This window comes from Aquarana catesbeiana, linkage group LG03 (genome assembly GCF_042186555.1).
Source record: "Aquarana catesbeiana isolate 2022-GZ linkage group LG03, ASM4218655v1, whole genome shotgun sequence".
Taxonomy (NCBI): domain Eukaryota; kingdom Metazoa; phylum Chordata; class Amphibia; order Anura; family Ranidae; genus Aquarana; species Aquarana catesbeiana.
In genome coordinates this window covers 526,507,674-526,769,345 of record NC_133326.1, presented here as the reverse complement: position 1 = coordinate 526,769,345, position 261,672 = coordinate 526,507,674, and the positions used below count along the sequence as shown (strand labels likewise).

Genomic DNA, 261,672 nt, shown 5'->3' with positions numbered 1-261,672 from the left:
ACTTTTATTAAAGAAAGAAAATGTCCGATAACAGAAGAGTTGCCCACACAGGGGTTTCAGCTTTCCACAGCAACAATGTAAGTTCAATCAAAAATACCAAGCCACCTGGCTCTCTTTAGCAGCACTGCTGCTCAGACTTATGCTTCAGCCCTCTCGGCTCTATATAACAGAGTTCCTGTACACCCAGTACCTCAGCACTCTTTTTCAGCTTCCTTTTCCAGCCCACAGGCTTGGACCCTCTGTCTACTCTGACAGACCTGTGCAGACATGCACACTTCTCCCTTGCTTGCCTGGACTCCTCGGGAGGGTGGAGCCCAGAACTATGGTCAGGTGTCTACAAATATCCCAATACACACCTGACCAGTCAATATGCTGGTGGATCTCAAAATCTGGAGAAAGCTGCGAAAGCAGTTTTCTCCAGTCCATATTTATGCTCTGTAGCCTTGCACCAAGCAAATGTGCATACCCTGTGTCCCCCAAACTATCAATTTTACCTTGACAGCATCTCCTACTGTCACAATATATATATATATATATATATATATATATATATATATATATATACATATATATACATATATATATATATATATACACATATACATTTTATTTTATTTTTTTTTAATTTATTTATTTTTTTCTTTTGTAAATTACTATACTAATCTCATCAACCCTGAACAAAGGTGGACATGTTTCAAGTCCAACCTGGGTGACAACCATTCTATAGATACACTGGAGGAGTGAAACAACCTATAGATGAGTCTTTTTTTTTTTTTTTTTTTTTTTCGTTCAACCTGTAGGTTGAAAAAAAAAAACACACATTCGAGGTGGATGGGGGAACCCTCCCCACTGAGCCTTTGTATTCTGACGATGGGGAGACTTGCCATCAGAATACACTGATCAGCAGTGCCGGCGATAGCCTGCAGAGCTGATCGAGCAGGGAAAACCCAACTGAATTTCGATCCATGTATGGCTGGTTCGAGTAAAGCCTCCCAGTGACAGAAGTTGTGTTATTCTAACCATTCTTTCACCAGGTGAAAATAAAGGGGAAAAAAACTATAAAAAGAAAACTAATGCAGCCACCAAATCTAAGTAGGCCATAACACATCTGGTAAGCTGCAATGTCGCGTACACATGACTGTTTTTACCGTCGGAATGAACTCTGAAGGTTTTTCTGACGGAGTTCCGACAGAGTTCCGACGGAGTTCCGCTGAAACTGTCTTGCGTACACACGATCACACCAAAGTCCGACAGTCCAGAACGCAGTGACGTACGACGGGACTAGAAAAAGGAAGTTCAATAGCGAGTAGCCAATAGCTTCCGTCTCGTACTTGCTTCAGAGCATGCGTTGTTTTTGGTCCGTCGGAACAGCATACAGACGAGCGGTTTTCCCGATAGGAACTGATTCCGTCGGAAAGATTTAAAACATGTTCTATTTCTAGGTCCGTCAGAATTTTCGAAAAAAAAAAGTCCGATGAGTCCCACACATGATCGGAATGTCCGCTGAAAAGATTCCGTCAGACTTTTCCTGCCGGAAAGTCCGACTGTGTGTACGCGGCACAAGACATTAATTTTTTTATTTATTTTTTTTTTTGGCGTTAGATATGGCAGGGATTTACTAAAACTGGAGCATGCAAAGTCTACTGCAGCACTGCATAGAAACCAATCAGCTTCCAGGTTTTATTGTCAAAGCCTAAATGAAAAAGCAAAAGTTAGAAGCTGATTGGCTACCATGCACAGCGGCACCAGATTCTGAATGCACCAGTTTTGGCTTCTCCCATAGTTTGAGACAGCTTATTCATTTTTAACAGCCTGGCAACGCACCTAAACACATGATTGGCTACTACAATTGTTGTACGTTGGAGTGCCTAACATCTAAATGAATGGCACTGCAACAGACCACGAATCGTATGTTATCGCGAGCTGCAGTAGTTGTAGTAGTAACGACCAATCCTCCAAAGTCACTCTTCTTCTCAAGTCATGTTCCTGCCTTTCTCACCAATATCATTACATAACATGTAAGACTAAGCCCTGGTTCACATTGGTGCGATTTGACATGCCAAATCTCATGTCAAATCGGCGGCAATTACACTGTCCTAACTGGTGCAACACTGCTTTTGCTGCTCCACACCGACTTCAAAAAGTTGTTTTTGTACTACCTTTTGTGATTTCCATCGACATCTGTGCAGAAACCTGCACAGATGTCTGTGAAATTGGGAGTTGTCATGGTTATGCAATAGAGTTTGTTTGTCAGCTTACCTGTCTCCATGTGTTCATCTCCAAAGACCAGCTGTCTCTCACCTGACTGCTTTTATTAACTCTCCTCTAGCATGGCTCCACCCCAGCGCCTATCAGAGAACTCTATATTAACCTCTGCACTGCAGGTCAGCCCTGCTGATCAACCTTTGTGTGTTTGGCTTCCTGTTCCTGCCTGCAGTGTGCTCTACGTTTATTTCTGTTACTGACCTTGGCGTGTACTATACTATTCTTGTCTGCGCGTGACCCTGACCTTTGGTCTGTCCCCGACTATCCCTGTTTGCCTGTGACCCTAAACCTTGGCGTGTACTCTGTTGTCCTTGTCTGCTTGTGGCCCTGACCTTGGCTTATTCCTTTACTATCCCTATCCTTCTGTTGCCTACTGTGGGTGTGAGCTGGGGGACCCTGGGGGTCGCGACCTGGAGCCAGTTGCAGCCCAGTCCATCCTCACCACTAGAGGCTCTGGTGAACACCTGCTGGCTCTTAGACTCCGCGCCCCAGGGAATCCTACGCTCTAACCCCGGTGGGATCCGTGTGTTCCAGCGGCCCTGCCTTCCTTATACCTGGACTCCCATCCGCATCAGTCAGCCGTAGGGTCCACTACCTTGCGGTGCACTCCTGATCCCAACAGTGTACATCTGTCACCTACGCTCAAGGTGACCTGACAGTTTGATCAGCCATGGACCCGGCTGACGTGCCGCTTCCTGCAGCCGATCCATTGCAGGGCATAGTTCGCAGACTCGAGACCCAGGAATCTAATCAGACTCAGGTGATGCTATTCCTTAAGGATCTGGCTTCCCGCTTCGAGCAGCTCCAGGCCTCCTTGGGAAACCCGAACCTGCAGCCTCAAGTACAATTAGCAGCTGCACCTATCGCACCAGTCGCAGCCACACATTTATATTTACTGCCAGCTCCGTCCTGTTTCTCTGGGGACTCCAAGTCCTGCAGGGGCTTCCTCAGCCAATGCACCATTTATTTTGAGCTCCAGCCTCAAAACGTTCTGTCTGATCGGGCTAAGGTAGCCTATATCATTTCCCTCCTCTCTGGTGAAGCTTTAGCTTGGGCTGCCCCCCTGTGGGAGAAGAATGACCCGGTGGTTTCCAGCCTGTCCGACTTCTTGAAGCTTTTTCGTAATACCTTCGAGGAGCCAGCTTGGGTTTCTTCAGCGGCTAGTGCCCTTTTACGCCTTCGCCAAGAATCTTGTTCAGTGGCACAATATGCGCTTCAGTTCCGTATCCTCACAGCTGAATTGAGCTGGAACAATGAGGCCCTGGTCGCAACCTTTTTACATGGCCTCTCTGACCGAGTGAAGGACGAATTAGCAGGAAGAGCCATCCCCGCCAGTATGGACGATGTAATTTCCTTGTGCAATCAGATTGACATTCGTTTCCAGTAGAGGTCCCTAGAAAAAAGACGCCAGCACCTTCTAGGTCCTAGTCAGCCAGAACTCTTCCCCCGTCGCTCTGTGGAGCATCCTCTGCCTGCTGAGGAACCCATGCAGCTGGGCTGGACTAGACTAACCCCCGAAGAACTTGCTATACGCAGAACTCTAGGCTTGTGTCTTTATTGTGGGGGCAAGGGTCATTTTCGTGACGTGAAGCTTACCCTTTCTCCCCTCGCTACACCACTGGTAGTCTCGGCAATTGATGGCACTGTGCTCCCAGGGGGTCCTATACGTTTCCAGACGCTGCCTATTAGGATGTTGGTAGGGATACTCCACCAGGAGTGGATTTCCTTCCTCATTCTACCCAAGGCCTCTACCCCCATTGTATTGGGCCTTCCTTGGCTACAGCTCCACTCTCCACATGTGGACTGGGTCTCTGGGCAGATCCTGGCTTGGGGTCCTTCGTGTTTCTCGTCCTGTCTTCTCAAGGTGGTCCCCAAGGAGAAACTTCCCATTGCTACCACATCCGAATCTTCTGATCTTCCCGCGGCATACAGCGATTACCGGGATGTGTTCTGTAAGAAGTCTGCTAAGGTGCTTCCTCCCCACAGATCTTTTGACTGTGCCATTGACCTTGTCCCTGGAGCAACTCTGCCCAGGGGTCGTACCTACCCTCTGTCCATTCCAGAGACCCAGGCCATGTCTGAGTATGTCGCCGAGAATCTGGAGAGAGGTTTCATCTGGAAATCCTCATCGCCTGCAGGAGCAGGGTTCTTTTTCATTGCTAAAAAGGATGGTACCCTCAGACCTTGCATCGACTATCGTGGGTTAAACACAGTGACCATCAAAAACCGATACCCCTTACCTCTAATATCTGAGCTATTCGACAGGTTGAAGGGGGCTTCCATTTTCACCAAGTTGGATCTCAGAGGTGCATACAATCTCATTAGAATACGGGAAGGTGACGAACGGAAGACTGCGTTTAACACTAGGGACGGGCATTACGAATACCTGGTTATGCTTTTTGGTTTGTGTAATGCTCCAGCTGTGTTCCAGAACTTTGTCAATGAAATCTTCAGGGATCTACTGTACCAGTTGTCATCTATCTGGATGACATTCTCATCTTTTCCGAAAATCTGCTTGCTCACAGAAACCATGTCCGCTCCGTTCTTCAGCGCCTTAGAGAGAATAATCTTTATGCCAAGCTGGAGAAATGTTCCTTTGAATGTCCTGAGGTCCTGTTTCTGGGATGTTTTGTTTCTAGTTTGGGTCTTCGCATGGATCCCGGAAAGGTCTCGGCCATTACCGACTGGCCCCTTCCTGCTAGCCTCAAGGCCACACAGCGCTTTCTTGGCTTCACAAATTATTATAGGCAGTTCATAAGGAATTGCACTTCCATTGCCGCGCCTATTATCGCTTTAACCAAGAAGGGTGCGAATGCCAAAGACTGGCCTCCCAAAGCTGTTTCTGCATTTCACGATCTGAAACAGGCCTTTGTTTCTGGACCTCTCTTGAGGAGACCAAATCCTGGGGACCCATTTTTTATTGAAGTAGACGCTTCTTTGATGGGGGTGGGAGCTGTGCTTCTTCAGTTCTTTGAAAAGAGACGTCAATCATGTGCGTTCTTCTCCAAAAAATTTTCTCAGGCAGAGAGAAATGATGCCATTGGTGATCGAGAACTTCTCGCAATTAAATTGGCATTGGAAGAGTGGCGTCATCTCTTGGAGGGTTCCCCTCACTCCATTACGATCTTTACTGATCACAAGAATCTACAATACCTACAGAATGCTAAACGTCTGAACCCCAGACAGGCCAGGTGGAGTCTCTTCTTTTCTCGCTTTAAATTCACGATTACGTACAAACCTGGTTCCTGCAACGGTCGGGCTGATGCGCTCTCTAGGTCATTTGACACTTTGGACGAGGAGTCCACCCCTGATCCTGAGCCGATCATTCCAACCTCATGCATTGTTGCCCATTCTACCACCCTGGAATCAAAAATTCCTCCTGGCAAGACCTTTGTTCCCACGGAGCTAAGATCCTTCGTTGGGGACATGATTCCAAGGTGGCAGGTCATGCTGGGTTCCTCCGATCCTTCCTGCTCATCAATCGTCTCTACTGGTGGCCTAACCTCCGCTCGGATGTTAAAGAGTACGTTAAGGCTTGTCATGTCTGTGCTCAGTCTAAATCTTCCACACTAGCCCCTGCTGGTCTTCTCATGCCCTTGCCCATTCCTAAGGTCTCACATTGCCATGGATTTTATCACTGATCTTCCACTGTCGGAGAATAATACAGCCATTTGGGTGGTAATCGATCGGTTCTCCGAGATGGCTCATTTTGTTCCTCTTCCTGGTCTCCCTTCTGCCTCTGCCTTGGTTCCCATTTTCGTACGAGAGATTTTCCGCCTTCATGGTGTTCCTTCCCATGTCGTTTCGGACAGGGGTGTTCAGTTTACGTCCCATTTTTGGAGAGCCTTTTGCAAATCCCTCAACATTACCTTGGACTTTACATCTTCTTACCATCCCCAATCCAATGGCCAGACTGAGAGGATTAATCAGGAGTTGGAGGTCTTTCTCCGTACTTTGGTCTCGGCTCATCACGATGATTGGGCATCACTACTTCTGTGGGCAGAGTTCTCCCACAATAATCATGTCAACGTCAGTTCTCAGAAAACACCCTTTATCACTGTTTATGGAAGACATCCTCAACTCCCTCTTCCTATGACCTGTTCTTCTGACATTCCAGCCTTGGCTACTGTTCAGGAATCATTCAATTCCATGTGGGCTGACGTTCATGATTCCCTCCAGAAAGCTGCCAACAAATTCAAGAGTTTTGCTGACCGTCGCAGGCGTAAGTCACCTTCTCTTCAGCCAGGAGACAAAGTCTGGCTCTCCACCAGGAACATCAAACTCCGGGTTCCTTTTCTCAAATTTGCCCCAAGATTCATTGGTCCGTACACCATAACTTCTAAACTGAATCCGGTTTGTTTCAAGCTCCAGATTCCCAAAAGCCTCAAAATCTCTAACTCCTTCCATGTTGCCCTTCTGAAGCCTTTAGTCCTCAATAAGTTCTCTAGTCCTCTCTCTACTGCAGCGTCGATCTCTGAGGATAATCAGGAGTACAAGGTTAGCCAAATTTTGGATTTACGACTCTGTAGAGGCATTCTCCAGTACCTCGTGCATTGGAAGGGGTTTGGTCCTGAGGAGAGGTCGTGGATCAAGGCTTCTGAGGTCTTTGCACCTCGTCTGTTGAGGAAGTTTCATTTGAAGTTCCCCTCTAAACCTGGTCCCAGGCAGGGAAGGGGGAGGGCTCGTGGGGGGGGGGGGTACTGTCATAGTTATGCAATAGTTTGTTTGTCAGCTTACCTGTCTCCATGTGTTCATCTCCAAAGACCAGCTGTCTCTCACCTGACTGCTTTTATTAACTCTCCTCTAGCATGGCTCCACCCCAGCTCCTATCAGAGAACTCTATATTAACCTCTGCACTGCAGGTCAGCCCTGCTGATCAACCTTTGTGTGTTTGGCTTCCTGTTCCTGCCTGCCATGTGCTCTACGTTTATTTCTGTTACTGACCTTGTCGTGTTCTATACTATTCTTGTCTGCTCGTGACCCTGACCTTTGGCGTGTCCCCAACTATCCAAGTTTGCCTGTGACCCTGAACCTTGGCGTGTACTCTGTTGTCCTTGTCTGCTTGTGGCCCTGACCTTGGCTTATTCCTTTACTATCCCTATCCTTCTGTTGCCTACTGTGGGTGTGAGCTGGGGGACCCTGGGGGTCGCAACCTGGAGCCAGTTGCAGCCCAGTCCATCCTCACCACTAGAAGCTCTGGTGAACACCTGCTGGCTCTTAGACTCCGCACCCCAGGGAATCCTACGCTCTAACCCCGGTGGGATCCGTGTTGGTGTTCCAGCGGCCCTGCCTTCCTTATACCTGGACTCCCATCCACAGCAGTCAGCCGTAGGGTCCACTGCCTTGCGGTGCGCTCCTGATCCCAACAGTGTGCATCTGTCACCTAGCCTCAAGGTGACCTGACAGGACTGACATGCGGGAGTGAAATTGTGCATCTGAACTTGAACGGCTTCATTCCTGCAGCTCAGTGTGAACCTGGGCTAAAGGTCATTGCTGGTCCTGCCTTGTGCAGCATGACATTGAGAGCTTTTACACTTGAGGGTGGAAGAGAAGAAGATCAGAGCATTGGCTGCTGCAGGACCATGGATTAAGAGAAGCTTCACTTTCTATTGGATCCCCCTAGACAAAACAAGCACATCTCACATTTAATTTAGCCCAACCAAGTTCAACTTTAAAAAGTCAGGTTCACATCTCTGAAGGAATGGCACCTCATTGCACTAATGCATGTAATGCAATAATGTAAATCCAGCCTGAGGTATCAGAGAATGCTCAGTTGTTCAGGAGTGATTGCCCTCTGGTATGTTACATATCTTCTAGCGATTCCTAAGCAGGAATAATCTCATTGGTGACCATTCACCTTTAGCCTACAGAGAGCAATGGAGAAGGAAGGCTGCAGACACACCAAACATCAACTTCTTAGGGAGAAAATCACAGTGCTCACCTAACTTGGTTTTGCGAGTACCCCACAGACATCAGTTCTGCCCCAGTTCAGTCATTTCTGGGCACAGGTTCAGACATCCCTTCATCTTAAAGGCACCCTCTCAGCACAAGTAAAAGTATACCTGTAAAAAATGAGCGAATATACAGTAAGGAAAATAATTATTTGATCCCCTGAAGATTTTGGACGTTTGCCCACTTACAAAGAAATTAAGGGTCTATAATTTTTATCATAGGTATATTTTAAATGACAGAGACAGAATATCAACCAAAAATCCAGAAAATACACATCATACAAATGTTATAAATTGAGTTGCAGTTCGGTGAGTAAAAGAAGTATTTGATCCCCAAGCAAAACATGGCTTAGTATTTGGTGGAGAAACCCTTGTTGGCAGAGAGGTAAGACGTTTCTTGTAGTTAATTACCAGGTTTACACACATCTCAGGAGGGATTTTGATCCACTCTTTAAATCCTTAAGGTTTCTTGAGTGTTGCTTGGCAACTTGAAGTTTCAGCTCCCTCCATAAATTTTCTATAGGATTAAGGTTTGGAGACTGGCTAGGCCACTCCATGACCCTTGATTCACTTCTTTGTTGTCTTGGTGGTATGTTTTGGGTCATTGCTGCAAGACCCATCCATGACCCATCTTCAGTGTTCTGGCTGTGGGAAGAAGGTTCTCATCCAAGATTTTACAATACATAGCCCCGTTCGTTGGCCCCTTAATGCAGTAAAGTTTGTCTGTATATGTAGCAGAGAAAAAGCCCCAAAGCATAATGTTTCCACCTCTGTGCTTGACTGTAGAGATGGTATTCCAAGTCAGCATTTTCCTCCAAACTCGGCAAGTCGAGGTAATGCCAAAGAGCTCAATTTTGATCTCATCTGACCACAGAACTTTCTCCCAATCTTTCTATGAATCATTTAGATGTTTATTGGCAAACTTCAGATGGGCCTGTACATGTTTCTTCTTGAGGAGAGGTGCTTTAGGGGTGCTGCAGGATTTCAATTACATGGCGGCGTATTGTGTTACCAATGGTTTGTTTGGCGACTGTGGTCCCAACTGCCTTAAGATCATTCACAAGCTCCTCTCGTGTAGTTCTCTTCTGATCTCTCACTTTTCTAATGATCATTCTTACCCCATGACGCAAAATTTTGCATGGAGCTCCAAACTGAGGGCGATTGATATTTATTTTGTATTTCTTCCATTTGCGAATAATCCTCCTCCTCGCCAGCCTTCTTGCTGATGGTCTTGTAGCCCATTCCAGTCTTGTGCAGGTCTACAATCTTGTCCCCGATGTCCTTTGACAGCTCTTTGGTCTTGCCCATGATGGTGGGTTTGGTATAGAAGATAAAATGGAAGAAAGATTCTGTAGACAGGTGTCTTTTATACACATAACGAGTTGTCGTTAGGAGCACCTTCTTAAATTGACAGGACTAATCTGTGTACCACATGAGCACATACTGTAGCCAGTCTGCGGTTGGTAGGGGATCAAATACTTATTTTACTCACTAAACTGCAACTCAATTTATAACATTTGTATTATGTGTTTTTTTCTGGATTTTTGGTTGCTATCCTGTTTCTATCATTAAAAATACACCTACGATAAAAAATTATAGACCCTTCATTTCTTTGTAAGTGGGCAAACTTACAAAATCTGCAGGGGATCAAATAATTATTTTCCCCACTGTACTTTACCTGTTTGGAGGCCAGTCTGTTGAAATGCATCTTCACTGCTCCCCAACTGTTGCAAGTATTCCACACTGAATACCTGCTCCACCTTCATGCAATGTGGTTTTTCCCACCTGCTAATATGTCGCTACAGAGCAAACAAGCCAGCAGTGGGAACCATTGTGTTCAGAGGGGAAACAGATATTCGACCCATCCAATACTTGTATCAGCAGGGGAGCAGTGAAGATGCAGCATTTCAACAAACAGGCTGCTGGGAAGTACTGTATATATTCCCTCTTCATATACAGGTATGATTTTACATATAAATTAACCTTGTGCTGACAGACTCACTTTAACAGATGTTTCTTTTCCCACAACCCTCTGCTAAGATATATATATATACTGTATATATATTTTTTCTTCTTTTTAACTCACAAGAGGTGACAAGGACATTGTACTTCTAAGAAGACCAACAGGTTTTTTTTGTACTTACTGAAAATATTCTAAGCCCGAAAACGAATGCAGCCACCACATCTAAAGACTGGTAAACTGCAATATATTACATTTTTGTTCTTGGATTAAGTTATTCTTTAACACAGTGCACCGTTATCCACCCCAAGCTGTTGCACATAGTGTGAACAGGTCCTAATATGAGATTTTAGTCATTAGGTTTACATTCTACTTTAAAGTTAAAAATCCTTCAACACATCCCGGTGGTTTGCTCTATCCATTATCCATTAGACAGTTTGAAGGCCGTTCATTTCTTCTGCCTTCTGTCACTATTGATTAAGATCTGCCTGCTTGATTAAAAGTTAGCAGGGAACAACAGAGACTGAAGGGTTCCACCTTCTCATAGGGGAAACAAGTCTGAAAACAACTACAAACAGGGCGAAGAGCTTTTGACACTGGGAGGCCCGTACTGTACTGTGCCCAGAATAATCTTCTATCCATCCAGACTGCCTGGAGACGGCCAACAAAGGCCAGGGGTGTGGCAGGTGTCAGGGAGCTAAGAGGGGACACCATTAATCAAGGATGGAAACTGTGTGCATGCTGATTTCAAGGTACACAACACTTGCTTTCAATGAATATTAAAATATTTACCCCAAAGTAATTTTTACTGAATTTTTTTGCTTGCTTGCTCTTTCATATTTTGTTTAGTGTATTTCATGTCTAGGCTTGTAGGTCCCTTTTAGTGGTTATCTGTATATAAATCTCCTTTCACATGGGTGGCCATGGGGTGGTAAAAATTAAGCCATTGAACCATTTACTACCCCCCCAACCACCAGACACCGGCTCTCTGCTCTGCCCCTCCAGTGCTCACTGGAGTGCCAGACTGTGGAGAGGACTGACTCAGGCTCTCAGTGCACCACTGAGAAGCTAGCTGAGCCAACTGCTGGTCAGGCATCTGGGCGGATCCCGACATTATTTAGGGGGTCCCTGCAGAACATGGACTGGATCCATGACATCACCCGACCGCTGTTGTCTGAATCTGGGTCACAGGAGTGGAGAACTAAGTGCACTCGAGAAGTATGGTCAAAAGAGCTTTGGCCATACTTCTTTAAACACCATTTTGACCCCTTTATGACGAAGGGTAAAACAAATCCTGAACACAGTTTTGCAACTTTGATATGCATTAGTCAAACTGTACATATCATCACAACTACTTAGGGTATCCAGGTGAATTGTACCATTTTTGCTTCAGGAGATATTGGGCCTTCATTTAGATGTAAATAGTAAAGGCAAAATTTCTTGCTATTACCATAACCTACAGCCAAAAAACAATCCTTAATAATTTTGCCTTCTCCTAACGATCACAGTGATACCACATACAGTCAGGTCCATAAATATTGGGACATCGACAGAGTTCTAATCTTTTTGGCTCTATACACCACCACAATGGATTTGAAATGAAACGAACAAGATGTGCTTTAACTGCAGACTTTCAGCTTTAATTTGAGGGTATTTAAATCTGAATCAGGGGAACGGTGTAGGAATTACAACAGTTTGTATATGTGCCTCCCACTTTTTAAGGGACCAAAAGTAATGGGACAATTGGCTCCTCAGCTGTTCCATGGCCAGGTGTGTGTTATTCCCTTATTATCCCATTTACAAGGAGCAGATAAAAGGTCCAGAGTTCATTTCAAGTGTGCTATTTGCATTTGGAATCTGTTGCTGTCAGCTCTCAATATGAGATCCAAAGAGCTGTCACTATCAGTGAAGCAAGCCATAATTAGGCTGAAAAAACAAAACAAACCCATCAGAGAGATAGCAAAAACACTAGGTGTGGCCAAATCAACTGCTTGGAACATCCTTAAAAAGAAAGAACGCACTGGTGAGCTCAGCAACACCAAACGACCTGGAAGACCATGGAAAACAACTGCGGTGGATGACTGAAGAATTCTTTCCCTGGTGAAGAAAACACCCTTCACAACAGTTGGCCAGAGCAAGAACACTCTCCAGGAGGTAGGTGTATGTGTGTCAAAGTCAGCAATCAAGTGAAGACTTCACCAGAGTGAATACAGAGAGTTCACCACAAGATGTTAACCATTGGTGAGCCTCAAAAACAGGAAGGCTAGATTAGAGTTTGCCAAACAACATCTAAAAAAGCCTTCACATTTCTGGAACAGCATCCTATGAACAGATGAGACCAAGATCAACTTGTACCAGAGTGATGGGAAGAGAAGAGTATGGAGAAGGAAAGGAACTGCTCATGATCCAAAGCGTACCACCTCATCACTGAAGCATGGTGGTGGTAGTGTCATGGCATGGGTATGTATGGCTGCCAATGCAACTGGTTCTCATGTATTTATTGATGATGTGACTGCTGACAAAAGCAGCAGGATGAATTCTGAAGTGTTTCGGGCAATATTATCTGCTCATATTCAGCAAAATGCTTCAGAACTCATTGGACGGTGCTTCACAGTGCAGATGGACAATGACCCGAAGCATACTGCGAAAGCAACCAAAGAGTTTTTTCAGGGAAAAAAGTGGAATATTATGCAATGGCCAAGTCAATCACCTGACCTGAATCCAATTGAGCATGCATTTCACTTGCTGAAGACAAAACGGAAGGGAAAATGCCCCAAGAACAAGCAGGAACTGAAGACAGGCAGTAGAGGCCTGGCAGAGCATCACCAGGGATGAAACCCGGTGTCTGGTGATGTCTATGCGTTCCTGACTTCAGCCTGTAATTGACTGCAAAGGATTTACAACCAAGTATTAAAAAGTGAAAGTTTGATGGATGATTGTTAATCTGTCCCATTTTTTTTGGTCCCTTAAAAAGTGGGAGGCACATACATGAACTGTAATTCCTACACCATTCACCTGATCTGGATGTAAATACCCTCAAATTAAAGCTGAAAGTCTGCAGTTAAAGCACATCTTGTTCATTTCATTTCAAATCAATTGTGGTGGTGTATAGAGCCAAAAAGATTAGAATTATGTCGATGTCCCAATATTTATGGACCTGACTGTATGTGTATGTTATTTGTTGTATGTACCCATAGAAGAGCCCAAAAACAATAGTACACATTTTGCTTTTTTTATCCTGCCTGAAACACACTGATACTAAATTTAAAAGAAAAGTATTGGGTTATGAAAAAAAATATTTATACTCACCTAGAAGATGCTGGCTCTGAGAACTGAGCGATATAACACAGCTGATCGCTTAGTTCTCCCCTCCACTCTGAGCAGAGAGCGGTGACTGTCAGTCACCAGCTCTCTACTCTGCCCCTCCAGCACACACTGGAGCACCAGGCTGTGGAAGGAGCAGGAGGGGCTGCCTCGGTCTCAACAGCTCACTGAGAGGCTTAGCCAGCTGCTGGTCCAGGCAGCTGGATGGATCCTGGAGATTGATCCACAGCCTGAACTGGCTAAGTGATAGCTAAAGCCATCTGTCGGCTAAAAAACAGGTCACAGGAGTGCAGAACTAACTGCACTCCTGTGATCCTTATGCTGCGTACACACGACCGGACTTTACGGCATACTTGGTCCTGCGGACTGGAGCCCGTCGGACAATTCGATCGTGTGTGAGCTCCAGCGGACTTTTTTCCCCAAAAGTTCGACGGACCTAGAAATGAAACATGTTTCAAATCTTTCCGACGGACTCGAGTCCAGTCGAAAAATCTGCCCGTCTGTATGCTAGTCCGACGGACAAAAACTGACGCTAGGGCAGCTATTGGCTACTGGCTATGAACCTCCTTGTTTTAGTCCGGTCGTACGTCATCATGTACGAATCTTTGGTTGATCGTGTGTAGGCAAGTCCTTTCATTCGGAAAGTCCGTCGTAAAGTCCGTTGAAACGTCCGCTGGACAAAGTCTGCCGTAAAGTCCGGTCGTGTGTACGCGGCATTAGGGAAAGTAGGGCCTTCTCCTTTAACCTCTTCACAACCGCGCTATATAGCTTAAGGATGGCTACAGCACAGTCACACATTGCTGGGAGGGCGTCATATGATGTACTCCCATGAATGTGCTTCCCGTGCGCTCCCTGTGGCTCGCAATGGCAGTGGTCTGTAATCTCTGTGTCCTCTAGACACAGCTGATTACAGATCGGGGTAAAGAGCCAATCACAGCGGTTCTTTACCATCTGACCAGCTGTGTCCAATCACAGCTGACCACAGTGTAAACAGGATTTGTCAGTTGAGAGGTAAACGAGAAATCCTGGACAGCCGCACTCAAAAGTAATCTTCGATACTGACGCGTTTCACACTGTAGTCAGTGCTTAATCATAGCTATGACTAAGCACTGACTACAGTGTGAAACGCGTCAGCTTTCCTGCTTTGTGATGCTGTGGCATGTATTTTTATGATTATACTTAAATAAAGTTCGAAGATTACTTTTGAGTGCGGCTGTCCAGGATTTCTCGTTTACCTCTCAATTACCAGCATTGCCTGCACCTGTTACTTCCAGCATGGAGAAAATGTTTGTTCCTCACAGACCTCCTTCAGAGCGGTGATATTTTTCTCTCTCTGCTACTTCTGGACTTTTCTCAAGGATTTGTCAGTTATCGGCAATGCTCTCCTCACGCTGACAGCACGTGAGGAGAGCAGAGCTGATAAGCGACAATCCACACAGGGGACATCTACAATGATAATTAGGGCACTGCAGCCCCAACAGTGACCACCAGTCACTGTTGGGGCTGCAACTCCAATATTGATTAGTGGTTCCAAATTAATAATAACTACTGCAGTAGGGAACAGACACAAAAGATACACTCCACATCTTTCCAAATAACTGTTTGTAACTGTTCTGGTTTATTAAGATGCAATTGAAGGTTTTTATACACATGATTACGTAGGTATCACATTAATATTACAATTGTACATTTATGGTAACAAGGGGCGTTACATAGGCAGGCTAATTCTAATCAGGACTCGAAAGAATACAAACATGTACTGAAAACATTATTAGTGCCATGGGCCCAGTGAGAGCAGTGTGCAATACATACAAAATAGAATACAATTATATACAGAACTTACAAATTTCTCTCCCCTCTTTTGATCAATATTTGGATCACTAACCATACCTGCTGTCACCTTTAACCTGGAACCTTCACACGCTTAGGTGGAGGTAGTCCTGGCCAAAGAGGCAAAAACTCCATTGTGGAGAAAATAATAGCCGAGCAGCTTTTTCATTACAAAATGACTTTTCATTGTGAAAAACAAATGATTGATAAGACATATTTACAGAGTACTGGCTGTACACTCCTGTGGCCAGAATGGCCTTCTAGCTTAATTGTTAGCATGCTGACTTATCAGCACATGTAAACACAGACAATTCTACATAAAATGGAAGACGTACAAAAGACAAATATGACTTCAACATGGCTAAACTACTTTTCAAATCACATTTTATATATATATATATATATATATATATATATATATATATATACCCTAGACTGATCGCAACAGGGAAACAAATCAAACACAGAGACTTCTTTAATTTAGTCATTTTTGCAGTATCCACAAGTCACCTGGCTTTAGTTTTAGATCCTTCCAAACTTTTAGGATCTAGAATTGGGGAGAAAACACATAAATGAGTTTGTCAAAAACCTTAAAATATCAGCAACGTTCTCTGTGAGATCCGAATAGAGGACTTCAGCTGCTGAAACAAAATATAATGAGTAACACACTCCCAAACCAAATCCCATAGGGAGAGAGTCCAATATCCCCTTAGGGGCCTTATAAAATACAAGAAAACATTCAGGCAAAAGTTTACTAGTTTCTTACTCTACTTTGTCCACTACATTGTAGACAGTAGGGAATGTAAAAATAGAACCTCAAAACTTCTAGTAAGGACTCCCCTATAAAAATTATTTCCTCTGTTACTCTCTGTAGATTTTGCACTCTGTACTTATAAACTACTTCTGATAACACTTTTTACTGTGGCCTTTGCAGTAGCATTTGCCACTGGACATCCAGAAAACATGTCCATACAGACAAAATGCATACTCGTAAGATCCTGACTTGGGCATCTGGATATATCTTTTTGTAATCTCTAGAAGGGATGTTCAGCTTTTGGTAACACCTTTGGTATCAGGTAAAGCAAGAAGTGGTATGTTATAAAAACAACTGTGGAGAACCCTGGCTCTATCCCACGCTCATTTACTAAGGCAGCCATAACTGCTCGTGACCGATGACACGGTCCATGTTTCAAGCTGGAGGGAAAAGAGTGGCTGGCAGACATAAATGATCACCTTTTCCAAAGTCCTATTTCATAAGAAGTTGCCCCCTGTGGACCACTTGTTCTTCTCGTTCTGGGGTCCTTAACAGCTTCAGCCCCGGACCATTTGGCTGGCCAAAGACCAGAGCACTTTTTGCGTTTCGGCACTGCGTCGCTTTAACTGACAATTGCGCGGTCATGCGACGTGGCTCCCAAACAAAATTGACGTCCCTTTTTTCCCACAAATAGAGCTTTCTTTTGGTGGTATTTTATCACCTCTGCGGTTTTTATTTTTTGCGAGATAAACAAAAAAAGACAATTTAAAAAAAAAACGCATTATTTTTTACTATAATAAATATCGCCAAAAAATATATAAAAAAACATTTTTTTTCCTCAGTTTAGGCCGATACGTATTCTTCTACATATTTTTGGTAAAAAAAAAATCACAATAAGCGTATATTGATTGGTTTGCGCAAAAGTTATAGCGCCTACAAAATAGGGGATAGTTTTATGGCATTTTTTTAATATTTTTTTTTTTTTACTAGTAATAGCGGCGATCAGCGATTTTTTTTTTTTTTTTTATCTTGACTGCAACATTAGGGCGGACACGTCGGACAATTTTGACACATTTTTGGGACCATTAGCATTAATACAGCAATCAGTGAGATTAAAAATGCATTGATTACTGTAAAAATGTCACTGGCAGTGATGGGGTTAACACTAGGGGGCAGTGAAGGGGTTAATGTGTGTCCTAGTTTGTGTTCTAACTGAAGGGGGATGGGGACCGTGCAGGGAAACGAATAGATCGCTGTTCATACACTGTATGAACAGACGATTTGTCAGTTCCCTGCTCAGAAAACCGGAAACTGTGTAAACCGAAAAGAAAATAGTTTAACCCTGCGCTTACCCTACGGGAAAGCAGCTCACACAACAAATAAGGATTTTGTCAAGATTTCAGTGCATAGACAAGTGTAGCGCTGTAGGTTTAAAAAGCTTATATAGATATAAGAATAAAAGAATAAAGAAAACGTCTATGTCGAACAGCAAACAGATGCAAAATATGACAACTTAACAAATAAACAAATAAAGTCTCTGATGTTCTTCGGGTGTTTTTTAGACTGAAAAAGACTGATGTTAGTCCAAAAAGGTATATAGTTCCTTATTCACCACGTGGATAACGCATGCAAAGATGTGATGGACCCTCCACATAGAGAAAAAGTGAAGGCTTACCAGAAGGATTGAACTCATAGGAACGTACGTTCAATGAGTCAATCAAGCTTGTAACCCCAACGGGCAATCAAAAGGAAGAACCTCACGATTGGATGGCGGCAAAACTTCAGAACATATCCAGACTCATGACGGAACTTTAGAATGGATGGCAAACCTTCTCATAGATCATCTCAGATGGATAGTCCATATAAGAATAAAGAAGGGGGGCCACATAGCATAATACCGTTTGGAAAAACAGATTTATTAAAATAAGTAAACAACTTACATTTCCGTAGTAAAAAAAGCGCTTCAAGTAAAATTATGGCAGGCAGTGGAGTCTCCCGACGCGTTTCGTCTTAAAAGACTTCATCTGGGGTACTCACCCACTGCTGCCATACCCCTTAATATAGATATCTTAGCCCCCTTAATGAGGATACAGCTCGTATCTAAATTTCTAAGGCACTTCCGGGTTTAGCCAAGATGGCGGACCCGCGTGCGTTCCAAGCCTCTATTTGGTGTGTGTATATGCGTTCCAGCATTGTACTGGGATGTTATTATAGAGTGTAATAAGATTAGGAGTGTAGGGATAAACTGAGAATAGAGACCACTTCCTTATAGGGATGTCCCCAATATAAAGTTGTAATTACCACTCTCCATTCTATAATGGAGAGTGTGGTCCGAGATAGGGAAGAGCGAGTAGCCGGATGTGCGTCACCCCTTTGGACGGGATGAACGCACGTCACTTCCCTTCACATGGACCGCTAAAAGTAAACAGCGGTTCAAGCCTCGTTTTGGTGTGTATCCACCTAGTAATAGAGCGTGCGTCACCACGTCGAACGGGGCGAAGGCACGTAACTACCCATCACATGGGCGGCTGGAAGTAAACAGCGGATCAAAAATTAAATAAATTTCATACGTTCATTGACGTCCACAAATTTATACGTAAAATTAACATCCAAAGGTACTTGATTTCCAATCCCACTCGAACTGATTACCCAGCAGCTACCTCAGGTACTGTACATTCGGGATTATCTAACCTTTCCCTATTCGTCCCTCCGGTCCCTATTACTCCTGCAGTAAAAATCTTTAGGGATCTCGTTCTTGATGATCTCGCTAGACTGCCAGAAAAACACATTCGACATTCATCATTGCCAAAAAAAGGATTACAATCCTTGTGTGCACGCAAAAATTTAGTTGTCCGCCCCGCGGACAAGGGAGGAGGAATAGTGGTGTTGGATAAGAGCCAATATGATGAGGAGATGTATCGGATATTGAGAGAACCAGATACTTATGTAGAACTCTCCAACAATTCTACTAGTATATACAAAAACAACTACAGACTCTTATAACTAAAGGTTATGATTCTAGGATTCTAAACAAAAAAGAAAAAGCTTTCCTGATACCTTCTGCACCAAGAATCCCCACCATTTACTATTTGCCAAAAATCCACAAAAATCAGACGTGCCCCCCAGGGAGACCCATTGTGAGTGGTATTAATTCTATTACTTCTAGAATAGGCAAATACATTGACTTCTACTTGCAACCCATTGTTTCAAAGACACCTTCTTTTTTGAAAGATACCAGCTCCACGATTAAACGTTTAGAAGAGATTCAGCTACAGGAAGGTTTTATTATGGCCACAGCGGATGTGGCCTCGTTATATACGTGCATACCACACGAGAGAGGCATAGAGGCTGTCAGACACTTCCTTTATCGCGAAGAATCCCTGGCTCCCTTTCAGTGCGATTATTTGATAGAGTTGCTTGAATTCGCGACCAAACATAACTATTTTTGGTTCGATCAAAGGTACTATCTGCAACAACGTGGAGTGGCCATGGGAGCGAAATTCGTCCCGAGCCTTGCGAACCTCTTCATGGCCAAATGGGAGGAGGATGTCGTCTATGCCCATAGAACCACCTCATTGGTCCTGTGGGCCAGATATATAGACGACATCCTCCTCCTATGGAGTGGTACTCCAGAATCATTGAAACAATTTTTTGAGCACCTTAACACTAATGATAGAGGTATCTCTTTATCTTATGAAGCTAGCGAAAATGAGATCCACTTCCTTGACCTAGAAATTAAGATCGTTAACAATCAATTTGAATTCAATACTTATTTCAAGCCAACAGATCGAAACAGCTTCATCCCCAGGGATAGCTGTCACCATAGATCTTGGCTTAATGCAGTCCCTCGTAGTCAGTTTCTACGTCTTCGTAGGAACTGCACAAATTTAGATGTATTCATAGAACAAGCAAATATTTTAAAACAACGTTTTCTTGACAAGGGGTATGATAACATCACTCTGGAATTAGATCTCCAGAGAGTCACTAATATGGACAGGAATTCTCTGTTTGAGGTGAAACCTGACAGAGAACCAGATTCCACATTTAAGTGGGCAATGCTAACCTCATATTCAGTGCAACACAAACAAATCAAAAGCATTGTGAAAAAGCATTGGGGGGTGTTGAAGCAAGACAATATTTTAGGTAAAATGTTACCTGAACAAGCCAAACTAATTTATAAAGGAGCACCATCCCTACGTGGCCTAGTAGCACCCAATGTTACGAACCCTCCAGTGCGTCCTTCATTTTTCCATAACTGGATTTTTTCCATGTAAGAAATGTGTTGTATGCCAACATAATGTATTAACGGGACGCAAGACAACAGATTTTATATAGACAGTTACAGGGAAAAGGTATACTATCAAGCCTTTCTGTACATGTAATTCTAGATATGTAGTATATTTGATTACATGTCCATGTGGCCAACAATATGTTGGCCGCACAACGAGAACTTTCACCAGAAGAGTAGGTGAACATATTGCCCTTATTAAAGGGAGGAAGTCGAAACATAGCGTACCCAGACATTTCAAGGAATTCCATAACGGCAACCCACTAGGTTCACAATTTCTAGTTATTGACCAATACACCCCACCTTGGAGAGGGGGTGCTAAGACCAGGGGCGTCTCCCGTCTAGAGACATTCTGGATACATGAGCTACAGTCCCTCTCCCCAAGGGGTATGAATATGGAAATCGACATTAACGCATTTATCAATGATTCTTAGTTCACCTGAGAGCAAGTAGAGGTTTTTTATGTTGATGTTTAATTGTGTAGAACTCTTTTGAGAATACATCTCGGGTCTATGGAGGCCAAATTTATATACATACATAGAAAGGCTTCATTGACATCGACATTTTCATTATAAAGATCCTTCACATTTTGGATTCAGAGGTGTTTTTTGGTTCACATTATAACACTCCAAGGTGGTATTTATCACCACCCTCCTAAACGCATATTTATTCACATTTTTTATTTTTTATTTTTATTTTTATTTTTATTTTTATTTTTTATTTTTTATTTTTATTTTTATTTTTTATTTATTTATTTATTTTTATTTTTATTATTTTTTAATTTTATTTTTATTTTTTATTTTAATTTTATTTTTATTTTATTTTATTTTTATTTTTGTTTTCATCATTTTTTATTTTTTAATTTAATTTTATTTTTATTTTTATTTTCTATTTTTTATTTTTATTTTTAATTTTATTGTTTATTTTCTTATTTTTATTTTTAATTTTATTTTTTATTTTTTTATTTTTTATTTTTATTTTTATTTTTATTTCTGTTACCCCATCACGTCACGTTTTATTAATTTCACTAATTTTCCCATCACGATATCACTACTCACTGGACACACTGAGTGTTAATAGTCATTGATATATTATTCTCATATTTACACATATTCATTTATCCATTTGAAGTTCATATCTCCTGCTGCGCAGATTTGAGTTTATGTCATTGCACACTGTGCTTTCCCAGTGTTGTCAATACAGAGTTTAACTGACGTCACTGGGTTGATTTTTATTAGAATGAGGCTTGATCCGCTGTTTACTTCCAGCCGCCCATGTGATGGGTAGTTACGTGCCTTCGCCCCGTTCGACGTGGTGACGCACGCTCTATTACTAGGTGGATACACACCAAAACGAGGCTTGAACCTCTGTTTACTTTTAGCGGTCCATGTGAAGGGAAGTGACGTGCGTTCATCCCGTCCAAAGGGGTGACGCACATCCGGCTACTCGCTCTTCCCTATCTCGGACCACACTCTCCATTATAGAATGGAGAGTGGTAATAACAACTTTATATTGGGGACATCCCTATAAGGAAGTGGTCTCTATTCTCAGTTTATCCCTACACTCCTAATCTTATTACACTCTATAATAACATCCCAGTACAATGCTGGAACGCATATACACACACCAAATAGAGGCTTGGAACGCACGCGGGTCCGCCATCTTGGCTAAACCCGGAAGTGCCTTAGAAATTTAGATACGAGCTGTATCCTCATTAAGGGGGCTAAGATATCTATATTAAGGGGTATGGCAGCAGTGGGTGAGTACCCCAGATGAAGTCTTTTAAGACGAAACGCGTCGGGAGACTCCACTGCCTGCCATAATTTTACTTGAAGCGCTTTTTTTACTACGGAAATGTAAGTTGTTTACTTATTTTAATAAATCTGTTTTTCCAAACGGTATTATGCTATGTGGCCCCCCTTCTTTATTCTTATATGGACTATCCATCTGAGATGATCTATGAGAAGGTTTGCCATCCATTCTAAAGTTCCGTCATGAGTCTGGATATGTTCTGAAGTTTTGCCGCCATCCAATTGTGAGGTTCTTCCTTTTGATTGCCCGTTGGGGTTACAAGCTTGATTGACTCATTGAACGTACGTTCCTATGAGTTCAATCCTTCTGGTAAGCCTTCACTTTTTCTCTATGTGGAGGGTCCATCACATCTTTGCATGCGTTATCCACGTGGTGAATAAGGAACTATATACCTTTTTGGACTAACATCAGTCTTTTTCAGTCTAAAAAACACCCGAAGAACATCAGAGACTTTGTTTATTTGTTAAGTTGTCATATTTTGCATCTGTTTGCTGTTCGACATAGACGTTTTCTTTATTCTTTTATTCTTATATCTATATTAGCTTTTTAAACCTACAGCGCTACACTTGTCTATGCACTGAAAACCAGAAACTGTGTGTTTACACACACAGTTCCGGGTTCCCTGTGTGCCCTGAGCGATTGCGGGAGCCCGGCGGTGATCGAGACTGCCGGGCACTCGCATCGGCTTGGGGAACGAGCTGTGGCGCACGGGCCCCCGGCAACACGCACGCACCCTCTTGTTTCGCCCAGCCGTGCCTTCTGCCGCAGTACAACTGCGGCGGCTGGTCGGCATGTGGTTAAAGTTGAATTATTAATCCCAGCTATACTGGGCCAACACTAGGGTGGAATCTGTGAGTTGCACAGACCCATCAAGTGTCCGGGGCTGTAATGCAGCATCCTTAGTCACCTGGTCTGCTTCCATGTGTGAGTTAGTATGGCTACCTCAGCAAGAACCTGGAAGGCTGAAAACAGCCAATCAAATTAACTTAGCGTGCTTGATTGGTTTACCTGCCGAAGTAAAAACAAACTTCTGGCCCTTCAAATGGAACCAAAAACTCTCGATATCTCGACTATCTATATAAATATACACACTTTTTATAGCTCACAGGCTTTGCTAAAACATGGAGCTCTGCTTCTTGAGCTGGGGGAAAGGATCCAATGACTCTAAATACAGAGTATCCATCTGGGTGATAAACTGCATACCAGGGGGGGGGCAACAGGGCAATTGCCCCCCCCCCCCCCAAAATAGTAGCACTGCCACTGACATGTCATTGATTTGTCTCAGGTGCCGCTGCGGTACTGCCTCTGCCCGAGTCTCTCTCTCACATCAGCCGATCAGCGGCGCAGAGAGAGAGACTCACACTGACTGAGGCTGAGCAGGATACCAGGAGGAGGAGGAGGTGGGTGGAGCCTCTTCCCTGCACTCGTTGCTAACGCCAGGGCCGCCTGGCGTCTAGCAACGAGTGATGTCAGTCACAGTGAGTCACGTTGGACTCGGACTCGAGTCTGAAAGTGATGGTGACAGGTCAGGACGGAGCTGTTGCCTGCTGGAGCTGCCCTCAAAACAGTAGAGACTGTGTGTTCCGTACTTCCGTACTGCAGTCTGCACTAAGGTGAGGACTGTATATATGGATGTTGTACAGGGAGAATGAGGACTGTATATATGGATGTTGTACAGGGGGAATGAGGACTGTATATATGGATGTTGTACAGGGGGGGGTGAGGACTGTATATATGGATGTTGTAAGGGGGGTGAGGACTGTATATATGGATGTTGTACAGGGGGGTGAGGACTGTATATATGAATGTTGTACAGGGGGGCGGGGGGGGTGAGGACTGTATATATGGATGTTGTACAGGGGGAGGGTGGTGAGGACTGTATATATGGATGCTGTACAGGGAGAATGAGGACTGTATATATGGATGTTGTACAGGGGGAATGAGGACTGTATATATGGATGTTGTACGGGGGGGGGGGGGGGTGAGGACTGTATATATGGATGTTGTACAGGGAGGGTGAGGACTGTATATATGGATGTTGTACAGGGGGGCGGGGGGGGTGAGGACTGTATATATGGATGTTGTACAGGGGGAGGGTGGTGAGGACTGTATATATGGATGCTGTACAGGGGGAATGAGGACTGTATATATGAATGTTGCACAGGGGTGGTGAGGACTGTATATATGGATGTTATAAAGGGGTGGTGAGGGCTGTATATATGGATGTTGTACAGGGGGGGGAGGACTGTATGAATAGATAGTTTAAGAGGGAGGGATGAGAACCCTTTGTTGAATTCCTGACTTACTCCAATACACCAAAAACTTACTGTACAAGTCTCCCAGCACGATCTCTGCACGTACAGTTCTCAAGAAAAGAGAGCAACAGGTAACACAGAGGCACCGCCTGCAACTCCATCTCCGTGTTCTTTCTCCAGCCAGCCAATGCCCAAGGCAACATGGAGGCTCCGCCTCCACCTCCATGTCCCGTCTGAAGCACATTGAGCAGATGGAGGCGCTGAGTGCAGGGGGTAAATGGGGAGGGAGAAACCCTGGTGTGGCAGAAGCAGAAATCACTGCAGACATGGAGGCACAGACACAGTGAGCCACGGGTCAGGTGAGGCACTGACCGGGTTACAGGTGGGCATGGATCCGGACACATGTCTCAAAAACCGGACTGTGCAGGTGAATACTGGACAGGTGGCAACCCTATGTAGGTGGCATGATACCCATCTGAGAGAAGCTGGCAGTGTTTGTGCGCACGTGCAGAAATCTGCTGCACATTCACATATGGGCCACCGGTTTATGCGAGGTCCCAAATACCTGGAATGATAAACGTGTCACTGTTTTAAACAAGGTTAGGACTGTATGATACGTTAAATATAGTTCTGTAAGCAGTGCCTTATTTTCTGGCAGTGCCCCTCCCGAGACTAGACTCTGGATCCGCCCCTGCTGCATACTCAGTATAAAACCGGGAATTACGCTACAAAAAATGTACTATCTGGGTCTTCAGGGAGTGTGTCCTGCACTGGGCTCACAGCAGCTGATTCCTTCATCATCAATTCAACACACGTGGTTTTCCTTTGTCCCCAGCCTCCTCCAATAGAGGCAATGAGGTGGCTGGATTCAAATGTACGCATTTTTCATTGTTAGATTTGTACATAAACAAACAAAACAAATTCATATTTTGAACCTTTCATTAGACAAACATTTAGCTGTATATTTGCTGTGCAGAATGTGGGACCATTAAAAATTAAATATTTGACCAAAATAATGTGTGTAACTTTGTCTAATAGCACCTTTGCATAAAGCTACAGCTTTGATATATCGGGATGAACCCTTCATTACTGGGTCCAGCTTGCATAAATATATTACAATGGCTTGATTTCTATCATGCTGCTTGTGTAAGAACTCCAGTTTCATGTTTCAAAAAGACAACTTTTTCCTGACAATAATATAATAAATGAGAACAATACCCTGCGGTCATGCAGAGATGTCCATTAATCCAAAATATTCTTTTGCTTATACCACTACATTTACAAGGAAAAGGGGCACACCATTTCACAATACACACATTCTGCTTTGTATTTCAAAAATAAAAATAAATAAAAACAAAAGGACCAACAATCTGTGTGATGGACCAGAAAGCATCAAAAACTATAAAACAACTGGCTGCAGGTGGCATCTGCCCTAACAGGGTGTGTGGACCTGATGTGACGGGTCTGTTATATTTCAATTGTATTTATTATTACTCTTACATCATGGACCGCACATCAAGTTATTATCAGACCTTAAGATTTCATTTTTGTAGAAAAACTTCTTATGTATCCTTTCCATCTTGGCTTTGTTAAATATTATGGCAGCTTTATTCCAAACAACAACCTCATCTTAATCTTTTTTTCTCTCAATAAGGGTTTATTGTATAAATGTAAAATTACAAAATTGTTATCTTAATCTAAACTAATCCCATTCATTACAAATTTCCCCATTAACCTTGTTTTCATTTCCAACCAAAAGGTTGTCTAAACCAGTTTCAATATATCTATATTATTAATAAAATTGTTGACTCATATTAGAAATTAAAACTCATTATTACTTAATTTCAGTTTTTTAAATGCACTGTTTCCACTATCAAAGGATATTCAATTTGTGTAATACACGGTTAAATGTAACCTTCATTTTACCATGTTTGGAAAACAAATTCAAAATAATTGTGATCACATTGTTTATCATTAGATTCGTTCACCCGGCACATTTTGTTATAAATGTTTTGTCTAAAAAACAGAAATTGGCATGGTGTCCTTCCAGCTTATCACTGACCTCTCATCCCAGCTACATTCTTTCATGAGAGCACAAGGGAGGGGGTCACATCTGCATACATGACACACACAAGGGATAGAACTAAAGGTTCCAGCATTCATACACATACACTAATATCTCTCTAAATCGCTTACATTCTTCCCATTTGTACACAACACATGCATATCATTCTCTCACTTTCTTTTAACTATTTTTATTTCCCTGCTTAAATTCTGCTTTCTTTATTTTGCTCTGATATCCTTTGCATCCAATGTTTTGTAATACCATACTTCACATACGGTACCTTCTATGATTCTATGATCAGATGGTTATAGATTATCAGACTCGGTGCTCATCCCATCTTCCCTCTCTGACAATATATAAAGTATTCTGTTTTAACTCTCATTTGTCTGTTTCTGACTTTACTAGTTGTAATACCTGACCCCAAATTCATCCCACAACTTAAAGCGGAGTTCCACACAAAAATGGAACTTCCGCTTTTCGGAACCCTCCCCCCCCCTCTGGTGTCACATTTGGCACCTTTCAGGGGGGAGGGGGGTGCAGATACCTGTCTAAGACAGGTATTTGCACCCAATTCCGGCATAGACTCCCATGGGAGTCTACGCCTCTTCCCGTCCCCACCGCGCTGTCTCCTGGGAACACACAGCTCCCAGGAGAGAGCGGGGACCACTTGGGACGCGCAGCGCGACTCACGCATGCGCAGTAGGGAACCGGGAAGTGAAGCCGCAACGCTTCACTTCCTGATTCCCTCACCTAAGATGCGGCGGCAGCTGCCGAGAACCGAGCGGGTTCTCGGCGTCCCCTGCCGACATCGCTGGACCCTGGAACAGGTAAGTGGCCATGTATTAAAAGTCAGCAGCTGCAGTATTTGTAGCTGCTGGCTTTTAATATTTTTTTTTTTTTTGGCGGTGTGGGTGGACCCCCGCTTTAACATGAAAATGTCTCTTTCTGTCTAGTGTTAATTGTCACCCTTGATCCATCCTGCTCACATAGATAGCTGTTTCTCTAGCTGTTTACTCTGCATGATTCTTAGTCCCTGTGGACTTTGGTAACCCAGTTACCCATTGTGGATCCCTGTCCACTTTAACCATTAATCTAGGGGCTCAGTATAGGCGGAACCGCACCTTCGGTTCATATATAGCACTCCCCTTGCACTGGGCATTTTTGAGGGTCACTTACCCTTCATTCTCTTACTTAATTTAATGCCCATAATGACTGGCCAGTCTTCTCTACATGTGCCTATACCCTCTTGCCTCTAAACTACTTCATCTAGCAGATGTACTACATATACCTGTGAACAGCACTATTCTTCCCTTTCTTATCTATAACACTCCGATGGACAGTAGACAGTGACAACTTAGCCACTTACCGACTGGCTCCTGTACATATACGTCGGCACTTTAAAGATGGATATCTGGGTAACGGCAGCAGCTGCTGCCACAACCGAGGTATCCATCTTTCAGGAGCCGGTCGTATTTACGATAATGGTGGTCTCTGCGGCGGATTCGCCGCAAGATCACTGTTATCGGCGGCAGGAGAGGTGCCACCCCCCCTCCCGCTGCTCTCCCACGCCCTCTGCAGCTTACCGGAGCCATCGGTATCGGCGGAGGCGATCGGGACCTGTCATGTCTGTGGTATGGAGATGAGTGAGGTGAAGATGGCCCCCACCCTTCTCCATACCATAGGAGGGCGGAAGCGACGTCATAACGTCAGCTCCGCCCATACATCTTAAAGGGCCATTTTTTTGTTGTCATTTTTTCAAATGACAATTTTTTTTTTTTTTTTTTTGCATTTAAGTCCAAATATGAGATCTGAAGACTTTTTGACCCCAGATCTCATATTTAAGAGGACCTGTCATGCTTTTTTCTATTATAAGGGACGTTTACATTCCTTGTAATAGGAATAAAAGTGATCTACATTTAAAAAAAAAAAACAGTAAAAAAAAAGTAAAATAAATAATAAAAAAAATTTAAAGCGCCCCATCCCGACCAGCTTGCGTGCAGAAGCGAATACGTGAGTAGCGCCCGCATATGAAAACAGTGGGCAAACCACACATGTGAGGTATTGCCGCGACCGGTAGAGCGAGAGCAATAATTCTAGCCCTAGACCTCCTCTGTAACTCAAAACATGCAACCTGTAGATTTTTTTAAATGTTGCCTATGGAGATTTTTAACCATTTAACAACCGGCCCATAGCCAAATGACGGCTACAGAGCGGTTGTTTAACTCTGGGAGGGCGTCCAGGGACGTCCTCCCAGAATTCGGCTCTTGCGCGCCCCCTAGGGCGCGCACTCGAGAGCATCCGGGTGTTTACCATGTGATTGCGCCGTCAAATGACGGCGCGATCACATGTAAACAAACCGGCGTCATCTGATGACGCCGGTTCCTCTCCTCCTCTCCTGTGTACCGATCGGTACACAGTGAGCGGAGAGGGGGATGGATGGATGGCTGCAGCGTTGTGGGCTGCATCTGTAGTGCCCACAGCGCTGCACAGAGACATCCAGCCATCCATCCATCCATCCATGCTCAGCAATGCCCCACAATACTCTGCCATACCCTGCAATGCCCCGAAATACCCTGCAATACTCTGCAATACCCCAAAATACTCTGCAATGCCCCGAAATACCCCGCAATACTCTGCCATACCCTGCAATGCCCCGAAATCCCCGCAATACTCTGCCATACCCCGAAATACCCCGCAATACTCTGCCATACCCTGCAATACCCCGAAATACTCTGCCATACCCTGCAATACCCCGAAATACTCTGCCATACCCTGCAATACCCCAAAATACCCCGCAATACTCTGCCATAACCTGAAATACCCCGCAATACTCTGCCATACCCTGCAATACCCCGAAATACCCCGCAATACTCTGCCATACCCCGCAATGCCCCGAAATACCCCGCAGTACTCTGCCATACCCCGAAATACCCCGCAATACACCACAATACTCTGCCATACCCTGCAATGCCCCGAAATACCCCGCAATACTCTGCCATACCCTGTAATACCCCGCAATACTCTGCAATACCCCACAATACTCTGCCATACCCTGCAATACCCTACAATACCCCACAATACTCTGCAATACCCTGAAATACCCCGCAATACTCTGCCATACCCTGCAATACCCCGCAATACTCTGCAATACCCCGCAATACTCTGCCATACCCTGCAATACCCCGAAATATCCCGCAATACTCTGCAATACCCCACAATACCCAGCCATACTCTGCAATACTCAGTGATACCCAGCCATACTCTGCAATACTCTGCCATACCCAGCCATGCTCTGCAATACCCCGCAAAAATCTGCAATACTCGGTGATACCCAGCCATACTCTGCCATACCCAGTCATACTCGGCGATACTCTGCAATACCCAGCCATGCTCAGCCATACTCGGCCATGCTCAGCCATACCTTGCCATGCTCAGCCATACCCTGCCATGCTCAGCCATACCCTGCCATGCTCAGCCATACCCTGCCATGCTCAGCCATACCCAGCCTCTGTATGTGGCCAGGCTGTGGAAGTCTCACACATGTGGTATCGCCGTATTCAGGAGGAGTAGGAGAATCTATTTTGGGGTGTCATTTTTGGTATGTACATGCTATGTGTTAGAAATATTGTATAAATGGACAACTTTGTGTTAAAAAAAAAAAAAGCGTTTTAACCACTTCCCGCCTTCCGTCATACGACGTACTTGACTTTGTGCGGGGATATCTGAATGATGGGTGCAGCTACAGGCATCATTCAGATATCAGCTTTTTCAGCCAGCGATTCCCTACACCATAAGAATCATAGCGGCTGTTACACTGCTTGATCGTTCTTACGGGAGGACGTCCCCCCCTCCCGCCGCCCTCCGGTGCTTCTACCGACTCACCGCTACGATCGAAGCCAGGATCTTTTTTTTTTTTTTTTTTTATTTCAGGCACAGCCTAGAGGTGAGATGTGGGGTCTTATTGACCCCATATCTCACTGTAAAGAGGACCTGTCATGCCATATTCCTATTACAAGGGATGTTTACATTCCTTGTAATAGGAATAAAAGTGATCAAAAAAATTTTTGGGGGAAAAAAGTGTCAAACTAAAATAAATAAAGTAAAATGAACAATATAAAAAAAAAAAAAAAAATTTAAACGCCCCTGTCCGTGTGCTCGCATGCAGAAGCGAACGCATACGTAAGTCCCGCCCACATATGAAAACGGTGTTCAAACCACACATGTGAGGTATCGCTGCGATCAGTAGAGCGAGAGCAATAATTTTGGCTCTAGACCTGCTCTGTAACTCAAAATTTTTAACCAGTAAAAAATTTTTAAGCGTCGCCTATGGGGATTTTTAAGTAGCGAAGTTTGGCGCCATTCCACAAGCGTGTGCAATTTTGAAAGGTGACATGTTAGGTATCTATTTACTCGGTGTAACTTCATCTTTCATATTATGCAAAAACATTGGGCTAACCTTACTGTTTTGGTTTTTTTTAAGCAAAAAACTGTTTTTTTTCCAAAAAAAATGCATTCGAAAAATTGCTGCGCAAATATCGTGCGAGATAAAAAGTTGCAATGACAGCTATTGTATTCTCTAGGGTCTTTGCTAAAAAAACATATATAATGTTTTGGGGTTCTATGTAATTTTTTGGCAAATAAATGATGATTTTTACATGTAGGAGAGAAATGTCAGAATTGGCCTGGGTGCTCCAGAACGTCTGAAGGTGCTCCCTGCATGTTGGGCCTCTGTATGTGGCCACGCTGTGTAAAAGTCTCACACATGTGGTATCGCTGTACTCGGGAGTAATAGTAGAATATGTTTTGGGGTGTCATTTGTGGTATGCATATGCCGTGTGTGAGAAATAACCTGCTAATATGACAATTTTGTGAAAAAAAAAAAGAAAAAACTTGATTTTGCAAAGAATTGTGGGAAAAAATGACAACTTCAAAAAACTCACCATGCATCTTTCTAAATACCTTGGAATGTCTTCTTTCCAAAAAGGGGTCATTTGGGGGGTATTTGTACTTTTCTGGCATGTTAGGGTCTCAAGAAATGAGGCCATCAGTACTTCAGGTGTGATCAATTTTCAGATATTGGCACCATAGCTTGTGGACGCTATAACTTTCACAAAGACCAAATAATATACACTAATTTGGGTTATTTTTACCAAAGATATGTAGCGGTATAAATTTTGGCCAAAATATATGAAGAAAAATTACTAATTTTCAAAATTTTATAACATAAACGAAGAAAAATGTATTTTTTTACAGATTTTTCAGTCTTTTTTCTTTTATAGCGCAAAAAATAAAGAACCCAGCGGTGATTAAATACCACCAAAAGAAAGCTCTATTTGTGTGAAAAAAAAGGACAAAAATTTCATATAGATACAGTGTTGCATGAGTAATTGTCATTCAAAATGTGAGAGCACCAAAAGCTGAAAATTGGTCTGGTTATTAAGGGGGTTTAAGTGCCCAGTGGTCAAGTGGTTAAGGGTAAAAGTTTGACGCCATTCTCATTTTGAAATGTGACATGTTGGGTATCAATTGACTTGGCGTAACATTATCTTTCACAATATAAAAAAAAATTGGGCTTACTGTTGTCTTATTTTTTTATTCAAAAAAGTGAATTTTTTCCAAAAAAAAAGTGCACTTATAAGACCGCTGCGCAAATACAGTGCGAAAAAAAGTATTGCAATGACCACCATTTTATTCTCTAGGGTGTTCGAAAAAAAAAACAATATATAATGTTTGGGGGTTCTAAGTAATTTTCTAGCAAAAAAAAACTGTTTTAAACTTGTAAACACCCAAATCTCAAAATGAGGCTAGTCCTTAAGTGGATAATATATAACCACCAATCAGCCTATCAGGGATGCTTGTCAGTGCCGCCTATCATTGCTGCCTATAAGTGCCCATCAGTGCCTATTATTGCCACCTATCAATGCCCATCAGTGCAGCTTCATCGGTGCTACCCCATCAGTGCAGCCTCATCAGTGCAGCCTCATCAGCGCACATCAGCGAAAGAGAAAAATTACTTCTTTAGAAAATTTTATAACAAAAACTAAGAAAAACCTTTTTCTTTTTTTTTTTTTTTCAAAATTTTCGGTCGTTTTTCATTTGTTTAGCAAAAAATAAAAAACCCAGTGGTGATTAAATATCACCAAAAGAAACTCTATCTGTCTCAAAAAATATTATAAAAATGTCATATGGGTGTAGTGTTGCATTTGCGCAATTGTCATTCAAAATGCAACAGCACTGAAAGTTGAAAATTGACCTGGGCAGGAAGAGGATAAAGTGCATAGTAAGCAAGAGGTTAAAATGCTTTTCTTGTAATGCCTTAATGCAACGTTAAGTCTACTGTCACACTGGGGCGGGGGTGCGCTAGCGGGCTAAAACGACGGTAAAGCGCTGCTAAATCTAGCAGCACTTTTCGGCCGCTGCCGAATCGCTTTGCAGGCTGCCCATTCATTTCAATGGGCAGGGTGTTTTGGGAGCAGTGTATGCACCGCTCCCAAACCGCCCCAAAGATGCTACTTGCAGGATTTTTTTTTCCCCATCCTGCAAGCGCACCGCTCCAGTGTGAACCCAGCCTTAAAGTAAACCTGCGGACACATTATTTAAGCTGCCATTGCTGACTATTTTTTTAAAGGTGCCTTTCCTGGACTTTTAATGACAGATTTCCTTTAATGTAAAGGAATGGAGTGAAAATCATCATGCCTACAGTTCTGCCTTGAGGTAAACAATTGGTTAAGGAAGTATTATCAGCAGACGCTGCCTCTCCAGATGCAGATGGGGGCAGTACAGAAGGGCCAAGGTGGAAAGTTGAACAAAAGTGTATTTTTAGCCCTAATCGCAGGAAGCTATGATAAATATAGCTGCAGAGGCTGCGCGCTCCCATTTTCAGTAGTATGTGCAATACAGCATGCACCAGGGGCGGGATAATAGACTGCCCTTAATTTATGTGCTGTCTGAGAGGAAGAAGCTTTCCACGGGAGGGGAATTGCCCAGAGCGGATGGAAGTACTTTCCAAGATAAAAACTTGTGGTCAGACAGTGGTCTCACCACAACTGATGCCTGGTCAGGCTCCACATCCTTTTGTTGTGATGGTCAGGCTTTAGGGGAAAACATGTGTTCTGGTCCCTCTGCAATTTGCACTCTCTGTCACTCCAACCCGTGCGCAGGAAGCACAGCAACACATGTATGTTAGCTGGCCTGAGGAGAGAATGTCACACAATTTTAGACTATAAAAAAGGACGTTGTCACCGGTAGCCACTATTGACTATGTGTCATTTATTTTGACTGTATTATTGGCTTTCAATGTGCAGCCTGAAAACTAGAAAGCTAGCTATACACGTTTAGATTTTTTTCATTTTCTCTATCAACGCTAAGGATAGGCTCACACTGCGGTGCTCTGATTTTAAACCGACTTTCAGTGCAATTATGTAGAGCAACTTGGATGCTACTTTTGAAGTGGTTTGCATATTGTATGGGGCCAAAATCGTGTTAGAATCATAGTACAGGAACCTTTTCCAAAATTGTTGAGTTGCATTGATGTGAATGGGCACCTTTAAAAACAATGTGAAGTCCATTGTCATGAGCTTCTGTGGGACTCAAGTCACATCTGAAACCACACTTGTGTTAACGGAGCCTAAACAACAAAGAGAGAGGAATTTATTCTGCCGGTTATTGTATTCAGCAGCCACCACACTCACAGCTGCCTAAATACCTGAACAATGATTGAATCTAAAGCCTTGTTCACGCAGGCCATACTACAGCATAGCTCCCAACTGTCCCTGATTTTGAGGGACTATCCCTGATTTGGAACAAAGTCCCCCTGTCCCTCTTTCCTCCTCATTTGTACCTCATTTTGACCTGATCTATATAATTGTATATAAAATGCACTTTTTATCTTTTAAAAAGAGTTTCCCAGTGCTAAACGTTTCATGCAATTTCTAAATTTCCGTATTTGTAAATTTCAAAAATCCGTATAAGGAATAGTAGTGGTAAAAAAAGCACTTGTGGGTTTAACTAATCATTTTTTTTTGTTTAAATCTCCTTGAAGGGGGTGTGCCTTATGCCTACATATGTTTGCTAATAGGTGTCCCTTTTCCCATCTCAAAAAGTTGGGAGATATGCTATAGACAGGGGCTGCACGGGGGAATCCAGAGAACAGTCAGAGCCAGGTCAGTAACAGGATCAAGCAGGCTTCAGGAACACAAGTCACAAGGTGAAGCTGAAGACCATCCAGCAATGATACAAGGCAGGCCTCTGGTTTGAAATTGGCCACCGAACACCAGAATCTGGTGCGTGCACGTGTGTGCTGTATCGCGTTCCTGTCCTTGCAAGTCCAGTTATACATCTATGCTCATAAGTATGAGCTCAAGCACATCTGTGCTGTGAGCACACACATGAAAATAAGCATGGTCAGCCTTAGGTTCCTGACACTGTTCTTTTACTCTTATAAATGAGCAGTCAGCTCTGCCTGTTCATTCACAACAGTAAAGGATCATCCAGCACTACAGGGCTGTATAATCTATCTGTCAGGGCTGTGTATGCTTACAAGCAGCAGCAGATAATTCATACAATTCCACAGTGCTAAATGATCTTTTATGAATGAGCAGGCAGAGCTGATCACTCATTTTATAACAGTAAAATAGTTAGGTGAGCTATCTGTGGCTACTCGCAAACATACATAGTCCCAGCAGATGGACCACACAGTGCCACAGTGATCCTTTTTCTTTTTTGAAGGAATGATCAGCGCTGTGCATGACACCTACAACACCACCTGGTAATTTATAATAGTAAAAGTTTTCTCAGTGCTACAGGGCTGTGTGATTTATCTGCCGGCGCTGTGTTGATCACACAGTGCTGACCCTGCTGCCAGAGATCAGCACTGTCACTTACAAATTCGTGTCCTTCTAGCAGCATGGTCAGCCACCGGGGGATAAACTGTCCGATCATGCAGCTTAGCAGCTGCAGGACAGACCTAAATGGAATCAAATACTACATGCACTTGCTTCTGATTATATAAAAAAAAGTGATTATATAAAGGTTTAAAAGGTTTAGCAGGGACTGGCAAAATTTTGATCAGTGTGTGGCTTTCCCTGCTTGACAAAAGTCAATCATTTGCCTCCTTCTGCCAAAGGAGGATGTTGGAAAACTTTTCACCATCAGTGTGAGACGCTGGTATTACTGGTTCTTCCCCAAAAGTACAGAGGCTGCCCTCCACCGCAAGCCTCAGTCCATTCACACCACCCCAATATCACACTCTAGTCAATGTCTTTTTAAGATTTTTTGCTTGAAGAAACTTTAACAGGAGAGGGATTAGGGCATAGGATACTTCAAAACAATTAGCACATAGCAATTAGAGGACAATCTTTTCCTTCTAAACTTGAATGCTGGACAATCTAAACCCCCACAGCTGAAGACCATGAGATAACTTTCTTTGGTATCTGGTCACCTTACACCCATGCAAAACTACTGTGGTAGCCAATGTGATTTCCAGAACACTGCGGTCTTGTTTTTTTCCCAAAAGCCTCCGGTGATCGCTCCAGTCTCCCTGTGGGAGCGGTGCAGGTGCTGTGATGTGGGTGGTGATGTGCTGCCCCCGGGTGTCCTCAATCCCAGTCTCAGGCTCGGATCTTCACTGGTATGGTCTCTCACTGGCAGGCAATTATTCAGACAGAGGTGCTCTTTCTGAAATTTCCTGAGTGCCAAGAGGAAGAACTTTCCCAGACAGTTTAATAAAGATAAAGATCACACTCCTCCTACTGCACAATGCCTATTGGGATCTGTAGTATAAGGAGTCTGTCCTATTATATGACTGCTGTCTCAAACTACAACTACAGGAGTCTTAGCGCTCTGCATGGAAGTCTCTGGGCATGTTTGGCTTTAACTGTCCCCCTGCTGGCTGGAGGAGAATGGTGCAGCATAACATCATTATATCAGTAGAGAAGAATAAATGGCAATGTCTCCTTCTCCATATTGCTGTAGCCCAGCACCTGGCAAAACATCTCCCTCCCTAATCTCTGTAAGCTTCTCCCAGAGGCAGGGCGAAGCAATCAAACTCCCAGCCTGTGGAACTTTGAACAGACCAGGAAAAATCATCACTGCTCCCTTGATTATGGAAGGAGCCAAAAAAAAAAAACTGTACCTAGCATCCTATGCAAGGAGGGTGATACATCTTGATAGAGTGGAGATGGATTAGAACATTTGTCAAGTTTTTACTGCTGTCTGCGTCTCCATTAGGGAAATTCACCATCTGTATTTGTCATGTTTACCTTAATGCTTGAAAGTGAAAGCAAAAGAAAATCCCAATGTATGGGTTCACAAGACCGTAATCAGGGGGAAATCTTCCAAAGGGGACACTAGACCTGGTGACAACCAGAGATTCCCTCACTTTGGACAGATTTCCTCTCACTTCCTGTTTTGGCTATGGGACAGGAAGCAAAGGGAAATCTCCCCAATGGATCACAGAAGGCACAAATAAAACTGACAGGGCCTATAATCCTCCATTTTTTTTTTTTTTGCCTTTAGTTCTACTTTACCAGTGCAAGCTGCAGGGGTGTCATCCTGATCCACTCTTCACTAGTTCACCAAGGCAAGGAGTTTGGGCTTTTTTGATTTGACTGTGTGCTTCTAGCCTCTTATGCCGCGTACACACAAGCGGACTTTACGGCAGACTTGGTCTGGCTGACCAGAGTCCGTTGCATAATTCGATCGTGTGTGGGCTCCAGCAGACTTTTTTTTCCCAAAAGTTCGACGGACCTAGAAATGAAACATGTTTCAAATCTTTCTGAAGGACTCGAGTCCGGTCGAAAAGTCTGCTCGTCTCTATGCTAGTCCGACGGACAAAAACGGACGCTAGGGCAGCTATTAGCTACTGGCTATGAACTTCCTTGCTTTAGTCCGGTCGTACGTCATCACGTATGAATCCGTCGGACTTTGGTTGATCATGTGTAGGCAAGTCCCTTCATTCGGAAAGTCCGTTGAAAAGTCCATCGAAAAGTTTGCCGGACCAAGTCTGCCCTAAAGTCTGCTCGTGTGTACGCGGCATTACACACAGCTGCCTAAGGCCCCTTTCACACGGGCGGATAAAATTCAGCTTTTAGCTGCAGATAGATCAAGTTATCTACCGCATCTAAACTCAGACAATGCTTTCCTATGGCCCCATTCACAAACTGCATTTAGCAATGGTTTCATTACATGGGGTTTTGTGCGGTTAGAAAAAATAAATTTGACTGCGTCCAGGACAGATTTATTGCAGCTATCTGCACATAATTGCAGGTAATCGCAGTGTACTATTTCACCTGCAGATAGCAGTGGCAACAAGGAAAGAAAATCAACAGGAAGCACATCAGAAATGGCAAGAATGTTTCAACGCAGCTAAACGCAGCCGCATGTAAAAGCACGTAAACGCAGCTAACCGCAATGTATAACTGCAAGTGATCGCTGTGCCTGGAGGCTTGGAATTTCAAAATAACAAAACATGCTTTTAACAGTAGCAGAACAGCTGCCTGTGTGAAAGAGATCTTAAACTCAACTTTTTAGGCATACAGGCTTTTTACTGATCTAAATGCAGCCCATTGTTTTTAATGTGCTTGTACACACAGGCTACGTTAACATGAGTTGCGTATAGATGAGTAATAAAAAAAAAATATATAGAAATCTGAGTTGCTGGTCAGTATTTTACACGCATACACGCATAAACTATTAATTTGAAGAGATCTAGAATTTATTATACTTGTGTACACATATATGTGCAATACGGAAACAAAACTCAAGAAATTTTGCATGGGAATACTGATGTTCAAACATCAGTACCATGTGCAAGTACCCTCTTTCAGGTGGAAAAGCCAGGATGAGGGTGGCAATTCCAGTGCCTGCCTCTTTAAGAAGAAGCCAATCTGGTTTTGACCCAGTGGTGGGACATGCATATGGATGGATGCTATGTGATCTGTACACACACCCCCTGGATGACCAATCTAGGGCGACGAATCGGGCGGCCAGGTTACATTTAGCAGCTAAAAACCAAGCATGTGACAGTGACTGTACACAGAGGAATGTGCTGCTGGGAAAACCGGCAGTGACTGAAGAGGTGGACAGGAACACAGAAGAGGCACAGCTGACTAAATCATGTATACAATGTGGGTGACGTCTTCCTTTGTTTCTGAAGGAAACATTATTCAAGGGTACCTGTCAAAAGATGCTGTCATTGCTGACCTCTGGTGCTGAAATCTTGGTGCTTGGCTGTCATATACTGAAGTAAGACTGGTCACTGATTGCTGCACTACTTTGAGTAATGAAATGACTTTGACTTATCCAGGTCTGAATACTTATTCCGAGGCTGTGATTCAGAAAGTCCTAAAGTCAGGTGTTAAGTATAAGAGCCAGGGAACAAGCATTTATAAAAGGTGTTCAGCAATGGTAGGTCTTTTTCAAGGTCTATTTAAAGTGAAACTAAAGTTTAAGAATAAAAAAACTTTGGAGCAAACAGGCTCTTTTTTTGCGGAAGAGACATGCTATGGATGTTTCTCTCTGTTTTTATCATTCCTAAGTTCACATGAAGGGTTGCATTATAAAATATGTCACCATTTATATCATTAATAATTTCTCATGACATCGTTTTTTCTCAAATTTGAATTCAATTAAGTCAGTGCAACTGAGTGGACATAACATCGAACAATTATACAGTCTATATTAGTAGCGAAAACAAAGGATGTAGTATGTCAAGTGAATGAGACCAATGTTGGGCTTTCCAAGGAGAGTATATGGACACAGCAAGTCCATAGGGGTGTACCCACTTTTAGTTAAATGGCTAAACACCATAAGTCCTTATGCGCACTAGTGTCAAAAGGGAACTACTGAGGTCTGCAAAGAGAACATTCTGAATATTAAACAATAATGTGCTGCGCTTTACACTTATTGTACCTTACACCATACAACAAAAAAATGATATAACAAAAGCCATATGCATAAGACACCCAGTGCATATTTGTGTGTATATATATATATATATATATATATATATATATATATATATATATATATATATATATATATATTTTTACACACAGTTGTGGTTTAACTCCTCCTTGGCTTGGAAACTTCAATATCCTATAAATGTCCTGAAGCCATAAGTGCTTAAAGTCCCATTTGCAAATATCAAACTCTCTAAGTCCACTCTATTATTGTATATATGGAGTCCAAATTTGCATATTCTTCATTAGGCATATAGCTTCTCATATTGTCACCATGTAGTGCTCGTAATCCAATAATCAATGTGCTCACCCTCCACCAGATTTGCTCTAACCTGGAATGACCTTACAATTAAGTATGGTCCTTCTATGTTCATTGGCGCACTTAAAATTTAGAAGTACTTACAAGTTCAGCACTCATGGCATGGTCTGTTTAGTGTTGGTTTTGTGGAGCTAAAAGAAACTGAAAAGATGTAAACGTGAATGAGCCCTTAATAAAAAAAAAAAAAAAGAGGGGGGTAAAGAATATAATTACAGGTTTACGGGTGAAATAAACGTGAAGGTTGGGTGCTGGGGGGGGGGGGGGGTGATGAGGGGTTGGAGTAGGCTTTCTCAACCAGGGTTCTTCCACAGGTTGCTACTGCTAGGGGTTCTTTGGGCAATGGACTATGTCTGTCTCTCTCAGATAAGTAACCACTGACACCAATGATTTTTTTTTTTTTTTTAGCCATTTGTAAGGGGGAGATTTTTACTACTGACCACACATGGAAGCGGCACTCTTCCCAGTGACCATCACGCTAATGTATTGGGAGCTGTAGCTATATTTATTTTTAGCAGGAACTCCCTAAGACTGGAAAGTTATTTCAATGTTTCCTGTGGTAAAACGGTTGCGAATGGCTCGGTTAGAGGGTATGGTTGGGTGTCAAGGTAATCCTATTGAGTTGATAGATATAACATGAGGTCCACAATGTTGTTGAGAATGGAATTATGTTGAAATAGCCAAAAAATGTAAAACACTAAGGGATCAGTGTGTTTTTTTTTCTTAATAATGACTCTGCTGATATCATATGGAACAAATGAAAACAGATGACATGACTGAAATCACACAACATCCTGTACAGTGAAGATATGTTTGGATAGGTGACGTCTCTGAAAACTGAACGTCCCAGAAATAGGAGTTTTCCTGGCTCTGTAACAATCTGTGTTGATACGATGGGGCAGGTGACAACGTTTATGTTGGCATGGCTAAAGGCATCTACGTGGAGTGGAGGGCACACACCCCTTCAGGAACAGCTGGAGGGAATCTTGACATCTTCCCTGACGTGGTTGATATAATGGGCCCTCTGCTGGAGTCACAGTTTGTCTAACCCCATTCCTTTCCTGCCAGAAATTCCCACTTGCATTTTAACACTTTAACATGTGCAAAAAAAACAAAAATGCGTAGAAGCAAGCCGAGCAATGCATTCCTGGCACGCTGCAAAAACACATTTTCTTACATCCTGTCGCACGGTGAGCAGTATTGTCGGATATAGGGCCCATAGGACCTCCTTCACTGTTTAAGAGAACCTGTCACCCACTCATAATTGTACCCATAAACCAGTTTTCGTTGAATTTAGAAGCTAAAATCACCACTACAATTTCTTTCATACTTCATTTAAAGTATATTTAACTCTATTTATTATTTTTTTCATTGTAGTTAAACAACAATCTCCTATATATGTTGCTTACATGTTTTTTTTTTCCACACTCCTTTTTCCAACTGTAGCTTTAATTCTGATTGCTCTTAGCTAGTTGGCACCTGCTTTTCACCTTTTTCATAATCTCCTCCATGCGGCTAATGATGCATAAAAGTTTTCATCCTGCCAGGTGGGCAGGGCGAAATGCATCAGGGTGGTTTAGTGGAGATATATAGGCTAAGGCCGTTCTTCATCATTTATTCACCTGGGCTGGTTGGGAGTAGCAGAGATCCTTTCCTCTTTACGAAAACCACATTCGCAGTTAGAATTTCGTCTATGCAAGATACATTTTCCATCCTGCTCCTTTTGAATTTGCTGGTCACTACAGTCAAAAATGAACTTTGATTTAACCCCAGTAACTATTAGAAAATCTAACAAACTTTATAAAAATGAAAACTTTCTAATGTACGGCCAGCTTTGCTTTTGGAGTATTTCAGTCATGGAAGAAACCAGGGGCTAAGCAGACAGGGCTCCACCCCTTACTAAAATATCATTTTTGGGTGGTCTAACCCTTTAAAAACATTTTTATAGTTCAGTCTGTAGTCACAATAATTTACTAAAACAATCACAGATACTTGACAAATTTGTCAGGGTTATTTTAAAGAGACCCTGTCACCATCTTACATTGTATACAAAAATGGAGGTGAACACAGAAACTCAAGAATTTAAGTGTTTTATACTTTCTTTTTTTTAATCAAACAGGTTCTTTATTAAATGATAAGCAAACATGTACAATCTGGCGACAGTAATTCACGTTACACCTTGAAAATACATATATCTGCAGCCTTCCACACAAAGAAAAAAGGAAAATCAGATATAAGAACACATGAACAGCATATGTAGGAAACACCACCACTGTTTAATGAATAATAGACTTGGCACACATCAAAAGTGCTCTGTGTCCAACTTATTGTTAACTATTGTTATCAGGGATTATGAAGGTGTAACAGGGCATTGCAGCAACCGCATCTGAACAAGTTCACACAGGCTGAGTCCAGGGGTATCCAACCACCCGTGCCCATACCCTCTCAAACATTTTTATACTTTCAATAAACACATTTTTTTCATTTGCAGAGTGCCTCTGAATGTTATGGTAATATTGACTACCTCAGAAATAGTCAACTGGCTAGCATAACCTCCTCCTTCTTTTCATGTCATAGCCCTCTCCTCTTCTGGGAGTGCCTTTGTCTCACCTCCCTACACCTCCTAACTTTTTATGTAGCAGCTGGAGGAGAAGTGATAAGGAATATTATAGAATAGTCATTCTCATCCAGGGTTCTAAGGAACCCGAGGGTTCCTCCACAGGTTGCTAAGCAGTTCTTTGAGCTGTGACTGGCTGACCTTCCATACGATGGTGCCTGCATATTTCCAGGGCCAGCTCTACATGGGAGAGCCAGCAGTATGACACCAGAGGCCTTTTTTATCCGCAGGAATAGGACAGGCTTTGTTACAGTCCTGGCAATTGGCAGAGGAAAAGTGCTACATTGCATGTTGGGTTTCTGTATAAAAGCCCAGGGTACATGTGCTCAGAGTTAGTTGACTCAGGGAACTGAGTGCAGGAGGAAGGGGGCAGCTACCCTCTCTTCCGAGATGGTTGTGCAGCCTTAGGTGGTCGACCCAAGGGCCTAGAGTCAGAGTGAAGTGGAACCCAGAGGTCCTGCAGAGCTGAGTGGAAGGGAGACACAAGTAAGGATCTAATTCTGCCTACTGTGAGTACAGATCTGTGTCTTTGGGGCTTGTCAAATGAGGGTCACCCCCTTCAGCTAGAAGAGTCAGTGGATGGGTGTCAGTAAAGGGGATGATAGAGAGTATCCTGAAGATAATGTAGTTGCATCAAGTCTGCTGCTAGTGAGAGCAAAAAGACTTAATTCCTCCATACATGTGACAGTATGGTTAAAGCAGTGTGGCTACTTCCACAAATAATCCGGTGAGGCCAAGTGAGAGTTGTCCTCCACCACTGTGAATAGTTCAAGTTGGAGTATCACACTAATCCCTTCTCCCATCCAAGTTCCAAACTAAAAATACAAAAACACCAATCCCCTGGACTGGGCATCGAGTATCGAGCAAGCGGGAGTAAGGGTGGGACAAGTGGAAACTCTTAGTGACCAGCTGCAGGTAACCAGAGAGAGGCCTAAGAAGTCAACACTCAGCAAGCCCTACGGGAACAGTGCTACATTTGGGGGCGTCCTAAATATAAATAAAGAAAGAATTTCTCCTGCGCTTGTGAAGGCGTTGCTAGTATAGAGTGGTAGTACTATCAAAGGGAGGGAATTAAAAGATGATCATGCGTGTCCCACTGCCTAAGCTGACCAGGGGTGGTCCGAAGAGAGCCAGGTGAAGGAAAAAGGTGGAAGGCACGTGATCTGATGCTTTGATCAAATTGATACAGTTTATTTATATACAGAAACAAATAAATGCATATAAAAAGTAGCTACGTATTCATAAAAACAGGGTTACAAAATATACACATTAAAATTTTAGAAATTGGACATGCCCATGCAAGGGCAAGTGCTAAAATGTTGCTGACGCATTTCAAGGGGTTCTCTCTTCATCAGAGCCTTGAAGAACAACAGAAGTCTGTACAATATGGTAGACCAACATAAAAGAGAGTGGCTAGTTGGGAGGTATATCACATGGTAAATTTTGGATTCTCCTTAGCTTTAAAGCTGTCCCCATCCCAGCGCTCTATATAACGTAGAGAAATGTGGTTTGTATGTTTTATATATATATATATATATATATATATATATATATATATATATAGAGGGATTCCATATATGTCTGTCGGTTGTACCTGCATCCGAGTGTGTAAAGATGTTGCAGCCTGCATGCATCAATTCAAGAACAGGAGGCAGTTGCTTCAGTGTGGGTTCTATATACCTCTTATCAGAGAGTTGCCTTGTGCTCTCCAAAGGATTGTAGCTGTCTCCAACTGTGTGAGACAGCAGCTGTGTGTGAGAGTGCAGGCTTGTTTAAGAGCAGATGGTGGGCGGGTCAGTGGTGCGGGCTTGTAATTCCTAGTCCGGGATGTCTCTCTGAGTTACAGCAGTGGTTGCTACCGGCAACAGCCGAATACATATACCCAAGAAACACCGTGCCCTGGAGTTTCCGAGAAGAAAGTAATGTCTGCTTCACAGTAATCAATGCAAGTGTGCTTTCAAGTTGTGTTCAGGAAAGCAGTAACCTGGGACGGAGGGATTGGCGCATCAGGGGTTGTGTCTGTACATGTGCTGTGGAAGAAAATGGCTGCCGTTCAGTCAGCAATAGCGGGACAGTTTCTAACAGTAGTGAAAGAGTTGGGCTGACATACGAACAAGAGAATGCAGCCTGAGCTCAAGTATTGGCAGATGAATGTGTGTCCATGGCAGGAAACGCAATCTGCATTACAGTACCATTCATGGAGGCTGAGCAGTGTAATGGCAGCAGTGAAGGGGTTACTGTACCACGCGGGAGAGAGCACGCCAAAGAGATCTGCCCAGCAGGAGGAGCCACCACCAGAGAGTCAGCTAGTCTGGGGCTGTGGGAGGAGTCGCTGCTCGCGGGCCACCAATCTGAGAGGAGGAAGAGAGCTGTGACATCACTTTGGTCTTTGGGTGTAGCTACAGAGGAGACACGTGCAAGGAGTAGCAAGATGGCGGGTACTGAAGTGAGCCGGAGCGTGGAGGCTATCGCATGTATTGACGGAGAGCCTGCAGAGTGGACTGAGTCGCAGAATCCAACCCTGTAGGATACAGGGGTCCAATTGATGCCCAAGGGAAGTCTGGCATTGTGCAGTGAAGGGGACACAGAGCATTTTGGACTGGTATGTAGCAGATGCCTGAATGTGTCTGTGCGGCTGCGAGCATGGGGTCAGTGTGGGCACTACGGCGACATGTTGTTGCGACTAGAGCGGAGTGATTGCCAGCCCAGAAGACTATATGTAAATTGGGAGGTAGGAACCACTTCAGAGAGACTGACACCCATAGTGGCTATTCCATTTGGGAGAGGACAGGCAGTGCTGAGAACACCGCTGGGGCCGGGACCAGTGGTGCACATCCGTACCACAATCTGCCGAACCAGGGAGACACATGTTTCAGAGGTGCAATATACTCAAGTTATGAAGGCTGAGTCGCAGCCACAGGGTGCATCAGTGACAGTCGTAGCAACCAACAGTTCAGCTTTTAAAGAGGTAAAGGGGGGTTCATGGGATCCAGTGAGGAGGAGGCAGGGATCATTGATGTGGGGTCACCCCCATTCGAGTACCGATTTGGGTCCCTGGAGGAGAGAATCGGTGACTGGGGATCAGAGACTGGGACTGAGTGGGACTGGGGTACGAAAGGGAGAAGAAGCTCTCCAAGTCCCAGTTCACTCAGTAGGGAGACAGAGGCAGCAATCGTTCGGATGAGGTACGAAAGGAACCTTGGTTCTGCAAAGCCTATGCCACAAGGGTCCCAGATTTATCCCCACCCCGCACATATGCTCGAGCTTGAGCACAAAATTACTCTTACTCCCAACTGATCACAAGTTGGAGACCCCGTGTGCCCCACCTGGGAGAGGTGATAGGCAGACACTCCCCAGGTTCTCCCGTTTCCAACGGCTTATTCAGAGGAAGGTGGTCATGGAGTATGGATACGACTATCCATATGCCCCGAGGAAGATCATGGAGGAGATTGAAAGCAAGAGGGATGCCTGATGGGATGAAGCCGTCTGGGACTTCCTATATGTCCCCAAGCCACACTGGAACTTGTCCAGATCATCACTATGGGACACCTTCCTCTCCATCAAATTGGAATCTGGGACGGTCAATAAGCAATGACCGAGTAGAGATCAATCGCCCAGATGGAAAAAGCCAAGCTTGGTCCCTCAGCATCACAATTCCTGAAGGCAAGAATGTGCAGATTCCCCATTACTACATCTGTTCACAAATTGGTACACATAGGAATTAATTTATTTAATTAATAGTCACAGAGCCCCCTACTATCACCTCTCATTCATTGCACAGTAGGCATTCTACAAGCACTTTGGGGAGCAGCTTAATTAGCACAATTATTATTGGCTGAAGAGTTGCCACAGTTGGTGTGTTGTTCACAGGGTTAAAGGCCCTATTTCTCTAAGTTCCCCCTTCCTTTCTATCCTTGCAAATGAAGGAGGGAACTACTGAAACTATCAATGTTTCAACATCTGGGAAAAAAATCCTTTTGCCACAGAGGATTTCTCCAGTCAAAACCAGGGCTACTATCTGGAGGAGGTAAAACCCTGGTTCACAGAGACGCTTTGTGAAGACACTTTGCCAGAGACACTTTTGCGAAGATACTTTGCTAAGGACACTTTGTGAAGATCTTTGGGCCGAAGGCCATTGTGTTTGCTCAAGTGCTGTTCCGAAAAAGGAAGAGAAAGGACACTTTGCAAAGATTCCTTTGGGCCAGTGTATTTTGTACGAGTTGCTACCCTGTGAAAAAGCGGGTAGTGGCTCATTGTTTCTTCAGAGAAGGAGAGTGCCAGAAAGAAAGGGCTCCCTTGAAGAGTTTCCTACAAACACTCACAAGTAGGCCAGCTATTGCTCAGGCTTCAGCAATAACAGCCGGCCGCCAGGAGTAGAGTCAGTACCCTGGTAATTGAGTGGGACTGAGTCTATTGCTAGTCATATGGTTCTCAAATGTGAAATGTGTCCAGTTAGTCAGACTTATTCTGTTTTAACTATTACAGGAATACTACAGGACGACAAGTCAAGAGCTGCCCTTAGGGAGCTGAATACATCTACAATCTCTATGTGATGATTAGTGATAGGGATTGGTAAATTGAGAAGGACGCCTCTAAGGAGAGGACTGTCTCACTGTAACTATTTGGGGTGAATGATGCTATATACTTGTGTTTTCGTTTTTTTGCAGGCATGCAAGAAATCTTCATGCCTCTGTGAAGGTTGTCCTCAATATTTTTGTATATATTTTCTACATATGTAAAAATGTTATGTGTAGCATAGTTAATTAGAGGTGTTCAGCCATTTCCCCGTCATCCATTTTTGTTTGGTGGGGGGTGCACTGATATAGTGCACCTGGCAAAAAAAATGCTCTTTAACCATTTATCTACCGAGCACTTTCACCCCCTTCCTGCCCAAGCCATTTTTCAGCTTTCAGGGCTGTCACACGTTGAATGACAATTGCGCGGTCATACAACACTGTAACCATGTAAAATTTTTATCATTTTCTTCACACAAATAGAGCTTTCTTTTGGGGGTATTTAATCACTGCTGGGATTTTTATTTTTTTCCTAAAAAAAAACAAAAAAAAAAAAAAAAAAACCTGAAAATGTTGAAAAAAAAAGTTTTTCAAGGGGTTGATTTACTAAAGGCAAAAAGACTGTGCACTTTGGAAAGTGCAGTTGCACACAGCAAGAGCAGTTGCTCCAGAGTTTAGTAAATGAGCAGAAGCTCTGCTGACTTTCATCAACCAATCATGTGCAACCAAAAATGCGGTTTCTTTTATTTTCCTTGCATGTGATTGGGTATTTTTTGCAAAGTGAAGATTTACCTCATTTACTAAGCTCTGGAGCAATTGCTCTTGCCGTGTGCAACTGCACTTTCCAAAGTGCACAGTCTTTTTGCCTTTAGTAAATCAACCCCTTAGTTTCTGTCAGTAAATTTTGTAAATAAGTAATTTTTCTCTTTCACTGATGTGCGCTGATGAGGCGGCAGTGATGGGCACTAATAGGCTGCACTGATGGGCACTGGTAAGGTGGCACTGATGAGCACTGATAAGTGGCACTGATAGGTGGCACTGGTGGGCACTGATAGTTGGCACTGATAGCTGACACTGGTGGGCACTGATAGACAGCATGGATAAGCGGCACTAATGGGCACTGATGGGCAATAATGGGTGACACTGATGGGCATCACTGATAGGTGAAATCCAACACTGACTGGCATCACTAATGGGCACTGATTTCTGGCTGTGGTGGGCACTAATTGTTGGCACTGGTGGGCATTGATTGCAGGCACTGGTTGCTGGCACTGGTTAGCATAGGTTGCTACCACTGGTGGCGCTCTAATGTAATCAGGGCACTGATCATCAGTGCCCTGATTACATCTCTCACTGTCCCCTGCGAGGAAATCCCGCTAATTGGCTCTCCTCGCCATACACTCTTTCAGTGTGAGGCGAGGAGAGCCGATTACCGGCACTTCCTTGTTTACATGTGACTGGCTGTGATTGGACCCAGCCAATCACATGATTAAACAGGGGTCATGCCATGTCCTAGCACACGGTGCGAACCGCCGCACTGCGCACCCCTGCGGGCATGCAGGAGCGGCCATTTGGGTGTGCCGTCATATGACGTCCACCCAGAACAAGAGCCGCACCGTCTCGCCGTCATTTGATGGTGGGCGGGTGGCAAGTGGTTTAAAAAATGTAAATATTTGTACAGCAGATGTTTGTACTTTTCTACGTAATTTATTGTGCTAATTGGCCACATATGGGGTATGTCCCATGGCCCTGTACATATGTTACTTCCCTTTTCCCCCTTTCCAAGTTTGTGGGATACTCTTGTATATTTTTGTACAGGTATTTTTGTAGGGGCGGATGCCCTAAGCCAATGAGGACATGGCTTGTTTTGGTGGGGGGTGGATATAGCACCCTCCTAGGTAGGTGCTAGAGAAGAGTATAGTTTTTGTTCTTTCTGCTTACCAGGAAGATAGTCAGGTAAAACTTAGAGTGTTCTCTGCCTACCAGGGAGCAGGATCTATTGGTTAGGTCTGCTCATTTTGCTCAGGTGCAGCTCAGCTTGTTTGACTGTCCCTCACTGGTCCAATAGGGAGGCATATTGGACAGTGGGAGGGGACCTGAAAAGTGAGTGCACAGGCTTTGTAACAGTCCTGGCAATTGGAGAAGTGCTGCATTGCATGTTGGGATACTTTTTAAAAGGGTACATGTGCTCAGAGTTAGTTTAGTCGGGGAACCAGGTCCAGGAGGGAGTAGGTGGCTGCCCTCTCCTTCCATGGAGGTGGTCGTGCAGCCTTAGGTGGTCGACCCAAGGGCCTAGAATCAGAGTGAAGCTGAACCCAGAGGTCCTGCAGAGCTGACTGGAAGGGAGACACAAGCAGGGATCTGATTCTGTCTACTGTGAGTACAGATCTGTGTCTTTGGGGCCTGTCAAGTGAGGGTCACCCCCTTCAGCTAGAAGAGTCAGTGGACGGGTGTCAGTAAAGGGGATGATAGAGAGTATCCTGAAGATAATGTAGTTGCATCAAGTCTGCTGCTAGTGATCGCAAGAAGACGTAATTCCTCCATACATGTGACAGTATGGTTAAAGCAGTGTGACTGCTTCCACAAATAATCCGGTGAGGCCAAGTGAGAGATGTCCTCCTCCACTGTTAATAGTTCAAGTTGGAGTATCGCACTAATCCCTTCTCCCATGCAAGTTCCAAAATAAAAATACAAAAACACCAATACCCTGGACTGGTCATTGAGTAATGAGAAAGTGGGAGTAAGGGTGGGACAAGTGGAAACCCTTAGCGACCAGCTACAGGTAACCAGAAAGAGGCCTAAGAATTCAACACTCAGCAAGCCTTACGGGGACAATGCTACATATTTTGGGTTTTTTGTTGGGCAAAAAACTTAAGCTAGGTTGCAACAGAGTGACACTTGTGTAATAGCTCAAAGTCTGCTGGGGTTCCTGACATTACAGTCAACATAGTGCCACCCAGCTGCAGGATTTTGGAGGTGGCACATATAATCTTATGGGAAGATTTTTGTTAAAATGAATGGTCTGATGACAGGGTTTCTTTAAAGCACACACATAGCCAGATTTTTATTCAGCATGAGTCTTCTGAATGTCCCTCCTTGTGTTCCAGTCCCCCCTTACGGAATATTGGATCTCTCCAGCACAAATTCTTGTGCCCTGTTCTAAGTTCAGTCACCAGACTGTGTAGTTGCAGCAATGCACGTATACCCATTGGCTGACTGTCTGTCACCATAAATATCCCAGACATACAAATCACTGTGTGAAATTGAATGTGAGAGAACCTTTTTCTTTCTCTTCAAGGAAACCCTTTATCTCGGCTACAATAAGGATTTCCTGTAATGCTCATTAACCTTAGTTGCAAAATCCAACAGGGCTGCAGAAGATAACAGGCAGTGACAACTAATGTACTGCGGCTTGGAATTGTCTGTACTAGCCTTGTGGGACATGCCGTACGACACTCATCAGTTTCCGCCTCTAGCACGTTTTCTGTACCTTCCCACTAATAAAAAACTTGACCCAATGGCCGGAATTGTTCCCAGGAGGTAAGCTGACAATGGACGGTCTTTGCTGGAGTCAGCCAGACTAATCTGGTTGTAGCAAAAATATTTCGAGAAATCCCGGAGCCTTTAACGCGCCATTTGGCTAGTCCCAGTTTGGCGCATATTGTGTCACGAGCACAGCCTCACTTGACAAGAGGAAGTCCTTGTTGTCTTGTGCTGCGCCTGTTTCTACATGTCCTTAAAGGGGGAAATGTGGTCTATTTTTAAGCAGCGTACATTTGTTTCACAAATTTACTGTAAATATTCTGTAAGCATTCAGGCTTTAGGTGTACAGAATGTATCCCCTTTACAAACTTTCTTGTACAAAAAAGAAAATGTTTGGTGGAGCTGCATATACAGCAGTGGTTCCCAGCTTTTTCTTTTCACTACACCCCTTGAAAATGTTTAATTGATGTTGGCACCCCCTTCAAAAGTAATATCACATTTGAGAAAGAAGAAGCCAAATTTCTAATATTCCAGCTACAAATTGAAGCAAATACAATACTGTGGGTTAACAAATTAAACTGAAAGTGATTGTAAACGATCACTTTGTAAAACAACCAATTCAGTTCAAAATAGAAATGAAGGGCAAAACATTTGTGTATAGATATAAAAAAAAACATTATAAATACAATTTATTTCCCCTTTTTACAAGTGATCACATCCCCTCTGTTCTCAGCTGCATAAGAGCTGGGGGAGGAGAAGCAGCAGTAAACTGAGCTTCCCAGTGAAAGGCTGTGCTTTGGTTGCGTGTCAGGACAAGGCTGATCATTGGAGGAGAGCAGGCTGAGTTCCCAGAAGAGCTAGAGAGCTAACCACAATGTGTTCTCCTGCTTAGTGTGGTCAGTCTTAGTTCAATCATAGTTTATTGTATCAAGAAAAATATGATTACAAACAATAGAGTAATATAGGCGTATAAGGCGTAATATCATCTTTTACAAAGAACTTCTAAAGAAACAGTAGCATAATCGTCAATAAACAGATAACGAGGCATATAGCAACAGTCCACTGTTAGCGAGAAATCAATTAGGATGTCAACAAAGTATAATAGTGCACCAAGAGAACATGGAGAATGGCTGACCTGTAGGAGTCGATTAAAATGCAAAGATAAGTTGGGGGGAGCACTAAGATGAAGAGCATGTTTTGATACTTCTTTTTTATTTGAAAAAAGGGGGTAAAGAGTCAGAGAGAGAAAGGAAGGGAGAACAAGAGCACATGGTATATTGTAGAACCCAGAAATAGGAGTACTGTAAACACCGTCACAGTCCAGAGGCGGTAGGCAGGGGATCACCTGAGGCCCAGATTATAAATTCGGAAGAATAGCGGAACATGGACCAAGAGGTCCAGCTTAGCGAGAACTGTTCTTCCCTATTAGCTTCCTATGCCAACAGCCGCTCAAGGTCTCTAATAGATGGACCACTCTCTGAGTGAAGGCATGTCGGTCGTCTTCCAATGTTGAGGTATGACTATTCTAGCTGCGGATAAGAAATGTCGAAGGATGTCTTTTTTAATGGATTTGAAGGATCCAGGAAGTATTGACAAGAGAGCTACCTCTGGTAAGGGTTGTACTGAGGTCGCCATCAATTTGCAGTAAAGGATAAAGATATGTTGCCAGAAGGATCTGATGGGGGTCATTCCCACCATATGTGTATCATAGTGTGTGGTCAGGTTTTAATAGGAAAGCAGAGGGACTGGCAGGAACACCAGGGATTTCACATAAAGGAAGCAGTACAAAGAGTTCAGGAAACATTTTTTCATACAAGTACATGGTACATGTCAAGAATCCGAAATGTTGGGGTAACAAACACTTAAAAAAAAAAAAAAAAAAACAGCTTTTATGCAGGTAAGGAGCGGCTGTAGATAAAAAATAAACTACAACTTTGACCAAAGCTGAATAAAGCCCTTGTTATAGGTGTAGGAAATGTATGTACCTCTTGAAGCCTGAATTAAAAACTCCCAGAGGTGGCATCCCTCTGTCCTGCCTTATCACTAAGACATTATTAAGACACTCCCAGTGATTACTGCTAATGCCCTCCATCATACGAGTGAGCTCTTTCTCTGATTAAAACCACCTCACATGCACTATTTCTCCCCCACTGCAGTAGCTATGAGCTTAGCAATGCTGTGATGGAGGAGATAGTGAACTGTGCGTGTGTATTTAAGACCTCACTCCTGTGATCCTGTCTTCGCAACAGTCTAGCATCAAGGAAGATTTGGGGATACCATCTCTGGGAGTTTTTCGGTCTGGCTTAAGGAGGTACAGTACATAGATGGCCAACTCCTATAACAAGGACATTGCTCTACTTGGTCAAAGCCACGCAGCTTTTTTTTTTTCTTTTTTTATTTACAGGTGCCACTTAGCTGCAAAGGGAGTTCTTTTGGTAAAAGTTAACGAACCCTTTAATTCAGTGCAAAACATGCAAATATATTCAGAACAAAAAATGGGTAATAGATATCCCATTTTGAAGCATAAAATTCAATGACTGCTTTTTATTTACGAGTTTGTCAAAATGTGGAACTTTCTTGCTGACTAGAATTTGTCTTGATTGACAAACGAGAACTGAATCTAGATTCACCCAAGCATGTTATGGAACACATAGGACATAGAGGGGTTGATTTACTAAAGGCAAATAGACGGTGCACTTTGCAAAGTGCAGTTGCACTCTGCAAGAACAGTTGCTCCAGAACTTAGTAATTGAGGTGAAACTTCACTTTGCGAATCACGTGCAAGGGAAAAAAAAAATTTTTTGCTTGCACATGATTGGCTGATGGAAGTCAATGGAGCTTCTGCTCATTTACTATGCCCCAGAGCACCTGCTTTTGCAGAGTGCAGCTGCAAAGTGCACAGTCTGTCTGCCTTTAGTAAACCAACTCCAGAGTGCTTTACCGCTAAGTCTTGGGAACAAATACAGTGCTGCACCCCAAAATCCCTCCAAAGACTTGCTTTCAAATTGCAGTTTAGGAGCTCGATTTGTCTGCAAATCATTAGGATCTTCTTTCAGTTCATCATCTGTTGTTTTTTTCCAAATTGCAGGAATAAGAATTCGTGATCTGTTCTTCTCAAATCTTTAGATCTCCAGCAGAAAAATATCCATAAAATTTTAAGAGTGAAATAATGCACATTTATGAATTTATGAGTGAAACAATATACAACATCAGATGTTACATACAGTATAGTTAGTCTGGTTGAAAAAAAGACACCAGTCCATCTAGTTCAACCCACATGTTGCGTTATGAGCAATACTCTGACAATCAGACACACGGTCGGACATTGCTTGGAAATTCCGACAACAAAATCCATGGATTTTTTCCGACGGATGTTGGCTCAAACTTGTCTTGCATACACACGGTCACACAAAGTTGTCGGAAAATCCGATCGTTCTGAACGCGGTGACGTAAAACACGTACGTCGGGACTATAAACGGGGCAGTAGCCAATAGCTTTCGTTTCTTAATTTATTCTGAGCATGCGTGGCACTTTGAGCGTCGGATTTGTGTACACCTGATCGGAATTTCCGACAACGGATTTTGTTGTCGGAAAATTTTATAGCAAGCTCTCAAACTTTGTGTGTCGGAAATTCCGATGGAAAATGTGTGATGGAGCCCACACACGGTCGGAATTTCCGACAACAAGGTCCTATCACACATTTTCCGTCGGAAAATCCGACCGTGTGTACATGGCATTATTCTCTCCTTTTGATTAAATAAAGACTATGTCTGCAATTTCAACCACCTATTACCACTGATCAAGGCACTCTGGCAATTGAGTTGTGGTGACTTGTCACTAGGGACACAAGCTGCTTTTTGTCACACATCCTGAAATTCCATCTTGCACACCTTTGGGGTGTGGGCACCCCAGAATAGAAACCCTGTACCTACATCAACAGTGTCATCTAGTTTGCCATCAGTATGACACAAGCTATGTCTAAATTCCTAAGACAGGAATCTTCTGCACTTTTACCACTTTCTAAACATAGAAAATTATGTGAAACAATTTGAGAGATAATGAGATCCACATCTTTGTTCAGATATAAACACTAATTGAAAGGCATTTAATTTGCTAAAGCACCATGTACCATTAATATTTAGCATTTTTTATTAAATGACTGTTTTCACTTTTTTTCATCCTGTGTTGCATCTCAATGCTGCTGATCTAATGAGTTTATATGCACTCCATCAATGGCTGCATGGCATTTCTTAGGTGGGTTACCTGATGATGACAACAGCAGACCACCCCAGTGTAATGTATGTATTGAAACGGCCACTTGTAATCTACATTGGAAGCCCTTGTGACAGGGTGACAACACTGGAACACAACTGGGAGTCAGGGGCAAAGCACAGTCACCTTATAAAAAAACAAACAAAAGAGGGTCCATCAGTCTAATAGTGCATTATCCAGCAGAATTTATTTAATATCAACAAGAATAATACTCACAAACATGTGAATTGAAATCGTTCATCAAGCTACGCATCTATAGCCCAGGAGTCCTAGACTTGGCGCACTCCAGAGTGCAGGAGGACCTCACCGGGATCATTTTCAGTCAATAATTCAATAACCCAATACCCAATAACAGGAAGTGCCTGAGCAAGGATCAGGCACTTCCAAGTATTATTTTAATGAAGAATCCATAGATGGAGACAAAATCACAGATTGTTTCTCACATTACACACAATTTATGTTACATTGTCCATGCCCTGGGGGGATTTTTGGTCCTTGAAATGTGTTGGATGACGTTGCCTACTTGTTGTTAAGTAGGATAACAACAAGGGATTTTGAACTCTTGAGCGCACTTTTGTCATTCTAGGCAGATTGAAAAATTACTTTTAAAATTGCATCAACATGATACAAGTTACATTTTTTTCAGCGATTTGGTTTACATGAACTTTAAAAGTGACCCTGTGCTCAATTTAATTCTTCTAAACTCTCATTAGACATGTAGAGCAGGATTGTAGACACTCAGTAACTGCATTATTTACCTTGAAGAGTTTTAAATTTTGCTTACCGAATGTTGGGCGACAATGGCCAGTTCAATAGAAAATGTCCGACATCCGGCCCGTGTTTATGCCAGCTGGTCCGAACGTGCATGCTGGAAAGCCAGCAGCCGACCGGCTCCCATTCAGCTCCCCAAATCATCACGGACTGTGGAAAATGTTGCATTTTATTTGGAAATAAAGATCCCGGAGTCTGGAGGAAGAGTGGAGAGGCACAGAATCCAAGTTGCATGAGGTCCGGTGTGAAATTCCTACAGTCAGTGATTATTTGGGGAGCCATGTCATCTGCTGGTGTTGGTCCACTATGTTTTATCAAGTCCAAAGTCAGCACAGCCCTCTACCAGGAAATTCTAGAGCACGTCATGCTTCCCTCTGCTAACCAGTTTTATGAAGATGCTGATTTCATTTTCCAGCATGATTTGGCAGCTGCCCACACTGCCAAAAGTACCAATACCTGGTTTAATGATCATGGTATCTGTACTGTGCTCGATTGGCCAGCAAACTCGCCTGACCTAAACCCCATAGAGAATCTGTGGGGTTTTGTCAAGAGGAAGATGAGAAACACCAGACCCAACAATGCAGATGAGCAGAAAGCCACTATCAAAGAAACCTGGGCTTCCATAACACCTCAGCAGTGCCACAGGCTGATCGCCTTCATGCCACGCCGCATTGATTTAGTAATTCATGCAAAAGGAGTATTTAGTGCATACTATACTGTACATGGACATACTTTTCAGTAAGCCAACATTTCTATGTTAAAAAGCCTTTTTTTTATTGGTCTTATGTAATATTCAAATTTTCGGAGATACTGAATTTTGGGTTTTCACTAGCTGTAAGCCTTAATCATCAAAATTTAAAAAAAAGAAATGCTTGAAATATATCACTCTGTATGTAACGCACTGTTTGAATTGAATTACTGAACTAAATTAACGTTTTGATGATATTCAAATTTTATGAGATGCACCTGTATGTGAACAGTCATACAATATCTAGGTGTCTGCTGTTCATGTCTGGTGACAGTACATAAAATAAATTAGATGAGATATACTGGGGAAAAAAGTGGATCTAAACCTAATTACTAAAATCTCACGTAAGCTTTAGGCTGGGTTCACAACTATGTGAATTGGATGTGGGTTTCCCCACATCCAATTCGCAAGACAGGAGATTGTGACCGGCTCTCTATGGACCCGGTTCACATATATCCGTAGCAGCTGCAGAGCGGCTTGCACAGGATTACTGTGCATCTTTGGCTCAGTTTCAGGGCTTAATTCAGGCAAAAATTCGTCCCTGATTCGTCCCTGAAACGGAGAACAGGGACTCACCGGTCCCCTGCTGCGAGCCGCATCCGTCGGAGGTGTGAACCCAGCCTCAACATGTTAATATTATTTCAAAAGTTGTTTTCAATCATTTCAATTCTGCAGCTTCCATTAACCTCTCTGGCGGTATGATTATTTCGGATTTTAGGTGCTGAAAGTGGTACAATTATTTTGCATGGAAGTTTGGTGTTTTATATTGTAGGCCTGTAATTCTTAACAATAACACACTTAAATCTGTCCAAACAAGAGTCTAGTAGATATCCCGGGTATGATGAAGTTTGAAACACAAAAACATAAATTATAATATAATAAATAAATATAAATAATTAAAAAAAATAATAATATAATAATAATAAAATAAATTTCCCCACGATTCACCATCGCTCAATTCTGCAAGTGTTCTAATTTACTATCGCTGTTTTCTAGCTGATCTAAAGCCACTTTTGACATAAAGGGGCACTTTTTGGTTGCTATGGACAATCTCCAGTTTCCAGGCAGAAAGAACAGTATATATCATGTAAAACTGCATGCAGGGCATGGGCCAAAGCACTGGGGACAAAAGGGATGTGAAATAATTTCATACAGTACTGTAATCTGTAAGATTACAGTACTGTATGTGTTATGGTTTTTACATTTTTTGAATTTGCCGCCAGGCTCCGCCCCCGTGCGTTGCACCGCTCGCAAGGAACGGAGCCTGGCACGGAGAGGCTTCGGAGGAGGACAGAGCCCACGGACACCGCGGGGGGACATTGCAGGATCCTAGGGACAAGGTAAGTAACGCCGCACCAGGATCTTGCAATGTAATCCCGAGTGTGGCTCTGGGTTAACGCTAATGGGACTGAAATTTAACCCCGAGCCACACTCGGGAAAACCGTCAGGGAGGCTACAAGAATACTTGCTGATCCTACCATGAAGGTCCTTGTTCAGTCACTACTTGTTATGGGGTGATAACATTCTGTTTCTTTCTCTCAATTGTGGTCCTGCGTTGTCACAATGTCACATGGGCCTCTGATGGCAACTGTTTAGGATGCACAGTGCTTTAGCAAATTAAATGCCATTCAGTTAGGGTTTACAACTAATTTAAGCTTATATCTAAATAACACTAATTAGCACTTGATAGTGTTTTCTTATTATTTTAGGAACAGCACAAAGGACCATTCTACCATGTTCAGTGAATAATCATTTTTATATAGAGGTCTTTGAAAAGTCCAATTTTATACGTATTCCAAGGCCTTGTGACGTTCCTTAGAAAGAGGATCGCTCCATAGGGAAATAGTTTTGACATGAATGTATCTTATGTTCTTCTGTATGTCTTCCAAAATGTGAGAACCAAAACTTACTTTTCTGGGAAGTGAGCCTGAATGCTTCAGAGTACGCTCCCAAGGATGCTGCACAAAAGTGCCGTACACAAGAAGATGCACAAACCTTCCTTGTCTCAGGGACTATTTTTATGGCCTACAAAAGTCTACTGTCATCCATCTGGGACATTTCGTTATGCTGACATGTGCAAAAATAAAAAATAAAAAAATCTGTCCATGCTCAGTGCCTAGTCAGACCAATATGATATGAGGAATCTTCCCATGACCCACATGGGGGCTCTTGTGTGACTTTGCTTCATAAATAACAAATCTTACATTCGTTACTGCAGACACTGTGTATAACGATCGTTTGAGAATCAGTACTGTTATGTAACTTACACTGGACTGGTAAGGGATTAGAATTTTCAAGATTCCACATTATAAATGAGCACATTTAAAGTATCACGTAGCAAATAAATTTGCATCTACAGGTGTGCTTTCAAATATTTTTTAAAAGGTGAATAAAGCCAAAACTTTTTGTTTAGAAAGTGTATAGAATGGTTAGAACTTCTGTCAGGTTTTTTTTTTATCCCATTGGGGAAATTTCCCTTTACATTACAGGAGGTGAGAGAAAATCTCTCCAAATGGAGGGGAATTCCCCTCTTTGAAAGTTGTGACTGGAACAGTTGCAGTTTTAATTTTATTTTTTTTTATCGCTTAGGCTTTAGATATACAACAGTATTTAGCCGCCTCTGAAATGCAGAGCTCAGACTGGGAGAGAGAAGCACCTAAGGAGCCAGTCAGTTGTGCTCATGTGCTAGCAAGAAGCATGCTGATAGGAGGAGAGAGCAAAATGATTGGAGATGAGTCTATCAGCCTGTTGATTTCACTGTCCACTCACAGACCAGGAAAGGGAGAAGACCTGTAAGTGTCACTTAACTGCAGCAGAGAAAAAACAGGTCTTACTCCCTGCCATATGGGGCTGTGCTTTGTGTCAGGCTGTGTATATTTCAGGACTGGATGGACAGAAATATAAAACCTTTTAGCAGGTAAAACAGCCCCCATATATGCCCTTTGTCTATGTATTTAGCGGATTGCCTGGAGCTTTAAGATTAGCACCCACTACTTTTGCTATACTAACAATTTTGGTCTATGCTTCTGAATAACTTATACAGAAGATGTATTTTCTACATGACAAAATACAGTCATTGAATATCAATCTCAAACTGCATACCACTGATCAAGAGCGACTAGTACAACTCTAGCTGACTCAACCAATTGGCAATTATTAGCCCTTAAATTGCCCTCCAAAGGATGGTATCTCTTGGTCAAAGGCCTTGCATGCTTTCAGTTGTTCACCACTGTGTGCTACCTGTGCTTTGGCTTTGCGAAGGCATAGCATTTTAATTCTTTTAAGTTTTATAAGTTCTTTCTCCATGTGAACATTGTGAGTGGATTTGTGTTGTCTCCTGAGGGGCGTATACTTTTTCTAACAGGCTGTTTTGTGTTGCTGTTCTAGTCTTTTTAAACCTATGACCATGCTTATTTAAAATGCCCATAATGAGACATGTATGCGTGGATTGGAGACCAGATCCAGGGTTTTGAAGGAGGATTGAATATGTATATGTGAGATATTAGGTAGATGGGATGGTGGATTCTTAACATGTCTTTAATGTATGCAGTTTTCTGATTTGTTTGAGAGCTGAAGTTTAAACCCCCTCTAAAACAAAGGTGTGAGATGTTAAGTAGATGAGATGGTGGATTCTTTACATGTATGAAAGTTGTAATGCATGTAGTTTTCTGATTTGTTTGAGAGCTGAAATGCCTATATAGGTTCAACTGTCAATTAAAAACCCTTCCTGAGAAGAACAATAAATGATGACATAAATACACACCTGTCAGCCATCCTATCTGAACGGGGAGAAGTGGGGGGGGGGGATTTACTAAAACTGGTGCACACAAAATCTGTTGCAGCTGTGCATATTGACCAATCGGCTTCTGGGTTTTAGGCCCCTTTCACACAAGCGCTCCGATCAGGTCTGCCTGTTCGTTTTTCAGACGGACCTGATTGGACGCTCCATGCACCTCTATGGAGCGGCGGATGTCAGCAGTGACATGTCCTCTGACATCCACCGGTATCCGATCCAATCATATTCGTGAAATCCAGATGGATGGAGACCCTATTTTCCATCCATCTAGAGCAGGGGTCTCAAACTGGCGGCCCTCCAGCTGTTGCGAAACTACAAGTCCAATCATGCCCCTGCCTGTGTGAGTCATGCTTGTAACTGTCAGCCTTGCAATGCCTCATGGGACTTGTAGTTTCGTAACAGCTGGAGGGCCGCCAGTTTGAGACCCTTGGTCTGGAGGATCGGATAGGATTGGATGAAAATGGACAGGTGGTCAATTTTCATCCGATCTCACATAGAGGAGAGCAGGGCTCTGACAGGTCCATCTCTGCACAGTGAGTGGAGCCAGACCTGTCATCCGCCTGCTCAGTGAGGATCAGCGGATCGATCCCCCGCTGAGCAAAGTGAAGTCCATCAGGCGGAAAGCCCTTGTGAAAGGACCCTTATTGTCAAAGCTTGATTGAACAAGCTGATTGGTTACTATGCATAGCTGCACCAGATTCCCTGTTCACCAGGTTTAGTAAACCTCAGCCAATGCATCCATAAGCTCTCCCATTATCATGGAAGAACTCCAACAGGGTATAGCGAACTCACCCACTGGTAAAGCTCCTGGCTCAAAAAATAGTAACTAATGCACACCCAAATCACAACATCAGTGCCTAAAGGCTTAATTACATAAATAAGGGTGCTGAAGGCATAGATTGGGTTTCCTCAAGAAAGATCCAGGAATAACACTCTATAAATAAATAACAGTACCCCAAATAACAAACTTTTTCATCTAATTATGAAAGAAAGTATCATATAGAGACATAAGAGCACCATAGAGTACATGCGCAAGATCTCCCCACAGTTTCTCTTGCTAGACAATTTATTTATAAAGCTCCAGGCTGAGATAGCCCAATATACCATTACTAAAATCTTTTCCTCCCTAGCCACAGACTTTTTAATGCATTCAATGCCATAAATGAAGACCATGCCCTTCTGACAGACACCCCTCTCGCTCACATTACAGTAATACCAAAACAAGACAAGGACTCAAATTATTGCAATCTTCCTTTTGAACTGTGATCTCAAGCTTTTTGTTAGTATTTTGGTTAACTGAATCAGACCCATCCTTCAACAGCTACAAGATTCATGTCACAGAGAGAAGCCTGCAATAACACCATCTGCACATTGAATTTATGTGCACAAACCCGGCCGGAGGCCTTGCCCCTGCTTCTTCTTTCTGTACATGTAGAAGTTTTTGTCCGGGTAAACTTAAACTTTAATAGACTTACCCTGACCTCCTCACATGCTAACATGGATACAAGTCCTCTATTCTACCCCCACAGCATCCATCTGTATGCAGTGCTGCCCCCTCTCCCTCTTGATATTTTTCCTTACTCTTGTTCCTCTCCTGAGGAGAATCAGGATGAACCCTGACATCCATGGTTTCGCTTTAGGTACTGCAGATTACGTAAGGGCTGCCTACGTGGCCAACTTATTGTTCTACATCACAAATCCCCTAATTTCCATGCCAGACCTAAGAAAAAAAAAGATGAAAAGATTTAGGTCAAGTATCTTACTATAAACCAAATATTTAAAAATCAAGGGCATTAAATGTATAATTGCCACAGACAAGACTGACCTTGCTCAAACCTCAATTCTCTTTCAAATGGGCCCCACAAACTATAAAATACTTTGGCACCCCTTTATTCCAACTGACCTATCCCATGTTATAAATCTGGATTCCGTTAAAATACTATTTTTGCAAAGACTTACATCAGAGGAGAAAACAAGCCTTTACATTGTGTGGAAGGTGCAACATGCTAAAAATGAAAACAAACCCCAGACTCCTCTACCTACTCCAAGCCCTCTATCTTTACCTCCATACCTCTTAAAACAAATTTAACCCAGAATGACATCAATTCATATGGAAAAATAACTCTACTAGAATCAGCAAAACCAATTCTCCTTCCCAAAGCTGAAGGGTGGGATTGGACTCTGAGATTCAATACCATAATACAAAGCAACCAATTTCTCAGTCTCAAAGACTGGTGTAGACACAGATTAAACAATGGCTCAGCTTAGAATATAACGTATTTCCAGCTCCTTCTGTTTGGGGCAGTCTGGTTAGAAGATGCAACCTCATCCCTCATTGATGCTACCTGGCATGGTCTGGTTAGAAGATGCAAGCTCATTCCTCATTGATGCTACCTGGCATGGTCTGGTTAGAAGATGCAACCTCATTCCTCATTGGTGCTACCATCACAACGGTCATAAAATACTTTTACTCTGTTGCTGCACTGCGATATCTGTGATATCTGTCAGCATTGAAGCCAAATTTGGGGGTTGTATATTACCTCTACATTATTGTATCTTTTAGTACCTACAGTCATGTGAAAAATGTAAGCACCCCCCCATGGAAATTGCTGACAGGCAAACATTAGATTTTTATTCAAATCGTACCCACAGAAAACACTGATACAAAACACCCCCAAAAATTTGTTTTACAAAATTGGTTATACTGGTGTACTGTGGAAAAAGTACATTAACTCTTGGCGTTAAAAGCAACCTACTATTGCAAGAGTTACCTGAACCTCTGCATTAAAATGTTGGGTTCTTTGAGACTTCTGGCATCAAACAGTTAGCTCTTGGGCTGGTTTGCTGGGCTGGTCGGTCCTAGACAAATGAGCAGTTGTTGAAATTTACGTAATTCATAGATAAGTTTACTTACAGTGAAATTATTGATTTCAAATAATTTGGTGATCTTTTAAATACGTTTGCCAGACTCACAGGCATCCACATCCTTTCTGAGATATTTAAGGGCAATGCACACTGGCTTTAAAAAACGCCAGTGCTCTTGGCAGAATGAAACCCGTAGATTTTGAGCATTTTTTGTATTAGCGCTTAGGAGCATTTACCTTTTTTTCTGCCAGAAAACCGCTCTCAAAAACACAAAACAGAAGGGATTTTTTCTGCCTTTAGACGCTGAGCTTAAAATATGCCTCTAAACGTCCTAATGTGCATGGACACATAGGACAACACCAGTGTGCATGGACCCCAAGAGAGCTCTATTGATCTTGGCATGATGACAACACACAGGTCAATAGTAAAGAGAACATCAGACCCTGATATCTGGGGTTTAAATAAGACAGGTTCTACCTGCACACTCCCTAAGGAGGTTCTAATCATTGGCACATAATCTGGAACATCAGAGTCTAACTTTATAAATCTGAAGTGGTGGGGAACGCAGGGGTATACTTACTTTTTCCATATGACAAATCTGCATTTTTGTTCATTTAGATTGTGAAAATGAATACACCATGTTCATCGTGCCATTTGTTTAAGTATATCATATTTATCTATAGGCAGTATATGAAATAAGATCTAATGTTTACCTGTTAAAAAATGCTGAAAAAGTCAACGTTAGATTTTTTTTTTCTATTGGCTGTACTTACCCTTTCTCTTAACTGCATATGAGATGATAATGTATGCTTTAGTTCTTATGAGCTCTGGCAAAAGATGATTAAAAAAAAATAGACTAAAGATACCCTATAAAGAAAAATCACGGGTTGCTACAACCAACACAGATGCCTTCTCTCCCTCCAATCCAGTGTCTAGGATGATGTCACATAATATTGCAAATTAGCGTTTTCTAAGGAAGGCTGGGAAAGAAAAGGCCAGATCTCAGGGATTGTGATGTAAAATTGTGAGTCACAGCTCAAGGTTGTGGCACATTCATTTCCTTAAGAGTTATGTACTCGATCTGTCACTTTTTGGTCAATCTACCGCACACTGCATTACATGAGCAAACCAATCAGAAGTTTCCCTTACAGATCAGTGGACAATGAGGACTGCTGAAAAGGAGTGGGAAGAATAGGGCTTTTTAGAGAATAACCAGCAGGGGACCAAAGCTTGAAAAATTAACTTTTTCTTCTCGCTATAATCCTTTTCATGTTTCTTCCATGGAGGATGACGTGTTTGTCAGATTAGCCAGTGAGTGGCAGATGCGAGATCGCTGGTCTCTTTATGGTAAATAGGACATTATCATTATAAGCTAAACCAGACTTTTGAAGGGCAAGTCAAGCTGAATGTAAAATTTAAGACCGAACTCCAGTCAAATAGCTAAATACACATATGTGAGCGGTTTTCCCTGTCAAATGATTGTCCATCCAGTTCTGAGATTTACAAAGTTCTGCCACACAGCATATCTCTGTCTGGCAGGGCAAGAGACTTGATTTTAATCTGCTTCAATCCAGTAACATTGCAGGTCTTGTCTCATCCCCAGCCTGTGACTGAACAGTGAAAGAAGAGAAGCAGCAGATGGATCAGCTCATCTCTCGGTCACTCTGCTCCCTCCTCCTTTCAGCATTTTTCTGGTTAGCACAGCACAACTGACTAGCTTTCCTGTTTTACTTTTTCCTCCCCCAATTTGAGCTCTGCTGTACAGGGGAATTGCCATTGGCTTATATCAAGTCAAATTCCACTGCTTACCCTTAAATTAATGATGTACAGTATTATTGAATACAGAGCAGTGTTAATTTGGGTTTTTTTATATGGGTTTGGAGTTAAAGGGTAACTAGCAAATATATTATATATATATATATATATATATATATATATATATATATATATATCGTATACAATTGCGACACAAGTCATATTGTAATTGAATGTTATTAAGAATGACCTTTCCTTTTCAATCTGCAACTCTGTACTTTTCTGTACACATTCTGGAGCTCCTCAAAGCTTTGCGGTGGTACTTCTCTCAAGCGTCACCCACGTTTACCTGCTGGGTCCCTAGCTTGGCACTCCAGATACTTCTCAAGCTTCACCCACTGCCAGCCAGTTCAGTCCCTGGCTTGACTCACAAGGCTGCTCTGCAAGCGTCTCCTCCGCTGGCTGGGTCCCTGATTAGATCACTGCCTAAAGTTTCCCGATTCTCCACCGTGCCAACTCGGTGAGAATGCTGCTCCGGGACTTGCTTCAGTTACTCACTGTGGTCCCTGGTAAGGGCGATTGGTCCCTTTGTGGCGACAACTTCCCTTCTACCTCTGACCACTGACAGGTTCTCCGGCCGGCAGAACTGTCTGATGGACTTGTGTCTTTTTTCAACCTCACCTACTATGTAACTATGTAACTCTGACATCAATGCGAGCAGCCGGGCCTGACCTCGGCCCTTAGGAGCGATCAATGCACTGGGTTCTAGGAGCTGAAGCAGGGTCAGCAGCTTTTTGCACAACTTGGGTGACCACCGATGGGCTTTGGACCTCACTCCCCGAAGGGACAGCAACATTCCTGTCTCAATCCACTTGTAGGATCCGAGGGGCTAGGGTTGGAGGGACAACCTCGATTAGGTGCTCCCTACAGCATCCGCAGACGATCCAATGCCTCAACTGCGTGGTCAGACCAGAACACTTTCCACAAATCAGTCCAAGAGACTCATAACCTCCGGCTGTAAACAAAGCAAGCTGGCCATTCAGTGCGTACTGCACTCCGGTATCGGTCGCGATGGGTTTTCCGCCGCTTCGGCCAATGCAGACGCCTGGAATGTGCTCCGGAGAAGTAGCCTTTGTGAAATCCAAGAAAAAAAGTTCATATTTTCTTTTTCCAATGCTCTTTAGGAATCCTTTTTAAGAGCGTTGCAGCACTGAAGCTGGTATCCAGGCAGAAGATAACCTCTACTTGCAGGCTGTGCATCTGTCCCTTAAGTGGTTCCCCTTTTTGCTCCCATCCTTTGTCCTACAGGGAGAGGATACAAAGTGGGGCAAGGACCAGCACCCATCCACCTAGGGAGACCCAAATGAAGCCCCACCACCAGTAGGGAAAAAAAGGGATACACACATCCAGACTCCCCAGACCAGTCCTGCTGGTCTGTGGATAGTTCAGAGAATCAAATCAAAACCTGTGCTGCCCCCTTCACAAGGGAGTAAGAAAAGAGGAACCCCCATTTGCCTCTTTCTTACCTTAGGGCCAGAGTCTGCAGGTGTCCCAGACCAGCTTCCCTGCTTACAGTCTCCTCCCTGGTGACTTCCAGGACAGGGAATGAACAAAATGGCTTCCACCACCTTCTCTGTAGCCCTGAAAGGTCGAGCAGTGAGGATCCCGGTCAGGCGCTGTGGATCGGACGCCTCCTCTGGAACAGTGCATGGAGCTGGCAGCCCTGACCACCAGATCAGTGTTTGCTACCAACAACGTGGCTGCTAAGCCACTTCCTCTGCTCTCCAAGCATCAGGACACCATAAGTCCGCACTGTCCCCCAGAAGACTCACCTGAGTCAATGTCCCACACTGCCAGTGTACCTGAATCTATAGGTATGCAGCTGACCAGACTCCTTTGGAGAGAGGGGGTCCCCTGGAGAAAAAATTGAAGACTCCCTTTTCAGGGCAGCCAGAGCTACATGCCTCCCCAGGTTCACTGCCCCTGTTCTGCAATGCTGTAGCCAGGAGGTCCCTGCCACCTCGCTCGAACGCCAGAGAAAAATAACAAACTTCTTCAGAGTTCCTGTCTGGCTGGTGGAAACACATATACTGAAGTGTCACTGCCTGTGGTCCATCTTTTATGATGTGGATCATGTGTTACCCATGCTAGGTGGGAGGACCCTCTCTCTCTGTAAGCTGTCCTGGAAGATGACCGGGGAAAAAGGGGGTAAAGAGGAAGAGGGGTGCAGATAATAAATCAAGTTGGCATATTATTATCAAGAGAAAAATACAAACAAAAAGGTCCCAAGTTTGTGGTCCAGAAAATAGTGTGGTCATATTTGACATTTTTTTCACCTGCTACATAGCTAAACAGTGATATCACCCTTCAAACCTGGTTAACATTGCAGCAATTTGGCATGAGCATTTGCAGCGCCGCACCAATTCCCAAAATTAGTTTCTGTACTACTTTTGGCGACTTCGGGGTGCAATTTCAATAGACATCTGTGCAGAAACCCGCACAGATGTCTCTGAAATCGCCCCAGAAGTCAGGACTGACATGCGGGAATGACATCATGTGCGTTCAGCTGAACTCACAGATTTCATTCCCGCTGTCATCTGAGCTCAGAGTCTGCAGCTTCCTGCTTCACCTCGCCCCCTCCCGTTTGCACATTTGATAATGGATGGAGTGAAGGATGAATGAAGGACCATCATCACATTCTCTGTCATTCTGTAAGCTGATGGAACATCTTTCCAGCATTCTAGGTTGCAATAGAACATGCTTGGCATAACAGAGAATATAGTACTTCCCTCAAGTTCTGATTTTTGAAACTTAAAGAGGAACTTCACCACTGAAATGTTGCCCTCTCCCCATTCCTCCCCGTGTGGCACATTCAAATATTTTACACTTGTACAGAGGTGCTGCAGCTCTCTGCCAGGTCCCAAAACCTGCTGCACATCTCCAGAGGAAATCCCATGAACTTGTAGAGACCTGTAAGGTGTGTTTGTGTGCAGACAGTGAAGATCTCTGCCAGTTCCCAAAAACCTGGCAGAGAGTTTGTGCATATACTGATTCTTGCAGAACACATGAGCCCTTTAGTAAAGCACGTCATACAGCCCAGTAGGCAGCAGGGGTCAACACGTCATTTTTTTTCAAGGAAGCATGAAGTACTGGATGGTAGCACAAAAAGGTAATAAACTTTTCCAAAAATAAGGAAGCATTCTCCAATTCCATTAGATTGCTTTATTTTTGATTATTTACTTGTAGTTTTGGGCGAACAGTTTGATCCGAGCATGAGTTTGGGGGCCGAACATTTGCCTGTTCGGCCCTTCGCTGAACACCCGAATTTGCAGGGTGTTTGCACCGCGCTGCACAGTGCATTCTGCACCCTGATTGGGCAAAGCTTTGCCCAATCAGGGCACAGTGTAAGCTGGATAAGGAGCAGGGCCAATAGCCAGCCAGGACATCCTTAATAAACGATGAGTCATCTGCTGTCAATGGGTTTCCCCGCTGACAGCTGAAAAAAAAAAAAAAATGGCGTGCCCGCCCCCCCCCATTTCATACCAGACCCTTATCCAGACATGCAGCCCTGCAGGTCAGGAAAGGGGGAGAATGCCCCCCCCCAAAGCACCTTGTCCCCATGATGATGGGGACAAGGTTCTCTTCCCAACAACCCTGGGCCGTGGTTGCCGATGGGTCTGCGGGCTGCTAGTTTATCGGAATATGAAAGATCCCACCCCCCCAAGTGAATGAGTATGGGGTACATAGTACCCCTACCCATTCACCTAAAAAGTGTACAAAAAAAACTAATAAAAACAGGAGACAAGTTGGGGGGAGATGGGCGGAGCCTAGCGGAGCAGACATGCATTGTTAGAGCTCCGCACCGCTGAGGAGAGAAGAGAAGGACAAAGCGGAACCTGCAGGCTCAAAAGGTATCCATTTGAACCTTTTTGCCCCAGGGAACAAACTGTGAAAGTTTGGGCAGGAAATATGGTACTGGGAGGAAACCGTGGCAGAAATAAAAATCACCTCACAAAGAGCTCACAGGCACTCACTGCAACTAAAGCAGCTCCAGTCACCTCACAAGATACAGCATCAGGGCGCTCTCACAGACAGAAAATGTCACAGCAAGACTCTCCATTTGAGTCAGATACAGAACAAATCCTCTCACAAACTTCTCCACAAGCCTCCTCAGCATCCCCAGTAATATTATTACAATTTGAAAAGATGCTTCATAAGGCTTTAAAACAAACCTCAGACCAAATAACAAAAAGCCTAACCAAAGAAATAAGAGAGCTGGGAAACCGCACCGCAGCCCTAGAAATAAAAATGGATGAAATTGAAATTACAACCCAAGTAAATATAACAGAATTGGAACAATTACAAGAAGAGAATTTAATACTTCAAACTAAGCTCGAAGATTACGAAAATAGAGCCAGACGTTCAAACTTGCGCATAAGGGGAATACCTGAAACTGTGACAGACCTGCAATCTACTATTACTGCTCTATTACAAGAACTAAAGCCAGATATCCCTATTGAACGTTTAGAACTGGACAGAGTACACAGAGCCCTCACAGCCAAAAAGAAAGATGGACCCCCACGTGATATAATCACAAAATTTCATTATTACAGAACGAAAGAACAAATACTAATTGCTGCAAGAGAAAAAAAGGAACTTAATTTTCAAGGACACAATTATCAAATTTTTGCTGACCTATCCCAACTTACTATTACTAAAAGACGATCCATGAAACCCCAACTAATGGAACTGCAACGCCACAACATTATGTATCAATGGGGCTTCCCCTTTTCAGTCAGATTTAACTACCAAGGTACAATTTACAGAAGCAGATCAGCAGATGAACTACAACAAACCCTTTTAAAATTAAATCTGACAGAACCCACAAGCAGCAACTCTCCCACACGCAGAAGAATGGCATCATCTTCACCTTCAGGCAGCACTCAGAAAATTTCAGAACAAAATGGGAATCATCATTCTCACAAAAGAGGCCGTTATGCCACATCATCCATGGACCAAGAAGATTCAATGGACTGACATCCTAATTCCTAATATCTCTTCATTTATTATACTAAGAGATGGTTCTCTATAAAAAACCTGTATTTATAACTGAATGTAACTGCATTCTGATAGTCACACACTGTATGGGATCAAGTTACATTCCAGTTATATTTCTTATTACTTCTGATTCATATAGCCTTAGAATATATAAGTGAAATAAGGAAATTCTTGTTCAGTTATATATTATCAGGTAATAACAACAGATTTATTACTTTTTAGGACAAATATGTTCAATAATCCAGAAGTAATGGAAGCTTTTTCTTTCTTTTCTTAAAACAAATATATTATTACCTAACTAGTTCCTAGAATTATGTTTTTGTTTATTCTAATCTGAAGCAATACAACCTCAATTTTATGAGTTAACATATCTAAACAGTTACATATGAATAAAATATGTAATTGTTTACTCTAAAAGGGTTAAAATCCCAAAATAATTCAAACTATCTTCATCAATACCAAAGTTATTAACAGTACCTTTCTAACAGAATTATTTAGCCTAGGGCAAGACTAACCATATACAACCACCCTGGAATAAATAATTTCAACAAAAACTATATTCTGCACTCCAATTAATGAAACATCATTTTGATGTCTTTTGACATAGCACTTCTCTCCTGTAAGCGGAAGATCCGTGTACCCCCATTAGCCCTCCTCATTCTCCCAACCATATTATGTGGGAGTGTGACGAAGGCACTTATTCCCCTGAGAGAGATATTTATTCTCTTTCACGGGTAAATTGTGATTACTTGCAAAAAATAATTTATACAATGTATCATCTAATCTCATATGTTTTTTGTTTACTCTTTACTCCAGAATTCACTGGTTTCTTTTCTATCTATTCATCTCTTCAGTCCACACAGGTTGATCTGCGCAGTCAGCTCTGCATAACAAAAAGTAAGTCAAAACTATTTGATCTGTTGCCATGGCACCACTGAATATACTTTCCCTGAATGTTCAGGGAATAAATGTCCCTCAAAAAAGGACCAAAGCCTTCTGTACTTTCCATAACAAGAAGGCTCACATAGTATGCCTCCAAGAAACACACTTCACCAAAGATTCTACTCCAAAATATATTACTCCTTTTTATTAACAAATTTACACGGCTTCTGCCTGTACCAAGCAAAGGGGAACTCTAATTGCATTTCACCGATCCACACCATTCACCTTATCATCAGAAATTAAAGACCCAGAAGGTAGATACCTGATACTCATGGGTTATATAATGGATACAGCAATCACGGTGATTTCCTACTACGCTCCTAACAAACAACCTACACCATTCCTCTCACATATATTACAAGTGATTAATACACACAAAATAGGAACAGTGATAATGTGTGGGGATTCGAACCAGGTCCTCCTCCCATTTCTAGATAAATCACCTTTTACACCATCCAAAATAACCTCTAGATTACCTTTTTCTCAACTTCTTTCCAAATACAATCTGGTAGATTCGTGGAGAGAAAGTAACCCAATGAAAAAGAAATTCACTTATTTCTCGCACCCTCATCAAACCTTCACCAGAATAGATCATATTTTTCTAACAATAGGAATGATACCAGAAATTATTGCATCAGATATAATTCCGATTCCGTGGTCTGACCATAATGCAGTATACACTACTATAGCCTCAGCCATACCAAAAGCGCATGACCCAACGTGGTACTTACCGGACATAATGCTCAAACACCCACTACATCAAATGGCCATTGAACAAGCTTTAAAGGAATACATATCAATTAATAATACAACAGACATCTCCCCAATAACACTGTGGGAAGCTCATAAGCCTGTCTTGCGTGGTACAATACAAAGACAAATGGCACTATTTAAACGGGAACGCAAAAATCTAGCAAAAAAACTAGAACTCAATTTTAATGCAGCCTACATATCATTTCAAGATAATCCATCTCAAAGTACAAAATCTCATCTGGAAAAATCTAGATTGGAATACGATCTATTTCTCACTGAATCAGTTGATAAATCCCTCAAACGCTCCAAACACAATTTCTACATGAATACAAACAAACCAGGTACATATTTGGCTCGGGCATTAAATTCAACTAACAAATCTTTCAAACCAATACGTTTGAAATTATCAAAAAATGTTTACACTTGTAATCCAGTTAAAATAGTCCATAAATTTCACTCACATCTCGCAACTTTATACAAGACAAACAATGATTTTAATCCTACAGAGGCTGAATCCTTCTTCTCAAAAATAACCTTACCTGAGTTATCTCAGAATCAAAAAAGCAGTTTGGATGAGCCTATAACTATAGATGAAGTTGCTAACGCCATAAAAGTCCTAAAACTTAACAAAAGACCAGGCCCAGACAGCTACTCGGCTTTATACTATAAAACATTCTCAGAAATACTCTCTCCCATTCTCACTGAAACTTTTAACAAACTTCTAGATGGACATTCTTTTCGGCAAGAAACACTAATGGCAATTGTTTGTATGATCCCAAAACCCCTTTCTGATGATACTTCCTGTGTGAATTATCGGCCTATCTCTCTGTTAAACCTCGATATTAAATTATTAGCAAAAATAATAGCAAAACGCCTCAATAGCATTATAGGAAAATTAATACATAGAGATCAAGTAGGCTTCATGCCAAATAGACAGGCAGGCGATAATATACGCAGGGCAGTGTTATTGGCACATATTGCTAAAAAACGGAAAATCCCTTTATGTTTTCTATCTCTCGATATTAAGAGGGCATTTGACACAGTATCCTGGCAATATATGCAATATTCATTACAAAAATGAAGCATTATAAGCATCAAAAGCATTATATAATAAACCCAAAGCCTATATAAAATATGCTGGATACAAATCTGAAGCCTTTAATATCGAAAGAGGTACCCGACAGGGTTGCCCATTATCTCCCTTATTATTTGCCCTTATACTCGAACCCATGGCCCAATACATCAGAACAAACCAAACTATAACTGGCATTGAAGTAGGAGGTATTACACACAAATTATGTATATTTGCAGACGATATATTACTTTTTCTATCATCACCACAGGTCTCTGGTCCTAACTTAATACCAGCTCTTGATGGATTTGCAGCCCTATCCGGCCTTATGATTAATCCTAAGAAATGCCTAGTGCTTAATATTTCACTCACACACATGGAATTGATCCCGGCTAGGGCTGCACTCCCATTCACATGGGCAGAAAAATCAATCCCATATCTTGGAATTCATTTAACAGCATCTCATTCTGACTTATTCTCAACCAATTATCCTCCTGTATTAAGACAGATCACAAATCTAATAAAACAATGGTCGCAACTTCCTTTATCCTGGATAGGGAAGATTAATGCAATCAAAATGACTATTCTACCCAAATTGCTTTATCTATTCAGAGTCCTCCCTATTCCAATTCCTTCCTATTTTTTGAGAATAGTACAAAAAAGAGCAACTTCGTTTATATGGGGCTCTTCTAAACCACGTATACCTATACACACACTACATCTTCCCAAAAATAAAGGAGGCCTGGGATACCCTAATTTTACTAACTACTACAGAGCAGCACATTTGGCCAGTCTGTCCAAATACCATGCAAAACAGGAAATCCCATTATGGGTATTTATAGAGGCTTCAGAAAATGACCCTCTATTAATATCAAATTTATTATGGCTTGATCCTAAAGACCGCTTTAAAATTCATAATCCCATAACTAAACACTTCTTATCTTTCTGGGATAAACTAAAAACCAAATATCAGTTACAATCTCCACACAATCCTCTCCTTTCTTTTATCAGAAATCCGGCCTTTTATCCGGCATGGATCTACCCAAATTCTTTTAAAGCTTGGACAACATCAGGCATTCAGACACTAAATGACTTCATAGCATCTAAATCATTCCTTTCATTCCCATCGCTTAGAGAAAAATATGATCTACCAAACTCTGAGATATTTAGATATCTCCAAATCAAAAATTTCTATACACCATTCCTAAAGGGGGATACACCATTATCCCAATTATCCATTTTTGAATCAATCTGTACAAAAGATCCATTTGCTAAAAGGTACAATTTCATCACTTTATAATCAATTATATGGAGTAGCAAATCTTAATAGACCCTCTTACGTTCAGAGGTGGGAGGAGGACCTGGGACGAACTTTAGAAGACACGGACTGGTCTAACATATGGCTCACATCTAAGTCATCTTCACCCAACATCTTAGCACTGGAGACAAATTATAAAGTCCTAACTCGCTGGTACCTTGTACCCGCTAGAGTGGCAAAATATTCACCTAATACTTCAGCTCTTTGTTTTCGAGGATGCCCAGAAATAGGCACACATTTACACATATGGTGGACGTGCCCAGTAATCCAAACCTTCTGGAAGGAAGTCTTCGTGATTGCATCTAAAATATTTAAAAAAATAATACAACCAGATCCATATTTAACTTTACTTAATCTAAAACCGGAATGGTTAACACTCTCTCAATTCAAACTTATGATCCAACTAATAACGGCTGCAAAACAAACAGTGGCCAAAGCATGGAAATCTCCTACATTGGTACTAGCAGAAACAATTCACAGAATGAATAATACAATGTCCCATGCTAAGATGGTAGCCATCGATCAAAATCAAATTCCAAAATTTGAAAAACTTTGGCATCCTTGGATAAAACAACAGTTCCTGTCAAACTTCAATGACTCTGTCCTGTTGCCATGGTAACAAATTTAATGACTTACAGAGACACCCATTCTAAGGCTTCAAAGAGAACTAAAAAGAATAATAAACTGACGAGCGGGACAACCTTGTGGACCATACCTCTACCTTTCAACCCTTTTTCTTCTTTCTCTTTCCTTTTCTCCACCTTACGATTAAAGCTCATTATCAGAATTTATTTGACCTATATACACTCTACTTGTAAACAATATGTATAGTAGGTATAAATCATTTAAATACCTACAAAAGTAACTAAGGAAATGATATATATCTTTAATTTAGGTTTACGTGAACCCAATGTTTAATATTTGAAATTTCATGATATTTACCTATATAAACCCTACTGTAAAACAATGAGCTTACTTTATAGATCCTTGTAAACTTACTTTATGTATCTTTATAACATTGTATACTCAATAAACTTCTTTTGACAAGGAAAACAGAAGACAAGTTTTGGACAAATCCTTTATTAAAAATAGAAAAAAAAAACAAAAAGAAACAGTGCCCCTCGATGTAAATCCATTGTCAATCACACCACTGTCCTGAAAAAAGAAAATAAACACTCCGCCTTCTAGGACAGTCACTCGCCGAATGCCTCCTCCGCGCTTTGACAGTTCTTATATAGCTGAGAGCGGGGCCACCTGGCAACATCCCCTGGTGGCCCCACCCGCTTGTAACATCACGGACCGGTGCATGTGGTTTTCACACACGATAAAATATGCATTTTTGGTCTCAAGAGTACTTATAACCCCCAAACATATATTTTTCTGAAAGCTGAAAATCTATAGAATATCAAGATTGAATTTTCAATTTTTATATTTTGCACTATATTTGCACAACTGTTTATCACACCTATATTTTCAGTAAAAAAAAAATACATGTCCCTGATCACTGCCACACCAGTGTCACAAGACCAGTGACACAAGACCAGTGCAGCCAGCCAAAGTGTCCCTGATCATCAGTCACACCAGTACAGTGTCACCAGATCAGTTCAGCCAGTCACAGTGTCCCTGATGACTGCCACACCTGTCCCACTGTCAACGAGACCAGTGCATCCAATTACAGTGTCCCTAAACACCACCACACCAGTGCCAGTGTCCCCAGACCAGCCTAAACCGGCAACAGTGTTCTGATCACTATCCACACCTGTGGCAGTGTCACCAGAGTCAGTGAAGTCAGCAACATTGTCATGATCCCTAGCCACAGCAGTGTCATCAGAGCCAGTGTACGCCAGAAAAAGTGTCCTGATCATCGCTACATCAGTAGTGTCATCTACAGAGGCAGCTGGTGGGCTCTCCCCCGGTCCGGCTCTTACCCGCGGGGCTGTGGTGTCCTCCTCTCCCGGAGTGCGGGCAGCAGCCACGGCCGCTCCGGTGTCCACTCCTCCAGCTTCCTCCGCTGTGTGTCTCCTCTTCTGCCAAAGCGCTAGGTAATTGTGAAACAGGTCTCACAGACCTGCCTCCTGATTGGCCGGAGGAACTTTAGTGTGAAAATAGCAAAAATTAATTTGCTATGGTGACACAACTGGGTGGCCTCGGAGCGCAATGCTCTGCGCTCTGAGGCCACCCTTTTTTGAAGCCTATTAGAGCCTCTGGCTCTAATCAGGTGCTTCAACCCCCTCCCCCCCATTGAAATCCATGGTCCGGCGGGAAGCGACGCCCATGCGCTCTATATGGACGGGCCGCCACTGGTCATCTAGTACCACTGCTAGGCACAACCAGTGTTCTGATCGCCATCACCAGTACTAGTGTCATTGGGTACCAGTGCAGCCACTGCCAAAAATCTACACTAATGAGGCAGCCTTTCAAATTCTAAATATAAGTATAAGAAGACCTGGGATTCATTAACAGCCAGCTTTGATTCAGAGGATGAAAGGGCCCTGCTAAAAGAGCTAAGAATACCATGTCACCCAGCACTGAACGTCCTGGTGAAAAATGTGATCGCTTGTCAGGAAATTAGGTCTCACTCTACTTCTTAGAAAATACCTTTGAGGTTCTGCTTTACAAAATCTGGCAATTTAGTGGGTGTTTCCTCTCTCCTGGCATGTCAGGGCCTTGAAAAACATGACAGGTAGTCGGGAAATCAGGTGTATAATTTATGCACCTTAAAAGTCTGAAGGTGGCAGTGAAAAAGTCTTATGCCGCGTACACACGATTGGATTTTCCGACAACAAATGTTCGATGGGAGCTTGTTGTCGAAAATTCCGACTGTGTGTAGGCTCCATCGGACATTTTTTGTGTTTTGGGGTGTAATTGTAAGTATGCCTATGCCCTGACTGAGAAATATCTTGGTAAAATGACAACTTTGTGAAAAAAAAAAAAATCACATTTTATTCACTTTCTTTATTTTTTCCCAAAAATTGTGGCAAAAGTTACAACTTAAATAAACACACTTTGCATCTTAATAAAGATCTTGGAGTTTCTACTTTTCAAAAGGGGTCATTTTAAAGGTGTTTGTACTGATATTGCATTTTAGGGCCTTGAGAAATGAGTTAAGGAGTCAGAACAGTCAGCAATGATACATTTCAAATATAAATAATTATAGTTTGTAGACCAGGGGAAGGCAACCTTTTGAGCACAATGTGCCAAAAAACGTTTTCAAAGAAATTGAGCGTGCCGATTTTGTAACAAAAAATGTCAACTTCACACTTTTTTATTTTTATAAATGCTGTAAACTACTTTAGTAGTGAGAAATTAACATCCTGCACTCTCACGCCTCAGATCAGCCCCAATTCCTGCAACTCCACACTTCAGATCGCTGTCCCCCCTGCTCATCTGTCCTACCACTGTACATCTGCCCCCCCACTGTAATCCCCTGCACATCTGCCCCACCATTGTAACCCCCCTGCTCATCTGCCCGACCAATGCACCTCCTTTCACATCTGCCCCACTGCTCTACCCCCCTGCTTTCCTGCCCCACCACTGAACCCCCCTGCTCATCTGCCCCACCACTGTACCACCCTGCTCATCTGCCCCACCAATATACTCCCCTGCACATTTGCCCCACCACTGTAACTCCCTGCACATTTGCCCCACCACTGTACCCCCCTGCTCAACTGCCCCACCACTGTAACCGCCCCTGCTCATCTGCCCCACCAATACACCTCCTTTCACATCTGCCCCACTGCTCTACCCCCCTGATTTTCTGCCCCACCACTGTACCACCCTGCTCATCTACCCCACCAATTTACCCCTTTCTCATCTGCCCCACCACTGTATCACCCTGCTTATCTGTCCCACTACTGTTCCCTCTTTCTCATCTGCCCCACCACTGTACCTCCATGCACATCTGCTCCACCACTGAACCATCTTCTCATCTGTCCCAACACTGAACTTATCTGCTCATCTGCCCCACCAAGGTAACCCCCTGCTTTTCTGTCCCACTGCTGAACCCCCTTCTCAACCCTCCCACCACTGTACCCCCTTGTTCTTCTGCCCCACCACTGTACCACTCTGCTTATCTACCCCACCAATTTACCCCTTTCTCATCTGCCCCACCACTGTAAGCCCCTGCACATCTGCCCCACCACTGTACCACCCTGCTCTTCTGTCCCACCACTGTTCCCCCTTTCTCATCTGCCCTACCACTGTACCTTCGTGCACATCTGCTCCACCACTGAACCATCTTCTCATCTGTCCCAACACTGAACTTATCTGCTCATCTGCCCCACCACTGTAACCCCCTTTCTCATCTGCCCCACAGCTGTAACCCCCTCCTCATCTGTCCCACCAACGTACCTCCTTTCCCCTCTGCCAAAACACTGAACCCCCCCTGCTCATCTGCCCCATGAATGTACACGCCTGCTTTTCTGTCCCACCGGTGAACCCCCTTCTCATCCCTCCCACCACTGTACCCCCTTGCTCTTCTGCCCCACCACTGTACCCACTTGCTCTTCTGTCCCACCCCTGTAACCCCCCCTGCTCATCTGCCCCATAAATGTACCACTTTTCTCATCTGCCCCACCACCGTACCCCCTGCACATCTGCTTCACCACTCTATCCCCATGCTCTTCTGTCTCACCTTCTCATCTGTCCTAAGACTAAACCCATCTACTCATCTGCTCCATCCCCTGTAACCCACTTTCTCATCTGCCCAACCAATGCACCTCCTTTCACATCTGCCCCACTGCTCTACTCCCCTGATTTTCTGCCCCACCACTGTAACCCCCTATACATCTGCCCCACCACTGTATCACCCTGCTGATCTACCCCACCAATTTACCCCTTTCTCATCTGCCCCACCACTATAACTCCCTGCACATTTGCACCACTGTACCCCCTGCTCATTTGCCCCACCACTGTAACCCCTCTGCTCATCTGCCCCACCACTGTAACCCCCTATACATCTGCCCCACCACTGTAACACCCTGCTCATCTACCCCACCACTCTACCACCCTGCTCTTCCGTCCCATCACTGTTCCCCCTTTCTCATCTGCCCCACCACTGTACCTCCATGCACATCTGCTCCACCACTGAACCATCTTCTCATCTGTCCCAACACTGAACTTATCTGCTCATCTGCCCCACCAAGGTAACCCCCTTTCTCATCTGCCCCCACAACTGTACCTCCTGCACATCTGCCCCACTGCTGTAACCCCCTCCTCATCTGTCCCACCAATGTACATCCTTTCTCTTCTGCCAAAACACTAAACCCCCCCTGCTCATCTGCCCCATCACTGTACCCCCCTGCTTTTCTGTCCCACTGCTGAACCCCCTTCTCAACCCTCCCACCACTGTACCCCCTTGCTCTTCTGTCCCACCACTTTACCCCCTTGCTCTTCTGTCCCACCACTGTAACCCCCCTGCTCATCTGCCTCACCAATACACCTCCTTTCACATCTGCCCCACTGCTGTACACCCCTGATTTTCTGCGCCACCACTGTAACCCCCCTATACATCTGCCCCACCACTGTACGACCCTGCTCATCTACCCCACCAATTTACCCCTTTCTCATCTGCCCCACCACTGTAACCCCCTGCACATCTGCCCCACCACTGTACCACCCCTGTTCCCCCTTTCTCATCTGCCCCACCACTGTACCTCCATGCACATCTGCTCCACCACTGAACCATCTTCTCATCTGTCTCAACACTGAAGCTATCTGCTAATCTGCCCCACGACTGTACAAGCTGCACATCTGCCCCACTGCTGTAACCCCCTCCTCATCTGTCCCAATGTACCTCCTTTCTCCTCTGCCAAAACACTGAACCCCCCTGCTCATCTGCCCCATCACTGTACCCCCCTGCTTTTCCGTCCCACCGCTGAACCCCCTTCTCATCCCTCCCTCCACTGTACCTCCTGCACATCTGCCCAACCACTGTACCCCCTTGCTCTTCTGTCCCACCACTGTACCCCCTTGCACTTAGGTCCCATCAATGTACCATTTTTTCTCATCTGCCCCACCACTGTACCTCCCTGTACATCTGCTCCACCACCGTATCCCCATGCTCTTCCTTCTCATCTGTCCTAAGACTGAACCCATCTGCCCCACCACTGTAACCCACTTTCTCATCTGCCCAACCAATGTACCTCCTTTCACATCTGCCCCTCTGCTCTAGTCCCCTGATTTTCTGCCCCACCACTGTAACCCCCCCTATACATCTGCCCCACCACTGTACCACCCTGCTCATCTACCCCACCAATTTATCCCTTTCTCATCTGCCCCATAATGTACCCACTTTCTCATCTGCCCACCACTGTAACCCCCTGAACATCTGCTCCACCACTGTACCACCCTGCTCTTCTGTCCCACCACTGTTCCCCCTTTCTCATCTGCCCCACCACTGTACCTCCATGCACATCTGCTCCACCACTGAACAATATTCTCATCTGTCCCAACACTGAACTTATCTGCTAATCTGCCCCACCACTGTAACCCCCTTTCTCATCTTCCCCACGATTGTACAACCTGCACATCTGCCCCACCGCTGTAACCCCCTCCTCATCTGTCTCACCAATGTACCGCCTTTCTCTTCTGCCAAATCACTAAACCCCCCCTTCTCACCTGGCCCAACACTAAACCCCCTCTACTCATCTGCCCCATCACTGTACCCCCTGCTTTTCGGTCCCACCGCTGTAACCCCCCTGTTCATCTGCCCCATCAATGTATCACTTTTCTCATCTGCCCCACCACCGTACCTCCCTGCACATCTGCTCCACCGCCATATCTCCATGCTCTTCTGTCTCACCTTCTCATCTGTCCTAAGACTGAACCCATCTGCCCCACCACTGTAACCCACTTTCTCATCTGCCCAACCAATGTACCTCCTGCACATCTCTCACCTCTGTACCCCCTGCTCTCCTGCCCCACCACTGTAACCCCCTCCTCATCTGCCCCACCAATACACCTCCTTTCAGATCTGCTCATCTGGCCCAACACTGAACACCCCTGCTCTTCTGTCCCACTGCTGAACCCCCTTCTCATCTCTTCCACTGTTGTACCCTCCTGCTCATTTGCTCCACCGCTGTACCCTCTTTTCATCTATGATATGTGCGATATGCAGAGTGGTGAAAGGAAGCAGAGACGAGACACATCTACCTGTCCTTGCACACTCATCCTGCTGATCCACCTCTCGCATCCAGCCCACGAGCTTGTATGTGATGTCACATACAAGCATAATTGTCAAAGTATCACAGTGCTGAAAAATGGCTTGGACAGGAGGATTAGCATGCTGATCTTCAAGTGGTTAGCCTTAAAGTTTTATAGCACACACTTTAATCCCTATTCTTCTTCATAAAATATAAAAGACGAGATTGTGTTGAGTAAATTGATACTAAATATGTCAAATCTCCAAAGTGCGTGCACCTGTGAAATAGCAACAAATTAAACTCAAAATTTTACATGAACTAGGCTTTAAAAATCTCCACAGGTCATCGGATTAGAGGTAAGTGTAAATTATGGCATTACCATTCAATATGTGTATATACATTCAGTGTTCACATATGTATGAATGCGCAGGGGTTAATTGTGTATATATATATATATTATATATATACATACACACACACACACACACACACACACACACACACACACACACACACACACAGTAAATGTACAGTGCATCTGGAAAGTATTCACAGCGCTTCACTTTTTCCATATTTTGTTATGTTACAGCCTTCTTCCAAAATGGATTAAATTCAGCATTTTCGTCAAAATTTTACAAACAATACCCCATAATGACAGCATGAAACAAGTTTGTTTGAAATCTTTGCACATGTTTAAAAAAAAAAAAAATGTACATAAGTATTCACAGCCTTTGCCATGACACTCAAACATGAGCTCAGGTGCACCCTGTTTCCACTGATCATCCTTGAGATCCAACAACTTGATTGGAGTCCACCTGTGATAAAATTCAGTTGATTGAACATAATTTGGAAAGGCACACACCTGTCTATATAAGATCCCACAATTAACAGTGCATGTCAGAGCACAAACCAAGCCATGAAGTCCAAGGAATTATCTGTAGACCCCTGAGACAGGATTGTATCAAGGCACAGATCTGGGAAAGGGCACAGAAAAATTTCTGCAGCACTGAAGGTCCCAATGAGCACTGGTCATCCTCCATTGGGGCTTCATGGTCTGACACTGGGTTAAAATTTCTGTTCTGACAGGGTGAGTATACAGCTAAACAACAGCACACACAGCAATCTATAAAAAAAAAGTAAGAGTGCTCCACAACAACAACAAATAAAATGTCAAGAATCAGGTTCTTAGATATGTCTCATTCATGGCTGGTTCTCTTTAAACTGACTTGTCCTTTCATGTTTTCCTAAAAATAACATATTCCCTTGTCTGGTCTTTGAAAGAAATAAAGAAAATCCAGTAACGCAAATCTATGTACCGTAATTATTATGTAGAAAATCAGTTTGTGGTGAAGGCATCCTCCTCCACAAGTCATCTTTCACACTCATGAAATAATTTCCTCCGTGGATGGGCTTCATCCTATAGCATCAGTGCTAGAAATATCCTGCAGGGGAGTGCGTCCAGCCACCGGTCACTAAAGCTATATATCACAGGCGGATATAAACGCCTCTGGTTTAAGGGACCGTTTTAGCATCCCATAATTCCTATTTACCCACATGTCACACAACCGAAAGGTCCAGTCAATTCATGAAAATATCAATTTCCCTTCCCTAATTACATCTTCTACAAAGGGCAAAAATAGGATCCTGGAGATAGGGAGTTGAAGGGAAAAAAACATTGCTATTTATTTTATGTCATAAATCTTTCTATTGTTCTCTGATCATCTCATAAAAGGTTGGCTGCTGTTTTGTAATTTATTTATATTTACATAAAAGAAGATTCTAAAAGGAACAACCACTGTTGGACAAAAGGCCTTAATCACTTTCTTGAAAGAATAATGAGAACCAGTCATTAAAGTTAAAATCCAGGCAGACCTAAAACCCAAACAATTACCATTTAAAACAAAAATATTTGCTTTCACATTTTTTCATCCTTTGTTACACCTCCCTCAGTGGTGCTGATCTACTGTAGTCTCTTTGCAGACATCTCCTGTCTACATGCACTCCAGCGATGGCTGCATGGCATTTGTCAGGGAGGGTTTCCTGATGGTGACAACAGTGGACCATGCCTGTGTGATATGTACTGAAGTGGCCACCTGTTGTCTCTTTCGAAAGCTTGTGTTTTAGGGTGATAATGCAAGAACCCAGTAGGGTGACAAGGACAGAGTGTGGGCACCCCGTAACAGAAAGTGTCTGAACAAGGACCTTCATGGCAGGGTTACCAGGTATTATACAGTATTTATAAAGCTGCAGAATTAAAAAATATTGAAAATTACTGTTAAAATGATATATTTATGTTAAAGCTGATATAAGATTTAATTGATTGAGTTCAAATATACTTAAAAAAGAAGTCCCACATCGATTTTAACTTCAGTTCAAGTGTCCGCTCGAATACTGGCACTTTCACAATGTGTCCATGCCTACAGGAGGGGGGATTATAGAGGTATGTCCATATCATTTTGTTTGTCCAATCACAGTTGGGGTGTGTCCTGGATTAGGCTCCACTGGGGTGCCTGGATTACAAAACTGGCTGAACAGAATTTCATTTCATTTACATTATGAAAACACATGCACTGTGTACTTAACTGTACCTTTTATGTTTGCTTTTAAGTTATCACTTTACTGTTCTAGTAATAGATTAAGTGTATAATCACTCATTCAGCCGCTCAAACCCGGACACTCTAAAGATAAAGCTATGGTATTAAGAAAAAACAGTCAACAAGTGAAGTATTTTTAATAGTGCATATAACAGAAGAGTGTACAGTACATTGTTATTTACTGCAACAAAAAAATATTAAAATGAGTTATGTCCCGCACAATTTCATTGCAGTGATATACAATACTGGTATTCCATTTCAGTCTTTACACGTATATTTTATACAATCTTGTTCTTATCACAAAACACAGACAGCAATCAAACGAAAGATCAATATTTTCAGATATTTATGTTCACATTTTGCAAGTTCACAGAGTTTTATATTTTCTGTATTTATTTTCTGTCATATACCAGACAGTGTTTTAGACAGTACACAAACCTATGTATAAGTTCCTGCACCAGAGGAGCTAGAAATCTAATGTCCCTAGCTCACTCAAATAAGTAAACAGACAGTTTATTTCCCATTTGGTCAGAACCTGAGTTACCAATCTGTTTGGATGGTGGGAGGGGAAAACTGAGCTCTTACAGGAGAAGAGCATATAGGTGAATATATTAGGGATGGGTTTTAGGGGTTACATTTTTTGCTTTGGTTTTATGGTTAAAGAGAAACTGGAAACTCTGGCCAAAATAAGGTAAGCAAAAGGCAACAGCCTACTTACCAACACTGCCTGTGGTCTCCCTGCAGCAGATCTTTCCCCATTATTAACTTACCATGTCTTGTTCTGCACCGTGTCTTTGCGTGGAGGCAGCCATCTTGGTAGATGCAGAGCTTTGCTTCCTCACAGCAGAGCCACCAGCAAAAAGAACAGCGAGCAGCACGGTAGTGGCAACGGTGCCTTCATTTATATACTGCAGCTACACAGCCATGAGGCACAGGAGTACCTAGGCACCTTCACATACCACGAAGTCTACTTCTATTTTTAAGGAGGAACTTTCCTTTTTCAGTTCAGGAATTCAGGTATACATTACGTTTTCAGAAAGTTCATGGGTAACGCAGTGAGGTTGAAGGTTATGAGTTGGAATCTAGCTAAGAGTCAGATTAAAGTGACTGTAAAGGTTGTTTTTTTTTTATTTTATTTTATATTTTTGGTTGTTAAATACCAAACGTTATATTTACCTGCTCTGTGCAATGATTTCGCACAGAGCAGCCCCAATCCTCTTTTTCTGGCGTCTCCTGCCAGTGCTGTCCATTCCTCCAGCCTGAAGGCAGGCTTCAGTCTTAAGATCAACCTAAGATTAAAGTTAGGGTTGGGTGATTCAGGGAAGGCTTTTCTTTTTTTTTTTTTCCCTGTGCCAAATACTACCAGGTGCCAGTTTCTTGGGGATAATCATTCTACAACCTCTGTTGTCCATAAGGTGGCCACTGTGCTGGAGCTCGTAAACACAGAGAATCAGGATAGCATTTCAGAATCTTCCAGAATAAGGGTCAGTAATAATTCACATGCTGGAAAGAACGCCGACAATCCAAAATGCAATCTTGCTCATCTTAGCGTTTTGAGGTCAAGGTAAGTGTTGAGGAGACCCGAAAGATCTGCGGGAGCATATTGCTCAGCTGATAAAACATTTCCTCCGAGATATTCTGTGAAGATAAAGTGACATCATTCATGTGTTTAGCAGGATACATCAAGATCCAAGTTATTTAAAACAGAACCAAAATAATATTTTTGTAGTTTTGGTTAGTCTAAAGAAGCTTTAGAATCTGTCAGGTTTTTATCTGTCTGTGCCCCTGCTAGAAACATTCACTCTTTTTATGTTGATGACTCTCACTGGGACAGGGGATCTTCTAATAGGGACACCTGTACTGGGAAAAAGTAGAATTTCCACACACTTTAGAGAGATTTCTTTTTTACTTCCTGTGGTGTCTCCAGGACAGAAAGTTTGGTGAACTTCAAAAATAGGAACATAAATAGTAGAAAAGAAATATTAAAAGATTCAGGTAGGATGTGCTGGATCCAAAAGCAATGGACTCTGACTAGGCAAATCTCAAAGCATACAAGGGCCATCAAAAGGTGCCCTGAAGAGATGTAAGGAAGTGTAGAAAAAAAAGTGCTACACCAATGATTTAGGTGACCAAAAAGGTAATTTATTACCTTAAAATGTCCATGAATACAATCCAATATGTTTCGGGGGTTATAGTGTACCACCTTTAATGTCAGGAAGATCAAGTCAGCCCACATAGCTGGATTCCAACATCAGCAGTTGCTCACAGCTCAGGCCTTGTGGCATGTGCATGCACCATCGTCGTAAATAGTGTTGCCAAGTGGGCCATTTCAAGTGGTTGTAAAGGCAAGTTTTTGATCTTAATGCATTCTAGGAACAATCTGGTAAGCAACAGCTGGATAAGACAATGCCAATACAGTAGGCAGGAACATACCGGTAATTAGGGCCAGGCTGGGTCAACAACTTGCAAGGAATTAAGTACCAGAATGGCAGGCAGAAATCATATTTGGGCAATAAGCCATGGTCTATACAGGAACAGGTAAGCAAACAGAGAACCATAGAGTTAGAACAAGCTAGGTTAGATCGAGTGCAGAGTCTCAGTTTTCAGCCTTAAAGTGATACTAAGGTATTGTGGTTTTTTTCTTTAAAAATAATAAACATGTTCTACTTACCTGCTATGTAAAATGATTTTGCACAGAGCAGCCTGGATCCTTCTTTTCTCTGGTCCCTCGTCTGTGCTCCTGGCCCCTCTCTCCTGTCGAGTGCCCCCACAGCAAGCTGCTTGCATGAGTTCCAGTGACATCATGGCATCACCATCTACTGGCACTCGTGCCACTCTTTTGTCCCTTCTTCCCTACTCTTTTTCCCACTACCTAGGGGAACCTGGACTGGAGCAGTAGGGGAGTTGGTCCCCATCATCTCTGGCTCCCCATAAAAGTAAGAAGCTATAACCTACAAATGAATTGGGGTTATCTTGGATGTTTTAAGACGACATAAAATGATCTTTTGGAATTCCAAACTATTGGTGTTGCACTTTTGCTTCTTTACCTCCAGCAGACCTGACAGGGGCTCTAATCCTTCCCTACTATCCAAAACTGGAAAAAAATGGTTTTGTCTTGGGTTCCAATTTCAAATAGTCGTTCTCAGCCATGAAACAAGCAGTTATAGTCTTGACTACTTCAATGTCCAGATGACTTATGACTAAAGAGAGGGGGTTAACAATAATTATTGCAGACTTCTCATTTTTTTTTCTCTGTGAATGCAGACGGCCAGCCATGTAAATACTTGTCATTGTTTCAGGCTGCTTGGAATGACACTTCCTGTTAATATAGATGATCTCACCAGACAAAGAAATAAAGCCACATTCTGAGAGAGAAATTTCCTTTTCATCTTCGTCACAGTGTCGCCTGCTCATGATTTAATGAGCGCTTTGGGAACATAAACGTCAGGCAGCTCCCTCCAGCCAACTGCCCGGCACTCATACAGTCTAATTGTTTTTTAGATATCGAACAAATACTTATTGTATTTAAGGTTCTGCTTGCCTTTGAGAAAAGCAGCTGGGACGTGACACATTATGGTGCTTAACCTGGAATGCTAAAGGGAACTCAAATTAAATTTTTTTTTAAAATATACATGTCAAAGTGATCAGCTTAAAGTGGTTGTAAACCTCAGACATGAATTATGAACAAAGCATATCCCTCTATAGTGTGGACTTGTCTCAGGAGCACTAAATGTTAATTTCAGTCTGTTGCTTTATTCGTCTGCTATCAGTATGAATCACTTCTGACAAGTTTTCCTGACACCAGGAGAAAAATAGTGACAGGGGAGCAGATTGACAGCCTCAGCTCTGTCCCTATGAGCTGTGTGGAGGGGGTGTGTCTCTTCCCTCCAATCAGCTCTCAGAGATCTCCTCACTGAGCTCTGTAGAGTGTAATTTTACTTTTCCGCCCCCCCCCTTTTTTTTTTTTTATGAACTCTCAGACGAGCTTATAAATTCTGGATTTTGAATGGCTGTAGAGAAGAGAATACTGCAGATAGACAGGTACAACGTACACAGGAGGATTTGTTTCATCTCTTTGTATCACCTGAGGCCAGTCACTTCACTGGGTATATGTAAGGGTTTACAACCACTTTAAAGTGTATAGAAACTAGACTTCTCTTATTTGTTCCCAGTTTGTCTGATAGATAGACCATTTCGTTATATCTTAAAGAAAAAAAAAAAAAAATCCAGTGAGCCGATAAGCTCTGTGCTGCACTTTTATAAGTCAGCATTGTTCCTGGTTCCTTCTTTTGACTAGAGCACACCTCCCTCCTACTATGTTAAAAAACACTAACCTGTCTTGGGTGACAATGATGCTTCTCTATAGACACAGTGGGCTTGATTTACTAAAGCTGGGGAGTGCAAAATCTGGAGCAGCTCTGCAGTGAAACCAATAAACTTCCATTTTTTTTTTTGTCAAAGCTCAATTGAACAAGTTAGACGCCGACTGACTACCATGCACAGCTGCACCAGATTTTGCACTCTGCAGGTTTTAGTAAATCAACCCCAGTGGACCTGAGTGTGAATTGTCACCCTAGTACAGGAAGTTCTTGGCTTAAAGCGGTAATAAACCTCACCATTTTTTTTTTTAAAACCCTGCAAGGTTAAGGTATGATGTGATAGTATACATCGCATACTAGCACATTATGAAATACTTACCTTAGAACAAAGCCCTCCACCGCTGACAGGCGCTTCCAGTTTCACCCTTCCTTCCTTTGCATCCTCCAGCTGTCTGATTGGCCTCGTCGCAATGCGCGCAGGAGTCACAGAATGCGGCACAGAGCTCTGAAGGCACGGCACAGGTATACCGTCACTTCAGAGAGCATGTGCGGGTGATGTTACTGGCTGCATGCAGTGTGAATATCTCCTAAACTGCGATTTAAAAGATATTCACAGTACCTACAGTTAAGCCTTATTATAGGCTTACCTATAGGTACAAGTTTACAAAAATAGGATTTTTATAACAGTTTACCTGTAAAATCCTTTTCTTTGAAGTACATCACGGGACACAGAGCCATAGTAGTTACTATGTGGGTTATAGGCCACCTTCAGGTGATGGACATGCCCTAAGACAAAAAGTGCACTCCCTAGATAACCCCTCCCACTGCTTGGATTACCTCAGTTTTGTAGCAAAGCAATACACATGTATGCCAAGAAGGGAGAGACCTCTGTGTCCCATGACATACTTCAAAGAAAAGGATTTTACAGGTAAGCCGTTATAAAAATCCTATTTTCTTATCGTACATCACGGGACACAGAGCCATAGTAGTTACTATGTGGGATGTTCTATAGCAATGCCAACTGAAGGGAGGAGACACAACAAAAGTAGTGCACTAAGAGACTAGAGGACTTATACTGCAGCCTGCAGTACACTGTGCCCAAAAGGCGATATCCTTATGACCTTTTACATCTACTTGATAGAATCTGGTAAATGTATGGACTGAAGACCAAGTTGCAGCCGTGCAGATCTGAGCCATGGAGGCTTGGTGATGCACTGCCCAAGAAGCACTAACAGCCCTGATGGAGTGCGCTTTAATATGAAAAGGAGGAATTTTCCTTTTTAAACCATAAGCTTGAACAATCACTTGACGAATCCATTTAGAAATAGTAGATTTCAACGCTCTTTTAGGACCGTCTGGCAACACAAACAAAACTGTTTTACGAATCTTAGCGGTCACTTTCAAATAGACCTTGACCACTCTCACCACATCAAGAGAACGTAGTGACTTTTCTTCCACAGAATGAGGGTCTGGAAAAAATGAAGGCAGAACAATATCCTGGTTTAAATGAAAACCTGATACTACCTTCGGTAGGAAATTAGGATAAGGCCGCAATACAAGCTTATCTTTATGAATAATCAAATATGGCTCTTTACAAGAAAGAGCATCCAACTCTGATACTCTTCTTGCAGAAGATATGGCAACCAAGAAAATTATTTTCCCAGTCAAGAGGACCAAGGGAATATCTCTAATTGGCTCAAAAGGCTGTTTTTGTAAAGCTGACAGGACTAAATTTTAAGTCCCAACGGATTAGGGGTGACCTAACTGGGGGATTAATCCGCGTTACCCCCTGAATAAAGTTACGAACCAGAGAGTGTGAAGCAAGTGGTCATTGAAAAAATACAGATAAGGACGTCACCTGGCCCTTGATAGTACTCAAGGCCAGCTTCATTTCTAATCCCATCTGTAGGAATTCAAGGATTCTACCTATGACATTTTCTGGGGTGCCAACCCCTGGATTCACACCAGAAGACATACGCCTTCCAGACTCTATAGTATATGACAGTGGTGACACATAGGCATGACAACATTTACTAAATTAAAGGAGACATTCATAAGAAAATTTAAAAAATTTCTTAGAAAACTCCACATACCTTTCCAGATACAGGGTTTTCTGTGGTGAACCAACAGACCCAATCTTCACCATTCACGGTGGGTTCCGTTAAACGTTCAGGAGCTGGGGATCCTTGCGGAAACCCACAATCCTGGACCTGCAATAGCACCACCGCCAGTAAAAACTTTATTGCCTTAATACCAAAAAGTACTGGATCCCGGGGTCCAGCTCTCTAAAGAGAAGCATTACAGGCAAAACCTTGTTTCTTCGGATACGAGGCCTGGGTACCATTCAACTCGGCCTAAAAAAAACTTTGAATGGATCCGGCTGCATGCCTAGCCCAAGCAAGGATTGCTCCAGTAGAGCTCAGCACAGCACATCTTTACTCGTGACCAACACCTTAGACACTGGTGAAAAAACTGAGGTACTCCCAGCAGTGGGAGGGGTTATATAGGGAGTGCACTTTTTGTCTTAGGGTGTGCCAGTGTCCATCACCTAAAGGTGGCCTATAACCCACATAGTAACTACTATGGTTCTGTGTCCTGTGATGTACGATAAGAAAAGGGTTTACTTCCATCTTAAGAAACATATTATGATGACCGAAATGCCCTTTCAGATGTCTTGCATAGCAATGATCTTTAAAATCTTACTCATACTACATCACATGCTCTCAGGAAAGGGGATACTGCTTTCCCTGCACTCTGTCTAGCAACAGGAAAGTCACATGATGTAAAATGTAGAAGACACTAGATCCTGATTCTCATTATGGGTTGACTTGCTGAAAAGGGGGTCCATGTGAGGTAGCCCAAACAGCACACCTTGGAACTTTGTTATTAGGACTTTTGCAGCCACGTACCAGGTTATTTTTTTCACTAAACCAAAAGAAGCTAGAATAGCAGTAGGTATGGTCCAACCTATGCCAGCATTTTCCACAATGTGTTCCTGAAGATGCCAACCACTGGTAAAAAAAAAAAAAAAAAAAAAGAAAAGAAAAAAAGTCTATAGCTGCAGAAAACAAAAGTGTTCTCTCTTGCTATGCCAAGTTAGCTCATTAAGTCCAACATGCGGTTAAATCTGTCACACAGATGTGCGGTTACTGGAAGATCCAGCTCAACAATGGGGCCTGTATATATGGCCAGGTAACAGGAGATACAAAGGCTGAATACAGGTGAATTTGACCCATTCACTAGAGACAGACAACGTGAGTATTGTTGGAGCAAGTGTGGGAATCTAGTTTCAGCTTTGTTGTGGGTTATTCTTGCCACTGAACAGAAGAAAAGAATTCTAGAATTCTAGAGATAAAATGCCATGCAAGAGAGACTAAATGAGAGGCAAGGCATGGTCCATCTCAAAGCAATGCAAAAGGATTAGGATATCTACTGGTATCATATATTTGTATGTAAAGAAATAAACTGCATGGGAATCATCAGTTTCTAATTGGGTAAAACAAAGGAGGATAATGACTGATGGAATGAAGAGCTGCAAAGACATATGTAGGACTATGCACCAACCAGTGTTTAGGTGTGGTCAGTTTAGCTGCATTTAGATAAAATAGAGGTGTAACGTCCCAAATATTTGCAAATGTATGCAACAAAAGCACCCGTTTTTTAATCTAAATGGTATAAATCTTTTAAGAATTTTTATACTGACAACTTTTATTGCTCAGAATACTGCCCTGTCCATGTGCATCTTTCCTGTGCTAGCTATATAATGAATTGAGTGGCTGTCATTTTAACTTAGTTTGAGAGCTAGCAGGCAGCATTAGTTTTGCTGACTGCAGAGCTATAAGTCTGACTTAGCAGTGGGCATTTACGACCTCTGCAGAGAGAACACTGCTTCCACAAAGAGGGCAATGGTCCTTCTCTGCAGCATGCTGGCAGGGGACATACTTTTCTAGTTCAGGGTGTGGCTGCTTTCAGAGAAAACCCCCAGTAAGATATTGCACCATTTGTTTTGGTGAAACTTATATATTATAGATAGGTATAGCTATTGTAATTGTTTAATTCTGGAATGTTATAGTGTGATATCAAACAGGAATCCGGATTATGCCCCATTCTGAGGTATTGAATGCTCCAGAAACTTGTATTGTATATGGACTAATATTTCATGACATTGCCTATTGTATTCTGTATGAATATTTTCCCAATTGGTTACCATGCCTTATCCAGGCCTCTGGTTTTTTTTTTTTTTTTTTGTGTGTGTAAATAAAAGAGGTTATTTGAATGATTGTTTTCTTAAAACAATAAAAATTATTGGACACAAAACAACAAATATGTTATTATGGTCTTACACAGAGTGGCTCCGAACCTCCTCCTTTGGGGTCTCCCACCGGTGATCTTGACCCCTCATTTTCTGCGTTTGTCCTTTCTGTGTTTGCCCTCCAACGGCCTTTTTGCCTTTAGACCCATTTTAAATGCATTTAGCCAATTTAAACTGAAAGTTCTGTTTGGCTTTAATGGCAAAGGATGCAGGACCTAGCTTCTATGCAAAATGGGGCTTAATAGAACCCTGTCAGATTACAAAAAAACACAGCTGAAAGTTCCTTGCAAAAGAATAGTTCTCATACTCGCCTCTCAGGCAGCCCGTGTCTCCTATCTTCCTCTGTTCCAGTGCTGCATCCTTCATTGGACTCTTTGGCATTCAGTGCTTCAACACTGACCCCTATTTTACTAGAGGAAACAGCAGTGATGTAGTGGTCAGAGGACAGAACCACAGCATGCAGGGGGAACATAGGCATCTAATATTCCTGGAAGTGTTGAATGCTGAGGGTTCTAAAGCAGGCTCCATTGCTAAAACAGAGGGAAGATAGGAGACATGGCCTTCTGGAGACGCAAGTGTTAACATGGTTTTCTATGGAACACGCTCTGTAGTGCAAATCTGCAAACAGCACTAAAAATGCCTAGGTGTGAATCAGGCCTAATACCACCTATATTGCAGGGACCTTTTAGCAGGATTTTTTTTGTAACCTGGAAGGGTTGCCAAACTATTTATTTCTATTTTTTTTTGCAGTGGGGAAGGGTTAGAAACCGCCAGATTTTTTGTGCAGTCAGTGTCCCTACTGTGAAGATTTACCCTTTTTTTTCTTCTGGTACCCACTGTAATTGGGACAAATTGTGGGAGAAAATCCAAAATTCTGAGTTGGCACCAGAACATGAAGAGAGAAAATCTTCCAATAAGGCCACTTGCTGAGTTGACAAATATTTTTTATAGCTGGTCATACATGGTTAGTTTTTTTCATTCAGCCAGAGAATTCCTTCAGCCTCACAAACAAGGTGGACAGGGTAATTTTGCCGGCCCCCCCCCCCCAGCAGAACACCGTATTCGGACAGGCACACCTGCCACTTTTACTTTCAGGAGACACAAATCAGTCGTTTGCACTGACTGGCTGTGGATGCCGATTGATGGAAAATTGTCCAACATGGTCCTACAAGTCAATTATCAATTTTCTAACCCATAACAAAATTAAAAAAAGGTTCTGTTTTAGAAACACATCCATCTACTATTTTGCCATATGCTTTTCTCCAAAATAGAGGTGAGTGTTAAAACAAATATATCAGTTTTGGGTAGATTATGGTCGGTGTCTGTGGTGAGCTGCACCCTAAGCACATGCAAGCTCTGCCTTTCATTTAGCCTCTGGCCACCATCCTAAACTATTCAAGACAGAGGCAAAGAACACACAACAAAGGGTTCCATAGTGTCACTTTGCAGTAAATACCCAGAAGCCAATTATGCATTACCTGTGGTACAAGAAATTGCACTGTCCTAGATACCCCTCCATCCCAGGAAACCATTTCCATCATGAAACCTGCAAAAAAACAAAAAACAAAATTCTGACTTAGTCTCAAGCAGTCTTGATCAATCAGCGAATACAAAGTAGGCCTAATCTACAACAACTAATATGAGTTTCAGTCATTGAGATTTCACTCATTTTGGTTAATTGTATCTGGCCACTACAGGAAATGTGTTAAAAGGCCCATTACATTCCCCTGGCACTTTGCTGTCTGCCAATTGTGTGAAAAATGACTGAAAGTGGACCATCTATTCTTGAGCGAAGGCTCAGTTCTCACCACTCACTGTTCTCATGTCTGTCTAGGTTTTTCTTGCACAATTTCCTGTAGCTTTACCAACAGCAATATCATGTAAAGGCTTATGTAAGCACTATAAAGTTTATAAATCTACAAGGACATTGCTGCTGTACAACCAATGCAAAGTGTCCACGTCACCTAGGCAGCAACATGGATACCCAAAGTGAAGAGGGACTTGGGGCATATAGATTTTTTTTTTTCCAAACTAACATAGCAATAAATTGGAGGTGGGGAGTAACCATGCCCAGAGTTCAAGTGTTACTAAACCCACAACAGTAAAATCAGTCTGTATATGCAGCATAGCATGCTTGATATACTCACTGTGGAACTTAAGGGGTTAATTCCTCAGCATTGTGTAAAAAGGCCATTTTATCCTGTATGCATAGATCCTTCCCTCCCTAAACTGTCTATCTGGGGAAGGCCAGCTAACACAGGCAGGGTAGCCAACCTGCACATGCTCAGTTGTGTCTTTAATGCTGTAGAGAATATTTAGTTGAGCTGAACTAGCCAGGTCACATGATATTGACATTACACATGTAGGCGTGTATACAGACTGCAGGGGAAATCTCTTCCTACCTGAACTCTCATCACTGGAGAAACTGTGCAGTTGATCTCTGACCGTGGTATACAGATCAGCTAAAAAGGTATATAGTGGCAATATTTTAATGTAAAAAGATGATTTATAAGCTGTGGGCACTGTTGGGGAGGGTGGGTGTAGATTAACTCTTTTTAGATTACTGGGTTTAGTAACACTTACAGCTTTAAAGGATAAGTTCACCTTTGGAAACATGTTACATGTTCCCAGTGCTGCAGCCCCCTCTACCTGTGGTAGCAGTACAGGGAGAAGTTCCCCATACTAGCTGTCACTGTTTGAAAAAAGCTTGGCCGTGCGGGGCTCTGCCCACACAGCTGCATCATTCATACACACGGCTTTGTGTGTCTGAATGAACTACAAGCTCCGACACTCTTAGCGGCTGTCGGCTTGTAATTCTCAATGAACTTCCACGGCGCTGTGGCGTGCTGTGGTAGTTCATGGAGTCTTCTTGTCAATGAGTATCGGCCAGTCCCTACGGGATGTATGGGTACACAGATACACTGACAGTGTGTAGGAGACCTGCATGGCATTAGCGGTCTGCTGATTACTGGTGCAATGCTTTACTTTAAATGTGCATTTATTATTTTTTTGTAGTAAGGTGAACTTAGCCTTTAATAAACAGAGCACAGACATTACAGCAGCCTCATTTGACCCAGCACATTTATCGAATACGTGCGCAGGAAAGCTCGAGGAGCCGCAAATACTGGCAGAATATCACTACTGACGAGAGACGTGAGTTTTATCAAACAGGTTGTGAAAACGATCCAATCTTTTTTTTTCCCATCTAAGTAAGAACGTGAATATTCAATCGACTTGGAGCCCACGCACTGATTGTACATTGGAACAATGGGATCCAGAGACGTGTGTAGAGGGGGATGCCATAAAATGTCAAGACCTGCCTTACCTTTGACACACTTAAACACCAGTTCGGCCCTCTTCAGACACCACGGTATAGTCATTTCCTAGATAGACAGAAGAAATGCAGTCAGGAAGTGTTTTTATTATGATCATTAGGTGCTGAGGGCGTGCTGGGAATTTATACAGCACGATTGTCACACTACATGTGTCCGTGCAAAGGATTTCTAACTTAACAACTCCACCTCGTGTCAGCATTGAACATAAGACCCATGCTTACTGGACATAACAGTATGAGAATAGGAGGGAGAACATGATTGGTTGCAATGGGCAACAAGAAAGGTTCTTCCTATGGGCACATTCAATCAAAAAGTGTTTCAACTACAAGTTTGACACAGATCTCTTGATTACTTCATTGAAAGAGAACCTACAGTATTTTAAAGCTTTAACTACACCCTCATTAAATATCTCTATTTAGTGCTCTCGCTATATCTACTCTACTCTCTTTGTGTCAATCTGTAATGTGTTGCTCTCTGTCTCTTAATGTGTATTGCTTCTAATATCTACCTATCCATAGGTCTATCCACAGTTGTGCTCATAAGTTTACATACCCTGGCTGAATTTATGATTTCTTGGCCATTTTTGGAAAATATGATAACACAAAAACATTTTTTTCACTCATGGTTATTGTTTGGCTGAAGCCATTTATTATCAATCAACTGTGTTTACTCTTTTTAAATCATAATCACAACAGAAACTACCCAAATGACCCTGATCTAAATTTGACATACCCTGGTTACTTTGACCTGATAGCATGCACACAAGTTGACACACAGGGGTTTGAAAAGCTATTAAAAAGGTAACCATCCTCACCTGTGATCTGTTTGCTTGTAAATTAGTGTGTGTGTATAAAAGGTCATTGCGTTTTTGGACTCCTGACAGAACCTTGCATCTTTCATCCAGTGCTGCACTGACGTTTCTGGATTCTGAGTCACGGGAAAAGCAAAAGAATTGTCAAAGGATCTGAGGGAAAAGGTAGTTGAACTGTATAAAATTAGGAAAGGGATATAAAAAGATATCAAAGGAATTGAGAATGCTAGTCAGCAGTGTTCAAACTATAATCAAGAAGTGGAAAATTGGGGGTTCTGTTGAAACCAAACCACGGTCAGGTAAACCAACTAAAATTTCAGCCAGGAAAATTGTTCGGGATGCAACGAAAAACCCACAAATAACTTCAGGTGAAATACAGGACTCTCTGAAAACATGTGGTGTGGCTGTTTCAAGATGCACAATAAAGGAGGCACTTGAAGAAAGATGGGCTGCATGGTCAAGGCGCCAGAAGAAAGCCATTACTATGCAAATGCCACAAAGTATCCCGCTTACAATATGCCAAACAGCACAGAGACAAACCTCAAACCTTCTGGCACAAAGTCATTTGGAGTGATGAGAGCAAAATGGAGCTTTTGGGCCACAACCATAAACACTACATTTGGAGAGGAGTCAACAAGGCCTATGATGAAAGGTACACCATTCCTACTGTGAAACACGGAGGTGGATCACTGATGTTTTGGGGATGTGTGAGCTACAAAAAAGGCACAGAAAATTTGGTAAAAATTGATGGCAAGATGAATGCAGTATGTTATCAAAAAATACTGGAGGAACATTTGCATTCATCAGCCAGGAAGCTGTGCATGGGACGTACTTGGACATTCCAACATGACAATGATCCAAAACACAAGGCCAAGTCGACCTGTCCAGAACCCAGAACCTTCGCAGAATAAAGTGAAGGCCATCTCAGTCTCCTGACCTCAATATAATTGAGCCACTCTGGGGAGATCTCAAAACGTGCAGTTCATTCAAGACAGCCCAAGAATTTCCAGGAACTGGAGGCTTTTTGCCAAGAGGCATAGGCAGCTTTACCATTTGAAAAAAACACAATAAGTGTAGCGCTATTAAAATGAAAAAGCGTCCAATATGAAGAACGTTAAACCAACAGTTCCAAATGTAAATGGTAAGGAAGAATCATCCATATATACATGGGCAGGGAGTCTTCAGAAACTAAACACTTTCAAACAGAGACATATGACATCTGAGATGAAAACAGACACACCACCACCGAAAACGAAGAGGCTTACCAAATGGAGTGGACCCAAAGGGGCATACGCCGAGTTGGGTCGGATAAGGCTTAGGTGGTGAGTGACTAAAGATGGTCCAAAAAGGCGATGATGGTGGATTGACCCACACGTTGCTGTATCCCTCAAAGCGAGAGCCCAGAGAGGCGGAGTGTATGGAGCAAACCTCGTGTTGTTATATCCCTCGAGACGATGTTTAGGAGCCAAAAGATGTTGGTGAAGAATGAAAAAGAGGAAGGAATGGCCACATAGTGTGAATCCGTAAATAAATGAAATTTATTAAAATAAAAGGATATACACTCACATGTAGATCCGTATAAAAAACAGCGCTGTAAAAAACGTGGCGACAGTGGGGTCCTATCCGACGCGTTTCGTCTTCATAGACGTCGTCTGGGGGGTTTCCCCCCACTGCAGCCACCAAAGAATATATAGTGGGTACATCTGTGTTGATAGGAATCAGCTCCATGAATGTAAACATTACTTCCGGTATCTGGCAAAAATGGCCACCCGGCGTGCGTTCCACGCCTCACATTGGTTACAATATGGGCCCCGGAAGTGAGGAGATCAAGGATAACAAAGAATATTAACTGGCCGCAAAACAATGAAACTTGTGGCTGGCAGGAACGTGTAATGTGCCATCTGTGAAAAGTAATAACAGTGGCGTGTGAATTCAAAGCCGTTAGTGGAGAACGAAAAGCAGCGCAGCAATCTGCGTGTGCATCGAAGTATGGTAAGAGTACTACGCACGCGCAGAGCGTGCGTGACGTGCATGCGTGGTGGAAAAGCTAGATGACGCCGGTATACAGGCGGACCTAAGTGAGGGAGGTGACAACGTCAGCTTCGAGCGGCTAGACAAGGCGCGTATTACACGTGCGTGATGAAAGGCGTCAGTGCGTTGTTATAGGAACAGGCCGAAGCTAGAAAATAGAGACATCTATACCCGGCAACATCATGCACATGGCCCGGAAGTGCAAACAGCGACCCGGAAGTGCATGTAGTGGCCCCAAATGGGAAAAATGAGTATAAATGGGTGCGCGATCATAAAGAATGTGTGAATGAAGATATATAATAAAATTACATGACAATAAACATGAAATCGAATGACAAAAAATAGGTGTGCATATATATTGTCACAAAAATGTGACGTATAGTGTCTTAAAGTCCATTATATATAAAAAAAAAATATATAAAAAACAGGAAAAGGAGAGTGTACTCATCCAAGACCGTATATATATATATATATATATATATATACATATATATATACGTAATTATGGAGCGGATTCCCATGATGATATACAGAAATATTCACTAAATGTACATATGCAGTAAATACAGTACATGGAAATATGCAATAAAAATGTACATGTAGAATCTGGCCTTAAATTTTTTTTTGTTTTTAACAATATGGCCATCAAACAAAAAATAGAATCAAGTAAAAAAAAGTCAAAAGATAAAAAAAAATTTTTAATATAAATTTTTTTTTTTAAATACATAAAATTTAAAAAAAAATTTAATATAAAAAAGGAGAGAAAACCAAAAAATGAAGGGATGTCAGGCTTTATTAATAAAGACATTAACGTCTAATTCAACATTGATACCCAATGGGAAAAGTGTGTGGAGCTCATGAATCCAGGTCTCCAACTGGGACACACCCCTGGTCATGGCGCCGCCCCTCCAGGGAGGAACATATCTGTCTATTACGACAAATTGTGTCCCCTCCATAACACGATTATGATGTAGCTTATAGTGTCGGGGGAAAGTATGTTTAGTATCCCCGTTCTTAATGAGGGCAATGTGTTCCGCTACTCTTATAGCAAAAGAGCGAATAGTGCGGCCCACATATTGTTTCCCAAAGTGGCATGTAATTAGGTAAACAATGTAACTGGTGGTGCAAGTGCAAAACTGTTTAATGGAATATCTTTTGTGGGTGACCGATGATGTAAATGACACGGTTTTCCTTCCAATGCCAGAATTGTGTTGGCACACAATGCATTTTTTGCATGAGTAGAATCCTTCCATCTCATGGAAAAGTGGCTGGCGTATGGGGGGATTGATAATGTTAGGAGTAATTTTGCTCTGTAACGTAGGGGCTCCCTTAAAGATGATCTTCGCCCTATCAGGCAAAACTGTGCCCAAAACTCGGTCATTCTTAAGAATATCCCAATGCTTGGAAAGAATGGCTTTGATGTACCTATGTTGATTAGAAAAAGAAGTCAATAGGGACCACCTGAAGATCTCACTCTGTTCTTTCTTGGGCCTTTCTTCGAGTAGTGATTCCCTATTGGTTTCGAGGGCATGTTGGAGTTCACGATCTACAAGTTGGGGGTCATAATCTTTGTCTACAAACTTGGCCCTCAAGAGTGCAGATTGTACCTTGAAGGTATCAGTATTTGAACAATTTCTCCGTAGTCTAAGGAATTGACTCCGTGGCACTGAATCAAGCCAAGACCGGTGGTGACAGCTGTCTGGTGGTATGAAGCTGTTCCTGTCTGTGGCTTTAAAATGTGTCTGAAACTGGAAACTGCCATTACAAATCTCGATTTCTAAGTCCAAGAAATTAATCTTTTGTTTACTGGCTGTATGGGATAGGGAGATGCCACGATCATTATCGTTCAGATGTACAAAAAATTAATCAAGTGATTTGGCACTTCCCTTCCATAGGAGGAGGATGTCGTCAATATACCGGGCCCACATGATGAGGGAAGGGTCCCTATTGGTATAGACGACATCCTCCTCCCACTTGGCCATAAATAGGTTGGCGAGGCTAGGGGCAAATTTGGCGCCCATAGCCACGCCACGCAATTGAAGATAGTATTGCTGATCAAACCAGAAATAACTTCGCTTGGTAGCGAATGCTAATAGTTCCATAATGAGGGAACACTGGAAAGAGGCAATACTAGATTCCTTTTCTAAAAAATACCGGACAGCTTCCAAACCCTTGTCTTGGGGTATACATGTATATAAGGAAGCAACATCAGCGGTGGCAATGATGTGATCCTCTTGTAATTGTAGACTTTCCAGTAAACGTATAGTGGCCCCCTTGTCCTTCAAATAAGAAGGCATACGCCTCACCAGAGGCTGTAAATAAAAATCGATATACCGGCCTATACGTGAGGTGACAGAGTCTATCCCACTCACGATAGGCCGGCCTTGGGGTTGTACTGGGTTTTTATGCACCTTGGGCAAATAAATAGTTGGAACCCTGGGTGCCAAGGGTACCAAAAAATCTCTCTCCTTTTTATTTAAAATCTTATGGTCATAGCCTTTCTTTACAATAGCAGACAACTCTTTCTTGAATAAAGTGGTAGGATTGCTAGACATTATCTTATATGTATCTGGTTCGTTAAGAATCCTGTACATCTCGGATATGTAGTCCTCCTTATCCAGAACAACAATGCCACCACCCTTGTCAGCCGGGCGGATGACAAGGTCTTTCTGTGAACACAAGGACCTCAAACCTATGTTAGACAGGGGGTGGCGGCGTATATGTTTGTCTGGAAGTTCAGATAGATCTTTGAGGACCAAATCCCTAAATATACTAATGGCCGGCGCCATGGGAACGGGTGGGGTGAATAGCGAGGGGTTAGACAGGCCGGAATGAACGGTCCCAAATGTGGCGCTGCTCTCACCTCTGACAGGGTTAGAAATGAGGTAGCGCTGAATATGTAACTTACGTATCTATTTGTGAATGTCAATGAAAGTGCCAAACTCGTCGAGCTTCTTCGGAGGGGCAAATTTAAGTCCCTTGTCGAGTACGGAAAGCTCTTCTGTAGTCAATGGCTTGGCACTTAAATTGAAAACACCTTGGCCCCTTAGGTTCTCCTTCTTTGGATTCTCCACCCTCCCCTTGTGCCTCTCTTAGGTCCGAACCCCTTTTTCTTGGTCTTTGATCCTCCTGAAAAACCTGTCCACTGCGTTGGTTAGTGCTAGGTGGATAATAAACATGGGGTGATTGTTCATGTCTGAACCCAGAATCATGTCTGTAGTAGGCTCTGTATTCATCAACCCATGTATCTCTGAGGGGTAAGAACCGATTCTGAGTAGCAAGGGGAGGTTGTTCGTAATGATGGGGATTCGTATGGTAGGCGTCAGCATAAGCTCCCTGTCGGGATAAGGAAGTACCGCGTCGTCCTGAATAAGATTCAGAGGGGTGCATAACGCGGCCTCGTTGACCCCTACCACCCCGTTTGCCTCTACCATAACCCCTACCCCTCTGACTACCATGGGGGGTGTTGGGGTCATTGTAGTATGTTCTGGGGTGTGGAGGAGATTCATATCTAGAATCATCTCTCCTTCTCATATCCACCGGAGTACTTATAGATCGAGCTTCTGTGCCAACTGTTCTTGGCACAGAGGTACTGGGAGAATCCACCATAGAGGATGCAGTGGTGGTAACAACGGGGTTGGGGGCAAAAAGTTTCTGCCAACCAAACACATTCCCTGTTCTATAATCCCCCATATGCCTGGAGTACTTTTTTTGTTTTTTGTTTCTCTGTTCTTTTTCTTCCTTCTCAAGATATTTCTGGAGATTGGAAGAAAGAACAGTGTATTCAGGGGAGTTCTTATGAGTTAACAGTTTATCTTTAATCTCTTTGATCTCACTATCCAGCATGGAGAGTTTATTACGTTTCTTGGTAATGAGGGTACCAAGGAGGTTAATCCCTGCCTCATTAAAATATTTATACCAAGAATCGATGTCCATTTCCCCTTGTGGTGGGTGTACATCCCACCTAAGGCTCCTGGGAACCATGTGATCAGAGACATACTGTTCCAAGAACGCCACGTCCCATTGTAGATGGAGTTCAGAGGACATGATGTTCTTAAGCCTCAAAAATAAACCACCTAATTCAGTGTCATTACCTGTGACTACAAAGACTCCCTCCGTATTAACGGTTCGGGAGGCCCTGTAGTCAAAGACATCCATATTGCTATGGACTAGGATGGGCTGCAGCAGAATATAATTTCAAAACACAAAGGAAGGTATATACAAAGCAATTCTGCGCTGCCCTAAAAAGACAAGCAGCTAACACGACCAACAAAGTATAACAGAAAAAAACACAATAAGTGTAGCGCTATTAAAATGAAAAAGCGAACAATATGAAGAACGTTAAACCAACAGTTCCAAATGTAAATGGTAAGGAAGAATCATCCATATATACATGGGCAGGGAGTCTTCAGAAACTAAACACTTTCAAACAGAGATATATGACATCTGAGATGAAAACAGACACACCACCACCGAAAGCGAAGAGGCTTACCAGATGGAGTGGACCCAAGGGGCATACGCTGAGTTGGGTCGGATAAGGCTTAGGTGGTGAGTGACTAAAGATGGTCCAAAAAGGCGATGATGGTGGATTGACCCACACGTTGCTGTATCCCTCAAAGCGAGAGCCCAGAGAGGCGGAGTTTATGGAGCAAACCTCATGTTGTTATATCCCTCGAGACGATGTTTAGGAGCCAAAAGATGTTGGTGAAGAATGAAAAAGAGGAAGGAATGGCCACATAGTGTAAATCCGTAAATATTTGAGAAGATAAGGAGCCTCATCCACAAATACCACAAAATACTTCAAGCTGTCATTAATGTTAAAGGGGGCAATACACGGTATTAAGAACTGGGGTATGTAAACTTTTGATCAGGGTCATTTGGGTAGTTTCTTTTGTCATTATGATTTAAAAAGAGTAAACACAGTTAATTGATAATAAATGGCTTCAGCCAAACACGAACCATGAGTGAAAGAAAAGTTTGTGTTTTATCATTCATATTCTCTGAAAAATGGCCAAGAAATTATAAAATTCTGCCAGGGTATTTAAACTTATGAGCACAACTGTAAAAAGGTCTCCCACTTTCTATCTCCCAGGAGTGCCTAGGCACCCTCACATCAGGAAGTGCATCACCATTTTTCAGAAGGAATTCAAGACAAAAAAGGTACTTTAAGGGTACTGCCTAAGCACAATTATATGATAATTTTCCCTATAACATAATCTTCAAGTTCTGAGTTCAGTTCCACTTTACCAGGCTTGCTGTAACTGCTAAGCATCTGCAATATGAGGTATGGGCCCTGGAAATGGTAATCTGCATTCCACGTTTGACAGGTAGGGTGACCACGTGTCCCGGATTGCCTGGGCCAGTCCCGCATTTTGCAGGTCTGTCCTGGGTCCCGGGCACCTTCATTCTGGGACAATACAGTGGGGATCCGAGCTGTCACTGGAGATTAGGCTGAGGGGCCGCCCCGCCCGCTGTGTGTCAGCCCGCAGTGGAACTGTAACTGACACAGAGTATCTGACAGCCCTGCCCAGGACACGCCCTCCACTAACACCCCCTCTCCCTGGGCGTAGCAGAGCCTCCCTCCCGCTGTATGACACCAGTCACAGCCCACCGCTCTCATCCTCGGCCTGCCAGGCCCCGGTCCCATCCGCGTGTGTGTGTGTGTGTGTGTGTGTGTGTGTAGCACAGCCGAGCCCTCAGTTTCCACGGGGCTTCCTGAAATGGGCGGAGACTACGGGGAAGCAGCTTCCATGTAAGCTGCTGCTGCACCCCTTTTGTTATTTATACACTACACACTTTGTTGACAATTATGTAGCTGAAGATGTGACGCCCCCCGCAACTAGTGAAGAACTACAGGTCTCAGCATGAACCCGTGAAATCTATGGGGTCACACCCTTAGATCTCAGGGGCTCATGCTGGGACTTTTAGTCCTTCACTTTTGGGGGATGTGACCCCCCCCAAAAGTGAAGGACTACAGGTCCCAGCATGAACCCCTCAGAGTTGAAGATGTGACCCCCCCCCAAACATTGGCAAGAAAGGGGCATCATCCTTTTTTTTTTTGAAAGGGGGGGGGTGTGACCCTGAATGGCAGTTTGGAAATGTCGTCACCCTATTGACAGGTGAGTGCTGCTAGCTGTCAGCCCCAGTCCCCACTAATGATCAGCAACTATTTAGCTTGGTTCCTGATAATGCCATCTCCAACACAGAAAGTAAAAAAAAATGTATATATATATATATATATATATATATATATATATATATATATATATATATATATATATATATATATATATAGGTTTTTCACATTTTAATTTTTCAGCCCATAACAATCTGAATTGGGAATTTATTATAACTGTTCCAAAAGAAAACCTTGTGTGTCCCTAAAAACAATCTAAAAATGTTTGTTGTGGTCACAGAGTTATTGTCAAGTTAACCAACGCAAATTACCACTACTAAATTCATTCTGGCCTTATGGACATCAATGGGCTCTGGTGATGAAGGGGTTAAACTGGTTCCGAGAGATCAGCTGATAATTAGTGCTTAGCAGCCATGAGGTTTCTAAAGCAATATGATACAAGCCTTCCATGCTACAAGAGCCAGAAATGAAAAAGCAGTATTTTTTTCACGAAAGTGTGCCCTATCGTCATAATTTATCTGCCTACACGGGACACATGCTTCCACTTCATGCTGTCAACACCGGAGTAGGCGTCTCTGACAGTGGTTTCAGCCCTGTGTTTTGGATAACGATAACAACCGGCATTCTAAAAAGGACACTTTTATGGCTTTTGTCCCACTCTGGTCTCACACTTGTCATGGGTGGAGGTGACCAAGTTCATTCAAGGTTCTGCAAACCATTATTTAATAAGGATGGTTTCACCAGAATATTGAGGGGCTTTACATAGGTAAAAGTAGAGGAATGGTGGGGGTGGTGGCAATAATGAATGGTCAGCTACACAAAGGCATACTTTTTTTTAATAACAAGGTTTTATTTATTTAAGAAAAGGTAAAAGTGCTGTGGCACAGATATTAGCACACATCCATATGCACCAAGAGGGTTTGGGTAGGGGTGGTAAGGGGAAAAGACGGAGTGGGGGGAAAGGAGCAGTGTGGAGATTCCAGTCTGTGTGCCCTTGCCTTTCAGGGGACTAATGGGATGCCAGTCCTTCTCAGTGGCTTCCAAGTGAGAAGTAGCAGCACACTCATGCTAGTAAAAGGGATTTAACCTATTTCTGCAGTCACCTGTACAAGAACTCTACTAAGGCAAGCCATAGATCATTTGATTTTCTTTTCTGCAACCACTGGTGGAAGGAGAGAAAATTGGTCGGTTCCACTATCAATACCATCATTGTTGATGGTGGAATCCTTCCGGCAGTGCTATTGAGTCCTGACGGCGTAAAGCACCCAAAAGGTTCAACAGGCTGGTTGTATCCAACAGTCGATTGATGGATCAACTTAAGTACAACCAGCCTGCCCATAGACAGATCGAATCGCGGCTGGTTCAGCAGGAACCCGCCGAGTTTGGTTGATCTAAAACCGGCTTAAGGCTGGCACACCTATGGTAAAGAGTATGATACTCCATGGTTATCATGTAGTAAAAAGATCATGAAAACGATTTTAAGTACCATAAAGGTAAGCTGCAATTTTTTAAGTGTTCTTGCATAGCAAGACCACTTACTGTTATCTCACATATATATTATTCTTATTATTATAGCCAAATTTACCACCCTAACTCCTCCCACAGTTTTTACACTACATAGACAAGTAATATACCGAAACGTGCGGATTGTTCCTAAATGGTGTGCTATTACTTTGTGGAACGTTTCGCCGAATGGTTCACGAAATATCGTCGTTTTTGCGGCGAAATTGGTCCCATAGGAATGAATGGGGAAACTAGAGTGGGAGATGACAAAAGCTGGAAAATCAGAACATGATTTCTAAACTGCCGCCACTCCCTCATTTTCAAGCCCACCTACACAAATCTTATATCAAAACGTTCAGCTATCCCTGCTGCCACTAAACATGTCCACGGCTAAGCCATAGTCCTGATAGTTTTCACAATATGACCATTTGTTTGCAACTCACGCCGTCCATTGACATTCATTGAAACTACACTCTAGCCCCTTCCAAATTTGAAGGGCAATTTCTAAACTGCGACTGTGCCTTCATTTTTAATATTTCAGAGGAGACATACTATACATCAAAATCTAGGTCTGGGTCTTGTGATTCTCACAATATAAAGATCTTCGCTGTAGGATGTATAGTTTTTAAAATACGGCCATTTGTTTAGAGGTCATTTCAGGAAATTTTAGCCATTAATCAGAGTGTACTGTTAGTGTTTGTTTTGTTGCCATGGATACCAAAGCTTCTGTTATACACAGGGGGGGAAGGTGGCTGGAGCATCTCAGCTCTGATTACAGAGCCCGGGGGAGGGGACAGACACACCATGTACTGATTTATAATAGAGGAATATAATGGGGCAGTTTTGATGGGGTAATTCTGATGGGGCAGTTTTGATGAAGCAGTATTTGGGAAGCATAAACAGGGCATGAGCGTTGCTAGGAAACAGTGGTTGTAAACACAAGATGCTGAGACACTCCAAATGCATGTGACTTCATCTGCTAGACTTGATAATGCTTGTAGACTCCTCCCACAGTTTTCACACTACAGAGACAAATAATATACCGAAACGAGCGGATTGTTCCCGATTGGTGTGTTATTACTTTGTGGAATGTTTTGCCGAATGGTCCACGAAATGACGTTTTTGCGGCGAAATTGGTCCCATAGGAATGAATGGCGAAATGTTCAAAACTAGAGTGGGAAGTGACAAAAGCTGACAACCCCATGATCAGCCAAAACATTATGACCACCCCATGATCAGCCAAAACATTATGACCGCCCCATGTAAAAAAAAAAATATTTTTGAAAAAAGTAAAAAAATTATTTTTGAAAAAAAAATATATTTGAAAAAAAAAAATTATTTTTGAAAAAAAAAAATTACTTTAAAAAAAATAATAATTTCGAAAAAAAAATTATTTTTGAAATAAAAAAAATTCATTTTTGAAAAAAAAAATTACCTTTGAGAAAAAAAATTACTTTTGAAAAAAAAAATCATTTTTGAAGAAAAAAAAATCATTTTTGATTAAAAAAAATTCATTTTTGAAAAAAAAAATTACTTTTGAAAAAAATGTTCAGCTCTTTCAGCGAATGATGGAACTTTTTTACTACTATTTATACTTTTTAAAATATTAAGCTTTTTAACACTTTTCACAGTTACTCAAGCCACTCCACCCCACTCCAGTTACTCCGCCCACTCCAGTTGTAGAGGCAAGAACACTTTCACAATTTCCCCAGAAATTGTACCTTTTCTAGTTTTCTTTTACAGTAAGTATGAAAATACAAAAACTTAAAGTACTGTATATGCCTGGGCTGCCATGTTTACTGCCTAATCAAAGCCAATGGGGCTTTGCTGACCTGCTTTGACGTGTGTTCCAAACGCATGTCAAACTTGGGGAAACAACGCCTGTTGACATGAGCCCTACAGTTACTTTGCAGTAAAGGGCAAGGTCAGCTTATTACATAGCACCTCCTTCCCCTATCAATATTGCTGAATAAAAACAAAAATATCTGTGGGGAAAAAAAAAAAAAAAAAAAAAAGGGTATACAGTACTTACCTTACCCAGGCTTCCACACTAAAGAGGGTACTGCCCAAATGGTACGTCAGCGCTATGCAGGAGAGTCTTCTCATGAGAATTATTAGATTGTAAGCTCTTCTGAGCAGGGCCCTCATAACCTTCTTGTATTTTAATGTACTGTAACTGTATTGTCTCCCTTTTATAATGTAAAGTGCTGCATAAACTGTTGGCCCTATATAAATCCTGAATAAAATTAGTTGGGATCCTCAGGGTGCCCAGGATCTTGCCAGAAGGATCATTTAGTTGCCAATGATGAAAGCTGGAGTAAGGTAGGTATGTTTTGCACATGCATGCGGGGACCCCTGCTACAGTATCACTTTTACTTACCGATTGCCATCCCTCTTTACCCCATGATGGGCCAGTGAAAGGTAAAGCATCTCTTCTCTATCCTATCAGCATGCTTTTTGCAGTGCAACACACCTGCAGTGGGGACGGAAAGTATTCAGACCGCCTTAAATTTTTCACTTTGTTATATTGCAGCTATTTGCTAAAATCATTTAAGTTCATTTTTTTTCCTCATTAATGTACACACAGCACCCCATATTGACAGAAAACAAAGAATTGTTGACATTTTTGCAGATTTATTAAAAAAGAAAAACTGAAATATTACATGGTCCTAAGTATTCAGACCCTTTCCTGTGACACTCATATATTTAACTCAGGTGCTGTCCATTTCTTCTGATCATCCTTGAGGCTGGGTTCACACTGGTGCGACACGACAGCCGTCCTACTTTGGATCCGACTTTGCCCTGCGACATGAAGCCGGCATGTGTCCGACTTTCAATGAACGGGGATCCGACTTGGATCCCCGCCAATGCCGGCACTGTGTTTGGTATGAATCTTTAGGGGGGAACTCCGCGCCAAATTTTAAATAAAAAACCGGCATGGGTTCCCCCTCCAGAGGCATACCAGGCCCTTGGGTCTGGTATGGACCTTGAGGGGAACCCCCTACGCCGAAAAAACGGCGTGGGGGGTCGCCCCCAATCCATACCAGACCCTTATCCGAGCACGCAGCCCGGCCGGACAGGAATGGGGGTGGGGACGAGCGAGCGCCCCCCCCCTCCTGAACCGTACCAGGCCGCATGCCCTCAACATGGGGGGTGGTGCCTTGGGGGAGGGGGGCGCGCTGCGGCCCCCCCACCCCAAAGCACCTTGTCCCCATGTTGATGAGGACAAGGGCCTCTTCCCGACAACCCTGGCCGTTGGTTGTCGGGGTCTGCGGGCGGGGGGCTTATCGGAATCCGGGAGCCCCCTTTAATAAGGGAGCCCCCAGATCCCGGCCCCCCACCCTATGTGAATGAGTATGGGGTACAGCGTACCCCTACCCATTCACCTAGGAAAAAAGTGTCAATTTAAAAAAAAACACTACACAGATTTTTAAAGCATTTTATTAGACAGCTCCGGGGGTCTTCTTCCGACTTCGGGGGTCTCTCCGGTTCTTCTCCACGCTCTCCGGATCTTCTGCCGGGCTCCTCCGCTCTCTTCTGCTCTTTTGCCGCTCTTTTGCTAAAGCGGAGGAGCCTGGTCTTCAATCTTCTGCCTTCTGCCCTCTTCTCCTGATGTTGACACGACGCTCTCCCCGGCTAGAATGCTCTCTGTGCGCTCTGCTCTGACTTATATAGGCGGTGACCCCGCCCCCTTATGCCGTCACAGTCCCTGGGCATGCTGGGACTGTGACGTTTTAGGGGGCGTGGTCATCACCCGATGACCACGCCCCCTTATGCCGTCACAGTCCCAGCATGCCCAGGGACTGTGACGGCATAAGGGGGCGGGGTCACCGCCTATATAAGTCAGAGCAGAGCGCACAGAGAGCATTCTAGCCGGGGAGAGCGTCGTGTCAACATCAGGAGAAGAGGGCAGAAGGCAGAAGATTGAAGACCAGGCTCCTCCGCTTTAGCAAAAGAGCGGCAAAAGAGCAGAAGAGAGCGGAGGAGCCCGGCAGAAGATCCGGAGAGCGTGGAGAAGAACCGGAGAGACCCCCGAAGTCGGAAGAAGACCCCCGGAGCTGTCTAATAAAATGCTTTAAAAATCTGTGTAGTGTTTTTTTTTAAATTGACACTTTTCCTAGGTGAATGGGTAGGGGTACGCTGTACCCCATACTCATTCACATAGGGTGGGGGGCCGGGATCTGGGGGCTCCCTTATTAAAGGGGGCTCCCGGATTCCGATAAGCCCCCCGCCCGCAGACCCCGACAACCAACGGCCAGGGTTGTCGGGAAGAGGCCCTTGTCCTCATCAACATGGGGACAAGGTGCTTTGGGGTGGGGGGGCCGCAGCGCGCCCCCTCCCCCAAAGCACCAACCCCCCATGTTGAGGGCATGCGGCCTGGTACGGTTCAGGAGGGGGGGGGGCGCTCGCTCGCCCCCACCCCCATTCCTGTCCGGCCGGGCTGCGTGCTCGGATAAGGGTCTGGTATGGATTGGGGGCGACCCCCCACGCCGCTTTTTCGGCGTAGGGGGTTCCCCTCAAGTTCCATACCAGACCCAAGGGCCTGGTATGCTCTTGGAGGGGGAACCCATGCCGGATTTTTATCTAAAATTTGGCGCGGAGTTCCCCCTCAAGATGATCTGAGCACAAGTCGCGTGCCGAAGTCGGATCATGCGAGACGGCAATCCGACTTTGATCCGACTTCAATGATAGTCAATAGGCTGAAGTAGGATCAAAGTCGGACCAAAGTAGTACAGGGAGCATTTCTAAAGTCGGAACGACTTGTGTCGGACCAGTTAGGACGGCTCCCATAGGGAAACATTAAATTTCACACGTCATGCGACATGAGCTCCCAATGTCAGAGCGTTTGTCGGACCAGTGTGAACCCAGCCTGAGATGGTTCTACACCTTCATTTGAGTGCAGCTGTATTTGATTATACTGATTGGACTTGATTAGGAAAGCCACACACCTGTCTATATAAGAAAAATCCAAAAAGACAGCGCTAAATAAATGAAAAAACTAATATCTATACACACATAAATATATAAATAGTGATAAAAATCAATCTGGCAAGTGACACAAAGTATTGATATTGTAAATGAAAACAAGATACCAATAATGATAAATGTGAAAATAATAAAAATAGTCCCAAATGAAATCAAGTATCAAGCACCAAATGACAAAAGTGACTGAAAAATAAAATAAGGATGGTCAGAGGAGAAACAGTCCTTGGAGCCAAGACAGATTCAAATGGTGATCATGAATGTTCAACAACCAACACCCAGTGAAAAATCCTCCACCTTAATGAATGCACGCTTACCAGAGGTAAGCTAAAAATCAGCTTATCTGTGAATATCCACTCAGGGGAAACCGGCACCTCCAATCTCCTCACGGGGGAAGGGGCAGACAGGATCTCTCCGTCCGGTGGATTCAATCGACAAGCCGGGGGGACCCAGAGAAATAAAGAATTTTCTCCATAGTGTAAATCAGTTAAACCATTTATTCGAACAAAGGGATATTGCACTTACATTAAAAATCATGGATATAGGCACATAGGAAATAAAACAGCCGGCCGGCCTGCATGCACCGTTCGGGACAAGATAGGATAAAAACGATGACGTCAGCCTTCCAACGTACGTTTCGTCCTATTGGACGTCGTCATGGGAACGGGCGACGCACTGACTCATCCCTATTTGCAGACCTGATGTCGAAACCAAGCCTCGTTCTGAAGCTCGAATGGCGCCACCACAGCATCCTCTTTACAAGCAGGAAGTGTGTAACACATTATTATTATTAGAATGGGCAAAAGATTTACCTTGCCCGGATTTTCAAACCCTCTTAGCGCCAGGAGAATTTAGATAATCTAAGAACCGTAAAAAGTTGATCGAATCTAGAGTTAAATAAAAAATAAAGAATAAATAAAAACAATAAGGGACACATGTAAATGTTCTCATGTGCCATCTAGTGGGGTAATTAGGAACTACACCTAAACTCAGTATCAACAATATAAAAAATATAAAAAATTATTTAGAAAATGGGAAAATCGACAGGTTGTTAATCCGAAATCTGATGAGAACCTATACTCATTTCTCCAATTGTTAGTATGGGTAATATTATAGTTACGCCACCAGAGGTTCAGAGCGAGTTAACAAGGCCAAGGACTGTTTCTCCTCTGACCATCCTTATTTTATTTTTGAGTCACTTTTGTCATTTGGTGCTTGATACTTGATTTCATTTGGGACTATTTTTATTATTTTCACATTTATCATTATTGGTATCTTGTTTTCATTTACAATATCAATACTTTGTGTCACTTGGCAGATTGATTTTTATCACTATTTACATATTTATGTGTGTATAGATATTAGTTTTTTCATTTATTTAGCGCGGTCTTTTTGGATTTTTCTTATATGTATTTGTGCACGCCTCACTTCTAAGACTGCAGCTTCAATTTTTTTTTAGTTTTATATCATTGTCCTGAGAAGCGCTGTAATTTTTGTTGTTTAACCTGTCTATATAAGACCTTACAGCTCACAGTGCATGTCAGAGCAAATGAGAATCATGAGGTCAAAGGAACTGCCTGAAGAGCTCAGAGACAGAATTGTGGCAAGGCACAGATCTGGCCAAGGTTACAAAAAAAAAAAAAAATTCTGCTGCACTTAAGGTTCCTAAGAGCACAGTGGCCTCCATAATCCTTAAATGGAAGACGTTTGGGATGACCAGAACCTTTCCTAGAGCTGGCCGTCCGGCCAAACTGAGCTATCGGGGGAGAAGAGCCTTGGTGAGAGAGGTAAAGAAGAACCCAAAGATCACTGTGGCTGAGCTCCAGAGATGCAGTCGGGAGATGGGAGGAAGTTGTAGAAAGTCAACCATCACTGCAGCCCTCCACCAGTTGGGGCTTTATGGCAGAGTGGCCCAATGGAAGCCTCTCCTCAGTGCAAGACACATGAAAGCCCACATGGAGTTTGCTAAAAAAAAAAACACCTGAAGGACTCCAAGATGGTGAGAAATAAGATTCTCTGGTCTGATGAAACCAAGATAGAACTTTTTGGCCTTAATTCTAAGCGGTGTCTGTGGAGAAAACCAGGCACTGCTCATCACCTGTCCAATACAGTGAAGCATGGTGGTGGCAGCATCACGCTGTGGGGGTGTTTTTCAGCTGCAGGGACAGGACGACTGGTTGCAATCGAGGGAAAGATGAATGCGGCCAAGTACAGGGATATCCTGGACGAAAACCTTCTCCAGAGTGCTCAGGACCTCAGACTGGTTTACCTTCCAATAAGACAATGACCCTAAGCACACAGCTAAAATAACGAAGGAGTGGCTTCACAACAACTCCGTGACTGTTTTTGAATGGCCCAGCCAGAGCCCTGACTTAAACCCAATTGAGCATCTGTGGAGAGACCTAAAAATGGCTGTCCACCAACGTTTACCATCCAACCTGACAGAACTGGAGAGCATCTGCAAGGAGGAATGGCAGAGGATCCCCAAATCCAGGTGTGAAAAACTTGTTGCATCTTTCCCAAAAAGACTCATGGCTGTATTAGATCAAAAGGGTGCTTCTACTTAATACTGAGCAAAGGGTCTAAATACTTAGGACCATGTGATATTTCAGTTTTTCTTTTTTAATAAATCTGCGAAAATGTCAACAATTCTGTGTTTTTATGTCAATATGGGCTGCTGTGTGTACAATAATGAGGAAAAAAATTAAATTAAATGATTTTAATAAATGGCTGCAATATAACAAAGAGTGAAAAATGTAAGGGGGTCTGAATACTTTCCGTCCCCACTGTAATTTGATCCTTGTGCTGCTTTCCCCTCCCTCGATTCTGAGCTCTGCTGTAGAGGAATTGCAAGGGGTAGATACCAGGTGCTTACACTGCTTGCATTTAGAGAGAATACAGGAAATGCTGTATTAATAATTACACTTGTGCATTAATTTATGTATTTATATCTGCCTGGAACTCAGGTGCCATTGCAGCGTGATAAATTGAGCCCATAAGACACTGACCAAGTGTTACTACTTCACTGACTGCACACTTGCTCTTGGTCAGCTGCTTGCTAATATAAGGATTACAGCCCAAAGGCTTGCACCTCTAAAATGAAGACAGCAAATCAGCTTACGCTTCCAGGTATGAGAAAATGGAACATAACAATTTCAGAGAGATGTCAATTAGGCCAGCCTTAGTGTTTCTCACATGACAGGTTTTCTTTAAGACCCTCCCAAAGCTCAGAAACACCGTCTATAAACATGTGCGCATATGAAAGCCATTTATGTTTTGTTTTATTAATAGGGATTACTAAGTAGAAATTCACTGTTCATGTTGACTTCACTCAAAATGCTAATATTTCTGCACTAAATAAAGAAAAGTCCACTATTTTATGAGCCCAACGCCAAGCAAGGGACTGAACACCAAACAGATTTGCAGAAAGGAAGACTGTCTGTGTCCCCCCCTGCAACCATTCATGTGTTACCATTTATCTTCTAAGCTGAAAATGGAAAAGAAACCACTGCACACTGATTGGCTGCTCCAGACAACGCCTCCACTTTCCCTTTTTCAGGTCCTTTATTGTCATTGCCAGATTGCACAATTGCCTCCTCACAACAACGTGTGATTTGGTCAACCTCAGAAATATCGTCTGCGCGCGTCACAAAGTTCACACGACATCTCCTGCAACTGTGCTCCTGAGAGTTTGCGGTCGCAGTGGATGTTCCAAATCAGGGCAGCCAACCGTAAACAGTACTTCAAGGGATTAAAAAAAACCCCTGCCATTAAAACAGAGAGAGAGAGCATCAGGGCATCCTAGTCTGGGTCATGGAGTTCCTCCTTTGCTACGTGCATTGTACACCTCCTACACATGTTCCATACTGAACGCTTTGGCTTCACACCTCTTTTTTTTTTTCTCTTTTTGGCTCGACAGGGAAAATGATTCCAGTTGTGGTGTCAGTGGTCAACAAGGGGGCAATAAATTAAATAGCACAATGCCATATGCTGTTTAGAATGCTAACATTTGCTTTATTACAGCTTGAGCTTTACTTTATTTGCCTGCTCAAATAGTGTACAGACTTAGCTTAGCCATAAAATGGAGCTAGTGCAAGGAACAATTAGGATCAAAATGATCACTTTACCACATTCAGACTGGAAGGATCATGAAACCACAATAGACCCAAGTTTATAAAATGCCATTTTCATGGGAATATTCCTTGTCCTTCGTTTAATAACAGAATGACTAAGAAAATCATGGCTTCATTACGCATATGTTCCCAAATCTAATTATATGGGAACAATTAAGAGAATTTGCTTCTTTTGTTTACGGGAAACTAAAGTTTTTTTTATTTTAGATTTACTGTGTTTTTTTTTGCTTTTTGTTTTTAGATAAACATGTTAATGTGATCAGCTTTAAAGGATAAGTCCACCTTTTGTAACATGTACTCGTATTCACCTTTTGTAACAGGTTACATGTTACACCCTTATTTAGGGTATAATATGTATACAGCACCTACCTGCCCCCTCAATACCCCCTCCTAACAGTGGGTGAGGGATCTTCTTCCCACACCCACTATCGCAATTTAAAAACAGTGCGACGCCCACCCAGCTGCGTTACTAATTCACAGAGATCTGTGAATGAATAAACTACAAGTCCCATCTTCCACTGTGGCAGACAGCTTGCAGGGCTCAATGAACTGCTAGGGAGGTGGTGAACGCTCTTAGTTCATTGACACTTCAGTAACTATCTACCCATAGGGGAGTTATGAGCAGACAGTTGTACTGAGTGTCTGCAGGAGCCTGGCATTGCACCCACGATCCACTGATTGTGGGTGCAATGCTTTGTAAAAAAAAAAAAAATAACAAATTCATATTTTTAACGACAAAATCAAGTGTATTTATATTTTTTTTTTACGAAAGGTGAACTTAGCCTGTAAGAGACCCTGTCACTTTGTCCACTAAAGGCAAAATGATAGGTTCTCTTGTGATAAACAAAAAAGGAAAGATTTCCCCACAGCGGGGTTTTTAGGCAGCACAATAAAGGATATGGTCAATGTTGTATGAAAAAATATAACAATTTTATTGAATAATACACCATCAGAGTTAAAAACAATGAGCTCCAGTGGGAATTAATTAAAAATTGTTGGCTGAACATACATAGGCAGACATTTGTTCATAACAATAATTTGAATCATGAACATTAAACCTGACGCGTTTCAACCCCTATCAATGGGGTCTTCTTCAGAGGATCAGTCTGCTGGGGAGAACACGAAGATAGAGTTGATATACACATATAGGTTCCATTGGTATAAATATAATGTTAACTATATTAACTATGTAATACATCAATGCAGTATAGTTACCAAATAAATGTATGTCCAACGAGAAACACAGATTCCCACATGGAGATCCCTTTAAAAAGATATGTTGCTTTACCCTCTTCCCAAGGGGGAGGATTCCAAACACTTTAAAGTGTGACCTCTCGTAAGCCACGCTGCTTCTCACCATCCTGGTCTGGGTTGGCGGTGGCGGTGGAGGTGTTTGGAATCCTCCCCCTTGGGAAGAGGGTAAAGCAACATATCTTTTTAAAGGGATCTCCATGTGGGAATCTGTGTTTCTCGTTGGACATACATTTATTTGGTAACTATACTGCATTGATGTATTACATAGTTAATATAGTTAACATTATATTTATACCAATGGAACCTATATGTGTACATCAACTCTATCTTCGTGTTCTCCCCAGCAGACTGATCCTCTGAAGAAGACCCCATTGATAGGGGTTGAAATGATTCAAATTATTGTTATGAACAAATGTCTGCCTATGTATGTTCAGCCAACAATTTTTAATTAATTCCCACTGGAGCTCATTGTTTTTAACTCTGATGGTGTATTATTCAATAAAATTGTTATATTTTTTCATACAACATTGACCATATCCTTTATTGTGCTGCCTAAAAACCCCGCTGTGGGGAAATCTTTCCTTTTTTGTTTCAAGTTATAAGGGGTGAGCAGCAATTCCCTTTTCTTCTCTCTAGTGTCCCCTCCATCTCTTGTGATAAACAACCCCCTCTCACCTACTGGCACTCAGTTTCTGCATGCTCCTCCCTGCTTCATCTGATAATGTGTGTTCTTTCTCCCAGGATGCAGTGCTCAGGCTTGATCCTCCAATCACCATGTCCGAACACTGACCAGGAAGAGGAAGATGTTAAAATTCCAATCACCCATAATGACATTGAGGAGTAAAGCTTGTTTAATCTAAGGTGTTTTTAAAGTACAGAAATACCGTATATACTCGAGTAGAAGTTGATCTGAGTATAAGTCGAGGCCCTAATTTACCACCAAAAAAATGGGAAAAAATTATTGACCCGAGTATAAGACGAGGGTGAGAAATGCAGAATCTACTGTAAGTGGAAAAAGAGGGTCAACAATGCCCATCTGCAGCTGTATACCTCCCTGTGTCCTTTGCATGTGTCCTATGCATGTGTCATGTGTCCTGTGTATATGTGCATGTGTCATGTACCTGTGTCTTGTGTATATGTGCATGTGTCATGTACCTGTGTCCTGTGTATACAGTATGTGCATGTGTCATGTACCTGTGTCCTGTACCTGTGCCCTGTGTATATGTGCATGTGTCATGTACCTTTGTATATGTGCATGTGTCATGTACCTGTGTATATATGCATGTGTCCTCTACCTGTGTATATGTGCATGTGTCATGTACATGTGTCATGTGTCCTCTACCTGTGTCCTGTGTATATGTGCATGTGTCATGTACCTGTGTCCTGTGTATATGTGCATGTGTCCCGTACCTGTGCCCTGTGTATATGTGTCATGTACCTGTGTATATGTGCATGTGTCATGTACCTGTGTATATGTGCATGTGTCATGTACCTGTGTATATGTGCATGTGTCATGTACATGTGTCATGTGTCCTCTACCTGTGTCCTGTGTATATGTGCATGTGTCCTGTACCTGTGTCATGTGTATATGTGCATGTGTCATGTGTAGATGTACCTGTGTCCATGTGTCATGTGTATATGTACCTGTGTGCATGTGTCATGTGTATATGGTCCTATGTGTCTGTGTGCATCCTACCTGTGTCCTGTGCATGCCTCCGTGTGCCGCTCTGCACCGATCAGCGTGTGCTATTCCTATTCGCCGGCCATTCATTGTTCAAAAGCCGCACCTCCTCGTCGTCCATGATAGGCAGAAAACTCCATTTCCCAGCAGTCAGCCTATCACGGACATTCTCTCATCCTCATACCACGGACGAGGATGAGAGAATGTCCGCGATAGTCTGTACACTGACTGCCTATCACAGACCTTTAAGCCTCTGACTGTGCATCCTTTGCTCCAAGTTCTGCTAGTCAACGTGGATTTTACCGTCTCTAGGGACGGCAATTCCAACAGATGCGATTTTAAGAGGAGTACTATTGTTACTCAGAGGGATGCCTATTTCCAACTCCCAGAGCGGTCTTCTGATATACCTGTGTTTCTATATAGATTAAGACATCATGCAGCATATATGTCTGCTGGTTGGGTTCTTGATCCACTCCTCCTCCAGACAGGGATTCCTGTCAGGTATACGGAGGGAGTTCTCAGAACCCTACAAGAGATTAGAGCATACTGGTGGTAGGATGCTGGGTAATCCTGGCTTTCCTCTCTTTACCTGTCAGCGTCTCAATACCTGATGATCAGGACCATGATCTCTCCAATCCCTATATTGAGGTGTGCTCAATAGAAATGGCCTCCTGTCCTGAAAGGGTTTTGTTCTCCAATGTTGATCATGCATCCAGCGATTCATGTCTCGCAAACAGGCAGATGAAGCCTTGAGTGCTGACACAGTAATGAATCTGTGCTGCCAAGTTATTGCCAGTGGAACTACCCTGTCGGTAAGTTGTTTTGCCAATAGAAGTCCCCAGTTGGGAAGTTAGTTTAAACATTCTGGTATTCTGGCCAGCTCTTTCATGCCCCTTGGCCTTTTGTCACCTGACAGCAGGCTTTTTAGTCTCAAGTGAGGCTAAACATCTCAGTGGTGTCCTACATCAGGGGGCAGGTCAGAAAATGCAGGGTCAGTCCACTGAGAAGAGGTAGAGATGCCTGTTGTCTGGGTGGAGTAGGATCTTCCTTATCTCTTTTGAGTCTATATGGAAATTCTGGAAAGAATCCATATTCTGTGGCCCAATTGGGCAATAAGTGGTTCCTACATCCAGGTTCCTCCAAGTGGATTTTATCTCGACAAGATTTCAGAGCAATATCTGGTAACAATCTGGAAAGCTTTTCCCTAGGGGCCTGGGCCAAGCCCTGTTATGCAGACGCTGTGTCAGATCAGGAAAGGTCTCACAAGCTATATGCTTTCCAGTTCGATCCATATACAGTTTTTTTTTGGGGGGGGGGGGGTCTGTTGCTAAAGACCGTGGCAATTTTTACAGTAATTCCCTATCAGGCAAACAGCCCTTAGTTCCTGCCTTTGATACCGGGGTATAGGATTGAAGTCCTTTTTCCTTCTGTCGTAGAGAGCAATATTTCCCTTGTTCATCCCTTCCAGTTTCTCCTCCTGGCAGGGAGAGACTGATCAGGCTTGTCTGTTTCTCTAAGCTAATATCTATAAATCCTACAAAAGGATTTGAATAGAGCTTGTTTAGTTTGGACTGCTTTGTTTTCTTTGCTTCAGTCCCCTGGTCAGGTGCATTCCAGGCTTCAACTGATCTTAAAGCTCTCTTAGAGGGCAGATCTCTGCAGTCCCTGTCATAGCCAATGTCTCATGGGTAGACTATCCCTTACTCATCCAGTATTTTGATGGGGGGCTGCATCTGAGACTCAGAGGAGAGCCAAGACTCTCTAGGTGGGGTTTACCACTTGCTCTGGACTTCCTTGCCGGCTCCAGATCTCTTTGCAGTCCAGCTTCGGTAAAGACTGAGCTATGAAGACATGCACTCTAAGGGCTATCTCTTCAGCCAGGAAGTTTGCCAAGATCCAAGCTTTAGGCTAAGGAGAATCCTTTGGCGACTTACAGCTCCATTCTATGATTACAAAGATTTGTTCCTCTTATATGCTGGACCAACAAGTCCATACAAAATAAAATATGGTGCGCTAAATGAAAACAAAGACAAAAAAACAAGACATCAAAGTGAGGCCAAGAGTCACCAATGTGACATGAGACGTGAACAAATTCTTGACTGTTGTGTCACCAACTGCCTCCACCTTGTGCACGAACCACCACCAATGATAAAGATGTGCTCTTACCAGAGAGCATTGACCCCCTATTACGGGAGGTCAACAAGGGCTCTTGTGTATAGGATACTCCAACTCCATTAAGGCATCCACATAGGGTACGCAGGAGATACAGCTCCAAATAGCCAGTTGGAAAAACAACAAATCCTCTCAAACCAATCGTAGCACCAAATAGCGTACCAGGATTGAAGAAATATTAGGCATATCTGTAATAAAAACTTCCTTCTCAAGGAGTGCCTGCTGTCCGTGACTCTTGGACTCACTTTGATATTTTGTTTTCATTTAGCGCAACACATTTTATTTTGTATTCTGTTTTGTGTAATATCTCACTAGAGTGGAGCAGCTGTATTTTTGATCACCATTTGTCACAAGCGCAGTTAATGTTTTGTTTTTCATAACTGGTTCCATGCCATGGATATTGGGATACTTCGAGCATGCTCTCAAGCTACAGCTCTGCTCAGAGTCTAAGAACATATTTCCGACTCTCTCTAGCAGAACCAGCGGGACGGGGATATCATCCAGAATCCAGATGGGTCATTCCAGCTAGCGATTAGGCTTATAAAGCTTAGGGCTTGGTTCCTACAGAAGCAGTCACCACACACTCATCCAGGAGTGTGTAGGCTTCGTGGGCTCCCTGTGAAAGGGTGCCAGGAATAGTGGTAGGAGGATGACATGTCTTCCATTAAAGCTGTTCTGGCTCATTGTGGGGTGTAGCTAACTGCCTTATGCTGTTATAATCTATCCATAGGGTTACTGTTGGCTAGGATTGAAAACCTACTTTTCCGACATCCCACCCTTGTTTTTTGGACTAGTTAGTTCTCAAACGTATGCTGCTATGGAAGTCTGTCAGGAAAACTGAAAATTTACTATCAAATACTTTTCCTTTCCCGATGCACTCCATGGCAGCAGGAGTTCTCTCCCAGAGTCATGAGTAGGCTAGTTACGGAACGTGGCCTCTAGCTCAGCCTGAAAATTTATGGGAGTGGGGTCCTATGGGGTAGGAGTGAGGGCTACCCAAACGTATGCTGCGATGGAGTCCATCAGGAAAGAAAAGTTATGGTAAGTATTTGATAGTAAATTTTCCATTTTATACACACACACGCTATAAAGGCAGTCATTAAATGAGTTGTATACCCTCGCATCCTATGCATTAAGGTGAAAAAACTTCTGTCACTGACCGGCCTCCCAGCGCCCGTGTGGCCAAGTCTGGCATTCTGCATTTATGGACGCAAATGCTGGACTCAGGAGCGCGCCCGCAAAGGTAACCACCTGGGAGAGCGCTTCTCCTAGGGGGTTATACTATGCGGGGAGGAGCTACCAGCACTGCCAGGGGACCCCAGAAGTCGAGGATAGGGGCCACTCTGTGCAAAACAAACTGCACAGTGGAGGAAAGTATGACATGATTGTTATTTAAAAACAAAAAACAAAGCCTTACAATCACTTTAAAACGTGCAATCCGGTAGGGAGGTGGCTTCTTCACTGAGGCATAGACAGAAATGTGATTTCGGTCTATAGCTGGACTACTTACGCCCTCCAGTGCTCCCGCCCCCCCTCCAACTGCCCCCTTCCGCCCTGCTGTATTTTTTTTTGGTCACGTAGCAGACAGGGTTCTTTCAAATCTTTTCGAGTGGCAGTACTCTGTTATGCAGAGTGTGGTGTTGATGTGATGATGCCAGAGCAGCTATCCGCATCATTTTATGTGAATTAAGAGCACTGCATTCACAGACTGTCCTCAGTCTTCCAGGTTTGAATAACGCTGGGAAACCATCAACCCAGGAGATCGAGGACATCTAGTAGTCAAAATTAAAGTGGATGTAAACCCAATGTCATCCTTTCTAAACTACTGCCATAGGGGTTATCTATAAGGATATACATGCCTCCTGCATGTATCTTTACCTGTCAAATGTCTCCCCTCTGTCTGTTATGAGAGCAGAAAATCTGCATATTCTGTGGGTGGGTCTGTTGTCTGGAGCTCGGTGGGTGGAGTTGTGATGTCAGTAGACTCCCCGCCCACCTCTACACCTCTACACTCCCCTTGTCAATATGCATTTTCTCCTGTGTATTTCTAACACTGAACTTCTGCTATGATCTCTAACATCCAGTGAAAAGACAGGAAAGTAACCACATGACTTCAGCATGCTAAATCAAGCTGAGGTTTCTTCAGAGCTGCTGAAGAAAGGAGCGGGAGGGAATTAAAAAATAATGCATGTGTCTTAGGCTGGTGCACGAGATATGTAAATCACCTGTCACTCACAGCAAGGGGGAGGATTTGACAAAGATTTTCTCAGTTTGTCAAGATTTATCTCACTGAACAATAAAAATAGGATTTTTTAAAACAGCTTACCTGTAAAATCCTTTTCTTTCGAAGGACATCACAGGACACAGAGCCACAGTAATTACTGATGGGTTATATAGGTATCACTGGTGATTGGACACTGGCACACACTATCAGGAAGTTCAACCCCCTATATAATCCCTCCCCCTTGCAGGGATACCTCAGTTTTGTAGCCAAGCAATATAGTGTATTAGAAGAGGGGCGGGACCGCTGTGTCCCGTGATGTCCTTCGAAAGAAAAGGATTTTACAGGTAAGCGGTTTTAAAAAATCCTATTTTCTTTCTCGAACATCACGGGACACAGAGCCACAGTAATTACTGATGGGATGTCCCAGAGCAATGCTACCTGAGGGGGGGAACCACGACCAAGTAGGGTGCAATCAGACCTGAGGACCCTGTACCGCTGCCTGCAGCACACTACGCCCAAAGGCGATATCTTCATGCCTTCTCACATCCACCTGATAGAATCTGGTGAATGTAAGAACTGAAGACCAGGTTGCGGCCTTGCAGATTTGAGCCATAGAGGCCTGGTGATGCACTGTCCAAGAAGCACCAATAGCCCTTGTGGAATGTGCCCTGATCTGAAACGGAGGAATCTTCTGTCTCAAACCGTAAGCTTGAATGATCAACTGTCGAATCCATTTAGAAATGGTAGCTTTTGACGCTGCCTGTCCTCTATTGGGACCCTCTGGCAGCACAAACAAAACATCCGTCTTGCGGATCTGAGCAGTTGCCCCTAGATAGGCCTTAACTGCTCTTACTACATCCAACGAATGTAGAGATCTCTCTTCCGGAGAACAGGGATCTGGAAAAAAGGAAGGTAGAACAATGTCTTGGTTTAAATGAAAATCAGAAACCACCTTCGGTAAAAAACTAGGATGAGGGCGTAGTACCACTCTATCCTTGTGTATAATCAAATAAGGCTCCTTACAGGAAAGAGCTGCTAATTCTGATACTCTTCTAGCAGAAGAGATGGCCACCAGAAAAATTAATTTCCTTGTCAACAAGACCAAAGGAATCTGACTTATTGGTTCAAAAGGCTGTTTCTGTAACACAGCCAGGACCAAATTCAAGTCCCAGGGGTTTAGGGGCGCTTTAACCGGAGGATTAAGACGCATCACCCAGTGCATAAAGTTTCGGACCAAAGAATGCGAAGCAAGTGGCCGCTGAAATAATACTGATAAAGCAGAGACCTGGCCCTTGATGGTACTCAAGGCCAGCTTCATCTCTAATCCCATCTGTAGAAAATCAAGGATTCTACCTATGACATATTTCCTGGGATGCCAACCTCTGGATTCACACCAGGTTATATAAGCCTTCCAGACTCTATGATAAATCATCCTGGAAGCTGGCTTCCTTGCATTAATCAAGGTAGATATGACAGGACCTGAGAGCCCACGACTCTTCAGAACGTGGGTCTCAATAGCCAAACCGTCAAATTTAGCGTTTGTAAGGCAGGATGGAACACTGGACCTTGAGATAACAGGTCTGGGCGTTCCGGTAGTGTCCACGGGGAACCTACCGTCATCCTTACTATTTCTGCATACCAAGTCCTTCTGGGCCAAGCGGGGGCCACCAGAAGTACCGACTTCCTTTCCTGCCTGATCCTGCAAAGGAGTCGTGGTAGTAGCAGAATAGGCGGGAATGCGTAAATCAGTGAGAACCGATGCCACGGAATCACCAACGCATCCGTCCCGCATGCAAGAGGATCTTTTGTCCTTGCCATAAATCTGACTCTTTTTGTTGAATCGGGATGCAAAGAGATCTACATCTGGAACCCCCCATCTTTGGCATATGGCCCAAAAGACGTCGGGATGCAGAGACCATTCCCCTGGAAGTAACTGCTGGCGACTTAGATAGTCCGCCTGCCAATTCTCTATTCCCGGGATGAAAACTGCCGATATGCATGGCACATGCATCTCTGCCCAGACTAAGATCTGGTTCACCTCTTTTTGAGCAGCTCGGCTCCGGGTGCCTCCCTGATGATTGACATAAGCCACTGCTGTGGCATTGTCGGACTGGATCCTGACCGGACAACCCTGTAGCCTGATAGTCCAGGCCTTTAGAGCTAGATGTATCGCCCGGATCTCCAGAATGTTGATGGGTAAGGTCCTCTCTGTCTTGGACCATACCCCTTGGACCGCAGCCTGTTCCAGAACTGCTCCCCAACCTGACAGACTGGCATCTGTTGTTACCACCGTCCAGGTAACCGGTAGAAAGGATTTCCCCTTCTGCAGGTTTTCGGGTATGAGCCACCAATTGAGGCTCTGACGCACCGCATGCGACAGGTGCATCGGAAAGTCTAATGCCTGAACCTTCTTGTTCCAGGTCGACAGAATACTGTGTTGCAGCATTCTTGAGTGAAACTGAGCATAGGGAACTGTTTCGAATGAAGACACCATCTTCCCTAGTAGCCTCATACAAAGGCGGACTGAGGGACCCTTCTTGGTCCTTACTGTCAGAATCAGCTCTCTCAAAGCAGTGATCTTTGCCTGGGGTAGAAATATTTTCTCCTGGCTTGTATCTATAATCAGACCTAAATACTCCAGTCTTCTTACTGGTTTTAGGAAAGACTTTTCTAAGTTGAGGATCCAACCCAGGTGTTCTAGATACCTGACCGTGGTCCTCAAGTTTCCATTCAAAGAGGCTACCGACCGGTCTATCAAGAGCAGGTCGTCTAGGTATGCTATGACAGCTATACCCTGAGCCCTTAATCTGGCCAGAGGAGGAGCCAAGATCTTTGTGAACACTCGAGGTGCAGTGGCTATCCCGAAAGGCAGAGCCACAAACTGGAAATGGCGCCCTCCTACCTCGAAGCGCAGAAACTTCTGACGAGCAGGAAAAATGGGCACATGCAGATATGCATCTCTGATGTCTATTGATGCCAGAAATTCTCCTCCCTGCAGGGTGGGAACTACTGTTCGAATTGATTCCATGCGGAAGGATTGAATCCTTAGGAATCGGTTCAGATCCCTTAAGTCCAGAATGGGCCTGACATCCCCATTTGGCTTTTGGACCGTAAAAAGGTTGGAATAGAAGCCCAATCCCTGGTCCTTTGCGGGAACTATCATAATGACCTCCTGCGACAAAAGTCGCTCTAACGCTAGAAGGAGCGACTGCTTCTTCTCTGGGTCTCTGGGAACATTTGATCTGAGGAACCGAGGGGAAGGGAATTCCTGAAACTCCAGCTTGTACCCTAAGGTTACCGTGGAGATTACCCATCTGTCCTGGAAGTCCTCCTGCCAGAGCTCTGAGAACTGTCGCAGTCTTCCCCCACTCGAGTGAGCGGGGGCGCCCCCTCATGCAGAGGTCTTAGTGTTTTGCCTAGTAGGCTTCTTTCCCCAGGACTTCTTTTGTCCCTGGGATTGACTCTTGTCTCTGGACCCCAATGGAGGCGGCCATCGAGACTGCCTGGAGGCTGAAGCCCCCGGCGCTGGGGAAAGAGTCCGTTTGAAAGAGGGACGCTTACTCTTCTTCTTGACAGGTAAGAGAGTGCTTTTCCCACAAGAGATTCTCTTGATATAGTTATCCAAGTCCTCTCCAAACAACCTTGCACCACGAAATGGAAACCCAGCCAGTAGCTTCTTACATGGTGCTTCTGCTGACCAATTTTCCAACCATAGGATTCTACGTATATGCACCAACCCCAGTGAAAGACGGGAGGTTTGCACGATAGAATCTCTAATGTCATCAACCACAAAGCATAAGGCCGCTGGAAGGTTAGCAAACCCCTGGGCCTGCTGTTCAGGTAATACTTTGATGACCTGCTTAACATGGTCTCTTAAGTATTGACAGACTCCAATCGCTGCTACTGCAGGTTGGGCCACTGATCCTGCTAAGGAGAAAACATCCTTCAATAGGGATTCCATCCTTTTATCTACAGGATCCCTGAGCATCTGAGCATTGTCTACAGGACAAGTCAGGCTATTATTTACGGAGGAAATGGTGGCATCAATAGCCGGTATTCCCCACATTTTAATAAACTTTTCTTCCATCGGATAAAGTGTTGAAAACTTTCTCGGCGGAAAAAAACGTTTGTCTGGGTGATCCCACTCAGAATAAATGAGCTTTTCAAGTAAAGTATGAACAGGAAAAGCATGTGCTGCTTGGAAAGGTTTCAGTGACCCCAAAGCAGAAGAGGATTCTTTAGCAGTTTCAGGTATGGGCAACTTAAATGTGGAGCGGACCAATCCAGTGAGGATCTGCACTAAGACTTTCTCCTCTTGGGAAGTCGCAGAGGGTCCCTCTCCACCTGATTCCCCCGAGGAGGAATCATCTGTCCCATCCTGAACCTCTGAAAGGGATTCATCTCCTTTATCCCAGAGCTCCTCTGTCTGAGGGTCTTGTGGAACAGAGGAAAGCCTAGTGCGTTTTCTTCCACTGAGTGAAGACGTAATCACGGCCATTAATCTTTCCTCTAGACCATTAATTGTTGAGGAAAAAACCTCTTGTGTAATATATACAGGGGCTGAAGTGCCAGAAGCAGGTGTAGCCCCTGACCCCGATGGCTCTCCCCGGCTAGCCGTCCCTGGCCCATCTTTAGGGGGGGAGGATGCTGCCGACAGGGGGCCCTCAGAACCTGAACGAGATCCCCTAGTGTCTCTGGTTCCTGGGGTGCTTGAACCTCTTCTACCCATAGTGCAAAGCAACAAGGTGTGAGGTATACAAATGAACACTGCCCGCTGAGCGATGTAGTCTGGCTAAAAGCCTTGCTACCCAATGCTCAGTCTGGTGTTACTTCAGTAAATGCTGCCTAGGAGAATGCCTGTGTCCCACCTTACATGCGACTGTCAGCTCGGTGTCTCTCAGAAGGCTGAGTGCACCTGTACAGAGTGCCTTTAATAGCCTGCAGCTGGCCTGAGTGGGAGTCTAAGCACTCTGTGCTGACGTCCCGCCCCCCTCCTCTACCGCCCCCCCCCTCGAGTTTTGAAAAAAACGAGCGCTTCCCGCACTGCCGACTCTCCTGTCATGCTTCTGGAGAAAGGCTGGGGATGGATAGTGGGGAGGGAGGGAGGCTGGTAACAAGATCTGCCTGAACGGCTATCTTCAGAGATGGTGGCCATTAGGCCGCAGAGCCCGGGTGGTATAACCACTTTCTAGACCCCTGTGGCCCCTCTCTAGCCTGGGGGGGGAACATTCAAACATGGGAAATCCCCCCTTCCACCTTACCTGTTTGCAGCCTGCTTGAGACGCTGGGACATAATCAGCGATGAAAACACCTGAGACAGACAGTCAGCATGTGCAGGTTTGTGCTCTTGGCAGCCCCCGGTGGTCACAATAGGCATAGCATGCATTTACCTTAAAGGAGAAAAGCCACTAGAACTCAAAAATTCTGTGGAATCTCCTCTTACCTTATCCAGCCGCAGGGTGCTGTTTACACAGACCCAATCTTCACCTCTCACCGTGGGCTCCGTTTGAAAAAACCGTCAGAGACTGGGGCCCCCTACGAATAGGGGGATCCAACAGTTCTGGGACCGTAAAGCACCCCGCCAGAAATTAGGAAGTTTAAAGCCATTTTCTGATCTGCGGGGTCCAGCTCTCTAAAAAGAGAAGCATTACGGGTAAAACCTCGTTTCTTCGGACACGAGGCCCGGGTACCATTCAATTCGGCCATGAAAAGACACTTTGAATGGATCCTAGGATATTCCCTTTGGAGCTCAGCACAGGACATCTTTACACGTCCATCACCTAAGACACTGGCGTAAAAACTGAGGTATCCCTGCAAGGGGGAGGGATTATATAGGGGGTTGAACTTCCTGATAGGGTGTGCCAGTGTCCAATCACCAGTGATACATATATAACCCATCAGTAATTACTGTGGCTCTGTGTCCCGTGATGTTCGAGAAAGAAAGAGGATTGTGGGAGATGGATTAACTCTGTCTGGCAAGACTGGGCTTAAATGATAGGAAATCTTATACTCTACAGTATGATATAAAAAAATAAACAAAAATTGTGTTTACATCCACTTTAATTACTGCAGGAACAGTCCTGGAGAGGAGGCCGGTATTTCAGGCAGAGCTGCTTTTAGGTTTTTAAATCCTTGCTGGGCAACTAATAAAATTGCCAGAAGTTGTGCTTTAAATTTTTTTTCGGTAATCCGTTTTGATCTTTAGCACACTGAACGGGCAAAAGCATTGATATTAGAAGATAATAAAGTCGGACTTGTGTTGGACAACTTTGCATTATGCGGCCTCTTACCTCAGACATTTCATGGACGAGCAGCAAAGGGATGTTGATAGTGGTAATATCGTGGGTGCAGCACACTTTTAAGATGTTTCTCAGGCCCATAATGGCTGGATCCCGGGCTGTTATATTCCCATTTCTCACATTGTCGTCCACACAAAGATGAAAAACCACATGACATTCTGAGAGGTTGGAGTGCCGCGTGACGTAAAATTCCCCTAAGAAAAGCAAGTTTCATTGGTAACAAATACATGCCATTAATAAAAACAAGAAAAACAAAGAGAAATGGGGATGTTGCAAACAAGAATCAGGCATTAGCTTTTTACTGTGGATAAATAACAGCTGGAATCTCGTTGCCATGTGAACAGAGACTGCTAATGTCAAATTGGAAGTCCAGGCAAACCGCTAATTACACAGCTTACACATCAGTGAAAATCTTATTTGCTTAAAGTAGTTGTAAACCTCAGATATTAAATATGTCCAAAGTATATCCCTCTATAGTGTGTATTTGTCTCAATTAAGAGCACTAAGTGTCATTTCTGTCTGCTGCTCCATTCCTCTGCTATCAGCATGAATCACTTCTGACAAGTCTTCTTGACACCAAGAGAAAAAAAGCGACAGGGGATGGGCCGCCAGCTGACTGACAGCCTCAACTCTGTTCCTGTATGCTGTGTTAAGGGGGTGTCTCTCTTCCCTCTAATCAGCTCTCAGAGCTCTCATCACTGAGCTCTGCAGAGTGTAACTTCAACTCTCCATCCCCTTTTTTCTGACAGCACAGACAAGCTTTATAAATTCTGTACTTTGGATGTAAAGAAGAGAACACTGCAGATAAACAGGTACAACTTATATTGAAAGAGAAGATGCTACCATCACTCCGTGCTCTTGGTCGTCGTGCACTTTTCCAACATGACAATCAAAAAAACACATCTAAGGCCACTGCTGCATTTCTGAAGAACAGGGTGAAAGTGATTCAGTGACCAAGTATGTCTCCTGATCTGAACCCAATCAAACACCTATGGGGAGACAAGTTGAGCATCACTTTCCTTCCAGCATCCAGATTCTAATAGAGGTTGTTCTTGAAGAATGGAAAAAGATAGATGTTGCAATATGTCACCAACTTGTTCATTCCATGCCTAGAAGACTTGGTGCTGTCCTTATCATGGAGGTCATACAAAATACTAGATGTTTTTTTTTGTTGTGGGGTGTATTCATTTTTGCATCAACTAATTTGAGTAAAACTGAAGAAGATTTTGTAATCTAGGGCAAAAGGCCACGTCTAGTAGGCGAGGCACTAGTATCTGTGACAGGAGGATAAAGTCTATGCAGGACATTGTGTTGTGGGTGGAAGAGAAGCATGAGTATGCTCTGGCGTTTGAGTGTTTTGTCCTCCACGAGTCAGCCAGATTGAAGGATGATATCAATCTGGCAAATCTGGTGAATGTACAGGGCCTAGGAGTCGAGGAAGGTTGTTGTTCTCTGTCCAGGTCGGGGTTTAGGGTGGCACTGAAGTCTCCCAGCCAAATGGCTGGGATCTTCGGGTGCTGTGCCATAATGTCGAGTACCTCCGTCAAGACTGTCATGCAAAATGGAGGCGGTATATAATAAGCCATTAGTAGAAACTGTTCACCATATATTTTAGCATGGATAAAAACATAGCGACCTTGTGGGTCTGAGCTCAGGTCACACAATTCAAAGTGCAGGGACTTGGTTATGAGTAATGACACCCCTCTTGCGTTTGTGGTATAGACTGAATGATATGCCCAGCCAATCCAGGAGCGTTTAAGGGCAAGCTGTAGGCGGACATCTATATGCATCTCAACAAGGACTATAATTTCTGCCCTTTGTTTTTTTTTAATGAAGGATACGACTACTGTGCGTTTAACTTTGTCTTGTAATCCTCTAACGTTCCAAGTTAAGAATTTCAGAGAGGCCATGGTATAGTGTGATGTAAATAACAGAGGAGTTTGATCATATAGTACCCATAATGTCACACAAAAGGAGGTCATCACCCTATACATGCAGGCAAGTCCTCCAGATAGAAAAGCATGTAGAAATATATTGAACATTGCATTCTGTAAATGATAGCATTTGCATTGGTTGCATTGGACTTTGATATAACAATCCCCCTCCCTCCCACCTAGCCCAAAACCGACCCCAACTGGTGTAGGCATGTTCCCATAACAAAAACATTAAACTTGCGCGTTAAGTGAGTCAAACACTTCATTCAAGTAAAACAGTAACAGAGAAAACCTGGATCTGGGCCCTGCGAGAAAAGGGCAATCAAACTACGCAGGGCATAATGTGGTATGGCTTGTGTGGCATGGCGGGGCAGATTCCAAGTTGAATCTATACCCACGGTCCAGGTCTCTCTGGTAGTGCAAAGAGGGGGGGGGGGGGGGGTAACTTCTCTGAATAAGTCTCGCATATTGTAAGACTTCTGTGATTCCTAGTAGTAGCCCTCCATTTGCAAAGGGGAATGTTTAATCTGTTTGCGGCCTCGGCCTAAATATTTTGTGTAGTCCGACCATAGCTTTTTGAGTACACTTGCGAGCGCCTGGACAAGGTAGCGTTGTTTTTAGAGCGTCCTTAATGGTTAGGCGGGTTGGTCTCCGAATAATGTATTTTTTCAGGTGATGCATATGAAAGATGGGGCCTTTTCATCTCAACAGTGGATGGTGGGGGGCAGGGGACGGTCAAACCGAGAAAATTGAAATGGAGGTCCGGTAGGAAGTCTACAGTACCTGAAAAAAGTGCAGAGAAAGAGGTTTGTGGTCCCTGGTTACAGCGTACAGCCATGTGCTGTATATTGTAGGTTAATAATGTGCTTTTCTGTTGGTTTCTCGGCTCTCTAGCCAGGCCATGGCGTCTTCAGGAGTTTCAAAGAAAATGGCGCGGTCATCATCTTCTACGCAAAGGCGTGAAAGGAACAGCATGGAATATTTAAGGTTTTTGATGTGCAGGCACCTTTTGGCTTCAGTAAAAAAAAAACTTTGTCTGTGATTTTGTACTTCAGTGGAAAAATCAGGGAAAATGGCCACCTTGACATTGCCAATGGGTATATGGCCTTTCACTAGTGCCATGCGTAGTGCTGCGTCACGATCTTTGGAATTCAGCAGTTTAGCAATAAACAGTGTGGAGGGGCACCCTGTGGCGGCTGTCTGGCGGGCATGCGGTGCGCTCTTTCAACAGCAAAACGTGGCTGAAAAGGCCTCTCTGCCATACGTTGTGATCAGCAATTGTTCTAGGAATGTAGTTGGGTCTTTTCCCTCAGTCCCTTCTGGCAGACCAATAAAGCGAAGGTTGCACCTACGGAGCCTGTTCTCCATGTCGTCTTGTTTTCCAAGGAGTTGATTGATCTGGTACTGCATGCGCTCGGATAAATTCTGTAATGGCGGGATCGCATCTTCTACCTCCCCCAATCAGGTCTCCGAGGTCTTAACCCATTCCTTGAGCTTATGAAGTCCTGTCGGACCAGGGAGATATCCACCTTCACCTCCTCAATTTTAGTTGTAAGGGTGGCTTGCAGTGCAGAGATGGCCTCCAATACCTTGGCCGTATCTGCTCCTGCCATCTCTCTCCCCTCTGATGCTGTTCTGCCATCATCCTCCAGGTTGTCTCTCATTTCTGCGATATTTGTCCAGTTTGGCAGCCGCATCTGACTTGGGTTTCGTCTGGGCCATGGCTGATATAAAGAAGAGGCAGGTGTAACAGGCTGGGTGATGCTGGTGTCAGTATAGGGGGTGAGCTGGGCACCAGGAGAGTATGTTGGCTGGGACTGGGTCTGGACACTGAAGGAGGGTGTAGTAAAAAGGCCGCCGTGTATGGCATAAGGGATAAGTCCACAACCACTATTCGCCTCTGACAGAGCTGGATGCTCGTTGGACATTGAGCCAGGGATAGCGCTGTATAAGATAAGGATGTAATCTGCATTAATTGATTGATCACATAATTGATTCCAAACGTGTAGGGTGAAGGTATTTAAACAGTCATGTGTGTAACTGGAACTTTAGATGTGTTTTTAATCTGATGAAGGGCATAAGCTTGTGAGCCCCAAATGGAAAGCATGTAGTTCCACATCATGTAATGCAATGTATATTTGAACTACCAGTTCAATAAAGAAATTTTAAGTGCAGCAATCCTGTGTACTTTTCTTCTTATATTCGGTCGGTGGGATGATCAGATTGCACTGCACTAGTTGAAGACTGGGTGCGGCTTTCCTCTATTTCAAGAAGAGATAGATTATATATAAATAGATAAATTATATATAGATAGAGAATATTTTTTTTTTATTTTCTAAATACAAGAGGTATGTGCATTCTTAGTTCAATCTTGGTGTGCTTTATGTACTTTTTTCCAGGTCTGTGCAGCAATCCAGCATGTAACTCCTACACTTTGCCCTTGCACTTTGACCGGTCACTGCTGCCTCCTCTCTTTGTACAGGGTGACTGGTCTTGTATCCGCCCACTCCTGTAGTTTGTCTGTGTTTGCAAAGGCATTGGGTACACAGAAAGAGATTTATATCCCATGTGGCTATGAAAGATATATAAATGAATTGCTCAAATGTCAGTTTTAAACAAAGTATGCTTGCAATTTAATTTAAACTGGTCACATGACCTGATAAGAAAAAAGCAATTGAGCAAGGCATACACTTACCAGGCAATAAATTACACTGGTTTCTCTCGCTGCTTTTTACTTTATCACGTGCTTCATTCTCATTGGTGGCGTCTGTAACAACATATAAACAAAAACAAACTTTAACACGAAAAACTGACTTTTTCTATCTTTAGACAACAATACGTACTTCCACATCATCAAGAGAAAAAAAAAAAAAAAAAAGAAGGATCAAATAAAAAATGTTTTTAAATCATGAGCAAAATATGACTTACCGGTAATATGTGTAAATACAAATAAACCAGCAAACACACATGCATAGCACCCAACTGTGCCTGATATGGAACAAAGTCGCTCTGTCCCTCTTTTATCCTCATTTGTCCCTCATTTTGATTTGATCTATATAGTTGTATATAAAATGCACTATTTAGCTTTCAAAAAGTGTTTCCCAGTGCTAAACGTTCTATCCAATTTCTAAATTGCTGCATTTGTACATTGCAAAAGCCAATATAAAGGAATGGTAGTGAATAAAAAAAAAAAAAAAAAAAAACAACACTTGTGGGTTTAACTAATATTTTTTTGTTTAATAAGGGGAGTAGCAGGGGGTGTGTCCTATGCCTAAATACTTTTGCTAATAGGTGTCCCTAGTTCCCATCTCAAAAAGTTGGGAGGTATGCACATGTAGTAGGTCAAAATAAAATACACAATAAAATATCCAATAAAAAAGAAAAAAAATCAGGCCAAAATGTATTCTGCTACATGTCTTTGGTAAAAAAAAAAATCCCAATAAGTGTATATTGATTTGTTTGTGTGAAAGTTAGAGTGTCTACAAACAATGGTATATATACTGTAATTTTTATACTAGTAATGGCGGTGATCTGTGACTTATAGTGGGACTGTGATAATGCAGTGGGCAATCTGACACTAACTGACACTGGGTGGGAACTCACTAGCACTGACATCACCAGTGGCACTAATACAGTGATATTACTATACACGGTCACTGTACTAATGACACTGGCTGGGAAGGGGTTAACATCTAGCGGCAATCAAAGGGTTAACTATGTGCCTAACATAGTGTACTGTCACTGCTCCGTGTACAGAGCCCTGTGTTAGTAAACACAGGGCTTGGTACTATGATTTGCTAAGCCGATCAGCGGGTCCCGGCCATAAATCACTGGCTGGGACCTGCTGACCGACTTGTGCTGTACCGAATGACAGCACAGATCAGGTGGCGCAAAGCCCCCTACCCGGAAATATTGGATTGCATACATGTATGTGATCCAGTGCAGTGGGGCTGCCCTGCCACAGTAAAAGTACATGGGGTGGCCCCCACGTGGTTAAACATACTGGTAACTGTACAGTCTGATACATATACAAATATGCAACCCAAGTAGACTAGACAGCGCTGTTACTTATCTGCAAATTTTTACTTTCTGTCAAAACTCAGCAGTTAAACCCTTATCAACAGGAAGGAAAAGTTGGATCTAGGGGGACAGAAAGAAGCAGAGTTTTTGTCCACTACTTATGCCCCACTGAGTTATCCATACACTGAAAGTTTCAAATTTAGCAACAGTTTCTGTAATCATTGGAAAGGGCTGCATGAAGGGTTGACCTGTCCTCATAAAGTAAAGATTTGCTACGTTATAGAGAACGTCTAAACATATTAATTGTACCCAAGCAGTACCCTGAAAAATCTACTTTTTGTCTTGATTCCTCCTGAAAAATAATTGCACACTGTGCCTAGGCATTCCTATGCCTTGAACCTCATAACTATATATCTGCAATGTGAGATCATCTAAAGTAGGGGTCTCCAAACTTTCTAACCAAAGGGCCAGTTTACTGCACTTCAGACTTTGGGGGGGCCTGTCTGTTCAGTGTGAGTAGAAAATGCCTTGGTGTCAATGGGAGTAAACAATGCCCCGTCATTGGTATTCGTGGGAGGAATAGTGCTCCATCGTTTATATCAGGGGAAGGAATAATGCCCCCTTATTAGTGTCAGTGGAAGGAATTGTTTCCCATTGTTGGCGTCAGTGGGAGGAATAATGACCCAAGGGCCAGATATAGGCAGACAAAGGGCCGCATTCGGTGACTATTTTCAGTCCATTCAGGGTAAAGTTGCAGCGTTTCTGTAAAGCGCATTCCCTACCCCCTAATACTTACCTTATCTGTGCTGCTCCTTCCTCCACAAATTTCAGATCTGCATTCCTTTTTTTTTTCCATTAAACCACCATTGGACGAATTAACAATGTGAACGGACCTTAAATACTATTAATATATATCATATGCATTGGCCTTTGTCTGCCGATCTCATCTAACACTCTGCATCCATTTTAGATGGCTGCAGTGTTCAGAACACATGATCTTGGCCATTATTAAGTACCTGTCATCAGCCTGCATTGAATCTCTAGAAGCAGCAAATGTATGCAATAGCCAGTCCAGAAACACAATCCCCTAGAGAATGACCTAATTCCCATCACAGGCCCTGTGATGTCTCCTAGCCACAGACAAGTGAGTTTTAAGCTTAGATCTGTCTTCATATCAGAAAACAACATGCCACAGCATCCCTGATATACTTGAAAAGCTATCAGCGGATGAGTAAAAGGGTCGCTCTATATGAGGAGAAGGCTGATAGAGTTACTTGCTGGGAGGATTGTTGGCACCCGCAACATACTCTTTATAATCCTTAACAGTGCACAAAACACCCCAGGGTGCATTTGGAAGAACTGTATTTTTGAGAAGTGGGGTAAGGTTACGGATAGAAGCCCGGATTATCCCTGAGGTATGGAGCGGCTGAGGAGGTTGTTGCAGGTCATGGACTAAAGGAGGACACTGAGAAAACAGCAAGCATCTCAACTATTTACGGAGAAGGGGGAATCCTGCCCTGTAAGCAAGACTACAAAAGTCTCAGGAATAATATGTTAAGGCGAGTGATAACTTTAGGCTACTCCTAATCCACACCTATACAGACCTAGGGGCTTGTCTGATGGTGTAGGACAGAGGCACAAGAAAACCATGTAAAAAAATCCCATTCTACAGGGGTCTGGGCATTAAAGCGGAGTTCCACCCAAGAAGTTGGGTAGAACTTTCGCTTTAGTACTTCTTACCCCCTGACATGCCACATTAGGAATGTCATTTTTTTTTTTGGGTGGGGGGTGAGCGGGTACCTAGTTTTGACAGGTACCCAGCTCCCATTTCTGCCCTGGGCCGCCTAGGCGGCCCCTCCCTTTCTGCAATCTTCTGGTACACATCACAGGTCCCAGAAGATTGCACGGCCATCCACGACATGCAGCGAGACTCGTGCATACACTTTTTGTAGCTACTGACTTAATAGAACCGGGTGGAACTCCGCTTTAACTCTACCACCTTCACAACAGCACTTAAAGTAAACCCAAAAACAAAATGTAAAATATTGCAGCCTACGAGTCTTTAGATGTGGCGGCTGCATTTCTATTTTTTTACCTTTATTTTCACCTGGTGATCCTGAAACCCCCCCTATATCTACACTAATTTCACCGTTGTATCTATGGAAGGAGCCATAGATGTTGCACAGGCTGAACTTAAAGTAGACGTAAGGGCAACTTATAATAAACTGCTCCATTGGTACCTTTTCAACTCTCATATGCTTGGATTTGTAAAAAAAAAAAAACGCCTATACAATACCTTATTTCTATGTGTTCCGTGGTCATGTGACCATTAACTCGGTCTTGGTGCGCTTTGCCTCGTGAGTGGCAGGTGGAGATTTTACGGAGGAAGAACATGAAAACGGGAAGTGACATGGGCAGGTTTGAGCTTCGTTGCACTCAGAATCCTAGAATGAAGTGTCCGACGTCTCCTAGGTTTCTGCATAGATAAAAAAAAGCCTGGAACTCCGCTTTAATTGTTTATTAAAAGTCAGCAGCTATAAAAAAAAATAGGATTTTTATAACAGCTTACCTGTAAAATCCTTTTCTTGGAGTACATCATGGGACACAGAGCCTTAAGTAATTACTTAATGGGTTATGGACCACCTTCAGGTGTTGAAACTGGTACTCCTTCCAGGAGGAGCACTTCAGTTTTTGTAGCAAAGCAATACAGTGGAACCTCGGATTACGAGCATAATCCGTTCCAGGAGAATAATCGTAATCCAAAGTACTCGCATATCAAAGCGTGTTTCCCCGTTGAAGTCAATGGAAAACTAAAATAATTTGTTCCGCATTGACTTCAATGGCATGCAATATCGCATGCGGCCAGAGGTGGGGGGCACCAGAGGGCCTCAGAAACGGCCGTAAAGGCCCGAGGACACCTTGGCAAACCTCGGAAAGACTCCGTTCCCGAGGTTTGCCAAGGTCAGCCGAGCTGTCCTCAGGCCTTTCCGAACGGCTGCGATCAGCGCTCCCCCACCTCAGGCCAAACGCGGTACTGCACACGCTTTGGCCTGAATTGTGCTCGTTTTGTGAGACAAACACTAGCAAACCGAGTTACGATTTTTAAAAATAAATAGTGATCGTATTGCGAAACGCTCATTAACTGCATTACTCGCAATCCGAGGTTCCACTGTATACTTAAATCCCAAAAGAGGGGAGGGACCTCTGTGTCCCATGATGTACGCCAAGAAAATGATTTTACAGGTAAGCTGTTATAAAAATCCTATTTTCTTTATTGTACATCATGGGACACAGAGCCTTAAGTAATTACTTAATGGGACGTCCCATAGCAATGCTACATGAGAGGAGGGAGACACAACCCGCAGGGTACCCCCAGACTTGAGGACTTATACTGCCGCCTGCAGCACAATGCGCCCAAAGGCGATATCCTCATACCTCCTTACATCCTCCTGATAAAATTTTGTGAATGTATGCCAGACCAAGACCAAGTTGTGGCCTTACAGATCTGGAGCCATGGAGGCCTGGTGACGCACTGCCAAAGAGGCACTAACCGCCCTGGAAGAATGCGCCTTAACTTGAAAAGGGGGAATCTTACCCCTTAAATTATAAGTTTGAATCATAACTTGCCGAATCCACTTAGCGACAGTGAATTTCGACGCTGCCTGTCCTTTCTTTAGGACCCTCTGGCAGAATAAATAAGACATCAGTCTTACGAATCTGAGCAGTTGTCTTTAAATAGATTTTCACTGCTCTCACCACATCAAGACAATGTAGTGACTTTTCTTCCCTGGAACATGGTTTTGGAAAAAATTATGGTAGGACAATATCTTGGTTCAGGTGGAAACCTGAGACTACTTTTGGTTAAAAAAAAAAAAAAAAAAAAAAAAAAACTGGACGAGGACGTAACACCACTCTGTCCTCATGAAAAATCAAATATGGCTCTTTACACGAAAGAGCAGCCATTTCCAAAACCCTCCTTGCTAAGGATATAGCAACCAAAAATACCAGCTTCCTTGTCAGAAGGACTGAGGGAATATGCTGTATTGGTTCAAATGGCTGTTTTGCAACACTGACAAAACTAAATTCAAGTCCCAAGGGCTTAAAGGTGATTTAACTGGCGGATTAATCCGCATCACCCCTTGCATAAAACCCCGGACTAAAGAATGCGTAGCAAACGGTCTTTAAAAAAAAAAAGATTGATAAGGCCGAGACTTGGCCCTTAATAGTACTCACTTAATAGTACTGGACCTGTATAGCACCCCTCAGGAGCAAATTTAGGCAATGTAGCAAGACTAAAAAGAGTTCTGGTTCCTGGGGTCCAGCCCTCAAAGAGAAGCGTTACAAGCAAAACCTCGTTCTTCTATGTGAGGCCCTGGTACCATCCTGTGGCCTCAGTGGCGTGGATGGATCCAGTCTATGGACAAATTTAAATCCAGCATGGATCCCTCCTGGACCTCCTCAGAGCACATCTTCACTCGTGACCAACACCTTAGACACTGGCGAAAAAACTGATGTGCTCCTGGAAGCAGGAGGGGTTATATAGGGGAGTGAACTTCCTGTATTGGGTATACCAGTGTCAACACCTGAAGGTGTCCCATAACCCATTAAGTAATTACTTTAGGCTTTGTGTCCCATGATGTACGATAAAGAAAGTATAGCTGCTGACCTTTAATAAACAGATACTTACCAGTCCCATGGTCCAGCTATGCAGCCGCACGGAGCCCCGCTCCTCTCCCCCTCATCTCCTCGGCGCCTCCATTGAAACTGTGGGCACCCGACCATGAAAGCTTGCGGCTTCACGACCGGGCATGCACTGTACATGCGCGAGTCGCGCAGCGCTCTCCCAGTGGACAGGCAATCTTCTGGGAACTGTCACGTGTCCCAGAAGATTGCCCAGAGGGAGGGGCCGCCTAGGGGGAGAGGAGTCGCCTAGGCAGCCCGTAGGCGGAAGCAGGAAGTGGGAAAGGAAGTCCCACTTAAAACTAAGGCGTACTTAAAGCAGAAGTTCCACTTTTGGGGGGGGAACTCCTCTTTAAGTAGGGCAGCTTTCAGCTGCCAACATTGCTAGGGAGCTCAGCTATTTCAATAGTGGCTGATCCCCATTGCTGTCCCTGGAAGGAAATAAAGCTCAACCACTTCAATACCAGACACTTTCACCCCCTTCCTGCCCAGGCAAATTTTTAGCTTTCAGTGCTGTCACAATTTGAATGCCAAATACTCATTAATGGAACACTGTACCCAAATGAATTAGCATTTTTTTAAGACAGATAGAGCTTTCTTTAGGTGGCATTTAATCACCTCTGCATTTTTTATTTGTTGAGCTATATAAACAAAAAATACAGAAAATTTTGAAAAACCACCAAACAAAAAAAAAACAAAAAAAAAAAAAAAACACTTTTGTTTCTGTTATACAATTTTGCAAATAAATCAGTTATAAAGTCTACAAATTATGATATACGGTGTATATGTGTAATAAATAGATATAAAGTTAGTACACCCCTCACATTTTTATAAATATTTATAAAATATATTATTTATAATATTTATATAATTATTATACAACACTGAAGAAATTACAACTTGTTACAATGTAAAGTAGTGAGTGTACAGCTTGTATAACAGTGTAAATTTGCTGTCTCCCACAAAATAACTCAACACACAGCCATTAATGTCTAAACCACTTGCAACAAAAGTGAGTACACCTCTAAATGAAAATGTTCAAAATGGGCCCAATTAGCCATTTTCCCTCCAAGGTGTCATGTTACTCGTTAGTGTTACAAGGCCTCAGGTGTGAATGGGGAGCAGGTGTGTTCAATTTGGTGTTATCGCACTCACTCTCTCATACTGGTCACTGGAAGTTCAACATGGGCCTTCATGGCAAAGAACTCTAAGGATCTTAAAAAAAAAAAAAAGAATTGTTGCTCTACATAAAGATGGCCTAGGCTATAGGAAGATTGCCAAGACCCTGAAACTGAGCTGCAGCACAGTGGCCAAGACCATACAGCGGTTTAACAGGACAGGTTCCACTCAGAACTGTTCCACTCAGAACAGGCCATGGTCGCCAAAAGAAGTTGAGTGCACATGCTCATCGCCATATCCAGAGGTTGTCTTTGGGAAATAGATATATGAGTGCTGCCAGCATTGCTGCAGAGGTTTAAGGGGTGGGGGGGTCAGCTTGTCAGTGCTCAGACCATACGCAGCACACTGCATCAAATTGGTCTGCATGACTGTCGTCCCAGAAAGAAGCCTCTTCTAAAGATGATGCACAAGAAAGCCCACAGTTTGCTGAAGACAAACAGACTAAGGGCATGGATTACTGGAACCATGTCCTGTGGTCTGATGAGACCAAGATAAACTTATTTGGTTCAGATGGGGTCAAGCGTGAGTGGCGGCAACCAGGTGAGGAGTACAAAGACAAGTGTGTCTTGCCTACAGTCAAGCATGGTGGTGGGAGTGTCATGATTTGGGGCTGCATGAGTGCTGCCGGCACTGGGGAGCTACAGTTCATTAAGGGACCCATGAATGCCAACATGTACTGCGACTGACTGAAGCAGAGCATGATCCCCTCCCTTCGGAGACTGGGCCGCAGGGCAGTATTCCAACATCCCCAAACACACCTCCAAGACGACCACTGCCTTGCTAAAGAAGCTGAGGGTAAAGGTGATGGACTAGCCAAGCATGTCTCCAGACCTAAACCCTATTGAGCATCTGTGAGGCATCCTCAAACGGAAGGTGGAGGAACGCAAGGTCTCTAACATCCACCAGCTCTGTGATGTCGTCGTGGAGGAGTGGAAGAGGACTCCAATGGCAACCTGTGAAGCTCTGGTGAGTGCTGGAAAATAATGGTGGCTACACAATATATCGACACTTTGGGCCCAATTTGGACATTTTCCCTTAGGGGTGTACTCACTTTTGTTGCCAGCAGTTTAGACATTAAGGCCCCTTCCACACTGGAGGTGCATCGCCGGTAAAGCGCCGCTATTTTTAGCGGCTCTTTACCATTGGATTTGTGGCGCTATTCGGCCGCTAGCGGGCCGAGAAAGGCTTTTTACCCCCGCTAGCGGCCAAGGGTTAAAAACCACCGCAAAGCGCCTCTGCAGAGGCGCTTTGCCGGTGGTATAGCCGCGGTGCCCCATTGATTTCAATGGGCAGGAGCGGTATACACACCGCTCCTTCACGACTCCAAATATGCTGCTAGCAGGACTTTTTTTTACCGTCCTGCTAGCGCACTGCTCCAGTGTGAAAGCCCTCGGGGCTTTCACACTGGAGACACAGCAGTGGCTGTTTCAGGTCGGTTTGCAGGCGATATTTTTAGCGCAATGGCGCCTGCAAAACGACCCAGTGTGAAATGGGTCTTAAGTAGAGTTCCACCCAAAAATGAAACTTCCACTTTAAGGGAAGGTGACCCCCTGACATGCCACATTTGGCATGTCATTTTTTTTTGGGGGGGGGGGGGGGGGGAAACGGATACCCTCTTTATAGAGGGTCCCAGCTCCCACTTCCTCCCGGCGCACCGCGGCACCGGAAGGGAGATCACCTCTCCCCCCTCCCTCTCGGCAATCATCAGGGACACGTCACAGGTCCCAGATGATTGCCCGACCAGTCACGGCATGTGGCTCGCGCATGTGCAGCGGGTGAAGCCAGCGCCCACAGTTACAATGCCAGGGCCACAGAGAGGAGGGGGAGACGAGCGGGGCTTCGTTCCCCCGCATCGCTGGACCCTGAACAGGTAAGGGTCCGATTATTAAAAGTCAGCAGCTGCAGTATTTGTGGCTGCTGACTTTTAATTAGCAAAACTCCAATTTAATAGATGTGTGTTGAGTTATTTTAAGGGGGCAGCAAATATACACTGTTATACAAGCTGTACACTCACTACTTTACATTGTAGCAAAGTGTCATTTCTTCAGTGTTGTCACATGAAAAGATATAATAAAATATTTACAAAAATGTGAGGGGTGCTGATGGCCTCTCTCATTTCTTGAGGGCCTAAAATGCCAGGACAGGAAATATACAACCTTTTTTTTATTCTTTTTTTTTTCTTGTTACATACTGTGACCAGAGCATTGCAGAGTTACCATAGTGGCACTGTACTACTCTAACGAAGTGATCAGGATTTTTTTTTAACACTAGTATTGCTTATAATGGTGATGATCACTGTCATAAGCAATCATTTTTATGAATGACATCCATTCATAGCCATTATGTACTATTGGGATAGCGGTTATTGGCCACAGCTATCACATGAAACAGTGCACTATGATTGGCCGTGCCTGTACCATGTGATCCCTATGACCAATCACACAAATCACAATACTACACAACAAATGGCTATATATAACAGCCATTCATTGTGTACAAATGTCATGTGGTCGCTGTGATTGGTCTCATAGATCACAAGATACCAGAATTGGCTCGGTACACTGATCGGTCATCCGCTGTGTTTGGTGGACACAGTGGGTGACAGAGCGAGTCGCAGTGCAGCTGCCATTTTCACAAATTTTTGCCTAAAGAGACACTTTAAAAGATGTCTGACTTTGTTCCCTATGTTTCATGGTCGATTGATGGGACTAGTAGTTTAATTAGTAAAAAGCAGGATGTTTGTCCTTGTCACAGGAAAATGTTCTTTTCCTGAAAAATTAAAAATGAATGCAGCCACCACGAAGACCACAAAGACAGGTAAGTTTCAATATACTGGATTACATTTTTGTTTTTGGGTTTAGAAACACATTAGTATCATTGCACTTTCATTAAAAATGCAAAGAACTACACTCTAAACATTATCTAATTGGTATTTTTGGAGACCTATCCATTTCTAAACATGAGAAATGCGTATTATGAATTGTTTATTTTTATGCTAAAAAGACCCTCCTGCTAAACATGGATATGCTCTTCTCCTCCCACTACTACCTTATGGTTGCAATTGATTAATGCTCACCTCCCGCTCTATGAGCGTACTTTTGAACTCCGCAAAAAGTCTTGTTTGATGCTATTTGGGACTGTTGGATATCCAATCCTCCTACTCTTGCCTCTGTAACTCCAGACTTATGAGTGATTGCACATTACTATACTGTCTTATGACCTGCTGCTTGACATGACCATAATACCCAGTATTAAATATCGAGAAACAACTCCGGGACCTTTTTTTTTCTGTATTAGCTAGGCCTTTTCTGGCCCATTACCTTGTATTTTGTTATTTGTTTTTTTGTATTGTGCTAATGCAGAGAACACCAATCAGCTAGCAGCAATTTTACTGGCCTTGCACAGGGGACATTTTTCCATGCCTGTTTTCTGTTGTATTTGTTTGACTGCTTTTCCATCATACAGCAGCAAAATAGTGTGCATCTGACAGGAGCATAAAGAAAGACTTTACAGTAAAGGTGTGAAAAATGTTCAGTTGCCTTCCCCTGTAGCTAGTTCTAATCAACTTATTGGACCGCTTCAAAAACAGATGGGAAGTGTCAACCACTTAATGACCAGAAGAATTTACCGCCTTAACGAACAGGCCATTTTTTCCGATATGGCACTGCGTCGCTTTAACGGTCATTTGCATGGTCGTGCGATGCTGTACCCAAACAAAATTGACATCCTTTTTTTCCCACAAATAGAGCTTTCTTTTGGTGGCATTTGATCACCTCTGCGGTTTTTTAAATTTTTGCGCTTTAAATAAAAAAAAAAAAAAATCGCAATAAGCGTATATTGATTGGTTTGCGCAAAAGTTATAGTGTCTACAAAATAGGGGATAGGTTTTATGGAATTTTTTTACTAGTAATAGCGGCGATCTGCAATTTTTTGTGGGACTGCGACAGTGCGGTGGACAGATCCGATACTTTTTTGGGACCAGTGACATTTATACAGCGATCGGTGCTATAAAAATGCACCGATTACTGTATAAACATTACTGACAGGGAAGGGGTTAACACCAGGGGCGATCAAAGGGTTAAACGTGTTCCCTGGGAGGTGTTTCTAACTGTATGGGGGCTGGGCTGACTGGAGGAGGAGAGAGAACGCTGTTCCTAATCACTAGGAACAGATGAGCACTCTCAGCTACCCTGTCAGAATGGGGATCCTCCGTGTTTACACTGGCAGATCCCGTTCTGTCTCTGTGTGGAGTGATTGTGGGTGGCCGGCGGACATCGCGCCCGCCAGCCACGCGCATGGGCTCCAGCCCGCTATATCTATTACACGATGCGACGTACAAGGATGGCGATTCCCGTAATAGGGCCAACCTGCCGCAGTACCTGCTGCTGTACTGCGGCGGCTGGTCTTCAAGTGGTTAAATGAAAAAATATAACTGGCTAATAATATTTATAAGAAATAACACTATAGTTTGTTGATCCAAGGTGTATGCAATTGCCTTAGGGGATCAGGGAGTAATCTTTTCAACGAAGGATTAAATTGAATCACCCTTTAGAAAGTTTTTTTTGCCTCCATCTGGATCAACAGCGGGTTTAAGATTCTTAACACACAGATTTTTAAAATGCCCGTCACTACAGGGTCACCTTTAAAAGAAGGCTAGTCCTGTAAAAGAAGCCCGTCCATGCTCGAAATGCTGCTGCTTCTCTGCTCCCCAGGTGCTCCATGTATCTCTTTCCAAGTGACTGAAAGCCTGTTCCCTCTGCTGCAAACAATTTGTTCATCTTGCCAGATTTTATGTCCTGTCACGATGTACGAGTTGGAGTGAGGAACCACTGTGTGTGAGGACAGGAGCAGGGATTATTTTTTGTATGAATAATCTTACAGTAATCTGACAGGTATTGAAGCAAGAAGCATGCGCCTTTAAAAGCAAGTCCTGCTCCTATACTTTGGTTCTGACCGTTCTTCAAAACGAACTCCAGCCAAAAACAACAAGAAAAAAAAAATGAATTGTTCATTAAAAGATCAAATAGGAAAGTCAACTTTTGCTACAATATTCAACTCCACATTTAGACTCATATTTAGGGTGTAACATGCTGGCAAACGGCTCCTCCTTCCAACAGCATGCAGAGGTTGTTCTCCCCCACAGCAGCTGTCGCTTTTAAATATTGCATGGTTGTTCAGGGCTCTGCCTGCACAGCCATGTCATTCATTTAGTGATTTCTGTATGAATGAACTACAAGTGGCACTGCGTCAGATGGACTTGTAGATCTCAATAGAACACAAGTGCGGTCATCACCGCCGGCCGTAGCGCTGATTGTTTAGAAAGTTGCCATAACAACTGGTGGTGGTGGAGGAAGCGACACAAGAAGGTCCCGCCCCGCTGTTATGGCAACATAGATGTGATCCGCCTTAAATCGCGTCATTTTCTATCGGGAAATAACACGATTTTTGCTCACAGTACTGCTGACTCATTTCCCAGGAGCACAGGCGAGGGAGGAAGTGATGCGGAGCTCCGCGGACCCGGAAGTGGCAGATTAGGAGCCACTACATAGCAACAGGGTGTTTCTGGTGAGTAAAAAAAAATTATTTCCCCCCAAATGTTTATTATTACTATGAAAGGACAGAATATGTAAAAGTGTTTTTCTAGGTGGAATTCCGCTTTAAAGAGGCTAATTCCGCTTGAGTTTTAAAAAATAAAAGATTAAATGATGTATTCAAATGGTATTAAACCAGAAAGCAAATGTTTATTACAGTATATTGCAGATTACCATTCCTTAAATATGAAGGCTGCAATAGTTTTCTTTTTTAGGTTTTCTTATGTTTTCTTCTGGTGATCCAGCCAGTAAGTCTGTTTTTCAAAAGAACACTCTCTACAGCAGAAAGTATCAGTTACATAGATGAAACAAACCATTTAACACTAGCAGGGGTGCTTAAAATGATCAGCTGTTATGTAAAACCTTTATCCCAAACGAAAAAAAAAAAAATTGTTTCTGTAACTGCTTATTAAGTGTTAACTGGAGTTTGGCCTCAACTTATTAGACCCCTTTCACACTGGGGCCGCCCGTGCGTTAGCGTTAAAGTGCCCCTCATTTTAGCGGCGCTTTGTGGCACTTTAAACCGCCTCTGTTGCGGCGCTTCTGAAGCGCTGCCCATTCATTTCAATGGGCAGGGCGTTTATGGGAGCGTTGTATACAGCGGCATGGGAGGCAGTTTTCAGGTGCTATTTCTAGCGCTAAAACGCCTGAAAACTGCCTCAGTGTGAAAGGGGTCTTAGTGTATTTAAATCTGATAGTCCATCTAACACTCCCATTCCCCCACACGGACAATGCTGCTATCCAAAAGGTGCCGCTGTGCTCCTTCATCCAGAGTGGGAGCACAATACAGGAGGTGGGTTACTGGTCAGATCACCAGGTGAAAACAGAGGGGAAAAAAAACACAAAGAAAAGAAAACGAATGCAGCCACCACATCTAAGGATTAGTAAGCTGCAATATACTGTATTACATGTTTGGTTTTGGGTTTAATACTGCTTTAATGACTACAGGGCTGAATTTGTATCTTTTATATCTGCCTAGCGCTCAGCTTTAAGCATTCCGAATTTTTGTGGGCATGAGCTGTAAAAAATCATTTACAGTTATATTTACATACCGTTAATATGATGACAGAAGGCTAATTAGAGAAACTTCACTGGCTTTGAGGATTTGGATGAACGACATTCTATTAAATTTTATTTTCGAGAGACACACGACACCAGAGGTTCCTCACATGCCACAGCAAGCGTCTAAATATACGTCGCAAACATCAAAAAAACGGAGACAAATATGGAACCCCCTGAAAGCATTAACCTTGTAGTCATGTGACTAGTCACATGACGACTTCCCTGCAACAAAAGGCCTTATTATTTGAAGAGAGAATCGTTCTTGTTGCCCATTGCAATGAATGTCTTTCCTGTTTGCATTGCAGTATGGACCAACATGATTGGTTGCTATAGACAGCAGGAATTGTGCTTCCTTCAGACTTATAGACCACACATAAAGTGCCACCGGTGTGCAGTCTCTAGTGATTGCCTACAGCAGAATTCCAAGCAGATATAAAAAAAAAACAAAAAAAAAAACAACTCTACTGAATGCAGTTATGTAGTCACAAAAAAAAAAAAAAAAAAAAAGTTAAATGCATTTTTAAATGTGTTTTAGAAGCTCATTTTGATTTGATATCAGCCTCCTGTACAGCCGCACACCAACTGGAGGAGGAAGGGGCAGCATTAGGAGCCAATCAAGTGGGTTGCATTCAAATGTGCAGAGGAGAGAAGTACAGTGAGCAGAGGGATGAGCTGATCATTAAAGCAGGCCATAGATTATGGGATTTTGTTTGGTTGCAGAGAAAATCGCTTGATTTATAAACACAGTCAGTGTTAGTGTTTGCAGAGTTAGTGTTCTTCCAGTGGCGGGGGGGGGGGGGTTGGCAATCCACTGGTAATAATTGCAGGCTAGAAATCAGGCATGCTGGTTGTACCCAGGGATGGGACAGGACAAGGGGTGGGCAGCTGCCCTGAACACTGTGGTATGTGTGTGTGTGGGGGGGGGGGAGCCATAAGGAGATTGGGGGAGGGGAAATTTGGGGAGTGTGCCAAGAGTGGTGATTTAGGGGGGCTTATGTTGGGATGGGGGAAGAGGATTTGTGCTAGGAGGGGGAATTTGTGCTAAAAAGAGGAGACGTGGTAGAGGGGGGAATTGTTCTAGGAAGGGAAATGCTTTTTATTTGGGGGGGGGGGTTTGGTTTAGTAGGGATGACTGGGAGGTATTTGTGCTAGAACGGGAAATTTTGGGGGAGAATTGGTCCTGAGAATGGGATGTGTACTCAGTGCGGACATTTTAGTTGAGCTAGGGAGGGGTGATGGCAACAGATTTGGAGGGGCGCAGATTGGCATGTTCGCCCTGGGCTCTAGATGACCTTGTTCAGGCACTGGTTGTACCCAAGTCGATTGATGGATCGGCTTGGTTACAATCAGCCTTCAAAGAGATTTGAACCGTCTATGACAGGCTTAACTGTCTTGTCACAGGACAGGGGCTGGAAGGTGAATAAAGTGCATCCAACAGAGATCACTACAGGTATGGCTGAGCGAACAGTTACGAAAAGCTGCAGCCGCCGAAAGCCTGTCATTGCAGTGTGCACTCTCAATGGCTGCAGCTATCTGCACACAGGTGTCAATCCCAGCCACAGGAATAAGTAGCTTCTTGTCACTGGGATTCCCAGCATGGCTTAACACCCATGCGAATCGAATAGGGCCTAACTGCAGCAAAGACAAATCTCACTGTACAACTAGAAAAGGCTTTTGTAAATCTCAAGGTCCCCGCTTGGAAGCTCTGTCAATCAGCTGTTATAACAGCTTCACATCACCATATACCACCATGGAGAAAATGCCCTGTTATCTTCAGTGTAATTTCGGAAAGAAAACTCCTATCGTGTGTGTGTGTGTGTGTGTGTGTGTGTGTGTGTGTGTGTGTGTGTGTGTGTGTGTGAAAGCGGAATTCCAGGCAAAAAGAGAACTCAGTCTCAAACAATTGACCACCCCCCGTCGTTTTTGGGCTTTTTTTTGGTACCTTATTTCCTCCCCCTTTTCCTTCGGGACTTCCATCCCATGACACCACGGTGAGGTATGTCACTTCCATGGTTGCATCCATGTCTCGTCCTTCCCCCTGCTGCCTTCTGGGACCTGTGTGTGTCCCAGAAGGTGACAGGACCATTCAGAAAGCCCCACGTGACTTGCGCATGCGCAGTATGAAACTGGCTGTGAAGCCTGAACTGCCAGTTTCCCTTACTTGCAATCCTGGCGCCTGCACCCGAAACCGATGGATGGATCACCTTGGGGTGCCGACATCGCAGGCTCCCTGGATAGGTAAGTGTCCTTATATTAAAAGTCAGCAGATACAGCATTTGTAGCTGTTGACTTTGATTTTCTTTTTGTTCCCCCAGGCTGGAACTCCTCTTTAAGTGGGCAGGTTTTTTACTTTTTTTTCACCTTGCAAGAACAGCCATGTAAAAGTCATTGCACAGAGTGCAGAACTGGAAGTCAAGGACAAAAGTCCATGAAAGATGTGGTATTGGCTTTCAGTGCTGACAGTTTTTAAAATGGAGCTTCCAGTGACAAAATCAAACTAAAAAGAAAACCCAGCTTCACTTTGGCTAGAACGGCAGTTCCGGCAACAACTTTCCCCACACTTGGGGGAAGCTTCACACCTTATGTCGAGGACAGAAAGTGAAAGGAAAGCACAGAAAACCGTAAAACTTATAGATTGTAATCCTTCCCTATTGAAAAGAAAAAAAAAAAAAAAAAGTTTTGACTACAGTTCTACTTCATCCTAAACATTGCCCTTAAACTAACACCCAACCCTAAAACTGAACTGGACCCGGGTTAACACTTGTGCAAGATCATATGTGATTCACACCGTACTGCGGTGCAAATCACATGTGATGTCCATGCAATGCAATTTCAGCCGTACAGATAGTACGGCTTATATCGCATCGTATTTGGACCAAACTCGCAGAGGACCCTTTTTTTTGGTCCCCACCAGAATAGGACGTGTTAAGCTAAAATAAACTGATTTAAAGTAAAACTATAGGAAAAACTTTTGGATAGAGTGAGTGAGGGTCATAACCCCTGTCAGTTTATTTTTTTGCTATCTGTGTCCCATTGAGGAGATTTCCTCTCAATTCTTGCCCATTAGCCAAAACAGGAAGCGAGAGGAAATCCCTGCAAATTAAAAATCCCCTTGGGCCCCCCAGGTCACAGGAACTAGTGTCCCCATTGGAAGGTTTCTATCACATTTCTGGGGACTACCAAAAATTTGGTAATTTTCTTTTACTTTCACATACAAGGATGATGGTAAACAATACAAACAGGGTGAATCTCCCTATCACACAGACAGCGATAAAAACCGGACAGGTGTTCTAATCCATCGCTTCTCTGCACAAAATTAAAAAAAAAAAAAAAAAAAAAAAAAAAAGTTTTGCCTTTAGTTATACTTTAATACTACTTTGACCAACTAAAAACTTACCATAACCTCTATGCTTAAAACCTAACCAAAACCCTAAGGCCCCTTTCACACTGGGGCGGGGGCGGCGTCGGCAGTAAAGCGCCGTTATTGTTAGCGGTGCTTTACCGTCGGTATTCGGCCGCTAGCGGGGCGGTTTTACCCCCGCTGGCGGCCAAGAAAGGGTTAAAAACCACCGCACCGCGCCTCTGCAGAGGCACTTTGCCGGCGGTATAGCCGCGCTGTCCCATGGATTTCAATGGGCAGGAGCGGTGTATACACCGCTCCTTCACCACTCCGAAGATGCTGCTAGCAGGACTTTTTTTCTCGTCTTGCTAGCGCACCGCTCCAGTGTGAAAGCCCTCGGGGCTTTCACACTGGAGAGACAGCAGCGGCTGTTTCGGGTCGTTTTGCAATGGCTAATATTAGCGCAATAGCGCCTGCAAACCACCCCAGTGTGAAAGGGGCCTAACATTGAAGGTAACCCATGCGCAGCTGCATTTATCTTCTTCTGCACCTACGGTACCATACTGTTTTCCGTACTGTTTAAAGTTAAAAAACTAGGTTCTGTTGCTGAAATTAACTGATTCATAGTTCTTGGATGCAATAGCTATTGGAGGCGGCTTGCTGTTTGGGTTGACTTAACATGAAACCATGAATCCTACAGGACTTAGAACTTTTATCTTTTTAACGAGGACCTGTACTATGGAAACTGTGGACAATAAAGGCAAGCAGAGAAGTTATGTTGGTAAAGGAGCAGATCTTTGCTTTCCATGCTAGAGCTGCTCTGATGACTGGTGGGCAGATAATTGGTGACATAATGATCAAGAAGCAGTAGGAGAGGTTAAGAAAGCACAGATCCACAGAATGGATGGAGAAGCAGGGCGATCCTTGCTCTGGAGATCCTCTGGTACAGCTTCCTCTTCGGCATGGACAACAGTTAGCAGCACAGTAGTGACATCACTAAATCTCACTCCAAATCTCAAGAGACGATCGTTCCGACGGCAGCGCCTTAGATCTCACACTGCAGCTATACAGCTATGAGGCTACAGAACACTAGGACATTTTCTGCTGGTTTTCAGGAGTCAATCAAGACAATATAACAAATATTAGAACCCTACACCCCACTATAAAAGTGACCCCTAACTCAAAACAAATTATTGTGCAAACCGTGTAATAAATTCTCTTACCATCACGCTGCTGTGCGGGAAAAAAAATAAAATCAAAGACAATGTAAGTTTTTTAGGATACTGTTTAGGCACAACTAACATTTCTAGATGTTCCCCATAAGATAGCAAATCATCTTTGAGTTTAGGTCCACTTTAATATCAGAAAGTTCTAGGAAGGGTTTAGATAAATCTACAGGTAAACAGGAAAATCCCTTTAAATAAAATAAACTAAATCTGCCTTGAAATATTAGATACTGGCTGGAAATGCAAACACCATCAACTCTCCCCTTAAGCAGGGTGGGCCAGGGAGTGTTGGCCAGCATAGTGAAGATGCCTACAAAAATATCAATGATCCCCAATCTGACTGTAAGAGGCTGGATTGGGCGCATGCTGTCTAACTCCTAAAGGGAATCTTTGCAAACTGTGAACTGTGTAATAAATGATGACTGCTTTGAAAAACAGATTTAATGTAACAAATCCCTTTGCATTTAAAGGCTGGACTGGAACACACTGCAAAGCAAAAAGGATTATCCAGGTCCAGCGAGTTCCTTTTAGTTTGGATCTGGGAAGTGTTGCCAAATGACTGGAATTGTCATGCCGACCATTTTTTTTTTTTCATAGTACTTAGTAAAACCTGCTGGCTGTATTTAGGAGTGCCCCAGCAGCACTTCAATTTATAGAGCAGCAGAGAGCAGATGACACGCCAAATAGAGACACAGATAAATATAGATGTGTGTTCATTTTGTTATGTGCTGATATATATTCACGTCACAGGGTTAGGCTGTTTACAACACTTGTGCCTTAAAGAAACATATAGTAAATGGCTTTGGGAACTAATGCTGCTTAAAGTGAACATGTGGAAACGCGCTATATTACAAAAGAGCAGTGCAAGCAGGCCCTGTGAACAGTTTTGTTTGTGGTTCATACATGGAGCACCATCGACCTGGGCATCAGCCTCAACCTCAGCTCAGATTTAATGCTTGGCCACATGCCCGGCCTGCCCCACAGTCCAATACCAGGGGTACAGCAATCAAAAACAGCATGTTCACTTAATTGTTGGAAATCTGGAAGACATGGTGGAGTTTTTGCTGGGCCTATGGTGACTGTGCAGCAAAAATGAAAGGCCTATTGAGGGCACAAAAAACAATGTTCAGGCATTTGCTGAAATATTTTAGGAACTTCTCTCTGGAAATGGAGTTAATATCTACACTTAATTCACATAAGAAGGTGATGTAAAAAGCTCAACCCCAGACATCAAATACAAATGACATTTAGGAAACAGATATTCTGCTAATATCAAAGTCCAATCAATTCATTTAAAGTGGTTGTATAGTTTTTTTTTTTTTACACTTTTACCTACAGGTAAGCCTATAATAAGGCTTACCTGTAGGTAAAAAAAAATATCTCCTAAACCTGTACGGTTTAGGAGATATTCCCCTTGCTATGAGCCGATGACTGCAGCGGCGCATGCGCACAGGGGATTCTCAGCTGAAGGCCTGGCAATTGCCGGACCTTGCCGGGTAAGAAATCTCCCGCGCGCCTGTGCGGGAGTGACAACATCGCGGCTCCAGCCACTCACAGCGCTGGAACCGCGATACCCGGAAGACACGCTGAGGCAACATGACAGCTCCCTCGGCGTGGACCAGGTAAGATACCGACGCCTCGTTCTAAGGTAAGTATTTCATAATGAGCTAGTATGCGGTGCATACTAGCTCATTATGCCTTTTGCTTTACAGGGGTAAAAAAAAAAAAATTCAGCGGGTATACAACCGCTTTAAATTCATTTCTAGGTGTTCCAAAATGAGAATGTAGTCTTTAAGAAAGTCATTTTTGTGGTGTGTAAACCTCTCAGTACATAATATTTCATGCAGAATGCCGTACAGTATAAAACAGTGGAGGGAATATTTTTTTTACATTCATCAGGGGACTGCATAAGACTGCATAAAAAAAAAGCAAAACAACCTAATCTAATCAAATCTAATGTAATCTAATGTTCACCACCACAGCCATATAAGTCAAGTCACTGTTGGGTGGCAGCAAATTAAAGGGCCGCACACACGGGCCGAATATCGGGCAGAATTGGCTGGTTCAATAGAAACCATCCCACATTGGGCCCGTGTATACGTTAGCCGGCTTCTGTTGAAGCGGCATGACCGAAAAAGATCTGCTGATCGGCGTGTTATGGTGGGGGTGGGGGTGGGGGGGGGGGTTAGTGTGGGATTGTCCCCCTGTCACAACACAATAGCTCAGTGGGGGAGATCACTGTACAAACATCAAATTGTTAGTACAGCAGCTCCTCCTGGACTCCAGTTTTTTGTTTTTTTTTTCATTCAGCCCACTAGGTTTGTACCAGGCATAAGGCTAGTACATTATATTATTATTATTTAAGGTACTTATATAGCACCATCAATTTACACAGCGCTTTACATATACATTGTACATTCACATCGGTCCCTACCCTCAAGGAGCTTCCAATCTAAGGTCCCTAACTCACATTCATATACTAGGGCCAATTTAACAAGAAGCCAATTAACCTACCAGCATTTCTTTGGAGTGTGGGAGGAAACCGGAGTACCCGGAGGAAACCCACACAGGCACAGGGAGAACATGCAAACTCCAGGCAGGTAGTGTCGTGGTTGGGATTTAAACCAGCGACCCTTTTTACTGCTAGGCGAGAGTGCTATCCACTACACCACTGTGCCGCCCAAATTACATTTTTCTTGTACAAATTTTCCTTCAGATTTACCAAAACCATATAATATGAGGCCAAACCTAAAGACTTTTAATTTGTATGCAATCAGACAGGTCCTTGCAGTACATTCGAAGGTAAATCTAAAGGAAATTTAATAAGAAAATTGCATAATGTATGGCCAGCCTAACTTATTAACATGCAACTGGGTTGTGGGAGGAAACTGGTGGAACAAACACAGGGTAAAAACTCTATGCATACACTGTTCCTGGCAAGAATCGGACCAAGAATCCCTGTGTGTCCTTTTTACATTTCATGTTTCTAAATAAAAAATAGATTTTTTTACATATGACTATATGTGGTTCTGCCTTCAAAGTCCATGAGGGGTCGTATTGCACTCTGTGCATAATTTTGGTTTAATGATGCTGGCGGACCAATTTACACCACACTCAGCCCCTACACCGTTTTACCCAAAAGAGAAAAGTACTGCCTATCCTCCTCCCCCCATTTTGGGGAGAGGGTACCCCCCCCCCCCCAGTACCTGCTCCCACTTCCCCAATTCTCATCTAGGCTATAATGACATATGCTTGGGACCACCTCTTCTCCTTTTTGCCTGTAGCCTTCTAAGTCACGTCACACATCCCAAAAAGCTGCAGGACCAGTCCCACCACAATGCCATACCTCGCACATGCACAGTAGGGAGCCAGCTGTGAGTGTGATATCAGGACCTCACAGCCGGCCCCCAGATGGAAGAGCCAGAGAGCAGAAGTCCGATGAAAAAAGCACTGGACTCTACATGCTGGTGTTTATTTCTCAAGAGTCAGCAATAAAAGCACTTGTAGCTGCTGACTTTAAAAAATGTTAAAATGCTTGTGGAAGACAACAGATAACAGTTAACATTTTCCTACATAACCAAAGCTGGCCATACATGGTTCCATGGATTCCTCCATTTACATAAACGATGGGGGAGGAAGAATCCCCCCCCCCACAGGGATATTGTATTCTGACAGTGGAACTCTCAGCTGTCAGAATACAATGATCAGCAGCTGCAGCCGACTGGCTGCAGCTGCTGATCAACAAAAGTTTTTCAGTGTGTCCATTTTTTGATAGAAGTTGATCTAACGATTGACTTCTGTTGTACAGGGATGGCCACACACAGGTCATGATTTAGCTAGTCCCCGCTGAACCAGCCAAATTTTGATCTGTCTATGACCCTAAGGGGCTCAGGCTCTCAATACCCCAAAGAGGAGACATCATCTGAGCTTTTCCGGTCACTTACAATAGATGTCAGGTGTATGATGTCAATCAGTGGCGGCTGGTGAAGTTTTAGCATGGGGGGGGGGGGTGCCAGACCACGTCCTTCCTTTTTGACCCCTCCCCTTATATAGGTCAGCCTAATAGATAGGGTACATAGGTCAGCATTGGGTATATAGATCAGCATTACAGATAGGGTATATACATAGGTCAGCATTTGGTATATAGCACTCGCACCCCTCCCCTCCCCCCCCCCACCCCTGTCGTGGCTGACAGGAATCCCCCCCCGGCGGCTGGCGGCTCTGACAGCACAACCCCCCCTTTGCAGCTGGCAGCTCTGACAATGCCCCCGGCGCGGGGCTCATGACTCTGATAGCACCCCACCCCGCGGGCTCCTGGTTCCTGGCACTGAAAGCACACACACAGAACCATGCGGGAGGTACGGCACTTACCGGTCTGTGGCTCTCCTCCTGTGTGGGAAGCAGCGGAGTCGTCTGCTCCTCCAGCTTCCTCCACTCTCTGTGTGTCCTCTTTCGCAAAATCGCTGGGCATCCGGCGCTTTGGCCAATCGGGAAACAGGTCTCACTGACCTGCCTCCTGATTGGCGGGGAGGCACTGTAGCGTGAAAATGGCGAAAATTTGTTCGCTATGGTCACGCAATTGGGTGGGATCCCACGGGTGTGTCCCACCCTTTTTTTAAGCCCATTAGAGCCTATATATCAAATTATTTTTTGGACTTCCAATAAATCAAATTTATTAGGACTGTATTATCATTTATGATATCTGCACCAGTTTTATTCACTCATTCATCTATGGTTTATATTTATGTATAATTATATAGGTATTGTCAATTAGCACTTGCACTGTAGATTGTGGTTTTCGTCTTTGAGCACAGGACATTATGTCAGATTGTTTGAAGTGAATTAATGTTTGAAAAAAATAGCAATATATTTAATCATGTATGTATAGCTATGTAGGTACCGGTTTGATTTAGCACTTGCACTTTGGTAACATATTGGTTGGTTAAGATTTCCAATAGAGACACATATATAGTGGTAACACACATTTCAGTATATTTATTGTCACTTTATATCACTGGCATCTGCACTTTATGCATTGCCACATTTGTTAATAGTATTTATACAGAGGTACACTCAGCACGGCACAAGTTTATTTTATTTTTTTTTTAATTCCGACACAGTTTATGGGAGTGTGTCTGGTGCTAGCAGCTGGGGAGGGATGTTTGTTTGGATTCTTAGATTATTATATTGGTAAGCTCGCAAGATCTCTATTAATTTGGCTCTAATCAGCTGCTTCAAAAATAAATAAATAAATAAAACAAACACCCCCACCTGCCCCCGCCATAGGAGTCCATGAGTCCGGCATCCTGAAAGGGCCTGGGCGCATGGATAGAGGGGTGGCGGCAGGGATGGGGGGGTGGCTTCTGTGCGCCCACAATGCATGGGCCGCCGCTGATGTCAATTAAGACTTATATGAAGGCATATAAGATCACCTGTTTTCTGAACAGGGTGAAAGCAACTATCCTGTGCTGCCCATCGGGAAAATGCTTACTTTGGTGGTCAAGCATGGCAGATATGCCTCTACTTCAATTCATGGCAGAGCCATGTGATCTGCTTAACTCAGGTCTTAACTCAGCAGAGACAGCCATACATGTGGAAAATCTCCCTGTTCAATAATAATTGGCTTTGTCTGCCATTATTATCACCCTCTAAAATCAGTAAATACATTTCTTCACATTCAGATTTCTCAATTAGAAAACTGTAGCAGTTATACAAGATATACAGAGGGGCAAATCCTGGCACTCAAGAAGCGATCTCAGGTCAAGTATCAGTTATACAAGGACACTGTAATTCAATATTTCCATAAGTCAAGGTTGACTGTAACCTACCAAACTATCCATCCTGCAATAATGTTTACACAACTACACTTGCCCATATTCTATGGAATGCCATTTCTTCATATCTATGTACTAATATAATCTACAATTACTATGCATAGGATAGTGTACCTTTTACCATATAAAGTTTGATCCATTGAGGAGCACGATACACTCTTCACATGCATGATACACTTCGCTGAAAGAGCTGGTTCACACCAGCCGCGTTAAGCAGCGCTGGGCAGTGTTGTCTAATGCAGTCCCAACACAAGAACAAAGTCATGTTCCTTATTTAATATGGCTTCAGTTGACACACAGCATTGCATTTTTGCACAGTGCAGCACATAAAATTACATAGAAGGAAAAACACTGCAAGCACTGCAATGAAATTTAACAATGCATTTGTCAGTTCTCACTGCACACCAGTGCATGCATTTTGTGCAAAATAATGCATGGTGTGTGGTGTGAACTAGCCTAAAGGCAGGCCACAGATGGATTGAAATTTGGCCAGTTTAGCTGGAACTGGCCAAATTTTGATCCATCTATGGTCAGGCTGGTTGTATTGAAGAAGTCAATCCAATCCATCGATCAACTGCAGTAGACCCAGCCCGTTGGACTTTATTTATTTTTATTTTTTTGTGTGTAATCACTGCAGGCAGCTATAGTCAACAGCAGTGATCATTGTATTCTAATGGTGGGGAAACCTCCCTCTGTCAGAATAAAATAGTGCACTGGGAGGGGTATGTTATAAATGCCATGACACAAAACATGTAGCCCACACTACCCCCACCAACCTTGCTGATGTTTAGCCTTCTGATTCCTCTGAGCTCTGGCATATAGGACAACTTGTTGAACAACATCCAGCTGCTCCTGCAGCAGTGGGAAATGGAAGTCGGTGCATTCCTGGCAGACTGTGGCAAAATCTGGACAAAATAAAAAGGAAAAGAAAATTCCAGATAAATCCCTTTGAGTATATAAGGATTTTTAACAAATACAGAATATAGACAACCACTTTTTAGGACGGAAGCAGACTCCAAATAATGAGACAATCAGGCTTCAACCATTGGTTTGCAGGGGTAGCAAAAAAAAATATGTAGGGCACCACTGTTGACCCAAAACCTGGCTGAAATAAGACCGTCTACTATGCATGTTTGTTCTGGGCTAGCATCTCAATGTACTGAAGCCAGAAACCTCCATGCGGCCAGTATTTCTTAGAAGCAGCTTACGGATGGCTGTATTTTGCTTACTATAGCTTTCCTATAGATGTAAAATATACAGTATGGCTGCCTTATATCTGTATGGCAGGCAGCTACACATCTCTCAGTGTAACAAGGGTTTTCATCTTGGATTTCCCTTTGTTGCCACGGTTTTGTGCACAAGAAAGGAGGAGAAGGAATATCTCCCCAATGGGACACAAAAGACAAATAAAGTAACCAAAACAGAGCTTTTAACAATTCATAAGTATTTCCAAAACTAGATAAAAAGCTTTGGCATTAGATGTAATTTAACACAAGTCTGATATTAATGGTTTCATCACTGGCCATTCTTGCCCTCACCATAAAAATAAACTGATAATGTCAGCTTTTTGAAATGAACATCTAATTTTGTTTAAAGAAAAAGTATTCGTTACCTGCTTTTGTTCTGTAGACGCTGAAAATCTACCCAATGCGATTGTGGATTTAAAAAAAAAAAAAAATATTGGCAAGGAGAGGGGGCTGGGGTTTACAAGATCAGTCTCAGTGTTATAAAAAGCATAACACTCCTGACGTACCTTAAAAAGTGTACCTACCAAAGCAATAAACCCAAGAACATGAGGGCGGCACAGTGGTGTAGTGGGTAGCACTCTCGCCTAGCAGTAAGAAGGGTCACTGGTTCTAATCCCAACCATGTCACTACCTGCCTGGAGTTTGCATGTTCTCCCTGTGCCTGCGTGGGTTTCCTCCGGGTACTCAGGTTTCCTCCCACACTCCAAAGACATGCTGGTAGGTTAATTTGGATCCTGTCTAAATTGTCCTTAGTATGTATGAATGTGAGTTAGGGACCTTAGATTGTAAGCTCCTTGAGGGTAGGGACTGATGTGAATGTACAATGTAAATGTAAAGCGCTGTGTAAATTGACGGCGCTATACAAGTACCTGAAATTAAAAAAAAAAAAAAAAAAAAAACCATAGCCTGGGTTTCATACCTTCAATAGCTCAATTTTTGTGCATGTATGACAGCGGTCACATACACATTTTTCAATGACACTAGTGGCTCCTTTCCATAAGATAACCTGATTTTATTTCTGATGAACTTTCAACTAACGACTTCAATGAAATGCTAGAAAAGGTTGAGTTTTTACACTTTTCAAAAATAGGAATTAAAGTTAAAGATAGCTAAAGCAAATATAAACCCAAATACAGCTTACCAGTACCTAAATGTCGTGGCTACATTATTTTCCTTTTTTTTAATGCTTTTTTTTCCCCACCTGCTGATCAACAGTAACACACAGCATATCCTAGGGTGACAACGCACACCTACTTTATAGATCTCTGATGGAGCAGTGTTGTCACCCTAGGCTCTCCTCCTGGCTTGGATTACAAATACCTCCCTAGCTCATTATCACCATTACATAGAGGGGGGTTGCTTTGTAGTTCATAGAAGAAAGCTGGGAGGGCTGATAAGATTGATATATTTTTTTATAGATGTTTCAGTTCAACTCATTTTTGGAAGGAGCAACAGGTTTTTTTTTTTTGTTTTGTTTTTTATGTACTTGCAGAAAATGTTTTCAACCTGAAAAAAAGAAGAACAAAAAAAAAAAAAGAAAAAACGAATGCAGCCACATCTAAGTGCTGGTAGACTGCAATATGATACATTTGGATCTTGAGTGTAGATATAATTTAACATCACTGCTAGGATTACCTCTTTTGATACCACTGTAAGAATTAATACGGTTATCCACCAACAAGACTAGACCACACAACGATGCTGAATACAAGGAGAGTGCGGTCTGCAGTCTGTGCAGTTTAACTCCACTCCGATGATTGCGTTTATGTCTGCAGAAATCTAACATGTCCGCTCTCAACAGCCTCAAATTGTGCATGGTCTTCAGCTGAGCCCCTGCGGAAATAGAAAAACGTCACACACTAAAGGGGCTGGTTCCTATCTCAGCAAATATAGGCAGATTGCAAACTATTCTGAAGAAAACAATGTGCAATTAGGGGATAGATGTAGGAACAGATTTTTTTAAGTGCATTAACATACTATCTACCCTCCAAGCCTTCAGATCTTTAACTCTTTATAAAGGACAGACAGTGTCCCAATTTGGCTGCGAAAGTAGAAATACACTTTAAACAAAAACACATTTAGGCTACTTTCACACTGAGGCGCTTTACAGGCGCTACATCGCTAAAAATAGCACCTGCATAGCGCCTGTAAAGAGCCTCTCCTGTCTCTCCAGTGTGAAAGCCTGAGTGCTTCCACACTGGAGCGGTGCGCTTGCAGGACGGTAAAAAAAAAAAAAAAAAGTCCTGCAAGCAGCAGCGCTGCAAGAGCGGTGTACACACCGCTCCTAAAGCGCCCCTGCCCATTGAAAACAATGGGGCAGTGGCGCTTTGTGGGCGGTTTTAACCCTTTTTCAGCCGCTAGCCGGGGTTAAAACTGCCCCACTAGCGCCGCTAAAACGACGGTAAAGCGGCGCTAAAAATAGCGCTGCTTTACCGCTGCCGCCTGCCCACACCAGTGTAAAAGTGGCCTTATATGAGCAAAGCTGGCAAATGAGCAATGCCTTCTCTTTGGAGAGTGGAAGAAAAAAAGTTGTAGGTCTATGTTAGCATCCCATTATCTCTAGTACATGTTTTTTTTTTACTATTGGTGCAGCAGATCACATACATACTTTGGAGATTGCACTACTGGGTGATGCAAACATTCACATCTCCAGGGTAGCAAAAGATGTCAGATTCATCTGTACGACATACACTCTAAAACATCAAAATTACTGATCACACCTACACTACATGGCTAGAATTGTGTAGATTCCCCTCCAAATAATTGCGTTCAGGTGTTTTCAATGAAGAGTACTGTAAAATGGTTGTAAAGTTAAATTTTTGTTTTAATTAAAAAAAAAAAAAAAAAAAGATGCTATACTTATTGGTACCACACTTCCTCTTCTGCTGCTGTCCCCCATCGGCACCCTCTGCTCCTACTTTCCTGTGTGTGACCCCCCCCATAGCAAGCCGTGTGCTATGGAAGCACAAGTGTGGGAACGATCTCAAGCCAGACTGTGCACCCACAGATGCACAAAGCACAGCTCAGCCACGCCCCCTGCTCCCTCCTCACAGGGTTAGACTGACAGCAGCTGGAGCCAATGTGGGAACAGCGGGGTGATTCTTACCCTAATGTAGGGAATGTATTGATGTAAAAATACCTCTTATGCCCCGTACACATGGTCGGATTTTCTGACAGAAAATGTTCGATGGGAGCCTGTTATCAGAAATTCCAACAGTGTGTAAGCTCCATCGGACATTTTCCATCGGAATTTCCAACACACAAAATTTGAAATCCGTTGTCGTAAATTCCGATCATGTGTACACAATTCCGACGCACAAAGTTCCACGCATGCTCGGAATAAAGCAGAAGAGCCGCACTGGCTATTGAACTTCAATTTCCGACAAGATTTGTGTGACCGTGTGTATGCAAGACAAGTTTGAGCCAACATCCGTCGGAAAAAATCCATGGATTTTGTTGTCGGAATGTCGGAATGTACAGGGCATTAGTCTTTAGAACCATTTTACTGCTACAGCATACAAGACATTTTAAGCAACTGTGCATATCAAAGTTTGCGGAAAGCTCTTTTCACTTCCAGAATGACTGTACCCCTGTGTACAAAGCCAGCTCCATGAAGACATGGTTTAACCAGTGTAGCGTGGACAAACTCAAATGTCCTGCACAGAACCCTGACCTCATAACTACTGAACATCTTTGGGGTGAATTTGAATGCTGATCCAAGTCTTCTTATCCAACATTAGTACCTGACCTCACAAATGCTCTTTTGGCTAAATGGGCACCAATTCCAACCACAACATCTTGTGAAGTCTTTCTAAAAGAGTGGAGACTTTTATAACAGCAAATGACGAATGGGCACATTTATTTTAATGCCCATGCTTTTGGAACTGGATGTCCTGGAAGTTAATACAGGTCTGATGACCAGGTATCCAAAAGATGAGGTGCAGTGGAGAAAGGGGAGACATTCATACACATGCTGCATGCATACATTTTTCTGGATTTCAGACACAGGCAGATCGCTGATGATAAAACACATTGCTTTGGATCCTCTTCTGCATCCAACACAGCGTTAATTAAAAGGCCTCACCCAAGTGAATAGTAAAGCTTTCCTCCAGCTGCCCATGTTCCTCATACAAAGAGTGGCTGGTCTCTGTGGATTCCAGAAGGTGGCTTTGCTGGACTTTAATTTCCTCACTGTTGAAAAACAAATAAAAAAAACAGAAAATCTAAAAGTTTTTTTTTTTTTTTTTAATGAAGCAGAAAGATAAATAAAGTCCTACTACAATTAAGAGAATTTACCAAGACCTGTGGGCTCAACCAGAAAAACATCCACCGATTCCCCCATCCATGCTAAATAGAGGGAATTGACTCAAATTCAATAAGTAGATATTTCAGTTGAAAAAAATTGTTGCAAATGCCGAAACTAATAAAGAAGCCTTGTTTCCAAAAATATGGATGCAAAGAAAAAAAGGAAATCATACACTAATGGTAACTAAGGCGAAGATGGAATTTGGAGTGAATATAGTCAGGATGTCGTTCGGCACTTGTCTTTGTAATTTTCTCAGAAAGAGCACAAAACAAGGTAAATTACTTTGGCGTGTTCTAACTTAGAAGTAATATCTGTTCCAGCAGTTCAGTCATGTCAGATTTTTACAGATAGCTTCTGACTGGATGCTCTGGGGTTTATTTACTAAAACTTGAGTGCGCAGAATTTGATGCAGCTGTGCATGGTAGACAATTAGCTTCTAACTTCAGCTTGTTCGATTAAGCTTTGACAAAAAAAAATAAATAAAAAATGGAAGCAGATTGGTTTCTATGCAGAGCTGCTCTATATTGTGCACGCTCCGGTTTTATTGGATCAACCCCTATGTGTCATTGCACTTCACAATACTTCCATATATTGTACATTTACTGTGCCCAACCTGATGAAGCTGTTGTTGGGATTCTTGAGGTCCTGGTGCAGCTTTATTACCCACTCCTGATACTCTTGCTTCTGGATGGTGGACAACTGCTTCAACTCTGTACTCCACTTGTTTTCTAGAATCTGGGAAATACAGAGTAAAGTAAAAAACACACAAAAGCATAACTGACTAGTTAACAAAATTGAATCGGATTTAAAGAAACCTTGCTCACTTTACGTGAATGGCAAAGTACAAGTACAGTTCAACATCATATACCATATTTTTTGCTCCATAAAGACGTACTTTTCTCCCCCCCAAAAAATGGGGGGAAATGTCTGTGCGTCTTATGGAGTGAATATTGACCAGCAGGGTCGCTGATAGGAGGATCATTGCGGCGGGAGAACGATGCCCTGTGCAGCTCTCTGCACCAGCTGAAAGTCTGTCCCCCCCCCCCCCCCTTCAGCTGCTAGAGGGAGAGAAACACAAGGTATTGTTCTGCAATTAACCCCCACAGGTTCGGCATTCACATGTAAATTTGCCCACTATTTATATGTAAATTGTGTGAGCATTTATATGTAAATGAGGTCGGCAACCCACCGCGATTCATATGCAAATCACGCCCCCTCCTCTGTATGCCACCCAACTAGAGGATGTAAAACAGCATACAGGTGAGCATAGGGGGCATGTAGAGGTAAGAGTTGTACTGAGAGGGAGATAAGAATGCAGAGATTAGCAGAGAGATGGGGGTTACTGTAAATACACCTGTTACATCACTTGTCATTGTAAATGTCTGTTACATTGGTGGTTGATGTAAATTACTCCTGTTGTGTTGAGGTCAGTGCATATGTCCCAGTTAGATTGGGGATCAGCATAGGGTGCCCCCTTGGATTGTTTGACAGTGTAGAAATATTTTTCGGTTATATTTTATTAAATATTTTAGTACACCATTTGGTTCAGAATATTTTTTTTCTTGTTTTCCACCTCTAAAACCTAGGAGCGTCTTATGGAGCGAAAAATATGGTACATTACAATTTGATAGCTTAAAGTGATTGGAAATGATTGCCTTGTAAAACAACACATTCAGTTTAAAATAGGAATCAAAGGCAAAAAACATTTTTGTATAGATACTGTATACAAAAAACACACACACACACACACACACACACTATTTACCCTTTTTTTTTTTTTTTACTTTTAAGTAAGTGATCACATTCCCTCTGTTCTCAGCTGCATAAGAGCTGGAGGGAGGAGAAGCAGCAGTACACTGATCTTCCCAGTGAGACGCTGTGCAGTGGGGGCATGTCAGGACAAGTCTGATCGTTGTAGGAAAGCAGGCTAATTTCGCAGCATAGCTAGAGAACTGACCACAATGTGCTCTTATGCTTAGTGAGGTCAGTTAGGAAAGCAGAGGGCCTGGCAGGAACACCAGGGATTTCACATAAAGGAAATAATACAAAGAGAACAGGATACTTTCTCATACAAGTACAAGTACATGGTACAGCAGGCACATATCAGGACTATGAAGTCTTGGGGTAGCAAACGCTCTAAGCATTTCTTTATTGTTGGAGAAAAAAAAAAAAAAAAAAAAAAACAAAGCAGCAGAAATTGTCTGTGTCAAGCTCATGGTGCAAATGTGCTACAGAGGTATACAAATCCTAGTAGTTATAAGGGGCCCCGGTGTCTTGTATACATTTTTTCCTTTGCAACAATGAGCTGGACACAAGCAATTTTTATGCAAGCGATGCTATATTCTGCTAATAAACTTTTACTAATTCCTGCACCCGTGCAGCTTTGTTTTTTTTCACATGCTATGATGGGATCGGTCCTTTCAAGTATTGCATCTGAATTAGAGAATTTTTTTTGGTCTTTCATTGTTCATTTATATCACCTAATTTCTGGGATGGACAATAAAACATGAGCACCAAGTGATTATTTGTGTAAATTTCTATACATATATACATGTGGTTGTTTTTCTCTTTATTGCTTGATACTGAGATTTTTCTTTAATAGTTACCTGCTGCGATTCAAAATGTTGTGCTGCCACTGAGTTTACGTCTTGGTCACTGAGGGACTTGCCCAGTTCTTGCATCACTTTGTTCATCTCTAAACCTTGGCTATGTTAACAAAAAAAAACAAACAATCATTACATCAGTGCCATTGTACTAGAAGAATAGGATACTGTGGGTATAATTACGCTTCCCACTTTACTAAAACTTAAATATAGGTTAGTTCGAGTAGCTGTCATTTCTTACATAGGGATTACATGACCACCAAATACATAGATTAGTTTATGGCCTTAAAGTTAAGCTGTGGCCTGGGTATGGACATTCATATATTTACATATACATTCTTTACCTACATTCTTAACAAGCAGAGAGTAGATATTAAAAATAAGCCCTCTGCGATCTCTGTAGCTGCAGGCCCTATGGAGTAATTCATACTCAAAATTCGCGAGACGCACTAAAGTAATTCAAGTCTGGTCTCAGCACTCTGTTCTGCCCTCTCCCTGTGTATCTGCTCCCTGTTTATCTTAGAGGTTAAAAAATGGTCAGGTTGCCAAGTCACTGCTGTAGGGTGAAAGTGAAAATGCTTTTTGCTGTAAACTTTGAGGATGAATTACTCCACAGTTACTGCATCTACAGGGGTCAATAAAGGTTAATTGACACTAAAGCGATCCATTGTGGTGCGCCAACTCAAGTTATTACATATGCAGTCCTTTATATATGTGCTGCCAACACACCAAAAATAGTAAAATAAGAATGACTCTTTCAAAACAAAGCGCACCACAATGCATGGTATATGCCATGTTCTGCAATGAGGTGCATTGTGCTCTACTGTACCATGAGTTTAAGTGTCATTCACAATGAATGGCACTGCACAGAGCAGGTGCATTCCCATGCATTTTGGCAAGGCGCATTTTAGGGAGCATTGCCACAATGCAAAAGTGTAATGGACATTTTATTTTGGATTATGTATACAGTAAGAAATAGACACTCTGCCAGGTTTTTGGTGCTGTCTGTGTCCCCGCTGGAAAGATTCACTTTATATATATTTTTTTTTGGATGACCATTGTCACAGAGACCGAAAAGAATCAGAAATTCTAAATTTTGGAGCTACTGTGAGAGCAAAGAGTAAGGGGGAATCTTCCCTCACTTGTAAAAAAATTCTATAGACCGCTAAAGGGATTAAGGCAATGGAAATTTAGATTTTAAGTAAAAATCAATTTTATTAATGTAAATCAGAGTTAAAAAGTACGAAAATTCCAAAAAAGACATAATCAAACGAACAGAGTTCAAAGTTCAAAAAGGATTATATATATATATATATATATATACACACACACACACACCAAAATATATCACATTGCAAATACTGGTAAAAGGAGAGTGTATGGAAGGAATTGATGCATCACACTACCCAATACAGTCACCACAGATAACAGCCGTGGTGTAGAGTAGTGGGATTCCAATGCGTTTCAACATACATATTTCAAAGAAAAGAATATTATATTAATATTATTAATAATATTACAATTTGTGAATATGTATATGTACATTTCCTGCACTGTGAGGCTATCACATTACTTACATCATCCCAAAGCATCTTGTGGGTAAGTGTAATCTACCATGTCAGGGTAAGGAGTCCCAAACCTCCAGGGGTTAAACTGTCCTATATCTCTACAAGACAGCTGGATAGGAAAATTTGATCCAAATCTTTGGAGTTTTCAGCATCAAAATAACTGATGGCTGTCTGAAAAGATAGGGCATAGTGAGTAAAGGGTACTGATGGGATAATGGTGGGAGGCGAGGGGGGGCTACAGCAAGCCCCTCTCGCCTCCTCTCCCCCTCCCATACAACAAAACCCCCTGAACAATTAAATTAATTTGACAACAAGTGCTTTCCTTCCATATAGGGAGGGTCCTGTTCCAAAGTGAGTGTATGGGGCAAAGAACACTTACTTTCTCCAAAAGTGCAAGTCACATGGCCTGGAACGATAAGGGTCCATGTAGATCCAACAAGACATTAGCCCTGATAGTCCTCAGTGAATCCCGAGGGAGGAATGACACCATTTTGCCGTCTCTGGTGTCCTATATGTGATGTGGGAGGGGATAGGGCACCGCGCCGACCAATGGCGCGGCTCGCCTGTCAAGGCCGCCGTCAGGTGCGTTCCATGAATAGACGTTGAACGTCACCTAGGCAGCGGACACCGCGCCGCGATGGCGTACGTCTGCTTGCGCACGCACACCGCAACGTCCTATGTCTATACCAGCATGGAACAACATGTATGGGCCGGCTTCATGTTGGAAAAGGGCCGTGCCCATACTAAAAATTGTGTATTGGTAAGGCCATCCACACGGGGCAGAAAATAATTGCCATGGGTGAATAAGTCTTAAATGGTAAACCCCTACAAAACAAAAAAAAATAAATAAAAACCCCTTGATGAACCCCTAAATTCAAAGTCCCATAAGTTGGTACTCCGGGGGGGGGGGGGGGGGGTTGGGGGAATAGGGTTAAAAGGATTGGACTGAATCCATAAATAAAAGAATTTTATTAACCACTTGAGCCCCGGACCATTATGCTGCCTAAGGACCAGAGGTCTTTTTCCAATTTGGCACTGCGTCGCTTTAACTGCTAATTGCGCGGTCATGCAATGCTGTACCCCAACGAAATTTGCGTCCTTTTCTTCCCACAAATAGAGCTTTCTTTTGATGGTATTTGATCACCTCTGCAGTTTTTATTTTTTGCGCTATAAACGGAAAAAGACCGAAAATTTTGAAAAAAAATGATATTTTCTACTTTTTGTTATAAAAAAAATCCAATAAACTAAATTTTAGTCATACATTTAGGCCAAAATGTATTCGGCCACATGTCTTTGGTAAAAAAAATGTCAATAAGCGTATATTTATTGGTTTGCGCAAAAGTTATAGCGTCTACAAACTAGGGTACATTTTCTGTAATTTACACAGCTTTTAGTTTATGACTGCCTATGTCATTTCTTGAGGTGCTAAAATGGCAGGGCAGTACAAACCCCCCCCAAATGACCCCATTTTGGAAAGTAGACACCCCAAGGAAATTGCTGAGAGGCATGTTGAACCCATTGAATATTAATTTTTTTTGTCCCAAGTGATTGAATAATGACAAAAAAAAAAAAAAAAAAAAATATTTACAAAAAGTTGTCACTAAATGATATATTGCTCACACAGGCCATGGGCCTATGTGGAATTGCACCCCAAAATACATTCAGCTGCTTCTCCTGAGTATGGGGATACCACATGTGTGGGACTTTTTGGGAGCTTAGCCGCGTACGGGGCCCCGAAAACCAAGCACCGCCTTCAGGATTTCTAAGGGTGTAAATTTTTGATTTCAATCTTCACTGCCTATCACAGTTTCGGAGGCCATGGTGGCACAAAACCCCCCCAAATGACCCCATTTTGGAAAGTAGACACCCCAAACTATTTGCTGAGAGACATATTGAGTCCATGGAATATTTTATATTTTGACACAAGTTGCGGGAAAGTGACACTTTTTTTTTTTTTTTTTGCACAAAGTTGTCACTAAATGATATATTGCTCACACAGGCCATGGGCATATGTGGAATTGCTCCCCAAAATACATTTAGCTGCTTCTCCTGAGTATGGGGATACCACATGTGTGGGACTTTTTGGGAGCCTAGCCGCGTACGGGGCCCGGAAATCCAATCACCGCCTTCAGGATTTCTAAGGGTGAAAATTTTTGATTTCACTCTTCACTACCTATCACAGTTTCGGAGGCCATGGAATGCCCAGGTGGCACAAAACCCCCCCAAATGACCCCATTTTGGAAAGTAGACACCCCAAGCTATTTGCTGAGAGGCATGGTGAGTATTTTGCAGCTCTCATTTGTTTTTGAAAATGAAGAAAGACAAGAAAAAACATTTTTTTTTTTCTTTTTTCAATTTTCAAAACTTTGTGACAAAAAGTGAGGTCTGCAAAATACTCACTATACCTCTCAGCAAATAGCTTTAGGTGTCTACTTTCCAAAATGGGGTCATTTGGGGGGGTTTTGTGCCACCTGGGCTTTCCATGGCCTCCGAAACTGTGATAGGCAGTGAAGAGTGAAATCAAAAATTCACGCCCTTAGAAAGCCTGAAGGCGGTGCTTGGTTTTCGGGGTCCCGTACGCGGCTAGGCTCCCAAAAAGTCTCACACATGTGGTATCCCCGTACTCAGGAGAAGCAGCAGAATGTATTTTGGGGTGTAATTTCACATATTCCCATGGCATGTTTGAGCAATATATCATTTAGTGACAACTTTGTGCAAAAAAAAAAATAAAAATTTGTCTCTTGTGTCGCAATATAAAATATTCCATGGACTCGACATGACTCTCAGCAAATAGCTTGGGGTGTCTACTTTCCAAAATGGCGTAATTTGGGGGGCAGGTTTGAACTGTCCTGGCATTTTATGCACAACATTTAGAAGCTTATGTCACACATCACCCACTCTTCTAACCACTTGAAGACAAAGCCCTTTCTGACACTCATTGTTTACATGAAAAAGTTATTTTTTTTTTGCAAAAAAATGACTTTGAACTCCCAAACATTATATATTTTTTAAAGCAAATGCCCTACAGATTAAAATGGTGGGTGTTTCATTTTTTTTTTTCACACAGTATTTGCGCAGCGATTTTTCAAACGCATTTTTTGGGGAAAAAACACACTTTTTTAAATTTTAATGCACTAAAACACACTATATTGCCCAAATGTTTGATGAAATAAAAAAGATGATCTTAGGCCGAGTATATGGATACCAAACATGACATGCTTTAAAATTGCGCACAAACGTGCAGTAGCAACAAAATACATACATTTTTAAAAGCCTTTACAGGTTACCACTTTAGATTTACAGAGGAGGTCTACTGCAAAAATTACTGCCCTCGATCTGGCCTTCGCGGTGATACCTCACATGCATGGTGCAATTGCTGTTTACGTTTGACTTTTTTTGCCTTAGCGCGAGAGCAGGGGGCGACAGGGATGCTTTTTTTGTTTTGTTTTTTTTTATTATTTTTTTTGCTTTTTTACCTTATTTTTAAACTGTTCCTTTCATTTTTTTTTTTTTTTTTAATCATTTTTATTGTTATCTCGGGGAATGTAAATATCCCCTATGATAGCAATAGGTAGTGACAGGTACTATTTTTTGAAAAAATTGGGGTCTATTAGACCCTAGATCTCTCCTCTGCCCTCAAAGCATCTGACGACACCAAGATCGGTGTGATAAAATGCTTCCCCAATTTCCCAATGGCGCTATTCACATCCGGCGAAATCTAAGTCATAAAATGCTCGTAGCTTCTGGTTTCTTAGGCCATAGAGATGTTTGGAGCCACTCTGGTCTCTGATCAGCTCTATGGTCAGCTGGCTGAATCACCGGCTGCATTCTCAGGTTCCCTGTCGAGACAGGAGAGCCAGAGAAAAACACGGAAGACGGTGGGGGGGCATTCCCTCCCACGGCTTGTAAAAGCAGTCTAGAGGCTAATTAGCCGCTAGGATTGCTTTTACATGAAAGCCGACCGCTGGCTGAAAAGAATGATACCAAGATGATACCTAAACCTGCAGGCATCATTCTGGTATAACCATTCAAAGTCGTGAATGGCGTACCTGAAGACAAAAAAATGGTTAACAATAAAGCACAGTAAACGGTAAAGTATAAAAAATTGCATACCTGAAAAGCAAACATGATAAAACATAATAACAATAAAACATTGCAGAATAGAATACAGTAAAAAAGAGCAGAACAATAGAGAGAGAGAACAATGAAACGACAACTATTTTTTTTTATTTTATATATATATATTTTTTTTTTTTTACACTTTTTTTGTAACTAACTTTTATAACGGTAACCGGTTCCAGGTTCGGGTCTCTCAAAATGCGATGGCATCTTGGGAGACCCTGTGAAAGTGTGCCTAGTCTGTGCAATGCTGTACCCTACGCTAATACTCTAGTGAATGGTAGCGTTCAAAACATTCACCAATGCAAAGACCAGGATTGTCAGGACAGGAGGGACAATAATAGCGGGTGTCACGCCTATATCCGCGCTTGCTGCAGACACAACATCTTTTTTGGGGGGGTTCGTTGGGTAGGGGTACTCGGGAGGACATAAAGAAAATGCCTCTCATGCAGCCGACTGCATTTGGTTGGGGATGTGAATGGGGGAAGTACGGGCGCTGCAGAAGCAGTGGGTTCCCAATTAGGATTGGCGAATGCAGCAGGAAGGGCATTATGGGCACGACGGGCCTGTGTTTGTCTTTTTGGTGGCAGCGGGACACTACTTGTGCTTGCCACCTCACCAGCTTGAACTGCACTTATGGGACTCGCCACGTCACCAAGTGTTACTGCAGTGCTGGTTTGACTACGACCGGGGTGTACTAGGCCGCTGGCGCTTGCCAGTTCAATAAAAAGCTACCAAAAAAACTGTTAGCGATCGCAGGGATCAGGCCTGACTCTGCGAACGCTGCAGTTATGCGTTAAGTGTTTTGTAAGTGACAGTGATCGATCGATACTGCACTTGGGTGGGCTGGGCCGGGCGGAGGGGCAAAATGCAGGTGCTAGCAGGTATCTGGGCTGATCCCGCTCACACTGCGTTTTTGGGAACCCTAAACTGCTGGGGATGCTAGTATAGATCTGATCGGATCAGATATTGATCCGTTCAGATACTATACCACTAAGGGAGGAGTATGCTGCGTGCGTGGGTGTTAGCGGTACTGGCGCTAATCTGACGCTGCTTGGGGCTGGTGCTTGCCAGTTCACCAAAATACTACCAAAAAACTGTTAGCGATCGCAGGGATCAGGCCTGACTCTGCAGTTATGCATTTAGTGTTTTGTAAGTGTCAGTGATCGATCGATACTGCACTTGGGTGGGCTGGGCTGGGCCGGGCAGAGGGGCAAAACGCAGGTGCTAGCAGGTATCTGGGCTGATCCCGCTAACACTGCGTTTTTGGGAACCCTAAACTGCTGGGGACGCTAGTATAGATTTGATCGGACCAGATATTGATCCGTTCAAATACTATACCACTAAGGGAGCTGTACGGTGCGTGCGTGGGTGTTAGCGCTACTGGCGCTAACCTGACGCTGCCTGGGGCTGGTGCTTGCCAGTTCACCAAAATGCTACCAAAAAAACTGTTAGCGATCGCAGGGATCAGGCCTGACTCTGCGAACGCTGCAGTTATGCGTTTAGTGCCTTGTAAGTGACAGTGATCGATCGATACTGCACTTGGGTGGGCTGGGCGGAGGGGCAAAACGCAGGTGCTAGCAGGTATCTGGGCTGATCCCGCTAACACTACGTTTTTGGGAACCCTAAACTGCTGGGGACGCTAGTATAGATCTGATCGCATCCGATATTGATCCGATCAGATACTATACCACTAAGGGAGGCGTATGCTGCATGCGTGGGTGTTAGCGGTACTGGCGCTAATCTGACGCTGCCTGGGGCGACGCATATCACCGCCGGGCGATCAGGGGGCTAAACCTTTATTCGGTAATAAACGGCGGGTGCCCTGACACTATAAAAAATAAACAAACTAACCAGCGTCACCCGTAACAGTTATACGGTAATCAGTGGTGAAAGGGTTAACTAGGGGGCCATCAAGGGGTTAAAACATTTATTAGGTAGTATATGGGGGTCCCTGTCGCTATAAAACGCTGACGGCGAACCTAAATATTTAGGTCCCTAACTAGCGTCACCAGCGACACTAATACAGCGATCAGAAAAATGATCGCTTAGCGACACTGGTGACAGGGGGTGATCAAGGGGTTAAAACTTTATTAGGGGGGGTTAGGGGGGTATCCTAGACCTACAGGGGGCTAATACTAACTGTCCCAACACTGTAACTGTCACAAACTGACACCAATGCAGTAATCAGAAAAAAAAAAAAAAAAACTGCTGGTGTCAGTTTGTGACGGGGGGGGGGGGGGAATCGGGGTGTTTTGTGTGCCTGGCATGTTCTACTGTGTGTGTGTAGTGTTGTGCACTCACATACCTGTCTTCTCTCCTCGGGCCGGAACGGAAATTACCGAGCCGAGGAGAGATGACATCATTTCCTTTGCTGCTGTTTAGCATACAGCAGCAAAGGAATAATTCGATTGGCCAGCGGCGATCGCGAGGGGGGGGTCACGAACGGATGGCCTCCCCCTCACCTCCGATCGCCGTGGGACAAAAGACGACCGCCTCGTGCTCCGGGAGGGGGTCCGATTGGTCCCCCACCCACGGAAGGCAAATCACGTATATGTACGTGATTTTGCCTGTCCGTGCCACCTTGCCGACGTACATCGGCGTGAGGCGGTCGTCAAGTGGTTAAAACACAAAAAGAACCACAAAAAAATCCCCATATCCCACTCAAGGTGGATAAGGTGGGAGGGGGACTGGGACTAGTAACCACCGACACAGAAACCCCTGCCTAAAGAAAAACTAAAGCTGGGAAATAGGGTAGGCCCCAATGTGTGATATAACAATGGGGCCCCCTTGTGTCGGGTAGGCATAGGACATTGGGCTGCAAACCCACCTCTGGGGCCTTTTTAGAGACTGTCCACCCCTGCATGGTACACCCCCGAGGAGCAGAATGGGATAGCAAGGTGCAGGAAACGAGCTAAGAAAAAATATGTATCAATAAAAGTGAAAATAACAATAACAAAGAGAAATTAGATCATGCAATTCAACCTTGAAAAGCCTCAGAAATACTAGCCTGGACCAGGGGGTTTTGGCAACATAATTGCAAGACGCAAAATTGAATCACTTACAGACAATTGTCTAAATATATATTGATTTGAAATTATGAAAACCCCAAAGGGTTGAAAAAAATCTCTATCTTGTACTCATATACAGGCAAGGGGTTAATGAGGGATACCCCCTAAAAAAGGGGAAAGTCAGATAGGTGGGAAAGGTATCTGGCCTGAAGGAATGGATAAAGGCAAAGGCGGGGATATAGAGAGTATTTTTAATGAGTTTTACCCGATCCGAAGCCCTCTAAGAAGGGCCTAAAGCTCTCTGTTTCGTTTAGACCGGGGGGGTGGTGGTCCTAAGGCGCCTGATCCAGCGCATCTCGCGCTGGAGCAGGACCTTGTTCCAATCACCCCCCCTAGTTGGTATATGAAGTCTATCCAAGACTGTGAAATTGACTTTGGGCATCCTATAATTGTGTTGTTTGGCTACATGTCTACCTAATGGTAGGTAAAGGTTACCAATGCCCATGCTGTGTATGTGCTTTCAAACTCTCTTGGCAAATTCCTGTCGGGTTTTCCCAGGGATCTCTTCTTGCACCTCCTTTATATTCGCTCTGTGTGAGCATATTTCCTATGGAGCCAGATTTTTTGTAGGTGATTTGAGGTCTAGATGTGACCAGGCTACCTAAAATCGGGTCTTCCATGAGGATTGACCAGTGCTTGGAGATGATCTTTCTTATTTGCTTATGTTCGTTGGAGAATCTCATGATGATTCTGGTCGTGGTGTCTTCCTTCTTTGGATCTTTCTTGAAGATTATGTTCCGTCTATCTGTGTTTTTAACGTGACTGAACGCTTTCTTGAGAGCTGACTTTGTATATCCTCTCTCCATCAGTCTAGCAGTCAATTAGTTTGATTCTTGCTGGAAGTCCTCGTATGTGCTGCAATTCCTTTTGAGTCTTAGAAATTGACTGAATGGGATAGATTTTTTTAGTGGCTCTGGGTGAAAACTATCTGCGTGTAGCAGTGTATTGCCAGCTGTCTCTTTTCTATACAGCTTGCTCGAGAGTCCTCCAATCTGATCTTTGGAGATAGTGATATCCAAAAAAATTGACTTCCTTGGGGTCATGGTAAAAAAAAAGATTGAAACTGTTATGGTTCATGGAGCTCAGGCATTCCCTAAGTGCATCCTCTGCACCGTCCCAGATAATGAAAATGTTGTCTATATATCTCTGCCACATGCAGATGTGGTCAGAGTATACAGACGACCCCTCTCCCAATAGGAAATCTTTCTCCCACTCCCCCAGGTACAGGTTGGCATATGAGGGTACGCAGCATGTTCCCATAGCCACCCCCTGTAGCTGGAGGTAGTGGGAGCCCCTAAACAAGAAAGTATTATGTTTCAAGATGAATTCCAACATTCGAAGTATAAAGGCATTGAACTTCCAGTCTGTGGTCGCTCGTTGCCTCAGGACACGTTCGACGGCTGCTATTCCTGCATCGTGTGGGATACTGTTGTAAAGTGATTCCACATCGATGGTAATTAAAAGGGCACAAATCGGGGATTATCAAGTTGTCTAGAATCTGCAATAAATGGATCGTGTCTCTAGTATAAGAGGGTAAATCCATAACATGGGGTCTGAGATGGTGATCTATTATTTGGCTGATGCCCTCCATAACAGAGCCGTTGCCAGAGATGACTGGCCTTCCTGGCGGGTCATCTAGTTTCTTGTGTACCTTTGGCAGGGCGTAGAATGTGGGTAGATGGGGGTGCCGTGTTCGTATGAATTCCCACATTTCCCTATTGATGGCACCCTCATTGAGGGATTCATCAACCAAGCCTAGGAATTCCTGATTGAATCTTTCCACTTTTGCCGGAGAGATTTTTTTGTAACATTTGGTGTTGAGTATGTTGAGGCACATTTTTTCATAATCTTCATTGTCCATCAGGACAATGTTTCCCCCTTTGTCCGATGCTTTGATTGTAATGTCCATGTCATTCTTGAGGGTATTGAGCGCATGTCGAAGTTCTGGACTAAGGTTGTTTCTGATTATTTGTATGTCTAGTTTCTCAATTTCTCTGGTTGTCTGCTTTACAAATAATGCTATCGCTGGGTTAAGGTTGAGAGGTGGAAATTTGTGTGATTTCTTTTTAAATTTTTTGTCCGTATTTATATTGGGTTTAACACCTCCTTCTTCTGATTCCTCCTCATCACCCCCCCCCCCCCCCCACACTCCCTGGTTCTTCCTCCCACAGATCCTCCATTATGTTGTTCTCTTGTAGTAAAAGGTTCAAGTCTCTTAGGGCTTTGAAGTCGGCTGTTTTTAGATTCGTTGCTACTTCTGGTTTCATGGTTTTTTGTTTGGCATATAGGCTCTTCAGCAGCAGCTTCCTGCCCGCTTTAGTTTTTCTTTAGGCAGGTATTTCTGTGTCGGTGGTTACTAGTCCCAGTCCCCCTCCCACCTTGTCCACCTTGAGTGGGATATGGGGATTTTTTGTGGTTCATTTTGTGGTTTAATAAGATTCTTTTATTTATGGATTCAGTCCAATGCTTTTGACCCCATCCCCCCGCAGTACCCACTTGTTGGGACTTTGAATTTAGGGGTTCATCAAGGGTTTTTTTTTTTGTAGGGGTTTACCATTTAAGACTTATTCACCCATGGCAATTATTTTCTGCCCCGTGTGGATGGCCTTACCAATACACAATTTTTAGTATGGGCAAGGCCCTTTTCCAACATGGAGCCGGCCCATACATGTTGTTCCACGCTGGTATAGACATAGGACGTCGCGGTGTGCGTGCGCAAGCAGACGTACGCCATCGCGGCGCGCATGCACGGTCTCTGCAGCGGTGTCCGCTGCCTAGGTGACGTTCAACGTCTGTACATGGAACGCACCTGACGGCGGCCTTGACAGGCGAGCCGCACCATTGGTCGGTGCGGCGCCCTATCCCCACCCACACCACATATAGGACACCAGAGACGGCAAAATGGTCTCATTCCTCCCTCGGGAATCACCGAGGACTATCAGGGCTAATGTCTTGTTGGATCTACATGGACCCTTATCGTTCCAGGCCATGTGACTTGCACTTTTGGAGAAAGTAAGTGTTCTTTGCCCCATACACTCACTTTGGAACAGGACCCTCCCTATATGGGAGGAAAGCACTTGTTGTCAAATTAATTTAATTGTTCAGGGGGGTTTTGTTGTATGGGAGGGGGAGAGGAGGCGAGGGGGGCTTACTGTAGCCCCCCCCTCGCCTCCCACCATTATCCCATCAGTACCCTTTACTCACTATGCCCTATCTTTTCAGACAGCCATCAGTTATTTTAATGCTGAAAAGATTTGGATCAAATTTTCCTATCCAGCCGTCTTTTAGAGATATAGGACAGTTTAACCCCTGGAGGTTTGGGACTCCTTACCCTGACATGGGAGATTACACTTACCCACGAGATGCTTTGGGAGGATGTAAGTAATGCGATAGCCTCACAGTGCAGGAAACATACATATACATATTCACAAATTGTAATATTATTATTTTTGTTTTTTTAGACTGTGATGTATTTCCCTGAAGACGACTTTTCTTTGAAATATATATGTTGAAACGCGTTGGAATCCCACTACTCTACGCCACGGCTGTCATCTGTGGTGACTGTATTGGGTAGTGTGATGCATCACTTCCTTCCATACACTCTCCTTTTACCAGTATTTGCAATGTGATATATTTATATTTTGATGTATATATAATCCTTTTTGAACTTTGAACTCTGTTCGTTTGATCATGTCTTTTTGTAATTTTCGTACTTTTTAACTCTGATTTACATTAATAAAACATTGATTTTTACTCAAAATCTAAATTTTCATTGCCTTAAAAATCCCTTTAGGAGGTCTATAGAATTTTTTACAAATTAATATGGGATGATGGCAATGACACATTCATACCACCGAGGTCACATATATATAAAATATTCCCTCACTTTGGGGAGCTTGTGTTTTCAAGACAGGAATTGAAAGAATATGTCCCAAGCAAGACAGAGACAGCAAAATATAATCCGATAGGGGTTTTAGGGTGCATTCACACCTGTGTTTCAATAGGGCTGCCTCCTACAGATATTCAGAGGAAACCTTGTTGGAGTTCGAGTGCATGCATCCTTAAAGTATAAGTACACGCGAAACCTCACTTTCTAAAACACATTGAATTTAAAATAAAAAAATAAATAAATAATTTGTAATTATAAATATATATATATCTCTTCATGGAACAACACTGAAGAAATGACACTTTGCTACAATGTAGAGTAGTGAGTGTACAGCTTGTATAACAGTGTAAATTTGCTGTCCCCTCAAAATAACTCAACACACAGCCATTAATGTTTAAACCACTGGCAACAAAAGTGAGTACACTTTTAAAGTAAAAATGTCCAAACTGGGCCCAATTGGAGAATATATATATATATACATACATACATACATACATACACACACACATATACATATTAGATAGATAGATAGATAGATAGATAGATAGATAGATAGATAGATAGATAGATAGATAGATAGATATAAGAAGATTGCCAATACCCTGACCCTGAAACTGAGCAGCAGCAAGGTGGCCAAGACCATACAGCGGTTTAACAGGACAGGTTCCAATCAGAACAGACCTCGCCACAGTTGACCAAAGTTGAGTGCACGTGCTCAGCGTCATATCCAGAGGTCGTCTTTGGGAAATAGACATGAGTGCTGCCGGCATTGCTTCAGAGGTTGAAGGGGTGGGGGGGGGGGTCAGCCTGTCAGTGCCCAGACCATACGCCCCACACTGCATCACATTTGTCTGCATGGCTGTCTTCCCACAAGGAAGCCTCTTCTAAAGATGATGCACAAAAAAGCTCACAAACAGTTTGCTGAAGACAAGCAGACTAAGGACATGGATTACTGGAACCATGTCCTGTGGTCTGATGAGACCAAAGATGAACTTATTTGGTTCAGATGGTGTCAAGCATATGTGGTGGCAACCAGGTGAGGAGTACAAAGACAAGTGTGTCTTGCCTACATTCAAGCATGATGGTGGGAGTTTCATGGTCTGGGGCTGCATGAGTGCTGCCGGCACTGGGGAGCTACAGTTCCTTGAGGGAACAATGAATGCCAATATGTACTGTGACATACTGAAGCAGAGCATGATCCCCTCCTTTCGGAGACTGGGCCGCAGGGCAGTATTCCAACACAATGACCCCAGACACACCTCCAAGATGACCACTGCCGTGCTAAAGAAGCTTAGGGTAAAGGTGATGAACTGCATGTCTCCAGACCTAAACCCTATTGAGCATCTGTGGGTCATCTTCAAAACGGAAGGTGGAGGAGCGCAAGGTCTCTCACATCCACCCACTACGTGATGTCAACTCCATGCCCAAGAGGGTTAAGGCAGTGCTGGAAAATAATGGTGGCCACACAAAATATTGACACTTTGGGCCCAATTTTGACGTTTTCACTTAGGAGGTGTACTCACTTTTGTTGCCAGTGGTTTAGACATTAATGGCTGTGTGTTGAGTTATTTTGAGGGGACAGCAAATTTACACTGTTATACAAGCTGTACACTCACTACTTTACATTGCAGCAAAGTGTCATTTCTTCAGTGTTGTCACATGAAAAGATATAATAAAATATTTACAAAAATGAGATTTTATATATACATAGAGTTGTGCTCATAAGTTGACATACCCTGGCAGAATTTATGATTTCTTGGCCATTTTTCAGAGAATATGAATAACACAAAAACTTTTCTTTCACACATGGTTAGCGTGTGGCTGAAGTCATTTATCAACTGTGTTTACTCTTTTTAAATCATAATGACAACAGAAACTACGCAAATGACCCTGATCAAAAATTAACATACCCCAGTTCTTAATACCGTGTATTGCCCCCTTTAACATCAATGACGGCTTGAAATCTTTTGTGGCATTTGTGGATGAGGCTCTTTATCTTCTCAGATGGTAAAGCTCCCCATTCCTCTTGGCCAAAAGCCTCCAGTTCCTGTAAATTCTTGGGCTGTCTGGCATGAACTGCACATTTGAGATCTCCCCAGAGTGGCTCAATGGAGATTGAGGTCAGGAGACAGATGGCCACTCCAGAACCTTCTCTTTATTCTGCTGTAGACAATGACAGGTCAACTTGGCCTAGTGTTTTGGATCATTGTCATGTTTAAATGTCCAAGTACGTCCCATGCACAGCTTCCCGGCTAATGAATGCAAATGTTCCTCCAGTATTTGATACAATATTGAATTAATCTTGCCATCAATTTTGACCAAATTTCCTTTGTAGCTCACACATCCCCAAAACATCAGCGATCCACCTCCGTGTTTTACAGTAGGAATGGTGTACCTTTCATCACAGGCCTTGTTGACTCCTCTCCAAATGTAGCGTTTATAGTTGTGGACAAAAAGCTAAATTTTGGTTTCATCACTCCAAATGACTTTGTGCCAGAAGTTTTGAGGCTTGTCTCTGTGCTGTTTGGCGTATTGTAAGCAAGATACTTTGTGGCCTTTGCATAGTATTGGCTTTTTTCTGGCGACTCGACCATGCAGCCCATCTTTCTTCAAGTGCCTCCTTATTGTGCATCTTGAAACAGCCACACCACATTCCAAGAGTTCTGTATTTCACCTGAAGCTATTTGTGGGTTTTTCTTTGCATCCCGAACAATTTTCCTGGCAACTGTAGCTGAAATTTTAGTTGGTCTACCTGGTCATGGCTTGGTTTCAACAGAACCCCTCATTTTCCATTTCTTGATTAGAGTGTGAACACTGCTGATTGGCATTCTCAATTCCTTGGATATCTTTTTATATCCCTTTCCTGATATATACAGTTCAACTACCTTTTCCCACAGATCCTTTGACAATTCTTTTGCTTTTCCCATGACTCAGAATCCAGAAAGGTCAGTGCAGCACTGGATGGAAGATGTAAGGGTCTGTCAGGAGTCCAGAAACTCATTGGCTTTTTATACACACAAACCAATTACAAGCAAACAAATCACTGGTGAGGATGGTTACCTTTAATAGCCACTCAAACCCCTTTGTGTCAACTTGTGTGCATGTTATCAGGCCAAAATCACCAGGGTATGTAAACTTTTGATCAGGGTTATTTGGGTAGTTTCTGTTGTGATTATGATTAAAAAAAAAAAAAAGAAGGAGGAGTAAAAGAGTGTGTATATTATATCTATCCATCCATCTATATATACACACACATATACATACATACATATATATATATATTTATTATATACACACACACACACCTTTTATCCTTTAAAAGTGATCATATAACCTTTGTTCTCAGCTGCATAAGGGCCTTAAGGAGGTGGGGGGGGGGGAGAAGCAGCATTTCAATGATCTTTCTAGTAAATGGCTATGCAAGGGGAGTGCCAGCACAAGTCTCGGGGGGGGGGGGGGGGGATTTACATTTTTTTGTATATGTTAATTTCCAGCCAGATATAAAAGAAACAAATAAAGCAGCACTGTATTTGAGATTTTAGCTTCTTCCAGTCTCTGTACAGCAGAGTATAGTCTTGGAGAGGAAGAATCAGCAAAAGGAGCCAGTCAGTTGTGCTGCATGGCTCATGCGCTAACAAGGGACATGCTGATAGGAGGCGAGAGCAGAGTAAAAGAAGTGTGACTGTACAGGCAAGACTTATGCCCCGTACACACGGTCGGATTTTCCGATGGAAAATGTCCGATCAGAGCGTGTTGTCGGAAATTCCGACCGTGTGTGGGCTCCATCAGACATTTTCCATCGGATTTTCCGACACACAAAGTTGGAGAGCAGGAGATAAAATTTTCCGACAACAAAATCCGATCGCGTCAATTCCGACCGTGTGTGGCCTGTTCCGACGCACAAAGTGCCACGCATGCTCAGAAGAAATTCCAAGACGGAACAGCTCGTTCTGGTAAACTTAGCGTTCGCAATGGATACAGCACTTTCGTCACGCTGCAATGTTAAAAATGGTTTAATACAGCGCACTCTCTTCTTCTTTATAATGTGACAAGAATTAAGTAGTTTTGCTGCTCATATTCACACACACTTCTCACAAAGTTTTATTTTTGTTTTGTTTTATTGGGATTCCCTGAATATATTGTTATTAGTTGTCACATCTGACAGTATTTTTTTTTTTTTATTTAATTTTTTTTGGGATTTTAAGCCTTTTTTTTTGGATTTAATGTTTGTATTTTTTCAAAGGCTGATCTTTGTTCAATGTTATTTTTATTTTTACTCCAGAATATTTTTGTGTGTGTTTTGTGTGTCAAGTTACCCCAACACCATTGATATCTTTTATTATTTAATCTCCAGGAGATTGTTTGTTGTTGGTGTCCCTTGTTCATTTCACATTGTATATTTGAAATGTACCTGAATCCTCACAAACCAACTGTCCTTTTTGAAGTAAAACACATAGGAGAGTATAATTCAAAACAAAAATCCTTTATTAAGGGCTCAGAACCAAACAAAGAGGAAGGCAACACTGGATCAACAAGAGAAATTAGCGAAGCCTGGGACCCCCACGGCAGACATCAATTCTTGAACATCAAAATTGGTGGCCTGAGGAGTCCATATGTAAGGGAGGGCAGTCTGGTCCAGAAGTCCCAGAGATCCGGATAGCAGCAGATGACATGTGTGTCCCCAGGCTGTGGTACCACAAGAGGCTGCATTTTTTGGCCGACCAGACTGGATCCAGGGTCCTCACTTTCTGGTCTTCCTTTCACGCTTCATTCCGGGCTGTGGCTGTGCAGTTGGAGATGTGGCAGGAGGAGGAGTAGGACCTGGAGGAGAGGGAGGAGGAGGACCTGCAGGAGGAGGAGGAGGACCATCGCAAAGGTGTGTCTGAGCTGTCATTTGGCCCCTCATACCTTTGTTAAGAGCCTCCAATATGAGCTCCTCACACAAGACTTGTTGGTCCTCCTCCATCCTCTGCATTTTATAGGCGATGGTGGCAGCAATGTCCTCCTCCATGGTGTGTGGTGCTCCCAGGACCTCTGTAGCCCTCCAAAAGAGTCCTCCGGTAGCCTCCTCTAGGGCACTCCTCCTCCTGCCATTTTCTCTTTCCAGGTGTAGGGGAGGGACCTGCAGATCAGCCAGCCGGCTCGGCCCGGCCACCTCCTGGCTGAGACTTCCCTGTGTATGAAAAAGGGACATGGTTGTAATGTTTTGCTTCATCAATCACAATCCTAAATTAGTACTCCCAACTAACATCTAGTTAACATCATTGATTGGACAAGCAGAAATATTTAGAGGAATGCTATACCTGGCTCAATCTGGGCTCCTCCACATGTTGTTGCCTGGAAGGCCCAGGTTGGGCGTCAGAAGCCTCAGCCGGGGGGGGGAAGGAAGCGTGGAAGGAAGACTGGAGAGGGATGACCTGGGTTCAGTCTGGCCTGCCAGAAAATGCAGCCTGTCGTAGTACAACATCCTGGGGACATAGATGTCATCTGCTGCTCCGGATCTCTGTGAATCCAGGACTTTCTTGCGCTCCCTCAGATATGTGCTCCTCAGGCCACCAATTAATATCTTTAAATAGGTGATGTCTGCCGTGGGGATCACCTTCTTCACAATTTCACACAATTGCACCAGTGCTGCCTTCCTCTTTGTTTGGTTCTTGTAATGGGGGTGTTTAATCTCCCACAGACAGGGCAGCTCCCTTAACATATCTGGGAATACTGACATGAAGTCATTATCTTTCAGTAAGATATCCATGTTCACTGCAAGACACAACACAAGACAAAGCCTAATGTCAGACAAAACTCTCCTAATCTTGTTACAATATAGGCTTCAATGTAGAAGCAGTATAGGCACAAGTTTGTCTCTTACCTTCGTTCTTACGATCGGCGCGTCCAATGCTCCTTCCTACGCTCACAGATCGTACGTAATACGCACGCGTGTTACGCTTTATACACAATGCGCATGCGTGTAACTCCGCCTGCCCCTGACGTTCTTTCTAGTCTATTCCCCGCCACTTTTCGTTCGGCGCAGTGGGTGAAGAGCACATGGCGGAGATAGAGCAGGTGTGTGCTAATTATAGCAACGAGGAGGAGGAGGAGGAAAGCCCGGATCCGGACACATCCCGATCCAGGAGGAGACGTTTTAAGGCCACAAATATGCGCTTTGGGGAGATGTTGGAGATGGTCGACATCATGAAGAAGTCCGACTATGACGGAAAGTATGGGCCTTACCCCAACATCAGAAAGGCAAAGATCATGGGGAAAGTGGTCAAAAGCCTTCACAAGAATTTCGGGGTACGAAGATCGAAAGATCAGCTCAGGAAGCGGTGGTCGGACCTGAAGTTAAGAGAGCCAGAGCAGTACCGAAAGATCCGGAGAGTGCTGCAAAAAAGTAAGTAGTTGTGCTGTGTTCCTATTCTTTCTGTCTTTATTCCGTTCGTGCTGCTCCATATGCTTTTCTTAATTGTAACGTTTAAAAGGGCAACTTTAATGTTCATGGGCCCATTATTCGTTCGTATCAAACATTTTTCTTTCGGCCTCTAAAACACCATTGTTTAGGCCATATGCATTTTCCCACATTTTTTTTGGGCCTACTTGGATGCCAAATATTTGTTTGTGTAGATGGGTTTGTTACTCGAATGAAATGCAAACTAGATTGTGTGTAAGGAGAGGACACTGAGCAGCTGTTTTCACATCTGGACACTGGAGCACTAGTGTGGGACACCAGAACACCATTTTTATATTAGGGGGCCACACAGGTGCTCCAGTGTATACTATAGGGGGGTCTCCATCTGTGAAGCTTGTACTAAACAGGTAAAGTATTGCAGCTTGACAAAGGCCAATAAAAAAAATACATCTTGGAACTCGGCTAAAATAGGCAATTGTACCCCACTTCCAAGCAATGTTTCCTATTTCTAGTTCTGCCATCAAATACAGTATCTGTGTGCTAATTATACCATTTTTGTTTTACATAGGGGAGAAAAGACTCGGAGGACACCCCTCATCCGAGGAGACCAGAGACCCCCCACCTCTGGAAGAAGGTGAAATACCAACAACCCAAGCTGAGCAGGAGGAAGAAGAAGATGTGGTGGAGATTGGCACCACAACAGGTGAGTGTCTGCGACCACAGGCTCAGGTAAACGAGATGGATGGTGGCAGATTTTTGAGACCTGTTTTTGTTTTGTTTCTCTCTTTTTAGGTGATCGTGATGTTGTGGATCCAGAACGTTTCACATCAGAAAGTGCCCAGATCCTGATCGGGGAGATCATGGGGTATAATGTCGAACTGCAAAACATACAGCAAAAAATCAATGATGTTATTAAAAAAAATAATAACATCATTGATGTTTTGGGGCGAATTTAAAACCCCACAAAATCACCTTTTTGGATTGTGGTCCAATCTTTTAACTTTTTTTGCAATGTTTAGAAAAGCCAAATTTGGAGGATGCACACAGTGTGCCAACATGTGCTATCTGCCATCACGGGAGATCAATGGACGCATTTTGGGGGTGCAACCCCTTCCTCAATTATAAAGTAGCGTTGAGGAAGGGCTTGCTCCCCCAAAACACGTCCCTTGATCCCCCCTGATGGCAGCTAGCACATGTTGACATTCGTAAATTGGTGTGCATCTTCCAAATTTGGCTTTTCCAGGGGTGATTTCCCCCCATCTGAACGCTATATCAAACCCAGTTCCTAAATGCTGATGTCTGATATAGCCTTCAGGTTTTACCTAATGTGAACTTTGTAAGTTCAAGTTTTTTGGCTTTCTTGTTGGTTTTACACAGGCCTGTTTTATCTGAAATGGACATTTCAATTTTTGAGAATGCTACTGCAAAAATTGTTATACAACAAACATGTTAGTTTGTTTTAAAAACCTTTGGTAAATGCACATGTGATTGTGCAGGTATAAAAAAGTTGCTTACTCAAGAATGTGTGGATTATTGTCTCAACACTACAATACAACACTTTTGGGATGATGTAATTGCTGTTTTCTGCAAAAATGGGTGTTATTTCCTAAGGGCAAATCCTCTTGGCACTACAAGTGCAGTTTCAGTGCAGTTGCAAGTGCACTTTTAGTGAAATGTGTTTTTGCATTTAGGAAATAACAGCCAACAGTGCTTTGTATAAGGTTACACAATCACGACATTTTCTGGACTCAACACATTTCTGTCAGGGTCAGCTAAAACAAACACAAGCAGTAAATGTCCACCAATAATTTCTTTTTTTTTTTATTATTATAAAAAAAAAAAAAAAGGCTTCACAGATTTGCTGGCATATTGATAGCCCCCCTACCCGCAAAGAACTCCAGGTAGCGTAACCGGACATCACGGGCACTCAGGGAGGGCAAGCCAGGATGGCCACTTTCAAGTGCCGTCAGTGTGGTTTGATGTAGGATTCCGGCCTCAGGCCCAACTGAGCCAGCATAGTTGACCGAATGTTTCCTTAAAAAGTTATGGAGAACACAGCACGCCAGTATAATATGGTTCAGTTTATACTCCGCCATATGGATGGGTGTCAGAAATAGTCGGAACCGGCTGGCCAGGATTCCAAATGTGTTCTCCACCACTCTTCGGGCTCTGGCCAGCCGGTAATTAAAAACCCTCTGTTCCGGGGTGAGGGTCCTCATTGGGAATGGCCGCATCAGGTGGTCCCCCAGCGCAAACGCTTCATCAGCAACGAACACAAATGGGAGTCCTTCCACATTGTCCTCTGGAGCTGGCAAGTCCAAGCTGCCATTCTGGAGACGCCTGTAGAACTCCGTCTGGGCGATGACTCCACCATCGGACATCCGGCCATTCTTCCCCACGTCCACATACAAGAAGTCGTAATTAGCCGACACCACCGCCAACATCACTATACTATTAAACCCCTTGTAATTATAATAGTACGACCCTGAGTTGGGTGGTGGGACGATGTGGACGTGTTACCCATCAATTGCCCCTCGGCAGTTAGGAAAGTCCCACCGCTCGGCAAAGTGGGAGGCCACAGTCTGCCATTCCTGTGGCGTGGAAGGAAACTGTTGATGAAAAAACAATAAACATTACTATTTTTACTCTGAAACATGGCAAGCAGATTATACACATACATTATGGGGCAACCTCCAGATAGCATTTACTAAGGGGAATTTAACAACGCCAAAGTATAAAGGTACACCTATCATATTCCCCCCCCCCCCCCCCCACCCTCTCATGGGCCATTTCTAACATTATAGGGGGTGTGTGTAAATCTTGGACAGGTAACCCTCTTCACTTCATTGAGAGCTGAATGCCTAAATAATGGGTATTACTTTGAACAGCCCCTCCTTAGTTACACTATTGGCAGACCACTGGACAGGTAAGAAGTGTCTGAATACAAAGATATAAATACACACTGTACACATTTGAGGACATTTGGACATTCTGCTATTACCTATCAAGATAATAATAGGATACAAAAACTTTAAACAATACCATTGGAAAGTATACAGGCAGGCCCTTGCACTACATGCTTTGGGGAATTCATCCATACATCTGAGCACTAAAGAGATGGGTATAGTGTGTATGGGTTTGGCAAAGTCAGCAGATAGATGATTGAGGATAGATAGAGAATTGGGATCAGCTGACTTAGCAGTTGGGGGAGGGAGGGTTACTAAAAATTATTTGGGGACACCACAAAAAAAAGCCTCTGGCACTTTAAATAAAAAATAACATTTCCAAACATTTTAGGGGGTGTTTGGGGTAAAGCACTACTATGGAGCAGAAAAAATACATTGTTAAGAGACTACATGAGGTGAATATAGGGCAGGAGACACCATGCTGGGGAGGTTAGTGAAGGGCAAATATGTATGAAGGACCTAAAATAATAATTACATAAAAATCCAGCATGCATGAGGACAAAGGGGACATTCACAGCATATTACAATCATGGTAATTAGGGAATGAGGAAAGAAATACAAGATATTAGCAAACATTCAATACCATAAAATGTGATATAAAAAGGATAAAAATCTTACCTTCATATACTCCTTCTGCAGGACCTGGATGATAGCAGAACAGATCTCTGGGGTAATGATACCCAGAGCCTGGGGGGAGATGCCCGTCGAGAACTTCAAGTCCTGCAGACTTCTCCCTGTGGCCAAATACCGCAGGGTAGCGACCAACCTCTGCTCCGGAGTGATGGTTTGCCTCATGCAGGTATCCTGCCTGCTAATATAAGGGGTCAGCGAAGCCAACAGACGATGAAACACGGGGTCCGTCATCCTGAGAAAGTTCCTGAAATCATCAGGATTATTCTCACGGATCTCACGGAGCAAAGGCATATGAGAGAACTGGTCACGCTGAAGCAACCAATTCTTGGTCCATGAACTCTTCCCCACCCTGTTCATGGACTGGACTTGTGTCAAGGTCAGGACCCCAACACCAAGCCCCCGCACAGCACGAACTCTACGAGGAGTACGTATACGCAACATGGCTAGAAAACGGTCGGCTGCTCAGAACGAAGTAACAGAACGCACTGAAGAACAGCAAGGCCTGTGAAGAGCGACCTGAAAAACAGTAACGAACGAACAAGAATTCAATGACTACCTAAAATCACGCGGAACTTGCTGCACGCACTGAAGAGCAGATACAAACCCACAAGTACAAACTGAACGGCAGAAAACGATCTGAAAGCCACGAGTCTGAAAAAGCGCGAATCGTCTCTCACCAAACTTTTACTAACACGAGATTAGCAAAAGGAGCCCAAAGAGTGCCGCGCTTGGTTCTGAACCGGCCTTTTCTAGTCTCGTCGTACTTGGTGTACGTGACCGCGTGGTTGGCGATCGGAAATTCCGACAACTTCGTGCGAGCGTGTGTAGACAAAAAAAGTTTGAGCCAACATCCGTCAGAAAAAATCCTAGGATTTTGCTGTCGGAATGTCCGAACAAAGTCCGACCGTGTGTACGCCCTATAACAGGTCTTCAGCCCTGACAGACAGGGTTGTTCTGTGTAGCAGAGCTGTGTAAATAAGAAAACTGGATGAACAAAAATATAAATCCTTTAATGGGTAAAACAGCTCATTATCTGTATATTCTGTTTTTTTAGAATGCAATTTAAAAACTCCTTTACTGCTTTTAAAAAAGTAAACATTTAAATGTCCAGAACCTGGCTGCAGTCACACCCTAATTAATGAAAAAATGTTTAGTATCCTAATTATGGGCGTTATCATACCAAAAAGTGCTCAGACTCAAGTCTACATCGTGCCAGAGAGAGGGTGTTTTTCTCATGACTTGGATCAGTACAGTGGGGAAAATAATTATTTGATTCCCTGCAGATTTTGTAAGCTTGCCCACTTACAAAGAAATGAAGGATCTATAATTGTAATCATAGATGTATTTTAAACGATAGGAGACAAAAAAAAAAAAAAAAAAAAAAAACACAAAACACACAAGATATAAATGTTATAAATTGAGTTGAAGTTCAGTGAGTAAAATAAGTATTTAATCCCCAAGCAAAACATAACTAAGTAATTGGTGGAAAAACCCTCATTGGCAAGCACAGAGGTAAGACGTTTCTTGTAGTTGGTTACCAGGTTTGCATACATCTCAGGAGGAATTTTGGTCCGCTCTTCTTTACAGATCTTCTCTAAATCCTTAAGGTTTCTTGGCTGTCGCTTGGCAACTCTAATGCCGCGTACACACGGTCGGACTTTTCGTCTACAAAAGTCCGACAGCCTGTCCGACAGACTTCCTGCGGACTTTCGGCGGACTTGCAGCAGACTTTCTAACGAACGGACTTGCCTACACACGACCACACAAAAGTCCGACGGATTCGTACGTGATGACGTACACCGGACTAAAATAAGGAAGTTCATAGCCAGTAGCCAATAGCTGCCCTAGCATGGGTTTTTGTCCGTCGGACTAGCACACAGACGAGCGGATTTCGGGGTCCGTCGTAGTTACGACGTAAAGATTTGAAGCATGTTTCAAATCTAAAGTCCGTCGGATTTGAGGCTGAAAAAGTCTGCTGAAAGTCCGGAGAAGCCCACACACGATCGGATTACCAGCCAGCTTTAGTCCGTCGGCGTCCGTTGGACTTTTGTAGACGAAAAGTCCGACCGTGTGTACGCGGCATAAGTTTCAGCTCCCTCCATACATTTTCTAAAGGATTAAGGTCTGGAGACTGGCTAGGACACGCCATGACCTTAATGTGCTTCTTCTTGAGCCACTCCCTTGTTGTTTGGGCGATATGTTTCCGGTCATCATTGTCATGCTGGAAGACCCATCCGTGACCCATCTTGAGTGTTCTGGCTGAGGGAAGAAGGTTCTCATCCAAAATTTTACAATACATGGCTCTGTCCATTGTGCCCTCAATGCGGCAAAGTCAGCCTGTACCTTTAGCAGAGACACAGCCCCAAAGCATCATGTTTTCACCCCCATGCTTGACTGTAGGAATGGTGTTCTTAGGGTCATAGTCAGCATTTTTCTTCCTTCAAACGCGGCAAGTTGAGTTAATGCCAAAGAGCTCAATTTTGGTCTTAACTGATCACAGTACTTTCTCCCAAGCCTTCTCTGAATCATTTAGATGTTCACTGGCAAATTTCAGATGGTTCATGTGCCTTCTTGAGGTGGGGGGACCTTGTGGGCACTACAGGATTTCAATCCATGGTGGAGCATTGGGTTACCAATGGATTGTTTGGTGACTCTGGTCCCAAATGTCTTAAAATCAATCATTCACAAGCTCCTCCTGTGTAGTCCTGGGCTGATCCCTCACTTTTCTCATGATCATTCTTACTCCATGAGGCAAAATCTTGCAGGGAGCTCCAGACCGAGGGCGACTGATGGTCATTTTGTATTTCTTCCATTTGCAAATAATCACTCCTACAGTTGTCTCCTTCTCACGAAGCTTCTTGCTGATGGTCTTGTAGCACATTCCAGCTTTGAGCGGCTCTACAATCTTGTCCCTGATGTCCTTTGACAGCTTTTTGGTCTTGCTCATGATGGTGGGTTTAAATGAAAGAAAGATTTTGTGGACAGGTGTCTTTTATACACATAACGAGTGGTCGTAAGGAGCACCTTCTTAAATTGACAGGACTAAGCTGTGTACCATACGAGCACATACTGTAGCCAGTCAGTGGGAGCCAGAATTATTGTTGGTTGGTAGGGGATCAAATACTTATTTTACTCACTGAACTGCAACTCAATTTATAACATTTGTATCATGTATTTTTTTCTGGATTTTTGGTTGATATTCCCCCTTTATCATTTAAAATACACTTATAATAAAAATGATAGATCCTTCATTTCTTTGTAAGTGGGCAAACGTACAAAATCTGCAGGGAATTAAATAATACATTTTCCCAAATGTATATTTTATAATCATAAGCAAAAAAAAGGAAAAAAACATATTACTGATTTGGGAATCTGATAAGCCAATACAGTAACATTGGTTGAGACTTTAAAAATAAAAGTACCGTTCTCGTAGTTTCTTCAGCTCCACATCTCTTTCCCCAAGCAGCTCAGAAATGCTGACAAAGTAATTGTGCTCCAGGTTGAGCAGAGTCTCTGAAGCTGGGGAATGGATGAGATCATGATAAATATCAGCAAAGTCTTCATCCCAGTTAGGCTCCTCCGGACGGGAATGTTCCAGTGTTGTCTACAGCAGGGGAAGGGAGAGACATTTTTCAACTCATGATATGCACTGTATAGTCAAAATCTTTGTAGACACCCAACTATCAAACCTACCTACATGACCAAAAGTATGATGGGCTCCGCTGCAAATGATTGACTGATAATACTACAGCATACAAAGACATTTTACATAGTTGAGCACTTCTAACCTTGTGGTAACATTTTAGGAAAGGTTTTTTGTTCCAGCATGACTGTGCTCCTGTGCAGTCATCTCCATAAAGACAAAGGGGTTGATTTACTAAAGGCAAATAGACTGCACTTTTGCAAGTGCAGTTACACTCTGCAAGTGCAGTTGCTCCAGAGCTTAGTAAATGAGGTAAACCTTTACTTAAAAAAAAAGAAAAAAAACCCAATCACATGCAAGGAAAATAAAACAGCATTTATGCTTGCACATGATTGGATGATGGAAGTCAGCAGAGCCCTCTCGCATTTACTAAGCTCTGGAGCAACTGCACTTGCAGAGTGCAAACGCAATTGCAAAAGTGCACAGTCTATTTGCCTTTAGTAAATCAACCCCAAACCCAAATCCCAAAGTTTCACGAGTTTGGTGTGAACAAATTGGAGTGACCTGCACAGAACTCCTTTGGGATGAATTGGAACGCTGACTTTTCATCCAACACAGTAACTGATGGCAGGGGGACCGACTTCTGGGGAGTCTTGAGGTCACTTCAGGCTCTCAGCAGGAACTGCGTCAAATGTATGCGGGAACATCTTGCCATCATTCTGCTTATGCTTGGTAAGGCATGGGGGACCAGAGGCAGAGGCGGGATTCTCCTCCTGCCTCTTTAGAAGGCATGCCGCCCTTAGCACATGTGCCGCAGGCACCATTACTGATGGACCAGACATGTTTTGATAACACGCCAGGAAGCCAGTTTTGATATGTTTGACCACAGCTTAAAAGTGGAGCTTACGTTTTCTTTTTGGGGAGCAATATGCTCTGTTTGGGGGATTATTATTTTAGGCATATTTAAACATTTTTGACACATAACATAACATGTTTGATAGGGGTTTCCCTGTTTATTACTAAAGAAAATGAATAAGCCATTGTGCTGACTAGAACCCATCATTTAACAGGACCAGGAGAGTGGTAGGAAACACCAGGTGAAGTGGATGCAGCTCCTCGCAGATTAGGTCTTGAGATCTTAATGCACATAAAAAACAAAACACAAGAGGGCGCCACCCTCTAGGCGTAACGATTTTAAAAAGTATAAATGACAATAAAAATGTACTCGTTAAAAGTGGATCAAGGCTTGTCAAAAACCAATATAGGACTATGGTTTGATAAAGGGGCCCTCCTGTCTGCCCTGAAACATGTAGCCACATCCCCTCCACTTCCTGCCATCATCACCCAGCCGAGAGAGGTGCTGTTTGGAGCTGCAGCCATCTTGCTACTTCTGGAAGCTGCTGTTGCTTTTGTTCCAGCCTGAAGCCTGACCGCTTCATTTGACAAGCCTTGATCCACTTTTAACGAGTGAGTGCATTTTTGTCTTTTTTATACTTTTTTTTTTTTTAATATAAAAAGACAATAAAAATGCACTCACTCCATTTTATGCTGAATAAACAAAATTATTAATGTACCTTAAAATAGAAAACTATCTTTAGATAGATTTTTACTCCAAAAGCATTTTATTAAAATAAATTTGATAAAAAAAAAAAAAAAAAATCAAATCGATTTATATCCACCCTGGTTGGAGCTCATATTTTGAAGGTAGGTTGGGGATGGGTCCCGTTATCCCTATTTCAGCCTCTGGTCCCCCTTAGCGTTTGACTCCAATTTCCACTGAGGTCGACATGATGTGTGGTAGACTTTATTAAAAAAAAATGTTTTTAATAGAATTCATTGATTTGTTGTTTACATTTTTTTTCTTCTTCACCCTTTGACTTTCCCTCTTCCTTTGGGGTTTATGATGTCTTGTCATTTTGATTAAATGTATATGAATTTTTTGATTAAAGATGGACTATGTCATGTGTTTTTTGTTAGGTACCACGTGATACATTGGAGACAAGGATTTGTATCCTGAGGAAGCAAAAACATGTCGATCTACTTGTCTTCCTGTATATAATGAAAGATTTATGTACCCCATGTATTAGATCTGAGGGTAGTTGATGTGTTGTGATTTTTATAGTGGTTTTTAATGTATGAATAAAGTTGCATTGGCTTTTATTTTTGATTTCTGAGATTTGTTATTGTGGCACATATAAATCCCCCTGGCCAACATTCCTCCTCCGTGGTCTGCTGGGACTTTTTCATCAAATAATGAGTGCTAGGAAAATTATGGTCTTCAGAATGGGCAGCCACCTCACTGATCATACTACTTTCAGACATTGCTCTGTTTACAGCCTGCTACACACAGACTTTTTTTTCTGTTTAATTCATTCTGGTAAAAACTTTAATCAAATGATTAAATTATTTTTTTTTTTAATCACTTATGCTGATGTACAGTTTTAAAGCTATACTCCGGGAATTACAAAAACAGAACTACCCTTGCACTGCAGGAGTTAATTGCTTGTTAAAGCATAACTTTGCCTTCCCTAGCAACTTTATATCAATTTTTCTACTGTCTGCCTCCAGAATTGCATTTTTTGGGATCTCTCTCACCACATTTCCTTATTTCTGGCCCAGGCCAGAATGACATCTACTGTACCAATGGCCTCCTGAAATGCCCACAACACGAGTCCCGGAAGACTGAAGGGTACTTTGCAATGCATGTGCTGCATCATCAACGAGCCGGCAGTCTATCCACGTTTTTTGCAGTTGTACTGGGTTGTGGGCAATCCCATGCTGCTTCCACAGTTATTGGCCCTGCTTGTGCTTGATGACTTCATTGTGCAAACGCCGGCCAGAGCACCTTACAGAAGAGACTTAAGGGGACCAGTCACACAGATGGATGAAGCCAGCCACAGCAAGGAATGAGTATTAGGTCTGATTCACATGCATTTCCCCTGAACGCTATATTGTGCAATTTGATGGAACCACATCAAAGATGCAGCTAGCACAATTTTGTGCACAAAGCTGCACAGGTGTGAAGGGGCCTTACAGTCTGTTCCTGATCCCCTAACGTTAAAGCGGGGTTCCACTCAAATTTTTAACTTAATCTTACCCCCTTCAGTTAATTGCATAGATGTTCAAATGCCACACCAACATTTTTTTTTATCACAGTAATTATCTTTATATTGTACTTTATTGTGGCACTTCCTGTCTCTCCTCCCATGGGAGTAGGCGTGTTTATTGCCTTTCCCCGGCGCCGCACTGTCTCCTGGGAGCTTAGTGTCAGGCTTCCCAAGATTCAGTGCGGGAAACAATGATCATGCTTGTGAACAAGCTGTGAATGAACAGCATTCATCGCATCCAGGAAATCAATGCTTGTGGGCTTCACATGCCCACAAGCAAGATGGAAACAGCCAGCATCACATTTTTAAAGTTATTCTTCAGTATGAAAACAGACAGAGGCGGAAATATTACACCCAAACTGTGAGTATTATTTTGGGATTAGAAAAGTGTCTCAATGACCTAAAATAAATAAATAAATAAATAAATTGAAAAAAAAAAAAAAAACGGGATTGGTCGCCGGACTCCCGCTTTAACAAACATGTAACCCTTGCAGTCATTTTTTGAGTTGGGCCTAAATTACACTAGACTTTGTCTTGAAGGGGCATGAGGGACTGATATTCTAGCAGAGCTAGTCAGTCCACAGCTCTGCCTGAACAGCGATCCCCCCCTATTGTCCAAGACATCCTGGTCACATGACCAGGCATTGGAGGGGTGCTAAACGCAGGTTTTGACAGCATGGAGGTAAACCTTTCAAATATACAATCAAAATTGAATTACATTTTATAGTTACAATATACAGGTATCATTGTAATATAGATCTATTTCGCCACCTAGTGGCCCTAACTGGCACTTTTGTTTGATCTTTTTTTATGACAATACTGTGTAGGATATATTGATCTGGGTGGATTCTAAGCACCTCTAACTCTGCAAAATGTTTCTGATCAAAAATAGAATGCTTTAATAGAATGTGGAATCAAACACATTATATGGAAAAAATAGACACCCCTTCAAATTAATGATTTCAGGTGTTTCAAGTGAAGAGTACTGTTAATACTAAAACATACAAAGACATTATAGTCAATTGTGCACTTCCAACCTTGTAGCAACAGTTTGGGGAAGGCACCTTTCTGTTCCAACACGACTATACATCTGTGAACAAAACCAGCACCATAATGACATAATTTTATGGGTGTGGGGTAGAGGAACTCAAGTGGCCTGTGACAGAGTCTTAACATCACCGATTGGCCATGTTTGCTTATTCGACATCAGTACCTGACCTCACAAATTTTCTTTTGCCTGAATGGACAAAACAATCCCATAGACACACTCCAAAATCTTGTAGAAAGGGTTCCCAGAAGACTGGAGGCTGTCATGGTTGTAAAGCGAGGCCAATTCCATGTCCATGGTTTTGGAATGGGATGTCCAACAAGCTCATATAAGGTCTGATTATCTGGTGTCCACAAACATTTGGCCATATAGTGTAGACCAAACCAAAATGCATTTATCCATCTGATTTTCCATATCAATAATTATTTTTCAAACTACATCATGGCGCCAGTATTGTGAATTATGTCAATGGCACCTCTATCTTCTCAGGAGTGTCCTGAAATGGTTGACTGTGTTATGTCTAGAAAACCAGCTTACTATACAAAAAACAAAAGCAAAAATAAAAAACCCCCAGCTATGAAAGCTATGCAAGACCGGCAACTATTCTCGCCTTTGTGCTATATACAGCCTCTGCTCTCTCTCACCTCTGTATAGGATTTCATCCAGGCATTGGCCAATGTCCCAGCATCCACCTCACCTGACCTCACAGCCTCCAGGGCCTGCTCTGCTTCTCGGTCAAAGTCTTTAATGGTTTCCTCTTCCACAAATTGACAGAGGGATTTTTTTAGATCTGTCATTAGAGAAAGAAAAGCACTTGAGTTTCTCAGAGGTGTTAATTTGAGAAAGATTCTTTATCCAGGAGTGAAAGGCAGCAGTTGCGCGGGTTATGAAAACCTTATGAAGTAAACATGAGCACAGTTTTAGTTCAGTCAACCTTCCTATCCAGCCCCAGTATTTAACTAAAAATAAATTTTACTAAACTAAAGCTTTGGGCTTCAGTCACACGGCAGTAAAAAAAAAAAAAAAATGCATTTGCAAGCAAATTTATAGATCTGAATATAGTTTAGCATTGTTTTTAGTAGAGACAATCCCATAGGTGCGTAAACATGCATTACTGAATGTACCGTACCACAGAACCCATAAATCTGCATCCAAGGCACTAGTTTACACATACACCATTTTTAAAAAAAAAAAAAAAGAAGGGGAAGAAGAACCGGACAATTTTTTTTTTTTTTACACATTAAAAAAAACAGATCAATTTATACAGGAACATTTGTTCATTGCCTAATGATCAGTAACATTTTTACAGCTATGTTATGCCCATGCGAAGGTAATGCCATTTCTTTTAGTTTTAGAGGAAGGGATGATTACAACCCGTGACAGATTTTCTTTTTTTCTTTCTTTTGCTATCAGTGTCTTATTGGAGTGACTTCCCTTCAGTTCCTGTTCCAGAAACACAACAGGAGAGGGCATCTCTCTAAAGTGAAGGGAGACCTTGAGTATCATTGAATGTAGGGTGATTCTTGTGAGGACCTATCCATTTGCCTCTCATCATATCTATGGACTGGTAAGCTGCAATATATTACATTTTTGTTTCAGATATACCTTAAAGCTGAACTCCAGCCTTATCTTCAGTCTTGCACAGGCTTCTCTGCTGTACTGAAATTGTGTCATGGATATGCAGTAATGTTTGTCTGTCAGCTTACCTCTCCATGTGTTCAGCTTAAGAGGCCAACCACTCTCACCTGGCTGCTTAAGTAATCTCTCCTCAAAGCATGGTCCACCCCAGCCCTCATCAGGGAACTCTATATTAACCTGTGCACTGCAAGCCAGCTCTGCTGATCAATATTGTGCGTTTGGCTTTCGCGTGCGACTTTGTGTGTCTTCTACGTCTGATTCCAGTTACCGATCTTGGCTTATTATTGACTATCCTTACCTGCTTGTTACCCTGACCTTTGGCTATCTCCTGACTATCCTTTGTTGTCGCAGTCTTCTGCTTCCTCTCTACCTCCCTGTAGTCTACCGTGAGCGTGAGCTGGGAGGTCCTAGGGGTCACAACCTGGAGCCAGACTGCAGATAATTCCATCCCCACCACTAGGCGTTTCTGGTGAACACGCACTGGCTCTTAGATTCCACACCCAGGGAAATCTCATATTCTAGCTCCCAGTGTCATCCGTGTTCGTACTACAGAGTACCTGCTCTCCTGTATCACCTGGAGCTCCATCCGCAGCAGTCAGCTGTAGGTTCCATTACCTTGTGGTGCACTCCAGCCCCTAACGGGGTGCATCAAATTGCTTACACTGCAGTCAGATAGGGGACGTCCAGAATCATTCAGTTATTTCCTCCCAAGCCTAACTATTCCTGGCCCACCCCTTTCATTCACTGGATTTCACTTCTTTCAATGATGGAGGCTCAGTATCACATTTGTGTGTTAGCTAGGGCCGTGTGCCTGCAAAATGAAGTCTGCCTGGGAACATACTCCGTCAGACTGACATCCACCTACTCCTCCTAAGTGCCAGGGGCTGAGGACTACTCAGTGGAGTACTGTGGTAGGGTGCTGTGATGTTTTCAGAAAGCTCTGTACAGCATCCTGCTAACCATAATCTGCCTGCATTGAAAGGATAAGAACAGAGATCCAATGATGACATCACTAAAGCCAGCCATAGATGGATTGAATCCCTGCTGAATCGAACAAGATTTGATCTATGTATAGGCAGGCTGGGTGTACTGAAGTCGATCAACTGGTCAACTTCAGTATAATCAGCCTGTCTGACTTATTGCATACGATTACTGCCAGCGGTTATAGCCACCAGCAGTAATCATTGTGTTCTGCGGGAAGGGAAGGCACCCCATAGGCAAAATACAATAGCATGGCGGGAGGGATTCCCCAACAGCACTGAACGGGTTGATGAAGGAATCAAGTGATTTTCTTTCCTGCAATCTATGGCTTGCTTAGGTTTAAAATAAGGTATGCCATGAAAACTAAAAGGTTTAGAAAATGTACAACACAGATAGAAAAAAAAAAAAAAAAAAAAAAAAACACAAAAATGGAGGATCTTTCACACCTTTCTTTCTATCCAGTAGCACCCCCCTCTACCCCGCAGCAGAGACGGCTCAGCTCCTGATCTCTGCACGACAGACTGTAAAATCTGCCCCCTGTCTGTACTTGACCAATGAAAGTGAAGAACAATCCTGCACAGACCGGCGTTAAGCATGCCTCCGCAACACTGACTACATACATACCTTGGTCAATAAAACAGGGCAAATCATGCAGCAGCATTAATCTTCCATGTAAATGATCCAAATTTTCCTGGACCGGGAACTGGAGGGGCACAGTCAGGACGAAGCTCTGAGACCCAGCATGGAATTTGTATATAAAGTCCCTCTCTGTGTAACTAGCTTTTCCTTTTCCAGGCTTCATCCTGCATTCGTAAGCTAGAAAAGAAAAAGAGCACACGAAGCTCTAAAAAGGCTCAATATATACAAGACACACAAACACAATGAAGAAGCCATTTTTGAACAGACTAGTGAAGGATTAGAGCCCCTGTCAGGTTTTATTGCGGTCTGTGTCCCCGCTTTGGAGATTCGTCCTCGCTTTCTGTTCTAGTGACCAATGTTACTGGACATAAAGTGTTGTGCAATCCTAAATTTTACGGTTGTCACTCGACCTCCAACCACCTTATACTTTATTTACTGTGCTTCCCTGATGCTCCTTCTGTGGCTGCGACTGCAAAAAACTTGGTACTTCTAAGTGGGTGGAAGCATGTAATCACCACTCTGGTCTAGCGGAGGAGGTAATGTCACCACTCCATCGGACACCAGCAGACATCAGGAGGAAGGAGCAACAAGGGTGCATTGAAAAGGTGAGTCTAAGTTAGTGGGCAGGGCTTTAAAGGGCAGGCTCACTTTAGAATTAAAACTCTCCAGCCCCCTAACCCACTGCAAGCTAAAACCCACCTAGCCTGCCTCTTTCGACAATATAGTGTGTGATATCTATCTATATATAATTTTAGACACACACGTGTAATAAAAAGTCTACACACCCCCCTGTTAAATGTCAGGTTTCTGTGGTGTAAAAAAAATGAGACAAAGATAAATCATTTCAGAACTTTTTCCACCTTTAAAGTGGATGTAAACCCCAATTTTTTTTTTTTTTATATCATACTGTAGAGTATAAGATTTCCTATCATTTGAGCCCAGTCTTGCCACACAGAGTTAATTCATCTCTGAGCAATCCTATTTTATTGTTCAGTGAGATAAATCTTGGCAAACTGAGAAAAACTTTGTCAAATCCTCCCCCTTGCTGTGAGTGACAGGTGATTTACATATCTTGTGCACAAGTCTAAGACACAGGCATTATTTTTTAATTCCCACCCCCACTCCTTTCTTCAGCAGCTCTGCAAGGATTGGCTGTTCCACACCTCAGTATGATTTGGCATGCTGAAGTCATGTGGTTACTTTCCTGTCTTTTCAGTGGATGTTATGCCGCGTACACACGAGCGGACTTTACGGCAGACTTTTCGATGGACTTTCTGAATGAACGGACTTGCCTACACACAATCAACCAAAGTCAGACGAACTCGTACGTGATGACGTACGACTGGACTTAAATAAGGAAGTTCATAGCCAATAGCTGCCCTAACGTGGCTTTTTGTCCGTCGGACTAGCATACAGACGAGCGGACTTTTCGACCGGACTCGAGTCCGTCGGATAGATTTGAAACATGTTTCAAATCTAAGTCCGTCCAACTTTTGAAAAAAACAAAGTCCGCTGGAGCCCACACACGATCGAATTGTCTGACGAAATCCGGTACGCCGGACCAAGTCTGCCGTAAAGTCCGCTTTTATTACTGCACTCAGTTTTTTTGGGTATGAGTCTATCAGCATGGCACATCTTGACTTGGCAATATTTGCCCACTCTTCTTTGCAAAAACACTCCAAATCTGTCAGATTGTGAGGGCATCTCCTGTGCACAGCCCTCTTCAGATCACCCCACAGATTTTCATTCGGACTCAGGTCTGGGCTCTGGCTTTGTCTCATTTTTTATACATCACAGAAACCTGACATTTTAACAGGGGTGTGCAGACTTTTTAGTGTGGTGTGTGTAAAATGTTTTTAGTTCTTTTAACAGAGAATATATATATGGACAAGCAGTGCTCCGATGCTTAATCTGATACCTGGACAGTCAGGGAAGGGGGGGGGGGGGGGGGGGGGTTATAATCACCAATCTCCCTGTATACATTTCACTGTAAGCTGCTTTATTAAAATGTATACAGTACAGGAAGAAAAATATAGAAAAAAAGCTTGACAGGACCTCTTAAATATGAGATCTGGGGTCAAAAAGACCACAGACCTCATATTTACACTAAAATGCAATAAATAAAAAAAAAATAAAAAATTGTCATTTAAAAAAAAAAATGGCCCTTTAAGCGCTATGGGCGGAAGTGACGTTATGACGTCGCTTCCGCCCTGCATTGTTATGGAGACGGGTGGGGGCCATCTTCACCTCACTTGTCTCCATGCCCAGCAAGGGTGAAGATCCAATCGCCGCTGCCGACGGCTCCAGTAAGCGGGGGGGGGCCCCTTCTCCGGCTGCCGATAAAAGTTATCTTGCGAGAATCCGCCGCAGAGACCACTGTTATTGGAAACCGGACCGCTGGCCGAACAAGAGGATACCGGGGGTTATGGCAGCTAAGCTGCTGCCATAACAACGATATCCCCCTTCAAAGTAGGGAGGTATATCGGCGCGTGGCGGTCCGGAAGTGGTTAATGTCTAAACCGCTGGAAATGAAAGTGAGTACACCCCTAAGTGAAAATGTCCAAATTGGGCATGGAGTCCACGAAAGCTTCACAGGTTGCCACTGGAGTCCTCTTCCATGCCTCCATGACAACATCACCAGACTGCCAGCTCGCTCCTGACTCCAGGCAACCTGCAGCTCAGCTCGGAGAGGAGAACACACACACACACACGTCGGGAGCCCCAATCCGGAATTTTATACAGGAGTGCCGGCATGCTCCTGTCTCTGGGCAACCTGCAGCTTAGTGTTGGGCTGCCCAACAAGCCCCACCCCCTATTCTGGCCCCACACAGGGGGTACAGCCTTTGTTCCCAGAGCGCGGGAATTGCCTCACCGCGCTGTGCTCGCTGAGACAGGAGAGGTGGGAGCACAGCGACAAGCCTGCATGTGGTGAATCCACATGTAGACCGTCTGGTGCTTGGCCGGTGAGGACAGGATGGTGGTTCAGTAGGGGGGCCGTTCCCTGGCGCCCAGCACTGAGGCGGTGTGCTCTAGGTGCAGGGGGGGGGCAGGTGCAGGATGGAGGCCGCTAGACAGCAGGGATGCGGCAAGGTCTATGCTGGGGGAGGGGCCAGAGCAGGGTGTCTGACAGCCACACAGTGCTTTTTCACAAAATATGGCCTGGTCATTAACCACTTACTCCCCCCCCATAGTCAAATGACGTCCGCAGGAGGGATCTCCCATCCTAGGCGGGCGTTATATGACGTCCCCAGCTTCCCAGCCGTCTAGGGGGCGCGCGCGCCCGCTGCGTCACTCGGGAGCCGATGCGTGTACCTGGCAGCCACGATTGCCGGTAACAGAGCAGGGATGTGGATCTGTGTGTGTAAACACACAGATCCATGTCCTGTCAGGGGAGAGGAGACCGATCGTGTGTTCCCAGTACAGAGGAACACCGATCAGTCTCCTACCCTTGTGAATCCTCTCCCCCTACAGTCAGAATCACTCCCTAGGTAACATTTAACCCCTTGATCACCCCCTAGTGTTAACCCCTTCCTTGCCAGTGACATTTATACAGTAATCAGTGCATTTTGATAGCACTTTTTGCTGTATAAATGTGAATGGTCCCAAAATAGCGTCAAGTGTCCGATATGTCCGCCGCAATGTCACAGTCATGGGGGAAAAAAAAAAAAGAAAAAAAAAAAAAAAAAAAAAAATCACAGATCATCGCCATTACTAGTAAAAAAAATAAAAATGCCAAAAATCTATCCCCTATTTTGTAGACGCTATAACTTTTGCGCAAACCAATCAATATACGCTTACTGCGTTTTTTTTACCAAAAATATGTAGCAGAATACATATCGGCCTAAACTGAGGAGAAAAATTTTATTTATTTTTTTTTTTAAATTGGGATATTATAGCAAAAAGTAAAAAAAAATAGTGTTTTTTTTCAAACTTGTCACTTTTGTTTATAGCACAAGAAATCAAAACCGCAGAGGTGATCAAATACCACCAAACGAAAGCTCTATTTGTTGTGAAAAAAAAAATTATAAAAATTTCATTTGGGTACAGTGTAGCATGACCCCGGAATTGTCATTCAAAATGCGACAGCGCTGAAAAATGAAAATTGGCCTGGGCAGGAAGGGGTTGAAAATTCCCTGTATTGAATTGGTTAAGGGGAGGGGGGGGTGGTTTAAAATCTGGAGGTCAAGTGGTTAAATTTAGCAAAATCTGCATAGCATCTGTAACAGTTAGACCACTATCACACTGCCGCAACTTAAAAATCACGCGATTTCAGGGAATGCCTGTGTAAACTAGAGGTCTATGGACCATGAAAATCAGACCAAAGTAGTACAGGGACTGCTTTGAAGTCGCACATATATGAATGTTTATTATTGGAAATCAGGAAGAACACCTTGTCATGGGACTTTGCAGTCCCAAGTTGCAGGACAAGTCGCACAAGTGTGGAAGGGGCCTTAGCCCCCCGTTCACATTGACTGCGGCTTTGAAATCATGCGACTTTATCTGAAATCACACAATTCAAAGCCGAATGTCAGTGCGATTTCAGGTGTGACTTGGAATACATCTGTGCAGCTTTACACTCTATGCAAGTCGCACCAGAAATCACCAAAAGTAGTGCAGAAACTACTTTTTTAAATCGGTGTGGCACTGCAAAGTCAGCGTTGCACCAATTTGAACAGAGCAATCGCTGCGACTTGTCATACGATTTGAGCTGTCAAAAAGCATGACAAGACGCTCCAGTGTTAATGGCGTGTTGTGATTGGTTAAATAATTGAATTAGTTGTAGCACGAGTGGATATGTAGACAACAGATCTGCATCACAAGCTGACAGTTGGGGAGCACAACAGAAGGAGGTGTCCCTGCTGTGAGTGACAATGACTACCTTGCTGTGCAGGCTGATGGAGTGGATGGGAGCTGCTAGACATGAATGCCTTGCCTTGGATCCTTTGCCTGAAGCCCTTCCATCTCTAGTCTCTGGCTCTCAGCAGTTGTCAGGTCCCAATGAACTCTCTCCCCCTCTTCCTCTTCCGGGATGACTACAGCTTTGTCTCCGCCTACTGCCCCTCCCCCTTCCGATGACAGCCCTTCTTCTCGGTTGCTTGGTGTCTGCTTGGTCCTAGTGCCTGCTACTTAAGTCCTGATTCAAACCTATGCAGGCTGCAGTTTGCATATTCCAGGTGCATTTTTGCGTTTTTCAATTCACGTTTTTGATCCATTGAAGTCTATGGAACCAAAAAACAGAACAAAGTTCCTGGCTCTTTCCATAAAATGCACAGATGTGAACGTGACCCATAGGAAACTGTTAAATGGACTGTAGTGGGTTTCTGCAAAACTGAAAATGCACAAAAAAAAAAAATGCATAGGTGTGAACCAGGCTTAGGAGAGGGAAGTCGGCAAACCACACCATTCACGCTGGAGCGACTTGTCATGCGATTTGACAGGTCTAATCGTATGACAATTCGCAGCCTATTGCCGGCAATTGCACTGTTCAAATCGGTGCAACGCAGACTTTGCGGTGCTACACTGATTTGAAAAAGTATTTTCTGCACTACTTTTGGTGATTTCAGGTGCGACTTGCATAGACATCTGTGCATGACGCCCCTTTCACACTAGAGCGAGTTTTCTTGCGACTTTGGACAGAGAGTCGCATGACAAGTCATACCCCATGATTCCCAATATTAACCATTCATATCTGTGCAACTTCAAGTCGCACTGACTTCCCTGTACTACTATGGTCTGACTTTGATGTGAGTTGAGGTCCATAGACATTCCCTAGATTCCCTAGACATTCCCTAAAATCTTGTCAAAATCGCAGCAAAATTGCACAACTTTCAAGTCAAAGCAGTGTGAAAGGGGCCTAAAGCTGCACAGATGTATTCTAAGTCACACCCGAAATCGCACTGACATGCGGCTTTGAAATTGTGCAATTTCACATGAAGTCGTGTGAGCAGTGGCTTCGAAACTGTGAAACTTTCTACTGATCTGCCTTATTATTTGCTGGCTTCTGGGCATAGTCCAGTTGCTGCCACACTTATTAGCCTAGTTTTTCACGGTTGCGACCTGAAATGCCACAATTTTGATGCGACTTTAAGCAGTGCCTGTGTATTATTGAGGTCTGTGGACCTCAAGTCGCATCAATGTGGGACTACTTTGAAGTCGCTGTTAATGGAAGTCGCACAGATATGAACGGTACTCATTGGAAATCATACGACTTGTCATGCGACTTTGCAGTCCCAAGTCGCAGGACAAGTGCTGCTGATGCTAGAATTGATAATACTCTGTGCCTATTTTACCCACAGTGTCTGCTGTAGCTCCAGCTGGGACTGCCTCCACCAACCCTACAGGTGAGTCTGCCGATCTGCTAGACCTCCTCTGTAACTCTACACAGGTAACCTGTTTTAAAGTGTTGCCACTGCGCAAATACCTTGACACTGCCATTTTATTATGCTAAATATATATATATACAGAATTTCACAAAAGTGAGTACACCCCTCACATTTTTGTAAATATCTTAGTATATCTTTTCATGTGACAACTAGGGATGGGTGAACAGTTCGGGCTGAACTTTGGTTGTTCGAACTTTCGGAGCACACCGAACAATATGCAGTTTACGGGGCAAATTTGAAAGCCGCCGGTACACGATTAAAGTCTATTGGACACAAACATGAAAAATCAAAAGTGCTAATTTTTAAGGCTTATATGCAAGTTATTGTCATAAAAAGTGTTTGGGGACCCGGGTCCTGCCCCAGGGGACATGGATCAATGCAAAAAGAAGGTTTTAAAAACGTCCCTTTTTTCGGGAGCAGTGATTTTAAAAATGCTTAACCACTTGAGCCCCGGACCATTATGCTGCCTAAGGACCAGAGGACTTTTTCCAATTTGGCACTGCGTCGCTTTAACTGCTAATTGCGCGGTCATGCAATGCTGTACCCAAACGAAATTTGCGTCCTTTTCTTCCCACAAATAGAGCTTTTTTTTGATGGTATTTGATCACCTCTGCCGTTTTTATTCTTTGCGCTATAAATGGAAAAAGACGGAAAATTTTGAAAAAAAAATGATATTTTCTACTGTTTGTTATAAAAAAAGTCCAATAAACTCAATTTTAGTCATACATTTAGGCCAAAATGTATTCGGCCACATGTCTTTGGTAAAAAAAAAGTCAATAAGCGTATATTTATGGGTTTGCGCAAAAGTTATAGCGTCTACAAACTAGGGTACATTTTCTGGAATTTACACAGCTTTTAGTTTATGACTGCCTATGTCATTTCTTGAGTTGCTAAAATGGCAGGGTAGTAAACCCCCCCCCAAATGACCCCATTTTGGAAAGTAGACACCCCAAGGAAATTGCTCAGAGGCATGTTGAACCCATTGAATATTCATTTTTTTGTCCCAAGTGATTGAATAATGACAAAAAAAAAAAAAAAAATTTACAAAAAGTTGTCATTAAATGATATTATGCTCACACAGGCCATGGGCATATGTGGAATTGCACCCCAAAATACATTCAGCTGCTTCTCCTGAGTATGGGGATACCACATGTGTGGGACTTTTTGGGAGCCTAGCCGCGTACGGGACCCCGAAAATCAATCACCGCCTTCAGGATTTCTAAGGGCATACATTTTTGATTTCACTCCTCACTACCTATCACAGTTTTGAAGGCCATAAAATGCCAAGATGGCACAAAACCCCCCCAAATGACCCCATTTTGGAAAGTAGACACCCCAAGCTATTTGCTGAGAGGCATATTGAGTCCATGGAATATTTTATATTTTGACACAAGTTGCGGGAAAGTGACACTTTTTTTTTTTTTTTTTTTGCACAAAGTTGTCACTAAATGATATATTGCTCACACAGGCCATGGGCATATGTGGAATTGCACCTCAAAATACATTTAGCTGCTTCTCCTGAGTATGGGGATACCACATGTGCAAAATACTCACTATACCTCTCAGCAAATAGCTTGGGGTGTCTACTTTCCAAAATGGGGTCATTTGGGGGGTTTTGTGCCACCTGGGCATTCCATGGCCTCCGAAACTGTGATAGGCAGTGAAGAGTGAAATCAAAAATTTACGCCTTTAGAAAGCCTGAAGGCGGTGCTTGATTTTCGGGGTCCCGTACGCGGCTAAGCTCCCAAAAAGTCTCACACATGTGGTATCCCCGTACTCAGGAGAAGTAACAGAATGTATTTTGGGGTGCAATTTCACATATGCCCATGGCCTGTGCGAGCAATATGAATGGGGGAAGTACGGGCGCTGCAGAAGCGGTGGGCTCCCAATTAGGATTGGCGAATGCAGCAGGAGGGGCATTATGGGCACAACGGGCCTGTGTTTGTCTTCTTCGTGGTGGCAGCGGGACACTACTTGTGCTTGCCACCTCACCAGCTTGAACTGCACTTAAGGGACTCGCCACGTCACCAAGTGTTACTGCAGTGCTGGTTTGACTACGACCGGGGTGTACTAGGCCGCTGGTGCTTGCCAGTTCACCAAAACGCTACCAAAAAAACTGTTAGCGATCGCAGGGATCAGGCCTGACTCTGCGAACGCTGCAGTTATGCGTTTAGTGTTTTGTAAGTGACAGTGATTGATCGATCTGCACTTGGGTGGGCTGGGCTGGGCCTGGGCGGAGGGGCAAAACGCAGGTGCTAGCAGGTATCTGGGCTGATCCCGCTAACACTGCGTTTTTGGGAACCCTAAACTGCTGGGGACGCTAGTATAGATCTGATCGGATCAGATATTGATCCGTTCAGATACTATACCACTAAGGGAGGTGTACGGTGCGTGCGTGGGTGTTAGCGATACTGGCGCTAACCTGACGCTGCTTGGGGCTGGTGCTTGCCAGTTCACCAAAATACTACCAAAAAAAACTGTTAGCGATCGCAGGGATCAGGCCTGATTCTGCGAACGCTGCAGTTATGCGTTTAGTGTTTTGTAAGTGACAGCGATCGATCGATACTGCACTTGGGTGGGCTGGGCCGGGCGGAGGGGCAAAACGCAGGTGCTAGCAGGTATCTGGGCTGATTCCGCTAACACTGCATTTTTGGGAACCCTAAACTGCTGGGGACGCTAGTATAGATCTGATCGGATCAGATATTGATCCGTACAGATACTATACCAGGCGATCAGGGGGCTAAACCTTTATTCGGTAATAAACGACGGGTGCCCTGACACTATAAAAAATAAACGAACTAACCAGCGTCACCCGTAACAGTTATACGGTGATCAGTGGTGAAAGGGTTAACTAGGGGGCAATCAAGGGGTTAAAACATTTATTAGGTAGTATATGGGGGTCCCTTTCGCTATAAAACGCTGATGGCGAACCTAAATATTTACGTCCCTAACTAGCGTCACCAGTGACACTAATACAGTGATCAGAAAAATGATATTGTATTGTGTATTGTCGGACCGACAATTCATATAGCCGCGAGTACTTTTAAATGACTTTTTTTCCTTTGAAATGTCATTTTGCTGTCAGACTGTTCTAAACAAAGGAAACATGCACCCCTTTACAGGCATTCTATAGACACCCCCCAGGTACGAAATTTAAAGGGATATTACACTTTTATTGTTTGACTTTAAGCATTATTAAAATCACTGCTCCTGAAAAAACGGCCGTTTTTAAAACTTTTTTTTGCATTGATCCATGTCCTCTGGGGCAGGACCCGGGTCCCCAAACACTTTTTATGACAATAACTTGCATATAAGCCTTTAAAATTAGCACTTTTGATTTCTCCTATAGACATTTAAAGGGTGTTCCGCGGCTTTAAAACACCCCAAATTGTTCGCTGTTCGGTGAACTTGCGAACATCCGATGTTCGAGTCAAACTCGAAGCTCATCCCTAATAAGCAGCTTCCTGGCTGATGAATGCAAATGTTCCTCCAGGATTTCAGAGATCAGAGATCCACCTCCATGTTTTACAGTAGGAATGGTGTACCTTTCATCATAGGCCTTGTTGACTCCTCTCCAAATGTAGTGTTTATTGTTGTGGACAAAAAGCGAAATTTTGGTCTCATCACTCCAAATGACTTTGTGCCAGAAGGTTTGAGGCTTGTCTCTGTGCTGTTTGGAGTATTGTAAGCGGGATACTTTGTGGCATTTGCATAGTAATGGCTTTCCTCTGGCGACTCGACCATGCAGTACATCTTTTTTCAAGTGCCTCATTATTGTGCATATTGAAACATCCACACCACATGTTTTCAGAGCGTCCTGTATAGAGGTCGACTGGTATGGGTTTTTCTCTGACCGATGCCGATATTTAGAAATCGGGGTGGCCGATATATGATGCCGATTTTTGCGGCCAATATTTTAGGCTGATTTTTTTCTTTTTTTGGCAGGTGACACTGATTGGCACTGGCAGGAGGCGCTGGTTGACGCTGGCAGGTGGCACTGATTGGCACTGATTGGCACTGGCAGGTGGCACAAATTGGCACTGGTTGGCACTGGCAGTTGGCACTGAATGGCACTGGCAACTACTATAAACAACCCTGTGTATATGTACTGATAAGATAACATAGAGGAGAGTTCAGGGGCAGCTGAAAAAAAACGCCCAACTGCTCCTAAACATCCGTTTACCAGCAGCAGTGTACATGAAGCCTAACAGCTTATAAACATGGTAACTTGCATTTAGCCTTCTTTCGTTCACAGGCATTTTTAATGGCGATACATTTTAACCACTTACGGACCGGCCGCTGTCGTTATACGTCGGTAGTTTGAAGAGGGTTGTCGGTGTTATGGCAGCAGCTGCCATAACCCTGGTATCCTCTTCTCCAGCGGGTGGTACGCTTTCAGATAAAAGTGGTCTCTGTGGTGGATTCGCCGCAATATCACTTTTATCGGCGGCGGGAGAGGCTCCCCCCGCCGCTCTCCGGTGCCCTCTGCCGCTTACCGGAGCCGTCGGTAGCGGCAGAGGCGATCGCGTCCTATCTTCTGTGTAGTATGGAGATGAGTGAGGGGAAGATGGCCCCCACCCGTCTCCATAGCATTAAAGGGCAGAAAGCGACATCAAAACGTCACTTCCACCCATAGCTCTAAAAGAGACTTTATTTTTATTTTTTCAAATGACATTACATTTTTTTTTTTTTACATTTTAGTGTAAATATGAGATCTGAGGTCTTTTTGACCCCAGATCTCATATTTAAGAGGTCCTGTCATGTTTCTTTTCTATTACAAGGGATGTTTACATTCCTTGTAATAGGAATAAAAGTGACACAATTTTTGTTTTTAAAAGAACAGTGTAAAAATAAAAAATAAAAGGTAAAATAAATAAGAAAAAAAAGTAAACTTTTTAAACGCGCGCCGTCCCGCTGAGCTTGCATGCAGAGGTGAACGCATACGTGAGCAGCGCCCGCATATGAAAATGGTGTTCAAACCACACATGTGAGGTATCGCCGCGATCGTTAGAGCGAGAGCAATAATTTTAGCCCTAGACCTCCTCTGTACCTCAAAACATGCAACCTATAGAATTTTTTAAACGTCGCCTATGGAGATTTTTAAGGGTAAAAGTTTGTCGCCATTCCACGAGCGGGCGCAATTTTTAAGCAATTTTGTTACTCGGCGTAACATTATCTTTCACAATATGAAAAAAAAATTGGGCTAACTTTACTGTTGTCTTATTTTTTAATTTAAAAAAATTTATTTTTTCCAAAAAAAGTGCGCTTTCAAGACCGCTGCGCAAATAAGGTGTGACAGAAAGTATTGTAATAACCGCCATTTTATTCTCTAGGGTGTTAGAAAAAATTATATATAATATCTGAGGGTTCTACGTAATTTTCTAGCAAAAAAACTGTTTCTAACTTGTAAACACCAAATCTCAGAAAGAGGCTCGGTCCTTAAGTGGTGAACCGCTTGCTGACCAGTGCACGATGATATACGTCGGCACAATGGCATGGCTGCGCAAATGGGCGTACAGGTACGTCCCCTTTAAGACGCGGCATTGTGGGCGTGCGTGTTCCGCCAGCGGGGCGCGCGCCCGCCGCATACTCCATGACCGTGCCCGCGTTTCCAGCGGACTCAATGTCTGCCGGTGTCCCGCGATCTTGTCACAGAGCGGCAGAACGGGGAGATGCCTATGTAAACAAGGCATTTCACTGTTCTGCCTAGTGACATGACAGAGATCACTGCTCCTTGTCATCGAGAGCAGTGATCGCTGTCATGTCAGTGGTAGCCCATCCACCCCACAGTTAGAATCACTCCCTAGGACACACTTAACCCCTTGATCGCCCCCTAATGTTTAACCCCTTCCCTGCCAGTGTCATTTATACAGTAATCAGTGCATTTTTATAGCACTGATTGCTGTATAAATGACAATGGTCCCAAAATAGTGTCAAAAGTGTTTGATGTGTTGGCTATAATGTCGCAGTCATGATAAAAATCGCCGATCACTGCCATTACTGATAAAAAATAATTAATAATAAAAATGCCATAAATCTATCCCCTATTTTGTAGACGCTATAACTTTTGCGCAAACCAATCAATATACGCTTATTGCAATTTTTTTTTTTTTTTTACCAAAAATATGTAGAAGAATACATATTGGCCTAAACTGAGAAAGAATTTTTTTTATATATATTTGAGGGATATTTATTATATATAAAAGTAAAAAATATTGCTTTTTTTTTCAAAATTGTTGCTCTTTTTTTTGTTTATAGCAAAAGGACATCAATTTTGTTTGGGTGCAATGTCGCACGACCGCGCAATTGTCAGTTAAAGTGACGCAGTGCCGTATCACAAAAAGTGCTCTGGCCAGGTGGGGGTAAATTCTTCTGGGGCTGAAGTGGTTAAACTATTGGGAAAAAAAAATGCTCCTAATAGCAAACGCAGCTAAACATGGCTTTACTGCGATTTTGCTGCGATTTCAGGGAATGCCTATGTAAACCTGAGGTATATGGACCTCAATTCGCATGAAAGTCGGACCAAAGTAGTACAGGGACTACTTTGAAGTCGGCATGACTTGAAGTCACACATATATATGAATAGTTATCAGTGGAAATCATGGGGAACAACTTGTCATGTGACTTTGCAGTCCCAAGTCGCAGGACAAGTCGCACAAGTGGGAAAGTGGCCTTAAATTGTTCAGGGGAGGTTGTAAAATGTTCCGTGTACATTAAGCTTTAGGGCTCTTTCACACCTGCTGGTCTGTTTTCACGGACTCCGCTTGCTCAGCAGGGATCCCTCCGTTGATCCCCGCTGAGCCGGTGGATGACAGGTCTGTCTCCGCTCACTGTGCAGGAACGGACTTGTCAGAGCCCCGCTCTCCTCTATGGGGGATCGGATGAAAACTGAGCGCCTGTCCTTTTTCATTCGATCCGATCTGCTAAATCCAAACGGATGGAAGCCCTATTCTCCATCCGTCTGGCAGATCGGATCGAATGAAAACGGACAGGTGCTCAGTTTTCATCCGATCCCCCCCATAGAGGATGTTAGCGGACATGTCACTGCTGACATCCTTTGCTCCATAGAGGTGAATGGAGCGTCCGTTCAGGTCCGCCTAGAAAAACTGACCTGAACGGTCCGTATATGTGAAAGGGGCCTTTGACCCCTGTCGTACGACTTTGGACACATGGCAAGTCACAGCCCACTGATTTAGGCTCTGTTTCCACTAGTGCGACTTTTCATGCGACTTGGGACTGAAAAGTCGCATGACAAATTGTTTCCCATGATTTCCAATGAGTACCGTTCATATCTGTGCGACTTCAAGTCGCAGCGACTTCAAAGTAGTCCCTGCACTACTTTGGTCCCACTTTGATGCGACTTGAGGTCTATAGATACAGGCATTGCTTCAAATCGCGGTAAAAAGTCGCGGTAAAATCGCGGTAAAAAATCGCGGCAAAATCGCGCGACTTTGGGGACGCACTAGTGGAAACCTAGCCTTAAATGGCACCCATTTCCTTCTATGCGACTTAAAGTTGCCGCAACTTTGAAAAGGTTCCTGCACTACTTTGATGCGACTTTTGATGCAACTTTGATCCAGTAACAGTAAAGTTGGATCAAAACTACACTCACACCCTAAATCGCCCGACTTTGTGGTCGCAATAGTGGAAACATAGCCTGAGGCTCTGTTTCCACTAGTGCGACTTTTCATGCGACTTGGGACTGAAAAGTCGCATGACAAATTGTTTCCCATGATTTCCAATGAGTACCGTTCATATCTGTGCGACTTCAAGTCGCAGCGACTTCAAAGTAGTCCCTGCACTACTTTGGTCCCACTTTGATGCGACTTGAGGTCCATAGATACAGGCATTGCTTCAAATCGCGGTAAAAAGTCGCGGTAAAATCGCGGTAAAAAATCGCGGCAAAATCGCGCGACTTTGGGGACGCACTAGTGGAAACATAGCCTAAGGCTAGGTTTCCACTAGTGCGTCCCCAAAGTCGCGCGATTTTGCCGCGATTTTTTACCGCGATTTTACCGCGACTTTTTACCGCGATTTGAAGCAATGCCTGTATCTTTAGACCTCAAGTCGCATCAAAGTGGGACCAAAGTAGTGCAGGGACTACTTTGAAGTCGCTGCGACTTGAAGTCGCACAGATATGAACGGTACTCATTGGAAATCATGGGAAACAATTTGTCATGCGACTTTTCAGTCCCAAGTCGCATGAAAAGTCGCACTAGTGGAAACAGAGCCTTAGTGATAAAACAAGCAGCATGCAATAGGTCTAGGTATACAACCAACCAGAACAAGAAAAAAGGTAATTGCAGCTCTCAATATACAGATGATAAAATGTGAAAATAGTCCTTAGGTGTTCAAATAAAAAAAGTCACTCTTTCTATTAAAATATTATAACATCATATACTGTATAAACATATCTTCTCAGTTTCCAGTAAAACAATATAAAGTCCAATTGTGTTGCTTGCACCTTCACCATGAAAACTTATAACACCCGTCCTGATAATCTATCACCATACTGTAAAAAATGCGCACTCGCCACAAGAATATGCTGTCTATATATAGAACTGCAATAAAACGCATATTAAATTATATTCATCCAGGACTCTCTCTTATCTCAGATGGTCTGGTCAAATCAATCTCCTCCAATTCCACCAGGGGTCAGTATACGTATACACATCCACAATGGATCACCAACCATAAGAAGAAATCCTCATTGTGCAGTAATTTTAATAATTAAATGAAATGTGAGTTATTTAACCACTTACAGACTGGAAGATTTCCCCCCTTAATGACCAGGCCATTTTTTGCTATACGGCACTGTATCGCTTTGCCTGACAATTGCGCAGTTGTGCAACGCTGTACCCAATAAAATTGACGTCCTTTTTTTCCCACAAATAGAGCTTTCTTTTGGTGGTATTTGATCACCTCTGCGGTTTTTATTTTTTGTGCTATAAACAAAAAAAGAGCGACAATTTTGGAAAAAAAACAATATTTTTTACTTTTTGCTATAATAAATATTCCCCCAAAAAATGTAAAAAAAAATAATTTCTTCACCAGTTAAGGCCAATATATATTCTTTTACATATTTTTGGTAAAAAAAATTGCAATAAGCATATTTATAGCAAAAGTTATAGCATCTACAAAATAGGCATTTATGGCATTTTTATTATTATTATTTTTTTTTTTACTAGTAATTGTGGCGATCTGCGATTTTTAGCGGGACTGCAACATTGTGGTGGACAGATTGGACACTTTTGACACGTTTTTGGGACCATTGACATTTATACAGCAATCACTGCTATAAAAATGCCCTGATTACTGTGTAAATGTCACTGGCAGGGAAGGGGTTAACACCAGGTGGAGATCAAAGGGTTAAATGTGTTCCCTCATGTGTGTATCTAACTATGGGGGGATGGGACTGACTGGAGGAGGAGACATATCGCTGTTCCTAATCACTAGGAACAGCAGATCTGTATCTCCTCCCCTGTCAGAACGGGGATCTGTCTGTTTAAATACACAGATCCCCGTTCTGGCTCTCGTGCCCGTGATTGCGGGTGGCCGGCAGACATCATGGCTGCCGGCCACACGCTCTGGGTCCCCCCGCTGTGCAGCAGTGGCACGCATGCGCCTGCTATCACCCTTAAAGGTGCTGACGTAGACCTATGGCCAGGGGCGGACTGACAACTCATGGGCCCCCGTGCAATAGGAGATTATAGGGCCCCCGGGCAATAGGAGAAGATTATGGGGCCCCCGGGCAGTAGGAGATTATGGGGCCCCCAGGCATTAGATTATGGGGCCACACAGGGGCCACACAGTATACACACATACAGTATACACACACAGACACACAATATACAAACACAGTATACACACACAGAATACACATACACACACTGAAAAGGTACTGGAGAGGTGGGGCAGCTATAATCTTGGGATTTAAAAAAAACACAGATTTTTACATACTGTCCCTGGTTTTATTGAGGCTGGCAACCCTGATGGGGCCCCTTAGTGGCATGAATGGTCATTCCGCCCTTGCCTATGGCGATTTCCGGGAACAACCCGACCTGCTGCAGTATAATGATGGCGGCTGGTCGGCAAGTGGTAAAAACATCCAGGGTTGAAACCAAAGCAATATTACAAATGCAGCTGGCGTCACATACATCTGGGGTCGCCAATCCTGTAAAGGAAGCCGGCACGGCCTTAGCCAAAATACCGCTCAACGCTGTTTCGCATGACTGTGTTATGGGGCTTTGGTGAAATATCAAGGGTTTAAACAGACCCCTGATGTCCCACGTTTGAGACAAAGAAATAGACTGAGGACAGAGATTCCCCAGTCCCTTTCTCTGCAACCTGCAGTAAACATAGTTTACTATGCTTCAGTTAAGAATGAAGACTGGCGCAATCGGTACAGATCACTCACTGTATTCAATCAGAAAAGGAAGGGGCCGGTTAATTAAATATTTACCAGCCCCTTCCGCGCTCCTGAGAGGAGAGGAGGAAAGCTGGCAGCACTGCAGGGGGGGGGGGGGAGACAGGAAGCAGGGGGATCGGCACCGCAAAGGGTGATTAGGGTGTGCCGAGGCACACCTTGTGCGCACACCTAGGCCTGTGTTGATTATTCTGGTAATGTTGTCATAGTAACCTTGTGTTTTGTGGCTGAGTAAAGTGGATCTGAGCTGAGCACTGTATGTAGAACACCACACACCTCGCTTATTTAAAAAAAAGTGGTACCATTTTCTGTAAAACAAAGAAGAGTTGTTGTCACTCTGCACTCTCTATTCAGTTGTCATTTAGTAGACCTCTTTCTGACTCTCCCTCTCCCAACCCCCTTCCTCTCTCTCAGAGGTCGCTCCCTGCAGTCTCTAACACTGTTAGCTAATGTCCCCTTTTCTCTTCCAGCACTTCCTCTGTCATTCAGCAGTCTTTCACTCTCTGGGTGTCCTGTCAGAATCACTTTCTTCCTTCACCTGCGTCCCAGCAGGGTCGCTGTACCCTGGTATCCTCTATAGGTGCACCGTCATCTTCCAGTTCTGCCCACCGCATGAGCAGCAGCTTCTCGCAAGGGTATCTGGCTGCATGTTTCCTACCTTAAAGCAGAGTTCCACCGAAAAGTTGAAATTCCACCCAAAAGTTGAAATTCCGCTTATTTGCTTCCTCCCCCCCTCCAGTAACACATTGGCACCTTTCAGGGGGGGAGGTGGGAACGGGTACCTGTTTTTGAAAGGTCCCTGTCCCCCCTTTCAGGAAATGGCACCGCGGCGCTGTCCCTCAGAAGTTCGGCCCCCCTCCTTCTTCCTTCGCCTTAGAAAGTGCAGCATGCTTCGCGCATGCGCAGCAGGGAACCAGCTGTGAAACAGAAAGGCTTCACTGCCGGTTTCCATTAGTGGAGATGGTGGCAGCAGCACCGACTGCCAAACCGAAGATGGGCTGGGGTGCCAACATCGCAGGCTCCCTGGACATGTAAGTGTCCATATATCAAAAGTCAGCAGCTACAGCATTTGTAGCTGCTGACTTTTATTTTTTTTCCCCAGGCTGGAACACCTCTTTAAGTGACGCTCCACTCTGCAGACAGATCCCTCCAGACTGTACAGTACAGAAGCTTTTCATGGCCTCCTTTTGGCTTGGAGCTTCCAAAGAGAGAGCAGGCATAGTAAGTATGTAATGCTCACTCCACGTGGCTACAGCAGCACATGGCACACACACACTCCAGTATACTGTAGACTTTGTGATGTAAACTACAGCATTTAGTACAATGTGATATGCTGCAGAATTAGTGCTTCTTAGAAACTGTAATATAGAGTACAATCAGGGGCAGACTGAACAAAAAAAAGCAAGGGATCCCTGTCAGGCCCTTACATTTTGCACAAAGTACAGCTTCTGCCTTTTCCTTTTTTTTAAATCTGTTTGATAACAGAATCTTTCAACACAAGGAACATAATATTGTGTTGTGTAATTGTAGCGCCTACCCTGACTTTACGGGAGTCTAATGGTGACTACCGGGGGTAGGGATTAGGGATGGGCGAAGGGTTTGGCCCGAGCATAAGTTCAGGCTGAACTTTGGTTGTTCGGATGTTCTGCGAACACCGAACAATATGCGGTGTTCGGGGAAAATTCGGAACACCGTTAAAGTCTATGAGACACTAACATGAAAAATCAAAAGTGCTCATTTGAAAGGCTTATATGCAAGTTATTGTCATAAAAAGTGTTTGGGAACCTGGGTCCTGGCCCAGGGGACATGTATCAATGCAAACATTTTTTTTAAAAACGGACGTTTTTTCAGGAGCAGTGATTTTTTTAATGCTTAAAGTGAAACAATAAAAATGAAATATTCCTTTAAATTTCGTTTCTGGGGGGTGTCTTTAGTATGCCTGTAAAGTGGTGCATTTTTCCCGTGTTTAGAAGAGTACCACAGCAAAATGACATATCTAAAGGAAAAATTGTCATTTAAAACTGATCGCAGCTGTAATGAATTGTCAGGTCTCAGCAATATAGATAAAACTCATTAGAAAAAAAGAGCAAGGGATCCCCCCCCCAGTCCATTACCAGGCCCTTTGGGTCTAGTATGAGTATTAAGGGGGACCCCAAACCAAAATTTTTAAAAAAATTGCGTGGGGGTCCCCCTAAAATTCATACCAGGCCCTTTAGGTCTGGTATGGATTATAAGGGGAACCCTGCGCCAATTTTTAAAAAAATGGCATAGGGGTCCCCCCAAAATCCATACCAGACCCTTATCCGAGCACGCAACCTGGCAGGCCACAGGAAAAGAGGGGGGGCGAGAGAGCAGCCACCCCCCCTCCTGAACCATTCCAGGCCACATGCCCTCAACATGGGGAGGGTGCTTTGGGGTAGCCCCCCAAAGCACCTTGTCCCATGTTGATGGGGACAAGGGCCTCATCCCCACAACCCTTGCCCAGTGTTTGTGGGGGTCTGCGGGCGCGGGGCTTATCGGAATATGGAAGCCCCCTTTCACAAGGGGACCCCCAGATCCTGGCCTCCCCCCTGTATGAAATGGTAACGGGTACATTGTACCTGTACCATTTCACAAAAAAAAAGTGTCAAAATGTTTAAAAAAAAGACAAAGCTTGGGACAAGTCCTTTATAAAAAAATAAAAATGTCCCACGATGTCCATTCATCTTCTTCTATCGCTCCGCGGATGGACCGAAAAAATTAAAAAAAAAACCCACCACCGACCCGCCTCCATGGGAGGCTCCCACCATATGATGCTTCAGCACCTTTGACAGTTCTTATATAAAAGATCAAGGGGTTAATATGGCGCACAATGGAGGTAGCCGAGTACATATAACTAAAAATGGTGGGGGGAACTGCACTTAGAGGGCGCCGTCCTTCTTTCTTTTTTATTTTGACAGTTCTTATATAACTGAGGGTGGGGCCACACGGTGACGTCCCCGGCTGACCCCGCCCCCTCTGATGCACGGGGACTTCCCCATGGCTTCTCTGGGGCGTCAGAGGGGGCGGGGCCACCTGGTTACGTAAACGTCCTCACGGGAGCCCCTCGTTGTGCCATGACTGTCACCCCTGCCCCAACCTCTCACAAAGGAGAAATAAAATTGCTTCCACGCACTGGGCTTGCAAACCTTTTGAGTCGTGGGCTGGCTTCTTCTACCTGGATCAGGCCCCCTTTCTGTGATCATCACTTGTGCGCACCATGGGCTCCACCCAGGCCAGAGAAAGATGGTTGTCGCAGGCCCGTGGCCACAAGTTTTTTGTCCCTGGACCCCTGAGAGTTCCTCGACCGGTCCCTTAGACCACAGCCGAAGTGCCCGACCAGTCAGTCCATACAAGAGTACAATGCTATATGCGGCAGAATTAGTGTTTCCTAGAAACTATAAGATGGAGTGCAATGCAATATGCTGCAGAATCAGTGTTTCTTAGTATTATTTAATGAAAAAAATTAATAAGCTTTACAATCACTTTAAACATTTACCAAAATGCTAACCCCCGTTCTAGCCTTGCTACACTCTCACTGCATCCCCATAACGAGGTACTTGGACGACCCCCTACTGAGGGATCAGTCGGCACAAACTTTATCATTCCATGCCCAACATACTATTTAGACTCCACAGAAGTTTGGTTGCCTCCTGAACCTCCAGACGTCATTGCAGGAGCTGACTGTACTTAGGTCTCTGAATAGCTACTGTTCAGTTCATTGGTTTTCTTCTGCAAAACAAACTCCTGACTCTCCATTCCCATATTCAGCTTTCACAGTCCAGGAGCTGTCCAACTCAGTTACATGCAGCCACCGTGTCCTAAACAGGGGCTACCAGTAAATTTAGCTTTGCAGGTTTGTAAGTAACCTGGCTAATTTGTAGTCTTTTTCATCATTTGGGCTTCCCCCACGTTCATTGTAGCTGTAGTTCCTTCCTTTTGCCATTATGTGTCCCTGGTGCCTTTGGCATCAGTATGATGAGCTGCAGTGAAAACTAAAAATTGTATACTCACTTTTCCGTAATTTTCCTTTCCTGGTGCATCATAATGGCAGCATACAATGGGGTTGTGGCTCAACCCCCCAACCTGATAGGACTGGTTAAGTATAAATCAAAGACAGACCCGGCTCACAGCATTCTCTCACCATTTGAGTAGGCATCTGTATGTTGCCATGAAGATGCACCGGGAAAGGAATATTACGGAAAGGTGAGTATACAATTTTACGTTTTCCTGGTGCATCATGGCAGCATACAATGGGAACTAACTTGCCATATGGGAGGGTGCAAGAAAAATGTTGGAATCATCAGTAGCATAAGTATGCACCATGAATTTCCCAAATGTTACTGTCGTGAGCTGGGTTCACCTATTTAAGTGTAATGAAGGTGTCCTGGGAGAACCATATTGCTGACCTGCAAATAATGTCTGGAGGCTCAGCACTGAGCTGTCCACAGAGCTGGCACTGCCTTAGTTGAATGTGCTCTTAAGACCTACGAAACAGGAAGGTCTTGTGAAGAGTAGGCTCTTTTAATTTTCTTAACAATCTAGGAGGTGACTGAACATGTTGATGTTGACTGACCCTGCCTTAAGCCACGCTGGAACCAAGTACAGATTTCAGCTTTCCTGAATGAAAAGATAGCTGCCAAGCAGGTCACCAGAGTTAGCTCAACACCCAGGGGATGTGGTTCTCTAACTCAACCAAGAAAGACGGTAAATTGACTTCCTGGTTATATAGGAAGGAGAAAGACACTCCATGGATAAAAGCAGTCTGGAGTTTTAGGACTATTTTGAATGGGTAGAATGTTAAGTGAGGCTCCTTGAGTACAAAGCCTGCAGTTCTGACACCCTTTTTCACAGAGGTTGTAGCAACCAGAAGTACAGTCTTCAGGGTTAGATTGCAGAGTGTAGCCAATTCTGTATGATAGAAATGAGACCCTGATAGAAATGAGAACCATAAGCAAGTTCCACATACGGAACAATGGTTTCCTGGGAGGTCTATAACTTCATGCAAGTCTTTTAAGAATTACATCACTAAAGGGTTAAGGACTCCTTAAACCCTTGTAAGTGCAGACAAGGCTGAAGTTTGAACTTTAAAACATATTTGAATCTAGGTCCCTGTTCAGCCCCAGATGTAAGAACTGTAGAGACTTGGATAGTTCAGGTGATAAAGGACTCCAGGCTTTTGCTGTGTGAGATCTGCATAATTTTCCCATATTCTTTGGTAAGTCTTATTCATGGAGACCTCTCTGGTTTGACACAAGGTAGGCACTACCTGCACTAAGCACCCTTGACTTGGTAGCTTCCGCCTCTCAACTTCCATGCCATCAAAAGTAGTGTCTTGGAGCTGGATGGCAAAACTGTCCATGAGAGAACAAATCCGTCATCACTGGAAGTGGCTGTGGTGACTCCTTGCTTAATTGTAGGAGAGACAGACACTAGAGCATCCTAAGCCAACATGGTATATTTGAAATTATTGATACAGGAATTTCCACTGACAGCCTAAAAATTCTACCCTTCCACTGCTGTCTAGGCAGAGTACAAATCTTGCTCCTCTTTCTAAAAAGGGGTGAATGACAGAAGTGCTTTGAACACTACTCAGTTCAAGAGCATTCAATACAATGCCTCATAAGCTTAACATCCCATGACTTTGAGCAGCCTGCTCAAAGTCATCCGAAAACAACTGGTCAGTTACGAAGAACCAAGGATACTGCTGGAAGAGGACTTCACTCCCAAAGCACCTTTGGCTTTCTCTATCAGAGGACGGATATTCCCTTGTGGAAGTTCTACTGAATTTTTCCTGTCGTTATTGCAGACAGTAATACCTTTGTGAATGCCCTGAGGGAGATGTAGAGGCTGAAGGGGAGGCACTGAAACTGGTAGAGGAATTGAGGATGAATTGGGACAAGTAGAAGTAGGTGTCTGATAAACCTACAGAGCATCCAGTCTACCAGATTTAAGAATATTATAATTGATTGGAGGTTTTCCATCTTGCATGACTCCAACTTCCTGTGCTTGCTGAGTTTTTTTTTCTTCAACTTTAGCACTGGGCACGGATTACCCGATTTAGCTTTTTTTTTGTTTTTTTTTAATCCAGCTACAAACTGGACCAGAATTTTTTACTTTTCCATCAACTCTGGTAGCCTGGCTGACTGGAAGAGATTGAAAGGTGGACTTCTCACCTATCAATGTTATATGATCGTTATGCTCATTGAATTACACCCCTGCATGGGTGAACGTTTGTCATGATGTTATACTTTTGCAAGAAATATTATTGTACCAGAAAGGTGGACCTCCCTTAAATGAATGCCAGAATGGCAGAGATGTCGTTTTCCGATGTTTTCTGATGTTCTGTCAAGTAGCCGCACTTGCGCAGACGTCATTTTCATATGTTTTCCGCTGTTTTCCGCTGTTTTACGATGTGCCCGCCGTTGAAAAGTGGCCGCGCATGTGCAGAATGTCACGCCGCCTCCTGTTCGTAAGTAGGAGTCGTTCACAAGTCGGAGGTTCGTAACTCGGGGACCTCCTGTACTAATCTTTTTCCCGGTCCGCAGGATTTTGCCTCCTTGTATCTACTTGGGAGTTGCCGCCTGTATGCTGGACCTTTTTGAATTTTCTGTTTTTTGTAAGATGATATTCGCCCTAACCTGCTAGTGGTCACCCTTGAGATGGCTGTATCCTGTCTACTCCCAAATAGATTGGATCCGTTGTCTGGTATCTTGCACCAGTGTTTTTTTTTTGTTTGTTTTTTTTTAATCTGCAGGGCTGCAATTTTCTGTAAAATGCAATGCAACATGACTATCTGGAGGTGCTCTGTGTGTACTATGTGTACTATGTGTACAGAACATCCCCCTGAAACACCATTTCCCGCTTGTATGACTGGCTCACTGATTTTCCCAGACATCTGCACCAAGATACAAGTCAGATTTCTGGCATCCACTGCAACAAAAATGTCATTTTTGATAAGATGCTCCCAATAGGAAATTACATCTAAAGGGATGCAGACCCTGCCACTTTCCTTAGAGTCCTGCAGGTGCAGCAGCTGGTTGATAATTATGAAACCACTCCCATTAGACTCACTCAGCACATGGGCTGGTTGTTGCTGGTCTGCCGGCACCTGCAGATGCTACAGTATGTAGGAGCACTTCAGATCTAGATCTAATTTTCGCATGCCAATCTTGTATACCAAATTCAGTGTTCCGATTTCCAAATTCCGTGTTCCGTGGCCCAAATTCTGTGTTCCAGATTCCATGTTCCGAATTATAAAATTTGCATTCCAAATTCAGTGTTCCGAATTGGAAATTCCGTGTTCTGAATTCAGTGTTCCAAAATTCTAATTCCAAGTTCCATGTTCCAAATCCCAAATTCCGTATTCCAAATTCAGTGTTCCATATTCCGTGTTCTAAATTCCGCGTCCCGAATTCTGTGTTCCGACATCCAAATTCCGTGTCCCGAATTCCAAATTCCGTGTTCTGAATTCCGAACTTCGTGTGCCAAATTCCAAATTCCGTGTTCCGACTTCCAAATTTTGAGTTCCGTGTTCCAAATTCCATGTTCCGAATACCAAATTTTGTGTTCCAAATGCTGTGTTCCAAATTCCAAGTGTCGTGTTCCAAATTTAGAGCTCCATGTTCCGAATACCAAATTCTGTGTTCCAAATTTTGAGTTCCGTGTTCCAGATTCCAAGTTTTGTGTTCCAAATTCCGAGTTCCATGTTCCAAATTCCGTGTTCCATTTTCCAAATTCCATGTTCCATGTTCCAAATTCCGAATTCTGTGTTCCGGATTCCGTGTTCCAAATCCCAAATTCCAAATTCAGTTTTCCGAATTTCGTGTTCTAAATTCTGCATTCTGAATTCCGTCTTCCGAATTCTGTGTTCCAACATCCAAATTCCGTGTTCTGAATCCCGTGTTCTGAATTGCGAATGTCAAATTCCGAATTCCGTGTTCCAAATTCCGAGTTCTATGTTCTGAGTTCCAAATTCTGTGTTCCGTTTCACTAATTCCGGATTCTGAATGCTAAGTTCCAAATTCCAAGTTCTGAATGCAAAATTCTGTGTTCTGTATTCCGAGTTTCAAATTCCAAATTCCTTGTTCTAAATTTCATGTTCCAAATTTTGAATTCCATGTTACGAGTTCCAAAATCCGCATTCCAAATTCCGTGTCCAAAATAACATGTTCTGAATTCCAAATTTTGTGTTTTGTGTTCCATGTTCCGAATTCCAAATTCTGTGTTTGGAATTCTAAAATCCATGTTCCAAATTCCAAATTTTGAATTCCATGTTACGAGTTCCAAAATCCGTGTTCCAAATTCCGTGTTCCGCATTCCAAATTCCGTGTTCCGCATTCCAAATTCCGTGTTCTGAATTCTAAAATCCGTGTTCCAAATTCCAAGTTCTGTGTTCCAAATTCTGAGATTCCTGTTCCAAATTCCGTGTTCTGAATTCTGAATTCCAAATTCCGTGTTCTGAATTCTAAAATCCACGTTCTAAATTCCGAGTTCTGTGTTCCAAACTCTGAGATTCCTGTTCCAAATTCCGTGTTCTGAATTCCGAATTCCAAATTCCGTGTTCCAAATCCTGAGTTCCAAATTCCGTGTTTTGAATTCTGAATTCTGAGTTCCAAATTCCGTGTTCCAATTTCCAGGTTCTGTGTTCCAAATTCCATGTTCCGAATTCCAAATTCCGAATTCCATGTTCCGTGGCCCAAATTTCGTGTTCCGAATTCCATGTCTCGAATTCCAAATTTTGAATTCCGTGTTCTTAATTTCAAATTCAGTGTTCTAAGTTATGTGTTCTGTATTTCAAACTTTGTGTCCCAAATTCAAAATTCCAAATTCTGTGTTCCGAATTTGAAATTCCGTGTTCCAAATTCCGAATTCTGTGTTCTGAATTCCAAATTCTGCGTTCCAAATTCTGTGTTCCAAATTCCGAGTTCAGTATTCCTATATTCCGAGTTCCGTGTTCCAAATTCCATGTTCCGAATTCCAAATTCCAAATTTTGTGTTCTAAATTCTGTATTGCGTGTTCCAGTTTCCGAGTTCTGTGTCTGAGTTCCGTGTACCAAATGCTGAGTTCCGTGTTCCAAATTCTGAGTTTTGTGCTCCAAATTCCGATTTCTGTGTTTCAAATTTTCTTTTCCAAATTCCATGTTCCAAATTCTATGTCCCGAATTCCAAATTCCGTTTTTCAAATTCCATGTTCTGAATTCAAAATTCTGTGTTCCGAGGTCCAAATTCCGAGTTTCGTATTCCAAATTCCGAGTTCCGAATTACGTGTTCCAAATTCCATGTTCCAAATTCCAAATTCTGTGTTCTGAATTCTGTGTTCAGTATTCTGTGTTCTGAATTCTGTGTTCCGAAATCTGTGTTCCGAATTCTGTGTTCTGAATTCCATGTTCTGAATTATAAAATCTGTGTACCAAATTCCCAGTTCCGTGTTCCAAATTCTGTGTTCTGAATTCAGTGTTCTAAATTTCTAATTCCAAATTCCATGAACCAAATCCCAAATTCCGTGCTCTGAATTCCGTGTTCTTAATTCCAAATTTCAAATTCTGTGTTCTTAATTCCAAATTCAGTGTTCTAGGTGTTCTGTATTCCAAACTTCGTGTGCCAAATTTAAAAATTCTAAATTCTGTGTTCTGAATTCTAAATTCCGTGTTCCAAATTCAGAGTTCCGTGTTCTGAATACTAAATTCTGCGTTCCAAATTCCGTGTTCCAAATTCCGAGTTCCATGTTCCAAATTCCGAGTTCCGTGTTCCAAATTACGAGTTTCGTATGCTAAATTCCAAGTTTCTTATGCCAAATTCCAAGTTTCGTATGCCAAATTCCGAGTTCCGTGTTCCAAATTCCATGTTCTGAATGCCAAATTACAAATTTTGTGTTCTGAATTCTGTATTCTGTGTTCCAAATTCCGAGTTCCATGTTCAATTTTGTTCTGGGTTCTAAATTTTGTGTTCCAAATTCCGAGTTCCGTGTTCAAAATTCCATGTTCTGAATTTCCCGAATTCTTTGTTCTGAATTCTGTGTTCCGAATATCAAATTCTGTTTCCAGAATCCCGTGTTCCGAATTCTGAGTTCCGTGTTCCAAATTCCGTGTTCCGATTTCATCATTCCGTGTTCTGAATTCCAAATTCTGTGTTCTATATTCCAAATTCTGTGTTCTATATTCCAAATTCCGTGTTCCGAATTTTAAAATCCGTGTTCCAAATTCCGAGTTCTGTGTTCCAAAATCTGAGGTTTGAGTGCCAAATTCCTTGTTCTGTCTTCTGGGTTTCAAATTTCAAATTCCTAATTCCCTTTTCTAAATTCCATGTTCCAAAGTTTGAATTCCATGTTACGAATTTTAAAATCCGTTTTCCAAATTCCATGTTCCGCATTCCAAATTCCATGTTCAAAATTCCATGTTCTGAATTCCAAAATTTGTGTTCCGTGTTTCGAATTTCAAATTCTGTGTTCAAATTCTAAAATCTGTGTTCCAAATTCCGAGTTCTGTCTTCCAAATTCTGAAGTTCGTGTTCCAAATTTTGCGTTTCGAATTCCGTGTTCCATGTTCTAAATTCCCGAGTTCCGCATGCCAAATTCTGTATTACGAATTCAGTGTCCTGAATTCCGAATTCCAAATTCCGTGTTCCAAATCCTGAGTTCCAAATTCCGTGTTTTGAATTCTGAAATACCTTTTCTGAATTTCGTGTTCTAGATTTTGTGTTCCAAATTCCGTGTTCCATGTTCCACATTCCAAATTCCGTGTTCCGGATTCCAAATTCCGCGCTACGTGTTCCAAATTCCAAATTCTGTGTCTGTGAATTCCATGTTCCTGAATTCCAATTGTCAAATTCCGAGTTAAGTTTTCCAAATTCTGAGGTCCATGTTCTGAGTTCCAAATTCCATGTTCCGAATTACGTGTTCCGTATTCCAAATTCTGTGTTCCGTATCCCAAATTCCGTATTCCGTATTCTGACTTCCAAATTCTGAGTTTTGAATGCCAAATTCCGTGTTCTGTATTCCAAGTTTCAAATTCCAAATTCCTAATTCCGTGTTCTGAATTCCGTGTTCCAAATTCCAAATTTTGAATTCCATGTTAAGAGTTCCAAAATCTGTGTTCCAAATTCTGTGTTCCAAGTCCCGTGTTCCGCATTCCAAATTCCATGTTCAAAATCCCATGTTCTGAATTCCAAATTTTGTGTTCCGTGTTCCGAATTCCAAATTCCATGTTCCACATTCCAAATTCCGTGTTCCGAATTCCAAATTCCGCGCTACGTGTTCCAAATTCAAAATTCTGTGTCTGTGAATTCCATGTTCCCGAATTCCAATTGTCAAATTCCGAGTTAAGTTTTCCAAATTCTGAGTTCCAAATTCCATGTTCCGAATTACGTGTTCCATATTCCAAATTCTGTGTTCCGTATCCCAAATTCCGTATTCCGTATTCTGACTTCCAAATTCTGAGTTTTGAATGCCAAATTCCGTGTTCTGTATTCCAAGTTTCAAATTCCAAATTCCTAATTCCGTGTTCTGAATTCCGTGTTCCAAATTCCAAATTTTGAATTCCATGTTAAGAGTTCCAAAATCTGTGTTCCAAATTCTGTGTTCCAAGTCCCGTGTTCCGCATTCCAAATTCCATGTTCAAAATCCCATGTTCTGAATTCCAAATTTTGTGTTCCGTGTTCCGAATTCCAAATTACATGTTCCATGTTCCAAATTCTGTGTTTTGAATTCTAAAATCCGTGTTCCAAATTCTGAGTTCTGTGTTCCAAATTCTGAGATTCCTGTTCCAAATTCCATGTTCCAAATTCAGTGTTCGGAATTCTGAATTCCAAATTTCGTGTTACAAATCCTGAGTTCCAAATTGCGTGTTTTGAATTCTGAATTCTCTGTTCTTAATTCCATGTTCTGAGTTCTAGATTTTGTGTTCCAAATTCCGTGTTCCATGTTCCGCATTCCAAATGCCAAATTCCATATTCTGAATTCCGAATTCCGTGCTACGTGTTCCAAATTCCAAATTCTGTGTCCTGAATTCCGAGTTCCGTGTTCTGAATTTCGTGTTCCGAATGCCGAATGTCAAATTCCGAGTTACGTGTTCCAAATTCCGAGTTCCATGTTCTGAGTCCCAATTTCCGTGTTCCGAACTCCGTGTTCTGTATTCCAAATTCTGTGTTCCGTATCCCAAATTTCGTATTCTGAATTCTAAACTCCAAATTCCAAGTTTTGAATGCCAAATTCCGTGTTCTGTATTCCGAGTTTCAAATTCCAAATTCCATGTTACAAGTTCCAAAATCTGTTTTCCAGATTCCGTGTTCCGTATCCCAAATTCCATATTCCGAATTCTGAGCTCCAAATTCCGAGTTTTGAATGCCAAATTCCGTGTTCTGCATTCCGAGTTTCAAATTCCAAATTCCTAATTCCGTCTTCTGAATTCCATGTTCCAAATTCCAAATTTTGAATTCCATGTTACGAGTTCCAAAATCTGTGTTCCAAATTCAGTGTTCCGCATTCCAAATTCTGTGTTCCAAATTCCATGTTCTGAATTCCAAATTTTGTGTCCCGTGTTCCAAATTCCAAATTCCGTGTTCCATGTTCCGAATTCCAAATTTCGTGTCCTGAATTCTAAAATCTGTGTTCCAAATTCCAAGTTCTGTGTTCCAAATTCTGAGAAACCTGTTCCAAATTCTGTGTTCCATGGTCCGCATTCCGAATGCCAAATTCCGTGTTCTGAATTCCAAATTTTGTGTTCCAAATCCTGAGTTCCAAATTCCGTGTTTTGTATTCTGAAATCCCTGTTCTGAATTACGTGTTCTGAATTGTAGATTTTGTGTTCCAAATTCCGTGTTCCATGTTCCACATTCCAAATTCCGTGTTCAAAATCCCATGTTCTGAATTCCAAATTTTGTGTTCCGTGTTTCGAATGCCAAATTCCATGTTCCATGTTCCAAATTCTGTGTTCTGAATTCTAAAATCCGTGTTCCAAATTCTGAGCTCTGTGTTCCAAATTCTGAGATTCCTGTTCCAAATTCCATGTTCCGAATTCAGTGTTCGGAATTCTGAGTTCTCTGTTCTTAATTCCGTGTTCTGAATTCTAGATTTTGTGTTCCAAATTCCGTGTTCCATGTTCCACATTCCAAATGCCAAATTCCATGTTCTGAATTCCGAATTCCGTACTACGTGTTCCAAATTCCAAATTCTGTGTCCTGAATTCCGAGTTCCGTGTTCTGAATTTCGTGTTCCGAATGCCGAATATCAAATTCCGAGTTACGTGTTCCAAATTCCGAGTTTCATGTTCTGAGTTCCAAATTCCGTGTTCCGAATTCCGTGTTCTGTATTCCAAATTCTGTGTTCCGTATCCCAAATTTCGTATTCCAAATTCTGAGCTCCAAATTCCAAGTTTTGAATGCCAAATTCCGTGTTCTGTATTCTGAGTTTCAAATTCCAAATTCCTAATTCCGTGTTCTGAATTCCATGTTCCAAATTCCAAATTTTGAATTCCATGTTACAAATTCCAAAATCCGTGATCCAAATTCAGTGTTCCGCATTCCAAATTCTGTGTTCAAAATTCCATGTTCTGAATTCAAACATTTTGTGTTCCGTGTTCTGAATTCCAAATTCCGTGTTCCATGTTCCGAATTCCGTATTCCGAATTCTGAGGTCCAAAATCAAAGTTTTGAATGCCAAATTCCGTGTTCTGTATTCCAAAGTTTCAAATTCCAAATTTCATGTTTCAAGTTCCAAAATCTGTTTTCCAAATTCCATGTTCCATGTTCCAAATTCCAAATTTCGTGTCCTGAATTCTAAAATTTGTGTTCCAAATTCCGAGTTCTGTGTTCCAAATTCTGAGAATCCTGTTCCAAATTCTGTGTTCCATGGTCCGCATTCTGAATGCCAAATTCCGTGTTCTGAATTCTATATTTCGTGTTCCGAATTCCAAATTCAGTGCTACGTGTTCCAAATTCCAAACTGTGTGTCCTGAATTCCGTGTTTCGAATGCCGAGTTCCAAATTCCGAGTTCTGTGTTCTGACATCAGTGTTCTGAAATCCAAATGTCAAATTCTGAGTTACGTGTTCCAAATTCTGAGTTCCATTTTCAGAGTTCCAAATTCCATGTTCCGTATCCCAAATTCCGTATTCTGAATTCTGAGTTCCAAATTTCGAGTTTTGAATGCCAAATTCCTTGTTCTGCGTTCCGAGCTTCAAATTTCTAATTCCGAATTCCTAATTCTGTGTTCCAAATTATAATATCTGTGTTCCAAATTGGGAGTTCTGTGTTCCAAATTCTGAGTTTCGTGTTCCAAATTCCGTGTTCCAAATTTTGCGTTTTGAATTTCTTGTTCCATGTTCTAAATTCTGATTTCCGTGTTCCAAATTCCGAGTTCTGCATGCCAAATTCTGTGTTCCAAATTCAGTGTTCTGAATTCCGATTCCCAAATTCCGTGTTCCAAATCCTGAGTTCCAAATTCCGTGTTTTGAATTCTGAAATCCCTGTTCTGAATTTCATGTTCTGAATTCTAGATTTTGTGTTCCAAATTCCGTGTTCCATGTTCCACATTCCAAATTCCGTGTTTTCCGAATTCCAAATTCCGCGTTACGTGTTCCAAATTCCAAATTCTGTGTCCTGAATTCCGTGTTCCAAATTCCGAGTTCCAAATTCCGAGTTCCGTGTTCCATGTTCTGTATTCCAAATACTGTGTCCTGTATCCTAAATTCCGTATTCCGAATTCTGAGTTCCAAATTTTGTGTTCTGTATCCCAAATTCCGTATTCCGAATTCTGAGTTCCAAATTCCGAGTTTTGAATGCCAGATTCCGTGTTCTGTGTTCCGAGTTTAAATTCCAAATTCCTAATTCCGTGTTCTGAATTCCATGTTCCAAATTCCAAATTTCGAATTCCAAGTTACGAGTTCCAAAATCCATGTTCCAAATTCTGTGTTCCGCATTCCAAGTTCCGTGTTCAAAATTCCATGTTCTGAATTCCAAATTTTGTGTTCCGTGTTCTGAATTCTAAGTTCCGTGTTCTGAATTCTAAAATCCATGTTCCAAGTTCCGAGTTCTGTGTTCCAAATTCTGAGATTCCTGTTCCAAATTCCGTGTTCAAAATTCCATGTTCTTAATTCCAAATTTTGTGTTCCGTGTTCCATGTTCCGAATTCCAAATTCCGTGTTCCAAATTCCAAGTTCCACATGCCAAATTCTGTGTTCCGAATTCAGTGTTCTGAATTCCGAATTCCAAATTCCGTATTCCAAATTCTGCGTTCCAAATTCCGTGTTTTGCATTCTGAATTCCCTGTTCTGAATTCCGTGTTCTGAATTCTACATTTTGTGTTCCAAATTCCGTGTTCCATGTTCCACATTCCAAATTCCAAATTCCAAATTCCGCACTACGTGTTCCAAATTTCAAATTCTGTGTCCTGAATTCCATTTTCCAAACTCCAAGTTCCAAATACCGAGTCTAGTGTTTTGTATTCCGTGTTCCAAATTCCGTATGTCGGATTCCGAGTTACATGTACCAAATTCTGAGTTCCAAATTCCGAGTTTTGAATGCCAAATTCCGTTTTCTGAGTTTCAAATTCCAAATGCTTAATTCCGTGTTCTGAATTCCGTGTTCCAAATTCCAAATTTTGAATTCCATCTTACGAGTTCTAAAATCCATGTTCCAAGTTACGTGTTCCAAATTCCAAGTTACGTGTTCCAAATTCCGAGTTACGTGTTCTGCGTTCCAAATTCTGTGTTCTGTATTCCTAATTCTGCGTTCCATATCCCAAATTCCGTAATTCAAATTCTGAGTTCCAAATTCCGAGTTTTAAATGCCAAATTCCGTCGTCTGTGTTCCAAGTTTCAAATTCCGAATTCCTAATTCTGTGTTCTGAATTCCGTGTTCCACATTCCAAATTTCGAATTCCATGTTACGAGTAGGGATGAGCCGAACACAACCCCCCCCCCGTTCGGTTTACACCAGAACATGCAAACAGACAAAAAATTTATGCGAACACTGCTAAAGTCTATGGGACACGAGCGTGAAAAATCTAAAGTGTTCATTTTAAAGGCTTATATGCAAGTTATTGCCATAAAAAGTGTTTGGGGACCCGGGTACTGCCCCAAGGGACATGTATCAATGCAAAAAATGTTTTCAAAACAGCCATTTGTTCAGGAGCAGTGATTTTAATAATGCTTAAAGTGAAACAATAAAAATATTCCTTTAAATATCCTGCCTCAGGGGTCCCCTTAGTCAGCCTGTAAAGTGGCACACCTTTCTGATGTGTTTTACTGTGCCGCAGCAAAATTACATTTCTAAAAGGAAAACATTTCATATAAAATTGTTTACGGCTGTAATATATTGCCGGATTCCGCAAGTATAGATAAAAATCTATGAAAAAATTGGCGTGGGTCCCCCCCCAGTCCATACCAGGCCCTTCGGGGTTTGGTATGGATATTAAGGGGAACTCCACGCCAAAATAAAAAAAAACAGGATATTAATGGGAAAAAAAAACAGGATATTAAGGGGAACCCCGGCCAAAATTAAAAAAAAAAAAATGACGTGGGGTTCCCCCTAAATTCCATACCAGACCCTTCAGGTCTGGTATGGATTTTAAGGGGAACCCCGCGCCAAAAAAAAAAAAAAAAACGGCGTGGGGTCCCCCCAAAAATCCATACCAGACCCTTATCCGAGCACGCAACCTGGCAGGCCGCAGGAAAAGAGGGGGGGACGAGAGTGCGGCCCCCCCTCCCTCCTGAACCGTACCAGGCCACATGCCCTCAACATTGGGAGGGTGCTTTGGGGTAGCCCCCCAAAACACCTTGTCCCCATGTTGATGAGGACAAGGGCCTCATCCCCACAACCCTGGCCGGTGGTTGTGGGGGTCTGCGGGCGGAGGGCTTATCGGAATCTGGAAGCCCCCTTTAACAAGGTGACCCCCAGATCCCGGCCCCCCCCCTGTGTGAAATGGTAAGGGGGTACATAAGTACCCCTACCATTTCACGAAGAAAGTGTCAAAAATGTTAAAAATGACAAGAGACAGTTTTTGACAATTCCTTTATTTAAATGCTTCTTCTTTCTTCTATCTTCCTTCATCTTCTGGTTCTTCTGGTTCTTCTGGCTCTTCTGGTTCTTCCTCCGGCGTTCTCGTCCAGCATCTCCTCCGCGGCGTCTTCTGTCTTCTTCTCCTCGGGCCGCTCCGCACCCATGGCATGGGGGGGAGGCTCCCGCTCTTCTCTTCTTCTTTTCTTCTCTTCTTCATTTTCTTCTCCGGGCCGCTCCGCAATCCATGCTGGCATGGAGGGAGGCTCCCGCTGTGTGACGGCGCTCCTCGTCTGACAGTTCCTAAATAACGGGGGGGGGCGGGGCCACCCGGTGACCCCGCCCCCCTCTGACGCACGGTGACTTGACGGGACTTCCCTGTGGCATTCCCCGTGACGTCACAGGGAAGTCCCGTCAAGTCACCGTGCGTCAGAGGGGGGCGGGGTCACCGGGTGGCCCCGCCCCCCCGTTATTTAAGAACTGTCAGACGAGGAGCGCCGTCACACAGCGGGAGCCTCCCTCCATGCCAGCATGGATTGCGGAGCGGCCCGGAGAAGAAAAGAAGAAAAGAAGAAGAGAAGAAGAGAAGAAAAGAAGAAGAGAAGAGCGGGAGCCTCCCCCCCATGCCATGGGTGCGGAGCGGCCCGAGGAGAAGAAGATAGAAGACGCCGCGGAGGAGATGCTGGACGAGTACGCCGGAGGAAGAACCAGAAGAGCCAGAAGAACCAGAAGAACCAGAAGATGAAGGAAGACAGAAGAAAGAAGAAGCATTTAAATAAAGGAATTGTCAAAAACTGTCTCTTGTCATTTTTAACATTTTTGACACTTTTTTCGTGAAATGGTAGGGGTACTTTTGTACCCCCTTACCATTTCACACAGGGGGGGGGCAGGGATCTGGGGGTCACCTTGTTAAAGGGGGCTTCCAGATTCCGATAAGCCCTCCGCCCGCAGACCCCCACAACCACCGGCCAGGGTTGTGGGGATGAGGCCCTTGTCCTCATCAACATGGGGACAAGGTGTTTTGGGGGGCTACCCCAAAGCACCCTCCCAATGTTGAGGGCATGTGGCCTGGTACGGTTCAGGAGGGAGGGGGGGCCGCACTCTCGTCCCCCCCTCTTTTCCTGCGGCCTGCCAGGTTGCGTGCTCGGATAAGGGTCTGGTATGGATTTTTGGGGGGACCCCACGCCGTTTTTTTTTTTTTTTTTGGCGCGGGGTTCCCCTTAAAATCCATACCAGACCTGAAGGGTCTGGTATGGAATTTAGGGGGAACCCCACGTCATTTTTTTTTTTAAATTTTGGCCGGGGTTCCCCTTAATATCCATACCAGACCTGAAGGGCCTGGTATGGAATTTAGGGGGACTCCCACGTCATTTTTTTTTTTTAATTTTGGTTCGGGGTTCCCCTTTGGGGAATTCCCATGCCGTTTTTATCAATGAACTTCTATGTGTATTGTCGGCACTGCAATAGCCGCGAGTAGTTTTAAATGAGTTTTTTCCTTCAAAATGTCATTTTGCTGTCAGACTGTTCTAAACACAGGAAACATGCGCCCCTTTACAGGCACACTATAGACACCCCCCAGGTACGAAATTTAAAGGGATATTACACTTTTATTGATTGACTTTAAGCATTATTAAAATCACTGCTCCTGAAAAAACGGCCGTTTTTAAAACTTTTTTTTGCATTGATCCATGTCCCCTGGGGCAGGACCCAGGTCCCCAAACACTTTTTATGACAATAACTTGCATATTAGCCTTTAAAATTAGCACTTTTGATTTCTCCCATAGACTTTTAAAGGGTGTTCCGCGGCATTCGAATTTGCCGCGAACACCCCAAATTGTTCGCTGTTCGGTGAACTTGCGAACAGCCAATGTTCGAGTCGAACATGAGTTCGACCCGAACTCGAAGCTCATCCCTAATGCCAACACATTGAGTTTATAAAACTTAGTAAACACATGCACAGATTACTATGTCGCCACTTTGCAAACTTGAGAAACAGACGCCTGATGTTGTAATGCCCAGGAGGTGCTAAACGCTCTGGTGAAGGGCGCCATAACAGGGAAGGGAGCTTCCCTCCCCTTTATGGTATATGCCTGCACAATCATCTGCCGAAGCCAACGAGAAATAGTGGCAGAAGATGATCCCAAGCCTTTCTTTGGACCTTCTGTAAGTACAAGGAGAAAATCTGATCTCCGAAAAGCAGCTGTCACACAAAGGTGCACGCGATTTGTGAGAACCACATACAAGGAGTGCAGATCCATCTCCTTATAGGGGTAGTAAACCGCAGGTGGTTAAAAAAAAAATTCTCTGCAAGGCAATGTCATAATGTGCTAGTATGCATCGCATACTAGCGCATTATGAGAAATTTACCTTAGAACAAAGCCCTCCAGCACTGTGCTGTCACCGCTGAGAGGGCTGACATCTTCCCCTGGTCTTTCTCCTAGGTTTGCGGCCTCCGGCTTCAGCGTGCATGCGCCAGTGATGTCATGCACTCTCAATAAGGCTTACCTGTAGGTACTGTGAATATCTCCTAAACTTGCACAGTTTGGGAGATATTCACAGTACCTACAGGTAAGCCTTATTATAGGTTTACCTGTAGGTATAAGTGGTGTAACAGAATTTACTACCACTTTATGGTGCGACAGCCGAGGACATAGAGAAGGAAGCACAATGTCCTTGTTTAGGTGAAAGATAACCTATGATAAGTTGTTGATGAGATAGTGGGCTGCTCTCATCCCTAATGTAATATCCACTAGACCAACCTTCTCAATGGGAATATAGTGGGCATGAAAGCACAAAGATTTTTAACAAACATATAACAAACTTATTCCCATGTCCTGCAAACTGAAAATTGACTGACCGCTTATATACATTTTTGGTAATCTGCGTTTATATTCCCATGTCCTGCAAACTGAAAATTGACTGACCGCTTATATACATTTTTGGTAATCTGCGTTTATATTCCCATGTCCTGCAAACTGAAAATTGACTGACCGCTTATATACATTTTTGGTAATCTGCGTTTATATTCCCATGTCCTGCAAACTGAAAATTGACTGACCGCTTATATACATTTTTGGTAATCTGCGTTTATATTCCCATGTCCTGCAAACTGAAAATTGACTGACCGCTTATATACATTTTTGGTAATCTGCGTTTATATTCCCATGTCCTGCAAACTGAAAATTGACTGGCCGCTTATATACATTTTTGGTAATCTGCGTTTATATTCCCATGTCCTGCAAACTGAAAATTGACTGGCCGCTTATATACATTTTTGGTAATCTGCGTTTATATTCCCATGTCCTGCAAACTGAAAATTGACTGACCGCTTATATACATTTTTGGTAATCTGCGTTTATATTCCCATGTCCTGCAAACTGAAAATTGACTGACCGCTTATATACATTTTTGGTAATCTGCGTTTATATTCCCATGTCCTGCAAACTGAAAATTGACTGGCCGCTTATATACATTTTTGGTAATCTGCGTTTATATTCCCATGTCCTGCAAACTGAAAATTGACTGGCCGCTTATATACATTTTTGGTAATCTGCGTTTATATTCCTATGTCCTGCAAACTGAAAATTGACTGGCCGCTTATATACATTTTTGGTAAATCTGTTTGTCACCGCTGTCTCAACTCCATCTGTAGCCATGCTCACATTATTTCAATGTTTATTTAGCCATTAAATTATGGGTTTCGTTATCTTTACAATTTTGGCCTTTTAGTCCCCTTGCAGTTTGATTGTGGTGTGAAAGTTATGCCCTGCTTGCTGTGTTCCTAATATCCCCTCCTAATTGATTAATTGCCAGATTCCATCCACACCCAACACAGTATATAACAAGGCCTTCTTTACGGGGGAGCACATACAGGGGGCTGCACATACAGGGGGTTCTTCCAAAGAAGTGGGGTTCTGAAAATAAGTGACACTTCTGCTCTTGCACTTCAGCGATTTGCACAAAGCTAACCATAGTAGATTGCAGGTGACCTCATTTTCATATTATCTCACCTTCTCTGAAACATGCTCTCTTTACCTCTCCTCCTCTTCACAATTGCAGCCTCTCTCCTCAAGCTCTCTTTTCTACATCCCTCTGCTCCACCACACAATCTGTACATATCACCCTCACTTCTCCCCTCCCCCTACTACTGCACTCATCACCTCTTTCTAACTCTAAGCCCACTTGCTAACATACCCCCCAGGATACTAAAGCATGTCCCCTCATACAAATCATATTCTCATATTACCTCCCTCACTCTTCTGCTTCTCCTAATCGCTGGAGATATTTCCCCAAACACTGGGCCTCGCTTATTTAACTGTGCCCAACACACCCATCACCATCACCATCACCCTACACCCTCTGGCAGTAGTCGCACTCTACATAATTTAGTCTCCATTCCTCTTCTTCCCAACGCCAGCCTCCCTCTCTCCTGTGCCCTCTGGAACGCCCGCTCTGTCTGCAACAAACTCACTGCTGTTCATGACCTCTTTGTCACTAATTCCTTTAATCTACTTGCTCTCACCGAAACCTGGCTCCACGAATATGACACCCCTTCTCCTGCTTCCCTCTCCCAGGGTGGCCTTCACTGGACTCACTCCTATAGGCCTAATGAACGCAAGGGAGGTGGAGTGGGATTCCTCCTATCCCCCCAGAGCACCTTCCAGGTTATTCACCCTCCTCCCTCTTTTTCCCTCTCATCATTCGAAGCCCACTGTATACGTCTATTCTCTCCTACTTCCCTAAGAATTGCTGTAATCTACCGGCCCCCTGGACCATTATCGACTTTCCTTGATGAGTTTTCTGCCTGGCTACCATACTTTCTCTCTTTGGATATTCCCACAATCCTTCTCGGTGATTTCAACATCCCTGCTAATACAAACACTCCCGCTACTTCTAAACTTCTTAGTCTAACCTCTTCATTTGACCTGAAGCAATGGGTACAGGCTTCTACTCACTCTGATGGCAACACCCTTGACCTTGTATTCTCCTACCTATGCACTCCATGCAACTTCTCAAACAATCCTTTTCCTCTCTCGAACCACCACCTTATTAGTTTCTCTCTCCCCCTGTCTTCCACCACCTTTCCCTCCAATCGCCTAACCATCACCCGTAGAAACTTTCGCAACTTCAACTCCTGTCTCCTCTATTCTGCTACTGCCATCTGCCATGTCCATCTACAATAAATCTCTGTCCTCCACCCTGGATAAGCTCGCTCCCCTCACTACACGCAGAATCAGGCCTCGACCCCTACAACCCTGGCAAACAGATGACACTAAAATTCTCAAAAAACGTAGTCGCGCTCTTGAGCGTCTGTGGCACAAGACTAAGTCTCTCAAAGACTTCAACCAATACAAATCTGCCCTCCAAATATACTATTCTTTCCTCCACACTGCCAAGCAAACCTATTTTACAACTCTTATTAACACTTTCTCATCCAATCCCCGTAAACTCTTCTCTACCTTCAACTCTCTACTTTGTCCTCCACCGCCTCCACCCACTGACTTACTCACTGCCCAGGAAATCGCTAATCACTTCAAAAACAAGATTGATACAATCCGTGGTGAAATCTCTATTCTACAGGTATCTCCCCCAGCTAAGACCCCATGTCAACAGATACAACTGACACTCCCCCTATTCAAATCTACTACTACAGATGAAGTTGCTAAACTCCTTTCTATCGCCCACCTAACCACCTGTCCCCTGGACCCTATTCCCTCTCAAATGCTACGGTCACCCTCTGACCCCATCCTACACTCTCTAACCCACATCTTCAATCTCTCCCTCACCTCTGGCATCTTCCCCGATGCTCTAAAATATGCACTGGTCATCCCCATACTCAAAAAGCCGTCCTTGGACCCTACCAATCTTAACAACCTACGCCCAATCTCCTTGCTCCCCTTTTCCTCTAAACTCCTTGAACGCCTGGTTTACAACCAACTGAGTGACCACCTCATTAAAAACAACCTTCTTGATCCCCTTCAATCTGGATTTCGCCCTCAACACTCCACAGAAACTGCTCTTTTAAAACTCACAAATGACCTACTAACTGCAAAAACCAATGGACACTATTCTGTACTCCTACTTCTGGATCTTTCAGCTGCCTTTGACACGGTTGACCACCCCCTCCTCCTCAAAAAAATTTACTCCCTCGGTCTCCGTGACTGTGCTCTTCAGTGGCTCTCATCCTACCTATCCCAACGCACCTTCAGTGTCACTTACAATTCTACTTCCTCCACTCCTCTTCCCTTCTCTAACAAGACACTGGTCACCGCCCACACCCATAACTGGCCTTCACAGTAAGGAGCACATGGAGGGCATATACATACAAGAAAAAGACAATTCCATAGCTCAACTCACCAACCAGTCTGCTGACCAACCAAATTTACCTGTCTAACCGTATGTTAAAAGCAGGGGTTTAGTTAGCACACATTTGCAAACGCATGTGAAAGCTGCAAGGCCTCGTCAAGGCACCCTGTATTACTTGCAGTCCTAACACTAAATTTATAAGTGTCTCCACAGTGGAAGCACATGCATTGAATGGATAGGTGTGAGACAGGTGAGCCAGGAGGCCGCCCTAGCCCCCTTAGAGGGACAGGACACACACTGGACACCCAGCAGTAGCAGCAGAGGCGTCCAGTGTGTCCCCGACCCAATTATACAAACGGTAACAAGACACTGGTCACCGCCCACACCCATAACTGGCCTTCACAGTAAGGAGCACATGGAGGGCATATACATACAAGAAAAAGACAATTCCATAGCTCAACTCACCAACCAGTCTGCTGACCAACCAAATTTACCTGTCTAACCGTATGTTAAAAGCAGGGGTTTAGTTAGCACACATTTGCAAACGCATGTGAAAGCTGCAAGGCCTCGTCAAGGCACCCTGTATTACTTGCAGTCCTAACACTAAATTTATAAGTGTCTCCACAGTGGAAGCACATGCATTGAATGGATAGGTGTGAGACAGGTGAGCCAGGAGGCCGCCCTAGCCCCCTTAAAGGGACAGGACACACACTGGACACCCAGCAGTAGCAGCAGAGGCGTCCAGTGTGTCCCCGACCCAATTATACAAACGGTAACAAGACACTGGTCACCGCCCACACCCATAACTGGCCTTCACAGTAAGGAGCACATGGAGGGCATATACATACAAGAAAAAGACAATTCCATAGCTCAACTCACCAACCAGTCTGCTGACCAACCAAATTTACCTGTCTAACCGTATGTTAAAAGCAGGGGTTTAGTTAGCACACATTTGCAAACGCATGTGAAAGCTGCAAGGCCTCGTCAAGGCACCCTGTATTACTTGCAGTCCTAACACTAAATTTATAAGTGTCTCCACAGTGGAAGCACATGCATTGAATGGATAGGTGTGAGACAGGTGAGCCAGGAGGCCGCCCTAGCCCCCTTAAAGGGACAGGACACACACTGGACACCCAGCAGTAGCAGCAGAGGCGTCCAGTGTGTCCCCGACCCAATTATACAAACGGTAACAAGACACTGGTCACCGCCCACACCCATAACTGGCCTTCACAGTAAGGAGCACATGGAGGGCATATACATACAAGAAAAAGACAATTCCATAGCTCAACTCACCAACCAGTCTGCTGACCAACCAAATTTACCTGTCTAACCGTATGTTAAAAGCAGGGGTTTAGTTAGCACACATTTGCAAACGCATGTGAAAGCTGCAAGGCCTCGTCAAGGCACCCTGTATTACTTGCAGTCCTAACACTAAATTTATAAGTGTCTCCACAGTGGAAGCACATGCATTGAATGGATAGGTGTGAGACAGGTGAGCCAGGAGGCCGCCCTAGCCCCCTTAAAGGGACAGGACACACACTGGACACCCAGCAGTAGCAGCAGAGGCGTCCAGTGTGTCCCCGACCCAATTATACAAACGGTAACAAGACACTGGTCACCGCCCACACCCATAACTGGCCTTCACAGTAAGGAGCACATGGAGGGCATATACATACAAGAAAAAGACAATTCCATAGCTCAACTCACCAACCAGTCTGCTGACCAACCAAATTTACCTGTCTAACCGTATGTTAAAAGCAGGGGTTTAGTTAGCACACATTTGCAAACGCATGTGAAAGCTGCAAGGCCTCGTCAAGGCACCCTGTATTACTTGCAGTCCTAACACTAAATTTATAAGTGTCTCCACAGTGGAAGCACATGCATTGAATGGATAGGTGTGAGACAGGTGAGCCAGGAGGCCGCCCTAGCCCACTTAAAGGGACAGGACACACACTGGACACCCAGCAGTAGCAGCAGAGGCGTCCAGTGTGTCCCCGACCCAATTATACAAACGGTAACAAGACACTGGTCACCGCCCACACCCATAACTGGCCTTCACAGTAAGGAGCACATGGAGGGCATATACATACAAGAAAAAGACAATTCCATAGCTCAACTCACCAACCAGTCTGCTGACCAACCAAATTTACCTGTCTAACCGTATGTTAAAAGCAGGGGTTTAGTTAGCACACATTTGCAAACGCATGTGAAAGCTGCAAGGTCTCGTCAAGGCACCCTGTATTACTTGCAGTCCTAACACTAAATTTATAAGTGTCTCCACAGTGGAAGCACATGCATTGAATGGATAGGTGTGAGACAGGTGAGCCAGGAGGCCGCCCTAGCCCCCTTAAAGGGACAGGACACACACTGGACACCCAGCAGTAGCAGCAGAGGCGTCCAGTGTGTCCCCGACCCAATTATACAAACGGTAACAAGACACTGGTCACCGCCCACACCCATAACTGGCCTTCACAGTAAGGAGCACATGGAGGGCATATACATACAAGAAAAAGACAATTCCATAGCTCAACTCACCAACCAGTCTGCTGACCAACCAAATTTACCTGTCTAACCGTATGTTAAAAGCAGGGGTTTAATTAGCACACATTTGCAAACGCATGTGAAAGCTGCAAGGCCTCGTCAAGGCACCCTGTATTACTTGCAGTCCTAACACTAAATTTATAAGTGTCTCCACAGTGGAAGCACATGCATTGAATGGATAGGTGTGAGACAGGTGAGCCAGGAGGCCGCCCTAGCCCCCTTAAAGGGACAGGACACACACTGGACACCCAGCAGTAGCAGCAGAGGCGTCCAGTGTGTCCCCGACCCAATTATACAAACGGTAACAAGACACTGGTCACCGCCCACACCCATAACTGGCCTTCACAGTAAGGAGCACATGGAGGGCATATACATACAAGAAAAAGACAATTCCATAGCTCAACTCACCAACCAGTCTGCTGACCAACCAAATTTACCTGTCTAACCGTATGTTAAAAGCAGGGGTTTAGTTAGCACACATTTGCAAACGCATGTGAAAGCTGCAAGGCCTCGTCAAGGCACCCTGTATTACTTGCAGTCCTAACACTAAATTTATAAGTGTCTCCACAGTGGAAGCACATGCATTGAATGGATAGGTGTGAGACAGGTGAGCCAGGAGGCCGCCCTAGCCCCCTTAAAGGGACAGGACACACACTGGACACCCAGCAGTAGCAGCAGAGGCGTCCAGTGTGTCCCCGACCCAATTATACAAACGGTAACAAGACACTGGTCACCGCCCACACCCATAACTGGCCTTCACAGTAAGGAGCACATGGAGGGCATATACATACAAGAAAAAGACAATTCCATAGCTCAACTCACCAACCAGTCTGCTGACCAACCAAATTTACCTGTCTAACCGTATGTTAAAAGCAGGGGTTTAGTTAGCACACATTTGCAAACGCATGTGAAAGCTGCAAGGCCTCGTCAAGGCACCCTGTATTACTTGCAGTCCTAACACTAAATTTATAAGTGTCTCCACAGTGGAAGCACATGCATTGAATGGATAGGTGTGAGACAGGTGAGCCAGGAGGCCGCCCTAGCCCCCTTAAAGGGACAGGACACACACTGGACACCCAGCAGTAGCAGCAGAGGCGTCCAGTGTGTCCCCGACCCAATTATACAAACGGTAACAAGACACTGGTCACCGCCCACACCCATAACTGGCCTTCACAGTAAGGAGCACATGGAGGGCATATACATACAAGAAAAAGACAATTCCATAGCTCAACTCACCAACCAGTCTGCTGACCAACCAAATTTACCTGTCTAACCGTATGTTAAAAGCAGGGGTTTAGTTAGCACACATTTGCAAACGCATGTGAAAGCTGCAAGGCCTCGTCAAGGCACCCTGTATTACTTGCAGTCCTAACACTAAATTTATAAGTGTCTCCACAGTGGAAGCACATGCATTGAATGGATAGGTGTGAGACAGGTGAGCCAGGAGGCCGCCCTAGCCCACTTAAAGGGACAGGACACACACTGGACACCCAGCAGTAGCAGCAGAGGCGTCCAGTGTGTCCCCGACCCAATTATACAAACGGTAACAAGACACTGGTCACCGCCCACACCCATAACTGGCCTTCACAGTAAGGAGCACATGGAGGGCATATACATACAAGAAAAAGACAATTCCATAGCTCAACTCACCAACCAGTCTGCTGACCAACCAAATTTACCTGTCTAACCGTATGTTAAAAGCAGGGGTTTAGTTAGCACACATTTGCAAACGCATGTGAAAGCTGCAAGGTCTCGTCAAGGCACCCTGTATTACTTGCAGTCCTAACACTAAATTTATAAGTGTCTCCACAGTGGAAGCACATGCATTGAATGGATAGGTGTGAGACAGGTGAGCCAGGAGGCCGCCCTAGCCCCCTTAAAGGGACAGGACACACACTGGACACCCAGCAGTAGCAGCAGAGGCGTCCAGTGTGTCCCCGACCCAATTATACAAACGGTAACAAGACACTGGTCACCGCCCACACCCATAACTGGCCTTCACAGTAAGGAGCACATGGAGGGCATATACATACAAGAAAAAGACAATTCCATAGCTCAACTCACCAACCAGTCTGCTGACCAACCAAATTTACCTGTCTAACCGTATGTTAAAAGCAGGGGTTTAATTAGCACACATTTGCAAACGCATGTGAAAGCTGCAAGGCCTCGTCAAGGCACCCTGTATTACTTGCAGTCCTAACACTAAATTTATAAGTGTCTCCACAGTGGAAGCACATGCATTGAATGGATAGGTGTGAGACAGGTGAGCCAGGAGGCCGCCCTAGCCCCCTTAAAGGGACAGGACACACACTGGACACCCAGCAGTAGCAGCAGAGGCGTCCAGTGTGTCCCCGACCCAATTATACAAACGGTAACAAGACACTGGTCACCGCCCACACCCATAACTGGCCTTCACAGTAAGGAGCACATGGAGGGCATATACATACAAGAAAAAGACAATTCCATAGCTCAACTCACCAACCAGTCTGCTGACCAACCAAATTTACCTGTCTAACCGTATGTTAAAAGCAGGGGTTTAGTTAGCACACATTTGCAAACGCATGTGAAAGCTGCAAGGCCTCGTCAAGGCACCCTGTATTACTTGCAGTCCTAACACTAAATTTATAAGTGTCTCCACAGTGGAAGCACATGCATTGAATGGATAGGTGTGAGACAGGTGAGCCAGGAGGCCGCCCTAGCCCCCTTAAAGGGACAGGACACACACTGGACACCCAGCAGTAGCAGCAGAGGCGTCCAGTGTGTCCCCGACCCAATTATACAAACGGTAACAAGACACTGGTCACCGCCCACACCCATAACTGGCCTTCACAGTAAGGAGCACATGGAGGGCATATACATACAAGAAAAAGACAATTCCATAGCTCAACTCACCAACCAGTCTGCTGACCAACCAAATTTACCTGTCTAACCGTATGTTAAAAGCAGGGGTTTAGTTAGCACACATTTGCAAACGCATGTGAAAGCTGCAAGGCCTCGTCAAGGCACCCTGTATTACTTGCAGTCCTAACACTAAATTTATAAGTGTCTCCACAGTGGAAGCACATGCATTGAATGGATAGGTTTGAGACAGGTGAGCCAGGAGGCCGCCCTAGCCCCCTTAAAGGGACAGGACACACACTGGACACCCAGCAGTAGCAGCAGAGGCGTCCAGTGTGTCCCCGACCCAATTATACAAACGGTAACAAGACACTGGTCACCGCCCACACCCATAACTGGCCTTCACAGTAAGGAGCACATGGAGGGCATATACATACAAGAAAAAGACAATTCCATAGCTCAACTCACCAACCAGTCTGCTGACCAACCAAATTTACCTGTCTAACCGTATGTTAAAAGCAGGGGTTTAGTTAGCACACATTTGCAACCCCCTGCTTTTAACATACGGTTAGACAGGTAAATCCATGTGCTCCTGTCTCACACCTATCCATTCAATGCATGTGCTTCCACTGTGGAGACACTTATAAATTTAGTGTTAGGACTGCAAGTAATACAGGGTGCCTTGACGAGGCCTTGCAGCTTTCACATGCGTTTGCAAATGTGTGCTAACTAAACCCCTGCTTTTAACATACGGTTAGACAGGTAAATTTGGTTGGTCAGCAGACTGGTTGGTGAGTTGAGCTATGGAATTGTCTTTTTCTTGTATGTATATGACCTCTTCCCTTCTCTGTCGGGGTCCCCCAAGGTTCTGTTCTTGGACCTCTTTTATTTTCAATCTACACCTCTTCCCTGGGTCAGCTGATAGCTTCTCACGGCTTTCAATATCATTTCTATGCTGATGACACACAAATCTATCTCTCCACCCCTCAACTCACTCCATCAGTCTCCTCACGCATCACTAACTTACTAACCGACATATCTGTATGGATGTCACACCACTTCCTCAAACTCAACTTGTCCAAAACCGAGCTTATAATATTTCCTCCCCCACGTTCCTCTTCCCCCGACTTCTCTGTCAAGAGCAATGGCAAAACCATCCACCCATCCCCACATGTCAGGGTACTAGGTGTTAGCCTGGATTCTGAACTCTCCTTTCAGCCCCACATCTAATCACTTTCCAAAGCTTGCCGCCTCAACCTCCGCAACATCTCTAAACTTCGTCCCTTTCTAACCAATGAAACCACAAAGCTCCTGATTCACTCCCTGGTTATCTCTCGCCTTGACTACTGCAACTCACTCCTCATTGGCTTACCTTTAAACAGACTATCCCCCCTTCAGTCCATCATGAATGCTGCTGCCAGACTCATCCACCTTACAAACCGCTCAGTGTCTGCTACCCCTCTCTGCCAATCCCTCCATTGGCTACCACTCGCCCAACGAATTAAATTCAAAATACTAACAATAAGTTACAAAGCCATCCACAACTCTGCCCCCAGCTACATCACTAACCTAGTCTCAAAATACCAACCTAATCGCCATCTCCGTTCCTCCCAAGACCTCCTGCTCTCTAGCTCCCTCATCACCTCCTCCCATATCCGCCTCCAGGACTTCTCCCGAGCCTCGCCCATCCTCTGGAATTCCCTACCGCAATCTGTCAGACTGTCTCCAACTTTATCCACTTTTAGGCGATCCCTGAAAACTTTCCTCTTCAGAGAAGCCTATCCTGCCTCCATCTAACAACTGCACTATTTTCTCCATTAGCTCATCCCCCACAGCTATTACCCTTTTGTATCACTTGACCCTCCCTCCTAGATTGTAAGCTCTAACGAGCAGGGCCCTCTGATTCCTCCTGTATTGAATTGTATTGTACTTGTACTGTCTGCCCTAATGTTGTAAAGAGCTGCGTAAACTGTCGGCGCTATATAAATCCTGTATAATAATAATAATAATAATAACTTAATTTGTACAAATACAGAATAAAAAGAATAAAATCAAAATGTACAGCTGCATATACACAGAATATTCAAATTACATTGGAAAAAATGCATTATTCTGTCTAACACAACATAGGAAGACAGAAATACCCAACGCTTTTGAAAAGTGTTCTTGTCTCTTTACTTCTTCAGGGGTAAATATTTGCGGAATGCATTATATTCTGTATGTTTATAGTTTATTAGATAATGAGCACCATGATTAAAAGCCAACAGGATCTGGAACTGATCCACAGAGTCCTACCTGCAAAAACACCAGAAGGGGAAGATGCCAACACCCCACGACCCACAGCCACTGGGGCCACCCGGAACAGTGCAAGCCACAAACCCACTTCAGCAGAAAAAAGCAACAATGTCTCTGGGCAGACTTCTGGTCAATAGACCAACACTGGAGCCAAGCACTTTTCAAAACATCACCCCCGAGAGGGAGAGCATGGAGAGCAGTGGGCCGCATCAAATGAAACATCACACACGTACCCTGCCAAGCCAAACTGTCAATAGGAAAAAAAGGTGTGGGCGACAGCGTAACGCTAAGAGGAGCCGTGACAAGGGACAGTGCCAATACCGTAGGGGAAGCCCCAAAAGTTTAAGGTAACAAGAAAATATTAGTGGCTAGTAACAGCCACTTCAGGCATTCCAAAACTGTCAATAGTAAAAAAGGCGTGGGTGACTGCTCCTGCTGAAATACTCACAGGATTTTGAAAGGAAGGGGACTCCTCAACGTGTATCATGGTTTCTATATACAGCATAAGCTGTAACAGCCACTTCAGACATTCCCAATCCACCTAACAGCTGTCACATAAAAAAGACCCTCCTGTGGAAACAAACTGACCCCGTACACCACTTGAGGGACATGGGCAGCAAATGCCGGGCGTGACGGTAGCATCGTCCACCCAACAGCAAGAATGGCAGCAGCAGCAGACAAAGGAGATGGGCCCATGGTAAGAAAATAGGCAGAATTATGTCCCAAGCATCAGCCTAGCCCAGCCCTGTCCCCCATGATACTATCCAGCGGGACAGGGGCACAGCTGCAACATACCTGCCTCCCACCGCAGGAACACAGTCAGGGGGGAAAGGGGGTTGTCCTAGGTTGTAACAGCAGACGTAACAGGCCCCCAGTGCCTGCCCAATATAGGTGGGAAAAGCACCAACCAGAAGTGAAATCTTCAACTTGCAGGTCACACAGAAGCCACCCGGCAGATGCGCAGCTAGCTGAGCCTCTCCTCCAACCCTCACAGGTCCACTCAGTAAGGCCCCATCCACTGTAACAATGGTGCCAGCCCACAACGAAACAGCCATCTAGCACTGGTAACAAGTACACTGAGGAGGAGAGACAAGAAAGGACACTCTTGGTAAACGTAGCATGCTGCCACCAGCCCAGATCCGCCTTCTGCTTCAGAATGTCCGCCCACCGCCCAGGTGGTGATGATGGGAGTAATGGCGGAAATGGATGTATGCCCACCATTAAAATGGCTTCCATAAGCCAGCTGCCTGAGGCCACAAAGCCACGGTCTAAAGTAATGGCAGCCAGGTAGCATGGCACAGGCACTGTGGCAGGCCTTGCTAGCAGATACTGGCCGAGTGGTGCTTGGGGGGAGGTGTTAATCCACAGCACTCCTACGCCCGCAGCATGGCAAACATACACCAAAGGTGCCAGAGCAGGTCCAATACCACATGTTCTCCCAGCTTCTGGCTCCAGAATCAGTGACGGCTGGTGCTCAATATTTTTGGGGGAGCGGCAATCTAACACCACCCCTGGCCAATCGGTGTTTCCTGATTGGCCGGGAGGAGAATCAGGAAGATAATAGCAAATATTAATTTGCTATTGTCATACAAGTGGATGGGCTTTTTTGAAGCCAGTTAGAACCTCAGGCTCTAATCATGTGCTTAAAAAAACCCCACTGGAATCCATATGTCTGGCACCCTACATGTAGATTAGGGGCCGGGCGCACGGATTGGGCTGCCACTGCCCAGAATACCACTGGAGACGAGGAGATGGCCCACAGATAGCAGAGCCATCAAGTCCTTATCGGACCCCCTCCGGCCACCTGACTGACTACCTGACCCTGGATCTAGCTTATCCAGCTAGTCGCACAGCAGGACTATTAATCGAAGATCTTCACAGGAAAAAAATAAAAAAGCTATAGGACCACAAGTCCTATTATACCAAGAGCGGACTGCCCATAGGAGGTGCCGATTTTTTTTTTTATATGTATGCTGTAAAACCCTGTTTGGTTAAGGATAAAGAAGAAAGGCTGTGTCCGTAGCTGAACATAAGAGGAAGATTGATTTGTAGGGATGTTGCACAATATCCAATGGCAAGTTTGAGAAAAGTGCTTGGATGTGGGGCACAAAGGATATGAGTTTAGCTTTGCAGATACCAACCAAGCTTGCCAAGATAGAGTGATTATTGTTGATCTCGCATGAAATTTTAAAGAAGGAAAAAAAAATGTGCAGAAACAATTTTTTTTTTTTACAGAGAAATATGTTATTGACAGAATTATGGGAGCAGTATCCTGAACCAGAAAATGACCCCGCATTCCCAATGAGTCCTTTAAGGCAGAGTTCAATCTGTCATTCTTTGAAAATGCATGTAATATATAATTTTATTATACTTTTCTTAGACAGTTGTCAGATTTTATATACATTCTTATATTTCTTAAAACGTAATCTCAATAATGTTTATTACCTTTATATTAATTATATTTTCATTATTTTATTGTTACATAAAACAGGTTATAGAAGATTTGTTGCATGGATCTATACATATTTAGGCAAAGGAAACCGAAATGTTATCGTTTCCTGTGCAGAATGAATATGATGCCTTTGAAATGGCATTCGAGTGATTCTGTTGCATTTTATACAACTTTGCTGTTATTATTTGTTAAATTGTTCCTTAATTTCTATAATAAAATATTATTCTTAGAAACAATCAATTCTTATGTTTTGTTTGTGCAATCATTATTTAAAAAAAATGGTTATGAAGTCATTTGAGGGAAAGACCTTTAAAAGTACAATACCTTAATAGAGCTGCAGCCAGCCATTAGTGTTATTTCACATAGGTAGAGGTGTAGCATAATATTTTCCTAAGTGCGGGAACACACAACCAGTTTAAATCCATTGCTGATCGCCGACTACCTGTTGGTCTCTCTGTCCGTGTGGTGCCAGGCACGGTGTTGGCCGCTGGGCGGCTAGTTGCACTCTCCTGCCCTGTAGAGAGCCTGTGATATGACAGCCTTCATGAACGCAGGTCCATGGTATGGGTATAGGGTTGTATGATTTTTTTTTTTTTTTATTGGTTGAACTAGATGGACTTTTTTCAACCTGACTAACTACAGTATATGGTGCAGCCAACCATAGAGCTGACTGCTGAGCTGTCAGGTCCATGGTGCAGCCAACCATAGAGCTGATGGCTGAGCTGTCCCTTGGCTGGTGAGAGGAAGGAGAGGTGACCACAGCACAATGTCTTTGCATCTGATGACATGCCTGACATATGCCTACAATTGTGAGTACAGCTTTACTTGTATTTTACTCTCTTATCAAAGGTTACTAAACTAGGAGCTGATGTGCTCTTTTTTCTTTGTGAAGAAGAAAAATAATACACTTTTTAGTTGGATCATCAGTTAAAAATAAAAGGAAAAAAGTCTAATGAAAAAAAAAGTAATAGAGAAAACGAATGCAGCCAGCACATATGAGTAAGCTGCAATATTTTACATTTTTGATTATGGGTTCAGATACGCTTTAAAATGTACCTGTCATGTACATGAAGCTACATCATTAGGGAAGTTGGATCCAATATTTGTACAAAAGCAGTTTCAGTTTTCTCGGAGCTATTAGTGAAAAAAATACATATTAAAAAAACCTGTTAGCTTGCTATATGAAATGTCTGGTGGTTAAAGTGCTGATTAGGAAAGTTTGAACAGGGTGGGTGCCCAAATGTACGATACTCACTACCATACCATTGATGGTGGATGTGGGTAGAACAGAAAAAAACTGTCAGCTCCGGTTGGAGCCCCTGTACTAGCTATGTGAAGTTAGTACAGCGATCTCCCCTGCTGAGCTGTTGTGTTCTGAGAGGGGGGCGGCCCACTCACCAGAACACTCCAACCAGCGCTCTCCGCCAGCATGCTCGTCCGACAGAAGCCAGGCCAAATGGCCGACTTCTGTCGGACAGGGTGGCATATACCCAGGTCGAATGTCGGCTGTTTTTTTTTAACCGGCTGATGTGTTGGGCCAGTGTTAAGGGCTTTAGAGGCAAATATATCTTTATTATTCTACAATATAACAAGGAAATATTGAATAAGAAAAAACTTCAAGATATAAGAGGGCCAGGAACATAATGTGTAATTAGGGATGAGCACGTGGTTCGAGTCGAACGTAAGTTTCACTCGAACATCGGATGTTCCCCATTCGCCGAATTTGGAACATTATGGGGCGTTCGCGGGAAATTCAAGCGCCCGCAGTGCATTGATGGTTGCTGATTGGCCAAAGCATGCACCTGACCTGCATGCTTTGGCCAATCACAGCGCGCTCTGCTGTGAGAGCCATGATTGGCTAAAGCCAGGGTGCCTTTGGCCAATCATGGCTCAAGGGACTAAGTCCACGCCCCACACTATATAAGGCTGCTAGTGTAATGAATGAGAGCAGTAAAATTACATTTCTAAAGGAAAAAATGTAATTTAAAACTGCTGTAATGCCGGAACCCGGCAATATACATAAAAATCTTAGAAAAAAATGGTGTGAGTTCCCTCCCTTCCTCAGTCCATTACCAGGCCCTTTTTTTTTTTAAATGGCGTGGGGGTCCCCCCAAAATCCATACCAGACCCTTATCCAGGCACGCAACCTGGCAGGCTGCAGGAAAAGGTGGGGAACGAGAGAGCACCCCCCCAACTGTACCATGCCACATGCTCTCAACATGGGGAGGGTGCTTTGGGGTCCCCCCCAAAACACCTTGTCCCCATGTTGATGGGGACAAGGGCCTCTTCCCCACAACCCTTGCCCGGTGGTTGTGGGGGTCTGCGGGTAGGGGGCTTATCAGAATCTTGAAGCCCCCTTTAACACATAGGGGGGGCCCCCAGGTCCTGCCCCCCCATGTGAATGGGTATCGGGTACATTGTACCCCTACTCATTTACCAAAAAAGTGTCAAAAAAGTAAAAATGACAGGAGAAAGTTTTGGACAATTCCTTTATTTTAAAAAAGTGTCCTGCGATGTCCATCTATCTTCAATCACAGCTCCGATGACCAAAAAAAAAAGAAAAGGAACAACTCTGCCTCCATGGGAGGCGTACCGCCGACTGCAGCCTTTTCGCGATGACAACTGTTATATAGCTGAGGGCGGGGCCACCCGGTGACGTAAATGGGTGACGGCGCCCCCTCTGACGTCATGTGACATCACATGATGTCAGAAGGGGGCAGGGTCACTGGGTTATGTCACTGGGTGGCCCCGCCCTCAGCTATATAACAGCTGTCATCGCGAAAAGGCTGCAGTCGCGGGGACGTCTCCCATGGAGGCTGGGTTTTTCCATTTTTTGGGGGGTTTTTTTGGTCATCGGCGCTGTGATGGATGGACATTGTGGGACACTTTTTTTCATTCTTTTTTAATAAAGGGATTGCCAAAAATGTCTCCTGACATTTTTACTTTTTTTTTTCACTTTAACATTTTTTTATTTATTTCTTCAATAACAAGAGCATATGTTCATGGCAAAAGAAAACAAATTGGATATCAGAGATAGTGAAAGGGCTCTGATACCAGCGCTCTAAAATGGATGAAATGATGATGGTCTATGCACAAGCTGCTATTATAAGAAAACAACAAAAGAGATAAACAAATATATATACCCCCTTCTTTTATAGAAAAACATGTTCATGACAGTAAACGATTCACTAACATAGTTTCTTATTAGCATACGTTAAAAAATGCTTACATCCAAAGGTAATTAAACAAAGGTATAAAGGTAACAAGGTAACAAGATGATATCAAGTTTAAAATATCAGGTCTTGCTTACCCTTATTGGGTTCAAACTGTGAGCGGAGACCGGTTATTAAGCTGTTATGTTCAATATGAAAAACATTATTTACTCCTAAACTTTCATTTGAATTTGAAGGTCAGTTTTTTACAAGTTACAGTACTTTAGATAACTAGAAGCCATTTTTTTTATAACTAGTCGTAGAATAATTTTTGTATGCCAACATCAGTTTATATTGTGCTTGAATATTCAGTTGGATAAATTTGGAGCATCAGAGGATTTCCACATACTAGATATTGTAATCCTTGCAGCTATGAGTATATGGGCTACTATTGTTCTAAACATTAGAGGGTAGGTGTCAAGATTTATTCCTAATAGGGCCATAGCATGAGTGAGATCAATTAAGTTACCAGTGAGATCCGCTATGAATGTGGAGATAGCTTTCCAGAAACAATGTCAATTTTTACAGCTCCATAGGGTGTGGTGTAGGTTTCCTATTTGTTCACTGCACCTCCAACACAACGGTGAGGAGGAGAGGTAAATTTTTGATAATCTGTACGGAGTCAAATACAGTAGGCTGCAAGTACAGTAGGTTGTAAGTAGGTTGCAAAGTATTTTTGTCTTCGGATGGTCATATAATGATTTATAAAAATCTGAGAATGAGTCTGCTATTTTCTTGGGATTATTATGTGTTTTATAAGTTGCATGATGAGTTATTCTAGATATTTTATTATTGTTTTGTCCTTGGCGAAATTGATATGCTAGTAATTTGCTAGCTTTATTACTCTGGGAATAATGGTTTAGTTTTACTTTTTTAGGTATTTATCGTTATCTGCTATTAAAGCGTATCTTAGTTCCATCCTGAGGTTGTTTAGTTGTTGTAGTATTTTAAATCTTTAGGATTTTTTTTCTGTGTTTTTTCTAGACTAGATATATCATTCAGTAGTTTGTTTATAGTTTTTCGTTTTGGTTTTTTTTTCCCCTGGCTGATACTTGTATAAGAATTCCTCTTGCAAATGCTTTATAGTGCACCATAAATGAGTGCACCATAAATTTTCAGTATTCAAGGAATCATCTGCATTAAATGTAAAAAATTCTGTTAGGTTTCTTTTTATTACAGACAAATAGTCCTTTTGAGATAGAATAAAGGTATTGTTTCTGCATAAGGTATTATTGGTACAGGTCCTGTTTGAATTTCTATCGTGATTGGTGCATGATCTGGATCATGTTATATTATGTATTTTGGCATCAACTACCTTTTGAAGGAAGTATTTGTCTGTAATAAAATAGTCTATTCTGGAGTAGGATTTATGAACGTGAAAAAAATGTATAGTCCCTTTCAGTGGTGTGTAGGCATCTTCATGGGTCATACAGGTCTTCATCGTGCAGCATCTTACTCAGTCCAGGTCTGGTGGAGTGTTCCTTTTTGGAGATGTCTATAGTGGGATCCAGGTGGTGCGTAGTCCCCACATAATATGAGCCTTTTTGTATTTTCCTTGCTGTCATTATTGTTTTTCGTATTAATCTTTGTGGATGTTTGTTAGGAGCATAAATGTTTATGATTGTATAAGCTATGTTGTCAATGTTTGCTGCCAGGATGATATAGCTACCTTGACTACCTGTTTTAAGGTCCAGTAGTTGAAAGGCAACAGTGTCTTTAATCGATATTACAATTCCCTTTTTCTTTTTTTATTGTTGGAAACAAACTTTTGTGGAAACTTGTGGTGTGAGAAATTGGGTGCTTTATCCACTTCAAAATGTGATTCGTGGATGCAAACTATGTTGCTATTGAATTTTAATACATCATTCCAAAGAGCTTTTCTCATATGGACTGTTGAGACCTTTGGTGTTAATTGACATGAGTTTAAGTCCCATAATGTTGGTGGCAGTTGATGCTGGTTAAGTATAGCTTAATAGTAATTGAAAAAAATTATTACCTCAATGATGTTCTTATTGTTGTTACATTTTATGACCAGTAGATAGTGGTGTTGAACCTTGAAATTCACAAAGTAAAGACATAACAGTGAAACAATAACAAAAGAGGAGAATAACAAAAACTACCCAGACTTAGGGTTCCCTATAACTTGAGTCCCTGAGATAAGGATTTGGTATTGCTGGTATTCTAGCAATAGTGCATTTGGTGTAAATGGCTTTTGAGATCATTCAAAAGGATCCTTGGGATGGGAGGATGATGATCTTCCATGGTTAGTTTTCCATTGTTGAGGCAATTTTCCAGGTAAGGATTTATCGGAGATATCATCTCCTCCATTGGGTAGTAGGCCCTATAATTATAGGATGTTCAGGCCCTCCTCGATATTGTGAATAGAGTATGAAGTACCTTCACGTTTGATCAGTAATTAAGTGGGGAATCCCCATCTATAGATTATTTTGTGGTTCCGTAGTATTTTAGTAATTGAATTCAAATTTTTGCGTGCTAAAATCGTTGCTTGTGAAAGGTCAGAATATAGCACAATTCCTGCGTAGGGGTCAGGGAGAGGTGAGAGATGACGTGCATATTGCATTAACTGGTCCTTCACTTGAAAAAAGTGTATTTTTACAATTAAGTCTCTGGGTAATCTATATGTGAGGGCTTAGGCAGCCTGTGTACTCGGTCAATTGACAATTCCTGGTGCGGAACTGTAGGGATTAGTGCAGATTAGTGCGGTTGTCATTTCCCTTATGAATTTCTTCAGATCCGGAGGTTTTACGCTCTCTGGAATACCCCAACACTTTATTCCTTCTAGACCTATTCTCTAGGTCTGCCACTTTCAATCTCAGGTTTTTTAATTCATCCTCTACTTCAAAATGAGCTTCGTTGTGTGCGTCAGTGAAGTCCCACATGTTACTTTCTATATAGTCTACTCTTTTACCAATGGCATCAATGTCTCTTTTGGACTGTTGCATGAAGTTAATCATGTCTTGTTGCAGAGCTCCCCTTAAAGACATTACTATTTCTTTAATGGTTGAGTCTGATATAGACTGGCCTGAGGTGGGAATAGCATTCAGCTTTTCATCATATGGATTGTTACACATTGTGATATCATAGTTATGAGAGGTCTCACTTACATTTCCTTCGGGATTGTTGATTCTTTTCTGCTTGAGTGGGCTGTTAATGTCAGCTTGTGAGTCTTTGCTGTCCTTGAAATGCAGCTCAGTGTGTGATCTGTCTCCTTCCTCAGCTCGTGCAGCATGATTTCTTGTGCTGTGCTGAGAGGAGGAGCCGGCGCCATCTTTTTTTTTCACCTAATTCGCCTAATTTGGGGAGTCTAACTCTTTTCTTTTTATTCCCCATTGGATCTTTCTCGGGTCACCGTCGCTCCCGGATCTTTCTTGTGCTCTCAGGGCTACTTTTAGTGGCTTCTAACTGCTCTAGGGAGTCACATTGTCTTAGAGCTGGTTACCTTTGCGACCACCCGCCTTCACTTCCTGTCATGCCCCCCATCATTTTTACTTTTTTGACACTTTTTTTGGTGAATGCGTAGGGTTGTGGGGAAGAGGCCCTTGTCCCCATCAACATGGGGACAAGGTGTTTTGGGGGGGACCCCAAAGCATCCTCCCCATGTTGAGGGCATGTGGCATGGTACAGTTCAGGATGTAGGGGGTGCTCTCTCACCCCCCCCACTTTTCCTGTGGCCTGCCAGGTTGCATGCTCAGATAACGGTCTGGTATGGATTTTGGGGGGACCCCACGCCATTTTTAAAAAAAAATTTGGTATGGGGTCGGGCCTGGTCTGGATTTTGGGGGGGACCCCCATGCCATTTTTTTTTTACATTTTGGCGCGGGGTTTCCCTTAATATTTAAACCAGACCCAAAAGGCCTGGTAATGGACTGGGGGAGAGGAACCCACACTGTTTTTTTCAATCATTTTTATCTACATTGCTGAGATCCAACAATACATTACAACCGCGAGCAGTTTTAAATGACATTTGGTGCTTTAGAGGTGTCATTTTTCTGTGGTACTGTTATAAACATGGGAAAGATGCGCTACTTTACAGACAGACTAAGGGGACCTCCCAGGCATGATATTTAAATGAATATTTTATTTTTATTGTTTCACTTTAAGCATTATTAAAATCACTGCTCCTGAAAAATGAGCACTTTTGATTTTTCACGTTCGTGTCCCATAGACTTTAAAGGTTTTCTCACCAATTTTTTGCCTGTTCGCATGTTCTGCTGTGAACCGAACTGGGGGGTGTTCGGCTCATCCCTGTGCAATAATAGTAAGAGAGATATGCCATTAAGAGCAAAAATAAATAAATACAAAGGGCAAAAAACATGATTATGGCGACTATTGCGCACATAGGTCATTGGATAAAAAATAGCGGTAAGACTGTATATTGTCAGGATCTGTGGTTATATGAATAATAGAATGGCATAATAAGGTATAAAGGGGGACTAGAGGAATAAAAGAGGCAAAAATGAAGGGAAAGACCATAGGTGTTCAGAAAGAGAAAGAAAAACGAAGAGATAAGAGACGAAGAGAGAAGGGCAAGACAACGGCGAATCTTTATGACTGAAAAAGTAATAGTAAAAATAGGTATCTGGGAGCAGATTTGGGGGGGGGGGGGTGTCTGGAAGAGTGTTAGGGAAACCGCTATACTGTGCTATTTGAGGACAGAGGAATTATAGTCACTGGACCACCAGTAGGTGATATCAGCTCCTTAAGGGCAGCGGATGTGGAGAATTTAAACCAAATATACCACAAGAAATACTTTGTATTTCTCAAAAGTACCATTATCCAGCGCTAGCATTTCTTCCGTAGGCATGGTGTCATTTACCATAGAAACTCACAAGGACAATAGAGGAGTAACATCCGTCTTCCAAAATAACGGTATGAGTTGTCGTGCTAAGGGTGCAAAAAGCTTTAGACAACACTTTATCCTAAGTTAATTATATGTTACTTTGATGAAAAGGATAAAAAAAAAAAAAAAAACATCATTAAAAGTCATTAATCTCAAGAGAACATTTGATTGCTACAGTACAGATGTTGACAAGAAAGGAAAGAACTTCTGACAATTAAAAAAAACACCATTTATTGAAAGTACATATTCTTTCAAATGCAGTGGAAATTTTCCCAGCAATTTAGTCTAATTAAGTCTAAAAACTTAAACTAGGCTTATAATAAGAAAGGCTGTTTTGAAGAATATGAAGGTCAGAAGGAAAGTGCTTAGGTGTGCTCATAGAGTAAAGCAGCTGAGCATCATAAGTGTTATGTTCACTACAAATCCAGAGAGCAACTAGAGGCAGGATGCCCAATCTTTTAATGAGGTATAAATTGTGTGACATTTTTATATATTACAGTAGTCTTTTTTTCACCCTACGCTGCACCTTAGTGCTGCTGATCTCCTTCAACCACTTCCCAGCCACTTCCTGCCTACATGCACTCCATTGATGGCTGCATGACATTTATTAGGGCAGATTTTCTTTCAATTGTTTTTTATTAAAGTTTTCACATAAACATATAGAAAGTACAATTAAACAGAATTGTCATACATTGTAACACTTTTCCCAGGAATCTTTGGAGGGAAATGTATGACATGGTAAACAAAAAAAACCTAGGTGAAGAGTACATATTATATTAATTTTCAATCGTGGGGAGGAGAGTGATGTCCCCCCATGTCCAGGCACCCCCTCTGGGAACAAACTGTGCCCAAGAGGAAGACAACACAACCCATCCTATAGTTCACGTATACAAATGAAACAACAGGACAGTTATCCATCGTCGATCATTGTTTTGTCGCTTATGCATTACGGTATGTATACATATTATTGTACTTCAGAACAAGGTACAAGGATAAAGAACAAGTTAATATAGTAATAGAGTGAGTAAAGGAAATAGGATAAAAACTGGGGATTACCACCATTGAAATAGTAATCAAGGAGGAGTCTCTGGAAATCTTGTGGACCATGTCAGCCATTTAGCTGTGAATTGAAGCAATGAGTTAGATGAATATGCAAAGAACTTTTCATAGATATATTGGGTTTTTAATCTGTTTATTAAGTCGGATATGTTAGGTGCTGCATCTGTTTTCCATTTTGAGGAAATGGTTAGGCGTGCTGCTATAAAGACATGGGTGATTACATACCTGTGCTTTGTGGGTATGTTATCCATCCCTAAGTTGAGCACGAGGTTGATACCTGTAATTTTTGCTAATAGGAAAAATATTGAGTTCCAGAAAATCCTCACAGATTTACATTCCCATAGAATGTGAAATATTGTCCCTTTGGAGCCGCAGTTTCTCCAACAGGAGTTAGTAGCCTCTTTAAAGATGTGTGATAGTTTCACCAGTGTTAAATAGCTCCTATGTAATATTTTGAAGTCCCATTGGTTCGTACAGTGAGAAGGATTGTAACTGGACTGAATTGCTTTGTTCCAATCTGATAAAGCAAATGTAGCTTTGAAGTCCCTTTCCCAATTTATCATGCTTGAGGTTTTAGTACAGGTGGAATTATTTTGTAGTTTTCGGTAGAACCAGGAGAGACCTTTAGGTTTATGGAATGAGGTGGTCAAGTACTCCCATATGTCTGGTCCTATTGTAAAGAGGAAGTGTGGATTCTTAGTGTGGTAATGGTGTAATTGAATGTCTGCATATGATGTTCTATAGAAGCGTTTGGATACAAATTGTGTATATGTAGTTTCATTTGAAAAGGATCCTTCAGTTATTTTCAAAGAAGGGATAAGGTATTTGTAAATGCCCAAGGTGATATTTTTCTTATGTAAAGATTTGCTACTATCAGTTTGTCCATTTAGAGGCTTCCACGCAGTTAACGTTGCATCAGTGGAGGGAAATTTGGGGTAATATAAAGGTCTTTGTGTTAATGTTGCCAACAAAAGTGGGGGTAGGTCTCTTTGTGTGACAATTGTCTGCTCTATTTGCACCCATAGTTTATCTGTTTCGCTATCGAACCATGACTTAGCTTGGTCCAGTAACTCGGCTTAGTAATATTTGCACAAGTTGGGAAATCCCGTTCCCCCTCTCTGTCTTTGTTTGAGTAGTATAGGGTAGGAGAACTTTGTTAATTTACCAGCCCATATAAATTTCCTAAACATTTTGTCGACAGTAGTGAAAAAAGATTCAGGTAAGCAGATGGGGATGAAACGAAAATAATAGATTATTTTTGGCAATAATGTCATTTTTAAAGCAGCTATTTTCCCTAACCAAGTTCATGCAAAGAGATTTGTGCTAGGTCAATTGTATTTAGAAGGGCAGGGTAGTTATGTTCAAATATAGATATATAGACTTTTTGTAGCCCACTGGAAAGGAAATTTCGATTTTAATTTATTGAGACTTGGAGCATATATATATATATATATATATATATATATATATATATATATATATACACATGGGGAGAATGGAGGATTTATTGAGTTTATAATATGATACTCTCCCAAATTGATTAGGTACATTTTGAGTCCTGTCAAGGGAAGTTACCTGTGAGGTAACATCGTCCGCGAATAAGCCGATTTTGTGGTCTGTATCAACTACTCGGATGCCCTTAATAGAAGTGTCTTGCCTAATTGCTTCCGTCAGGGGCTCCATCACCAATGAAAAAATCAAAGGGGACAGAGGGCATCCCTGGCGGGTCTCATTTGTGATATAGAATTTGTCCGACATGGCATTGGAGGTATATACCCGCGCTGTTGGGACAGTATATAGCGCTGAAATAGCCGAACAAATAGGACCCGCGAAGCCAAACTTGTTGAGTGTCGCTCTTAGGTACCCCCAGTGGACCCGATCAAATGCTTTTTCAGCATCGAGCGTCAGGAACACTGTGGGCACCTTCCGAGTTTCCACAATCTTGAGTAGATTGTACATTCTATGGGTGCCATCTGGAGCTTGTCTGCCCTTCACAAATCCCACCTGGTCGGCTTTAATTAATTTGGAATAACTTCTGCTAAGTGGTTGGCTAAGATTTTTGAATATACCTTCAAGTCCGTGTTGAGAAAGGATATAGGAAATTTTGAGGGGTGTCTAGCTTTTTCCCCTATTTTTGTAAGGGCCACTATAACTACTTGAAGCATCTCTTCCGGGAATGAGGTCAAAGTTGTAGCCTCTTGAAAGAGCTTGCCCATGTATGGCACTAGTGTGTTTTGGAAGGCTTTGTAGTACTCGGCCGAGAAGTCATCAGCACCTGGAGATTTATTGGGAGGTAGGGAGTGGATGGCTTGGAGAATTTCTTTGTCTGATATAGCAGAGTTTAAGTACTGCAACTCTTTATTATCTATGGAGGGAAGATTGACAGAATGAAGGAAATTGTTGATCTCTTTATCAGTGGGTTGAGGTGTGGTGAGGTCTGACTTTAAGTTGTAAAGTTGTTTGTAGCATGTGCAGAATGCATTGGCTATATCTAGGGGGTGGTACACAAGTTTGGCCGTGTGAGGATCAATGATGTGGGAAAGTTTCGATTTTTGTTGTTTTTAGCGAATATACAGTATACTGCTAAAATTTTGCCAGCTTTGTTCCCCTGGGCGTAGTGGATAGCTTTAAGCCTGTGTAGGTAAAAGTGGTGATCAGAGATTAAGTGTGTACGTACATCCTGCCTGGTTTGGAACAATGCACAGTGTACCTGAGGGGTAGGATTGGATTTGTGCTGCATCTCAAGGGTTTTAAGTTTAGTTAATAGTATCGTCAATGTCTGCAACTTCCTCTTTTTTTCTCTTGATGCTGCCTGGAGGAGCAGGCCTCTGCTGTATGCTTTGTGGGCACACCACAGAGAAAAGATAGAGGTGTCAGGCATATCGTTATCA

At 43.2% G+C, this 261,672-nt stretch overlaps 1 protein-coding gene across 2 annotated transcripts; it reads right to left on the bottom strand.

Moving 5' to 3' along the window:
• Nucleotides 1–83,600: 83,600 nt before the first annotated feature.
• On the bottom strand, nt 83,601–204,470 carry FERRY3 (FERRY endosomal RAB5 effector complex subunit 3). 2 transcript variants are annotated; one of them, XM_073621248.1, is made up of 14 exons: nt 204,333–204,470; nt 199,385–199,576; nt 196,786–196,931; nt 191,766–191,947; nt 165,698–165,797; nt 163,705–163,826; nt 162,870–162,976; nt 160,421–160,618; nt 158,315–158,443; nt 133,302–133,373; nt 128,664–128,866; nt 95,436–95,493; nt 93,589–93,656; nt 83,601–85,117 (listed from the first exon to the last, which is right to left on the bottom strand). In XM_073621248.1, the coding sequence occupies exons 2-14, from the start codon at nt 199,560–199,562 to the stop codon at nt 85,025–85,027; spliced, it is 1,656 nt and encodes a 551-aa protein (XP_073477349.1). In that variant the 5' UTR covers nt 199,563–199,576; nt 204,333–204,470; the 3' UTR covers nt 83,601–85,024. The 2 variants fall into 2 exon arrangements, with proteins under 2 accessions (XP_073477349.1, XP_073477348.1); XM_073621247.1 differs by having other exon boundaries at nt 204,279–204,462.
• Nucleotides 204,471–261,672: the final 57,202 nt, after the last annotated feature.

Excerpts from the sequence above, each read along its gene's own strand:
- FERRY3 (XM_073621247.1), bottom strand. The coding sequence starts at position 204,321 with ATGTCTAGCAGCTCCCATCCACTCCATCAGCCTGCACAGCAAG. Across the intron at positions 165,798-191,765 it reads CTGAAGAAACTACGAGAACG|CCAAGGTTTAGAGATGAACA; the intron begins GTACTTTTATTT and ends TTGTTAACATAG. Across the intron at positions 158,444-160,420 it reads TTACAGTGGTATCAAAAGAG|ATTTTGCCACAGTCTGCCAG; the intron begins GTAATCCTAGCA and ends TATTTTGTCCAG.